We start from the raw sequence: 222,476 nt of genomic DNA on the forward strand, positions 1-222,476 counted from the left end.
GCCAAGAAAGAGTCTCAATTCTGTTGCCTCCTCTTACAGCTGCTGGTTTTTCCTCCTTGCTCAGCAAAATTTCGGGGTGATTTCCAGGTTTTCTCCTGCTTTTCTCAGTAGAAACGCTCCGATCTAGATTTAATTCGCCGGTCCCATCCTGCTGACAACAACTAGGCTTGGCTTAGGAGCGTTAAAACCGGCGCTCTGCTTGCGCGTTGCTGCGTTTGAGGGTCGGTGGTTTCATCGGGGTGGATTTTCGGGAAGCGCTGTAGGAAATACCTTTGAGTTAAGGTTTATTTAAGAAAAATTGCGATTCTTTAATAGGGGCGGGCTGCCTGTAACCTTAAATATTGGGTCCTGAAAGCGGTGGGATCTCCGTGAGCCAGCCGTTCTTCTGAAAACCAGACAAACCCCGCTTTTATTCGTAATATAGTGAGTTTTACACCTTCCTTACGCCTTCCCCTTTCTGCTTTATCTCCTCTCGCTCGCTCCAGAAGCGTTGGCGTCGCCGCAGGTATCTGCGGGCCTTCCAGCAGGGAAGAGCGAGTGGAGTAGGGGCGGTGTGCTGCGCTGCTTCGCTCCTACCTGTGGGGTTGTTTTCCACCCTGATTATTAAGAGGGGGAAGGGAGAAAATCAGTTGTCAGCGTAAAAGACCAATTTGTAATTAATTAATTCCCTTCTTGCGTCGTTGGGGCGTGGCCGGAGCGAGGTTTCTTTGCTGCTCCTGAAGTTTGGGTGGGAAGGAACGGCTCGGCTCCTCTGGGAACCCAGCTTCGCCTTGCAGAGCTGAATTTCAGCCCTCGACAACCGCTTTTCGGGTTGAATTTTATCCTCAACTACTGCTTCTTGGGTTGAATTTTAGCCTCTTAACCGCTTTTCGGGTTGAATTTTAGCCCCTCAACTGCTTTTCAGGTTGAATTTCACCACTCGACAACCGCTTTTTGGGCTGGATTTTAGCCTTTCGACAACCGCTTTTCATGTTGAATTTTAGCCTTTCGACAACTGCTTTTCGGGTTGAATTTTAGCTCTTTAGCAACCTCTTTTCGGGTTGAATTTTATCCATTTGACAACCGCTTTTCGGGTTGAATTTTAGTCCCTCGACAACCGCTTTTCGGGTTGAATTTCAGCCCTCGACAACCACTTTTGGGGCTGAATTTTAGCCCTTTGACAACTGCTTTTCACATTGAATTTTAGCCCTCGACAACTGCTTTTCCGGTAGAATTTTATCCTCAACAACTGCTTTTTGGGTTGAATTTTAGCTTTTCGACAACCGCTTTTCGGGTTGAATTTCAGCCCTCGACAACCGCTTTTTGGGCTGAATTTTAGCCCTTTGACAACTGCTTTTCACATTGAATTTCAGCCCTCGACAACTGCTTTTCACATTGAATTTCAGCCCTCGACAACTGCTTTTCGGGTTGAATTTTAGCCCTCGACAACTGCTTTTCGGGTTGAATTTTATCCATTTGACAACCGCTTTTCGGGTTGAATTTTAGTCTCTCAACAACCGCATTTTGGGTTGAATTTCAGCCCTCGACAACCACTTTTGGGGCTGAATTTTAGCCCTTTGACAACTGCTTTTCACATTAAATTTTAGCCTTTTGGCAACCGCTTTTCAGGCTGAATTTTAGCCCTTTGACAACCCCTTTTCAGGTTGAATTTCAGCCCTCGACAACTGCTTTTCGGGCTGAATTTTTAGCTCTTCAGCAACCTCTTTTCGGGTTGAATTTTTATCCATTTGACAACCGCTTTTCAGGTTGAATTTTAGTCCTCAACAACCGCTTTTCAGGTTGAATTTTAGCTCTTCAGCAACTGCTTTTCGGATTGAATTTTAGTCCCTCAACAACCGCATTTTGGGTTGAATTTCAGCCCTCGACAAACACTTTTCGGGTTGAATTTTAGCTCTTCAGCAACCTCTTTTCGGGTTGAATTTTAGCTCTTCAGCAACCTCTTTTCGGGTTGAATTTTAGCTCTTCAGCAACCTCTTTTCGGGTTGAATTTTAGCTCTTCAGCAACCTCTTTTCGGGTTGAATTTTATCCATTTGACAACCACTTTTCGGATTGAATTTTAGTCCCTCAACAACCGCATTTTGGGTTGAATTTCAGCCCTCGACAACCACTTTTGGGGCTGAATTTTAGCCCTTTGACAACCGCTTTTCGGGTTGAATTTTAGCCTTTTGACAACCGCTTTTCGGGTTGAATTTTATCCTCGACAACCGCTTTTCGGGTTGAATTTTAGCCCCTCGACAACCGCTTTTCGGGTCGATTAACGAGCACATTGTGCCTTTCGGATGCTCTGCCCGGCTTCCTAGCCCCTGCTGATGGATTCGTCGTACAACCGCCCTTCCCGTGGACTCTGAGCTTTGCGTTCCCTTCCCAGCAAAGGGCTGGCCGAGGGGCGAGTCCTCGAGCGGCCGCTGGTGCGCGCGAGGCGGTGCCGAGCCCCGATCGCCATCCGTGCCGCCGTATCGATGAGGTCGGGGCTCCTCCAGCTTCTCGGGAGCGTTTGGGGCTTGATGGCGGCAACATAACTGGGTCCTTATAGACTAAATATTGCCGCGGGTTTGTGTTCGGAGGCAAAAGCCTTGAATTAAGTGCCGATACAGCTACGCCGCATAGGAAACGCTTAGGGCTCGTATAGGTAGCGTTAAGGTTGTGCTCCTCTAGGATGGCAGGCAGGAAACTCCGATCTGAAAATAATGAATGAGTCGCGGTAACTAAAAGCCCCTCGGAGTGCTCGAAGCCGAGCAGGATGGACCTCGGTCTGCCCGCAATCCGCAGGAACATCCAAGCGCCCCCGTCCCCGCACTCGGAGCACGTCAGCGGGGAAGAGGAGAGGCGAGGAAATGGGCCGGGAAGAGCTCGGAGAAGTCAGCGGGGGCTAAAATCCTTTTGTAAATGCTTTCCCCGAATGAATGATTTCTTCAGAAAATTGCTGACGAGTAAGCGATGGCGTAGAGTTCACCGCAGCTGCCACGAGGGACAGGCTTTAGGATATAGGCGCTATACATCTGGCCGTTGCTTGATTTTTACGCCCGTCACGATGTTTTTCGGATGCTGCCGCTTTTCCCCAAGGAAAGGTGAGCCGAATTATTGCTTCGGCGCGCTTCCCTCCACGCTCCAGCCATCTTCGAGCCGTATCCTGCGTTGATTTGTTGGAGAATTCAAATTCATGCGGCTCAGCGTAAATAAGGGGAAAACAAAACATCCTTATGTCCGCTACTGCGATACCCGCGGCAGTGGCCCCGGCTCAGGGGCGGTAGCAGATTTAACTTGTATTTTCTGATTGTTCAGCCCAAATCTCAGTTTCTGCTAATGCTCTTGGGTATTTCATCATGTTAGTTAATAATTATAATTAACGGTAGTTAATAATTATAATGATAACCCCCCGCACCGCTCCCTAAATCCTGCCCCGTGCCCAGCAGCCTGCTTTCTTCCCCCCGTAAAGGATTATTTTTGTAGCGCCTAAACAAGAAGGATCCAGGGAAAAGATCGCGGGAAAGACCTGGGAAGGAAATTGCGGGAAAGACCTCGGAAGGAAATCACAGGAGGTTTTGAGGTGAATCTTGGGGTGTTTCGGAGCAGACAGCCCCATCTCCTGGCAGGATTTCTTGTGGGGAAAAAAGGGGAGCATCTCGCGGCGGGGAGTTTTGAGGCGCTGGAGGTTGCTGGGGCATCTCTCAGTCATCAGCGAGTAAGGGCGGCTGGTAAAACTTGTTTCTGTGGCTTTACGAAGAGAAACGTGCCGATAACGCGGCACGGCGGCACCGATTTAACTCCTTACTCTGCTTGCGAAGCTGCCGACAGCTTCATCTTCGTTTATTTTAATTTGTTTCAGGTGAGAAACACGTGAACAAGACTTTAAACGCCATGAAATTGAGGATTTCTTTCACGAATGCATCACCCAGAGCATCGTTTCGTAGCCTGAATGTTTCCAGGCTAGAAATCCATACGTAATCCATACGTATTTCCCTAAGGTATGGAAATAACTATAGGATTCTGTGAGTCTCCAATCAAGGTGCTGAAACGGCCGCTCGTTATTAACCCAGGTCTTAAATCCTCCCGCTTTCCCTCTTGAATCAGGAAATCGATTTATTTCAGCTCCGATACCTGGCTGCTGCGATAATTCCCAGATTTAGCAGGTAACGATTTCCACCAATCCGCCTTCCCCATCCGACAGAAGCGGCTCCGGCGTTCGTTCAGCCCTTCTGTCTAAAATCGCTGGAATTCAGGCTCTGTATTCCTCAGGATTTTTCCTAATTCTGGTAAAAATCATTATCAGCCTCTGCCTGTGCCGTTCCGGCATCTGGGAGGGATGGAATAACCCGCTCCGTGCTCTTGGAGCTTTTATTTCCCCCCTCAAACCCTCTCGCAAAGCTTCCACTCCTGCTTCTGTCTCCTCCATCGCGTTTTCTAGGAGTTGCGGCCGCGGAACAGCAAACTCAATCCGCGTTCGTTCCTCGCGCAACTCCAACCTGTGGAATTTCTCGCGTTTAAGGGGATTAAAATTTTTTTAAAAAGCAGGAAAAACAGCCCTCGAGGAGCAACGCTCGCGGCTGAGCCACAAAATGGGGGTGTTTTGGGGGAGCGGTGTTACCCCCGCGCCCTGGTTGTACCCTCCGATGGAGAGACGTTGACCCGATGGTCTTCCTCGACCACCTCTTTTATGACGAGCTGTTGCTGTTCCGGGAGTTTTCCCAGTTCTCCCACTGGAATAGAAGATTTTTTTTCTTGTTCCACAGCTTAAAAGCTCCTAAAAAGCTCTTAAAAACTTAAAGCTTGATCGAACCTTGCTGGGGGTCAAGGATTGCTCCCTTCCTTGCGATAAGTAGGTTCAGTTTACGCCAGGCAGAGCCGAGATGCCACGATCCTTCATCCTTTACGTCACTTACAGCGATTTTTTTTTTTTTTTTTTTTTTTTTTTTAATAATTTGGGATAAAATCCCGTCCTTCAGCCCCTTGGGCTTGGGTTTGGGTCAAAATGGGATGAATTGGGTGTGGAAAAGGCGGCATTTTGTGAAACGCAGGGCTCGAGGACGACCGTGGACGCTTTTGGGGAACAGCCTGCCTCTCCTCCCCCGTTTTCCCGCTGCCGCCGGTTGCTTTTGAGCTGCTTTAACCTGGTTTTGGGCAAAATGTGAGGAAAAAAAAAAAAAAAGCCGCCGTCTCGTTGGGCTGAAGCCTTCGGCGTCGCTCCTCGGGCCGTGGTGCGGCGGCGGCGGGGATCCGGCCGCGGGGCTCCCTCGGCTGCCTGAGGTGAGGGGGTTTGGGGGGTGATGCCCCGGGAGCGCGGCATTGTGGGACGGGGCCGGAGGGCGCCATTGTGCTGTGAGGGGGTGGGGAAGGGCCCGGGGTCACGGCCTCAGGGGATCCGAGGGTCAAAGGTCAGTTTAGGAGCCGAAGGGGCAAAGGTGAGGGGTCAAGGGTCGGGTGCGGGGTCAGGGTGGCCCCCGGCCCGCGGGCTCCATGGCGACCCCCATAATGCACCGTGAGCGGGCGAGCCCCGGCGCCGCCGCCCAATCACGAGAGGGAACGGCTGTGATTGACAGGAGGGAGGCTCACGGAGGAAGCGCCTCCGCCAATAGGCTCGGGGGATGGATGCCGGCAGGGGCGCGCTGGCCAATGGGAGAAGAGAAACGGTCGCGCCTCTACGGGACCTCGGCCAATAGCGGGCGCGGGGGCGGGCTGCCGCAGGGCGGCCAATGGGGAGCTTCGTGGGCGGGCTGGAAGGGCGGCGGGGCCCAATGGGCGGCGGGCGCGGCGCGCCTGCGCGGCGGGCGCTGGGGCGGGCAGTGCGGCGCCGCTGGCCGGAGGCGGAGGGGAGCGATGGAGCAGGGATACGGCGGTAGGTGCGGGGCGGCCCCGGGGCGCACCGGGGACCGGCCCTTCCCTCCCCCGGGGGCGGCGGCTCGGTCCTTCCGCCGCCTCCGCGGCGACTCCCGGTAACGACGGGGGAGAAAAGAGGGGGTCAGCCCCTGAGGGAAGCGTTGTGCCCGCCTCCCGTGAGGGGGCGCCGCCTCTGATTGGCTGAGCGCCGCGTCGCTCGGCGCTAGGGCGCCGCCGATTGGTGGGCGGGTGGTATTTAACGATGGGGGGGGGGGGGGCGTTGGGGCGTTGGGGGGGCCGGAAATGGAGCCGGGCCCATTTCTGAAGACGACACAAAATGGCGGCGGCGCGGCCACGCCCCCCCCCCCCCTCCCGCCGCGTGCGCGCCGGTCCTCCCTCCCCACAGACGGTGGCGGTTCCGCCATCGCCCCGGGGGGCTCCGTCCTCTCCTCGGGGGTCCCCTGAGCCGCCCCCCTTCCCCTCCGGTACCGGCTTCACCCCGAGCGGGACCGAAAATCCCCCCCCCCCCCCCCCTTCCCGGGGAGACGCAGCAGCGGCTCGGTTGGGAGCGGGGGCCTGAGGCGGGCGGCGGTCACAGCTCCGCCATAACGAGCCCAGGCGGCTCTTCCCCCCCCCTCAGGTACCCGCCTCAAGCCCTCCAGGTGTGTCCTTGCCCCCCTGAGGTGTTTCCCTCCTCCCCGGTATAACAACAAAAAGGCATCAAACGAAGCGTAAAGGAGCAGGTGAGAACCCTCCGAAACGCCGGCGAGCAGGGAGACGTCGTCAAGCTTCGTTGGTCAGCGCGGGGAAGCGATTTGTGAGGGGAAAAGGCCGTCCCCCTTCGTCAAAGCGCCGTTGAGTTCGTTAGCGTCGGCGCGCTCTCTTTAACCTCTCTTTAAACTGCGAAACAAGGCTCGCGGAGGTGGAAATGGAAAGGAAGCCACCCAAACTGAAGTTTAACAGGTGAATATCGGTTGTTTAAAGACCCTCGATGAAGTTTATCCGGATGTGAGATGGCGGCACGTGGGTAAACGCTCCCAGATCTGAGCCTGACAGCCCGGATCCTCTCAGCGCCGCGCCGGTTTTGAGCCCTCCGTCCTCATCCCACCATGAATTCACGCCTCGCTTGGCTTCCGTTCACGTCCAGGGACGCGAAGGTCCCGCCAGGGTGATTTTTAACTCGCTGTTGAAAACGCTTCCTTGGGTTTTATAACGTAATTATGACTGCGGCAGGATTTTATAAATAATAGAGCAGCGATGCCGTTTCTCCGTGTGTTTTATCGAGTTCCTAATACCCCGCACGTCGCTTTTTCTGCAGGGATCATTCATAATTCATCCCAACACCGTGTTGACACAGAGCCGTTGACAAGTTGCTCTTTCCAGGTTCCCTCCGTCTCAGTTTTCAGTTTGGTGCAGATCTGATGCCCAGCAGCTCTTTCATCGTGCTTTTAAAGTGTTTTTTCACTTCTTCAGGTGTAAAAATGAGGCGAGAAACCTCAGCAGGATTAAAAACACCCTAAATGTGTGTTAAATCATCTACGAGTGCGGGTTTCTCTCTACCGACAACCGAGCGAGTCTGGATAAACAACTCGGAAGAATTTAGGCAGCTAAAAGTTATTCCTGAGAAAGATTTCGTTGGATTCGTGATGTTAACGAGCTGCCGAAGAGCTGGGATCTTCCCTTCAGCTTGCAGAACTATTAATAAATTCAAACCACCGAGCGTTTTGCAGCTTTAGAGAAGTTTTGTTGTGGATTTTTACCGTTCTAGGGTATGAAAATGAACGAGTTCTTCCATATTTGGGGTTTTATCAATAAACCTCAGGTGTAGCTGGCTCAGCTTAGAACCAGCCCCGTTATTTTTTAATTCCCTGCGTGTTGAGAACCGTACAGTTCCACGCGAGCGGGTTTTTGAGGAGAGCGCCCTTTACAGTCGAGCCTTGCGTAGGAGCCTGTGATATATAGATTTAACTTAAATACCTTGTCATTCCAGCAGCGGATAAACTATTCTCCCCGGATAAAGTCCTTTGTTGAAATCAGCGGGAGAGCTTCGGACCTCTGCTTTCGGGAGGAGTTGCCTCCTGGGCCCCAGCTGTTTTTTCTGCAGGTGTTAAACTTCATTTCTCAGCGCTTCGTGTAGACCGAACAACGTAAATCTCTCGAAGTTGCTCCGTCATCTCCGTATTCGCGCCCTGCTCGTACACGTGTGCGGAGAAAAATGATTCCCAAGCTTTTCCCCCAGCTCGGGGAGCGCTGTCTAGGGAATTAGCTGGGAGCCAGGACACACGACGCACTCAGCTCAGTAAAATTCACTGCTTGGTCCCTTCCAACTTGTGTTTTTTTTCCTGCTCTGTGCTTTATTTCATGTTTATTTTCCCAAGAGAAGGCAATGATGATTTATTCCGCTGATTTTTTTTTTTTTTTTTTTCTTTCCCCTCCTGGGGATATTTACGGACGTGCCATGCCGCTGCAGAACTGACGGATACAACCTCGGCTCGTTGGTGCCAAGTCACGAATACCCGAGTGTCTCATCTAGTGGGGTTTTTTTTACGTAATATTTAGTTTCAAAATTAAACGTTGAACTCTTTAATTACCGCGTTCTTAAGTTGTACCGAAAGCTTGAGGTCTTTGCTTTGAAAGCTTGAGGTCTTCGCTTAACCCAGATTTCTTTTCGTGGTAATCGCTGTGTGAACAGAACGTGCCCTACGTCTCGGCAAGCCAAACGCCAACGTATACGCGCGGAACTGAAAAGCAGAGAGCTTTAACCTATAGAATCTGGAGGTACAAAGCGGTGGGGCTCTCTTGGGCTGAAAACACTGCGTTTTGGGCTGAGCAGCCTCCATTTTCCTCGAGGTTTTGCGCTGGGGCCAGGCTATTTTTGCCTTCTGACTTAACCTACCCGAGGTTTTATCGATAGACGGCTTAAAAATCGAAGGAGAGGAGCTCGCTTTTGATCCGACGTCTGCGCGCGGTCGAAAGCGTGAGGGCCGCTGCTATTTTTGGCGTCGCTGGGTGAGAAACCGAGCGACCTACCCAGAGAAAAGCTTCCCCGCGCTGGCTTTGCTTTCTCTTTCCGCTTTGCTCCGGCTACGAGCTCGCCCGGAGGCAGGCGTCGAGCTGCGACAACCGGGGGTTTGGTGTCGCTTGGCGTCACTCGAAACGATCGCGTGCGCTCAGCGATTTGTTTGCAAGAGCGTTAAAATTAAGCTGTGGATTTAAAGTCAGGCTTTGGGGCGGCTGCAGTCGATCGAGCGGAGGTTTATCCTTAATTTCCGTGCTCTGTCTCGACCCGGTTGTCCCCACGAACCCCACCGGCAGCTGGAAAAACGCATCCCGGCGCCATCCCGCTGGAAAGCGAAGCTGAACCTTGACTCAACCTAAAAACATCAACGGTGAGAGAGGAAATTATTGGGTAATAAGGTTCCGATTTGAAAAGGCGTTTACGTGTTGCAGTTCCTGTTTTGCTGCGGTTTCTCTAGGAGTTCAAAAAATAGGGCGGTAACCCATTTCGCCCGCCGTTTCTGTAGGTTCCGCGTGTTTAAGGCGATTGCCCGCGAAAAAAATAAAGCCGTTGAGAGGGAGAGGTGTCCTCTGCGTCCGTGGTGGGGGTTCGACGGGTTCGCGCAGGGAGCTGGGGGCTGCAAGAGAAAAGTTTTGTAAAATCGGGGGCTGTCTCGAAAAATAAATATTTTGCAGAATTGGGGGTTGTTGCCGAAAACGAAGAGTTTTTGGAAAATTGGGGGCCGTCTCCAAAAAATAAAAGCTTTGCAAAATTGGGGCCCGCCTCGAGAAAAGAGAAAGGTTTGCAAAATCGGGGGCTGTCTCCAAAAATGTCAAAGCTTTGCAAAATCGGGGGCTGTCTCCAAAAGTTAGAAAAGTTTGGCAAAATTGGGGGCTGCCTCCAAAAATAGAAAAGTTTGGCAAAATTGGGGGCTGCCTCCAAAAATAGAAAAGTTTGGCAAAATTGGGGGCTGCCTCCAAAAATAGAAAAGTTTGGCAAAATTGGGGGCTGCCTCCAAAAATAGAAAAGTTTGGCAAAATTGGGGGCTGCCTCCAAAAAATAGAAAAGTTTTGGCAAAATCGGGGGCCGCCTCCAAAAATACATAAAAGCTTTGCAGAATTGGGGGCTGCCTTGAAAAGTAGAAAAATTTTGCAGAATTGGGGGCTGCCTCCGAAAAACAGAAAAGCTTTACAAAATCGGGGGCTGCCGCCAAAAGTCTGTAAAAGCTTTGCAAAATCGGGGGCCGCCTCAAAAAAATGGAAGAGTTTGGCAAAATCGAGGGCCGCCTCAAAAAGAGAAGTTTGGCAAAATTGGAGGCCCCCTGCAAAAATAGAAAAGCTTTGCAAAATTGGGGGCTGCCTCCAAAAAAAGAAAAGTTTTTGGAGAATCGGGGGCCGTCTCTGAAAAATAACGTTTTGGAAAATTGGGAGCCGCTTCCGAAAATAGAAAAGCTTTGCAAAATTGGTGGCCGCCTCCAAAAAATCGAAAAGTTTTGCGAAATTGGTGTCTAAGGTGCAGAAAAGCAACTTTAAAAGAAGGAAGGGAGGAGCGCGTGCGTGTGATTTTGGGCTTGCGCAGGCTCTTCCTCGGCTGGGGAACGTTTGGAGGGGGATGAGGTTGCTGGAGGGAAGGGAAACCGCAGATCTGGGATAATTCGGATCCGTAGGAAGCCGGGCATCAGTAGTTCTGCTTGCGGGCCAACTTATTTTTCTGATCAGAATCATAAATAAAATTAAAAAGAATTATTTTCCCGCAGAGAAGCGGCAGCCAAAACTCTTGGAAATGTTTTCAGCAAAAAACCCAGCGTATGGCGTTTGATTTCAACTAATTTCGACGATCTGAGGGTTTCGGCGCGGAGCTTTTTTTATCTGATGGCCTTCGAGCAGATGAAGGCGTTCGCCGAGCTCTTTCGGGGATCGCTGCGGTGCCGGGGATGCGGATTCCACCCTGGAAACTTTGGAAAAGGTTTAAAATGGAGAGAGGATTTGTTTTGGTGAGAAAAACAGAGCGTGGCAGCTGCTGTGAAATCAAAGAGCCGGCGAAGTCGTGGCGGGAGCTCCTGCGCGTCGCGGCTCTTCGCTGCTTCTTCCACCGTTTTGGACTGAGAGGCCGGACCGAAGCCGCCTCGTTAGCACAAATCTTGCAATTAACGCTGAAATTGGAGGGAGCACGATTTATTTTATCGGCTCGTCTAATAGCGGTACTCGCCTCGGATCCACGGGCAAGGATATCCGATATTCCCTAGGAAAAAGGACGCTTCTCCTGGCGTAACGCAATCGAAACGTCCGTTCTCGATGCCGGTTCAGCTCTTTGGATGATTTATCCTGCAAATTTTCTCCTGTATCAACACAGCTTTGCACCGTTGTTACGTCAAGCGCCCCTTAAAAGTGATTTCTCTTTCAAAACACGGTGGTGTTTTTTAATTCAAACCACCTCGACCTTTAGATTGGCTGAAAGAATCCAAACTAAAGCATCGGGCAAGCTTCAGGCCTGTTTCCCAAACAATAAAACCCACAATGCAGCTGTAATTAAAGACTTTTATTGGGTTTAGGGTCAATTAAGGGAAGAAACCAACCCCGTGATAGCAGCAGAGGCGATCCTTCTAACCGCTCCGCTCTTTTCCTTGCAGGTTATGGCACCTGGAATACTGGGGCCACCAACACTCAAGGTGAGTTTTGGGTATCGAAAAATAGATTTAGGGACTTGCAATTTTAGCCTAGAACTTATTTTTAATTCTTTTTAGCCAGGCTAGCGTAATATAGAAACAGTTTTTGCAGCCTGCCTTCTCCTCTGTCTGTTTTCAGTGACTTTTGGCTTGTTTTTGGGTGAAAGCTTCCTCCCTCGTCTCGTGATCTGCTCCAGTTCCCGCCGTCGTGTACTGGAGGAACTGGTCGCGGTCTTGCCTGTGACGCGTAACGCGCTTCGCTTTCTCTCCTGAGATTTATTAGCGCCGCAAAAGGCAGCGTGCCCTGGGGTGCTGGGGAGTCGGGGCGCTCGCCTTCGCTCTCCCTTCCAGCCTAAACACCACGAGAAGCCGCGAGGTGCTCCCGAAAGTGATAGTTACAACGAACGTATTTGCTTTTGCCGTGCTTTTACTGCTACTTGAGGGGTTTTATGGAATCATGGGAGTTGTTTACAAGTGCAATTATGTGCAAGTTTCAAAAAACGTGTTAAAAAAGTACATATTATCCATTTCATTTTCATAATTAGCTCTTGGAAGTCCCAGCTTCTTTCTTTCCCGTTCTGTGCCAAAGCATCCATCGTTTTTTACCAGCAATTCAACTGAATTATATATATTTAATCTCTGAACTTTAAACTTGGTTGCTTTTTCAGCTGAAACACTCTTTTTCTTTTTGTCCCGTTCAGGTACATACGCAACGAACGCGACGAGTTGGCAAGGTACGTGCTAAAAACCGGGCGTCGGGGTGCCCTGCTCGCTCCCTCGAGCTGGCTGCGGCGAGCGGAGCCGTTCCCCAGCTCCTAAACTGCCTCCGAAGCGCGCCGCGCCGGGCTTTTAAACCGCTCCTCCTCCCAAATCCCTGTATTTATTTTTCCCTCCCTCCGCGATCGTGGCTTTTTCTTCTGCGAAGGGATGACTGGCAGCCGTCTTTTCCTTAAAGCAGGAAAATTAGCGCGCGGATGAGGAAAGTTCATTTATTTTACGTCTCGTGTTTCTCGTTTGATCGGGGACGGCCAGATGTGTGCATTGATAAAACGGTTTTACTGAGATGAGATCGTTTTCCCCTCAAAGGTTTGCCCTTGGACAAATGCCGTTCTCCGTGCTGGCGCTTCCTCGATAAATCATCGTTTGCTTTCACTAATAAACTTCTCCTCTCGGAGCAATTAATTAATTGGCCTTGATTTGGATCTTATGGCTGTTTTAAGCCGGTCTTAACACATTCCCAAGCAAAAAAACCGAGATTCTTTTAGAAAATATTACTTCTTTGCTCCTCGCAAGATAAAATTGAAGGCTGCGCGTTGGGCTGTGGATTCAAACCTCCCAGCTCAAGTCATCGGTGAAAATGAAGGGGTTTTTTTCTTCTATTATTCCTCTTTTTTTGTAAAACCTGGGCGCTCCTGTCAAGGACTCGCGCCCCGTTGTGCCGGGTATTGTGCCGATGCAGCGCAGAAAGGCCGTTCCTGCTACGGAGACCTTTTAATCGAAATAAAAACGCAAGTCGCAGAGAGATGGGGGGAAAACAAAGACGCAACGAGGCGGCGCGGGTCAGCAAAAGCGGCGGTGGCACGCCGGCGGCCGTAATGATGTCAATTTTATCGCAGGCGTCGCCGAAAGGGAGATTTAAGAGGGATTATTACAGCGGTTGCTTTACGAGAGTCCTGTACCGTGGTGTCTTGCCACAAGAATCCAACTCGCTGCTTTGATTTTCTGATTAATTTATTTCATCGCGGTCCTTTTTGGATGGATATGTGGCGATGGCGCCCGGCGGCGCATCCGCTTTGGCTTTTCTTGGGTCGTTTTGTGGGACCGCGCGACGTAAACAGCTCGCGTAGACTGAACTTGTTAAAAAATTGCAAATACACCCCGCAGCGCTCCCGTTTCTGCGGTTCAAATCGCCCAGAGGAGGAAGGGCCTTATGCTTTTGGGGTTGGGCAACGAGAATCTTTGGTATTTCTCACTTTAAGAAACCAAATTTCCTTGAGATGAGGTAAAACCCAGCTGCAGCCTTGCCTGGTAGGGTCCGTTCGCGTCTAAACTCTTTATAATATTATTTTAACGTTAATTTTATTTTCCTTTCCTGCCAGGCTATGAAGGCTACGACTACTACAACACCCAAACCACCGCCGCTAACACGGCGGCCACGTACAACTACGCCGCAGCCGCTGCCACCTCCAGCAGCTGGGAAACCCCCAAAACTTCGGATATGAGCATGAGCGCCGACGTCGGCGCCGCCATGCCCGTCGCCTCCTACGGCGCCGAGGCTTCGACGAACGAGAACTCGGATTCCATCATAGCCAAAATCAACCAGCGGTTGGATATGCTGTCGAAGGAGGGCAGCGGCGGGACAGGGGAGGGGATGGAAGACCAGGAGAGGTGACCGTTCCGCTTCCGATTTATTCTTAACACTAACGAAAAAAATCATGGCTTTTAATGGCTGGAAATTCAGATTAAGCTGTTCTAATTGCATAGGCGCGATCCAGCGTTTGTTCCCTGGAAAACGAGCTTAACTGCTTATTTCTGAGCTTAACTGCTTACTTCTGAGCTTAACTGCTTATTTTTTACCTGTCCTCATGCGTACGTGCGCCCATACGCATACATATTTAATCTCTCTCTCTCTCTCAAACATCTCAAACTTGATGTCCAGGCCATTAAAAGCGACTTCCAGTGTCGATTCAATTCCTACATTTTGCAAAAGGTTTTTTATTTATCATTTTTAGGTTTCTTGAAGTATTTTTTTCCTCTGCGTCCCTTTTTCCTCACGGCTGCCCAGTAATTACCTTTTTTTTTTTTTTCCCTCCCGCTGGGTTAAATTACGCCAGCCTGGAGAGTTGTTTCGTATGGGCGCGTGTTTTGCTGCTGAAATAATAATACAGATCTTGGCAAGAGTTACCGAATAAATGAAATTTTGCCTCTTTTTTTTTGGCCGTTTGATGCTCGCCGCTGCGGTCAGACAAGATGCCGAGGGGTTTATCCGCATTAATTCGCACCCGGAGGCAGAGCTAAGGGACAAGGAGAAGCAGCTTTTCCCTGGGGAAGCTTTTGGGATCTGCTTTTCTGCCGGCAAAACTTCATTCAGAGTGGTTTAGCGCTGTAAAGTTAGGACGTTTCTGAAGGATTTCTGTTCGGATACTCGTGCAGAAAACCGCAGTTCTTTGATATTTATTTATTTTCCCCGAAACAGAGAAAAAGGTGGAGTGGGATACAGAAAGCGATCGGTACGCAGGGTATAAAAACATTTTTATCCCGTTTTTTTCTGGCCAAAACCGTTGGGATTGCGATAAAACCGGCTGCGAACGCCTGTATGACGTGCAGGGATGTTATTCTCGCTGCTGACCGTTGTCTCCTCCTGCGCAGCTCTTTCAGATTCGAATCTTTCGAATCGTACGACTCGAGGTCTTCGATGAACGACCGCGACGTGTACCGATCCGGCTACGATTACGGAGAAGTCGGAAGCGATCGGAATGATTCCTTCGGGAGCCAGTTTGATAACCGCAGGGATCAATCTCGGAACCGAGGAAACAACTACGGCCTCATCCGAGGACGGGGTCAAAACCGCGTTCAAAATCGAGGGCGTCTGAACGCTTTCAACCGCACCGACCACTTCATGCCCTCCTCCAGCTCCGAGCGCCTCTCGGCTCGTTGGAACGAGTTGAACTACATGGGCGGGCGCGGGATGGGGGGTGCCGGATCCAACAGGCTCCCTTCCCTCTTTTCCCAAGCCCTCGTTCCCGATTACGGCGACTACGGCGATTACGGAGATTACGGCGACTACGGCGACTATGGGGATTACGGTGATTATGGCGACTACGGCGATTATGGTGACTACGGAGACTATGACTATGGCATGATGGGGATGTCGGGCATGGGAATGGGACGGTATGGGAATGTGCCGTATGGAATGGGGAGGCAGCGGAACAGAGACAGGATGGGTACGGTGCCCTGGCACATGAACGCGCTCATGGTAAGTCGTCGCCGTCGGGATTTTTGGTTGTTGTTTTCCTTGTCAAGATTGCTTTTTTGGCTTTGCCTCGGCTTCGCCGTTCGGCTGTAGAGCGGAGCACGAGTCTTAATTCGCGTCGCTTCCGCCACGGAATAATTGAAATCTTCCTGGATGGAGCAGAGCGTCCCCAGCTTGCATAGACCCATTTGCACAGGAAATAGAGCCTCCGAGTCCTTACCCCATCCCAAACCCGCTCTCCGGGGCCGCTAACCCACCTATAAAACCCTTTTATACCCCAAAATAAGTCTGCAGGATCACCAGCATTTAAACTTTTTAAAGAACTGTAGCAGATAGGTGGAATATTTTGATTTTTAAGCTTTTTTTTTAGTGCCTCGAGTTGATTGATACAACTGATTTCTTCCCACTTTAGCCCAAGAGAAGAGGGTTCCGAAACCGCTCAGGAGGGCGATCGGACGGCGAGGGAGGAGGACGCAAGCGAAAACAGTCGCAAAGCGGAGATGAGCCGGACAGCAAACAGGCGAAGACCGACAGCGAAGGAGACGACACCGAGAACGGTACGAGCCGTCTTCACCGCTGATATTGGCCGTTTTCCCCCCGTTTTCCAGTGTTTTATCTTCCAGCTGACCGATTTCAAAGCCGTTGTAGTTTTTTTCAGTCGTTATAAATAGTCCTTTGCGAGCTGTGTGTATTTTGTGGCCTGGGACAAATTTTCATGCCCGAGGTGAGCGTTGTGAAAGCAAGGGCAGAGTTTGCAGCGGAGGCTGATGGGCAAAGAGAAATTAGGGAGCCGTTTGCGATCTTCGCTGGGGTTTTGAGCCGGTAGCGCAGTACTTGGTGATTTATTAGATACCGGTGGGGAGAAAAGACCCCCCCCGACACCACCTAAACGATTTTTCTTTTGTGCAGCAGATGAGGGCGAAGGAGAGGAAAAATCCGGCGATGAAGCTGACAAAGGTGTAAGTAACTTTTTTTTTATCGATCGTGGTGGCAAATGTGGGGATATTTAAGCACTCGAGCAATTTCCTCTGGTTTTTGGACCGCGCCGAGGGTCGGAATATTTAAAATCATATTTAAAACGGCGTTTTGAGCCCAAATATTCTGAAGGTAATTTCCCCGTGCCCTTCAGCGGGGATTACTGGCAGATTTCGCTCCACGAAAAGCACGCGTAGCGGCAAGGTTAGGATCCTGCGCCTGTGCTTCTGCTTCCGGCGAGGCTCGTTAGGGCTAAATCCCAATTAGTGCTTGGTTTCTTTCCTCGGCGGTCGGTTTGCCGGGGCGGATGGGGGTCGTTGCCGCTTGGTTTAGTCCTGACTGCGTGTAACCTTCGGCGCGGTGTTCCTCGGAGCGGCGACTCGGCTGCCAGATATTTCAATTTTGATAGCGAGAAGCGATACTTAGCGATGACGTATAACCTGATCTGTGGGAAAACAACGCTTTTGTAACCGTTTCCAAAACTGGGTGTTTAATCCGCTCTGCGGTCGGGCTGGGTGGACTGAGAAACCTCCAAATGGCGATAAATAACACCGGCGGCTTTTTGTGTTTCTCTTTTCCAGGAGGATGGGAATTGGGGCGATTTGGCGGAGGAAGGTAGGGTCTAACCTCACCTCACGTAGTCCTGGACTAAATCCTGCTCCGAATCCATTCGCTTCGCCTCGGGGCGCTACCAAGAGCTTGATTTTTTCGGTGAAAAGCCAACGCAGCTCCTGCTGTGACCCGTTTACCAGGCCAGGGCTCCGGCGCTGCCCGTTGCGGCACAGAAACGCCGCGCTGGTTGGCAGGGGAGTGCGAAAACGGTTTAATTTCTCCTGGGCTTCTCGGCGCGGACGGTTGCCGGCGGTACGGATGGATGTTGGATATTAATTTATCTTCCCGCGCTGTTTGGAGGACGGCGGTGAGGACGCGCGTGTCTCGCAACGGGGCAGAGCAAAAATAGCAGAAAGCGAATCATTTTCAGCGGAGGCTTCAGCCGTGAGCTAAACCTCGGTTTATTTTGATTTTTTTCAAATAGATGGGAATCTATCAAGGTATGTTAGAACGCGAATTAAAAAAATGTATCGTCTAAAGTAGCTGAAAGCACTTCGGCTGGTTTGGGATTGTAATTTTCTTTAATTTCATTTAAAGACACGTCAACCCCAAGCGCGTTGTGCCTTCCGCAGTAGCGCGATTTGGGGAAAACCACGTTGGAGGACTTTTGTATCCTCAGGATTGAGGTGTCGCTGGATGTTAAAATTCTCATTTAAGCCTCCCTCCGATGCCCGGGTCTGGTTTCCAGGCTCCTTTACCTGAAAACTTTGCAGGTAAATTATTCCCCGAGTCCTGCGAGGCTGATAGGCCTCTGCCTCGGAGCTTTCTACCCCAAAAATCCTGCAGAAATCAGGATCTTTAGTTCTTTTTTGCTTTCCCAATTACCGAGGCTGTTGGGAAGGCGACGCGAGGGATGTAGCCAAAACCGTCGCGAGGAAGCAGAACCGCCACTTGAGCACTGCTAGCATCGTTTTTGTTACTTAACTTTCTTGAGGAGCTTTGTCAGCCTCGTGAAAAATAGATGAACTTGGAAAAAATGAGAATACGGGGAGAAGCAGCAGCTCCTCCCGAGGAAGGGAGATGGAGCGGTGTCTTCGCAGCATCGTAAACGTCGGGGCGTTTTCCGCTCCCGCCGTGTCCCGTCGCTGCCTGCGAAGGCTTTGAGCTGCTGGGGGAGGTCGAGGGAGCTGGAGGAGAGGAGGGGTCGGGTTTTACAGCAGCCACCGGAGACCTCGGGAAGAGGCTGCCGCTTCCTCGCTGTCGGAAGCTGATTTGGGAGAGATTCCGGAGACCAAAAGACGTTGGGATTTCCCAAAACGAAGAGATTTGGGTCGCAAAATACCTCAGCCACCAAAGTGGGGGATTGTGACCGCAGTAATTCTGATTTATTCTTTTTTTTATTTCCTGCCCTAGCATCTGGAGATGGCTGTGAAGATGACGACGAGGAGGTGAAAAAGAAAAGGGAGAAGCAGCGGAGAAGAGATAGGATGCGTGATCGTGCTATGGACAGGTAAGGAGAGCGATAAACCGGTCCGGTCCGAGCACTCCCGTGAATAATGCTGCCCCGGGACATTCCTCTGCGCAGACGTGGGATAAATCTGCTGCGGGATCGTGGTTCGGGGCTCCACGTTCTGATTTCAGCAGGGTTTTTTTTCCCTTTTTGTATGTTTTATGACTGTTGCAAGACGAGGAGAACGCTGTGCTGTTCGGTACGTAGATCAGTGTAAAGTTATACATTCAGAAGGGTTTTTTATGCGGCTGTATACGCATCCTTGCTATAAAATAATACAATAAGCGATCTAAAGACTGAGCGGCGAAGGCGGCACCGGCATCTCTGTACCTCGGGGTTCTGTATCTCCGCACCGGAGAGAGGATTTTCATATCGAAGAGCGCCGATTCACCTCCCGCCCTCTGAATTTCCCCGGTCGCTTTTAAACTCCCGCAGGGTTTTAGCATCTGTAGCAAAAAGTTTTACGGAGAAGTAGGTGCCGTTTAATCCGCGCGGGTTCTGCAGCGATGGTAAAGCTCCCAGACAAAGTAAAATTGTGTGGGGTGGCACTTGGGGAAAAATAAGAAGAGGTAGAAAACCACGACGGGGGCGGTAGCGCTCTCGTCTTGATGTTCTCGTTAAGCTGAGCTCGGTTCTCGTTAAGCTGAGCTCGTTCCTCATTTGCGGGTGCTCTCTTTAGAATCCAGTTTGCCTGTTCCGTCTGCAAGTTCCGCAGTTTTGAGGAAGAGGAGATCCAGAAACACCTCCAGAGCAAGTTTCACAAAGAGACTTTGCGCTACATCGGTACCAAGCTCCCGGATAAAACGGTCGAGTTTCTGCAGGTAGGTGGGCTGCCTGGGGTCGCTCTGCCCTTCCCTGCATCTGTGCTGGGATCCCCAGGCCGGATTTGGGAGGTCGAGGCCGGGTCTGGGAGGGCCAGGCTGGATTGGGGAGGTCGAGGCCGGGCCTGGGAGGGCCGGGCCAGATTTGGGAGGTCCGGGAGGTCGAGGCCGGGGGCCTGGGAGGTCGAGGCCGGGGGCCTGGGAGGTCGAGGCCAAGTCCGGGAGGTCTGGGCTGGGTCTGGGAGGTCGAGGCTGGATTTGGGAGGTCGAGGCCGGGCCTGGGAGGTCGAGGCCAGGCCTGGGAGGGCCGGGCCAGATTTGGGAGGTCCGGGAGGTCGAAGCCAAGTCCAGGAGGTCCAGGCCGGGCCCGGGAGGTCGAGGCCGAGTCCAGGAGGTCCGGGCTGGGCCTGGGAGGTTGAGGCCCGGCCTGGGAGGTTGAGGCCGGGCCTGGGAGGGCCGTGCCAGATTTGGGAGGTCCGGGAGGTCGAGGCCGGGCCTGGGAGGTCGAGGCTGGGCCTGGGAGGTCGAGGCCGGGTCCGGGAGGGCCAGGCCAGATTTGGGAACTTCCAGGCTCACACGGGGACCAGAAGGGGTTACAGATTGATCCACATCCAGCCCCCCGCTTGCTGAGCTCGCATCACCACTTGTTAACGCATCCCCCGATGACATTGCTTTGCGCGACGCCGTTTCTCACGGGTTTTCGTGTTGGGAGGGAAAGTGAATTGCGTGAATTTGAACAGAAAGACCAGGAATTCACATTCCAGAGACGGTCTTTGCCGTCTGCGTGCTCAGAGCTGAGGAAGGGGATTTAAGAACGGCGTCATTTTGTTTTCTGGACGACCAGTGTTTGGTTTTGGGGGCATTTTTCAAGGATTTGGGGTCTCCCACGAGGAATCTGATGGTGACATGGGAGCAGGGTTTTGTCTGGCTCCGATTTGGATCTTTCCGCATCTCGTTCCGGTAGAAATGACGGGGGACAGGGAAGGGAAAAGACCTGGCTTGCCGGGTTTTCTCTGGAGAGCTCGTTTCCCTTGTGAGCTGCTCGATCGTCTCGGCGTGTCGTGAGAGGACGGCAAATTTTGTCCTTTTCCCTTCTAGGAATACATCGTCAACAGAAATAAGAAAATCGAGAAGCGGCGCCAGGAGCTGACTGAGAAAGAGGGCACGAAACAGAAGCCGGATCCTTTTAAGGGTAAGCGTCCGTTCTGCGGCCGGAGACGAGCGAGCGGGCAAGGAAACAAATAAATATTGCTCCCAAAGAGATACAGCAACGCCAAGGTGAAGGATTTGGGTAACTCGGCCTCGGGTTTTGGGTGGGTTTTTGTCAATTTTGTGAAATAAATCATCTTGGTGAGGGAGGGGGAAGGCCCATCCTCGCCGCAGTTCCTCAAGCAGCAGATTCGCGAGGCTCGTGCCACGGCAGAGGTGCTAAAATTAAGTGAACGGGGGAAAAAATCCCAGGAATTTTTGATTTTTGTGGCTGTTTGGTTGATGCCGCTGGATCCTGCGTTCGCTTGTAACGTTAAAAGGCAGCGGCGAGGTTGATCTGTTGTGGCAACAAGCGTGACGGGGAGAAATCGGCTTGGCTTCGGCAGCGTGCCTGGCCCTGACAGCCTGCAACGCTCGGCCGCGTCTGTGCTGGGAGCGAGCTTAGTTAGGCCCCACGTCGGCTATAAAATCTCGCAGGCGGAAAAACTGAGCCTAAGTAGAGAAGAGGAAGGAACCCAGAGCTGGGAGAAGCACCGGTTGTCCCTTCTGCTTTTATTTAAATAGATTTTTTGGAGAGGCAGGAGCGAGGAAAAGAGTAAATCCGTTGGTTCGGACCTCGGGCTGTTATCCCCGACTCTCTCCCTCCTACGCTTGGGTCCTGCGGCGACACGATCCGTTTTAGAGCAGAATAACTCTCCTCCCCGTCTTACAGCAACGCGTGTGATTATTTTTGTCTCCGAAAGCGGAAATTGGCAGGAATACGAGCGCCGAATGCGCGCGTTGGTCGCGACGTGGGGTCGTTAGAGGGGGCGGCAAGGTGCCGGCGTCGTTAAACCGGCCGAACGTTTCGTTCGTTTGGGATTTTGGCTGACGTCTCCTCCTCGCTGCAGGTATCGGCCAGGAACACTTTTTCAAGAAGATCGAAGCGGCTCACTGCATGGCGTGCGACATGTTAATCCCTGCCCAGAACCACCTTCTCCAGCGGCACCTGCGATCCGCCGATCACAACAGGAACCGCAGGGTAAGCGATCCCGCTCCCTTCCCGACTGGAAGCGTTTTTATCGACGTCGGAGCGAGGGAACGTGGCCGGGGAGCTCAAGGTTTATTTGTGGCTTCTAAAAAAAAAAAATAAAAAAATCTTCCTGGGAAGGTTTTGGATCGCAGCAGGAGATGGAGCCGCTGGCTGAGGGAACTGTAAGGGGTTGCGGGATGGTTGCGGACGGGCCGCGCAGGGTTTGTTCTTCCGTAGGGAAACCCGAGCGGAGGAAAAGTGAGGAAACGAAGGGAAAAAGTTGATATTACAGTGACGAGTGGTGTCCCTCGGGGGTCCGTACTGGGACCAGTGCTGTTCAGTAGCTTCATCAGTGACACAGCCAGCGGGATCGAGTGCGCCCGCAGCAGGTCTGCAGGTGACGCCGAGCTGAGGGGTGCGGGTGACACGCCCGAGGGACGGGATGGCATCCTGGGACCTGGGCAGGCTGGAGAGGTGGGCCTGTGACCCTCGTGGGGTTCAACAAGGCCAAGGGGAAGGTCCTGCCCCTGGGTTGGGGCAACCCCCGGTGTCGGCACAGGCTGGGGGGTGATGGGATGGAGAGCAGCCCTGAGGAGAAGGACTTGGGGGTGCTGGGGGGTGAAAAGCTGGCCGTGAGGCGGCAACGTGCTCTCGCAGCCCGGAAAGCCAAGCGTCTCCGGGGCTGCATCCCCCGCAGCGTGGGCAGCGGGGCGAGGGAGGGGATTCTGCCCCTCTGCTCCGCTCTGGGGAGACCCCCCTGGAGCCCTGCTCGGGGGTCCTCAGCACGGGAAGGACATGGAGCTGTTGGAGCGGGGCCAGGGGAGGCCACCGAAATGCTCCGAGGGTGGCACAGCTCTGCTGGGAGGACAGGCTGAGAGCTGGGGGGGTTCAGCCTGGAGAGGAGGAGGCTGCGGGGAGACCTCACTGCGGCCTTGCCGTGCTTAAATAAAAAAATAAGAAAGGCGGGGACAGGCTTTTTAGCAGGGCCTGCAGCGACAGGACAAGGGGGGATGGTTTTAAACTAAAAGAGGGGAGATTCAGACTGGAGAGAAGGAAGAAATTTTGTACGCCGAGGGTGGTGAGACACTGGCAGGGGTTGCGCCAGAGCGGTGGGGGATGCCCCATCCCTGGAAACTTCCCAGGCCAGGCTGGAGGGGGCTGTGAGCACCCTGATCTGGTTGGAGATGTCCCTGCTCGTGGCAGGGGGGTGGACGGGATGGCCTGGAAAGGGCCCTTCCATCCCAAAGCCTCCTGTGAGTCCGTATTAGATATTCCGTATTAGATATTCCGTATTAGATATTCCGTATTAGATATTCCGTATTAGATATTCCGTATTAGATATTCCGTATTAGATATTCCGTATTAGATATTCCGTATTAGATATTCCGTATTAGATATTCCGTATTAGATATTCCGTATTAGATATTCCGTATTAGATATTCCGTATTAGATATTCCGTATTAGATATTCCGTATTAGATATTCCGTATTATATTATCCAGGCTTTTCCTTTGCGCTGGGGGTTTGGCAGGGTACGTTGTCCAGGCGTACTGCGTTAACGCGCAAGCTCAACGCTTCCTCTTTCTGCGTTTGCAGTGCTCGCTAGAAATTAAAATGAAAAATGGTCTTTTGAGGGCGCTTGGGGAATTAATAAACGAGCGGAATCGATGTTTGAATCGGCCCGGGCCGGAGAGGGGCTTGGGATGTTGGAGGTGGAGACGGGGTGAGCTGCGGCCAGCGCCGCGCGTCCCGGCCTTCGTCCCCTCTGTCTTCGAGCGGCTGACGCGAACGGCGCTGTCCCGGATTCCATCTTGGGATAGCGGGGGGACGTTCCAGCTGCCAGTGCTGAAGCGCCTTTTTCTCCAGGGCTCGTGTTAGCGAAAGAAATACGGATCGCAGCCGCTTTTTGTGATGTTTTCTGGGATCCGAGATGGGGATTCCCAAACCCTGCCGAGGAGGAGGGAATACAAACTCCGGAGCCGTGCTCCTCGTTCGAACGCTTCCCGTTTTGAACTGACCCCGATGTTCGGTTCCCTTTCAGATGGCTGCGGAACAATTCAAGAAAACCAGCTTACACGTCGCCAAGAGCGTCCTGAATAACAAACACATCGTAAAGATGCTGGAAAAATACCTCAAGGTGAGTGACCGAGAGAGTCGGCAACTCCTGCCGAGTTGCCGGAGCAGCGGGATCAGGCTCCGCGGTGGTCCCGGAGCAGCACGGAGCCGCCTCTCGCCGTGTGCCGCGTATCGGTGACGGGACGCCTCGCTGCGTACGATGAGGAGAAGCGTAGGTTCCGCTCCGTTGCCTTTTTATCTCTCAAATCTTGGGTCTGGTTTCTTTTCTCCGTAGGCGGTTTACCACTTCTCGTGGTTTTTTGTTATTTCTTTCACTCGCAGAGCGTACCTACCGTCGTTCCCAGGCGCGCGTAGAGCAATTCCGAAACCGTCCAAAACGGAAACGTTTAATTAAAGAAATCAAAATAGCGAAAGGAACTCCGCTTCCCCAAAGCCACCCCTCGAGCCGTGGCCTTTGCGGGGGACGCCAGGTTCCCCCCCCCCCCTCCCGGTGCAGGGAAGCGAGCGCGTGGGTCGGGAAGCCACCGCTTGAATCCCGCCGGGATTGAATCCGACGTGGCCGGCTCCTGGCTCACCCCCTAATCCCGCTGGGAATTTTTACCCTGTCTAAAGAGCCGGGTTCTGCGGCGCTCCCGGCAGCTCGACAGAGCACCCCGAGGTGGGGTGCACCCAATTCCCGGGAGGCGAAACACCCTCGTTAGCACCCCCTTCCCTTTTTTTCCCCCTCCTCTTCCCTTGGGAAGTGGCAGAGAACGCCCCAACCGATCTTCAGAGCCGAGACGGAGCACGAGGCGAGGGCAGGGTAGGGTTCGCTTAAGCCCAAGCCAGCGTTCGGAATTCCAGAAAGAAGCCCGGAAGGCAAGCGCAGTCTTCAGAGCATGGGGGGTTAACGCCGCTCCATGCGGGAACGCCGCCGCCGAGCGAGCCCCGGGGCGGTTAGGCCCGGCCTAAAGCGCCTCGCGGTAACCGCGGCTCCGGAGGCGGCGTGGGTTTACCGGGCGAGGTCCCGCATCCGAGAGAGAGGAAAGGTCGCAACCTCCTCCGCCAGGCGAAGATGAAAAAGAAGCGCTTTTGGCTACTTGTTCCCCGGGAATCCGGGAACAGCCCAGGATCCGGCAGGAGCGAAGCCCTTGTTTGCGAACCTGGCAGACGAGGGCAGGCAGATGCCCACCCACAACCCCCCCGCCACGGGGGAGCGGATGTTTCCCCTCTCCCACCGGCGTCATGGTTTTATTTTCGGTCTAAACCCGGACTGAGCTGGCTCTCATCATGCCCAGTCTTTGCTAAACTCTAGCAAAAAAAAAAAACCAAAAAACCAAAAATAAACTAAAAACTGCGACTCCGCCCTCTGGGTCCAGTGAAAAAGAGACTTTGAGCTGAGTCGGTCGGCGTAGGATGGCCGGCTTGCCCCTTAAACCGGCCTCTCATACACGTTGAACAGGAGGGGGAGATTAAAAACCCTGCGGTACCCCACAGGAGAAAGAGAGGTGCAAACCTCCGGGATTTCTCAGAGAAATTAAAAAAAAAAAAAAAAAAAAAAAAAAATAAACCCCCCCAAAAGACCGGAACCACTTAAGCGCAACTCCGTCTACCCCTGCCAGGGTCCGCAGGCACGTCCACATCTCCTCATGATCAACGGTATCAAAGGCTGCCGGCAGATCTAAATGAATCGGCACGGGCGCCTGACCTTTGGCCATCGGCAGGAGGAGATCTCCGGATCCATCCCAGCACGGGCTCCGTATCATTCCCAGGTGCAAAACCAGACTGAAAAGGGGTGGAGGAAAATCTGAGGATTCCAGGTAATGCCAAGAGCCGCCTCGCCATAAACGTTCTCGGCAAACCTTCCCTCAGAAAGGAAGGCCGGAGACGCAGGGCGATTAATTAAGCAAGACTTGGCCGCATCAAGAGATGAGTTCTTGACCATCGGCCTAACGATTCCTCCTCGGAGGGATGGCGGGACACCTCGCCCTTCCCAAGGGAAGCCGTGACAGTCTCCACCACGAGTGGACTTCACCTCCCCCGGTAGATTTTACCGGCGATAACGGACGTTGGGGTCCAAATCGCGAGGTAGAACCGGCGGGTTTTATATTCCCGCCCCGTTCCGTGACCTCCGTAGGTTGGGATCCTCAGCCAGAGAAGATGAACGTTGAGGTTTCTCCTCCACCTGCATGGATCTTCTCGCGTGGAGGCAGCCAACCTGGTCTGAATCTCTGATCGAGGCAGATAGAATCTATATAATCTATATATTTCCCCCCCTGCCAGGGTGGAAAAATGGAGGAAGGATCCGGAGAGCTGCTTTTTACCCCCCCCCCCCCCCCCTCCCGCTTTCCGAAATAATAAAACCTCTCGCCGCCGCGGTCGATCAGATTTCAGGCGAGGTTTCTGCCGGCGTCGGCATGCCGCCCGCCCTCCTTCCCTTCCCCCTTCTCGCCACGATAGCGGAGGAAAAAATACAAAAAAAGAGGGAATTTGGAAAAGCCGGGCTTGGCCTCGGATTGCGAGACGGGGGCGTGTGGGGCATCTCCTCTCTGGCAAGGTCAAGGTCAAGGTCACGGGGCAGCACCGTCCCGGCTTTGACCCTACAAGGGCTCAGCCCGCGCCTCCGAACTTGAAACGCAAGCAGAGCCCCCTCCGGAAGCGAGGGGGAGCGGGGCCAGGAGCCGCCGTCGGCAAAAAGGTAACGAGGGCAAAAATGAAACCTAAAAACCATGTAAAACGTCAGAAAAATCCCCCCAAAACCCCCAAATCCGGAGGGTTTTGGTGTCCCCAAGAGACCCCTCCCGCCAGGCCGTAGCGAGGGCTGCGAGGTTACGACCGCGTCTGGATTCCTCCATCTCCCGAAATAAAAATCAAATAAACCGAAATAAAATAAACCGAAATAAAAAGTAAAATAAACCAAAATCAACTAATAAAGGCGAGATGAAAACCTGGAAGCGTCGCCGCTCTTCCCAGCGAGGGAAGGGGAATCCGGCCGCTGGCGGACGGAGGGTTGAGGAATTCCTTGATTGGATTTTAATCGTCTTCGGTTAAACCCAAATTCCTCCTGGAATTTGCCGAGAAATCCCGGCGCGCTTTCGCGGCAACGCCGGCGCGGTTCTTCCTTAGCGGAGGCTCCCCGGCGCCGCCGCCGCCGCGCGGGAGCTTTTTTTTTATTTCCGGATTCTTTCCGCTCCTTCCCGGTGTGGGATCGTTTTTTTTCCCGGGATTCTTGTCTCGCTGCAAATCCTTTGGGATTTTCCACGATGGATTTTCTTGTCATTTTTTTTTCCCCCCCCCCACCATTTTAAGACTCGTCCGTCGCCAGTTTTTTCCGCTTGCCAAAAAAATCCTCTCCCGCGTTTTGGCGGCGGAGATTCCCTTTGCCTCGCCGCAGCTCGATGACTCTTCCTCTCTCTCCCGTTTTGTTTTTTTTTTCCGCAGGGAGAAGATCCCTTTACGGATGAAATCGCGGATCAGGACGTGGATGAAGCTTTGGAAGGCGGAGACGGCGCCGGGGAAGGAACGACCGAAACGGCCGCCGCCGCCGAGGTTACCCAGGAAGGAGAAGGCGGAATCGGAGAAGCTACGGAAACGGCGGAAGCTTCCGAAGAATTTTCCAAACCTGAGGAATTCCTTAAAAATTTGGGGGAGCAAGATCAGCCCCCCAAACCGCTGTTGATGCCCCCCTTCCTGCAAGACGACGAGCTGGAAGCGGAGGAGGTGACATCGGAGGTGACGGCGGAGGTGACGGCGGAAGCGGAGGCCGCGGCGCCTTCGGAAGCTACGGAAGAGCCCCCTGCGGTTCCCGAAAATCCTCAAGAATCGGCGCTTTCCCCCCAAAATGAACCTGAGGGTTGGGAAGGCAAAGAGGAGGAGGAGGAGGAGGAAAACGAGAGCGAGGCGGCGGCTCCGGAAGAAGAAGAGGAGGAGGAGGAGGAGGAAGAGGCTCCGGCTGCGGCTCCGCAGCCGGAATAACTGTGAATATTTGCGTGAAGGTGATGGTATAACCTGTGATTTCTTTTTTTTTTTTTTTTTTTTTTTTGGAATTCTTCTTGGTTTTGGTATCGTTTTTCGAGCGCAGCGGCCGCTTTTGGTTTTAATTAAGGGGAAGAACCCGGTTGCTTCGTTAGGGAGCAACCCCCAGCGCTTCATTCATCTCGTTACCGATTAATTACGCTTCGTTTTTGCAAATTCTTTTGTGTTTTTAGGACGAAGAGCGCAGGAAGCCGGACCTTCCCCGAGGAAAAGCCTCCGGCTGCGGCTCCGCCTCGTTGTATTTTTTTTTGGGGGGGGGGGGAGGGAGGGAATTTTAGAAAGAAAAAGGAAAACGAACCAAAAAAAAAAAAAAAAAGCTGAAGTTTGGAAAAATAATAAAAGCATCGCTTCCATCCCGGCGGCTTTTTGGGTTTCGAGCGCCGGCGGGCCCGAGCCCTCGTCCTTCCCTCCGCCCCCGGCCTTCCCTCGCACCTAAAAATCCCCCCCCCAAATTGAGGATTTTTAGGGAGTTAGTTCCCCAAAAAACGGCATTTTTCTTGTCGGGAAGCGCGTTCGTTTTCATCTAGCGCCGTTAACGACGTCAGAATCGGGGGCGGTGATTCATTCCGTTTCAAAGTCGCTTACCTTTAGAAACGGGGCGGGTTTTTTTCTCCGGGCAAAGAAAATAGTGACTTTTCCCACCCCCCACCCCCCAAAAAAAAACCCTTTTCTGGCAAAATTTGCGGGTTGTGGTGGCCTCCTCTGTCTCCAAGCCCCTTTTTCCTCAAGGATTTGATCAAAAGTAAAGCAGTGATGACGCGGGGGCGCTGCCGGTGAGGCCGCGTGTGACCAAACCCTCTGTTCTGAGGGGGTTTTTTACCAAAACCCGCCGTTTTCCCCCCAAAATTCGGGTTGTTTTTTTTTTTTGCCCATTCCTGCGCTGAGCTCAGCTCCGGTCTCGGCCTCGGCGCGGGGACGACGTCGGTGCTGACGCCGTGGGGGCGGGGCGACGCGCAGGCCCCCTCCCCCTTACGTCACGCGCAGGCCCCCTCCCCCTTACGTCACGCGCGCTGCCCCGCCCCCCCGCCGGTGTGATGTCACGCTCCGCGCGCTCGGGCTCCCCCCGCCCCAGCGACGTCACTGCGCGAGGGCGGGTGCGCGGCGGGTGGGCGGCGCCGGGTGCGCCGTGACGTGAGGCGCAGCGCGGTGAGGTCAGTGCGGCGCCGCTGCCGGACCCCGCTGCCCCTCGGTGCCCGTTTCCCCCCCTCCCCCTCCCGCCGCCGCCTTCCCCCCCTCCCCCTTCCCTCCTCCTCCTCCTCCTCCTCCTCCTCCTCCTCCTCACCCCCGGCCGCTCCGCGACGCCTCCCCGCTTCCCTCCGGGCCCCCGCGGGACCCGGCCCCGGCGGGAGGGCGGCTCGCCCGGCCCGGCCCGGCCCGGCCCCCTCCCGCTGCCGCCGCCTGAGGTAAGCGCCGAGGCCGCGGCCGGGGTGGGCGTTGCCGGGAAGGGGGTGGGTGGGTGGGGTGGTGGGGGGCCGGGATTCACCAACGCCCCGTACGTCGCCCCGCCGGCGTAACCCGCATTGCGTAATGCGGCCGCTGCGTCAGGGAGGCCTACGTAAACTGCGGAGCGGTGCCCGCCCGGAGGGTTCGGGGCCTGCTGCTGCGCAAACAGCGTAAGGGGAGGCGGCGGGGGGGACGGGACGCCGTTGGCGTAGCGGCGGTCACGCGCCGGCTGCGTAGGCCCCTGCGCAAGGGGGGGCGGGGGGGGCGGTGTTCTCCGCGCCGTACGCACTTTGCGTAATCGCCGGCCCGGTTGTTTGGCGGGGGAAGCGCGGCCCCGCCGCCGGTACGGAGCGGCGGGGGGGGGGGGGGAATAGCGGCGGGGGGGCCGCTCGGTGCCGGTGTGCGGGGGGGGGGGGGGAGCGGGGACCCCCTCCCGCTTGCGCTCTCTGGGTTACGCCGTTTGCGTAAAGCCGGCGGCGGGGGGAAGCTGCGGAGTTTGCGTTGGGCGGGAACGGCGTAACCCGCGCAGCGCTGCGCTGTTTGCGTAGGCCCGGTTACGGGGCGGGTTACGGCGTTAGCGGGCCGGTACGCAGAGTGCGTGCGGTGGGGCGGGGCGGCGCGGGGGCACTTCCTGCCGCCGCCATTTTGTCGGCGGACGGGAGGAGGAAGCGGCGGCTCCTGCGCTGAGGCAGCGGCCGGGCCCCGCTGGTTCGCGGTGAGTTTAACGCCGCCTCCGCCTTCTCCCCGCCTCACCCCTCGCCCGGGGGAACCCCACCGGCTCGGGTAGGACCGCACCGGGCCCGGCGAAGGGGGCTCCCGCCGCGCCGTTAGGCCTAGGCCGCCCGCCCCCGCCCTGGGCCCTGCAGTCAGGCCCGAGCTGAGGAGAGAAGGCGGGGGGGGGGGGCGGGAACGGACAGCGAGGGGCGATCGGGACCGGGGAGCTGGGGCAGGCCCGGCCGGGAGCGGGGGGGGCGTGTGGCCGCCGGCCCGGTGCCCTTGGCGGGGGCGGCCCTGAGGTACCGAGCCGCTCCCCCGCCATAACACCCGCTCCGCGGCCGCTCCGCTCCTCCTCGGGCCCATTTTCACCTTCCAGCCGGGCGATATCCCTCGCTCCGTCCTCCCCTCGCGCAGCCGCTCGGTTTCTTTACCTTTTCAAGCTGAATTTTCCCTTTTCTTCCAGTTTTTCTCCTGTTCTAGGAGTTGTTTGGGAATGATAAACCCGGAAGGCTCAGCTCTGGGAAAAGGCGGGGAGGGGAGCTCTCTTTTTTTTTTTTTTTTTTTTTGTTTTTGTTTTGTTCCCCTGCGTTTTTTGGCTCCGCGTTGGGTGGGAAGGGGGAAACCCGGGGGCTGTCAGAAGCCGGAGCCGGCCGGGGAGCGACTGCTCCTTCCCCGGGGGTTTCATGGGCGAAACGAGGTCCCTTCCCACCGGCGCTCGTTTGCTGCGGTAATTAGCCGCCGGCGTGAAAGTGAAGACTCTTCCCGCTCGCTTCGAACGCCCGTTGGCCGTAAGACACGACTTTACGCCGCTAATTAACAGCAGGGAGTAAAAATCTCTGCGTTATAAACTCAGGCTGCTCTTATCTTTATTAACGAGCGCATCCTTCTGCTCGGTGCTTCCGTGGTGTTTTCCTCGGCTGGTTTTTATTTCCACCGATGCCTTTTAAACTTCAAACTATTGATTGGTAGGTTTTGTTTTTTTTTTTACTCCAAACAACGCTTTTTTAACTCCGAATAAAGTTTCCCCGCTCTCTCCGGCAGAAGTTTTCCCAAGAAAACTCTTCGAAGCCCCGTTATTCCTTGGGTACGTACCGCCTGCTCCCACCGAACGGCTCACAGCGCCGTTTTAGGAATCAATACAGGCAGCGCCGTCGCTCGTAGGGATGTATGTTATACCATAAAGAATTAAGCCGGTAACGAAAAGGGTCGCCCGTGGTTGTGCGAGGTGCCCCGGGGCCGCCGCTTGACCGAGCTCGGATTATTTCTTGGCTTCTGGTTTTCGTATCCGCGTCGTCCGTCAAAGTTTTGGGGTCGTTTGAGCGACTTTAAATGCTCGGTGTAGTTGTACTGGAGGTTTGGTTTTGCCCAGTTGCGCTGCGGTCACTTCAGGTTAAGCTTAAGCTCTGTTTAAGCTTGTCGTGGCAATGTTTAGCCAAGAAAACGAACCAAACTGCTTTGGGCAACCAAAATATTGATGATTTCAACCTTGCAAACGCTGCTGTAACTCCGCTGCAGACGTAATTCATCTTCGGTGGGATTACTGCTAGTGTAAGTGTTTGCGGAGATGAGCGTAAAGCGAATTTATGTCGCTACGAGGTTCTGGCGTTCAATTTAAAGCCGCGTGAGTTAAAGGTCGCCCTCGGCTGTTTTCTGGTGCGAGGCGAGTGCCTCCTGTTTTAAAACACGAAGGGGCCAAAGAGAAATATTTGAATTCCCCACACCTGAACTCGAGGAACCGCGATAGCGACCGTAAATAAATGTACAGGGGGAAACCGCCCGCGCGAGGCCGCTTGTTCCCACACGGCTTCTAATCTTTGCACCTTGGCAGAGGACGCGATTACTCATTTAAAAGTAGTAAAACACGATTTTCCTGATCATTTTATCCCCCCCCCCCACGTTAATTACTTGAAGCTGAATAACTGTTGCTGCGGCGTTATCTGATGATACCGAGCGTGACTTCGGTGGAGGTGACCAGCGAAATCGCCTCTGGCAGCGAAGCCGTTGCCGGTGTAAATCCCGTTTCCGTTTTAAGAGGAAACGGGAATTGTGCTTCGGTCGGAGACCGGCGCAGGTAGGAATCGATCTCGCCCCGGCCAACGACCTGCTGGTCGCTCCCGTGCTTTTAATTACTTATTATTAAGTTATTTTCTGTCTTCCACACTTGGGTCGAGGGGAGCTGTAATCGAGCGTAGGTAATCAAACGCCCCTCGTTACCATTTCTTGATATTTCGGAACGATTTCTTCAAAGTAAAATTTATAGCCTGGTAATTATCTGCTGGCAAAAAGCGCTTGGACCGAGTTCAGGAATGTAAACCATTTATTTGCAGGAAGATATTCTACCTTAACCCTCCGCGAAATTGCGAGTGCTCCGCCGAGAAGGAACCCAGGTACAGCTCCGCCGGCCGAAACGGGGTGATAATCCGTGGGATTTGAGGTGGCGTTAACAAATAACGTCGGCGTTCCCTGGATCTGGGGGTGAACGGGGAGGATAAAGGCGCACGCTTTGCCGTTTGTCGCGATGGGTGGTGTTGCGGGAAATAATTATTTCCTCCTCGTTAAGGCAGCGGGCTCGTGGCGAGCGTTGCCTTCCTAAATATAGAAGGGGCACAAGAATAGGCCGGCATCTCGTTTTGGGAGATAGCGGCGGGGGGATGGCCGTAACCCAACCACGTCTGCTCGGGGTGGGTTTACGAAGCCTAAATCCCCCCGGAAAGCGGCGGACGAGGGATGTTAACGTGCGCAAGGAGGGAAAAACAACCCGAAGAGGGGTTTTGTGTCGCCTCCGGGCTCCTCGCGCGCCGTCCGCGTTGAATTCTAGGGTGAATCGCGTCTCGGCTTCGGCCGAAGCGGCCAGCGGGGAGGAAACCCGTCCCCAGCACCGCGGGAGGAAGGGTTTGAGTCCAGGTTTTAATCTGGTTTTGGGGTTTTCTTGCTGCGAAAAGGAGGAAAACGAAGTCTCCGTAAGCTTGCGAGGGAATTGGTAGAGGGTTTTTGGGGTGTAATTGAATATTAGGTATTTTAAAGCTCTCTAACGTCTAAATCCGAAAGCTTTTTGGGGAAATATTGGCAGTGTTACTGGGTGGGTTGTGGTTTTGTTTTTTTTTTTTTGGGGTGAGGATTAGTGTGATTCAAAGAGCGGATGTGAAAGGGGAAGCTGCCCGGCGGAGCCAGGGAATCCCAACGCAGGGAGCTCGCGTGTCGCGGCCGGATCCGCCTTCCTCTCCGGGATAAATTCCCCTGGCTGCCTCGAGCCAATTCCTTTTGGTTATTTCAAAGCAGAATAGCGAAATAACTTTCCTTAGCCAGGATTAAGAAGACCCGGTTGTATACAAGCCGCGAAGGAGTCACCATCTTCCTCTAAAACTTCCAGAACGGAGCTACGGATAATTCACAGTGATGGGAAAAGGACTGGGATTCTCCTGTACCGACACACAAATTGATTGACGCCGTATCGGATCATCGGATCAGCGATGCGGAAGGGTGAAGGGTTTATCGCCGTCGCTCGTGCTGCCGAAGCTCCCGTCGAGCGAGCTGGGACGTTTTGGGGTTGGTTGGCGATAAAAACCCCGGGGTTTAGTTGCGAGTGAGCTCTCTGCAACCTCTTCTGAGTTATTTAATAAAAAGAGCGGTTTGATATTCATTAAATATCAGTTCGGAGAAAATACCCAAAGGTCGTTTTGGGTCGAGAGCGCAAGTTAAATTCCAGTGCGGGCGTTTTCCGCTCCGATTTCTCCGAGTGGCAACACCGTTGGGAACTTGGGTGGCGTTCGGGGAAGGTGTCAAAAAACCAGCGTCGTGTTTCTCTCCGCTTCGACGACCGAAAGGATTAAGAGCGTTTTCGGTGTGTTACAAACTTGCGGTGGCTTAATTCACGTCTCCTGCTTTACGGTGGACTCCTCCACGTGGGAAAAGCTCCGTCGGGACGCGGTGTTTTCCATACGGATCTGGATATCGCTTGGAGCGTGAAGGGAAAGGTGTCAGGATGGGGGAAGGATGCGGAATACCTCAAAGTGAGACTGAAATTCCCAGCTGGGAACTGGGAAGGACGACCCAAACCGCAGAGCCCCAAAACTCTTCCTTTTAGGCGCGTTTTGTCCCTTTTTCCTGCTATTTTTGAGCTTCTCCTGCAGGAACTTCATGCTGTGCCTTGCCTTCATCTGAAACCGGAGGAAAATCGTGAGGTTTTATCCAAAATTATTGAGATCAAAGTGTTTGGGAAGCGGTGGCCTGCGTTTGAGGAGCAAAACTTGCCTCCCGGGGCTTTCTGATCCCTGTTTTAATGGGAGGAAGCCGCTTTTTTACCATTCCTAGTATTTTTGTGGGGGGAATTTTGTGCCTTCGCGGCTGCGTCGCCGCTCGTTAACTGCGAGCGGGAGGAAAGTTCCTAATTATAACTTTTCCAAAAGGCTCGGGACCATCCTGCCCTGAGTCTCGCTCCGAGGCGACGGCGAAGCCCGAAGGAGGAGGGAGATGGCACGGATCCAGAGAAACACAAAACAACCTTAAAAAAAAAAAATAAAAAAATAAAACCCAACCAAAAACAGGAACTGTTTGGTAGCGACGAGGACTTGGGCAAACATCCTGAAACCAGAAACGCCGTAAGCGATGGCCCAGAAATGGGAAATCGCGGATCGGTCTGAAATTTGAGGGATTTAACGTTGGTTTCTTGCCTTCTGAAGAAATATTCCCGATTTAGGAAAGGGAGGGAGCCGAGGGCGTGTGGGTTTTGTGGCCTTTGTTAGTCAGGGCTTAGCCCAAATGCTGATTTTCCTCCAATTAAGTTGTTGTTATAACATATTTCAAGCCTAATTCGGCTTTGCAGGCTTCTAACACAGCTCAGGAGCGTTCCTGTAATGACAATATCAAACCCGCAAGGTCAAAAAATTCACGTTTTTAGGACAAAATACCCCAAAACCCGGTGTCCCGTGGAAAGCAAAGGGGTCTCGGAGCCTGCAAAGCAAACGTGGTCCGCGCCGGGCAGTCGAGCGAAATAAGAATTTCCTGGGACAGGTCTGTGTTCCCCGATTGCAAATGATTTCGCTTTTTTCCGTAATATTTTAACTGTGTATGGTGCGAGGTCCTTGCGGGTTTCCCCGTGGTAAATCAGCTAAAACCGGAGATTTCGGCAAATTGCTGAAAACTGGAGTTTGGGGTGGTTTTTCCTCCCGGATCTAGAGGTGGCTGGCACGTAGCGCCTCTCGGGGGTTATAAAAATATCTATAAATCAGGCAGAATTAACGATTAACAAAAGGGTAATTGAAAAATGTTGGGTTTTAGCCCGAGCGGACTGATGGGAACTCGCCGTGCGACTTCTGGGGGAGTTGTCGGAGCAAAACCGCGTCCACCCAACTTAAAACGGGGTTTATTTGAGTTGTAAAGCCTAAAGTTGGGCTTTAGTGGGGTGGGCGCTCGTTAGCGCTGAGGCTTAGCGAGCTGCGAGGGGGTCAGACGGGCCCGGAGCGGCGCTAACGAAGCGGTTTGCGTTTTTATTTGAATGGGCGCTGAGTTAAATTAAAACTTGAGATTTCTAGGTCAGGTTTTTGCCTTACTTACAGGACGAGCGGCGCGCTTAAAAAATCTGAATAATGTTAAATGAATACACGCGTAATTAAGCAATTATATGTTTAAACAAACCTGGGCACTTCAGCAATTAAATAGTCTTTTACAGTATCGTGTCAGCTTAATTTAATTATTGTCTGCCAGCAAGTTGGCTTTAATAACTCAGATACGAAAGAAAAACAAGCTTGGAAACGTAAATTATGTCATACCTGCTAATTAAAATAACGTTTCAAACTTATTTGAGCTTTTCTGAGTTGATTTATCCCGGAGCTTCACGGCGCGCTTGGAGCGATCAGCCAGCAGGGTTAGAGATTATTTAAAGAATAATGCTTGAATTTATAATAAATGAATTATAGGAAACGAAGGGCAATAAATGAACTATTTAACGAGCCGTAATCTCACAGACCGTCGAAAGATTTGCGATTCTGCTGTTGGTTTTTCCCCCATCAGCAGCAGCCGCTTCTCCAGAGGCGAATCCTTGCGGTAAAAATTAACGGTAACGAGAGCAGAGAATTAGGAAGGCAGGATGCTAGGGGGAAAAAAATGGAATATTTGAGGTGCTTTTGCAGCTTCTTTTCTACGCCGTGAGCGAAAGGATCCGATGTTTGGCTCAGGAATGTGCAGTTTGATTTATTTTTTAATAAAACCTGTGTTTCTAGAGCCGCTCAGCCCGCAGATGTTGGCGCTGGGGTATATTCCCACCCCAAGACTCGACGGAGCTCCGTAGGGAAGGAATTTGCAGGTAACCAGAGCCCCGCGCCGCTGCCGCCGCTGAGCTGCAGTCTCCCGGGGAAGTTTTGGGTTGAAAAGAAGCGGAAACGGTGCGGAGCAAGCATCGCTTTTTATCCTTTTGCTGGAGTGGCGAGCGCAGCTCGGTTCATCTTCAGAGAGATCCCAACTTTAGGTAAGATCAGTTGAACCCTGACGATATTTAATTTTAGTGAAATACAGGCGCTCTCACCCCAGGGTGGGTTTCTCCCTGCTGCGCAGCAAATCCCCGCCTCGCGATAACGAACGTTATCGTCCGAGTTATGGGATCGTTCCTCCCCTGGACCGAGCTGGGCTGCGGGAACTCGGATACCCACGGGCGTTTCCTGGGCCGAAGCATCTCCTCTATGCTCTGGGCTTTCCCGGCGGCGACGTCCTGTTCTCCCTCCTGCCCAAACCCACTTGCGCAGCCACGCGGGGAAACGTATTTTTATTTTTTACCCCGCGCTGAGGGGTGGTTTTGGGCTGGGAGAGGAGCGGGGCAGCCGGGCGGCACCGCAGCCGGATGAATAACCCCGTCTTTTTTTTTCCAACAAGCAAGAAAAAGGTTGTTTTCACCTCATTTTGGGTTTATGCAATTCGCCTCTGTAAAAAAAGTTGATGCTCGGGACGCGTCGGCTGCGTAGAAGCGCGGGGAATCCGTCTGCGTGCGGTAGGAGTCGCGGTTTACGGTGCGGATCCTCGGTTGATGGTTACAGGTCAACTTTTGAACCCTTCTCCTTCCTTCTCCTCAGCTACACCCCAAAACCCTTTTGCCGTCTGGTTGCGTTGCTGGTCGCGGGCTCCGTCACGCCAGAAAAAGCAGCTTTAGTGGCCCCAAAACTTCTCAAAATAAGCGCGTGTTTGGGTTTTTTTATTCCTTTCTCCGTAAGTTCCGTTGCTGGAAGGTCTTCCTGGCCGCTGCGGATCCAGCAGGGAGGCGATCCGACGGGCACGGCTCCTCTCCCGCGCTCTGGTCTCACCTCCTTTGGGCTTGGCTCAAGTGGAGGTTTTGGGAGCCAGCCTTGGCTTAACCCTGCGGCCGCTCGTCCTGCGGGAAGGACTCGGCACGGAGACCTCTTCCCCAGGACTATCCTCAAGGCAAAATTCCTTTTTTGCCCGGAATGTTTCTGTTGCGCCCATCGTCTCTTGAGTTGTACTTTCAATTTGCAAAACCCGAGGGAAGAATTCAGCATTTACATCGTTTAAATTCAACGCAGGGACAAAAACTCAGCCAGGCCGGGTTGGCGCGCTCAGATTTTTATTTTTCATCGCGTTTTGGGTTGCGTAGCTCCTTTTTTTTTTTTTCTTCTGCATTTTTACAGCGAACGCGCGGCGCGGCAAGTTAAAACGTTGAGCAGGATGAAGAAAGCCACGTTCCTGAAGCACTTGAGACAGTTCTTAATCACCCGGTCGGCCTTTTTATGCTAATTTGACGCGCCAAAGAGGTATTAGAGGGAGAGGAATAACCCTTAAAAAAATAATATCCTTGGGGCAGGAAGTTTTTTCTCGGCTGAGTGGCAGTGACCGAAACCCTGGGAATCGAGAGCGGCGCCGGGCCGGCTCTACTCAACTGATTTGCTCCTGAAACTTTAAGCCCAGCTTAAAGCTCCACGGTGCAAAGTCCCGTTTACTCCGCGCCTACGCCCCTTACTTGCCTAAGACCGGCGCGATGGGCAATCAGACCCATGGCGTTGTCTTTTAATTAATACGCGAGTGGCGATGGATCAAATTGACGATAGTCAACAATGAAAATTGTGTTGGGCTGCAGGCTTTCTAAAAACCGGTACTAAATAGCTGTTACGAGACTGTCCTCGTAGGCCTGAGCTCAGTGCGCCTCTTTTTTATTTTCCTAAACTACCTGAAAACGGTCATTCTTCATCTTTTACCTGTGAACTCTTTGTTTTGGAAGCCGGTAATTTGAAAGGAGCGTAATTTATAGGAGCTTTGGGATTTTTGGCTGGCGGGTCTCGACTGTCATTACAAAAACCATACAAAACTTCAAATTACTTTGTAAAAAACTTTACTGGTTCCTTTTTTTTAACGAGCTCGGCGCCGAGTAGCTTGCGGATGGGTCAGGAAATCTCTTCCAAAGCAGGGATGCTGTTAGGGAAATCCTTTGCCGGGCTGGTTTATCCGGTTATCCGACGGCTCCGGGGAAAGGCAGCTGCGGAGGCAGGGTGAGCTCGGGTCCCGCGGAGCCGAACCTTGGAGGGTTATGATGAAACACGCAGCAATTCCGCTCCGAAAACATCCCAGCGGAGACGTCAGCCTTGTAGCAAGGCTACAAATTAAATTAGTCTCCTTATAAAAGCTCTTTTCCCTCCTCTTCCTCCTGACAAAAAGCCTTAAAAGCATCGTATTTTGTACGTAAAACCTTGATTTCTGGAAGAATCGACATTTTAGGTTTAATTTTAAAGTTCCTTTTGCGGAGTTGCTGATTCGGGTTGAAAAGGGTCGCGTTTAAAATCAAACGGTGAGCTCGCGTCTCGCTGCTTCTCACGGGAAATCAGCACCCGAGAGGTGGAACGAGCAATTCCTCGAGATGTGGAGACGGTGCCGTAACGGGGAGGAGGCTCCCGAACCCCAACGTGCCGCTCGTGTTCAATTTAAAACCAGTTTCTGCCTCAAAAGCAGGAATTGGCGCTGCTCCTGGTATCTCCTTAGGGAATTACGTGCGTGTACAGGGGCTGCGGCGGAGCAGGGATCGAGGTTTGTGCTCAGATTCGCTCGAAGTAGCTTTTTTTTGGGAGGTGAAACCGTAATCAATCCGATGAAGAGAGCCCCGCCGCGGTTTTGGGGGGCGCCGGCTGTCTCAAGCGAGGTTTTCCCCGACTCCTCTGGGCTTGATGGGCCTGAATGACTCAGGTGCTAATTTTCCACTTACAGAAAATGGGAAGAAATCGATTTAAATCCCTTTACCTTTAAAACCCCTGACCTAATTAATCCTTTGGGTCCCGATGCTCACAGATCTCCCCTAAATCTCATCCCCTCCTAAGGGAGAGGGGGGAAAAAATAAGTGCAGAGCGAGCTGGTGGTGATTTTCTTCAATTTAGCACAAGGAATATTCACCGATGCCGTGGTTAAAGGTTTCGGCGCCAGAGGCGGGTTCTTTGCCAGCACAAAAATCCCCCTCAGTGTAAAATTATCATCTCGGGTTGTATTAGATTTGCTTTTATAAAGTGTTTTTAATCCCTGCCTGGTAGATATTTCCCCGTTTGCAAGATTTGGGTGATAAAACACTCGTATTTGTCTACTGGAATAACGGCGGCAGGAACATCCCGGTAGCAAGACCTCGGTGCTAAATAGATTTTTATTTTTACGGTCCAGGCAGCAAAGCTGCGTCTTTCTTAGGTTGCCGAGCGTAGGCAAAGTCGATTCTCGGAGTCCAGAGTTTAATTCCGACGGGGGGGAGGACGGGATTAGAGTGCAAATCGCTGGTCCAAAGGTTATTCGAGATGTTTGTGGGTGGTTTTTTTTTTTTTTTTTTCGAATTTATAGGTAGGTTTCCAGCCCGCCGGCGCGTGCGCCGACCTCGGCTGTAAAACCCAAGCATCGGGAGCCGGGGCGTGCTCGATTCTCGGCCTCTTGCTCTGGTTTAGGGAGCTCAGGAAGAATTCGGGGATGGGTAAAAGCGGGATGAACGCTAAAAATAAGGTTTGAGCTTCGCTGCTGGCTCCAGACTAAACATCACCGTTATTTTTGATGTATTTAAAGAGACGATTCCCAACTTGATGCCGCTCCTAAGCCCCCGGCGTGATCCTTTCCTACCGAATCGGGGTGTAATTCGTTAATTTGGGCACGATCCGGTTCCCTCCGGGGGGAAGAGCAAAGGGGAACGGTACGGTGCCACTCTGCGGGACAGAGTTTGATCTCTTTGCTTTTTATTTTCTGCTTTTGAACGCCGCCTCTCCCCGCGGAGTCACTGGATAAAGAGCGAAAAGGGGAAAAAATAAGATTTATTATCCTATTGCTAGCGAAACGGAACATCTGAACTGGGGAATGAGGCATCTCTGAGCAGAAAGACGAGGGAGCAGGGTCCGATTGTAGAATAAAGGTAGGGAAAAGCCTTTTACTGCTTCTCCTTGCCTGCGTTTAGGGCTGGACGCTGTCCTGGATAGAAGAATTCCCCGTAAAAACCAGGTCAGGTTGCAAGAAAAACAAGATTGCGGCTCGTTCCTGCCGTTGAGTCGGAGACGACGTATTTACAGATGAGCCTGACCTTGCGCCTGTTGACGGATGTTTGTTTGCAGAGCTGCCGATCCGCTCTTCTAGGCCGAGGGGAAAATTCCAACTCTTTGCGGAGCCCGAGGAGTAAAAAGGGGAATTTTTGGAGCGCTTGGGTGTCCTCTGACCCCCCCTTTTAAGGTGCGGGCGGCTGAGAGGGAGGTAGCGCTACCAGGCAGGGTGTCTGGAGCAGCTTTTGGGGGATATCTTCTTTTTTTTTAGCGCCGTGCAGCTCCGTAAGGGTTAGTAAAACTGGTCTTTGCTTAACAGATACTACTCTTAACAGGACCCAGAATGACTTGTAGGTCTTAGGTGTGATCTAAAGTCCTCTTCTGAGCCTAGCAGCTTTGCTTTTAACTGGTTTCACTACCCTACTGGTTTTAATACATTTTTTTCCTATGTCTCAGGACAGATTTAACTCCTTAAGGGCACTGCAGTTTTCACATTTGAAAAACGCTTTTGTTTTGCCTCCTCTTTTTTTTTTTTTTTTTTAGTGGCTATTTTTGGTCTGACCTTGGCTTCTCCTTTCTTACCTCAGCTTCCAGTTAGGTTTCTCCGGGAAAGGCGGCTATTCGGGAGCCCCGTGTTCTCGCGGACTATTGATAGCACCTGAAAAACGCGATGCCGAGCCGTTGCGGGCTCTCGGTATCTACAGCCGCGGGCTGAAGAGGAATGTGCGCGCAGCTAGAGCTTACGGGGCAAAGCAAGGCTGAGTTTTGAAAGGTTTGGAGCCCAAAATGTCCTTCTAAAAAAGCCTGGCCTAAAGGTGCGATTATTTTAGACTCGGCATTTCAACGTAGGATTGTAATCCTTATGGTCAGCCTGGCTTTTTTGGAAGGAAATTGTCCTTTAGGTGTTCATTTTGAGCCTGGTTATTGATAAAATACGCGGAGGCATCCTTCAAGAGCTTAGGTTTAACTCTTTTTCTCTTAAAACTAAGCTTAAGGAGGTTGATAAGCCCTCCGTGGCTTAACAATTTATCAAGAGACTTAAGGTAGGAAGGCAGACGGCGTTCCCGAGCGTGTTTTGGAAGCGTGGAGGATGGATTTGCGAAGGGTCGCTCTTTCTTTTTCACCGGCGATGGGATGGTAGATGTTTGATGCGCTCCCGCCTGGCCGCTCCACGTTAAGAAATCGCTTTACGACCCCCAAAACTACCTCGATATTCCATCCCGGAGTATTCCCGGTGTTCGTTCGGGCGGTCAGAAGATCAGGCTGCTCCGCGGACGGGGTGACCGCGGTCGAACCCAGACCTGCAGGAGCTGAGCTTGAGATCTCGGGGAGGTTTCTGATGTTCTTCCGCGCAGTTAACGGGAGCTCGGGGCTTATGCGAGTTGCCTGACCTCACCTACGAGCTAATTTAGGCTGAAATGAGTAATTTACGCCCTGGTAAGGATTAGCAGGAACATCCTGATGCCGAGTAATCTCCCCGCAAATCGGAGCGTACCCAGGAGAACGCGTCCTTCCCCGCCTCGCCGGGGAAAGCTTATTTTATTGTCGGCGACGGAGTGATTTACTGAGTGGCTCGTTAGCCTGACGACTTTCTAAAAATCCCTATTTAATTAGCCAGGAGCTCGGAGCTCTCTTGCAGCCCCAGCTCTCCTCAAACAGCACCCTCGTGCTCGGGGCACGCTGACCCCGAAGCCGATCACCGGGTTTTCTTCGCCGCCGAGTCGTTCCTTCCCGTTTTAATTGAAGTGGGAGTAGAAACGCACTCTCCATGTTGCGTCGCCCGACTTGTCCGAGCCTTAGTCACGCTACCGGCACCGTGGCCTCTTGTCTTCCCGCCTGGATAAACGTTGAGGTTGGTTTCGATTGGTCTGGCTATAACCTCTTGAATTCGTTTTTACGTGGTTTATAAAACGTGGTGGCTTCATACGCTCAGCTCTGCGAATCGTCGGTGCCGAATTCTCGATTAACGGAGTTAAAATTGGCTTTTCTGGCTGCAGCCGCGCGCTAAAGATAACTTCTGGTGGTGGCTGAGCGCGCCGAGGGTGGGGAGGGAGAGAAAGTCCCGCTCCGCTAACGGCTCCGTATCAGGCTTGTTCTAATAACAAAACCAGCAGCTGCTAATACTTTGTAAACTTGTGATTTTTCAGGTCTTTCAAGGCTGTCTCTGCAATTCAGAGAACGGAAAGGGCTAATTTCTGGCGTCGGTTAGCCTGTGAGTCTCTTGACCAGACAGAAATTTGACTACAAAACCACCTCTCTGCTTTTTTGACACGCTACTTTTGAGTATTTGCATCTGGTTTTCCTTTCGCACCTTGGTTTTAGCTTCTTAATCCTTGAAAGAAAAGAGTTGACACGGCAGTGGGATCGTTTCCGACTCCGAGCCCTGGGTCCAGAACACGTTTCCGAGGCGCGGCGTGACTGTACGCCGGATAAAATACTCGTTTGGGGAAAGCGTGAAGTGGCCGAGTTGCTTTCGAATTGCTTTGTCTGCTCGTTCGTCGGAAATGTCCTGAGCTGTATTTGTGATTTCCACTCCGTGGTCGAGCTTTGAAGCTCCGACTCCGATTGCTTGAGGCCCTGGATTGATCTTAGATAAACTTTGCTGGTTTTTGAGCTCTTCGGTAGCCGCGATATTAAAACAAATTCGAGGCTAAGGGTGATTGGAGGGAGCTGGGCTCTGATTTGGGTTGGGAGAGGCCAATTTTGGGGGCACAAACCCTTTTCAGATACAAACTGCTTAATTCTCAAGGCAAAAACCTCGTCGACCTGCAGCTCGTGGCCAGGAAACGCCCCGCAACGTTCTCCCATCCCCGCGGCTTTAATCCCGCTTTGAACCTGCGGATCTCCGTAGCTGGATACTCCGCTTCTCCGACCGCTAATTAAAGGATTTGAGGCTAAATTGGTCTTGTTGGAAAACTCTTTCCAGGCTACGGAGCGCTAATACGCGCTTGCAGCGCGTAAGCTGGTCGATGACCTGGATTTAATCGCGTACCTGGCACGTTGAAACAGTTTACTCGCTGTTAAATCTACGTTATGAATTTTAAATTCTGCTTCTGCCGGATGGGATGGGGTGAAGTTTGTTCCGTTCGTCTCAAGAATGAGAAATTTCATCTTTTCTGCAAAAATTTCAAGTATCTGTACGTAACTCGCTGGAAAAGTGGGGAAAATGTGATATTAGGGCTAGGTAATGTGCTGATTCAAATGGGAATTTACCTGTAGGGTATAGAGGAAATCACAGAGTACTAAAAGCAGGAGAAATTTAAGCAAAATACTTTCTGAAAAATGTATTTTATGTTATGTTTCCCACTTATTTTAAACCAAATTCTTGGCTGCATGTGTTGGATTTGCCTTGTGTGGCGTATCAGATATCTATATTTGCCCAACGTGGACTAAAGTACTTATTATTTCACCTATAACGAGCTACGACGTTGCCTATATGACCAAAAATGTTGATTTTTTTGGGGGGGTAGGTTCTGCCAGGTTTCACAACGGTTTTAACTTCACCCCTGACTCCGGTTGTGGGATAGCGCTCATCCGTGTCCTCCCCTCCCTTAAACATCAGAAATCCTCCGCTCGGAGAAGCAAACCAGTTTGACGAGCGACCAACCTGCTCCCGTTTCTCCTCCTTTCCTGTTGGTTTTGTTAAAAAGAGCTGATTTTTCTGTAGATTTTCTTGCTTTAAAATCAGAGCAACTCTTGCAGGGGTATTAAGGTTCTCCTGCCGTAGAAAATGGCGGATTTTACCCCAAAATAAAAAGGCTGCGTGGTATTTGGGGCTGCCACTGGAGCATTACGTTGAATGCAACTGTGGTTTTGGCAGCTGTTTGTTGTTACGCAGGTCTGAGTATCCTAGAACAGGGATTATAGGCCCGATTTGGTGCACGTTCGCTCCTGTTTAGGCTCCATCCAGGCACGGATTTATTTAAAGGCTTAAAAATTGTTTAGTGCTGGCGTCTGACGAAGGTCTGGGAACGCAGGAGGAGTCTGAGATGAGGGTAAAGAGGAGGAAGACCTTGCCCGGTATCCAAAACACCGGTAACTCCCGATTTTATTTTATTATCCTCTGTTTTACTAGCTTTTCCTAGGAAAAGCCTTATCCTTGGCTTCAGCCCAGGCTGCCGTTGGCAAGCAATATCCAACGTACAGACTCGGACTTTGGATCATCAAAAGAACGTCCCTGGGGTCGCGTCTGGGTCTGCGGCCGCCCTTGGCTTTGGATGCTGATGTGGAAATTCAGAAATCCGGGAGAATCAGGTACCGAAAGCGCTTGGTTTTTTATTTCTCTGACCGCAAAACAGCGTGAGAGCGAGCGGCCTGGACTGCGACAGCGATGTTTTGAGTTAAATCCTCGCCGTTTCCTTCTACATCGCTTCTCGTTCGGTGTTTACGGGTTTGTGAACGCAAACGGAGAGATAAGGCCGCTTTCGGGTTGCGCAATCGGATGGCGCCCGCGTACGCTTGTATCTTTATCGGCGCGGTGGCTGTTTACGGTACAGAACAGCGTGGTTGTGGAGTTAAAAAAAGGAGCAAAGAGAGGTATATTGAGCAAAATTGGGTTTTATTTTCCCTGAAAGCAACTCTTCTCGTTCAATCAGCGTCCGGGAGCGATTCAGCAGCAACTCTGTGAACAAACCGTCTCGTACCGAAGCTTTCGGATTCAATTCCTGGATCAAATTCAATATTTTCCTTTCCTTTGTTTGCGGTGTTGGGAAGGGCTCTTGGACCAAAGGTCGCTCGGGCGCCGCTTCTCAGTCGAGCGTCGAACTCGGGGCATTGTTAGAGGAGCGCTAAAGTCGAAAGAAATTGTGCTTGGAATAGAAACCACGAGTATTAAGGGGGGGGAAAAGTCTCCGTGCGAGAAGTTGGGAAGCATTAATTAATAGAAAAATCTGGTTTGGAAGTGTCTGAGCCTACGGGGCGAGGCTCGTTAGGTGGATGAGTTAATTCGGATCCGGAGGGCTGAGATATCCCAACGCCGAGTCGCGGGAGATAAAACGTCTGGCTGCAAGCTGAGAAAACCTATAGAAGAGGTACGTACGTACGTATGGAACTGAAATTCAGCTTCCCGCTGCGTTACGGCAGAGCTGCGCGGGCTGTCGTGGCTCTTAAAAAATCAGACGGCACTTGCCGGAAGAAATCGGTGGCCACCGGACTCCGTGGCGCTTCCTGGCGCCGTTTTCGGTACCCGCACAAATCTTTGGACCCAAGACGACCTCGGAATTTGTTTTGTGGTGATGACCACGAATGGAGATGCGCGTTTTCTTGGACGCGTGTGCTGACTGTTCTCCCTTTCGGGCTTGTTTTGGGTGGGTTTTCCCCACCCGATTTGCTGGGAAATTGAGGTTTTAATGCTGATTTATACAAGCTTTGAAATGCTAGCAGGGGATCTTGGTGGTAGAGCATCGCTTCTGTGTTAGAGGTGACTCAAGGTGAGGAAAATCCAACCGCCACACGTGGAAAATATCGAGTCTTGTGACCGTTTTCAACTAAATTGTCTTTTTGTCCCGGAGCTAGATGAATCCCACAGAGCGCAGCCTTCATTTGCTTCAACAGCCTTCGTGGAGATAAGATTCCCCAGACAAAAATAAGTGGGTTTTGGCAAGATAACCGCTCTCGGCGTCGATGATTTTTTTTTTTTTTTGGCGAGCGTGGAGTCTGGTGGCCTTGTGCATCGAGCCGGAGCTGATCTGTCCCGCGGAGGGGAGACGTTGAAGCCTGGGCTGTCTCTTGGTGGTGACCTCCTCTCAGCTGATGATCGCTCGGCCTCTTAAATGGAGAAGAGACTCAAAGTGGAGAGGTAAAGAACGGTCTCCAGGCTGGACGCAGTGCGCTAGCTGGAAGACGACATCTTTTTGAGGGTCTCCTGCTTTTCTTCAAGCCTTTTTGGTGACACGATGAGAAGTTCAGGACACTCCAGAAGTGAAGACAGAGCGTAGAAACCTCGACGTGAGGATTCTTCTGAGGTTAACCCAAACCTGAGAGGTTTGGGGGGCCGTGGAGCTTGGAGAGCTGTCCCAGAATGGACGTCGGAGGTGGAGACATCGGTGGGAGAGACCCAAGACCTTGCCTGCTCTGCAGATCCAAGGCGAGCCTTGGCGAGACCTCAGTCTGCCTTTTTGCCACCGTATTTATCACCTTGGAGTAGCTGCAAAGGTTTTTTGCTTTCCTACGAGAGTTTGAAGCTCCTCTCTGGGCCGGGTGAGCGCTGTCTCGCCTTCTCCCAGGCGTTTTTCCTCATTAAGAGAACATAAATGGGATCTCGATGGATTTCTAGGAGCGAAATCATCTTGAAATGGGAGCTTCCAGGTGAGGAGAAGCACTTAAATGATTTCTAGGGCCAATATTAGCAGGTTCCTCGTTAGCAAGCGTGCGGCTGGAAAATTTGGGGGAATATTAAGGGTGAATTTCAGTGGAAAATGCAAGAACGCTTCAGTAAAATGATTTTGTTGAGTAAAGCTGGGCCACTGGGAAGATTAAGGTTAATCAGGTTATGCTTATGTACTTGCTTTGAGTATAAAATCTCGTGTATGTTGGTCGATTGTGGAGGTGACTAAATACGATGGGATTTTTCTGGTGTCGAAGAGCACCGGGAATGGCCGTAACTCGTTTGCCACGCGTCGTTAGTCTTCGCTCTCGCGGAAAGTAGAGGTCCGCAGCGTGCGGTTGGTTTTGTTGGGCGAGAAAAACGGCACTTGAAACCCCGGGATGCTGCAGAATGGGTGTTCTTCTCCTTAAAAATGCCAAGTTTTGTGATTTTTAATACCCAAATGCCTCTTTCTGAAGAGCAGGCGACCAGGGTGTTTGTACGATACCTTGGCTTTCGCTAATTCGGTATGAAAAAGTCAGGATCTGATGGGAAAAGTGAATTTGTAGGAAAACTCTGGAATTTAACAACACTGCGATTACAAATGCCAGCCTTTTTGAGTTAAAACCCGCTTTTTTCAAGCAAAGTACCTGCTAAATCCTAATTTTGCCTCTGACTTTCCAGGTAAATCGGAGTAAATATATTCCAGCTGTTCTCCCAAGCTTTGCAATTAAGGGATAATTCGTTATAAGGTGATTATTCCAGCTTTAAGACAAACATTTTCACAACGTAACCCTATTTCCAGATACTACGTGAATTGTTTGCTGGTATTGCAGTGTTTGTTTCCCTTTCTTTAGGGAAAAAATCCTTCTTTTCCCTCTTTCTGGGTTTTTTATGACATCCCTTACGCCCCGTACTCGTCAAGTCTTGACTTAAATTCACGCGTTAATCAGGGTTGAAACGTTTCCCCCCCCGAGTTAGCGCGATTGCCAGCCTCTAACTGATCCCTGCTCCTTCAGATTTATCCTGATGGGGGGGGGGGAAGCAAAAATGGCTGACATAAACTTTGTAAATCACTGATTTTTACTTTGGTTTTGTAGTTGCAAACCTTACTAGGAGAGGAACAAGCCTGAAAACTTCAGTTACTGGTGCCGCAGCGGTCAAATCGCGTTGATTTTTTGAAGAAGACTGAAAGTATTGATTTATTTAGTTCAATATTTATTTATTTCAATACTATGGGAGTGGTTTTGTAGGAAACTGGTGAATTCTGCTGCTGAAGGAAGAGTCGCTCTTCGGAGTTATTCCTTCCCCCCCCCCCCCCCCCCCCCAAGGAAATTTAAAAGCCCCTGAACACGCAGAAGGTAAATTATATTCTTTAAAAATATATATTTTAAGCAAATGGCCTCTTCCTCCAAGCTTCTGAGGTTGATCTTCGGGAACCAGAGATGAAAACAAGTCCTTTCTTCATCTGTTTGAGGCTGTGGCTTTCACTAGGTGGAAAAAAAAATAGTATTTGCGAGAGGAAAAAAAAACCACCCGTATTTGAGATTTCATCTGGTTTGTGTTATCAGATAAGTGTGGTTAGTGATATAATTGTAATTTGTGGTATTCGTGGAGCAGGTCTGTTAATGGAGATACTTGTGAAACAGCAATGCGAACGGAATTAGGGATTTTATTTTTTTTTTTAAAGGTTTATAATCACTAAAAAGAACCAGAAGTGGCCGGAAGGGACCACGAGTTGTGTCAGCAGACGTAGGTAGGCAGAAACACGCGCCGCCGCTGGGCGTTTCACGCTTTGGGTGGATTTACCTCCTGCGGGGAGCTGCTGGGTCGTCTCCGAGCGAGCAGAAATGGCGGTGCGAGTATTTAACGAGCTCGTTTAGCCTGGGCGCAGCGTTTGGTTCGTCTTTTCTCCTTCGAGCTGCCTCGCTGTCCGCCTTCCCCCGGGGTGGACTTTGTTAGGAAGCCGAACCGGTAGCAAACTGTGAGTAAAGAGTGAGTCTGGCACTCGTGTGATCAGCTGAACCTCTGAAAAACCAGCGCTAAAACGTCAATTAAAACCTGGCGGTAATTGCGGTGTGGCGAAGCCTTGAGCGACCTGGCTGAGCTTCGGAAGTCAGTCCTGCTGCGAGCAGGAGACCTCCAGACATCAGTTTCAACCTTCGGCGTTTCTCGCCCACGGGCGGGTGAGTCTTGCTTTCCTTTAGCTAAATTTTCCACGCCCGCTTGCTAGGGCTAAGCCTAAAGTTAGTCGGAGCTGTTAAGCCGGTCCTTCTTTGGCCTCTTGGCTTTTGTATGCGTTACTATGTGCTGAATTCCTTTTCCGGGGGGGAAGAAGCGTTGCGTCTCCCGTATCCTTTATGGTCTGTCCTACCCCTCAAAATGAAATTAAAGACTTTCTTGAAATCGTTTCGTTTATTTATTGGCTCTAATATACGGCGAGCTGGCTCCGGAGGCGTGGTGGGTACTTCACGAGCGCAAGCGATGGTGAAGAGGCGTTGGTTGTGGTTACGGTCGTCTTCCTAGAGATCGCCTTCGCAGCAGGAGCTTAAATCTCGCGTTTGAAGCTTTTTTTTAGGTAATTTCTGTGAAAAGACAAGAGCGTGAGCTGGTGCTGGTCTTGCGTTGGGGCTGCCGACGGGTTCAAAACCTCTCGTAAGCTGCTAAGCCAGGCTTTGAGATGCCTAAAGCTGGGCAGCGGTCCCAGGCGTTGGGTTAAACCCAGGTATTGGAACCGGCTCAAAGGACTTTCTGGGCTGGAAAGACCTTTTTGAGTAATCTGCAGGTTGTTTTTTCTTGTTTGGGGAAAGCTTAACACAAGGGAACGGAGTTGTGCTTATTGGAGCTCTCAAAAAGAGATTTATTGGGTTGGCTAGCTCAAATTAAATCATTTTTCTCAGTATATTTAAATTCCAAAGCGCGCAGGCTTTGGATGATGGTCTGGACCGTTGGCTTGGATCCCTTCACCCAGCCGCATCTGCGTGGCGATGCTTTCCATCATCAAGGGTTCCTGGTTTTCCGCCTCATGCGTATCGTTACCGACAAATAAAACCAGGAATCTGGAGAGGAAAAAGGCAGAGGATAAAAGCTAGCGATGTTTTTTTTGCCTGTAATTCTGAATTAACCCGCTTTTCTTTTCCTTACAGATCTTTCTTTCAATAGTAGCTTCAAAAATGAAGGTCAGAGGATTCAGCTGGTGAAGAACCACCAAACACCTCGAAGGGTCAACTCCGATTTCAGGTAATTATCCGGAATTTTACTCCTGTGCCGATAAGCGCGTGATTTACGGGGTGCAGCTTATTTTGGGGGAGCGATGTCTCTTTTGGGGGTGTCACCGGAGGGAAGGTGACGTAAAGCAGGACTGCAGGATTTAATTACAGCCGGGGATGAGCCGCGCTCGTTGCCTTCTCGCGTCCTTTGGATTGAGTAAACCTCGTACGAGCCGCAGCGAATGCGTCCCTGGATTTGCCGGATTTATCGATAGGCGTTTGCCGGCGCGAGTGAGTAGAGACGGGGTTACGTGAACCTTCAGCTTCGTTAAGGCTGGATCAAACTTGATTGTCCTGATACTATGTTAGATGCCGAATTTAAATCCGCTTTACCCAGGGAGCTGATTCCAGCAGGGAAAATAAGAGGCAGGAACAGCGGAGAGCTGAGGTGAGAGCGCGAGGTCAGGGAGAAGCTTCACACACGTGAAATAATTCAGTTTTCTGTATTTCTCTGGTATTTAAGGGTATCAGACCCAAGGTTTTTTTGCTCCCCTTGACGTACGTGTGTAGCTATATCTCCCGTACCCCTTGGCCAACGCTTTGAGCGAGTCCCGGTGGTCTCCCACGGCTGCCACCGAGTCCGAATTTGGCCACTTTCTGCTCGGTTGGGTGTTTTTGGGAGCCTGCTTCCAGCTCAGGAAAATAGGACGCAAATGTGATGGGTTTTGGTGCCTTTACCCAGCATTTGCTCTTTTAAACGTGTTTTGTTTCTGGTAGTTTGCCCTAAAAGGCTTGGTAATAAATGGGGAAAATCACCGCAAATACACAACTACTGGTTTTTCATGGTTTCGGCTTTAAAAGTGTTCGGTTGGCTTTGTGACATCTGAATATTTTGGCAAGATTGGAGATTTATTATCTCCAATAATAATAATAATTTCCAAGGTGTGTATGGCTACAGACTTAGCCCAGACACGATGAGCCATCAGCTTTCTGCAGTCTCGGGTGGGATTTTAAATACCCGGCTGCTCTAGGAATGCCTTGACCTTGGAGGGTTTTCTGTTAGTGGACAGCAAGAAGCAAAATTGGAGGGGGAAAAAAACCCTTCATCTTTCCAGGAACAGAGCAGCTCTCACAAGTATTAGGCTGGAGTAGAGAGCGGGCATCGAATCTTTTTTGTTCTCAAACTGCAAGGGTGGAAATAGCCTCACGCTGGGGTCGTGCCTATAGGATGCTTCAGTCTGGCACGATAGTTGAAAACCGATAGTAGAACGGGTTAAAAAACCATCATTTTTCTGACTTGGAACAGATAAACTTCTCTGCCACAACTTTTCCGAGTTGTGTAGTCGCCTACACCCAGGTTCTGCCGTCTTCTCTGTCCAGCGGGTGCTCTGGGGATTGGTGGAATTGAGTTTGGGATAACGATGGTGGGTGCCGCTGTCTTGAAATAGATGTTTGGAGGAAGGCTCAGACTTGTCTTAACTACGAAGATAACTGGCAGCCAACTAGTTTGGACTTCACTCACGCAGCGGCTACGGTGAGATGCGCCGATGTGCAAATCCGTAGCCTTTGGCACCGTCCGTCTGCCGTAACGGGAGCCGGTGGCAGTTTGGGATGCGCCGGAAGGTGAGGATGTGGTGCCAAGCTTGGACGGCGTCGTAGAGCGGTGGTGGGACCTTAAGTCCGCGCCTCTAGATCTTGGGCTGGGGGAGAGAGGACCCGTCGCTTGGTGGTGCCGGGGCCGTCACCGTTGATCCCAGTGGATAGGGTTGTGGTGGGTTGGCCTTGGCTGGATGCCGGGTGCCCACCCAGCCGCTCCATCGCTCCCCTCCTCAACCGGGCGGGGTGGGAGAAGAAATACGAGGAAGGGCTCGTGGGTCGAGCTGAGGACAGGGAGATCACTCGGCAATCGCCGTCACGGGCAAAACAGACTTGACTTGGGGAAATTAATTTGATTTATTGCCAATCGAAGGTCAGAGAAGGATAATGAGGAATAAAACCAAGTTTGAAAACCCCTTCCCCCCACCCCTCCCTTCTTCCCGGGCTCAGCTTCACTCCCGATTTCCCCACCTCCTCCCCGCCAGCGGCACAGGGGGACGGGGCACGGGGGTTGCGGTCAGTTCATCGCACGCTGTCTCTGCTGCTCCTTCCTCCTCAGAGGGAGGACTCCTCACGCTCCTCCAGCATGGGTCTCCCACGGGGTCACGAGTCCTGCCAGCAAACCTGCTCCAGCGCGGGCTTTTCTCCATGAGGTCACGGCTTCCTTCAGGCACGTCCACGTGCTCTCATGGGGTCCTCCACGAGCTTGCAGGGTGGACATCCTCTCCACCACGGACCTCCATGGGCTTGCAGGGTGGACATCTGCTCCACCATGAACATCCATGGGCTTGCAGGGTGGACATCTGCTGCACTGTGGTCTTCATCGCAGGCTGTGGGGTGGACAACCTGCTCTGCTGTCTTCACCATGGGCTGCGGGGTGGGCGTATTGCTCCACTGTGGACCTCCACAGGCTGCAGGGGGACAACCAGCTCCACCGTGGTCCTCACCACGGGCTGCATGGACGTCCGCTCCACTGTGGACCTCCACAGGCTGTGGGGTGGGCATCTGCTCCACCATGGACATCCATGGGCTGCAGGGGGACAACCTGCTCCACCGTGGTCTTCACCACAGGCTGCAGGGGGACAACCTGCTCCACCGTGGTCTTCACCACAGGCTGCAGGGTGGACACCCACTCCACCGTGGACCTCCACAGGCTGCAGGGTGGACATCTGCACCGTGGTCTTCACCACAGGCTGCAGGGTGGATGTCTGCTCCGCCGTGGACCTCGCAGGTGAGGACACGGTGTCGAGCTTACAGGAGGTTGGGCAGGCAACAGCCTTGGACGGCGTCGTAGAGCGGTGGTGGGACCTAAATTCACCTCCAGATCTCGGACAGGGGACCTGTCCCTCAGTGGTGCCGGGGACATCTCCATTGATCCCGCTGGATGGGGACAGTTCAGGGTTAAGGCAGCGGCTCTTCATCCCTTAAGTCTAGCTTAACATTTGGTAGACATCACCCTTCACAGATGTTTTTTTGGGTGCTGGGATCATTTATTTTTTCAGCAGAAATGGATCTCGCCCAGAGTTATCTTGGAAACTGCCCGTGGGTGCCAAGAGGATCTGTCGGAGTCGTAAACTCAAATATATAACTGCTGAGGCGGGGGAGAAAGCCGAGAAAATATTCACCGAGACTTAAAAACTGCCTTAAAACCGGGAGGCTGAACCAAACGCCAGCTACTTTTAAGTTTCAAATTTATGTACCGGCTTACGCACCCGTCGTCCTCGAACATCTGCGGTAAAATGATGCGTAAAACCCTGACGCTGCGTAAAACCGAATGTCTCCTGCTGCTTAATAAGTCCAGCCTAACTTTGCGCTCAGTAGTTTTGTAATAATATCGTAAGGGAGTCGTCAGTAAGAGTTGATTACTCTGCGCTCTTCGAAATGCGGCGAAATCTTTACGGCGTAGATGGGTTTTGTTCGCTGTTAAGCAGGTGGGGGATGCACAAAACCGCGCGGGTCTGCGGCTGTTTAAGGTATAAAACTGCTCAGATTCCACTTCGACGCTGTCTTTTTGCCTTTGAGGCGTGGAAAAATGAGCCTAGAAATAGCTGCTCCCCCCAAAAAACAGCGGGGACAATGAAATAACCTTAAATAAAGATGGTTTTTCTTGCGTAGACATCCTAAAAAGCAGAGGGAAACCCCATGGTTTCGGGCACGGGAATAAATAAAACTCTCCTGGCGTGCGAAACCCGCTGGATTTAGGGCGCAGAGCGGACCCAAGTGATCGCAGAATTCAACATCTGTCCCCGAACGCATCCCGCGGGACGCAATAAGGAGCCGGGAAGCGCCGGGATAACGCCCGCACAGCTGGAGGCGCGGGTGGCTGCGGAGGTCGGCGTCCCCCTCGGCACGGGAGCGAGGATTTCGGGATGCCGCCAGCGGCGCGAGGCTTGGACGGGATCCAGGCGACGCCGTCTGGCCGGTGCCACGGACGCCCGCGCTCCCCGGCTGCCGGAATCGGTCAGATGGAAGAGTAAATCCCCTTTGCGCTTCCCCAGGCACGGATTGCGTCGTTAAAACGGAGTGGTGAACACGAATTAACGGCGAGCGGGTTTTTTTTGAGAGCCGAGGCGCCATCGAAGCACGAAGGGTTACGACAGCTACCAAAAAATCCCCCGTGAGCCGCCGAGGGAGGATTTCACCGTCCCCTTTCTGCAGGGAAGGGTTAAAAACTAAAGTGGAAATCAAAATGCCGAGAGCGCAGAGGTGGGGAGCGACACCGTGGGCGTAAGGGTTGCAAATTCTCTTCCTTTGGATGTCAAGAAATTCATTTACGGCAGCGGCGAAGTAATTTCTGCGTTGGTCAGGTAGGAATAAAGAACGAAAATAAAGTCCGAAGCTGAGGGTCGCTCGACCGGACCGAGGGAGTTTCTGTAGGAGCCTGGTCGAGCTCGAGCCTTCGACCTTGGATTTGACGGGGCGAAACGTCCCGTTTCTCGCAGAAATCGCCGCCGAAGGGCGACGGCGTCGAGGGCTGCAGGGACGCTGCCTCCCCTGCGCCTCGGGGAAGGGCTCGCGGGAGGCTCAACCTTCCAATCGCCGGTGAGATTTCGGGATATTTTAGTTTTTAAATGGTCTGCATCCCGTCTTGGGATTTTTGTCCCGTTTCCTTAAGGAGTTTCAAGAAGAAAGGGCGAGGGGAAGGAGAGCTGGAGCGGTTTGGCCAGGAGAGCAAAGTGGGAGGAGGGGGGGGAAAAAAAAAAAGGTAGAGTTTAAGGCAAGAGTAAAGTTTCCGTATTTATTAACGGATATTTAAATAACAGCACCGATTTCTACACCTTAATACGCAAAGGGAGATACTGAGGTGGGATTTCCCCTCTCTCCTTTTATACGCCGACGTTTGCGCCACTTGGGGCGTCTCTTTTTCAGATGATTTCGCCCCAAAAAACCCCAACCCCGCTAAATGTGGGTGTCTGATTTAGGGTGAGTGCTTCCCCTCGTCCTGGCTCGGGTCTGCGACGGGGTTTGGATGGGAGACGCTATCCCGCGGATTCCACGAATCCGTTGCAACATCCAGCACCTTTTAACGGCACCGGGAACATTTCCGAAGCGCTTGGTCTTGTGTTGCAGGTACCCTGGAAGAAAAAAAATTATATATTGCTGTATAAGCCCGGTAGCCAAAGCCTGAAATATTCAATGAATACAGCATCAATCTGCTCCGACAGCTTCGATACTCAGAAAAATTCACATTTTGTATCCCGCTGCACGCTGTCCCGCGGAGTCTTGCCGAAGTGCCGAGCGCGAGCCGGCATCTCGCAAAAAAAAAAAAAAAAAAAGGATCCTCTCCAACACCCCCGCGGCTTTATTTCCCCCCCAAAATAACGGCAGCGACGAGGGAGAGGGAGCAAACGGCGGGTAAGGCGTTATCCTCGCTCTCCATCGCCGTCTCCGCCTGAGCGCCGTGGAATAAAGTCAAACTCTGCACCCTCCTCCTTTGGATTTTTTCCGATCCGTTCCTAAATTATGTTAATAATGATGGATGGGAACGAGTTTCCCGTTGAGTCGCTAATTAATCAGAGGTATTTTGGAGGGTGCGTTCTCGCACGCGGCAGCGTGTCGGTGGTTTCTGCTGACTTGGGGTGCCAGCAAAACTGAGCCTGGAGAGAAAACGGTTGGAAACCCGGATTATGGGAACAGCCGCCACCTCGTCGTCCCCATTTCACGCTTAAAATGATGCTCCCGGCCGTTAGCGGAGTCGAGAGGATCTCAACGATCTCTTTTTATCTTCTCTTTTAATAAAAATGTAACCACCTTTTCCAAAAATAATGATAAACCCAGCTTGCACGTTCTTTCCCCTGCAGGCAGCGTGGGATTTTTTTATTTTTTAATAGATCAGTGGCTTGGGAAAAACGCTCGTTTTGTATTTTCCTCCTTGGAAAATCTCTTGGATCTTGTCTTATTCCTCTTCTTACCTCAGTTTCCCTCCTCCGTCTGCAGGGCTTTTACTTTGCAGCCATCCGAGGGCTCTATTTTTCCTTTATCCGATTAAAAACCGAGTGTTTTTCAGTGCAGACACACCGCCGCCGCCTTAATTTCCGACTAATTAATCCCCGCTGCTTGTGCGTAGATACATCGATAGCGAAAATCCTTTCCCGCTTTGGGTCTTTCCAACTTCACCTTCGTTAAACCGTCACCATCGCCCGCGGGGAAGCTCGGGGACGCGGCGCGTTCTCCTCGCGCCGCCGGTGAGTTTCGGGGACGGGGGGATATTTGTTTTATCCACCCTGCCTGAATTTGGGGTGGGAATTTTCCTCTCGCGTGGGTTTTCCGGCTCCGGTTGCGACTTTTGAGCTGCGTCTCCTGAAATCGAGGATGATGGAGAGGGGAAACTCCTTGAGCTGGGATTTAAACATCGTTTTAAATCGATACCAACCAGGTCTTGAGGAGCAAATACTGCTCTTCGGTCCGCCCCCGTATTCATCGCGCTCTGTGTGTGCAAACAAAAATCACGCTTAATAACACGGGAGCTGGAAGCAAACGCCGCCTTGGGCGTTTTCAGATGAAACTTGAAGTGGCGAGGTCGTTTTGTTGGGAAATTATTCCCGTAGGGAGCAGCACGTGCTGGGCTGGAGGCCGGGAACGCTCCCCGTGTAATTTTAACAACAGCAGCTGAACGTCCCCATCTCGCGTCAGGAGGTTTCCGAACTTGCATTTTCCCAGCAGCGTTCACCGGAGACATCAACTAAAACAGGCTAAACCCTCGTTAATTAAGTCTTAAACTAAGAATTTGGAGGTTGGGAAGCGTTCGATGCGCCGTTAGCTGTTAACGTCGCCTCTCGTCCGTCGAAGAGACGGGACGGCCGCCGCACGCGTTGATCCCCGTCTCGGCAGGCTCAGAATCAAAGCCGGTGCTGGCCACCGCAAATCGGCCGGTTACTCTTCCCAGCTGCTGCCTTTTCCAGCCCGGCCGCCTTTTCCAGGCTATTTCTAGGTAATAAATCCTGGGGTGGGATCCGGAAGGATGCAGCGTAACCATGAATTTCAGTTTTATGTTTTATTGCTCTGCGCTTTTCATAGAATCGTTTCGGTTGGAAAAGAGCTTTCAGAGCATCGAGTCCAACGTTAACTCAGCGCTGCCGAGGCCGCCCCAAACCAGGTCCCCGAGCGCCGCGTCTGCGGGGCTTTGCGATCCCCCCCGGGGCGGGGACTCGGCCCCTGCCCTGGGCAGCCTGGGCCAGCGCTCGACAGCCCTTTGGGCGCAGGAATCCTTCCCGAGATCCCACCTCAGCCCAGGTCCCATCCAGGACCTATTCCTTCTCCTGTCGCTTCTTCGTTGGCAAAGAGCCCGACCCCCCCGGCCTCAGCCTCCCTTCAGGCAGCCGTGGAGAGCGCCCAGGGCTGCCCTCAGCCTCCCCCTCTCCAGGCGGAGCCCCCCCAGCTCCCCCGGCCGCTCCTCCCGAGCCCCTCAGCCCCTTCCCCTCCCGCTCCAGCCCCTTCCCCAGCCTCGCTGCCCTTCTCCGGCCGCGCTCCAGCCCCTCCGCCTCCTTCTTGGAGCCGGGGGCCCAAGGCTGAACACAGCGTCCCAGCTGCGGCCTCCCCAGGGGGACGGTCCCTTCCCCGGCCCGCTGGCCACGCCGCTCCCGACACAAGCCAGGACGCTGGTGGCCCCTTTGGCCACCTGGGCACGCTGCCGGCTCCCATCCAGCCGCCTGCCGACCACCACCCCCAGGTCCTCTTCCACCAGGAGCTCTCCAGTCACTGCATCCCCCCCGGCGTCACCGGGGGTCCCCGACACCAGCGGGTGGCCGAGGACGTTGTGCGGGGGCAGGCTGGCCCCGTGGGCTGCCCGTGCTTGGGGACACCCAGCTGGGGACATGGGGGTGGCACTGGGGTTCCCTGTCCCCAGGGGAAGCTCAGCTGGGGACATGGGGGTGGCACTGAGGGTCCCTGTCCCCATCTGGTACCCAAGGATGCTGTGTGGGGACATGGGATGGCATTGAGGGTCCCTGTCCCCAGGGGATGCCCAGTTGGGGACACCATGGTGGCACCAAGGGTCCCTGTCCCCAGGGGATGCTCATGCTTGGGGACACCCAGTTGGGGCCACCAGGGAGCCACCCAGGGTCCCCGTCCCCACGCCTCTGCCTCCTCCCCGCGCCCGCAGTGTGGCCGGGGGTCAGTGGCAGCCACGCGCAGGACCCGGCGCTGAGCCCTGCTGGCCCCGGGCCCACGGCTGCGGCCTGGCCAGGCCCCAGGGCAGAGCCTCCCTGCCCTCGCAGCCCAACGCTCCCGCAAACCTCGGGGGCGCGAATCCCCTCGCCGTGGCCTCCATCATCGATAACGGCGTTAAACAGAGCTGGCCCCAGTACGGAGCCCTGGGGATGCCACTGGTGATCGGCTCCCAGCTGGGTTTGACTCCATTCACCGCAGCTCCTTGGGCCCAGCCGGTTTTTTACGCAGTGAAGCGTTCGCCCGTCCGCGCCCTGAGCAGCCGGTTTCTCCAGGAAAACGCTGTGGGAAACAATGTCAAAGGCTTTACTGAAGTCCAACATCCACGGCCTTTCCCTCGCCGACCAAGCGGGTCATCGAAGCAGACCATGGCGGTCAAGCGATACCTGCCGTACCACCCCCGGCTTGGATTTCGGGGCTCGGATTTACCTTTCCAAACCAAATTCCAGTCCTTCTCTCCTCCTGCGCTCCCGCCGAAGAAACCCGTCCCTTTATTTTCCCTTTCAAACGCAGCTTTCGCCTGCTGCGAAGGGTTGCAGAGCTGACTTCGGGCTGCGCCGCTGCGGGCAGGGTGAATCGGGGCGAGTACCTCGGGAGGTTCACAGGAGGGAGACGTTCAGCCCGAAACCGGAGCACGGCGTAAATCCCGTTCGCTTCGTACTCACCGATCGCTTCCCGATAACCCGCGGGGAGCGGATCATCTCCCTCCAGAGCACAAAAACACTTCATTTTTAGTATTTTTTCAGGCGTGATGCTTTTTCTGCTACGTTTTTATATGCTAATTTTGCTTTTTACCCGCCAAATCACGCCGATTTTGGAGCACGCTTCCGCGCCTGGTTAGCGCGGAGAGCGGAGCAGCGGCAATAAGCTCCGGTTATCAGAGCAAAAACCAGGTTTAAGATTAAATTCAGTCGATAATCCCCGCTCACGCCTGTCCCAGCTTCTCCTTGCACGTGCTGCGGTCCGGCGAGACCGGCTTCGTTTTGCTGCTTGGGTATCCTAAACCTCGTGCGTTTTCTAAAAGCGGGATTTAAGTGTTTCTGTTTTCTTGGAATTAAAGTTGCTGCGGGTGGATCCAGCGCCGCGAACGTCGCTGTAACTTGCGGCCGGCTGCCTGCGCGATAGAAATAATTGGGTTTAATATCTTTAGTTAAACGTCACCAACTCAAAATAGATTAAAATCCGTTTTTATTTCAGCAGTTCACCGTCCAGGGCGGGTAGATAACCTCAAAGTAACTATTTAAAAAAAAAAAAAAAACCTATAAAATCACTTTATAGCTTGATAATGCTCATTTCTCAGGGTTTTTTTTAAAGATTTATATTTTATTGTTTTTATTTAAGCTGAGGCAAGAGAGGAGGAGCATCGAGGGTGGCTTCTTGCGAACGCAGCCGCTCTCATCTTCTGATCTCGGAGCGCCTCCGTCGGTCGCTCCGCTGAGGCGGGCGGCAGAGTCGCCTTCAGCCGGATACGTCCCCGATCAAGCGAATCCTCGGCGCGGTTTCTTTTCCGGCGGCTCTGCTCCTGCGCATCCGCCTCTTATTCCGATCTCAAACATCTGCCTTTTTCAGCCAGCCTGAAATAATCCCTCTTCCTGCATCAAAACCAGCATTTTGTGATGGTTTCCTTGCTCGTGCCGCCCTCTTCGAGTCGTTAGGAGATATTTTTTCCCCCCTTAGGATATTTTTCCGGAGGCTGGTGCTGCGACAGCCCAACGTGTGTCCCCGGTTATTCATTTCTCCTCCTTTTCACCTGGAAAATATTCCCAAACGGAACGCGCCCACCATCCCTCCTTCTTCGCTGTCCTCCGTCGCTCTCGGACCCGTTGCCTTCCTCCATCCTCGGCACCCCCCTCTTGGGCTTTGCCCCCGTCGCCGCTCGGGCGGGCTGGATTTTCGGCGACGCTTCGTTTTTGCCCTCCACGGAGCCAGGCCTTTCTCTTCCTTCTGCGTCCCGACCGCCGCTTCGCGCCCCGCAACGCCCTCAAACTCATTCCCTTGTGATTCCTCTGCCGTGGCCGGTCCCCGTCTCTGCTGACCTCCTCCTCCAGGCCCGTGGCCGCCTTCCCTTTTATCCCATCAACCCGGTGAATTTTCCAGACCCGTTTCTCCATTTTTTCCCCCCGATATCCTCTCTGCTCACCCCCATCTCCCCCAGCTCAGCGTTGGGGTGGAAGAAGGAGCGGTTCTTGGCCTCCTCCTGGCCTGGCAGTTCCCTCTGCCGGCTCCCGCTCCGCATTACAGCCCTTTCCCTTCCCGCCTCTTCCTCGGGGAAAAAAAAAAAAACGGGATTTTTGTTGGCAGGCGGCCTTAAAATCACGTGGATCCAGGGAGCGCGGTGCCGGTGAACTCGAGCCTCTCCACGCCAGATACCGTCCCGGCGAGCTCCGTCCTCCCGCGTCTCGTTTCTACCTTTACCTAACGAAGCGCGTAAGCGTTAATGGCAGTAATCAAGTAAGCGTTTCTCCCGATTTTTCCCCACCTTGCCGTGAATAACGGCGTCGGCTTCGGCCGAACGGGAAGGTCCGGCGCGGGGCGCGTCGGTCTGGCTCTTACCGGCGAGGTTAACGAAGGCTTGCGGTCACCGCGTCACGAGATGGTGCTAGCCGCGGGTATCGTTGATCTACAGATTAATTATTTTCTTCTCATTAATTGCTTTCCGAAGCTTTAAGAGGTGAGATTAAAGCGCTGCTACGTTAGGGTAAGAAAACCCGAGCGTAGCGCTACCTATAGCACAATCTCTAATGCAGATTAGATTTCTGATCTAATAGATTAGATTTCTAATCTATAATCTAGATTTGATTAAGAAAACCCGAATTTAACACCATCTTAATCTATAGATTAAGAAAACCTGAACACAGCACCGTCTTTAGCACAATCTGGAATAAAAATTAGATTTCTAATCTAATCTAATCTAATCGAAATCAGATTAGATTTCTAATTTATAATATAGATTTCGAATCTATAATCTAGATTAGGTTAAGCAAACCCAAATTTAACACCATCTTAATCTGTAGATTAGGAAAACCTGAACACAGCACCATCTATAGCACAATCTAGAATACAGATTAGATTTCTAATCTAATCTAATCTAAACCAGATTAGATTTCTAATTTATAATATAGATTTCGAATCTGTAATCTAGATTAGATTAAGAAAACCCGAACACAGCACCATCTATAGCACAACCTATAATACGAGTTAGATTTCTAATCTAATAGAGATTAGATTTCGAATCTATAATCTAGATTCGATTAAGAAAACCCAAATTTAACACCATCTTAATCTATAGATTAATCTTAATCTATAGATTAAGAAAACCCAAACGTAGCACCGTTTATAGCACAATCTAGAATACGGCTTAGATTTCTAATCTAATCGAGATTAGATTTCTAATCTAGAATACAGATTTCTAATCTATAATACAGATTTCTGTCTAATCTAGAATATAGATTTCTATTTAATCTATAATATAGCTATATAATCTTAATCTAATCTATAATATAGATTAGTCTAATCTATATCTAATCTAAATATATATATTTTTATATATAGTATATAATAAGATATCTAATCTAAATCTATATAATATAGATTAGATTAAAAGCCCCGAATTTAACACCATCTTAATCTTTAACACGAATTAAACACCATCTTAATCTATAGATTAAGAAAACCCCAACGCAGCACCATCCATAGCACAATCTGGAATACAGATCAGACATCTAATCCAATCTAATCCCGACCACGTTTCTAATCTAGACCGCAGATTAGCTTAAGAAATCCCACCCGTAGCACGTTACAGCTTAAGAAAGGCCTAACCTAGCGTCCGTGCTCCAGGTTAGCTTTACAGGTGTGCGGTAAAGCCTGGCTTGACGTCCTCCACCCTGCAGCTCTTCCCGTCTCGCTGCCGATTTTTACCGGCAGAGGCGGCACAGCTCCATCAACCCCCGTTTCTCTGAACTCCCCGACGTTTCTCTTCCCTCTCCCAGATCCTCCGTACCAATAATTGTAGGTTTTTTTCCGCGATATCCGTATTTCTGGCGAGAGGCCGGGGCTGAATTGGGGCGAGAGCGCGCTCGCCTTTAGGTCGAGTCGGGCTGCGAGCCCTCGGCCCCTCGGGACGCGCCGAGCAACGGTTCAAAATTGCCGTTTTCTGATTTTGGGGTGATATTTTGACACGCGGGTGGGTCGATAACGTAAGAGAGGAGCCGTAACGTAACCGCAGGGCGGGGGAGAGAGCCAAAGCATCCTCGTCTTGGGGAAGAAAAGAGAAAAATGGTGCGAATCGGAGTATTTCCAGCTAATCCGTTAAAAAAAAAAAGCCGTTAGGGTTTGAGGAGACGGGTAGGATCCCTCCAAAGGAGCGAGAAGAGAGTGAAAAAGATACGGGATAAATGAAATAAGTGAAAATAAAAGGGTAAATCTGATATAATATTTAACCGCCGGGACGGGCGGTTAGAGCCTTGGCTCTTAAGTGGAAGGGGAAGAAATTAAACCGATGATGAAATCTTTTCCCTTCTTTTAAAAAAAAAAAAAAAATCCCGGCTCCTTGGCTTCCTTTTACGCTCGGGGAGAGCTGTTGTGCGGGGAGGGAGCAGGAAGAAATCAGGTGGGCGCAGCCCTTGCCGTGAGGAATTTCAGGAAGGAGCTTACCCTAAAGGTGGAAAAATACCTGGGAAAAACTGAAAATACCGGTGCCGCTTCCTCGGTTTTTCCGTAGGTGTCTCGCGTTCGCAGGTGTCCGTAGACTCTTTGCTTCGCTGGGCTACGGATGGACGTTAAAAAACGAGGTAGCCTTCGTTTCTGATGCCTTGGGTTGATGCCTCAGATTAATTGCTTTGTTTGTTTCATCAGATACAGTATCTAAAGGCATTTGTGCCTGAAGCCACGGAAGATAGATGGACAAGCCAAGCAACTTCTGACTCTGCATCATTTTCTGGGGCAAAATTATATGGCAATGTATCCTACAAGGTAACGTAGCCCCTTGCAGTGAGTAAAGAGGATTCCTTTTGCTTGGCCACCACTCCGTAAGAGCAGTTTCTCACTCGAGAGCTTCCCTTTTCACTCCTAGAGGAATCAGCACCACCCCGAAGCAAAATTCGAGGAATTTTGCAAGCGAGGGAAATCCCAAATTGCCTCCAAATCGTGTCGTGGTCGAGTTAAATCTCCCTTGCGGAGAGCGGGCAGGCCACCCTGCTAACGGGGAAGAAAATCAGGAGCAAAATGAAAGCTGGGAGGAGAGAGGTTTCGCCGGGCAGCTGAGCTAACAGCTCTCCGGACGCGATACTCCCGTATCCACAGCTATAAAATCTCCCGTAAAATATCCCGGGCGAAGGAAGGGAGTCTGCCGCAGCAATCTTGCCGCTTGAGCGACGCTTCAACTCGCTGAAAAGTTAAAACCCATCATCTAAAGACCAAAATCTAACGTTGCCCTGGCGCGTTAGTGGGTCGGTGTTGGGTTTAGGCCAGTAGAAAGCAAGGGACCGCAGACTTTAAGCAGAGGTTTAAGACCGGCTGAGGTTTTACGGGGACTCGGAAGCAGTTGAGGGACGCGGCAGGTAAAACGGCACGGACGCTTCATCTCTCCGGCTCTTCGTCCCTTGCTGCGGTCCGTGCCGAGACCGCGTCTGCGCGTCCAGACCACGACCGGAGACACGGGGCTGCTCTACGGCAGCAGAATAAAAACCCAAACCCGTGTATACGGCTCGTCGTGCGCATATACGCGCCTATAGATACTTATATACTGACTCAAGGCCAACCATACGTGCTGAAATTTGCTCCGCCGAGGTTAATGCCTCGGTGCCGAGTGGGATTTTTCCAGATCCCGCAGGGCTGGCAGTCCTAAACCAAATCAGTTCTGCCCCAGCTGAGAGAGCACTCGATAACCCCACGAGTGGAGAGATGGGAAACGTTTTCTTCCTCACTTTTCCCCCGGGTATCACTCGAAACCGGTGAATAACGAGGCTCTTAATTCATCTCGCACCATATAGCGTGGTCTTCTCTAATTAACAGCTGCAGGTCTTAAGCTTAACGTGCGCTACGTGTGCTCAGCGTTAAATCAGACGAAGGCCGCACGTCACGGAGGGTGTCTTTACACGAGGAAGGTCCCGCCCGCCCAGCGAGGGTGGGGATTCACCACGTGGCGGTGGGGAAGCCGCCGGTTGGCGGTGGGGAAGCCGCCGGTTGACGGCGGCTGGTCCTGGCTCGGCGGTGACCCCTTCACGCAGCTGTAGCTTAAGAGGACGGACGGGCTGCGTGGGGTCTTTGGAGGGCTCTGCAACAGGCCCTGGGAGAAGCCCAGAAATGCGTTTTTGCCCAAGTTTCTGGTCTTCAGAATGATATTTAAATTATCTCCCTAAAGATTATCTCTCTAAACTATCTACCAAAGTTATCTACTTTAAGATTATCTACCTAGATTATCTACTTTAAGATGATCTACTTTAAGATGATCTACCTAAAGATCACCTACCTAAAGATCACCTACCTAAAGATCATCTACCTAAAGATCGTCTGCCTAGATTATCTACCTAAAGATCGTCTACCTAGGTTCTCTACCTAAAGATTATCTACCTAAAGATTGTCTACCTAGATTATCTACCTAAAGATTATCTACCTAGGTTCTCTACCTAAAGATTATCTACCTAAAGATTGTCTACCTAGATTATCTACCTAAAGATTGTCTACCTAGATTATCTACCTAGATTATCTACTTAAAGATTGTCTACCTAGGTTCTCTACCTAAAGATTGCCTACCTAAAGATTATCTACCTAAAGATTACCGATCTAGATGATCTACCTAGATGATCTACCTAAAGATGATCTACCTCGATGATCTACCTAAAGATGATCTACCTAAATTATCTACTTAAATTAACTACCTAAAGTTATTGTCTACCTAGATTATTAACTACCTAAAGTTATTATCTACCTAAATTAACTACCTAAAGATTATCTGCTTAAATTAACCACCTGAAGTTATTATCTACCTAAATTATCTACCGACAGCAGATAGTGTGAATTAAACGTGGGTCTGTCCACTGCATGGTTCAGTTGAAGCATCCCGCGGAAGCTCAATGGTCACCTAAAAGGCCGACTTTGGCGTGAAATTGGGGTGAGCTGACCCGGGCGGGGGGTGGGGGTGGGGGGGGAGGGGGCTCCCGAGAAGCTGAAAGGAGATGAAGGCGTCACCCTGCGCTCCTTTAGCTGGAGCTAAAAGTTGGCCAACGCCAACTTAATGTCTCTTCCCGGTGGTGGCGAACCCAACCCTGGAGCTGAAGCGTTTTGCTCGTTAAGAGCCTCGTTTGCGAGGCAACGGAGACTCTTTATGGAGACCGTCGGAGTCCTCGTTGCCCAGATTAGGCAAGAACGGGGGTAAAACTCACGCTCGCTAAGGAGCAAGGTGAGAAGAGGCAGCAAATTCCCTCAGAATACTCTTTCTTACCCCGGGATGCGGAACGCTGACATCATTTGTTGGGACGACACAACGCTGTCACTAAGCAAGCGGGGCGGCGCAAGGTCTAGTTGCCTGAGCTAGTCCGCCGGTTTATTTTTAAGCAACGCCTTGTACCAAAAGCCTAGGATTGAAGTGACCTCGTCTCCCTTCGTGTTTTGCAGGGTGTCCGGTGAGGAATGCAATGGGATCAATAGCATGTCGGCGGAGAGCGGCCCTGGAACGAGACTGAGAAATTTGCCGGTAATGGGGGATGGACTAGAAACCACCCAAATGTCTACGACGCAGTCCCAGGCTCAACCCCAACAAGGCAGTGCTGTAGGCGTTAATCCCCCTCCGCCGGAGACCTCCAACCCCAACAAACCCAAGCGACAGACCAACCAGCTGCAGTATCTGCTCAAGGTGGTGCTGAAGACGCTATGGAAGCACCAGTTTGCGTGGCCTTTCCAGCAGCCCGTGGATGCCGTCAAGCTGAACCTCCCTGTAAGTAGAGGTCGAGAGACCAGGCGATGGTTCTTGGTGGAAGGAGTGAGACCGTTGGGGTCTGGTGCCTGCTGCCACCCTTCTGAAATCACAGAATCCATCTTTAACGGTTGGCCTCGATGATCGAGCGGTTGGCCTCAGTGATCTAGCAGTTGGACCTGATGATCTAATGGTTGGTCTTGATGATCTAACAGTTTGATTCGATCTAAGGGTTGGCCTTGATGACCTAACGGTTGGCCTCGATGACCTAACGGTTAGCTTCGATGACCTAACGGTTGGTCTCAATGATTTAATGGTTGGCCTCGATGACCTAACGGTTGGCCTCGATGACCTAACGGTTGGCCTCGATGACCTAACGGTTGGCCTCAATGACCTAATGGTTGGCCTCGATGACCTAATGGTTGGCCTCGATGACCTAACGGTTGGTCTCGATGACCTAACGGTTGGCCTTGATGACCTAACGGTTGGCCTCGGTGATCTAATGGTTGGCCTCGGTGATCTAACAGTTGGCCTTGATGATCTAACAGTTGGACTCGATGATCTAACGGTTGGCTTTGATGATCCAACGGTTGGCCTAGATCTAACAGTTGGCCTCAATGATCTTAAGGATCTTTTCCAACCTAAATGATTGCATGATTCTATAATCTTTTAGACAATACACGCATGAGGAGGAATCCCCACTGGCTCAGCTACTGCTTTGCCCTTTACCACCCTCCTCTTTCCGCTGGGACGTGGAAAAGAAAGTAGGAATAATACTTCAGGAGGCAGGGAGGGTGAGTCTGCAGTCCTCCGTCCCCCAGCCAAGCACCAAAAATGATTAAGCACCAAAAATGATTAAGCACTAACAATGATTAAGCACTAAAAATTATTAAACACCAAAAATTAAGCACCAAAAATGATTAAGCACCAGAAATTATTAAGCGTCAAAGATTATTAAGCACTAAAACTTATTAAGCGCCAAAAATTATTAAGCATCAAAGATCATTAAGCAAATCGTCTGTCAGCTCAGGCTCTGCCTTATTGCTCGCCAAAGCCCAGCACATTTTTCTGTGCCTCGCTTAAACCCTGACTTGATCTCCGCTGCTTTATCAGAGTCTTTTTTTTGAGATTAAAACACTTGGAGCTTCTCACAAAGCATCCAAGTACTCAAACGACTGCTGCGCTTCTCGTGCCTTGTGGCGCTGTCGGTAACACGCGCCTCGTTTTGTAAGGGATGCCAATTTTAAGTTAATTTGCAGTAAATCGAGGGGATCGAGTGCCCCCTCGGTCGGTTTGCCACCGCCCGCGAGCGGGGTGGGAGCGTTGGGCTGCGAGGGCAGGGAGGCTCTGCCCTGGGGCCTGGCCAGGCTGCAGCCGTGGGTCCGGGGCCAGCAGGGCTCAGCGCCGGGTCCTGCGCGTGGGTGCCACCGACCCCCGGCCACGCTGCGGGCGCGGGGAGGAGGCAGAGGCGTGGGGACGGGGACCCTGGGTGGCTCCCTGGTGGCCCCAACTGGGTGTCCCCAAGCATGGGCATCCCCTGGGGACAGGGACCCTTGGTGCCACCCCCATGTCCCTGCACAGCGTCCTTGGGTACCAGATGGGGACAGGGACCCTCGATGCCACCATGGTGTCCCCAACTGGGCATCCCCTGGGGACAGGGACCCTCGGTGCCATCCCATGTCCCCACACAGCATCCTTGGGTACCAGATGGGGACAGGGACCCTCAGTGCCACCCCAATGTCCCCAGCTGAGCATCCCCTGGGGACAGGGACCCTCGGTGCCACCCCCATGTCCCCAGCTGAGCTTCCCCTGGGGACAGGGACCCCCAGTGCCACCCCCATGTCCCCAGCTGGGTGTCCCCAAGCATGGGCAGCCCACGGGGCCAGCCTGCTCCCGCACAACGTCCTCGGCCACCCGCTGGTGTCGGGGACCCCCGGTGACGCCGGGGGGGGATGCAGTGACTGGAGAGCTCCTGGTGGAAGAGGACCTGGGGGTGGTGGTCGGCAGGCGGCTGGATGGGAGCCGGCAGCGTGCCCAGGTGGCCAAAGGGGCCACCAGCGTCCTGGCTTGTGTCGGGAGCGGCGTGGCCAGCGGGCCGGGGAAGGGACCGTCCCCCTGGGGAGGCCGCAGCTGGGACGCTGTGTTCAGCCTTGGGCCCCCGGCTCCAAGAAGGAGGCGGAGGGGCTGGAGCGCGGCCGGAGAAGGGCAGCGAGGCTGGGGAAGGGGCTGGAGCGGGAGGGGAAGGGGCTGGGGGGCTCGGGAGGAGCGGCCGGGGGAGCTGGGGGGGCTCCGCCTGGAGAGGGGGAGGCTGAGGGCAGCCCTGGGCGCTCTCCACGGCTGCCTGAAGGGAGGCTGAGGCCGGGGGGGTCGGGCTCTTTGCCAACGAAGAAGCGACAGGAGAAGGAATAGGTCCTGGATGGGACCTGGGCTGAGGTGGGATCTCGGGAAGGATTCCTGCGCCCAAAGGGCTGTCGAGCGCTGGCCCAGGCTGCCCAGGGCAGGGGCCGAGTCCCCGCCCCGGGGGGGATCGCAAAGCCCCGCAGACGCGGCGCTCGGGGCCCTGGTTTGGGGCGGAGGTGGTGGCTTTAGCTTAGCGACGGGACTCGGGGATCCGAAAGGCCTTTTCCAACCCAAACGGTTCCACGATTCGGAATCGGCACGGAAGCCTTCCCCTGCCGCGCAAGGGCTGCGTCGCTGCCCGCCCCGTCACGGACGGGAAAGGGAACGGTGCAGCCCTTCCCACCGCCCGCTCCCCCCCTCAACCCAGGCACCCTCAGCAGGAGGAGTTAGAATAAAACCCAAGCAGCTAAGCCCAAACCGAAGCCTCATTTAGGGATCATTTCTTAGTAAATCACAGCAGCGTCGGGTTTGGACCCTTCCAGCTCCCTCCAGATGAGGCTTCTCCCTCCCTCCCTTGAGATGCTCTCCCTTGAGGGAGTCGTTTCTGCGTAACGCCCGCTTCCCTCCTCTGTTTCACCCTTTAAGATCTAATAACTCTAAATATATCATCTGTTACCCGGGCGTTCGGCGATTTAATTTCTTCGTGGTAAGAACGAGCTCCCTGTTGCCCGTGGAGAGCATCGGTTCTATCGCGACGGCGTTCCCAGGCCTTTTTTTTTTATTTTTTTTTTTTTCCTAAAGAGCCTGCCTAAAAATAGCAACACCTTCTTTTGTATTAATCCGGCTGCGTTTAAGGAGCTGTAGTAAATCTGATTTCCCCGCTCCTCCTGTCGCTGCGTGCGACGTGTGACCTCCTGCGAAGGGGCATTCGTTTCCCCTAAGATTTTTAGGGATTACTCAGCGTTTTACCAACCCCAAATCAGGAAATTTTGGTGCCTCTGAGAGTAAATCGCTCCTCTACCAAAGCTTTGTCCTTCTGTTTAATTAAAAATCCCGGCTGATGGGGACTAAAGTCTGGCAGCTAAGGATCTGCGGGGCTCGCAGGATCGCGCCCAGGCGGGGCTGGGGGAGATGGAGGAATCCCGGTCCGTAAACTCCGTGCAAACACGTGCTTGGCTGACGTTTTACGTCTCACCCTGACGTCTCCCTCTTTGCCCTTTGCAGGATTATTATAAGATAATTAAAACTCCGATGGATATGGGAACAATAAAGAAGCGCTTGGAGAATAACTACTACTGGAATGCTCAAGAATGTATCCAGGATTTTAACACGATGTTTACAAACTGCTACATCTACAATAAGGTACGAAAAGTTCCCGAATCTGCATTTTTTTCCAAGGGAAATCTTCCACGTCCTCGTTAGTCCCGGCGCGGAAATGCAGGCGTCGCTTGGTCGAACGGTCCTTAAAAGGAGCCGCCGCCGAGATCGGCTTCTTTAGGAAAAGAAGCGGGATTAAAGGGATGGGAGCGCAGACAGGGCTGGCTTAGCAGCCTTCCCTCCCGGAAGAATTATTAGCAGATCTCTTCAGTCTAGACATTGTTTCCCTTCTTTTTTTTTTATCTTAAAAGGAAATTTTGAAGGTTTTCTTCGGCTCTGACTTGAGCAGAGCCACGAACGTTCTCAAATGCTTGAGCAGTAGGTCTGCGCTTCGTGTTTTCTCGAGCTTTCTTAAGAAGCCGACGTCAGGCCGGTTGTAAAAAACATCCCAAAAACCAGTTGTGCAACCGCCTGGGGTGCCGGAAGGAATATCCGGAGGGATGAGGAGCATCCCAGGGCATTTCCACAACCGGTGGTGGTGGGACAGTGGCCTGTGTCGGCCAAAACCTGGGGTGGGTGGTGGTGGAGCTCGGGGAGTTGGAGAACGCTGGCCCCGAGTGTTTCGGTTCCCGTTGGGTTTCTGCTCTTCGTTTCTCCCCGGTCTTTTCTCTCCATCCCCGTTGCTTTGCCCTCCTGCGCTTTGACCTTTATTTTTCCTCCTCCTCTCAGAAATATTGCACAAGACCTTTCTAATTTGTTCCAAATAAGTAGTCGTTAAGCGGTTTTGGTCCTTCAAAACCATCTCCTTGGCCGTTGACCTTTCTGGTTTGAACCAGCGTGGTGCAGCTGGACCGAGGGTAGGTTCTTAAAGGCTTCACATTATTCATAGACGCTTTAAAGTGCCACGTTCTGCCGCCACGGTGTCTTCCCCCGCCAGCTTTCTCCCTGATCTCCCTTCCCCTCCCTGATCTTCACCGATCCCCTCCGGGCTGGAAGGCAGAAAATCATCTCAGCTCAAGAAACATCTCCGTGGACCGCACGGAGCCCGCAAAGCGTCAGCCGGGTTTGTGCGCGCCGTCCGACGGGCGAGCGTGGTTTTAACCGTCCTCGCGGCGACGGCAGAGCTGGAGCTGCCTTCTCGTGGCGTCACCGTGTCGTGACAGCGACGGCCGTTGGTTTACGGTCTTGACGTCAATCCAGCCGTCGATCCCGACTCTTGTTCAGTTGCTGCCTGCCCTTCCCTCTCCGCCAAATTTTACTACTGTCCGCAAAACAACTTCCAGCCTTCATCTCTCTCGTCTCTTCTCCCCTGCGGTGCTGCAGGGTGCCCCTGGACGAAGATCTCATCCTCTCGGGGCGTCCTCCTTCCCGCTTTCCTTGACCCTTGCAAATACAGGCTTCTCCTCCGGATCTGGAAGGACCGCTGAGCGCCATCCTCTCCTCCCCCGCCGATTCAGCAGCAAAGAAAGGCACAGAACGGTCAGCTTCCTCCTGAAAAACCTTTTTCGGGAGGGAAATTTCCTCGCAGGCCCGTGCCGAGCTCTTTTTATCCCCTACCCTGATGCTCTGCGGCTCTTCCATGAGACCCACCGCGTCAGGGCCATCTCGCGCGGTGGAAACGACCGGCTGGCATCAATCCAACTCCTTCTTTTTCCACTTTTTCCCCTCCTTTTTTTTTGTTTTCCCCCTCCTCCCTTCCTTCGGAAAACAGCCTTTGCCGCACGCAGGTAACGCCTTGCGTCGGTTGATTCTCCGATGCGTCTGCTCGGCGACGTCCCTGCCCCTCGTCTGCTTTTATCTATAAAATACACGGGCTTTAGGGTGAGGATTTTTGTCCGTGCGTTCGGCGCTTGGGATGGCGTCCCGTACGCCTTTCCGCCGCCCCGCGATGGAAATAGCGGCCCTGAGGAGGGTGAAAACCCTAAGTCCTCTCTGTGGAGATATTTCCAGAGAGAAATTTCATATATTTGTTCATATAAAGACATCGATTTCCATATATGCTTTGCCTAATTTATCGTTATCTTTTTTTCCTCCAGCCAGGGGATGACATAGTCTTAATGGCGGAAGCTCTAGAAAAGCTTTTCCTGCAGAAAATCTCCGAAATGACCCAGGAGGAAACGGAAATCGTTATAGCCCAGACGAAAGGAAGAGGCCGCGCGAGGAAGGAAGCAGGTATGGTGCTTACTCGTACTAACGTCGGCCGTTAAACCCCGCTCAACTTCGCGCGGCGTCTGGACCGCAAGCCCTGGACCTGGTTTCGTCCTACGTAAATTGGGGGGGGGGGGGGGGGGTTTAATCGAGGTGTTAATTAAACCCAGCCGTCCTTCCACGGGATTGCTGTGGTCGTCGGCGTCCTCGGCGCTTCGATTTATTCCGTTAGGGCGTCTAAAATCGAGTGGGAAGGAGGGCGGCTGCCTCGTGCTCTTGCCCGCCTGCGTGAGGCTCTCGCCGGTGAAAGGCAGGGCTGGGTGAGGGCTTCAAGCCCCTCGTCCGTGGCTTCTGGGCATCGTTTTGGGGGGGGAGGAGGAGCGTTGAGGACAGACTTCGCAATCAATACAGCGCTGCTGAGGCGCGTGCGTTTATCGTGCCGGTGAAACGTCGTCGTTCCCAGCTTTTCCACAAAGGTACAAAGCCGAGAGCGATGGTAAGCGGGTTTAATTTGCGCTGTCGGGGAGCCGAGATGATGAAATATCCCTCGCGATACGTCAAGGATGAAGCACGGCTGTTAAAAAGCAGCACAAACTCTGTCGGATCAAACCTCGTGGAGTTTCACAGCCGCTTTTCACGTCCTCCCGGACAGACTCGCTGCCGTAAAAAACCACGTTGGGTTAGAAGAGCGTCGGTGACGCCAGAGGAACCGATGGCAACGTGACGGCTGCAGGCCGGCGGGGGGAATCCTGGCGCGGGGAGCGTCTGGAAGCGGTTCCGAGCATCGCAACCCACCGCCATCCTCCGTCGAACTTCCTCGAGTGATAATTTCTACACCTCGTCTATTAATTTCGCAATGATCAGGGATAGACGATGATGCTTGACGAGCTTCTCGTCCGTCGCGAGGACGCGTTGCCCCAAGTGAGGGGAACGCCGCTCCCCGAAGATGAATTCACTTTGCGCTCAGCCAGAATCCCAGAAATCCCTTTTTTTTTGCGGCCAGACTGATGGATTTACCTTCTCTTGCTCTTTTTCAGGGCTGAAATATTAACCGGCACGCTTCAGGCTCTGCGTAAAGTTGAACCGCAGCATTTCGAACCCTATTTAAGGTTATAAATCGGTAAAACGATGTTCTGTCTTTGCGTCCGTTGATCCCTTAAGGCTTCGCGGTAACGACGGAGGCTTTTGTGTTGCAGCTTTGCCCCCGGATCAGTCGTTTACAGGATCAAAAAGTACCATTTTGCTCGCTTCATCCAGTTCTCTCTCTGCTACATGGTATAAAAGCGCAGTTCAACCGCCGCTTCATTTATTTAGGGTCTGTCTCGTAGAAGAATATCTAAAACAGACTAAAAACCGGATTTCTGCCTGCACGTTAGAGGAGGAGCGCGCTTAACCAGCTGCCAGGTCTGGGATTTTCCTGATAACGTTTCCGAACTCTGCAGCACCGTCTCCTCTTTAAATAACTTTGTTATATTGAAGCCTCCCCTGGTTTCGAATCCGTTTTCTCCGTAAGAATCAAATTCTTTCACTCTAAGGAATTTTTTCCAATCTCTTAGTCCTCCTTTACAGCTCTTCTATGAACCCACTCCAATTTTTCACGTCAAGAACCGTGCACACCCCAACCAGACATAGATGTGACTGCCGCTAGAGGTAAAACAGCCTCCTGATTCCCTTATTTATCCCTCAAGGATTTCATTCGCTCATTTTGGGGGAATATCAACCGTTCCCCAGGCTCGACATCGGCTACCGACGCTGTCGGATCGTTCCTCAAAGGGCTGAGAACATCCCGGCCTTGACTTGATCTCAACGGCACCTCATCCGCTTTCGAGATCCCTCTCTGAATTTCAAACCATCTCCCATCCCCATCTCGCAGCGTTCTCGTTCTTTTAACCCGAACGCCGTGCCATAACCCAGGAAAACGTCGCGTGCGGGAGCATCGCCGAGCTTGCGTCGCCAAAAAAAAAGCAGCTTTGACGGTATTTACTGCCCGCGAGCTGGCGCGAGCATCCCGCGACCCTTCTGGGACGCTGCGGATCCTCGCGCCTCTTCTTGCCTCGGTCTTGGACTGGTCCTGCTGGCATCCCAACAGGTTCTTTTCCGAGGTTTACTGGCAAATCGGCAGGAGATGGCCAGGGATTTCGACGGTCGACCCTCGAAGGGTTTAGGAACCAGTTGTCCGGGTCATAAAAAAGAAATTGGACTTTGGGAGTTGCTGTTGAACGTTCTCAGGAGCTGTTGGAAGAGAAAACCTTTCTGCGCTGCCATCGCCCGGACGGCGAGGGCAAATTCAACCCAGCAATATTTACCAAATCCCCTGAGTCTTCCCCGATTTATTACTGATGCTCGTCATCTTCCTGCGGCGAGGGGCTTGCTGCCGTTTCCCGAACACCTTGTCTCCTAAACCACCGAGGAACAAAAACAGGGTCGTAAAGCCGAACACCTCAAACTGATTTAATTATTTCAGCTTTCTTTTTCTTTTCCCCTCCCTCGGCTGTTGTCGCTGCCCGCGTCTCTCCGTTACAGGGCTGAGCCTGCGTCCACGCGGATTTTTCTTGCGCGCCTCTGATTCTCCTCCTCCCCGTGTTACCGAGTCCTTTCAGCTTCGTGAAATCCGATTTGCGGCACCAACAAACCCAATTTACCTTTTTTTCTGCCCGTGACCAAGTTGCGATTACTTGTAGCTGAGAGGGTTTTTTTTTTAATTGTTATTTTTTTTTAGGCACTATCCCTGATATCCCAGTACCGTGCGCGGGGAGAAGCCCTCCTTGGTTAGAAAACGATTGCCCATCCTCTTTCTCAGCCTCTCTTTGCAGGAGAAGCGATGAAATCACCCGTAGAGAAGCTGTAGTTACCTACACGGCGTAGAGAGGCGCTTACAGACCCGGGACTCCTTTGCTCTGCCGTGACCCTATAGCGTATACGACACGTAGGTCCCGAGCTCAGCACCCTCCAGCTTTGCCTATAGCGTTGCCCAGCTCTCCGAAAGAAGCCGTAGGTGCATCCAGGGACCCTGTACGGCCCGTATATATGCCGCGTATATGGTGCTTTGGCATCGTGATTTGCTGTATAGAATAATCATAGAATCATAGAATCGTTAAGGTTGGAAAAGACCCTTAAGATCATCGAGTCCAACCGTTAACCCAGCACTGCCAAGGCCACCACTAAACCATGTCCTCGAGCACCGCGTCTACCCGTCTTTTAAATCCCTCCAAGGATGGAGGCTCAGCCCCTGCCCCGGGCAGCCTGGGCCAGGGCCTGACAGCCCTTCAGGGGAAGAAGTTTTTCCCAATATCCAACCCAAACCTGCCCTGGCGCAGCTTGAGGCCGTTCCCTCTCGTCCCATCGCTTGTTCCTGGGGAGAAGAGACCGACCCCCCCGGCTCCAGCCTCCTTTCAGGCCGTTGCAGAGAGCGATGAGGGCTCCCCTCAGCCTCCTCTTCTCCAGGCTGAGCCCCCCCAGCTCCCCCAGCCGCTCCTCCCCAGCCTTGGGCTCCAGCCCCTGCCCCAGCCTCGCTGCCCTGCTCTGGCCACGCTCCAGCCCCTCCATGGCCGCCTTGGGGTGAGGGGCCCAGCGCTGAGCACAGCGTTCGAGGGGCGGCCTCACCAGTGCCCAGCACAGGGGCACCATCACCTCCCTGCTCCTGCTGGCCACACCATTCCTGATACAGGCCAGGATGCCACTGGCCCTCTTGGCCACCTGGGCACACTGCTGGCTCATGTTCAGCGGCTGTCGACCAGCACCCCCAGGCCCTTTCCCGCCGGGCAGCTCCCAGCCGCTCCTGCCCACGCCTGCAGCGGTGCCTGGGGTTGCTGTGCCCCAAGTGCAGGACCCGGCCCTGAGCCTTGCTGACCCTCGCCCAGTTGGCCCCAGCCCAACGCCCCAGCCTGGCCAGGGCCCTCTGCAGGGCCTCCCTGCCCCCCAGCAGACCGACGCTCCCACCCAACGTGGTGTCACCTGCAAACTGACTGAGGGCGCCCTCCATCCCCTCATCCCGATCAGCAATGGAGATGTTGAACAGGACCGGCCCCAACACCGAGCCCTGGGGAACACCACTGGGGACCGGCCACCGACTGGATTTGACTCCATTCACCACCACTCTGGGCTCGGCCATCCAGCCAGTTTATCATGATATAGTAGAACATATAATAGAACCATACAATAGCATAGTAGAACAATAGAATAATAGAGTAGAATAATAGAATAATAAACTAGAATAATAGACTAGAATAACAGAATAACTATATATTTACTCTATAGAATATCTCTCCGGGGACCTGCAAGATCATTTTCCTCTAGTCGGCTACCCCTCCTGTTAAATCGTATTGTGCGCCAAATTCAGCGTATAATAACCGATTTGGGGTTAAATTATTAAAACCCAGGTGGGAGGATGGCTGGAAGGGCTTCGCTGCAAACCCCCCTGCGGGTTTCTCATCGAAATCTCGAGCTCCCGGCTAAGGTAGGAGGTGAAGCGCGTCGGCTTTGCCGAAGCGATGCAGAGCTTCTCCGCGACGAAAACTCCCGATTTTATTCTCTTAATGGGCGGCTGGTTTGGTTTTAGCGGAAATAAGCTCGCTAGCGGTTGTAGTTGAGCATCTCTCTTAATACGCGACATTTTTCAAGTGGGATTGCAATAATTGCAGCTCCTGGGGACTGACCGGGAGCAAATCCGGCTGCGTTTCTTTTCTAATTAATTATTTTTTGGGAGAATCATGGAAGAGGTGTTGGATAGCCGGCGGGGGAGGACACGCGGCTAACGTGTCGCGCTCGGGGGAGTCTCCTCGTTGAGCCAGCGGTGAAATAGCAGCCAAAATCCAGTCTCTGCAGCCTGGGAGGTGGGCGCGGGTACGGCTCGAGCGGCAGGATTTCCAGGGGGTGCGTAAAGGATGGTCCCCGTGTTTTAAAAAATACCGAGCTCGCTTCTTGCTGAAGATTTAAATCCAGTTGTTGGTAACGAGGTACGTTGGATAGCTGACGATCTTGAAGGTCTGCCGGTGGCGTGTCCCAGCATCATTCAAGCGTTGCAGCATTCCTCTTTTCCGTGCCGGAAAGTTTGGAAGCTTGGTCAGAGCTTTGTCCTGCGAAGCGACAGCAGCTCCAGCAAGGAGGTGACTTCCCCAGGGCCACTGGAAGGGCCAAGGACAACGCTGACGTTTCCAACCTCGCGTCCCAACCTCTACGGTTGAAATCGCCTCACGAAGACCTCGCTCTCCAGCCGTCAGGAGAGATTTTCCCTGGACAATAGCAGCTGCGATGCCTTAAATCACCAAGAATTGAGAAAGTTTTCTTGATAACGGAGCACAAAATTGCTCCTGAAGGAAGAGCTGCCCAGTTTGGGCTCCAAAATGATGATAGTCAAGAAGTGTTGCTGAGGAAAAAAGGGTAGGCGGGAAAAGAGGTGCTCATCGCCTTGCCCTGCCTGCAAGAAATCTGGTGTGAAGGGAAGGGGGAGAGGGGAGGACGCGTTTGGCCTGATCTTGGTCTTTTTCGGGAGGGGTTTTGGCACCATTAGGTCCTGAGCTGCTTCACCATTTCGCCTAGCGAGCCATAAAAATAATCCTCGTGAAGGAAAACGTGGCGAGCGTTTGTCCCTGACTGGTTGCTCGAGAACGGGACCCGCAAGAAATGAATGATCTAGTGAGCAATGTTCTTTAAATGGTGTTATTACGAAATATTGGTTTTCCCATTAAAACAATTACGTTTGAAGAGAGAAGCAACCTTTTCTTTCTTTTCTCTTGGCAGTGACATCCAAACCAGGATCATCCACGGTACCGAACGCAACCCAAGCATCGTCCCCGGCGCAGACGCAGGCGCCGCAGCAAAACCTCCAGTCCGTGCAGACGACTCATTCCTTTCCTTCCGTCACCCCCGACCTCATCGTCCAGACCCCGGTAATGACGATGGTGCCTCCTCAACCTCCCGTGCCGCCTCCGCCTGCTCCCCAGGCCCCCGCGCCGCCGGCCCCGGCTCCCCAGCCCATCCAGCCTCACCCTCCTGTTATCCCAACACCCGCCCAGCCCGTGAAGGTGAGTGATTTCCTTAATTATCTTAACGTGTGAGAGCTTAAATTATCTTCGTGGCGTAGCAACATTGCGGGTGGTCAAGTGGTCGCCCTTTGCTTTGCTGCCGGAGTCTCGTTTTAAGGGGAACGGCCGCAGTTTGGTCAAAAAATTCATGTTTTGAGAAACGTGAGGAGCCTACGGTGACCCCCTCTGACACCGGTTTAAGTCGGACGTGATGAATTCCACCCAGGTTTGCGTGGAAACCACGTTCGTCCTCCTTAAAACCTTCCTGACTTGAGCTTTGTATGACTCGGGAAGAAAATCTTGGCTTGCTGAAGTGACTCAGGCCCTTGACCTTTGCTGGTACGACAGAAATGATCCCTCTGGTTTTCCGTAGAGCTCGGTACAGGTCGACAATACCTGAATATCTTTGGAAAGGCTTCCAGCATCCTTCTCGTAGCGTTGCCGTGAGGCTTGAGTCACTAGCGATGGCCAATCCGAGTCAACGCTACAAGAAACGCAACTCGGTTGAAGCCAAAAGTATGATGCCAAAAGTAATATTGCTTTATTTGCTCGGTTATAGACAAAAAAAGGGGTGAAGAGGAAAGCAGACACCACGACACCAACGACCATCGACCCAATTCATGAATCGTCATCGCTGCCCACCGAACCCAAGTCCACCAAGTTGGGACCGCGTCGGGAAAGCAGCCGCCCGGTGAAGCCTCCAAAGAAGGACGTCCCAGACTCTCAACAACACGTGGTAGAAAAGAGTAGCAAAATATCCGAGCAGTTAAAATACTGCAGCGGCATCATCAAAGAGATGTTCGCCAAGAAACACGCTGCCTACGCCTGGCCCTTCTACAAGCCTGTGGACGTGGAAGCACTGGGACTGCACGATTATTGCGATATCATTAAACATCCCATGGATCTGAGCACAATCAAAGTAAGCTCAGGTTTATAGGAAGGGGGAGGTCGGGGTCTGAGCAGGAAAAACTTCATTTTCTCCCCGCGCGTGCGCACCAGGCGCCTTCACGGGTCTGCCGGATTTATTTTGGCCGTGGGCTTCTGGTACATTCGGTCTCTCTTCTTCGCCTCTTACTGTTATCCTGACATTTGGGAAAAACAAACAAGCCGGCATCCTTCCAGAAGGGCTCTTAGGAAACGCTCGCAGGGGTTTTTTTATAGAAAATTTCCATTACTGTATAAATCTACCCTTTTTTTTTTAGCCCAGGAGATGGCCTCAGTGAGCAGAAATCACAGCAATAAGAGGATTTGATTTAAAGCAACCCCATTTTCAATTCTTTTTAAAATAAAGGCCCGTCTTCCTGAAGTTGTCTGTCTAAATCAGTCTTCTGTTCAGCACAGGTAGTTCCCTCCCCTTGAAATTTGCTTCGTTTTAAAGAGCGACTGCAAATTCATCCCCGTTTCCCCTTGAAACGTTAAATTCATGATTGGAGTCGCTTCATTTTAAAGAGCGACTGCAAAGTCATCCACATTTCCCCTGGAAATGTTCATTCACGATTTAGAAATCTAGCTTTTTAGCTAGGAAACCGTAATTCCTTATTTAAAAGTCTTTAACTTTTTAGTTACCAAACCTTAATTCGTTATTTAGAAGTCTTAACTGTGTAGCTACGGGATGAACTCGCGTGCAAGGAGTTTGAGCTTAGCTCTAACTCCTGCTTCCCCCAGTTTGGGCCTGCGTTTTAAAACCAGAGGACTGAATTTTCCCTTCCCGCAGCCCGCCCCTCGCCGAGGTTGCACCGGGGCCGAAGCCAACGAGGATCGCGGCTCTTCCTTCGTCACGGCGTTTCGGACCTGTAGGGTCTCGGTGGGCCAAACCTTGGCAACGCCGACTTCAATTCTTGGCTTTGGCTTTCTCCTCCAGCCTGGCTGGTGATGAGCGTTAGGTCTTGCACGTCCGTAGCTGCCCGTACATCTCGCTGCCCAACTGTCTGGCAGCGCCGTCTGTCTGAGGTCACCCTTGGCAGATGTTGCCGGGACAGCTGTTGAAGGTTCTTCGTCTTTCAGTTGTCCAACTCAACCCCGCTTTCCCAGGGAGGGAGAAAGAGGCGTGAAGCTTCTCTTGGCTCAGCTGGCGTTGCCACAGCTGGACGTGGCGTTCGGGGGGGATGAGGAGGTCATCTCGAGGCTGTCTCCACCCGGATCGGTCCTCCCAGCTCCACGGAGGCTTGGGAGAGGAGCAGGTAGCCGTAGGACAGGTCTGTGCCCTCCCAGGGTGGAGGGCCGAGCTCTAGAGACACCAGCTTGGTTCCTGGAGGAAGGGTTGGTGGTTGAAAGCAGGTGAAATGGTTGAATCCTGTCCCCTACGTCAACAAAATCATCTTCCGTCGTTGGGTGGAGGACCATCCTGGTGTCCCCTGTCCCTCCAACCAGGCTGCGCCGTTAAAACAACTCTTGAGCTCTTCCTTCTAGGGGAACGATCTGGGCGAAGCCCACCGTGTTCTTCTGCTAACGCATGATCTTGGGCGCACGCGGAGGTGCAGCCCTTCTTGGTTGAGGTCAGGTAGAGCCAGGGTTCGTCCTCCCGGCCTTCACCACCGCTCTTCTCCCCGGTCGGTTCTTCATCCAAACCGCCTGGCTGCTGTCAGCCGCAGAGACGGCGAGAAGGTGGCTTGGAGAGCACGTAGTCCTCTTCTGAACGTCACTGAAGACGCCCGTAGTCGGCTCCAATTTTTTATAAACCAACCGCAATCCTTCATTTGACCAAAATTAGGCGTTCCGGCGTAGGGAGAAAACGGGTGCGTGAAATCCGCGGGCGCCACGGGGCCGTATTTATTCACTCGATCCGGTTTTTTTTTTTTGGATTTGCGCTGTTAATAGCGGAGAGTTTTTTGTTTGTTTTTTATTCTCTCCTCCTTTCTAGTCTAAACTGGAGAACCGGGAATACCGAGATGCTCAGGAATTCGCGGCGGACGTACGATTGATGTTCTCCAATTGCTATAAGTACAACCCCGCTGATCACGAGGTGGTGGCCATGGCACGGAAACTGCAGGTAAGGACGCGCGGTGTTGCCACCCGCTTCGGTTTTCGATGAGCGCCGACTCTCTTGACTTCTTTTTCCAGCGTAAGGCCCACGTAGTCTTGAAATAACGTAAAGAAACGCCGGCGTGGTAGGCAACGGTAAAAAAATGATACTTTTTGCTGTGGCGGTGACACAAGGATTGAGCTGACTCAGCCCAATTTGCTTCTTGAAACTTATTTTGTTTAATAGCGTCTTTTTCGTGTCCTCGTACCTTTTTGATAAAGTGCAGCTCTGAAATGTCAGCTTTTCTCCCCAAAACACCTAGAAAGAAAAGAAGTGACGATACCTGCTCGGTCGTGCTTTTTTAATTACCTCTTCCGTCGTTCTTACGGGGAAGTTTTCTGCTCTCCGCTCGTTCCTGAAGGGTTTGGAATGAGTAAGTTCATTAATTAGCCGATGAAGAAGCCACATGTCTCGAGTGAAGCGCTCGGCTTAATGCGCACACTCCGCCGCTCCAAAAAATCACCTCCATTCCCTCGTTTCTGAGTAATTCGGAGCCGCTACGCGGGGTCGCCCAGCCGAAGCGGGGAAAACCCCTTGGTTCCGAGCGGATCTGGGAGAGACCAAGCCCGTGCCGCTGCTAAAGGAGCTCACAGCAGCCGCGGAGAAGCACTGCAAGGGGACAAAAAGCTCCTACATTTGGTTTTTTGACCCAAATACTTCAACATCTATCCCTAAAAACACTCAGGCGTTCCCCGTATCCGTGATTTCAGGCCGTTCGTTCGCTTAAATGCTAATTTTTCCCTTTTTTTTTGCCCTGGGAGGATTGTGGGCGCAGTTGGCGTTTTCTAAAGCAATAAGCTTTCCTGGCCTACGTCGCTCAGTCGCTCCTTGATGACTTCACCGCGTCGCATTTGATAGCAACCAAGCGGCTGGGAGCCGCCGCGGAGTCCCCAGAATCCACGCGGAGCTGCGCGTCGGATGCCGGAAAGACGCCTCGACCGCGGCGAGGAGGGGACGCAGGCCGGGATGTGAGACGTCCGTGAGTCCACGGGAACCAAATCCGTAAGGGAAGAGGTTTTATTAGCCTAGAAAAGTGCGATTCCAGCGACAAGGACGAAGCAACGGAGCTCTCGCTACGTGAAAGGAGAAGAAAATCGGCGTGGTTTGCTTTCACCTTCAGAAAATGGGTTGAGGAGGGATCTGAGTTACGCCAGAAAGCACCGGAGAGCTGGGAAAAATCATTAGGTTGGGGGAAAAGCTGTTAAATCGGGAGGAAAGCTGTGGAATTGGGGAGAAAGCTCTTAAATTGGGGGAAAAACTACTAGGTTGCAGGATGTTTGACTCGAGAAACGACCAAAAAAAAAAAAGGAGAAATTGGATATTAATAGCTCGGCTGGCTTTTGCGAACTGGAAACCTCGGGTAAAAACCTCCGCGCGACGCGGCTTCCCCCTCCGCTGAAGTCGAAGGAGCGTCGAGGAAAAGAGCGGCTCGTGACATTCCTGCCAGCTGTTTTGCTTCGAGCCAGATGTGAAGCTGCCACCGGGCTTCAAGGAGCCGAAGCGGCGGCAAAGCCGGCCCGCGCGGCCTCCGAGATGCGGCCTCGGTTTTTAGGCGCTCGTATTTTTTCCTGGTGCTTTTATAAAATCGCAGCTCCGGTTTGGGCTGGTTTAATTTGAGACGACTGCTGAGTAAATGTGTGTTTCGGCTTGATTTTAGCATGAATTTGGTAGAATTCAGCATCTTATGCCTATTTTGGGGGGATTTTATGGTCAGCAAATGCCTGGAAAACGCACTGCTCGCCCTCTGGCTGCTCTTCTCTTCTTATTTTGGTCTAACGAAGAACTTTGCGGCCTCTTTAAGCGACGGCTTGGAGCGTTTTCCAACCAGCAGCAGAATGAATCTGATCTGAAATTCCGATCGTTCTCATCGCAGGCTGAAAAGTTTCGCGGAAACTCGTGACTTTTCTTTTTTTCACCCCATTTTATGGGGGAAAATCCTCAGCGACCGGGTGACGCCGTTTGGACCGAGGGCGGTACGAGATCGGGGTTTCACCCGCATCGATCCCGTGGACGGGCTCGGGATCCACTCGGGAAACTTTATTTCTGACCTAAAGATGAAAAAAGTGGGGTTTTGAATGTAATAATCCCCCGAAAACGGGCGTTAAATTTCAGAGCAGCCCCGTAGCGGCGATGGCGACGCATCCACACCAACTGGATCCCGCTCCCCACCTGCTTGAGCCGGAGGTGGCACCTCTCCGTTTGCTTTTCCCGCCCGCAGAAAACTGATTTCAGAAAGAAAACGGCAAAAAAGGGAGGTTTCTGGCGCGCTGCTGAGGTTTGGAAACAAGGCCGAGGATTCAAGTTTGGACTTGAGTTCCCCGTAAACGAGCGACGCGGCCCCGCTCGCGGCCTGCTGCGTTATCCCTCCGCCCCGGAAACATCGACCTCTGCGATAACTCGTTTTTTCTGCTTTTTGTTACTGCTTCGTCGTCGCAAAATGATTTCTGGGATTTTCAAGGTGAACGCCGGCTCGTGAAAGAAGTTTATGGTTGATATTTGTCCGAGCGAGGACGGGTCAGCGGGACCGGCGACGTACCAAAGAGCAGCAGTACGAATCCTCGATGAAAAAGGCATTAATTAGCGCGTTATCTGCTCACAGGGGTTTTTCTTTTCCGTCCTTTCCCGAGTGGATTCCTAGGGATCCGTCGGACACCGCGGGCTTCGCGTAACCCAGGTGCTTCTCATAACCCAGCAATTCATCGGAATTGATAAATGGCTTTTTAACTTTGCCCAAAGGAACTTTAAATTAGCCTTGCTGTTCGTTAAAACACTAGATAGAGATAAAAAAAAAGGAAGAGGGTTTTATTTCTCACCCTAGAGAATTTAAAAATGGAGTTCATAGGGTGGTGTGGCGTTGCCTGCCGGTGGTAACGAAGCACCGGACTTTCTGGTTTGTGGAAAACAATAATTAGGGTGTAAACAGCCATTAAGTGGGGTGAATCAGTGAGAAATGGCTGCGGCTGCCTCCGTCATCCCGTAAACGATGCCGTCGCTGGAGGAGCTGGGAAATCTCTCCCTTTCCTCCAACATTTTCTGCTCCTTCCCCTGAAATTTGAGCCTGGGCGCGTAAATGAAGGCGACGGCATTTCTGCCAGCAGATGGAAGCAGCAAAACAACATCCACAGCGCCCGGAAAAAACATCGCTGCTGGGAAAAAAAGAAACCCTGAATAAAGGCACGAGGAGGCTGAGGATGGAGAAACGCGGCCCAGCAGCGCTCCGCCTGCTCGCGTTTAAGGAGGGTGGAAAAATAACGTACGTCGAGGCGGGGGAGAGCCCAACGGGCCCTTAAAATCGCAAGGATGAGCCTGAACGAGAGGAGCTGGAAGCCTTCGGGAGGGAGAAGCGTCGCTCGAGCGCCGAGTTAAAGCAGCGCGATTCGGTATCGCGGGGCGTTTGGCTTGCTGAAGGATTTTGGAGGAGTCGTGTAAATCTACATGAACGCACACCCGCTTCGTATTTACAGTCCGTTGGGTTTTAGAAATAAACCACGGGTCTTGTCTGGTGGGTTGTGATCACGGCCACGCACCCAGGACTTGGAAAATAGGAAAAATAAAAGAGTCACTGGAGAGGGAAAGTCAAACCTTTGGGTGGGAGGAGAAATAATCTTTTCATTTTTTATGACTCGATATTAAAGAGGTGGACACCGACGCTTGGGCCGCCTTCGGGTTGTTCTTCCCGCCATCGCCCGAGTCATCTTCTGGGAGTTGCCGGGCTCCGTACGGGCTCCGAAAGGAGCCTGGGGCGAGTTGCTAAGCTCAGAAATAAATACCTGACTTCCAAACACCTAAAAGCAGGTGAACCGAGCCCGTTTTCAGGTCTCGCCTTGTAGGAGATGCAAAAAAACGGCATTTTTTTGTCTGCAAGTGCTTCGCCCTTCACAAGGTGGCACCTTAGGGGAAAAAAAAATCTCTTTTTGGGTGCAAGTTCCTCTTCTGGGAAACTAAAAAACCACGTTCAAAACCCGTCCTTCACGTGAAGTCAACAGGCACCGAGAAATATAACCAGGCGCTAAATTTAAGCAGGCTTTCCCGCCTTATCTGCCTTGTCTTGGGTTTAAATGGAAATGGATTTTCAGATCAGGCTTTAGGAGAAAATCGCTGGGATAAACTGGGATGAAACCGGTTTCGCATCCCTCGCTCTTGAGGATAGCGGAAGAAGACGTAGGCGATCTCAAGAACGTGGCCGATGCAGCTTTTAAATGAATCTTGTCCTTCTTGCTGGTAATTTTTTCCCCCCAAAACCGTCTTGGAGACGGTCAAAATTCCAAGTGGATTTGGAGCATTCCAGAAATTATCTTGTCTGTGACACGCGGCATCGTGGTGTTGGTTGGGGAGAGACCACAGATGCGTAGGGAACACCCGGGGGATCGCAGCCACGCTTGTGGTACCCTACTCTGCCAAACCTCGCGTTATTTCCCCCCTGTATTTTATTTTTCCCCTGTATTTTATTTTTCCCCTCTATTTTCAGGACGTGTTCGAGATGCGCTTTGCCAAGATGCCGGATGAACCCGAAGAACCTGTGATTCCAGCTTCTTCTCCGGTGGTGGTGCCGCCTCCCACCAAGGTGGCTCCCCCTTCGTCCAGCGACAGCAGCAGCGACAGCTCCTCCGACAGCGACAGCTCGTCGGATGACTCCGAGGAAGAGCGAGCTCAGCGGTTAGCGGAGCTCCAGGAACAGGTACCGCCTCCCTCCTGATGGATCGGGGGTGGCCGGCGTGTCCTTCTCCTTGAACTTGGTGGCCTCGGGGACTTTGCCCGAGCCGTAGCCTTTCTGGTTGTGTGATGGTGACCCTCAGCTGCTCCAAAATTGGTCGTTTTAAAGCGATGCACGAAGGAATCGGTGCTTTTCAGGGCGGTCCTTGCTGTTCGGACACGCGAGATGGTCCCCGACGGCAGGAATTTGCTGTCTGCACTTGGGTGATGTCTTCTGAGCAGGCAGGGACACCCCTGAGCAGGCAGGGATTCTCCTGAGCAGGCAGGGACGCCCTGGAGCAGGCAGGGACACTCCAGAGCAGGCAGGGACACCCTGGAGCAGGCAGGGATTCTCCTGAGCAGGCAGGGACACCCTGGAGCAGGCAGGGACACCCCAGAACAGGCAGGGACACCCCGGAGCAGGCAGGGACACCCTGGAGCAGGCAGGGACACCCCAGAGCAGGCAGGGACACCCTGGAGCAGGCAGGGACACCCCAGAACAGGCAGGGACACCCTGGAGCAGGCAGGGATGCTCTGGAGCAGGCAGGGACACCCCTGAGCAGGCAGGGACACCCTGGAGCAGGCAGGGACACTCCAGAGCAGGCAGGGTCACCCCAGCGCAGGCAGGGACACTCCAGGGCTGCCTGAACTCCAGAGCCATCACCGTTTCTCCCCGTCCTCCCCGTTCCCGGCATCGTCAGCGCTGGGAATTAAAGCATCGCTAGCGCTGACGCCGTGAGCCGCCCGCTGCTGCCCGAGCGGGGAGAAATCCCCCGCAAGAGGTTGGCGCCTGCTTGCAGCGGTCGATAATTTAATATAGAATAACGGCGGTGCGATGAAAAGCGGGAAGAAGCGACTTAATTAAGATAAGAAAGCGCTAGAGTGGAGAGAAAAAAATGAATTAATATGGAAGAGGAGGAGGTGCCGGGTAAAAATATCTTGATTTTGTTTGTCTGCCTCTCAGCTGAAAGCAGTGCACGAACAGCTCGCGGCCCTGTCCCAGCCGCAGCAGAACAAACCAAAGAAAAAAGAGAAAGACAAGAAGGAGAAGAAGAAGGAGAAGCACAAAAAGAAGGAGGAGCTGGAAGACGCCAAGAAAAGCAAAGCCAAGGAGCCGCCGCCCAAGAAGGCCAAGAAAAGCAACAGCAACAGCAGTACCTCCAGGTCAGCCCCCCTCACGTAATCCCCTTGACCTCCCGGCGCGTATAGTTTTGCTAACGAACTTAATTACGCGCAGGATTCTTGACGAGGAACGCCGTGGCTAGGGCCGACGCGGGCCTTGCTCGGGGTCGAGTCCCAACCTTGAGTTCACACTTCGTTTTTCGGGGCTGCTGGGAACGCGCTCAGTACAGGAGAGAGGGGGGAAAAAAAAACTATCCCGTGGAGTCGCTCTGGTGGATCCCAAACCCTCGAATCCTCTAAATTTTTCCTCCTTCTCCCTTTTTTTGGAAGGTTTTAAATTGAGAGGTAAGATGGCGAGAGCCGAGTCTTTACCGCTCGTCAGCTGCCGGCTCGGAGGGGAGGCAGGATCTTGGTATTTAACCCGAGGCGAAAAGGAGTTGTTTTGGCTTATTTAGCCGTAATCAGATGAAATTAAGAAAGGAGGAAATAACGAGCGAGACCTTGGAGCTTGCGTTCAGTGGGTCCAGACTTTGACCAAACCCCAGCGGGCACGGCAGCGGGTTATTTTAGGGCAACGGACCGTCTCTGACACCATTAACCTCATCCTTTCTCATTCTGAGGGGATTTTCTACCCCAACTTCCATTTATTTTACTGCGTTAGCGCTGACTCTGCTGCACATGGTGGGATAAACCTCTACAAATCTCCCTCCGTCGGTTTTATCGGTGTAGAGAACCCCGACGGTGACGTCGAGGAGTCCCCGGAGCCGAGTTTTTTTCCCTCCTGAACCTATTTTTTGACGGATGCTGGGTTTTACTTCTCCGCACGTGGCATCAGGCTCGAAAGAGCCCAAGTTCTTGCCTTTCCTGGCGAGAAACGGGCAGCATGGGTTGAGCTTTGGTCCGTGTAAGTGCAGATGGAAGGAATTCCGCTCCGGAGCGGCTCCTGCTTTTCTGAATTGCCTCCTGGAGCCGCTCATCTCTGGGGGAGCGAGCGCTGGGACGGGTGGCTCAGCCTTGGGTGTCTGACGGCAGGTTGAGCTCAGCCTTGGGCGTCTGACGGCAGGTTGAGCTCAGCTTTGGGCGTCTGACGGCAGGTTGAGCTCAGCTTTGGGTGTCTGAGGGCAGGTTGAGCTCAGCTTTGGGTGTCTGACGGCAGGTTGAGCTCAGCCTTGGGTGTCTGACGGCAGGTTGAGCTCAGCTTTGGGCGTCTGAGGGCAGGTTGAGCTCAGCCTTGGGTGTCTAACAGCAGATTGAGCTGAGCCTTCAGTGTCTTACGGCAGGTTGAGCTCCACTTTGGGTGTCTAACAGTAGGTTGAGCTCAGCTTTCATGTCTAACAGCAGATTGAGTTGAGCCTTGTCTAACAGCAGGTTGAGCTCAGCTCTCTTGTCTAACAGTGCGTTGAGCTCAGCTTTCATGTCTAACAGCAGCTTGAGCTCAGCCTTCTTGTCTAACAGCGGGTTGAGCTCAGCTCTTGTCTAACAGTAGATTGAGCTCGGCCTTCTTGTCTTAACAGCAGGTTGAGCCCAGCCTTGTCTAACAGTGGATTTTGTCTAACAGCGGGTTGAGCTCAGCCTTCTTGTCTAAGAACAGGTTGAGCCCAGCTTTCATGGCTAACAGCAGCTTGAGCTCAGCCTTCTTCTCTAACAGTAGGTTAAGCCCAGCCTTCTTGTCTAAGGCCACGTTGAGCCCAGCTCTCACATCTAACAGCAGCTCGAGCCCAGCCTTCTAGTCCCACAGTGGATTTTGTCTAACAGCGGGTTGAGCTCAGCTTTCCGTGCCCCAGCCTCGTGGTTGAGCTCCAAGCTCGAGCTAAAAAAGACGCTCGTTTCCAGGCTGGCAAGGAAAACCAGGGCGATTTAGCGGTTGCGCTTAAGAGCTTAGACCCAAGCGGCTGCTTTTCGGCGTGTTCCTTAATAACGGTTTATGCTTGTTCTTAAGTAGTAAGAAGGAGCCTGTGCCGGTGAAGAACAGCAAGCCCCCTCCAGCCTACGAGTCGGAGGAGGAGGAGAAGTGCAAGCCCATGTCCTACGAGGAGAAGAGGCAGCTGAGCTTGGACATTAATAAACTCCCCGGTGAGAAACTGGGCCGCGTCGTCCATATCATCCAGTCGAGAGAACCCTCCCTCAAAAACTCCAATCCCGACGAGATCGAGATCGACTTTGAGACGTTAAAACCATCCACCTTGCGGGAGCTGGAGAGATACGTCACGTCGTGTTTACGGAAGAAGAGGAAACCTCAAGGTAGCTTTTAACCTCAAATCCGGTTTTTTCTCCTTAATCCAGCGATGGTTTCCCAGGCTCGAGGCAGAGCCGGGTGGAAAAAAAGCCGGGTGCGGGTGTTTGTCCAGTGAAAAAGAGGATTTTCTTGAAGAGCCGCTGTTTCCCTCACGAACTCGGCAAGACGCGCGTTAAATCCTGCCGCCGGGCCGGAATTTGGTGGGGCCGGAATTTGGGCGGGGCCGATACGAAGCCGCTAATTCCCAAATTCCCTCTAAATATCCTTATTTTCATTCCGATCAATACCTCGCCGGAGAGCTGCGAGGCGTGCGTTTCGATCCGGCTTTATGGAACCCGGTGCCGAGCGGCGGAGCTCTGGGTTCCGCCCCCTCGGCGTGGCGGGACGCCGGCGTTCCCGACGGATGTCGGATGCGGAGCGGGGGGCCGAGGAGCTCCCGCGCCTCCGCTTCTGGAGGCCGAAGCGGGGGGGGTTTCCCCCTTTTTTAATACACCCAGGGTTAATTTTTAATGGCTATTTTGATATATTTTGATATATTTTGATATACTTGAATCCATTTCAATCGATTTCAATCTTTTAAGCTATTTTAATGGCCTTTAAATAAGTTTTAAATACAGTTTAAATATAGTTTAAGTATCTTTTAAATACGTTTTAACTATATTTTAAATATAGTTTAAATCTGTTTTAAATGTTTTAAATATACTTTAAATATATTTAAATGTTTTAAATATAGTTTGAATATACTTTAAATATATAAGTATAGTTTAAATCTAGTTTAAATATATTTTAAAGATAGTTTAAATATAGTTTAGATATATTTAAAGCATAGTTTAAATCTAGTTTAAATCTATTTAAAATCTAGTTTAAATCTAGTTTAAATCTAGTTTAAATCTAGTTAAATCTATTTAAAATCTAGTTTAAATCTAGTTTAAATCTAGTTAAATCTATTTAAAATCTAGTTTAAATCTAGTTTAAATCTAGTTAAATCTATTTAAAATCTAGTTTAAATCTAGTTTAAATCTAGTTAAATCTATTTAAAATCTAGTTTAAATCTAAATCTAGTTTATTTAAAATCTAGTTTAAATCTAGTTTTAAGTCTAGTCTAAATATAGTTAAATATAGTTTAAATCTGGTTTAAATCTAGTTTAAATCTAGTTAAATCTATTTAAAATCTAGTTTAAATCTAAATCTAGTTTAAATCTATTTAAAATCTAGTTTAAATCTAAATCTAGTTTAAATCTATTTAAAATCTAGTTTAAATCTAGTTTAAGTCTAGTCTAAATATAGTTAAATATAGTTTAAATCTGGTTTAAATCTAGTTTAAATCTAGTTAAATCTATTTAAAATCTAGTTTAAATCTATTTAAAATCTAGTTTAAATCTAATCTACGCCCCTTTTTATTGATAATATATTTTAAAACACATCTTTCTCCGATAAATCCGCGTATTTATTCGTGACCCAAGAGCAGATAACCATTTTTTTACGTAAATCACCCCCAGCAAAAGGGGAGGTGGCAGCGACCAGGGGCGAAATAAGGGAATTTGAAGGGAATCTCTGGGTTTCCCGTGGCCGAAGGGGCAGCGGTTCCTTCCCGGGATAAATCCGAGCGGAAAACAAACCCGGCCGAATCCTGGAAGGTTTCTTCATCCTTCCGTACCCGAGCAAAACATCGATATTTTATATTTTTCTGTAGCTGAGGGGTTTAGCGAAGGGGTCCAGCAGCGGCTTGAGCAGCTCCTAGGCTGTAGCTGCCTGGTTTTATTTTGGTTTAAGCTATTAAAAAAAGGGATTTTATCCTTTTCCACGGCCTCGGCCTCCTGCCGCCTCCTCAGACCAGCAAATTGAGGCAGCTGAAATAAAAATGAGGGAGTTTTCAGCCCCGTATCCCGCAGCCACGCGGGGTTAAGCACCGGCTCCCGGCTGGCTGCAGGCCAAGACCCCTCTGGGCTTAGGCCAGCCTAAAGCGGCTGGGTAAAGCCAGGCCTATCTACCCCGGAGGGGTTTAGGACAAAGAACGACCTCGCTCAAGCAAGCGGGCGCGTGCCGTGCAGCTAGGCCGGGCTTAAATCCCGGCTGGCGCCCATCGGCGCGTCCCCGTCCCGCTTCGGATGGCGACGCAATGCGACGCCCCGTCAAAAATCGTCACCCCAAAGATCTCCGAGACCCCCGCTAGTTCGAACCGGCGAGGGAAATAAGCCGAGACGCAGGATTAAAGCTCGGCTCAGCCCGTCGGCGGGAATATCCGGACGCCGCCGGTCTTGCGCAGCCTCCGGGGCGGCTGCTGGTGTCGGTAGGGGAGGAGCAGGCAGCACCGGGCAGGAATGAATTATTAATGATTATTTATTATAGTTATTAATTATCTTTTAACGATGTCGTACTGTTGTCTTCTTGCAGCGGAGAAAGTGGATGTAATTGCTGGTTCCTCTAAAATGAAGGGGTTCTCCTCCTCAGAGTCCGAGAGCACCAGCGAGTCCAGCTCCTCCGACAGCGAAGATTCAGAAACAGGTTAGACGCAGCTTATTTAACGACTCAGTCCTAGACCTGGTTTTCTGTATAAATAAATATGTTTTCATTCCTGGCTTGGTCTTTTAATTTTTTTTTTTTTTATTTTTTTTCTTCTTTTTCTTTTTTTTTTTTTTTGGGGGTGGGGGGGGGCCTTTATCATGACAAAAAACCGCTCTACGCAGCCGCACGGTGCTCGGCTTTGGACTCGGCACGGACAACTCGGCGGTAGCGATGTTGTCTCTGGCGGTTCTTAAGCCCGACGCCGATGATTTTTTCATAAGCTTTTCCTTGCTGAACTTGGACGCGAGCGCGGGAGCCAAAAACCCAGCGTGCGCCGAGGTAGCTCCTTGTCTGCTGAATGCCCTAGATCGGTATTTTTAGAAAAACGCTGTATTTTTCACTCAAAAAAGAGGTATAAACCGTTCTCACCGGCACTTCTCGCGCCGCAGAGGGCGGAGAAAGACGGAGGAAAGGGGGGTTTGACGTGTAAAAGCCTTATTTTTACGGGCAGGTCTCGCTTAAAAACGATTTAAAATTCAATTTTACAATTTTAAATCACCGGAGCGGCGGCTGCGTGACTCTTCTCCCTCGTGCCGCCATCGTTCGGGCTTAAGTTAGGCTGTTCTCACGTTCGTCTTAAGGATTAGGCTTTCCTTGCTCGCGTTCCCTCCTTGGTTTTAGGGAAGCAAAGCTTGCGCCGTCGCTTAAAGCTGGTTTTTCCTCCTCTCAGCTTGGACTCTGCAAGTTAAGCTGGGCTTATCCCAGCACTTAAGTCAACGGTAAGACTTAAGGGGTTGGGAAATGAGGAGATGCACGGAAAAGAATCCGGATTTCTTTTCCTAGCTGGGTTGGGCGCGTAGGGCAAACAGCACTGCAAAAAAGAGCGCAAGTCCCCTCCAAAATGAAAATAAACCTCCAAAAATAAAGCAGGATTGATCGGACTCGCCTTGGAGCCGGCGCTGGCAACGCTTCCCAGCGATCCTCCGCTTTTTAGGGATGCGTTTGTCTGGGATAAGTCCGGAATCCGATAGCTTTGAACATATTTACCTACTTGAACGTGGTTTTAATAGAATCGGGCTTTTGTTTTCTTCCAGGAGGTTGAAAGGTTTCGCTGCAGCGTTTCGGGGCGACTCTCGGCCATCGGAAAATTAAATTATTCGGTGCTGAACTCTCCCCTTGCTTGGTGGGGGCGGGCAAAACCTGCCCTATTTATGCTCTTAAACCAGTTTTTACCCAATTTATCTTTATTTCTGCCAAGCTCACGAGCGCATCAACCAGAATAAACCGGAGCAACTGGGTTTATCCACCCCACCTTCTCGTGTAGCGTTAACCTGGGCCGACACCAGAGCCTTGAGCCCGGCGGCCCGTTTCCAAACGGAACCCATCCGATAAAATTTCCCCGCTAAACCCATCCGCTGCAAATCCCCAAATGGCCTTTTATTTAAAATTCTCTGGTTTTCCCCGCCCAAAGCCGAGGATGGATCCGCAACCGGATAGCGGTTGTATTTCGGGTGATGATTTATAGGGATGATCTCAGGGATTCCCTCCGGAGCGCGGCGGCGGGGACGTGAGGCGTAAGGTGGGAATTTTCAGGATGCGCCGATGCCAAACCCTTCTCGTTTCAACTAGCAGCGCTAATTAAAACCTAGAAAGGCCCCAAAATCTCCTCCGTGCCGCTCGCTCCGGCAAAACCAGCCTCCCGTGGAGCGGAAAACGCTCGGTTTTGGGTGTTTCTCCCCAAACGGTGGATGCGGAGGCGCGCGGGTTGCTCTTGCGTTGGCGTTTCTAAATGCTTTTGTCCTCTTTTTGGCTGCTTTTCCCCAAATCCGACGTCTTGCCGGTGTTTGCCGTCCCGGCTGTGAGTATTTAGGATTCGTTTGGCCGACGTAGACCGACGTTATCCTTGTTGGGCTCCCGCTCCGGTGCTTGGAAAAGGCTTAACCAGCGCGGCTCCGGCACGGATACCCTCGGTCTACGCCGGAGATCTCGCCGTCGGGGGATGAAGCTGACCCAGATCGCTTTGGGTAGGAGGTGAATTAAGAGAATTCATCTATTTTATTCAATTAATTTCCAATGACGATGGGTTTTCGCTGTCCTAAACCATTTCTTTCTCCCTTTCTGATGAAATACACGGAGAAAACCCTCGACCGCGGGGATTTGCCCAATATCCTGCAGATCTTCTCCATCTCCATTGGCAACGTTGCCGTTGAATCACTTTTTAAGTTGTGTTTTAAGACCTTTTAAGACCTTTTCAAAGACCTTTTAGGATGCTTGGAGACGTTTTAAGATGCTTTGAGACGTTTTAAGACCTTTTAAAAGACGTTTTAAGATGCTTTAAGACCTTTTAAGACACTTTGAGACATCTTAAGCCCTTTTGTAAGACATTTTAAGATGCTTTAAGACATTTTAAGACCTTTTAAAAGAAGTTTTAAGCTGCTTTAAGGCCTTTTAAGATGTTTTAAGACACTTTTGAGGTGTTTTAAGCCCTTTTGAAAGACATTTTAAGATGCTTTAAGATATTTTAAGACGCTTTAAGACATTTTAAGATGTTTTAAAAGATGTTTTAAGCTGCTTTAAGGCCTTTTAAGACATTTTAAGACACTCTGAGATGTTTTAAGCCCTTTTGAAAGACATTTTAAGATGCTTTAAGATATTTTAAGACGCTTTAAGACATTTTAAGATGTTTTAAAAGATGTTTTAAGCTGCTTTAAGGCCTTTTAAGACATTTTAAGACACTTTGAGATGTTTTAAGCCCTTTTGAAAGACGTTTTAAGATGCTTTAAGACATTTTAAGACGTTTTAAAAGATGTTTTAAGCTGCTTTAAGGCCTTTTAAGGCATTTTAAGACACTTTGAGATGTTTTAAGACGTATTTTTGACACGGCGCGTTGACGATGACGTTAATTTAACGACCCTGAGCGGGACGGGGCGGTTAGTTTTGCTGTGGTAAAATATTCATATCTTTATTTTTTTTCTGGGAGGATAATCGTCGCGATGCCTGCGCTGGCTTCAGCGGAGAATTCGATGTCAAATTTGCTGGCAAGCTTCAGAATTTGCCCTGCCATTTTGAATAAAATCTGGCATCTTGAGGATCTTATTTTCTATTAGCGAGGCTTTTATTTGCCCCCTGAGCCGCCGTACAGTGGAATTCCTTTGTGGGATGGATATTTGTGATTTTAAAATGAGTGGCGAACGTCGATAACGTGAATTTTTTTTTTTACCTTGAGTTTTGCGTTTGCTTGGGTTTATTGTAAAAAAAACGAGGCGGTTAATGCTAACGCGTATAAGCAAACGCGGGCGTGATGAAATTATAAGCTGGAATTAATTGCAATTAATTCCAACTCTGTTTTATTCTCTTTAAAGCGGGATTTTGCTGCTCAGCAGGGGCTCCCGTGAGCTGCTTCTTGCCTTTTTGCAACCCAGAGCTTTTAAAACGGGAATTATTTTTATTTCGCCCGCTCGAACCCATGCGACGTCTCCATCCCTCCGTGTAGCTGGCAATTAAACCTGTTCTTTTATTAAATCAGGAGCGTTTTGCCGAAAATCTGCTGAAACTCTGAAAATAGGAGGCTTCAAAGGGAGAAAAAAATACCGTAATACCGGTTTTGTGGCGTAGGAGATGGGACTGAGCCTTTGCCTTGAGCTCTGAGAAACCGGAGCCGCCGATCGAGAGGGTTATTCCGGTTTAACTTGTTGTAATTAGCAATTAATGGATGCAAATGACTCCGAACTCCGTCCTGGAAGCATCTAGGTAGGAGTATTTTGCTGGCAAACAGCCGGGAACAAGCTCTCCGAGCAGCTCGGATGCTTCTCCCGGCTTCAAGCGTCGGCGCTTGGGCTGGACCGCGGTTTAGCCGGGTTGTTGCCCTACTGGGCAACTTAAAACCTGGCTTATTTTTGGTAGGCACCGAATTTGGGGTTATTTAACGGCAAACCCAGAGCTCTGCATGTTCATCCTCGCCGTTCGGCTGAGCGGAGTTGTTTTATCCCCCAGATATTTTGGGAGATGCTTCCCAGGACCCCCGAAAGACCGGTCGGGGGGGAGAAATCCCGCAGGTGCAGTAATTAATAGTAGCGATTAAAACGTCAGCAATTACATCTGAGCCTCAGTTAGTTCGCCGTCGCTAATTTTGCTTTTCTTCTCAAATTTCCCGAAGGAAAACTGCATTTACCTGCACCTTTTATGCAGTTGCGTAAATGCAAAAGCTTTGCAGCTTGCTCAAGGCTTCGGCGGCGCGGTTATGTTGCATTAAGGATTAAAAATCGGGATTAGAGCTGGCTCAGCAATGCTGGAAAACCTGTTCCAGGGGTTGCGGAGCTGCTTTCGGCAAATCTTTTAAGTGCTTTGGCAAACGAGTTACCGGTTCTGTCTTTAGGAGGAGCGGCGTTAACATAAGCCTGGGTTAATAATGGGCTAGGACTCGGTGGCGTCTCAGGGTTGAAGATCCCTCGGGTTTAATTCCTGGGTACCCGGGTTTAATTCGGAAATACCTGAGTTTAAATCACAGGTACTTGGTTTGAGTGTAAAAGGACCCGGGTTTAATTCGGAGGTACCCGGGCTTAATTCAAAGGTACCCGGGTTTAATTCAAAGGTACCCGGGCTTAATTCAGAGGTACCCGGGCTTAATTCAGAGGTACCCCGGGCTTAATTCAGAGGTACCCCGGGTTTAATTCAAAGGTACCCAGGTTTAATTCAAAGGTACCCGGGCTTAATTCAGAGGTCCCCGGCCTTAATTCAGAGGTACCCGGGCTTAATTCAGAGGTACCCGGGTTTAATTCAAAGGTACCCGGGCTTAATTCAGAGGTACCCGGGCTTAATTCAGAGGTACCCGGGTTTAATTCAAAGGTACCCAGGTTTAATTCAAAGGTACCCGGGCTTAATTCAGAGGTCCCCGGCCTTAATTCAGAGGTACCCGGGCTTAATTCAGAGGTACCCGGGTTTAATTCAAAGGTACCCGGGCTTAATTCAGAGGTACCCGGGCTTAATTCAGAGGTACCCGGGCTTAATTCAGAGGTACCCAGGTTTAATTCAAAGGTACCCGGGCTTAATTCAAAGGTACCCGGGCTTAATTCAGAGGTCCCCGGCCTTAATTCAGAGGTACCCGGGCTTAATTCAGAGGTACCCGGGTTTAATTCAAAGGTACCCGGCCTTAATTCAGAGGTACCCGGGCTTAATTCAGAGGTACCCCGGGTTTATTCACAGGCACCTGGGTTTAATTCACAGATACCCAGGTTTAGTTCGAAGGTACCCCAGTTTAATTCAGAGTTACCCAGGCTTAATCTCTGGGTACCCGGGTTTAATCCGCAGGTACCTGGGTTTAATTCAAATTTACATGGGATTAATTCGCAGGTACCCGGGTTTAAATTGCAGGTACTGGGGTTTAATTCGAAGATATCCGTGTTTAATTCGCAGATACCCGGGTTTAGTTCGAAGGTACCCCAGTTTAATTCAGAGTTACCCAGGCTTAATCCGTGGATACCCGAGTTTAATCCGCACGTACTTGGATTTAATTCAAAGTTACATGGGATTAATTTGCGGGTTTAAATCGCAGGTACCTGGGTTTAATTCAGAGGCACACGGGTTTAATAAGAATTTGCTCCTTTTTGCCCCGTTCCCAGGCTGGGTTTCTCTGCCGCGGTGTACGACAGGAGGGACTTAAGAGTCCCTCGTTGACCTACCGCGAGTCTTCCCCCAGCTCATGGCCAACCTTTTTCACTTGGCAGGAGAGGAGAGAGGTCTCTTAGGCTCGGCTTAGCCGCGTATGCCCACGGCAAGGTGCCACGGCACAAGTCTGGCAGGTACAGGCAGGAACCGTGGCCGTGCCGGTTAATCTTGACTTAGAAGAACCTCAGATCGTCGTCGGCTGATAGTCAGCGTGCAGGCAGGGAGTCGGGCAACAGGCAGCGAGGCATCACGTGGCTTTACACCGCCGCAGGCAGCCCTGCCTGCAGGCAGCACCTTTGTGCCGATAGCGGTGCCGAGAAAAACCCAAATCCCTTCAGTTTTACCCTAGAAATGCTTCCCGATGCCTTTGCTCAAGGATGGGCCTCACCAAAAGGGCTCCCAAGTGCCGTACGGCATCTCGCGGTTACGCCGCGGGGTCCCAGCTTGTCGGCGGCGACGCGTCTTTGCCGCGGTGGAGCGGCCGTGCCGGCTCCAGGTTGAGCGTCCCCTCCTTGGGTGCGGTGTCCAGCGCCCCGTCAAGCGCCTTTCGGGTCAAATTAGACAAATTTTGGTGTATTTAATGGGATTTGGAGGATTAACGGCCAACCCGGTCGTTGCTCCGGTAGCGCCGCAGTCACCGGCGTGCCCGATTTTGGGGGGATTCGCGGGGTCTGTAAGGTGGAGGAAGCCACCGCTCTGATCTCCAAGAGCAGAATTAGGTAAAATGAATATTTTCCACTAAAAAACCCATCCACCCCCAAATCCAGGAGGCCGCGTCGCGGCTCTGCTGCCCTAAAACCTAACAGAGATCCCCTTTTCTATCAAAAAAATTCTATTTATAACCCATATTATATCGAAAAGTTGCTTTTTGGGTGGGTTTTTTTTAAACTCAAGTCACTTCTAGCATTTCTCATAATATTTTCCCCAAATAAGTTTGTTATTTTCCCGGGAGACGCAGGGGGAATTAACGTGGGATCGTGATTTTATTGGAATGTGTAACTGCATGTTTTTAGCAAACTTGTAATTTTAGATCTATTTTTTTCCTGAACGCACCAGCCTGTTGGAAAATCGGGATGAATTTAACTACAAACAAACTGTTTCCATAACCGCTTTTATTTAGATTGATTCCCCCCCCCCACTTAACCTTGATCTGCTACAAAGACTTTATATAAATCTGTTTATTTTTATATTCTCTCCCTATGCTTCGAGATTTCGCAGCCATGTAACCACCAGCTTCTCCCTCCCCCCCAAAAAAAAACCAGATAAAAATTGTATAGCGTTGATATTTTTCTTTTTAAATAATAAAATCAATAAAGTGGCTTGCTATGAAAATGCACTTTTTTGTATAATCATGGAATTTTAACCAATAACGTGGAAATTATGATGATAGCGAACCGTATGTCGGCGTTTTGCTGTTCCGGGTAAATTTGGGTGGGAGCGAGAGATGAGGATTTAGGGAAAAAGAAAATATATACACGTGGCTGCCGACACGCCGGCAGGAGCGGAGCCTTGTGCACCGATTGAACCGTTCTGCTCCGAAAACATCTTGAAATGAAATGAAATTACTTTTCTTTTTAAATCCCGGTGATTTTTAGCCCCGCAGATGAGATTTAATCGGCCAGCGTGAAACGGCATCGGGGTCGGAGATGGGACGGGGCTTCTTCTCGGTGCTCTTGCTCCACGGGGAGATGCCAAACCGCACGATACCGACTGTAACCCAACAACCGTCCTCAACGGTGAAGAAGCTTCATCCTTCGGTGGGGTTGGCATCTCCGAAGTCACCGGTGCCACCGGGTGATCCCCCTGGGACCGTCGTGGCTTTGCCGCTCACGGTCTCCGTTGGCTTCATCTTCTTGCCGAAGGGTCTCCCAAAGCATCCTTTCACCGGCGGATGCTTTCGGCCCCATTTGCGGTCGATCGGGTGATTCAAGCGGCAGGATTGACCCATCCTGCTCCGAGGTCTTGCCACGGTTCGTTGTGGCGATATTCAGCTTGTACCAAGAGCGATGGCAAAGCCTGCGCCGGAAAAAAACGCCCCGGGAGAACTGCTGGGTTGTGGCACGCCAGAGGATGGATGGAGAAGGGTGCAACCATCTTCCCCGAAGGAGCAGCGCTGGAGAAGTGGGTTTCGGAGCAGCCGATGCTCACGGTTGAGCCGTAGCAGCTCCTCTTTCCGCCCAAAATCGGAGCAGGGGCATGCTCGGCCAAGACGCCGTCATATCACGCGGCTTTTTTCGGGAACCGATGCTTAATCCCTCCTGATCCGGGCTTAGTCCGCAGCTTTTCTCCTCTCTTCCCACCCGACACCCGCACTCTGCGGCTTTCTCCCGATTTTGGGGTTTCTTTCTGTGAGCGCTTTTATCCCGATCAGATAGGATGAGACAGAAATTGGGGGGCTCCATGCAGCCCCCTCCGCTCCCCAGTAGCTGCGCCCGGCTGTGTCTTATCCGTAAGGAGCGTTTGCCGGAGAAACTTGTCTCCACTTCTTGTCCCTACTTCTCCGGCATCAGTGGGACGAGCGGGGAAGCCCTGAAAAGCCCGCTTGATGGGTGAAGGCGTCAAGTCTTGGTCTTTCTGGAAGGTGGGTTCACGCCCGGCATCCGTTCGGATCCGTGGATGCCCATTCGGATCCGTGGACACCCATCTGGATCCATGGACACCCATCCAGATCTCTGGACACCCATCCGGATCTGTGGACACCCATCCGGATCCATGGGCACCCATCCAGATCCGTGGACACCCATCCAGATCCGTGGACACCCATCCAGATCTGTGGACACCCATCCGGATCCGTGGACACCCATCCGGATCCGTGGACACCCATCTGGATCCATGGACACTTATCCGGATCTGTGGACACCCATCCAGATCCGTGGACACCCATCCGGATCCGTGGACACCCATCCAGATCTGTGGACACCCATCCGGATCCGTGGACACCCATCCGGATCCATGGACACCCATCTGGATCCATGAACACCCATCCAGATCTGTGGACACCCATCCGGATCCGTGGACACCCATCCGGATCCGTGGACACCCATCCAGAGCTGTAATGCCCATTTGGAGCCATGGCTGTCCATCCACATCCGTGGCCACCCAAGCCCGGCCTCGCGATGCTCCGAGGAATCCCACCTCTCCTCTCCCGACACCCCAGCTCCCCCGACGCCGGCATCCCCTGCGACCTTCCTCTTCCCTCTCCCGCTCCTCCGTTATCCGCGGATCTGCCGGATCCGGGCTGTAACATCGGGAATCATCAACCACGGGCTCAAAAAGCCTTTTCCACCTCGAAACCAAATACTTTGGATATTTAAAACCGAACGTTTGCAGGCAGATTAAAAGGAGCGGAGTGCCCAGCACGGAGATTTTCCCTTCTCCCCTTCCCAACCATTTTATGGTTGGGGGTTTTTTTCCCAAAAACCTTACTTTTTTATCTACTTCAGCCTTAAAATCTGCAAAACGGTGCCGCCGGCCCGGCAGAGCCCACCACCAGGCGTCTGGGCACACTCTGGTGCCGATACCGGTCACCGGTGCTGCCTTATAATTAAAAAAAACAGAGATGAAGGAGTAAACTTAAGGAATCAGTTTAATTTCTGAAGGGATTTAATGGAAAATCCCATTTGGGAGACGCTTCCCATGCACCGGGAGCTTCCCCTTCCCCCCCCCCAAATCATCGCCGCGAGGGTTTTATCCGTCGCGTTTTGCCCGGCGCATCCAAACACCGCACCAAATAAAGGCAAAAATCCCACCGCCGTGGGATTTTTGGGGCTGGATAAGCCATCTCGGACGATGTATTTTTGTGAATTCGCTGTTTCTTGGCATGGTTTGCGGAGGAAATCCTGGGAAATCGTCGCCCTGGACCTAAACTCAAGCCAGTTGTTTTCGATGACGATGCTTTAAAAATATCTCCGGAGGGGAGGAGGCGTGAGAGATGATCCCGCGGGAAGCTGGCAAACCCTAACCCTCCACGGATTGAGGAGGAAAGGGGGGATGGAAAATTGCTGTTTGCGTAGCCGGGATATTTGATATCTTATTTTTTTTTTATTCCTCCTGCCAAGTCTCTCGCTCCTTATCTCCCCCTCCGGAGCAAGGCGGCATTCCTGGAATAGCTGAGTCTGGTTGAGCAATGGTTTTTCTTGGCCGTTGGGTCCTTGTCCACCGCGAAGACGCTGGTGGCGGGAGACCGGGGCTCTTCGCCTTCGTTTTCTTCTCCTTTTCGCTACGATTTTCTCCTCCTTTTTACGACGGCATGGTGGTGAAAACCCCGAGCCTCCGGGCAAGAGGTCCCCGGGGAAATCCGACTCGATTGGATAAAACCTTCTCCTTTGCCGTCGTTGGTACCGAATCACTGCCGTTGAGTTTTTACGGGGGCGCTGGGGTAGAGCGGCACCGCTGGGGTACTAACGTTTGCTCTGTTCCCCCTTTTTTTTTTTGGCAGAAATGGCACCGAAATTGAAGAAAAAAGGGCATTCGGGGCGAGAGCAAAAAAAGGTAGGAGACGGAGCGTCCTTCTCATCTCGCTTGAGTTGATTGAATCCCCAGGGAGGTTTGGGAGCGCCGGGAACGCCGGCAGGACTGTTGCCGGCACGCTCGGCTGGGTCAAGCTTGGCCTAAAAGGCTTTTGGTTGCTTGGAAGCTCTCCCGAGCCAGTCCCGATTTGGGGGGCTATGGTTTAAGAGACACCGGGCAGGCGTTCCGGTGACTGGGAAGGTGTTCTTGTGACCGGGAGGGCGTTTCGGTGACTGGGAAGGCGTTTCGGCGACCGAAAAGGTGTTTTGGTAACTCACCAGTGTCTTGTCTTTCCCCTTTTAGCATCACCATCACCACCATCAACCGGTGCAGCAGCAACCGCCGCCGCCGCAGCCTCCTCCACCGCCGCAACCGCAGCAGCCCCCTCCGCCCCCTCCGCTGCCGCAGCCCTTACCGCCGCAGCCGTTACCGCCCCAGCAGCCCCCGCCGCCGCCCCCGCCGCCGCCCGTCCCTCAACAAGCTCCTCCGCCGATGAAGTCTTCTCCTCCGCCTTTCGTCCCCGCGCAAGTCCCCGTCCTGGAGCACCCGCTGCCGGGGAATATGTTCGACACCATGACGCATTTCACCCAACCCATCATGCATCTTCCTCAACCGGAGATGCCGCCCCATCTTCCCCAGCCGCCCGAGCACAGCACTCCTCCCCACCTCAACCAGCATGCCGTGGTGTCTCCTCCAGGTGAGCGCGGCTTCTTGGGACAAGCCCAACGCCCGGGCCTTCCTCACGTTGGGAGGAAGAGGATGGCGGTTCGGGGGGTTTTTATCCTGGAGGATGACGGGGATGGAGGAGCGGTGGGTGGGCAAAGGGAGGTTCTCCGCTCCCGATGTCCACGGTGCCACCGTGTCCTTCCCTTTCTCCCTAGCTTTGCACAACGCTCTGCCTCAGCAGCCCTCGAGACCCAGTAACCGAGCCGCGGCGCTACCCCCGAAGCCTTCGCGTCCACCGGCCGTCTCGCCCGCCATCAGCCAGCAACCCATGCTTCCTCAACCGCCTCTGCCCCAGCCTCCCCAGGTCCTGCTGGAGGACGAAGAACCTCCGCCGCCGCACCACAACCTGCCTCTGAGCACCAGCCAGATGCAGCTCTACCTTCAGCAGCTGCAAAAAGTGCAGCCGCAGACTCCTCTTCTCCCTTCAGTGAAGGTCCAGTCGCAACCGCAGCCGCCCCTGCAGCCGCCGGCTCACCCCGCGGTGCAGCAGCTGCAGCACCAGCCGCCGCCCCGGCCCATGCACATGCAACCCATGCCCTTCCCATCCCACATCCCCCAACCCCAACCGCCGCCGCAGCAACATCCGCCCCCGCAACCGCCCCCGCCGCCCCCGCCGCCGCAGCCGGCCAAACCGCAGCAGGTCATCCAGCATCACCCGTCGCCGCGGCACCATAAGCCTGATCCCTACTCGACCGGTGAGCGGGAGTCGGGGACGGCGGTCGAGTCTACGGCTTGAGCCGAGTTGCGTTGTGTGATGAGGAGGGGCGGGGGGGGGTGGTTTCCACGCGTCCTTCGAGGTCCGCCAGCACCCGTTGGTAGACGGCGGTGGGCGCGGAGGAAGCCCCGGTTGGCCGGAGCCTGACGTAACGGCCCGGCGAGGCCTCTTTCCATCCCGGATCTTGAGGAGCTCAAATTTTTGAGGAGCTCAAGTGTTCAAGGATCTTGAGGAGCTCATTTTTGAGGATCTCGAGGTTCTCGGATCTTTGAGGAACTCAATGATCTCAATTTTTTGAGGATCCCAAATTTTTGAGGATCTCAAATTTTTGAAGACCAAGGAGCTCAAATTTTTGAGGATCTCAAGGATCTCATTTTTGAGGATCTCGAGGATCTCAAGTATTTGTGGATCTCAAGGTTCTCAAATCTTTGAGGAACTCGATCTCAAATGTTTGAGGAACTCAAGGACCTCATTTTTGAGGAACAAGGATCTCTGTTTTCTGAGGAACTCGGAAAATCTCAAGTCTTTGAGAAATTCAAGGATCTCAAGTTTTTGAGGATCTTGAGGGTCACAGGTTTTTGAGGAACTCAAGTTTTTGAGGGATTCGATCTCATTTTTGAGGATTTCAAGGCTCTCAAAGCTTTGAGGATCTCGAGGATCTCAGGTTTTTGAGAATCTCAAGGTTCTCAAATCTTTGAAGACCTCAAGGTTCTCAGGTTTTTGAGGCTTGGCACAGCTCTGATCTCAGAGAGCGCTGGCCTTGCGTTCATCGCCGTCCCGGCCGGGTGCCAGCATCGAGTGGTCTCTCTCTCGGAGGCAGGGGGTCCACGGATCCCCCACGGGGGTTTCCCAGCAGTTTTCGGAGCACAGCCTCCGATAACGCCGCTGCTTGGCTGCCAGGCGGAGGAGAAGGGATGATCTGGGGGAAAAACCGGTGCGACGACCTCCAGCCATCCCAGAAATCGGAGGAAGCAGCTGGGGTAACGTGGCCACGGGGCTCAACCTTCAAGGTGGGCTTGGGAGATCCCAGATCTCCACGATGGCCACGGGCTCAGTGGTGCCACCACCGATGTTCCCAATGGAGAACGTCTCCAGCTGGGATAACTCCGGCAGCGTCGTGCTTTTGAGACCGGGCACCCATAAAACCTCTGCGGTTTGGGGAGGTCTCGCTCCTTTTGCTTGGCCGCGTGATTCCTCGGGTCGCAGCCCCTTGGGTCTTCGCTCCCAAAGTCATCCCCGCGGGCGTAGGTAGGACAAAATCCACGGATTTGAAGGGATGGAGCCAGGTGAGGGCAGGCAGCGCTTGGAGCCGCTTCTCCTGCCTGCAGAGCTGCCGCAGGCAGCTTGGACGTGGTGCCCGAGACGGCAAGGTTGGACGTGGTGGCTGAGATGGAGCCCGCCGGCTCCCGAAAAGCTCCCGTTGCTCCTGGAGCCAACGCGTCCTGCCTCCGTGGCTCTGGGCAGGGAGAGGTGCAGGCAGGGAGAAGTGCAGGCAGGGAGAAGTGCAGGCAGGGCAGTGTCGGTGCTCGGATGTCCTGGGGAAGCGGTTTTACAGCCGGGAATGTTGATGGACCACCAGGAGAACAAGAAGAAGGGATCGAATTATGGGGGGACACCACCAATGGGCATCCCCGAGGCAGGACGAGCCACCGCGCAGCCTTGGAGCATCTTCTGCTCCCCGGCATTCGCTCACGGCAGCGCCGAATTTTGGAAGAGGTGGCTGGGGTCCGTTGGGGACATCCCAGGGCCACCAGACTTCAGCCGGGAAGAGGGATTGGCCCATGGGGCGATGGCGTGCGCCGACCGGCTTTTTCGGGTGATGTTTGGTGTGCCGGTGGTGACGACGGTTAACTGATTGATGCCAAACTGTTCCCAGGTCACTTGAGGGAAGCCCCTTCCCCTCTCATGATGCATTCCCCACAGATGCCGCAGTTCCAGGGTTTGGTCCACCAGTCGCCACCTCAACAAACTATCCAGCCAAAAAAACAGGTAAAAAGGAAAGCAGAGCACCCAACCGCGGGGGTCCCGACCAACGGGGACCATCATCTTCCCACCACCGCCTTGGGAGCAAGCGCCGAAAGCCCAGGGGCCGTTGGCCAGCGGTTTGCCTCGGGAATTTGGGGATGTGGGGATGAGGGAAGGGCATCACCGGACGTTTCTTGATCCTTTCTTTCCCGTGGCAGGAGATGAGAGCCGCCTCCGTCGTCCAATCTCAACCCATGGTGGGGAAGGAGGAGAAGATGCATTCGCCCGTCATCCGTAACGAGACCTTCAGTCCCCCGTTGCGGCAAGATCCGCCGAAACACCCAGAGAGCATCAAACCGCCCGCGCACATCCCGCAACGTGAGTCCGGGGACGCGCCGGTTCCTCTGTCCCTCAGTTTTGGTGGCCGAGACCCCGTCACCCCCCATTTTGATGGTGGAGATCCCCATCACCCCCTATTTTGGTAGCTGAGACTCCATTGAGACCCCATCATCCCCCCAGTTTCAATGGTGGAGACCTCATCACCCCCCATTTTGGTGGTGGAGATCCCACTAACCCCATTTCGGTAGCTGAGACCCCATTGAAACCCCATCAACCCCCCAATTTCAGTGGTGGAGACCCCATCACCCCCCAGTTTTTAGTGGTGGAGACCCCCATCACCCCCCATTTTGGTGGTGGAGACCCCCATCACTCCTGGGTGGTTCCCCCTCACCGTGGGGCTCCTGGGGAACCCCCACAACCTCTGACGGGAGCCGTTGGTTTTTAGGGACGGAGATGAAACCCATGGAGGGGGGACGACCCGTCATCAGACCCCCGGAGCAAAACCCCCCGCCGCCGGGAGTGCAGGAGAAAGATCGGCAGAAACAGGAGCCGAAAACACCCGTCGCCCCCAAAAAGGTAACGTACCCTGGCAAAAATTGGGGGAAAACCTCCCCAAATTCAGAATTAAACCTCCCCAAATTAAGCAGGACCCTGTTGGTCGCCTGAACCTTGGTGTACGGCCAAGATTTGGTGTTTTCCACCTCCAACTTTCCCATTTGGAGGTGGAAAGCGTGTGGTGGAGGTTGGGAGAGGTGGAGATGGGACCCCCACCAAGCTGAGGGATGAGATGCCATCCAGAGGGACCTGGAGAAGCTCCAGAAGTGAGCCCGTGAGAACCTCCTGAGGTTCCTCAAGGCCGAGTGCGAGGTCCTGCACCTGAGGTGGTATCAACACCGGTTGGGGGGTGAAGGGGTGAAGAAGCGACCCCATGGAGAAGGACTCGAGGGTGTTGGGGGATGGAAAGCTGGACGTGAGCTCGGCGATGCTCCCCCTCTGCTCTCCTGAGACCCATCCTGGAGCCCTGCGTCCAGCTCTGGGGTCCTCAGGACAAGGACATGGACCTGTCGGAGCAGGTCCAGAGGAGGCCGTGAAGATGATCCAAGAGGTGGAGCATCTCTCCGTGAGGACAGGCTGAGAGCGTTGGGGTTGTCCAGCCTGGAGAAGGCTCCAGGGAGACCTTCTTGGGTCTTCTTCTAGAAGAGGCTTATAGGATGGAGAGAGACTTTTGACCAAGACCTGTAGGACAAGGGGCAATGGTTTTAAACTGGGAGAGAGTTGGTTTAGACTGGACCTAGGGAAGAAATATTTTACGTTGAGGGCGGTGAGACGCTGGCCCAGGTTGCCCAGAGAGGTGGGAGATGCCCCATTGCTGGAGATGTTCAAGGCCAGGTTGGACGGGGCTCTGAGCGACCTGATCTGGGTGAAGATGTCCCTGCTCATGGTAGCAGGGTTGGACTGGGTGACCTTGAAAGGTCCCTTCCGACCCAAACCATCCTGTGATCCGATGATTCCAAGTGTGTGTGGAAAATGGGAGGTGCCGGAGGAGCCGGTCCCGCTCCCGGCGTTCCCGGGAAGGCGTCAGAGCCGCCCGCTTGGTTCCGGGGGAGGAGATGGTGCCTGGTGTGGGTCCACCACCTCCTTCGGCCTCCTCCAGCCCCGGGGAAGCAAAAGGCGTTTCCACGGATGACGCGGTGGTGGGGAACGGCTTTTCGGTCGCGGCGGGATGGGCGTTCGCCGGATCGGCTCTCCCTAACCCACCCACCCACCCCTCTCTCTGTAGGACCTGAAAATCAAGAACATGGGTTCCTGGGCGAGTTTGGTCCAGAAACATCCCACCACTCCCTCCTCCACGGCGAAGTCCTCCAGCGACAGCTTCGAGCAGTTCAAGAGGGCGGCGCGGGAGAAGGAGGAGCGGGAGAAGGCGCTGAAGGCTCAGGCGGAGCAGGTGGAAAGGGAGAAGGAGCGGCTGAGGCGGGAGCAGGAGAGGATGAGGTGAGACCACCATCACCTCCGCCATCATCACCACCGTCGCCCCCACCACCATCACCACCACCACCATTACCAGCCCCACCACCATCACCCTCACCACCGCCAGCACCACCATTACCAGCACCACCACCACCAGCACCCCCACCATCACCACCACCACCATTACTATCACCACCACCACCATCACCAACACCATTACCATCACCATCACCTCCACCACAATCACCACCATCACCACCACCATCACCACCAACACCCTTACCATCACCATCACCTCCACCACAATCACCACCACCAACATCACCACCAACACCATTACCTTCACCACCATCACCACCAACACCATTACCACCATTACTATCACCACCATCATCACCACCACCATTACCATCACCACCACCACCATCACCACCATCACCACCACCACCATCACCACCATCACCACCACCACCATCACCACCATCATCACCATCACCACCACCATCACCACCACCATTACCATCACCATCACCTCCACCACAATCGCCACCAACACCATCAGCACCATTACCACCATCACCACCACCACAATCACCACCATCACCAACACCATCACCAACACCATTACCTTCACCACCATCACCACCAACACCATTACCACCACCATCACCACCACCATTACTATCACCACCATCACCACCACCACCATTACCATCACCACCACCACAATCGCCACCATCACCACCAACACCATTACCTTCACCACCATCACCACCATCACCACCACCACAATCACCACCATCACCAACACCATCACCACCAACACCATCACCACCACTATCACCACCATTACCATCACCACCATCATGGTGAAGGCGTCTTGGGGCACCCTCACCTTGGCCAAGGGCACGGGAGATGTACAGTCTCGTGGCACAATCCACACCAGCCCATGGCGTGATCCGATCTCGTGGCACGAATCCGATCTCGTGGCATGAATCTGATCTCATGGCATAAAACCGATCCGATCTCGTGGCACGATCTGCGCTGATCTGATCCGTGGCACAGTCCAATCTCGTGGCACGAATCCGATCCGGTCCGTGGCATGATCCAGTCTCCTGGCGCAAATCCAGTCTCGTGGCATAAAACTTGATCTGATCCGTGGCACGATCTGATCTCGTGGCATGAATCCGATCCGATCTCCTGGCACAAATCGGAGTGGATCTGTGGCACGAATCTGATCCCATCTTGTGGCACGATCTGCGCCAGGCTGATCCGTGGCACGATGCAATCTCGTGGCACATACCTGATCCCATCTTGTGGCACAAATCCCGTCTCGTGGCATGAATCCGATCCGATCTTGGGGCATGATCTGCACTGATCTGATCCATGACGCGATCCAATCCCCCCGGCACAAATCCCATCCGGCCTTGTGGCACAGATCGGATCTGATCTGTGGCACGATCCCATCTCTCGGCACAAATCCGATCCGATCTCCTGGCACAATCTCATCTCTCGGCACAAATCCACACTGGCAGCTCTGATCCCTCGCCACGCCGTGCCGCGGCGCACCAAAACCAGGTGCTCGGGGCCAGAGATGCCCATCCCCCGGCCGTTACAGCATTTACCCCGCGGCGGTGCCACCGCGGCGGGGAGCAAACGGGGCCCGGACCTTGCCGTGGCAGCGAGGGGTTACGCGAGGGTGCCCGGCACCTGACGGCATCTCCCGGCGTTTTTTGGCAGGAGCCGGGAGGACGAGGACGCCATGGAGCAGGCGCGCCGGGTGCACGAGGAGGTGCGGCGGCGCCAGGAGCAGCAGCAGCAGCAGCAGCAGCAGCAACAGCAGCAGCAGCAGCAGCAGCAGCAGCAGCAAGCGGCGGCAGCGGCGGCGGCGCCCCAAGCCCAGAGCTCGCAGCCCCAGTCCTCCCAATCCATGTTGGATCAGCAGCGGGAGATGGCCAGGAAGCGGGAGCAGGAACGGAGGCGCCGGGAAGCGGTGAGTGGGAAACCGGGGCGGCTCCTGCCCTGAAATCACGCGGGGATGCGGAAAAATCCCTGGGGATGTGGAAAAAAAATATCCTTGGGGATGCCCAAAAATCTCCTAGCCAAAAAAATCCCTGGAATGCCGGAAAAAAAAGCCTTGGGGATGCCCAAAAATCCCTGGGGATGCAGCAAAATCCTTGGGGATGCCCAAAAATCTACTTCTAGCCAAAAAAATCCCTGGAATGCCGAGAAAAAAATCCTTAGGGATGCCCAAAAATCCCTGGGGATGTTGAAAAATCCCTGGAGATGCTGAAAAATGCTTGGGAATACTGAAAAATGCTTGGGAATGCTGAAAAACCTCCAGGGATGCACTGAAAAATCCCTGGGGATGCCAGAAAAATCTGCAGGGACACTGAAAAATCCCTAGGGATGCTGTAAAATCCTCTGGGATACTGAAAAATTCCTGGGGATGCCAAAATAAATTCCTAGGGATCCTGAAAAATCCCCAGAGGTTGCAAAAAATCCTTGGGGCAGCTGAAAAATCCGTGGAGAAGCGCAAAAATCCCTGGAAACACCAAAAAAAAAAATGCTGGGGATGCCAAAAAATATCCCGGGAATGCCGGAAAAAGTCCCCAGAAACGGCAAAAAATCCTCAGGGATCCCCAAAAATTCCTGGGGACGCCAAAAAATCCCTGGAGATGCCAAAAAAATTCCCTGGGAATGCGGAAAAATTGGTGGGGAAGCCGAAAAAAAATCGGGAATGCCAAAAAATCCCTGAGGATGCCGAAAAATCCCGGAGGATGCCAAAAAAAAACATTTTCAGGAATGCTGCAAAATCTCCTGGGAATGCCAAAAAAAAAAATCCCAGGAATGTCAAAAAATCCTCCGGGATTCCAAAATCTCACTGGGATGCCGAAAAATCCTTGGGGATGAAAAAAAAATATCCCTGGGAACGCCAAAAAATCCCTGGGGATGCCAAAATATCCCTTGGGGATGCCAATAAATATCCCGGGAATGCTGAAAAATCCCCGGGGATGACAAAAAATATCCCGGGAATGGTGAAAAATCTGCTGGGATGCTAAAAAATATCCCAGGAATGGCAAAAAATCCATTAGGATGCTAAAAAATATGTCGGGAGTAGCAGAAAATGCACTGGGATGCTAAAAAATATCCTGGGAATGGCGAAAAATCTGCTGGGATGCTAAAAAATGTCCTGGGAACAGCAAAAAATCCATTAGGATGCTAAAAAATATCCCGGGAACAGCGAAAAATCTGCTGGGATTCTAAAAAATATCCCAGGAATGGCAGAAAATCCGCTGGGATGCTAAAAAATATCCCGGGAATGGCGAAAAATCCATTAGGATGCTAAAAAATATCCTGGGAACAGCGAAAAATCTGCTGGGATGCTAAAAAATGTGCCGGGAATGGCGAAAAATCCATTAGGATGCTAAAAAATATCCTGGGAATGGCGAAAAATCTGCTGGGATGCTAAAAAATATCCTGGGAATGGCGAAAAATCCATTAGGATGCTAAAAAATATCCCGGGAATGGCAGAAAATCTGCTGGGATGCTAAAAAATATCCTGGGAATGGCGAAAAATCCATTAGGATGCTAAAAAATATCCCGGGAATGGCAGAAAATCTGCTGGGATGCTAAAAAATATCCTGGGAATGGGGAAAAATCCATTAGGATGCTAAAAAATATCTCGGGAATGGCAGAAAATCCATTAGGATGCTAAAAAATATCCCGGGAATGCTGAAAAATCATTAGGATGCTAAAAAATATCCCGGGAATGGCAGAAAATCTGCTGGGATGCTAAAAAATACCCCGGGAATGCCGAAAAATCCCTAAAAACTAAATCCTTGAGGGCGGAAAACCTTCAGGGGCCGCCGAAAAAAAAAAAAAGAAATCGGCGCCGACGCCACAAGAATTCCCCGAGGCCGCTACGAAACCGGTAGAAATTCCGCCAAAAAGCGGCAGAAACGCCCCCAAAACGTTACCGGGAATGCCGGAAAATTCCCGGCGAGCCGCTTAACCGCCTTCTCCCGTTCTCTTGCAGATGGCGGCGACGATCGACATGAATTTCCAGAGCGATTTACTGGCAATATTCGAAGAAAACCTTTTCTAACGGCGCCTGGATATTTTGGGTTCTTTTCCTCCCGATTTGACTCTTTAAAGAAAAAAAAAAAAAAAAAAAAAACCCAACAAACGGAAAAAAAAAACCACAAAAAACAACAAAAAAAAATTCTCCTTTTTCCCCCTCCCCCGGCCAAAAAAAAAAAAAAAAAAAAAAAGCTTCGGACTCTCCGTTAAGTGTTAAAATTTAAAAATCCGGGATGGGGATCGTCCCGCATGCAGCGAGCGGCGCAGGGATCGGCGGGGGCTGCCTCCCCCCGGGACTTTTGGGGGGAGGGGGGGTTTCCTTCTTTTCCGCCTTTTTTTCCCCCCCCCCCCCCCCCACCGAAAAACCAGGAACCAGAATTCACGATTCCAATCGGAGCGAAACCCACGTGAATCCGGATGCGAAACCGCCGGGAAACGGTGCCCCTCCCCCCCCCTCCCCCTCCCCCCGCGTTATTCACTGTATATTCGGGATAATTTGGGGGGGTTTTGTCTTATTTTTCACATTTTGAGGGTTTTTCGTGAGGAAAAGGGGCGGCGGCGAGGCGGGCGCTTCGAAATAAATCCGATTTTTGGATGGGTTTTTTTTTTTTTTTTTGGGGGGGGGGGGGAGAAAAGGGGGGGAGGGGCGGCGGGGGGGAGGGGCGCGGGGGGAGGGGCGCGGAGCCCTGCCCCGCTCAGAGATTTCGGGGTGATTCGCCTCCCTTTTCTAAAATTTTCTCCTTTTTCCCCTTATTTTTATATCCAAATTCTTATTTTCTCCTTTGGTTTTTCCCGCCTTTTTTCTTTCTCCTCTTTCTTCTGATTTTTTTTTCCTGATTTTTTCTGATTTTTTCTTTTTTCTGATTTTTTTCTGATTTTTTCTTATTTCTGTTTTTTTTCCTGATTTTTTTCTGATTTTTTTGATTTCTTTCTGATTTTTTTCTGATTTTTTCCTGATTTTTTCTGATTTTTTCTTTTTTCTGATTTTTTTTCCTGATTTTTTCTGATTTTTTTCTTTTTTCTGATTTTTTCCTGATTTTTTCTGATTTTTGCTGATTTTTTGGCTGATTTTTTCTGATTTTTTCCTTTTTTCTCCTTTTTTCTCCTTTTTTCCTTTTTTTCTCCTTTTTTCCTTTTTCTCCCTTCCCCCCTTTTTTCTGTTTTTCTTAATTTTCTCCCTTTTTTATTTCCCAATTTTTTCCTCCTTTTTTCCTCCTTTTTTTCTCCATTTATTTTTCTTTTTTCTCCCTTTTCCCCCTTTATTTCTTTATTTTTCTCTTTTCTCTCTTCCCCCCTTTTTCTTTTTCCTCCTTTTTCCCTCCTTTTTTTTCTCCTTTTCCCCCTTTTCCCCTTTTTCCCATTTTCTTTCCTCTTTTTTCCTTCCCCCCCCCTTTTTTTATTTTTCCCTTTTTTCCCTCTTTTTCCTTGTCTCCTTTCTCCCCTCCCCCCCACCTTCTCCATCCCAGCTCGGGGCCAACCCCCCCGCGCCCCTCCCCCACCCCCCGCCTTTTTTGCCTTCCCTTCCCCCCACCCCACCCCCCTTCTCCCTTTTCACCCCCAAAGCCGCCCCTTTCTTATTTTTATTAATCCCCCCCCCCCCCCCCCTTTCTTCGGGTCGATTTAATTTTGTGTTGTTTTTTTTTTATAAATTTTTAAAATCTCAAAAATCTCCAGGTTTTTTCGAGCGGGGGCGGGGGCGGACGCCCCTCCCCCCCCCCCTCCCCGCCATTAATTTTATTATTATTAATATTATTCTTTTTTCGGTTTCGTTCCCACTCGGTGCCATAGCCCCTCCCCCCGCCCCTCCCCCCCCCCCCAGCGGGCGCTGCTCCGGAGCCGTCGGTTGGTTTTTTTTTTTTTTTTGCCCCCCCCCCCCCCCCCCTTTTCCCATGAAAACGCCGTCGGGTCTGTGCCGATCATGGAATAAACGCAGCTCTTTTCGTTTTTTAAAAAAAATCGCCGCTTTTCGCCCCGTTTCTTTGCCGCCCTCCCCCTCCCCGGCTGGGGCCGCCCAGCCCCCACCCCGTCTGGGTCCCCTCCCCCACCCCAGGGGGAACCCCCCCCCCCCGCGCTCCCCTCCCCCCCGCCGGGGGCAGCCCCAAGGTTGATTTTTTTTTTTTTTTGACTTCCAACTTTTAAAACTGAAAAATTTGAGGTGAAATTGAAAAATTGCGGGTTGAAAGCGACGGTTGAAATTGGGAAATTTCAATACGGAAACGCAAATTCAGCGCCGACGGCTCAACCTTTCATTTCAGCTTCACAAGGGAGAGACACGTTTGAAAACTTGAAATTTAACATTTAAAAATGAAGGTTTGGTACATTTAAAATTTAAATTTGAAATTGAGCATGGCATTTTCAACTTTTTAAAAAAACCGCTAAAAGTTAAATTTTACATTTAGCCACCTTTTCAAATTTTCATTTTAGCCTTGCATCTGAAACGTCTATGTTTCAAAAGCTTCACTGACCGTTCGAAACGGCCGAGTAAGCGTTTACTTCCCGAAATCGCGGTTTAAAATTGAAATTTGAAATTTTACAATTGAAATTTGAAATTTTACAATTGAAATTTGAAATTTGTGGATGTCGTTCGCAGTTCCCGGAGCTGCAAAAGAAATTCCGCCGGATCCTAAAGAATTCATCGGTGGAACGGGATCCGGTTATGGAAATTATAGAATTGGAAATTATTAGGAATTAATTATTAGAAAATATTAGAAATTAATTACTAGGAATTATTAGAAATTATTAGAAATTGCTAGAAATTATTAGAAATTATTAGAAATTATGATGTGGGTTCTATGAATTGTTCATGAGGTCATAATTCTAAATTTGGGGGGGGAGGGGCCCCGGTGCCATCAGCGATGGGGGAGGGGCGGCGGGGGCGCGAAAAAGGGGAAAAAAGGGACAAAAAGGGGCGGGGGGGGGTACGAAATCGGCAAAAAAAAAAAGTAAAAAAGGTTTAAAAAAAAGGGAAAAGGCCAAAAAAAAAAAAGGGGGGGGGGGGAGAAAGTCACCAAAAAAGGCAGAAAGAGGCAAAAGGCAAAGTTTAAAAGGCAAAAAAAAAAAAAAAAAGGGGGGGGGGGGAAGGAAAAACGGGCAAAAAAGGCCCCAAAAAGGGGAAAAAGGCCGAAAAGGGCCGAAGCGGCCCCCAGGCTGCCCCTCCCCCGCTGCGGCCGCGCCCGCGGGGTGGGGGGAGGGGCCGGTTCCCCCCGCGCCGCCCCTCCCCCTCCCCACGTGGCCTCCCTTACCCCTCCCTCCCTCCCCCGCCGCGCTCCCAGTGGCTGCCGCCCGCGCGGCCCCGCCCTCGGCCCCGCCCCCCGCGCCCGGCGCCGACCAATGGGCGGGAGGGGGCGGGGCTGGGGGTGGCCGGGGTCGTGCGGGCGGAGGAAGCGGCGCGAGAAGGTCGGGCGGGGGGGGGGGAGGGGGCGGTGACAGGGACCCCCGTGTCGCGACAGCCCCGTGACAGGGACCCCCGTGACAGGGACCCCCCCCGGTGACAGGGCACCCCCCGTGTCGCGACAGGCCGGCGACCGGGACGCCCCCCTCCCCGGTGTCGCCACGCCCCAGTGACGGGGACGCCCCGGTGATGGGAGACACCCCCCCCCATGTCGCGACAGCCCGGTGACAGGGAGCCCTGGTGACAGGGACACCCCCATGATGGGACCCCTCGGTGACAGGGACCCCGCTGGTGACAAGGCCCCCCCGTGTCGTGACAGCCTGGTGGCGGGGACACTCGGTGACAGGGACCCCCCTTGGTGGCAGGGACACCCCGGTGACGGGTGACAGGGACACCCGCCTGTCATGACAGAGGGTGACAGGGACACTGAGGTGACAGGAGGGGCACCGCGGTGACAGGACACCCCCATGTCACGACAGCCCGGTGACTGGTGACAGGGACGCCCCGGTGACAGGGACCCCCCCCCATGATGGGACCCCCCCCGGTGTCAGGACACCCCTGGTGACAGGACCCCCGGTGACAAGGACACCCCAATGTCGCGACACCCTGGTGACCGGTGACAGGGACACCCCGGTGTCAGGACACCCCAGGGACAGGGACCCCAAGGTGACAAGGACACCCCATGTTGGGACACCCCGGCGACAGGGACCCCCCGTGACGGGGACACCCTGGTGACGGTGACACCCCGGTGACGGTGACACCCCCATGATGGGACCCCCCCAGTGACAAGGACACCCCAATGTCAGGACACCCTGGTGACGGGTGACAGGGACACCCTATGTCGGGACACCCCGGTGATGGGGACGCTGCGGTTGTGGGTCCCGCCGGTGACAGGGACCCCCGGTGACAAGGACCCCCGGTGACAGGACACCCCGGTGACGGGGACACCAAGGTGACAGGGCCCCCCCGTGTCGGGACACCCCGGTGACGGTGACACCCCCACAATGGGACCCCTCGGGTCAGGACACCCCGGTGACGGGGACGCGCTGGTGACAGGGCCACGCCGGTGACGTGGCACCCCAGGAATGGGACGCGGTGGCGGCAGGGCCACCCTGGTGACGGTGACGCCCTGACGGTGACGCCCTGACGATGGGGCAGCCTGGTGACACGGCACCCGGGAACGGGCCACCGTGGGGACGATGGGGGCCACCGCGGGGGTGGGACACCGCGGTGACATGGCCACCTTGGGGATGGGGCCACCTGGTGACATCACAGCTTGGTGACATGGCCACCACGGGGATGGGGCCACCATGGGGGTGGGACACCGTGGTGATGGGACACCCTGGGGACATGGCCACCACGGGGATGGGACACTGCGGTGGTGGGGCCACCATGGCGATGGGACACCCTGGGGACATGGCCACCATGGTGACATGGCCACCAAGCGGATGGGACACCCTGGTGGTGGGGCCACTTGGTGACATCGCATCGTGACAGGGCCACCCTGGTGACAGGGCCACCGTGGGGATACGGCACCCTGGTGACATCGCACCCTGGGGGCGGGGCCACCATGGGGGTGGGCCACCATGGGGACATGGCCACCTTGGCGACGGGGCCACCATGGGGATGGGACACCATGGGGACATGGCCACCTTGGTGACAACGGCCACCCTGGTGATGGGGCCACCAAGGGGATGGGCCACCCTGATGCCGTGGCCACCATGGGGATGGGCCACCATGGGGACATGGCCACCTTGAGGACATGGCCACCGAAGGGATGGGGCCACCACGGGGATGGGACACAGTGGTGGTGGGGCCACCTGGTGCCATCGCAACCTGGTGCCATGGCCACCATGGAGATTGGACACCCTGGTGACATGGCCACCTCGGTGACATGGCCACCCTGGGGATGGGGCCACCATGGGGATGGGCCACCATGGGGACATCGCAACCCGATGACGTGGTCACCAAGGGGCTGGGCCACCCTGGTGCCAGGGCCACCATGGGGATGGGCCCACCCTGGTGGTGGGGCCACCAGGTGTCATCATAACCCGGTGACGTGGCCACCAAGGGGTTGGGCCACCCTGGTGGTGGGGCCACCAGGTGTCATCATAAACCGGTGACGTGGCCACCAAGGGGTTGGGCCACCCTGGTGGTGGGGCCACCAGGTGTCATCATAACCCGGTGATGTGGCCACCAAGGGGTTGGGCCACCCTGGTGCCAGGGCCACCATGGGGATGGGCCACCATGGGGACATCACAACCCGGTGACGTGGCCACCATGGGGCTGGGCCACCCTGGTGCCAGGGCCACCATGGGGATGGGCCACCATGGGGACATCACAACCCGGTGACGTGGCCACCATGGGGCTGGGCCACCCTGGTGATGGGGCCACCATGGGGACATGGCCACCCTGGTGGTGGGGCCACCAGGTGTCATCGCAACCCGGTGACGGGGCCACCAAGGGGTTGGGCCACCCTGGTGGTGGGCCACCATGGGGACACGGCCGCCTCGGTGACACAGTGCCCCCCCCCCCCCAGGTGACACCCGCGGCCCCCCGCCATGCTCCTGTCCCTCTGCTCGCTGCTGCTGGCCCCCACCCGCCTGCTGCTGGCCCTCCGGCGCCTGCTGGCCCGCCTGGGGGTGGCGGTGGCCGCGCTGGCCGCGGGGGTGGCCTACGGGCTGTGGGGGCTGGGGGTGCTGCTGCGCCGGGGTCCCCGCGGGACCCTCGGGTGGCGGGGGAGGGACCGGCCCCCCCCCGGCCTGGCCGATGGCACCTTTGGGGAGCACCGGTACCTGCGCCTCAAGGTGGGGGGGCGGGGGGGTGGGGGTCCTGGGGGGTTTTGGGGGGCTTGGGGGGGGGGGTGAGGGAGCTTTGGGGGGTCCTGGGGGGTTTTGGGGGGGCTTGGGGGGGTGGGGGAGCTTTGGGGGGTCCTGGGGGGCTTTGGGAGGGCTTGGGGGGTGGGGGAGCTTTGGGGGGTCCTGGGGGGTTTTGGGGGGCTTGGGGGGTGGGGGAGCTTTGGGGGGTCCTGGGGGGTTTTGGGGGGCTTGGGGGGTGGGGGGACTTTGGGGGGTCCTTGGGGGGTTTTGGGAGGGCTTGGGGGGTGGGGGAGCTTTGGGGGGTCCTGGGGGGCTTTTGGGGGGGGCTTGGGGGGGTGGGGGAGCTTTGGGGGGTCCTGGGGGCTTTTGGGGGGGCTTGGGGGGGGTGGGGGAGCTTTGGGGGGTCCTGGGGGGCTTTTGGGAGGGCTTGGGGGGGGTGGGGGAGCTTTGGGGGGTCCTGGGGGCTATTGGGGGGCTTGGGGGGGTGGGGGAGCTTTGGGGGGTCCTTGGGGGGCTTTTGGGGGGCTTGGGGGGTGGGGGAGCTTTGGGGGGTCCTGGGGGGCTTTTGGGGGGACTTGGGGTGGGGGTGAGGGAGCTTTGGGGGGTTCTGGGGGGCTTTTGGGGGGGGCTTGGGGGGGTCCTGGGGGTTTTGGGGGGTTTGGGGGGGGGGCTTGGGGGGGTTGGGGGAGCTTTGGGGGGTCCTGGGGGGTTTGGGGGGGGGCTTGGGGGGTGGGGGAGCTTTGGGGGGTCCTGGGGGGCTTTTGGGGGGGGCTTGAGGGGGGACTTGGGGGGGTTGGGGGGCTTTGGGGGGTCCTGGGGGCTTTTGGGGGTCCTGGGGGTGTCTTGGGGGGCTTTTGGGGGGGGGCTTGGGGAGGGACTTGGGGTGGGGGTGGGGGGCTTTGGGGGTCCTGGGGGGGCCCGGGGGGCTTTGGGGGGCTTAGGCGGTGGGGGTGAGGTTTGGGGGGCCCTGGAGGGGCTTTTGGGGAGTCCGGGGGGGGGGTTGGGGGTCCCGGGGGGGTTATGGGTGGGGGAGGGGTCAGTTTTGGGGTGGGGGCACCCCACTGCCCCCCCCCCCCCCCCTCCCCCCCAGGACTCGGGGCTGCGGCTGCACTACGTCACCCGGGGGCCCCCCGGCGCCCGGCTCCTGCTGCTCCTCCACGGCTTCCCCCAAAACTGGTGGGTGCCACCAAGGCGGGCGGAGCCCTGGGGGGGGGAGGGGTGTGTGTGTGTGTGTGTGTGTCCCAAGTGCCACCACCACCACCACCACCCCCCACCCCCCCGGCGTCACCGTCACCGGCGTCTTCCTCCCGGCCAGGTTCTGCTGGAGGCATCTGCTGCTGGAATTCGGCACCCGGTACCGGGTGGTGGCCTTGGATCTCCGGGGTTACGGAGCTTCGGAGAAGCCAGCGGGCAAGGCCAGCTACCGGCTGGAGGTCCTCCTGGAGGACATCCGCCAGGTCATCGAGAGCCTGGGGACAAGCGAGGGGCAGGGGGAGGTGACGACGGCCACCGATGCCAGCGAGGCCTCCCCCAAGTGCATCTTGGTGGGCCATGATTGGGGCGGGCTTCTGGCCTGGGAGTTGGCCACCAATCACCCGCACCTGGTGGAGAAGTTGGTCATCATGGCTGCGCCCCACCGGGCCGTCATGGCAGGTAACGGGTGGCTTCTCGGGGACACCCGCGGCCGGGCGGGGGCGTGGGGTGGGAGCTCGCGCGGTTGTGCCGCGGACGGGTGCTGGTTCCCGTGGAGGTGCCGCGGGGTTCCACCACCGGAGGTGGCGCGGCGCGGCTCTCAGGGCTGTGACGTGCCACCGCAGTGCCGTCGGGTGCCATCTCATGGCCATGCCATCGGGTGCCCTCTCTCATGGCCACACCATCGGGTGCCATCTCATGGCCGTGCCGTTGGGTGCCATCTCTTATGGTCACACTGTTGGGTGCCATCTCATGACCGTGCCATTGGGTGCCATCTCATGGCCCATGCCATTGGGTGCCATCTCTCATGGCCACGCCATTGGGTGCCATCTCATGGCCATGCCATCGGGTGCCATCTCACGGCCGTGCCGTTGGGTGCCATCTCATGGCCACACCATTGGGTGCCATCTCATGGCCCATGCCATTGGGTGCCATCTCATGGCCACACCATCGGGTGCCATCTCACGGCCGTGCCGTTGGGTGCCATCTCTTATGGTCATGCCGTTGGGTGCCATCTCACGGCCGTGCCGTTGGGTGCCATCTCTCATGGCCACGCCATTGGGTGCCATCTCATGGCCCATGCCATCGGGTGCCATCTCATGGCCACGCCATTGGGTGCCATCTCATGGCCCATGCCATCGGGTGCCATCTCATGGCCACACCATTGGGTGCCATCTCTTATGGTCATGCCGTTGGGTGCCATCTCATGACCGTGCCATCGGGTGCCATCTCATGGCCGTGCCGTTGGGTGCCATCTCTTATGGTCACACTGTTGGGTGCCATCTCATGGCCGTGCCATTGGGTGCCATCTCCAATGGCCACACTGTTGGGTGCCATCTCACGGCCGTGCCGTTGGGTGCCATCTCTTATGGTCATGCCGTTGGGTGCCATCTCATGACCGTGCCATCGGGTGCCATCTCATGGCCAACACCATTGGATGCCACCTCCCATGGCCACACCATCAGGTGCCGCCTCTTCTGCTGGCACCACCGGCTACCGGCCCCACCCCGCGCCCGGCCTCGGGCCCCGGCGGTGGCCGCTGACCCCGCTGCCCCTCTCCCGGCGCAGGTTTCACCGCCTGCCACCCCACCCAGCTCCTCCGCTCCAGCTACGTCTTCCTCTTCCAGCTGCCCTGGCTGCCCGAGCTCCTCCTCTCCTTGGCGGACTTTGAGGTGAGCCCCCATCCCCACGTCTCCTTCTCCCCACGGGGTCCCCACGGGGTCCCCTCGCCTGCTCCGCGGCACCGCCTGCACCTCCCCAACCCAAGAAGCTCCTCAAGAACTTTGAGGAGGCCCAACCACCCCCCGAGGTGTAGAGCGAGGGCCCTTTGTCACCCGCTTTTGGGGTGGTGGCAGCACCCAGACCTCTTGTCACCCTTGGTGGCCTCGTAGCTGGTGAAGACCGTCCTGACGGGACCTTGGATGGGGATCCGGAACCCGGCGCAGCGGTTGACGGAGGAGGAGGTGGACGCCTACCTCTACGGCCTCTCCCAACCGGGGGGGCTGACACCCCCCATCCACTACTACCGAAACCTCTTCCGGTAGGTGGGGGGGACACAGATTTTTGGGGTGCCAAGGTTGGGTGCTCTTGAGTTGGGTGCTCTTGAGCTGGGTGCTCTTGAGTTTCTTGAGTTGGGTGCTCTTGAGGTGGGCTCTCTTGAGCTGGGTGTTCTTGAGTTGGGTGTTCTTGAGTTGGGTGCTCTTGAGGTGGGCTCTCTTGAGCTGGGTGTTCTTGAGTTGGGTGTTCTTGAGTTGGGTGGTCTCGAGTTGGGTGCTCTCGAGTTGGGTGTTCTTGAGTTGGGTGCTCTTGAGCTGGGTGCTCTCGAGTTGGGTGCTCTCGAGTTGGGTGCTCTTGAGCAGGGTGCTCTTGAGCTGGGTGCTCTTGAGCTGGGTGCTCTCGAGTTGGCTGCTCTTGAGCTGGGTGTTCTTGAGTTGGGTGTTCTTGAGTTGGGTGCTCTCGAGTTGGGTGCTCTCGAGTTGGGTGCTCTTGAGTTGGGTGCTCTTGAGCTGGGTGTTCTTGAGCTGGGCTCTCTTGAGCTGGGTGTTCTTGAGTTGGGTGGTCTCGAGTTGGGTGCTCTTGAGCTGGGTGCTCTCGAGTTGGGTGCTCTTGAGCTGGGTGCTCTTGAGCTGGGTGCTCTCGAGTTGGGTGCTCTCGACTTGGGTGCTCTCGAGTTGGGTGTTCGTGAGCTGGGTGCTCTTGAGCTGGGTGCTCTCGAGTTGGGTGCTCTTGAGCTGGGTGCTCTTGAGCTGGGTGTTCTTGAGCTGGGTGCTCTCGAGTTGGGTGTTCTTGAGTTGGGTGCTCTTGAGCTGGGTGCTCTCGAGTTGGGTGCTCTTGAGCGGGGTGTTCTTGAGCTGGGTGCTCTTGAGCTGGGTGCTCTCGAGTTGGGTGCTCTCGAGCTGGGTGCTCTTGAGCTGGGTGCTCTTGAGCTGGGTGTTCTTGAGTTGGGTGCTCTCGAGTTGGGTGCTCTCGAGTTGGGTGTTCTTGAGTTGGGTGCTCTTGAGCTGGGTGCTCTCGAGTTGGGTGCTCTTGAGTTGGGTGCTCTTGAGCTGGGTGCTCTTGAGCTGGGTGCTCTCGAGTTGGGTGCTCTTGAGTTGGGTGCTCTTGAGCTGGGTGTTCTTGAGTTGGGTGCTCTCGAGTTGGGTGCTCTTGAGCTGGGTGCTCTTGAGCTGGGTGCTCTCGAGTTGGCTGCTCTTGAGCTGCGTGTTCTTGAGTTGGGTGCTCTTGAGTTGGGTGTTCTTGAGTTGGGTGCTCTCGAGTTGGGTGCTCTCGAGTTGGGTGCTCTTGAGCTGGGTGTTCTTGAGTTGGGCTCTCTTGAGCTGGGTGTTCTTGAGTTGGGTGCTCTCGAGTTGGGTGCTCTTGAGTTGGGTGTTCTCGAGTTGGGTGCTCTTGAGCTGGGTGCTCTCGAGTTGGGTGCTCTCGAGTTGGGTGCTCTTGAGTTGGGTGTTCTTGAGCTGGGTGCTCTTGAGCTGGGTGCTCTTGAGCTGGGTGTTCTTGAGTTGGGTGCTCTCGAGTTGGGTGCTCTTGAGTTGGGTGCTCTTGAGCTGGGTGTTCTTGAGCTGGGTGCTCTTGAGCTGGGTGTTCTTGAGTTGGGTGCTCTCGAGTTGGGTGCTCTTGAGCTGGGTGCTCTCGAGTTGGGTGCTCTTGAGCGGGGTGTTCTTGAGCTGGGTGTTCTTGAGCTGGGTGCTCTCGAGTTGGGTGCTCTCGAGTTGGGTGTTCTTGAGTTGGGTGCTCTTGAGCTGGGTGCTCTCGAGTTGGGTGCTCTTGAGTGGGGTGTTGTGGGTTGGGTGGTGCTGGGTTGGGTGGTGCCACATTGGGGCGTGGGTGGTGGTGGGATCCCTTTGGGGTGCTCCCATTTGGGTGCCCCCGTTTTGGGTGCTCCATTTTGGGGTGCTCCCATTGGGGTGCCCCCATTTTGGGGTGCTCCAGCTTTGGGTGCCCCCATTGGGCTGCTCCATTTTGGGGTGCTCCCATTGACCTTCTCCAATTTTGGGTGCTCCCGTTGGGCCCCCCCACCCCCCCCCATTTTGGGGTCCCCCCATTGGGGTGCCCCCCCTTCACCCCCTCCCCTCCCCCCCAGGGACACGCCCATCCCCCGCGAGCCCCCCCCGCCCCCCACCCTCCTGCTGTGGGGCACCCACGACGCCTTCCTGGACGCCCGCCTGGCGCCCTGCCTGCACCGCTGCCTGCGCCCCGAGGCCCGCCTCTGCCTGCTGCCCGGCGCCAGCCATTGGCTGCCCGAGGACCAGCCCCGCCCCCTCGCCCAGCTGATGAACGACTTCCTGGGTGGGGGCGGCCAGCGCCCATAGCGGCACCCATGGGTGCTCCCTGCGGGGCGGGGGTGGGGAGGGGAGGTGGATGGGGGGTGGGGGGGGACCCCAAGGTCTGGGTGGGGTGGGGGCCACGGTGGTGGGGTGGGGGCGCCAAGATCTGGGCGGGGACCCCAACATCTGGGTGAGGAACCCAACATCTGGGTGGGGTGGGGGCCATGGTGGTTGGGTGGAGGCCCCAACATCTGGGTGAGGACCCCAACATCTGGGTGGGGTGGGGGCCCCAACATCTGGGTGGGGACGCCAACATCTGGGTGAGGACCCCAACATCTGGGGGGGACCCAACATCTGGGGGGGAACCCAACATCTGGGTGGGGACCCCAACATCTGGGTGGGGTGGGGGCCCCAACATCCCAACATCTGGGGGGGAACCCAACATCTGGGTGGGGTGGGGGCCACGGTGGTTGGGTGGGGGCCCCAACATCTGGGTGAGGACCGCAACATCTGGGGGGGACCCAACATCTGGACGGGGACCCCAACATCTGGGGGGGGGCCTGCGGTGGTCGGGTGGGGACCCCAACATCTGGGCGAGGAGCCAACATCTGGGTGGGGGCCGTGGGGGCTGGGTGAGGACCCCATGGGGGAGGGGTGGGGGGCGCCCAACATCTGGATGGGGACCCCAACATCTGGATGGGGACCTCGACATCAAGGTGGGGACCCCAACATCTGGAGGGGGGCGGGCGGCGCCCTCCGTTCCCCCATGGCCTGAATAAAGTCGGGTGTCGGCAGCGGGTTGGGTGCTGTTGGGGGAGGGGACCCGGGGGGAGGGGGGGGGGGCAGCACCCATGGGTGCCAATGCCAGCCCCAGGGTGACACTGCCAGCACCCATGGGTGACAGGATGGGTCCCGGGTGCCGATGGCAGCACCCATAGGTGCCAGTGCCGGTCCATAGGTGCCGATGGCAGCACCCATGGGTGCCAGTGCCGGCCCATAGGTGCCGATGGCAGCCCCCAGGTGCCGATGGCAGCACCCATGGGTGTCAGTGCCGGTCCATGGGTGCCGATGGCAGCACCCATGGGTGCCAGTGCCGGTCCATAGGTGCCGATGGCAGCCCCCAGGTGCCGATGGCAGCACCCATGGGTGTCAGTGCCGGCCCATAGGTGCCGATGGCAGCCCCGGGTGCCGATGGCAGCACCCATGGGTGCCAGTGCCGGCCCATAGGTGCCGATGGCAGCCCCCGGGTGCCGATGGCAGCACCCATGGGTGCCAGTGCCGGTCCATGGGTGCCGATGGCAGCCCCCAGGTGCCGATGGCAGCACCCATGGGTGCCAGTGCCGGTCCATGGGTGCCGATGGCAGCACCGGGTGCCGATGGCAGCACCCATGGGTGCCAGTGCCGGCCCATAGGTGCCGATGGCAGCCCCCGGGTGCCGATGGCAGCACCCATGGGTGCCAGTGCCGGTCCATGGGTGCCGATGGCAGCACCCATGGGTGCCAGTGCCGGTCCATAGGTGCCGATGGCAGCCCCCAGGTGCCGATGGCAGCACCCATGGGTGCCAGTGCCGGCCCATAGGTGCCGATGGCAGCCCCGGGTGCCGATGGCAGCACCCATGGGTGCCAGTGCCGGTCCATGGGTGCCGATGGCAGCACCCATGGGTGCCGGCGCCGCGCCCGTTCCTCAGCCACTTTTTTCTTTTGTTTTTTCTTATTTTTCCCCTTTTTTCCGGGGCCCGAACGCGCCCGGGGGGGGGGGGGGGGGGGCGGGGCCGGGCCCGGCCGCCCGGGTCCCTCCTGGGGGGGGAGGGGCGGGGGGGGGGTGGGGGTCCGGGGGTCCCCCCCCCCACCCGGGGCCCCCGCGCTGGCGCGGGGCCCGGCAGCTGCGGGGGGGGGAGGGGCGGGGGGGCAACAGCTGCAGCCCCTCCCCCACCCGGGGGGACCCGGCAGCGGGCGGGGGGGGGGGGAGGGGGCCGGGCGGGGGGCTGCGGACCCACAGACGGGGCGCCGTGGGGCTGGGCACCCACATGCGGGTCTCTATGGGGCTGAGCACCCGTATATAGGGCGCCATGGGGCTGAGCACCCATGTATAGGGCGCTATGGGGCTGAGCACCCGTATATAAGGCGCCATGGGGCTGAGCACCCACACTGGGCGCTATGGGGCTGAGCACCCGTATATAAGGCGCCATGGGGCTGAGCACCCATGTATAGGGTGCTATGGGGCTGAGCACCCATGTATAGGGCGCCATGGGGCTGAGCACCCGTATATAAGGCGCTATGGGGCTGAGCACCCATGTATAGGGCGCTATGGGGCTGAGCACCCGTATATAAGGCGCCATGGGGCTGAGCACCCACACTGGGCGCTATGGGGCTGAGCACCCGTATATAGGGCGCCATGGGGCTGAGCACCCATGTATAGGGCGCCATGGGGCTGAGCACCCGTATATAAGGCGCCATGGGGCTGAGCACCCCACATCGGGCGCCATGGGGCTGAGCACCCGTATATAAGGCGCCATGGGGCTGAGCACCCACACTGGGCGCTATGGGGCTGAGCACCCATGTATAGGGCGCCATGGGGCTGAGCCCCCCACACGTGGGGCGTGCCCGAGTGGGCGTGTCCCTCGCCTCGCCCCCGCCCCCCGGGCGTGTCCGGGAAGGGGGGGGGCGGGGCTTCGGCCCGCGTGGGGGAGGGGCGGCTGCCCGCTCCCGGCGGGGTCGGCGGCTCCGTCTGGCGGGGCCGGAGCGGGGCTGAGCCGGGCCGGGTTAGGCCGGGCCTGGCTGAGCCGGGCCCCGCTGCCGCCATGGGGCGGGGGGGGGTCCCGGGGGGGGCCCCGGCGCTGCTGCTGCTGCTGCGACTCGGGGCGACGGCAGGTGAGGGGGGGAGGGGGCGACTAAAGCGGGTCGGGACTAAGTCGGGACTAAGTCGGGGCTAAGTCGGGGCTGAGCGGGTCGGGAGGAACGGGGCGGGGGCTGAGTTGAGCGGAGTTCAGGCGAAGCGGGCTAAGCTGGGTCGAGCTGAGCCCAACCGAGCCGAGTTAAGCCGAGCTGAGCCGGGTTTGAGCCGAGCCGAGCCGAGTTAAGCCGGGCTTGGGCCGAACCGAGCCGAGCTGAGCCGAGCTGGAGCCGAACCGGGGCGAGTTGGGCCGAGCCGGGTCGAGTTAAGCCGGGCTGAGCCCCACGGGGACGAGCTGAGCCGGATCGAGCCCAGCCGAGCTTAACCGAGCCGAGCCGAGCTTAACCGAACCGAGCCGAGCCGAGCCGAGCTTAACCGAGCCGAGCTTAACCGAGCCGAGCCGAGCTTAACCGAGCCGGGCTTGGGGGGGGGAGCGGCTTTTGCTCCGCCGGGACCGACCCGAACCCAGTTTGGTCCCGGTTTGGTCCCAGTTTGGTCCCGGTTTGGTCCCGGGTGGGTCCCGGGTGGGGGAGGGGCGGCGCGGCCGCACTTTGGCGGCGCGGAAAAAAGTTTGGGGAAAAAGAAAAAAGAAAAAAAGAAAAAAAAAAGAAAAAAAAAAAAAAAAAAAGAGGGGGGCGGGGGGGAGGGGCGGAACCGGGGCTAAAACCGGGCCCAAGTGGGCTTAAGCCGGGCTCAGCCGGGCTCAACCGGGTCCCCGATGGGGGCGGGGGGGTGGGGGTGGGGCGGCGGAGCGGGACCGTGGGAAGGTGGGGGAGGGGTGGGGGGGACGGGGACCGGACCCGGTTGGGGGGGGGAGGGGGGAGACGCCGGTGGCGGCGGGGGGGGGGAGGGGGGTTGGCGGGACCGTGGGAACGCGGGGCCGGGCCGAGGGGGGAGGGGCCTGGGGGGGGGAGGGGCCGGGCCGTGGGAACGGGGCTGGGGGGGGGGAGGGGAAGGGGCAGCGGTTTGGGGGTGCGGGGATTGGGGGGGGGGGGGGAGGGGAGGGCTGTGCCCCCCCCCGCGGTGCACGATGGGATTGGGGGGGGGGGCAGGGCACGGGCGCGGGGTGCAACGGGCGTGCAACGGGCGTGCAACACAACTGGGGTGCGGCGAGCGTGCGGCGAGCGTGCAAGGCGCGAGATGGGGGTGCGATGAGGGTGCAGCGAGCGTGCAAGCGTGCAAGGCACAGCCATGGCGTGCAGCGAGCGTGCAAGGCACGCGCGCGGGGTGCCGCGAGCGTGGGGTGAGCGTGCAAGGCACAAGCACGGGGTGCAGCGAGCGTGGGGCGAGCGTGCAAGGCACGCACGCGGGGTGCAGCGAGCGTGCAAGGCACAAGCATAGGATGCAGTGAGCGTGCAGCGAGCGTGCAAGGCACAAGCACGGGGTGCAGCGAGCGTGCAGCGAGCGTGCAAGGCACGAGATGGGGGTGCGATGAGGGTGCAGCGAGCGTGCAAGGCACGCACACGGGGTGCAGCGAGTGTGGGGTGAGCGTGCAAGGCACGCACACGGGTGCAGTGAGCGTGCAAGGCACAAGCACGGGGTGCTGCAAGAGTGCAAGGCACAAGCACGGGGTGCAGCGAGCGTGCGGCGAGCGTGCAAGGCTCAGGTGGGGTGCAGCGAGCGTGCGGTGAGTGCAATGCACAAGCAGGGTGCAGCGAGCGTGCAGCAAGCGTGCAAGGCACAAGCACGGGGTGCTGCAAGCGTGCAAGGCAGAGGCACGGCGTGCAGCGAGCGTGCAAGGCGCGAGATGGGGTGCAGCGAGTGTGGGGTGAGCGTGCAAGGCTCAGCCGTGGCGTGCAGCGAGCGTGCAAGGCATGAGCATAGGATGCAGCGAGCGTGCAGCGAGCGTGCAAGGCACGCACACGGGGTGCAGCGAGCGTGCAAGGCGCGAGCACGGGGGTGCAGCGAGCCTGCAGCGAGCGTGCAAGGCGCAAGCGGGGTGCAGCGGGCGTGCAAGGCACGTGCACGGGGTGCAGCGGGCGTGCGGTGAGCGTGCAAGGCGGCTCGTGCCAGGCCCGGGTGCGGGGGCTGCTGCAGGCGGCAGCGGGGGTGCAGTGCACGTGTGCGTGCAAGGGGGGGGGGGGGTGCGAGGCACCGGGCTGCTGCAGGCGTGCAGGGGGCGCGTGCAACGCGCGCGCAGTGCGCGTGCAAGGCCACGCATCTGCAGTGCGTGTGCACGTTCAGGGCGGGTGCGGGGTGCGTGTGCAAGGCCACGTGCATGCAGGACACGCGTGCGTGTGCCGTGCGTGTGCGGAGTGTGTGTGCAGGGCCTGTGCAAGGCCGTGCGTGTGCAATGCTTGCACAGAGCACGGGTGCATGTGCAATGTACGTGAAGGACGCATGTGCAGTGCGTGTGCAGGGCCACGCGTGCGCGGGACGCGTGTGGGTGTGCAGGATACGCGTGCGGTGCGTGTGCAAGGCCGTGCCTGTGCAGGATGCGTGTGCCACGCGTGCACAGAGCACGTGCGCGTGTGCCGGGTGCGCCTGCAGTGCGTGTGCAGGGCCGTGTGTGTGCAATGCGTGTGCGGTGCGTGTGCAAGGCCGCAGGTGTGCGGGATGCGGGTGCAGGATGCGGGTGCAGGATGCGTGTGCAAGGCCGTGCGTGTGCAATGCTCGTGCAGGATGCGTCTGCAGGGTGCGTGTGCAAGGCCACGCGTGTGCACGGTGCACGTGCAATTTGTGTGCAGGGTGCACGTGCGGTGCGTGTGCAAGGCCATGCCAGTGCAACACGTGCAGGATGCGTGTGAACTGCATGCACAGAGCATGTGCACGTGTGCAGGGTGCACACGCAATGCGTGTGCGTGTGCAGGATGCGTGTGCAGTGCATGTGCAAGGCCACGTATGTGCAGGATGCGTGTGCAATGCGTGTGCGTGTGCGGGATGCGTGTGCATTGCGTGTGCGTGGGCAGGATGCGCGTGCGGTGCGTGTGCAAGGCCGCGCGTGTGCGGCATGCGTGTGCAATGCGTGCACAGAACACGGGTGCGTGTGCAGGGTGCGTGTGCAATGCGTGTGCGGGATACATGTGCAGTGCGTGTGCAAGGCCGCGCGTGTGCAATGCGTGGGCAGCGCGTGGGCAACGCACGTGCAGGGTGCGCGTGCGGTGCGTGTGCAAGGCCGCGCGTGTGCTATGCGTGTGCTATGCGTGTGCAGTGCGTGTGCAGTGCGTGTGCAAGGCCGCGCGTGTGCCGGACGCGTGTGCAGCGCGTGTGCGGGATGCGTGTGCGGTGCATGTGCAGGGTGCGTGTGCAAGGCCACCCGTGTGCAGGATGCGTTTGCGGGATGCGTGTGCAATGCGTGTGCACGTGCGGGATGCGTGTGCGTGTGCCGTGTGTGTGCGGGATGCGTGTGCGGGATGCGTGTGCGGGATACGTGTGCCATGCGTGTGCGGGATGCGTGTGCCGTGCGTGTGCCGTGCGTGTGCGGGATGCGTGTGCGGGATGCGTGTGCCATGCGTGTGCCGTGCGCGTGCGGGATGCGTGTGCGGGATGCGTGTGCCGTGCGTGTGCGTGTGCGGGATGCGTGTGCGGGATGCGTGTGCGGGATGCGTGTGCCATGCGTGTGCGGGATGCGTGTGCCGTGCGTGTGCCGTGCGTGTGCGGGATGCGTGTGCGGGATGCGTGTGCCGTGCGTGTGCCGTGCGTGTGCGGGATGCGTGTGCCAGGCCGCGCGTGTGCAACGCCCTCACGCTCCCCCCTCCCCCCCCCCGGGGGCCCCAGGCCTCCCCGTGCTCCCCTCCCCCCTCCCAAACCGGGGTGGGGGTGGGGGTGACGCGGGTGACCCCGGGTGACCCCAGCTGCCCCTCCCCCTCTCTTCCCACGGCCTTGGGACCCTTGGGTCCCTCCGGGGGGGGGAGGGGCGGGGGGGGCCCGGCCCCACGGCAGGGGCAGCGTGTGGGGCAGGGGGGATCTATGGGGCGGGGGGGGATCTATAGGGCAGGGGGGATCTATGGGGCAGCGTGTGGGGCAGGGGGGATCTATGGGGCGGGGGGGATCTATAGAGCAGGGGGGATCTATGGGGCGGGGGGATCTATAGGGCAGGGGGGATCTATGGGGCAGCGTGTGGGGCAGGGGGGATCTATGGGGCGGGGGGAACTATGCAACAGTCTATGGGGCAGGAGGGTCTACGGGGCAGGGGGGGAAGCTATGGGGCAGGGGGATCTATGGGGCAGCATGTGGGGCGGGGGGGGGTCCATGGGACAGGGGGGTCTATGGGGTGGGGAGGGTCTATGGGGCAGGGGGGGTCCATGGGGTGGGGGTGGGGTTCTATAGGGCAGCATGTGGGGCAGGGGGTTGTCTATGGGGCAGGGGGGTGTCTATGGGGCAGGGGGTGTCTATGGGGCAGGGGGCCCATGGGGCCGGGGGGCCATGGGGCAAGGGGGTGTCTATGGGGCGGGGTGTCTATGGGGCAGGGGGGCCATGGGGCAGGGGGTCCATGGGGCCGGGGGGCTATGGGGCAGGGGGTGTCTATGGGGCAGGGGGTCCATGGGGCCGGGGGGCTATGGGGCAGGGGGCCCATGGGGCTGGGGGGCTATGGGGCAGGGGGTCCATGGGGCCGGGGGCTATGGGGCAGGGGGGCTATGGGGCGGGGTGCCTATGGGGCCGGGGGGCTATGGGGCAGGGGGGCTATGGGGCAGGGGGTGTCTATGGGGCAGGGGGTGTCTGTGGGGCAGGGGGTGTCTATGGGGCAGGGGGCCCCTGGGGCCGGGGGGCTATGGGGCAGCGCGTGGGGTGGGGGTGCCGTGGGGCTGACCCCGCCCCCCCCGCCCCCCCAGTGCTGCCGTGCCCCGAGGGGGCCCCGCCCTGCGAGAACGGGGGCCTCTGCGTGCTGGACCCCCAGGGCCGGACCGCCTGCCTGTGAGTGACCCCCCGCGGGTGCCCCGCCCCCCCCCCCCAGCACCCATACCCCCCGTGGCTGCCACGCCCCCCCGGCACCCCTAGAGCTCCCCTATGGCACCCCTATAGCCCCCCCCGGCACCCCTATAGCTCCCCTATGGCACCCCTATAGCTCCCCCATGGCACCCCGATAGCTCCCCTATAGCTCCCCTATAGCACCCCTATAGCTCCCCCCCGGCACCCCTATAGCTCCCCTATAGCTCCCCTATGGCACCCCTATAGCTCCCCTATAGCACCCCTATAGCTCCCCCATGGCACCCCTAGAGCTCCCCCATGGCACCCCTATAGCCCCCCCCGGCACCCCTATAGCTCCCTTATGGCACCCCTAGAGCTCCCCTATAGCACCCCTATAGCTCCCCCATGGCACCCCTAGAGCTCCCCTATGGCACCCCTATAGCCCCCCCGGCACCCCTATAGCTCCCCCATGGCACCCCTATAGCTCCCCCATAGCACCCCCATAGCTCCCCCATGGCACCCCTAGAGCTCCCCTATGGCACCCCTATAGCCCCCCCGGCACCCCTATAGCTCCCCCATGGCACCCCTATAGCTCCCCTATAGCACCCCTATAGCTCCCCCATGGCACCCCTATAGCTCCCCTATAGCACCCCTATAGCTCCCCCATGGCACCCCGATAGCTCCCCTATGGCACCCCTAGAGCTCCCCTCTACCTCCCCTATAGCTCCCCTATGGCACCCCTATAGCTCCCCCCAGCACCCCTATAGCTCCCCCATGGCACCCCGATAGCTCCCCTATAGCACCCCTATAGCTCCCCCCGGCACCCCTATAGCACCCCTATAGCACCCCTATAGCTCCCCTATGGCACCCATACCCCCCATGGCACCCAACCCCCCCAGGGCCCCCATAACCTCCCCAGCACCCCATAGCACCCACACCCCCCTATAGCACCCCCATACCCCCTATCGCACCCCATAGCACCCCCATAGCACCCACACCCCCCATACCCCTCCTATAGCACCCCCATACCGCCCTATAGCTCCCCATGGCACCCATACCCCCCCATAGCACCCATAACCCCCCCAGCACCCCCATACCCCCCAATACCCCCCTATAGCACCCCATGGCACCCATACCCCCCCCCCCCATACACCGCTATAGCACCCTATAGCGCCCCATGGCACCCATACCCCCCTATAGCACCCCCATAGCACCCATCCCCCCCAGCACCCCGTACCCCCCCATACCCCCCTATAGCACCCCTATACCCCACCACAGCACCCATGGCACCCATACCCCTCCCTATAGCACCCCCATAGCACCCCATGGCACCCATACCCCCCTATAGCACCCTATAGCACCCCATGGCACCCACACCCCCTATAGCACCCCCATAGCACCCCATGGCACCCACACCCCCCTATAGCACCCCATAGCACCCCATGGCACCCACACCCCCTATAGCACCCCCATAGCACCCCATGGCACCCACACCCCCCTATAGCACCCTATAGCACCCCATGGCACCCATACCCCCCTATAGCACCCCCATAGCACCCATCCCCCCCAGCACCCCGTACCCCCATACCCCCCTATAGCACCCCTATACCCCACCACAGCACCCATGGCACCCATACCCCTCCCTATAGCACCCCCATAGCACCCCATGGCACCCACACCCCCCTATAGCACCCTATAGCACCCCATGGCACCCACACCCCCTATAGCACCCCCATAGCACCCCATGGCACCCATACCCCCCTATAGCACCCTGTAGCACCCCATGGCACCCATACCCCCCTATAGCACCCTATAGCACCCCATGGCACCCACACCCCCTATAGCACCCCCATAGCACCCCATGGCACCCACACCCCCCTATAGCACCCTATAGCACCCCATGGCACCCACACCCCCCTATAGCACCCTATAGCACCCCGTGGCACCCACACCCCCCTATAGCACCCCGTACCCCCCTATAGCCCCCACCCCCCCCGGCCCCCCCCCGGGGGGGGGAGGGGCGCTGCCTGCCCGGGCAGGACGGGGCGGGGGGGGGGAGGGGCCGTGGGAGCCCGCCCGGGGCCACGTTCCCAGGGTGCCCCCCCGCCCCTCCCCCCCGCCCCGCCCCTCCCCCCCGCCCGGACGCCTGGGTTCCCCCGGGGGGGAGGGGCGCAGCCCTGGCACCCTGCCCCTCCCCCCCCCCCCCAGCCCCTGCCCCTCGGGGGGGGGGGGGGGGGGCACCCATGGGACCCCCCCACGCTTGGGGGGCGGTGGGGTGGGGGGCCCATGGGGACACGGGGGTCCCACGGGTGTCGGGGGGTCCTGGGGGAGCATGGGGGTGCCGTGGGTCCCCGATGGGTGCTGGGGGGTCCCACAGGTGCTGGGGGTCCCCCGTGGGTGCCAGGGGTCTCCCATGGGTGCTGGGGTCTCCCGTGGGTGCCAGGGGTCCCGTGGGTGCCATGGGTCTCCCGTGGGTGCTGGGGTCTCCCATGGGTGCCATGGGTCCCCCGTGGGTGCCGGGGGTCTCCCATGGGTGCCATGGGTCTCCCGTGGGTGCTGGGGTCTCCCATGGGTGCCGGGGGTCTCCCATGGGTGCCGGGGGTCCCGTGGGTGCTGGGGTCTCCCATGGGTGCCATGGGTCTTCCCGTGGGTGCCAGGGGTCCCGTGGGTGCTGGGGTCCCCCGTGGGTGCCATGGGTCCCCCGTGGGTGCTGGGATCTCCCATGGGTGCTGGGGTCCCCCGTGGGTGCCAGGGGTCTCATGGGTGCTGGGGTCTCCCATGGGTGCCGTGGGTCCCCCGTGGGTGCCAGGGGTCCCGTGGGTGCCAGGGGTCTCCCGTGGGTGCTGGGGTCTCCCGTGGGTGCCGTGGGTCCCCCTTGGGTGCCGGGGGTCCCGTGGGTGCTGGGGGTCCCGTGGGTGCTGGGGTCTCCCATGGGTGCCATGGGTCCCCTGTGGGTGCCATGGGTTCTCCGTGGGTGCTGGGGGTCCCGTGGGTGCTGGGGTCTCCCATGGGTGCCGTGGGTCCCCCGTGGGTGCCGGGGGTCCCGTGGGTGCTGGGGTCTCCCGTGGGTGCTGGGGTCCCCCGTGGGTGCCGTGGGTCCCCCGTGGGTGCCGGGGGTCCCATGGGTGCCGGGGGTCTCCCATGGGTGCTGGGGTCTCCCATGGGTGCCATGGGTCCCCTGTGGGTGCCATGGATTCTCCGTGGGTGCTGGGGGTCCCGTGGGTGCTGGGGTCTCCCATGGGTGCTGGGGTCTCCCGTGGGTGCTGGGGTCTCCCGTGGGTGCCATGGGTCTCCCGTGGGTGCTGGGGTCTCCCGTGGGTGCCGGGGGTCCCGTGGGTGCTGGGGTCTCCCGTGGGTGCTGGGGTCTCCCATGGGTGCCATGGGTCCCCCGTGGGTGCCGGGGGTCTCCCATGGGTGCCATGGGTCTCCCGTGGGTGCTGGGGTCTCCCATGGGTGCCGTGGGTCTCCCATGGGTGCCGGGGGTCCCGTGGGTGCTGGGGTCTCCCATGGGTGCCATGGGTCCCCTGTGGGTGCCGTGGGTCCCCCGTGGGTGCCGGGGGTCCCGTGGGTGCCGGGGGTCTCCCATGGGTGCTGGGGTCTCCCATGGGTGCCATGGGTCCCCTGTGGGTGCCATGGATTCTCCGTGGGTGCTGGGGGTCCCGTGGGTGCTGGGGTCTCCCGTGGGTGCCGGGGGTCCCGTGGGTGCTGGGGTCTCCCGTGGGTGCCATGGATTCTCCGTGGGTGCTGGGATCTCCCATGGGTGCCGGGGGTCTCCCATGGGTGCCGGGGGTCCCGTGGGTGCTGGGGTCTCCCATGGGTGCCATGGGTCTCCCATGGGTGCCAGGGGTCCCGTGGGTGCTGGGGTCCCCCGTGGGTGCCATGGGTCCCCCGTGGGTGCTGGGGTCTCCCATGGGTGCTGGGGTCTCCCATGGGTGCCGTGGGTCCCCCGTGGGTGCTGGGGTCCCCTGTGGGTGCCGGGGGTCTCCCGTGGGTGCTGGGGTCTCCCATGGGTGCCATGGGTCCCCTGTGGGTGCCATGGGTTCTCCGTGGGTGCTGGGGGTCCCGTGGGTGCTGGGGTCTCCCATGGGTGCCGTGGGTCCCCCGTGGGTGCCGGGGGTCCCGTGGGTGCCAGGGGTCTCCCATGGGTGCTGGGGTCTCCCGTGGGTGCCGGGGGTCCCGTGGGTGCTGGGGTCTCCCATGGGTGCTGGGGTCTCCCATGGGTGCCGTGGGTCTCCCGTGGGTGCTGGGGTCTCCCGTGGGTGCCATGGGTCTCCCGTGGGTGCTGGGGGTCCCGTGGGTGCCAGGGGTCTCCCATGGGTGCTGGGGGTCCCGTGGGTGCTGGGGTCTCCCATGGGTGCTGGGGGTCCCGTGGGTGCTGGGGTCTCCCATGGGTGCCGTGGGTCCCCCGTGGGTGCCGGGGGTCCCCGACGGGTGCCGTCCCGCAGGTGCCAGCCGGGGGTGCTGGGGGAGCGGTGCCAGCTGCGGGACCCCTGCGCCCCCTCGCCCTGCCCCCCCGGGGGGCTCTGCCAGAGCACCCTGCGCCAGGGCACCCTGCGCCCCCGCTGCCTCTGCCCCCCCGGCACCCGCCGTGAGTGGGGGGGCGGGGCGGCCATGGGTGGGGGGCGGGGGGGAGAGGGACCGGGGGAGGGGTCCCAGGAGGGGGGAGAGGGATCGGGGGGGGGTCCCAGGGGTGGGGGGTCCATGGGTGGGGGGTCCATGGGTGGGGGGCGAGGGGGGAGAGGGACCGGGGGGTCCCAGGGGTGGGGGGCAATGGGGGGAGAGGGACCATGGGTGGGGGTCCCGTGGGTGGGGGGCCCATGGGTGGGGGGCAATGGGGGGAGAGGGACCAGGGGTGGGGATCCCGTGGGTGGGGGGGCCCATGGGTGGGGGGCAATGGGGGGAGAGGGACCATGGGTGGGGGTCCCGTGGGTGGGGGGTCCCAGGGGTGGGGGGCAATGGGGGGGAGAGGGACCATGGGTGGGGATCCCGTGGGTGGGGGGGCCCATGGGTGGGGGGCAATGGGGGGGAGAGGGACCAGGGGTGGGGGTCCCGTGGGTGGGGGGTCCCAGGGGTGGGGGGCAATGGGGGGGAGAGGGACCATGGGTGGGGGTCCCAGGGGTGGGGGGTCCATGGGTGGGGGGCAATGGGGGGAGAGGGACCATGGGTGGGGGTCCCAGGGGTGGGGGGGCCATGGGTGGGGGGCGAGGGGGGAGAGGGACCATGGGTGGGGGTCCCGTGGGTGGTGGGGCCCATGGGTGGGGGGCAATGGGGGGAGAGGGACCATGGGTGGGGGTCCCAGGGGTGAGGGGTCCCACGGGTGGGGGGTCCTGGGGGGCAATGGGGGGGACATGGACCATGGGGGGGGGGTCCCATGGGTGGGGGGGACAATGAGGGGAGGCAGACTATGGGTGGGGGGTCCCAGGGGTGGGGGTCCCATGGGTGGGGAGTTCTGGGGGCAATGGGGGGATGGACCATGGGTGGGGGTCCCAGGGGTGGGGGGGACCCCAAGGGTGAAGGGGGGCCATGGCGGGGGGATGCAGGGGGTTCCTATGGGGGGGGGGCTCCATGGGGAGGGTGCTGGTGGGCACCCATGGGTGCCCAGCCCCCACCCAACAGCACCCACCCCACCCCCAGGTCCCGACTGCACCCCCCTGGAGACCCCCCCCTCCCCCCCCTGCGCCCCCTCCCCCTGCCTGAACGGGGGCACCTGCCGCCAGCTGGGGGAGGGGTCCTTCGACTGCGCCTGCCTGCCCGGTGGGTGCCGGCACCCATGGGTGCTGCCGGGGGCGGGGGGGCCGGTGCCGGGGCTCGCTTGGGGTGGGAGGGGGGCAATGGGGGGCGGGGGGGCCCTGGGGAGCCATGAAAACTGGAGGGGGGTCCCTGGAAGTGGGTGGGGGGTCCCTGGCACTGGGTGGGGGTCCCTGGCACCTACTGGGGGCTTATGGGTGGTCGCTGGGACTGGGTGGGGGGTCCCTGGAAGTGGGGGGGGTCCCTGGGGAGCCCTAAAAACTGGGGGGGTGGTGGGGGGTGTCCCTGGGGGTCCCTGGCACCTATTGGGGGTTATGGGTGGTCTCTGAGAGTGGGTGGGGGTCCCTGGAAGTGGGTGCGGGTCCCTGGGGGTCCCTAAAAATTGGGTGGGGGGGGGTCCCTGGGGTTCCCTGGAAGTGGGTGGGGGTCCCTGGGGGGCCCTAAAAACTGGGTGGGGGTTATGGGTGGTCTCTGAGAGTGGGTGGGGGTCCCTGGAAGTGGGTGGGGGTCCCTGGGGATCCCTAAAAACTGGGTGGGGGTCCCTGGGGGTCCCTGGCACTGGGTGGGGGTCCCTGGGGGTCCCTAAAAACTGGGGGGGGGGGGTGTCCCTGGAAGCGGGTGGGGGTCTCCAAGGGTCCCTGCCATGGGTGGGGGTCCTTGGCACCCACCACCCTCGGCATCTGCGGGGCTCCCCGGTGATGGGTTCGGGGGGCTCCAGGGTGCCCGTGGAGTGTGGGGGGGGTCCCTGTCATGGGGGGAGGGGGTCCCGGGCCCCACCCTGACCCTCGGGGTGCCCAAGGTTTCGAGGGTCCCACCTGCGAGACCAACGTGGACGATTGCCCCGGGCACAAGTGTCTCCACGGGGGCACCTGCGTGGACGGGGTCAACACCTACAACTGCCAGTGCCCACCCGAGTGGACGGGTAGGGGGCACCCAGGGGGGCACCCGGGGCGGGCGTGGGGCGGGGCGCCGGGGTGGGCACCCCGGGGTGGGCGCCGGGGTGGGCAACGAGATAGGGAGTGAGGTGGTCACCAGGTTGGGCAACGAGATAGGGAGTGAGGTGGGCACCAGGGTGGGCATGGAGGTGGGGACCGAGGTGGGCACCAGGGTGGGCAACGAGATAGGGAGTGAGGTGGTCACCAGGGTGGGCATGGAGGTGGGGAGTGAGGTGGGCACCAGGGTGGGCAACGAGATAGGGAGTGAGGTGGTCACCAGGGTGGGCATGGAGGTGGGGAGTGAGGTGGGCACCAGGGTGGGCAACGAGATAGGGAGTGAGGTGGTCACCAGGGTGGGTGTCAAGGTGGGGACTGAGGTGGGCACCAGGGTGGGCAACGAGATAGGGAGTGAGGTGGTCACCAGGGTGGGCAACAAGATAGGGAGTGAGGTGGTCACCAGGGTGGGCGTCAAAGTGGGGACTGAGGTGGTCACCAGGGTGGGCATGGAGGTGGGGACTGAGGTGGTCACCAGGGTGGGCAACAAGATAGGGAGTGAGGTGGTCACCAGGGTGGGCGTCAAGGTGGGGACCAAGGTGGTCACCAGGGTGGGCAACGAGATAGGGAGTGAGGTGGTCACCAGGGTGGGCATGGAGTTGGGGATTGAGGTGGTCACCAGGGTGGGCAACGAGATAGGGAGTGAGGTGGTCACCAGTGTGGGCATGGAGGTGGGGACCAAGGTGGTCACTGAGGTGGGCACCAGGGTGGGCACCCCAGGGTGGCCATCGGAGACCAGGGTGGGCAACAAGATAGGGAGTGAGGTGGTCACCAGGGTGGGCAGCAAGGTGGGCACTTGGGCATGGACCAAGACGGGTCACTGAGGTGGGCACCAGGGTGGTCATCGAGGTGGGCACCGAGGTGACCACCAAGGCCGTCTCTGAGGTTGCCTCCAAGGTGGTCCCCAAGGTTGTCACCAAGATGGGGACCAGGATAGTCCCTGAGATGATCCCAGAAGTGGACACCAAGGAGGTCCCCAAGGTGGTCCATAGGGTGGGGACCAAGGTGGTCCCTGAGATGGTCCTGGAGCTGGTCACCATGGAGGTCCCCAAGGTGGTGCCTGAGATGGGGACCATGGTGGTCCCAGAGGTAGTCCCCAAGGTGGTCAGTGAGGTGCAGATCAGGGTGGTCCCTGAGATGGTCCCTGAGGTGGTCCCCAGGCAGCCCCAAAGGTGGTCCTCAAGGTGGTCAGCAGGGTGGGGACCCATGCTGGTCCCCAAGGTGGTCCCCAAGGAGGTCCCCATGGTGGTCTCCAAGATGGTCAGTGAGGTGCAGACCAGCATGGTCCCTGAGGTGGCTCTAGAGGTGGTCACCAAGGAGGTCCCTGAGGTGGTCGGTGGGGTGGTGACCGAGGTGGTCACCAAGGAGGTCCCTGAGGTGGTCGGTGGGGTGGTGACCGAGGTGGTCACCAAGGAGGTCCCTGAGGTGGTCGGTGGGGTGGTCCCTGAGGTGGTCACCAAGGAGGTCCCTGAGGTGGTCGGTGGGGTGGTCCCTGAGGTGGTCACCAAGGCGGACCCTGAGGTGGTCAGCAGAAGGCAGCCCAAGGGGGTCCCTGAGATCTTCTCAGGTGATCTCCAAGAAGGTTCCTCAGGTTGCTCACCAAGACCTGCTTGACCCCCACCCCCTCCATGTCCCATCCCCCCCCCCCCCCCAGGCCAGTTCTGCACCGAGGACGTGGATGAGTGCCAACTCCAACCCAACGCTTGCCACAACGGGGGCACCTGCTTCAACACCCAAGGTGGCCACACCTGCGTCTGCGTCAACGGTTGGACGGGCGAGAGCTGCAGCGAGAACATCGACGACTGCGCCACCACCGTCTGCTTCAACGGGGCCACCTGCCACGACCGCGTCGCCTCCTTCTACTGCGCCTGTCCCATGGGCAAGACGGGTGAGGGGAGAGGGAGGGTGCTGGGGGGGCACCCATGAGGGTGGGGACCTCGTAGGGCAACCTGGTGTGGGGTAGGAGCCCCCCCGCCATGTGCACCCTGGGGTGGGGACATCCAAGGGCACCTTGGCATGAGGTGGACATCTCCCAGGGGACCAAGGCATGGGGTTGGGACCTCTAAGAGCATCTTGACATGGGGTGGGCACCCATAGGTGCACCCTGGCATGGGGTTGGGGACCTCTAAGAGCATCTTGACATGGGGTGAGCACCCATAGGTGCACCCTGGCGTGGGGTGGACATCCCCAAGGGCACCATGGCATGAGGCGGACATCCCCAAGGGGACCAAGGCATGGGGTGGGGACTTCCAAGAGCACCCTAGCATGGGGTAGGCACCCATAGGTGCACCCTGCCAACGGGTTGGAGACCTCTAAGAGTGCCTTGACATGGGGTGAGCACCCATAGGTGCACCCTGGCATGGGGTGGACATCCCCAAGGGGACCAAGGCATGGGGTGGGGACCTCCAAGAGCACCCTGGTGTGGAGTGGCACCCTGGGGTGGCCTCGGCATGGGTTGGGTAGCACCAGCATGGGGTGGGCACCACCCTTGGGCACCCTGGTCTTGGGTGGGAACCCCTGGCATGGGTCAAGCACCCATGGGCACTCCTGGCATGGGGTGGACACCCTGGGGTGGCCTTGGCATAGGTTGGGTGGCACTGGCATGAGGTGGACACCTCCGGTGTGGGTTAAGCACCCATGGTCACCCTCTTTGGCATGGGGTGGGCACCCTGGGGTGGCTTTGGCAGAGGTTGGGTGGCCCCAGCATGGGGTGGGCACCCTGACATGGGGTGGGCACCCACTGGGGTGGCCGTGGCATGGGTTGGGTGGCACTGGCATGGGGTGGCCATCACCCCTTGTGCACCCTGGCATGGGGTGGGCACCCTGGGGTGGCTTTGGCATGGTTTGGGTGGCACTGGCATGGGGTGAGCACCCATTGGGGTGGCCTTGGCATGGGTTGGGTGGCACCATCATGGCATGGTCATCACCCTTTGGGCACCCTGGCATGGGGTGGGCACCCTGGGGTGGCTTTGGTAGAGGTTGGGTGACACCAGCATGGGGTGGGCACCTGCTGGGAGGGGGGTCCTACACCCATGGGTGCCCTGACGCCCCGGTGGGTGCCAGGCCTGCTGTGCCACCTGGACGACGCCTGCGTCAGCAACCCGTGCCACAAGGACGCCATCTGCGACACCAACCCCGTCAACGGCCGCGCCATCTGCACCTGCCCCCCCGGCTTCACCGGCGGCGCCTGCGACCAGGACGTCGATGAGTGCTCCATCGGTGGGTGTGGGGGGGGAGGCACCCATGGGTGGGGGGCACCCATGGGTGGTGGTAGGGCGTCCATTCATGGTGATACCACCATGGTGATACCACCATGAATGGTGGGCACGCATGGGCAGAGGGCACAGTGGACCTCCACGAGTGATCACCGTGGCACGTGAGCCAAGAAGGGGAGCACCCGTGGGTGTTGGGGGCACCCATGGGTGGGGGGCACCCATGGGTGGTGGTAGGACGTCCATGCATGGTGATATCACCATGGGCACGCATGGCCAGAGAGCACAGTGGACCTCCATGAGTGATCACCATGGCAATGGACCCAGGAAGGGGAGCACCCATGGGTGGGGGGAACCTAGGGGTGGTGGGCACCCATGGGTGGTGGTGGGACATCCATTCATGGTGGTGGTGGTGGGGTCATCCATGGGCAGAAGGCACAGGCAGGACTGCACCTTCATTGAGCAATAGCCATGGCAGGGGAGCCAAGAAGGGGAGCACCCATGGGTGCTGGGGGCACCCATTGGTGGTGGGCACCCATGGGTGATGGTAGGGCGTCCATTCATGGTGGTATCACCATGGTGGGCACGCATGGGCAGAGAGCACAGTGGACCTCCATGAGTGATCACCATGGCAATGGACCCAAGAAAGGGAGCACCCATGGGGGGGGGGGGGGCACCCATGGGTGGTGGTAGGGCCTCCAGTCATGGTGATGTCACCATGAATGGTGGGCACGCATGGGCAGAGAGCAGAGGCAAGGGTGCACCTCCATGAGTGACAACCATGGCAATGGACCCAAGAAGGGGAGCACCCGTGGGTGGGTGCCACCCATGGGTGCTGACCCCTCCCTTCCCCCCAGGCGCCAACCCCTGCGAGCACTTTGGGCGCTGCGTCAACACCCAAGGGTCCTTCGAGTGCCGCTGCGGGCGGGGCTACGCGGGGCCGCGCTGCGAGAGCGACGTCAACGAGTGCCTGTCGGGGCCCTGCCGCAACCAGGCCACCTGCCTGGACCGCATCGGGCGCTTCACCTGCATCTGCATGGCCGGTGGGGGCCCCCCCCCCATGGGTGGGGCTGGGGGCGGGGCCTGGGGTGGGGGTGGGACCTGGGGTGGTCCTGGGATGGGTGCTGGTGGGGATGTGGGACCTGGGGTGGGACCTGGTGAGGGTGCTGGTGGGGATGTGGGACCTGGGGTGGTCCTGGGATGGGTGCTGGTGGGGATGTGGGACCTGGGGTGGTCCTGGGATGGGTGCTGGTGGGGATGTGGGACCTGGGGTGGTCCTGGAATGGGTGCTGGTGGGGATGTGGGACCTGGGGTGGTCCTGGGATGGGTGCTGGTGGGGATGTGGGACCTGGGGTGGGACCTGGTGAGGGTGCTGGTGGGGATGTGGGACCTGGGGTGGTCCTGGGATGGGCGTAGGACCTGAGATGGGTGCTGGTGTGGTTATGGGACGTGGTGTGGGACTGGGGGTGGTGCTGGGGTGGGTGTGGGTCTTGGTATGGGTGCTAGGGCGGCCATGGGACCTGGTGAGGGTCCTGGTGGGGATATGGGACCTGGTGAAGGTCCTGGGGTGGGTGTGGGTCTTGGTGTGGGTCTTGGTATGGGTGCTGGTGAGAACCTGGGACCTGGGGTGGGACCTGGGGTGGGTCGTGGTGGGGTTATGGGACCTGGGGTGGGACCTGGGATGGGTGCTGGTGTGGTTATGGGACCTGGCGAGGGTCCTGGTGGGGATGTGGGACCTGGGGTGGTCCTGGGGTGGGTGTGGGACCTGGGATGGGTGCTGGGGTGGCTATGGGACCTGGTATGGGGCCTGCTGCGGGTCGTGGTGGGGTTATGGGATGTGGTGAGGGACCTGGGATGGGTGCTGGCGTGGGTCATGGTGGGGTTTGGGGTGGGACCCGGGACGGGTGCCTGAATGGGTGTGGAACATGGGGTGGGACCTAGTGAGGGTGCTGCTACGGGACGTGGTACGGGGATGGGTCCTGCCATGGGTCCTGGTGGGGGCTGCGCAGACTTCACCTCCGCTTGCGCAGGCAGTGGGTGCCCCGTGCGGGCAAGGGGGTGCCAGGGTGGGGGCGAGGGTGTCCGTGGGTGCCAGGGTGGGGGTGACGGTGCCGGTGGGCGCAGGGTTCAGCGGGCCCCTCTGCGAGCTGGAGGTGGACGAGTGCCAGAGCAGCCCCTGCGCCAACGGCGGCCGCTGCCACGACCTGGTCAACGGCTTCTCCTGCTCCTGCCCCCCCGGTGAGCACCCACCCGTGGGCACCCACCCGTGGGCACCCACCCGTGGGCACCACCTCTGGGCTCCTGGGCTCGGGGGTGCAGGAGCTCTGGGGGTGCCTGGGGTCCCCTGAGGGGAGTTGGGGGGGTCCATGGGGGGGGGACTCACCCCCTCTGGCCCCACCACCACCACCCATGGGTGCTCCCCACCCAGGTTTCTCGGGCCCCACCTGCCAGACGGACATGGACGAGTGCGCCAGCACCCCCTGCCGCAACGGCGCCAAGTGCCTCGACCGCCCCAACGGCTACGAGTGCCGCTGCGCCGAGGGTGAGCCCCCCCCCACCCCACCCTGGGACCCTCAGCACCCATGGGTGGGCGTGGAACCCGGCATTGACCACCCGGCACCCATGGGTGGACATGGAAGCCAGCACTGACAACGCAACAGCCATGGGTGGGCAAGGAACACAGCATTGACCATCCTGCACCCATGGGTGGCCATGGAACCCCATCATTGCCCATCTTGCACCCATGGGTGTCCCCACCTCATGGTGTTGTCCATCCTGCACCCATGGATGGCCATGGAACCCCGACATTGTCCATCTTGCACCCAGGGGTGTACCTGACCTCCTGGTGTTGGCCACCTTGCGCCCATGGGTGTCCTTGACCTCCTGGCATTGCCCATGTTGCACCCATGGGTGTCCCCAGCTCCAGGCATTGCCCACCCTGCACCCATGCATGTCCCCAAACCCCCAATACTGCCCACTGTGCACCCATGGGTGCCCCCAGCCCCCCGGCATTGCCCACCTGGCACCCATGGGTGTCCTCAACCTCCTGGCATTGGCCACTGTGGGTGTCCTCAACCTCCTGGTGTTGCCCACCCTGCACCCATGGTGTCCTTGACCTCCTGGCATTGCCCACCCTGCACCCATGGGTGTCCCCAAACCCTGGGCATTGCCCACTGTACACCCATGGGTGTCCCCAGCCCCAAGCATTGCCCACCCTGCACCCATGGGTGTCCTCAACCTCCTGGCATTGCCCGCCCTGCACCCATGGATGTCTCCAGCCCCCCGACCTTGCCCACCCTGCACCCATGGGTGCCCCCAGCACCCCCTTCCCCCCCTTCCCCCCCCAGGTTTCGAGGGTCCTCTCTGCGAACGCAACGTGGACGACTGCTCGCCGGACCCCTGCCACCACGGCACCTGCCTGGACGGCATCGCCAGCTTCTCCTGCGCCTGCGCCCCCGGCTTCACCGGCCACCGCTGCCAGCTCCAGCTGGACGAGTGCCACAGCAGCCCCTGCCGCAACGGCGGCAAGTGCATCGACCGCATCGACGCCTACCAGTGCAACTGCCCGCCCGGCACCGCCGGTAGGGTGCTGGGAGGGGTGGGGGGGTCTTCTCTGGGTGGGGGTGGGTGCTGGGTGTGGCGTTGGGGCTCATCTGGGCATGGGGTGGGTGCTGGGTGTGGCGTTGGGTCTTCTCTGGGCGTGGGGTGGGTGCTGGATGTGGTGTTGGGTCCCATTTGGTCATGAGATGGGTGCTAGAGATAGCATTGGGTCTTCTCTGGGCGTGGGGTGGGTGCTGGATGTGGTGTTGGGTCCCATCTGGTCGAGATGGGTGCTAGAGATAGCATTGGGTCTTCTCTGGGCGTGGGGTGGGTGCTGAGCATGGCGCTGGGTCTTCTCTGTGCGTGGGGTGGGTGCTGGATGTGGTGTTGGGTCCCATCTGGTCATGAGATGGGTGCTGGAAATGGTGTTGGGTCTTCTCTGGGCATGGGGTGGGTGCTGGGTGTGGCGTTGGGGCTCATCTGGTCATGGGGTGGGTGCTGGGTGTAGCATTGGGTCCTCTCTGTGCGTGGGGTGGGTGCTGAAGATGGCGTTGGGTCTTCTCTGGGCGTGGGGTGGGTGCTGGATGTGGTGTTGGGTCTCAGCTGTCCATGGGGGGGCTGATGGAGATGGTGTTGGGTCCCATCAAGGCACTGGGTGGGTGCTGGGTGTGGTGTTGGGTCTTCTCTGGGCATGGGGTGGGTGCTGGGTGGGGTTGTTGGGTCCCAACTGGTCTTGGGATGGTCAATGGAGATGGCGTTGGGTCCCATCAGGGCATGGGGTGGGTGCTGGGTGGGGTTGTTGGGTCCCAACTGGTCTTGGGATGGTCAATGGAGATGGTGTTGGGTCCCATTAGGGCATCACGTGGGTGCTGGGCATGGAATTGGGTCCCACCTGGTCATGAAGTGGGTGCTAGCGATGGCGTTGGTTCTTCTCTGGGCATGGGGTGGGTGCCGGTGAGGGTGTTGGGTCCCATCTGGTCACGAGGTGGTTGATGGACAAGGTGTTGAGTCCCATTGAGCACTGGGTGGGTGCTGGAGATGGTGTTGAGTCCCAACTGGTCAGGGGATGGGTGCTGGTCATGGGGTTGGGTCTTACCTGGTCATAAGGTGGGTGCTGGACATGGCATTGGGTCCCACCTCAACATTGGGTGGCAGCTGGACGTGGCATTGGGTCCCATCTGACCATGAAGTGGGTGCTGGGCGTGGCGCTGGGTCCCATCAGGGCATTGGGTGGGTGCTGGACATAGGGTGGGTGCTGGTCATGGCGCTGGGTCCCACCGGGGCACGGAGCGGGTGACACCATGGGGTGGTCACTGGGTGCCATCACCTCCCACCTGAGCATGGGCCAGGAATGGGTGTCCCTGGGGTGCCCCACCTGGGCACCCACCTGATGTGGCTCAGCCCTGCACCCCTGGGTGCCCCACCCCGGTCATGGGGTGGGTGCTGAGGCCTGGCCACCCTTGGGTGCCAGGTGTCAACTGCGAGGTGAACCCCGACGACTGCGCCAGCGACCCCTGCGTCCACGGCGTGTGCCAGGACGGCATCGCCCGCTACGACTGCGTCTGCCAGCCCGGCTTCACAGGTGGGTGCCCCTGGGTGCTCCCATGGGTGCTGGGGGTCCGTGGTGCCTCCTGGGTGCTCCCATGGGTGCTGGGGGGCCTTGGTGTTGACTGGGTGCTCCCATAGGTGCTGGGGGGGCAGGGAGTCCACTGGGTGCCCCCATGGGTGCTGGGGGTCCGTGGTGCCTCCTGGGTGCTCCCATGGGTGCTGGGGGGGCCTTGGTGTTGACTGGGTGCTCCCATGGGTGCTGGGTGGGCCACAGTGCCCGGTGGGTGCTCCCTTGGGTGCTGGGGTCCTTGGTGCCCATTGGGTGCTCCCTTGGGTGCTGGGGGGGCACGGTGCTCACTGGGTGCTCCCATGGGTGCTGGGGTGGCTCAGCACCCACTGGGTGCCCATGTTGGGTGCCCCTGTTGGGTGCCCCATTGATTACCTGTGTTGGGTGCCCGTGTTGGGTGTCCATGTTGGGTGTTCCCTTGATTATCCATGTTGGGTGCCTCTGTTGATCGCCCTTGTTGGGTGCCCCTGTTGGGTGCCCATCCCGTGTTGGGTGCCCCTGTTGGGTGCCCATCCCATGTTGATTGCTCATGTTGGGTGCCCATGTTGGGTGCCCATGTTGGGTGCCCATGTTGATTGCTCATGTTGGGTGCTCTTGTTGGGTGCCTCACTGATTCCCCAACGCTGGGTGCCCACATTGGGTCCCCTTATTGGGTGCCCCTGTTGGGCGCCCGTGTTGACTACCTACGCCGGGATCCCCCAGTTGGGTGCCCACCAGGGCGCCCCCACCCCTCACCCGCGTGTTGTCATCGTGTGTGTCCCCCCCCCCCCCCCGCCCCCAGGTCCCCGCTGCGACGTGGAGATCAACGAGTGCGCGTCCAACCCCTGCCACGAGGGTGGCACCTGCGTGGACGGCGCCAACGGCTTCACCTGCCTCTGCCCGCCCGGCACCCGCGACGCCCAGTGCCGCCCCGGCACCCTGCCCTGCCGCAGCAGCCCCTGCGCCCACGGCACCTGCCGCGACCACGGGGATGGGTGAGCGCCCACCGGGTGCTGGGGGGGAGGCTGGGAAGGGGCCGGGGGTGGCTGGGGAGAGCCCCAGGGTGCCCGTGGGTGCCCATGAGGGGTTTAGGGGTGACTGGGAGGGGTCTGGGTGCTGGTGGGTGCCTGGAGGGGGGCCCAAGAGTGTCCAAGTTGGGGTTCTGGGGTGACTGGGAGGGGGTCTGGGTGCTGGTGGGTGACTGGGGGAGGTCCCAAGGGCACCCATGGGGGGTTCAGGGGTGACTGGGAGGGGTCCGGGTGCCTGGAGGGGGGCCCAAGGGTGCCCATGAGGGGTTTAGGGGTGACTGGGGGGGGGTCTGGGTGCCAATGGGTGCCTGGAGGGGGGCCCAAGGGTGTCCGTGGGTGCCCATGGGGGTGCCCGAGGGTGTCAATGGGCACCCAAGTTGGGGTTCAGGGTGACTGGGAGGGGGTCTGGGTGCTGATGGGTGCCTGGGGGGGCTCCCAAGGGCACCCATGGGTGCTCGGGGGGTGCGCAGGGGGTGCCCATGGGGGTGGCAGGGGATGCGTGTGGGTGCCCATGAATATTTGGGGGTACCAAGGGAGACGCCCATGGGTGCTCATGCCCGTGGGTGCCGGGGGGGGGGGGGGGGGGCTGCCTGGGGGCACCCTTGGGGGCCCAGCACCCATGCGTGCCCCCCGCCCCCCCAGGTTCACCTGCGAGTGCCAGGCGGGCTGGGGGGGCCCCACGTGCGCCCGCAGGGAGGACCCCTGTGCCCCCCGGCCCTGCCACCACGGGGGCACCTGCACCCCCTTGGGTGGGGGGTACCGCTGCGCCTGCCACCCCGGATACCAGGGTACGGCCCCCTGGGGACCCCCCACCCCCCCTGGGGACCCTCTGCCCACCCTGGGGACCCCCCACCCCCCTGGGGACCCTCTGCCCACCCTGGTGTCACCCTGGGGACCCCCTGCCCACCCTGGGGACCCAGCCAGGCCCTCCATTGTCCCCATGTCCCCTTCTGTCCCCATGTCCCCACCACCCCCATGTCCCCACCATGCCCATGCCAATGTCCCCACGTTCCCACCATCCCCACGTCCCCACCACCCCGTGTCCCCCACTGTCCCCATGTCCCCCATCATCCCCACGTCCCCGCCATCCCCACGTGCCCACCATGCCCATGTCCCCTTCTGTCCCCATGTCCCCTGCCATCCCCATGTCCCCACCGTCCCCATGTCCCTGCTGTCCCCACCATGCCCACACCGCTGTCCCCATGTCCTTGCTGTCCCCATGTCCCCTTCTGTCCCCATGTCTCCTGCCATCCCCATGTCCCCACCGTCCCCATGTCCCTGCTGTCCCCATGTCCCCACCGTGCCCACACCACTGTCCCCATGTCCCTGCTGTCCCCATGTCCCCTTCTGTCCCCATGTCTCTTGCCATCCCCATGTCCCCACCGTCCCCATGTCCGCACCGTCCCCATGTCCCTGCTGTCCCCATGTCCCCACCATGCCCACGTCCCCACCATGCCCCCGCCACCATCCCCAAGTCCCTGCTGTCCCCACCATGCCCACACCACTGTCCCCATGTCCCTGCTGTCCCCATGTCCCCTTCTGTCCCCATGTCTCCTGCCATCCCCATGTCCCCACCGTCCCCATGTCCCTGCTGTCCCCATGTCCCCACCATGCCCACACCACTGTCTCCATGTCCCTGCTGTCCCCATGTCCCCACCATGTCCATGTCCCCTGCTGTCCCCACGTCCCCATCATGCCCACACCACCATCCCCATGTCCCCACTGTCCCCATGTCCCCACTGTCCCCATGTCCCCACCATCCCCACGTCCCCACCGTCCCCATGTCCCCTGCCATCCCTGTGTCCCCACCATCCCCACGTCCCCACCATCCCCATGTCCTCACCGTCCCCACGTCCCCGCCGTCCCCGCCGTCCCCGTGCCCCGGGGTGACGCGTTCCCCCCCCCCTCCCCCCCCCCGCAGGCGCCCAGTGCCAGGTGGAGGTGGACGCGTGCGCCTCGGGGCCGTGCCACCATGGGGGCACCTGCCTGGACAGCGCCGGCACCTACCGCTGCCTCTGCGCCCCGCCCTTCACAGGTGGGCACCCATGGGTGCGGGGGGGGGGGGGTCTGCGTCCTGCCCTTCACGGGTGGGCACCCATGGGTGCTGAGTGGCACCATGGGTGGGGGGGCTGCATACCTGGTGGCTTTGTCCCGTGCCCTGAGGGGTGCCACCATGCCAGACGCCCAGTGGTGGCCATGCCCTGATGGGTGCCACCATGCTGGGTGCCCCAATGGGTGCCACCATGCCAGGTTCCCCAATGGGTGCCACCACGCTGGGTGTCCCCATGGTGGCCACGTCCTCATGGGTGCCACCACATTGGGTCCCTGGCGGTGGTCATGCCCTGCTGGGTGCCACCATGCTGGGTGCCCTGGTGGGTGCCACCACACTGGGTGTCCCTGTGGTGGCCACGTCCTCATGGGTGCCACCATGCTGGGTGCCTGGTGGTGGCCACAGACTCCTGGGTGCCACCCTGCCCGGCACCCCGTGGTGGCCATGCGCTGCTGGGTGCCACCATGTTGGGTCCCTGGTGGTGGCCGTGTCCTCATGGGTGCCACCATGCCACGTGCCCAGATGGGTGCCACCACACTGGGTGTCCCCATGGTGGCCATGCCCCGATGGGTGCCACCAAGCCATGTTCTTTTAATAGTGCCACCATGTTGGGTGTCCCTGTGGTGGCCACGTCCTCATGGGTGCCCACCACGCTGGGTGCCCCAATGGGTGCCACCACACTGGGTGTCCCCATGGTGGCCACGTCCTCATGGGTGCCACCACACTGGGTTCCCGGTGGTGGCCGTAGCCTCCTGGGTGCTACCCTGCCCGGCACCCAGCGGTGGCCATGCCCGGCCGGGTGTCACCCTGCGGGCGGCGGTGCCTGACGGTGTCCCCGGGGCGTAGGGCGGGCGTGCGAGGTGACGCTGGCTCCCTGCACCCCCAACCCCTGTGACAACGGTGGCGTCTGCGTCCCCACCCCCGACTACGGGGGCTTCACCTGCCGCTGCCCCCCCGGCTGGCAAGGTACCCGCACCCCGGGGTGGCCCTGGCACCCATGGGTCCCTCTGACACCCCTGGGACCCCCAGCACCCTTGGGTCACCCCCTGACACCCCTGGGTCCCCCAACACCCCTAGGGTCCCTCTGACACCCATGGGTCCCCTTGGGCACCCTGACCCCCCGGGCACCCTGATCCCCCCCCCCCGGGCACCCCTGGGTCCCTCCCCAATCCCCCCCCCCGTTGTCCCCCCAAACCGTCTGGGCACCCTGACCCCCCCCCCAAGCACCCTGACCCCCCCATCACCCTGAACCCCCATCACCCTGACCCCCCCATCACCCTGACCCCCACCCCGGGCACCCTGACCCCCCTCCCAAGGACCCTGACCCCCCCATCACCCTGACACCGCCCCCCGGGCACCCTGACCCCCCATCACCCTGAACCCCACCCCGGGCACCCTGACCCCCCTCCCTTGGTACCCTGACCCCCCTCCCTTGGCACCCTGACCCCCCATCACCCTGACCCCCCCATCCCAGGCACCCTGACCCCCCCGGGCACCCTGACCCCCCATCACCCTGACCCCCCTCCCTTGGCACCCTGCCCCCCATCACCTTGACCCCACCCTGGGAACCCTGACACCCCCCCCGGGCACCCTGCGCCCCCCCCATCACCCTGACCCCCCTCCCTTGGCACCCTGCCCCCCCATCACCCTGACCCCCCCTCCCCGGGCACCCTGCCCCCCCCCCCCCGGGCACCCTGCCCCCCCAGGCGAGCGCTGCCAGGAGGACGTGGACGAGTGCGGGCAGAGCCCCTGCCTGCACGGGGGGGTCTGCGCCAACGGCCCCGGCACCTTTGGGTGCCTCTGCCCCCGCGGCTACGGGGGGGGCACCTGCCAGCACGACCTCGACGACTGCCACCCCGGTGAGGGGACACGGGGACACGGGGGGGGACAGGGGTGCTGGGGGGACTGGGGACACTGCGGGGGCTGGGGACACTGGGGGGACACCAGGGGACTGGGGGGACTGGGGACACTGGGGGGGTTGGGGACACTGGGGGGACCTGGGACACTGGGAGGACTGGGGACACTGGGGAACTTGGGGACACCAGGGGGGACTGGGGGCACTGGGGGGACTGGGGACACTGGGGAGCTTGGGGACACCAGGGGGGACTGGGGGCACTGGGGGGACTGGGGACACTGGGGGGCTTGGGGACACTAAGGGGGTCAGAGGGACTGGGGGGCTTTGGGAACCTGGGGGGACACCAGGACACTGGGGACACTGGGGGGCTTGGGGACACTAAGGGGGACTGGGGACACCGGGGGGCTTGGGGACACTGGGGGGCCAGGGACACTGGGGGGCTTGGGGACACCAGGGGGGACTGGCGACACCGGGGGGCTTGGGGACACTGGGGAGGACAAGGACACCGGGGGGACTGGGGACACTGGGGACACTGGGGACACCGCGGGGTTTGGGGACACTGGGGAGGACAGGGACACCGGGGGGACTGGGGACACTGGGGACACCTCAGGGTTTGGGGACACTGGGGAGGACAAGGACACCGGGGGGACTGGGGACACTGGGGACACCGCGGGGTTTGGGGACACTGGGGAGGACAGGGACACCGGGGCCTTTGGGGACATGGGGACACACCAGGACACTGGGGAGCTTGGGGACGCCGGGGGGACCTGGGCCCACGGGGGAGGTGGCAATTCGAAGTGCCACCCGCTGTGTCCCCATGTCCCCCAGAGCCCTGCCTGAACGGTGGCACCTGCCGGGACGGGGTGGGGACCTTCTCCTGCTCCTGTCCCCCCGGCTTCGGGGGTCCCCGCTGTGACGCCGAGGAGGACGAGTGCAGGAGCCGGCCCTGCCGCAACGGTGGCACCTGCACCGACTACGTCAACAGCTTCACCTGCACCTGCGCCCCCGGCTGGACCGGCCACCGCTGCCAGCACAACGTCCCCGACTGCACCGACAGGTACCCATGGGTGGCCCTGGGTGGCCCCGGGTCACCCCCTGCCCGCGCGATGTCCCCGTCTGCACCTGGAGGTACCAGCACCCTTGGGTGGCCCCGGGTGGCCCCAAAACTCCTCATGCCCAGTTGATGTCCCCATCTGCACCTGGAGGTACCAGCACCCTTGGGTGGCCCCAGGTGGCCCCAGGTGGCCTTGGGTGGCCCCAGGTCTCCCCGTGCCCATGCGATGTCCCCATCTGCACCTGGAGGTACCAGCACCCTTGGGTGGCCCCAGGTGGCCCCAGGTGGCCTTGGGTGGCCCCAGGTCTCCCCGTGCCCATGCGATGTCCCCATCTGCACCTGGAGGTACCAGCACCCTTGGGTGGCCCCAGGTGGCCTTGGGTGGCCCCAGGTCTCCCCGTGCCCATGCGATGTCCCCATCTGCACCTGGAGGTACCAGCACCCTTGGGTGGCCCCAGGTGGCCTTGGGTGGCCCCGGGTCACCCCGTGCCCATGCGATGTCCCCATCTGCACCTGGAGGTATCAGCACCCTTGGGTGGCCCAAGGTGGCCTTGGGTGGCCCCAGGTCACCCCGTGCCCATGCGATGTCCCCATCTGCACCTGGAGGTACCAGCACCCTTGGGTGGCCCCAAGACTCCCCCTGCCCCTGCAGTGCCCCCATCTGCACCCACAGGTTCCAGCACCCATGGGTGGCCCCAGGTGGCCCCAAGCCTCCCCTGTCCCTACAACGTCCCCACATGTACCAGCACCCATGGGTGCCCCCAGACACCCCATAACTCCTCTCTCCAACCCACCAGCACCCATGGGTGCCCCCAGACACCCCATAACTCCTCTCTCCAACCCACCAGCACCCATGGGTGCCCCCAGACACCCCATAACTCCTCTCTCCAACCCACCAGCACCCATGGGTGCCCCCAGCCACCCCACAGCTCCCCTCTCCAGCCCAACCCACCAGCACCCATGGGTGCCCCCAGTTGTCCCCAAGCTTCCCCCTGTCCCTACAATGTCCCCACAGATTCCAGCACGATGGGTGCCCCCAGCCACCCCACAGCTCCCCTCTCCAGCCCAACCCACCAGCACCCATGGGTGCCCCCAGATGTCCCCAATCCTCTCCATGCCCCTACAACATCCCCACGGGCACCCACATGTACCAGCACCCATGGGTGCCCCCAGCCACCCCATAACTCCCCTCTCCAGCCCAACCCACCACCACCCAAGGGCGCTGGGGGAGCACCCATGGGTGCTGAGCCGTGCGTGCCCTCCCCCCCCAGCTCCTGCTTCAACGGGGGGACCTGCGTGGACGGCGTCGCCTCCTTCACCTGCCGCTGCCGCCCCGGCTTCACCGGCGCCCACTGCCAGCACCCGGCGGACGGGTGCCGGGGGCGGCCCTGCCTGCAGGGCGGCACCTGCCTCAGCGCCGGCGACGCCTACCGCTGCCTCTGCCCGCCGGCCTACACCGGCGCCCAGTGCCAGGTCAGCGGGGGCACCCATGGGTGCGGCGGGCGGGCGGGGACCGACCCCACGCGGTTCGGCCAAAGGGGCGCCCTTGGGTGCCCCCCACCCCCTGTCCCCCTCTCCAGTCCCCCGCCAACTGGGTGCCCCGGCGCCCACCGACCCGGGCAACCCCAAACTCTGTGTCGGAGCCCCCCAACCCGATGGCACCCTTGGGTGCCCTTTGGGTGCCCCCCACCATGACCCCCCCTTACCCCTCCCCATGCCCACCCAGTCCCCCTCCAACTGGGTGCCCCGGCGCCCACCGTCCCAGGCACCCCCAAACTCTGTGTCGGAGCCCCCCACCCAATCCCACCCTTGGGAGCACCCTTGGGTGCCCCCCACCCTGCCCCCCCCTCCCCCCCTCCCCGTCCCCCCCCAGCCCCCCTCCAACTGGGTGCCCCGGCGCCCCCCGACCCGGGCACCCCCAAACTCTGTGTCGGAGCCCCCCGCCCACCCCAATCCCACCCTTGGGTGCCCTTTGGGGAATGGGGTGCTCGGGTCGGTGGGCGCCGGGGCACCCAGTTGGTGAGGGACTGGGTGGGAACGGGGAGCGGGGAAGGGGGGTCAGGGTGGGGGGCACCCAAGGGTGGGATTGGGGTGGGGAGGGGGCTCAGGAACAGAGTTTGGGGGTGGCCATGTCGATGGGTGCTGGGGGAACCAGTTGGAGGGGGACTGGGTGGGAATGGGGAGGAGTTGGGGGGGGGTCAGGGTGGGGGCACCCAAGGGTGCACCTTTGGGGGGTGCTGGGGTGGGTGGGGGGCTCAGACACAGAGTTTGGGGGTGGCCAAGGTGGTGGGCGCCGGGGCACCCAGTTGGAGGGGGACTGGGGAGGGTGGGAACGGGGAGTGGGGGAAGGGGGGGGGGTCAGGGTCAGGGTGGGGGGCACCCAAAGGTGCGCCCTTGGGTGCCCCCCACCCTGACCCCCACCCTCGCGCAGACGCTGCTGGACCTGTGCCGGGGGGCTCCCTGCCGCCACGGCGGGCAGTGCCGGCAGGAGGGTGCCACCGTCTCCTGCCGCTGTCCCCCCGCCTGGACGGGCAGCGCCTGCGACGTCCCCAACGTCACCTGCGCCGCCGCCGCCGCCCGCAGAGGTCAGCGGCCGCCCAGTTCGGGCACTGGGAGGACTGGGAGGGGGCTGGGGAGCCCAGAGACCAGGGTTCCATCCCAGTTTGGGGCACTGGGAGGACTGGGAGGGGGCTGGGGAGCCCAGAGACCTGGTTCCATCCCAGTTCAGGCACTGGGAGGACTGGGAGGGGGCTGGGGAGCCCAGAGGCCGGGGTTCCGTCCCAGTTTGGGGCACTGGGAGGGGTCTAAGGAGCCTGGATGCCTGGGTTCCCTCCCAGTTTGGGGAACTGGGGACCCTGGATGCCCGAGTTCCCTCCCAGTTTGGGAGACTGGGAGGGGGTAACAAGCCCAGAGGCCGGGGTTCCATCCCAGTCTGGGGCCCTGGGAGGAGGCCGAGAAGCCCAGAAGCTTGGGTTCCCTCCCAGTTTAGGGGCACTGGGAGGACTGGGAGGGTTAGAAGGAGCCTGGGTGCCTGGGTCCCCTCCCAGTTTGGGAGACTGGGAGGACTGGGAGGGTTAGAAGGAGCCTGGGTACCTGGGTCCCCTCCCAGTTTGGGGTACTGGGAGGACTGGGGAGCCTGGGTACCTGGGTCCCCTCCCAGTTTGGGGTACTGGGAAGACTGGGGAGCCTGGGTGCCTGGGTGCCCTCCCAGTTTGGGGTACTGGGAGGACTGGGGAGCTTGGATGCCTGGGTCCCCTCCCAGTTTGGGGTACTGGGAGGACTGGGGAGCCTGGGTCCCCTCCCAGTTTGGGGTACTGGGAAGACTGGGGAGCCTGGGTGCCTGGGTCCCCTCCCAGTTTGGGGTACTGGGAAGACTGGGGAGCCTGGGTGCCTGGGTCCCCTCCCAGTTTGGGGTACTGGGAAGACTGGGGAGCCTGGGTGCCTGGGTGCCCTCCCAATTTGGGGTACTGGGAGGACTGGGAGGCGTCGATAACCCCAGCCCCCCGCCTCCCCTCCCCATGGCACCTGGGCTGGGTCCCCCCCCACCCCCACCCCCCGGCCCCTGCCTCAGTTTCCCCCCCCCCCCCCCACCTCCGCCCTCTCCCCCCACCCAGGGGTGCCCCTGGCCCAGCTGTGCCACGGGCGCGGCCGCTGCGTGGGTGCGGGCAGCGGCGGCCACCGCTGCCTGTGCCAGGAGGGCTACGTGGGCAGCTACTGCCAGACCCCCCGCGACCGCTGCCTGCCCAACCCCTGCCTGCACGGCGCTGCCTGCAGCAGCTACGGGGGGGGCTACGAGTGCGAGGTGAGTGCCGCCCCCCACCCATGGGTGCTGCTTGGGGCGGGGGGGGTGCTGGGGGCGGGGGGGGGAGGAGCAGGGGTTGGGGGTGTCCATGGGGTTGGGCACCCCGCGCCCGCCCGTCCCGGTTTCCCCGTGAATTGGGTGCTGGGGGGGTAGCAGCACCCATGGGTGCAAGCAGCCCGCACCCGTCCTCCTCCAGGCTGGGGACACCCCGGGGTGCCCATGTCCCTCCTGCCATCGAGGGTGGCATCACCCGGGCATGGTGACCCTTGGGTGACGGGCGCCTCCACCCTGGAGCACCCATGGGTGCTCTCCTGACCCAGCCGCAGCATTTGGGGCTCAGCTGAGCTTTTTGGGGTGCCAGGGCACCTCCCCACATTGGGGACGCCCCGGGGTGCCCATGTCCCTCCTGCCATCGAGGGTGGCATCACCCGGGCATGGTGACCCTTGGGTGACGGGCGTCTCCACCCTGGAGCACCCGTGGGTGCTCTCCCTCCCCAGCCGCAGCATTTGGGGCTCAGCTGGCCCTTTTGGGGTGCCCTTGGGCGCCCGGCACCCCCCGTACCGTGGCCCTGAGGCGGGGCGGGTGGCCCGGGGGTGACGGGGCGCCCATGGGTGCTGTCCCCGCAGTGCCCGCCGGGCTACGCGGGCCGCGAGTGCCAGCTGGAGGTGGACGAGTGCCAGTCACAGCCCTGCCAGAACGGGGGCACCTGCATCGACCTCGTGGGGCGCTACCTCTGCTCCTGCCCCCCCGGCACCCGGGGTGGGTGCGCGGGGGCCGGCCCCGTGGCCGCCTGTCTGGGTGCTGGTGGGAGGGGGTCCCCTGTCCCCAAGTCCTTGGGTGCTGGTGGGAAGGGTCCCCGTGTCCTTGGGTGGGCGGTGGGAGAGGGTCCCGTGTCCCCAAGTCCTTGGGTGCTGGTGGGAAGGGTCCCCTTGTCCCCGTGTCCCCATGTCCTTGGGTGGTGGTGGGAGGGGGTCCTGTGTCCCCAAGTCCTTGGGTGCTGGTGGGAAGGGTCCCCTTGTCCCCGTGTCCCCGTGTCCTTGGGTGGGCGGTGCGAGGGGGTCCCCGTGTCCCCATGTCCTTGGGTGCTGGTGGGAAGGGTCCCCGTGTCCTCATGTCCTTGGGTGGGCAGTGGGAGGGGGTCCTGTGTCCCCAAGTCCTTGGGTGCTGGTGGGAAGGGTCCCTGTGTCCCCAAGTCCTTGGGTGGGCGGTGGGAGGGGGTCCCGTGTCCCCATGTCCTTGGGTGCTGGTGGGAAGGGTCCCCTTGTCCCCAAGTCCTTGGGTGGGCGGTGGGAGGGGGTCCTGTGTCCCCAAGTCCTTGGGTGCTGGTGGGAAGGGTCCCCTTGTCCCCGTGTCCCCGTGTCCTTGGGTGGGCGGTGGGAGGGGGTCCCGTGTCCCCAAGTCCTTGGGTGCTGGTGGGAAGGGTCCCCGTGTCCTCATGTCCTTGGGTGGGCAGTGGGAGGGGGTCCCGTGTCCCCATGTCCTTGGGTGCTGGTGGGAAGGGTCCCCTTGTCCCCGTGTCCCCGTGTCCTTGGGTGGGCGGTGGGAGGGGGTCCCATGTCCCCATGTCCTTGGGTGGTGGTGGGAAGGGTCCCCTTGTCCCCGTGTCCCCATGTCCTTGGGTGGGCGGTGGGAGGGGGTCCCGTGTCCCCAAGTCCTTGGGTGGTGGTGGGAAGGGTCCCCTTGTCCCTGTGTCCCCATGTCCTTGGGTGCTGGTGGGAAGGGTCCCCATGTCCCCAAGTCCTTGGGTGCTGGTGGGAAGGGTCCCTGTGTCCCCGTGTCCCCATGTCCTTGGGTGGGCGGTGGGAGGGGGTCCCATGTCCCCATGTCCTTGGGTGCTGGTGGGAAGGGACCCCTTGTCCCCATGTCCCCATGTCCTTGGGTGCTGGTGGGAAGGGTCCCTGTGTCCCCGTGTCCCCATGTCCTTGGGTGGGCAGAGGGATTGGTCCCCATGTTCCCATGCCCAGGGTGACAGTGACCAGGGTCCCCACGTCCCCACCACAGGGTGGCACCCATCAGGGTCCCCACACCCCACCCCACAGTGTCACCCCTCAGGGTCCCCTCCCCATGGTGGCACCCCTCAGGGTCCCCACCCCATGGTGGCACCCATCAAGGTGCCCATGTCCCATCCCATGGTGACAACGACCAGGGTCCCCACCCTATGGTGGCACCCATCAATGTCCCCACATCCCACCCCACGGTGGCACCCCTCAGGGTCCCCACCCCATGGTGGCACCCATCAATGTCCCCACCCCAGGGTGTCACCCCTCAGGGCCCCCACGTCCCCACGCCACGCTGTCACCCCTCAGGGCCCCCGCCCCAGGGTGGCACCGGCCCAGCTGCGTCCCCGCTGTCACCTCCCCGTCCCCGCAGGCGTCCTCTGCGAGATCGACGAGGACGACTGCGCCCCCGCGCCCGGCGCCCTGGCACCCAAGTGCCTCCACAACGGGACCTGCCTGGACGGGGTGGGGGGCTACGCCTGCGCCTGCCCCCCCGGCTACACGGGCGCCCGCTGCGAGGGGGACGTCAACGAGTGCCGCAGCCGGCCCTGCCACCCCCCCGGCACCCTGGCGTGCGTGCAGGGTGCCAACGCCTACCGCTGCCTCTGCCGGCCCGGCTTCACCGGTGGGTGCTGCGCGGGGCGCCGGGGGGTAAGGGGGGTGCCAGGGTGGGTGCCAAGGTGGGTACGGGGACGTGGGGGGTGTCATGGGGGTACGAGCGTGGGTGCCAGGGTGGGTAAGGGGACGTGGGGGGTGCCAGGGTGGGTGCCAGGGTGGGTTAGGGAACATGAGGGGTGTCATGGTGGGTGCCAGGGTGGGTAAGGGGACACGGGGGGTGCCAGGGTGGGTGCCAGGGTGGGTAAGGGGACACGGGGGGTGCCAGGGTGGGTGCCAGGGTGGGTAAGGGGACATGGGGGGTGCCAGGGTGGGTGCCAGGGTGGGTAAGGGGACACGGGGGGTGCCAGGGTGGGTGCCAGGGTGGGTAAGGGGACATGAGGGGTGCCAGGGTGGGTGCCAGGGTGGGTTAGGGGACGTGGGGGGTGCCAGGGTGGGGGCCAGGGGGGGTTAGGGAACATGAGGGGTGTCATGGGGGGTGCCGGGGTGGGTAAGGGGACACGGGGGGTGCCAGGGTGGGTGCCAGGGTGGGTAAGGGGACGTGGGGGGTGCTATGGGGGGTGCCAGGGTGGGTAAGGGGGGTGCCAGGGTGGGTGCCAGGGTGGGTAAGGGGACGTGGGGGGTGCCAGGGTGGGTGCCAGGGTGGGTAAGGGGACATGAGGGGTGCCAGGGTGGGTGCCAGGGTGGGTTAGGGGACACGGGGGGTGCCAGGGTGGGTGCCAGGGTGGGTGCCAGGGTGGGTAAGGGGACATGAGGGGTGCCAGGGTGGGTGCCAGGGTGGGTTAGGGGACACGGGGGGTGTCATGGTGGGTGCCAGGGTGGGTTAGGGAACATGAGGGGTGTCATGGTGGGTGCCAGGGTGGGTAAGGGGACACGGGGGGTGCCAGGGTGGGTGCCAGGGTGGGTGCCAGGGTGGGTAAGGGGACACGGGGGGTGCCAGGGTGGGTGCCAGGGTGGGTAAGGGGACATGAGGGGTGCCAGGGTGGGTGCCAGGGTGGGTTAGGGGACGTGGGGGGTGCCAGGGTGGGTGCCAGGGTGGGTTAGGGAACATGAGGGGTGTCATGGTGGGTGCCAGGGTGGGTAAGGGGACACGGGGGGTGCCATAGGGCGTGCCAGGGTGGGTAAGGGGACATGAGGGGTGCCAGGGTGGGTGCTAGGATGGGTAAGGGGACGTGGGCGTGCCGTGGGGGGTGCCAGGGTGGGTAAGGGCAGTGCCATGGTGGGTGCTAGGGTGGGTAAGGGGACATGCGAGGTGTCAGGGGGGGTGCCAGGGAGGGTAGGGGGACATGGGGGGGAGCCAGGGGGGTGCCAGGGTGGGCAGGGGGCACGGAGGGGGTGCCAGGGTGGGTGCCAGGGAGGGTGAGGGGGTGCCAGGGCGGGCAGGGCCCCTCCGCGCCGTGCCGGGGCAGGGTGCCGTGCGGGTGCCGTGCCACCGGTGCCGGGCAGGGTGCCACCCCGCGTGCCCACCCTCGGTGGGGGGGGAGGGGGGTCTCTGCGCCCCCTGACCCCCCCCCACCCCGCAGGCCCCCGCTGCCAGAGCCCGGCGAACCCCTGCCAGGCCCTGCCCTGCCGCCACGGCGGGCGCTGCCAGCCCGACCCCGCGGCCGCCCGCGGCTACGCCTGCCGCTGCCCGCCCGTGAGTGGGGGGCACCCACCCGCACCCACCTGCCCGCCCGCGGGGCCGGGGGCCGGGGTGGCAGGGGGTGGGCGGGGGGCTGGGTGCACCCAGAGCCATGGGGGTGGGTGCTGGGGGGTGCTGGGGGGTGGCACGGGGTGGGCATGGGTCTGGGTGCTGGGGTGGCAGGGGGTGGGCGGGGGTCTGGGTGCACCCAGAGCCATGGGGGTGGGGGCTGGGGGGGGCTGGGGTGGCACAGGGTGGGCAGGGGGCTGGGTGCTGGGTGCTGGGGGGTGGCAGGGGGTGGGCGGGGGCTGGGTGCACCCAGAGCCATGGGGCTGAGTGCTGGGGGGTGCTGGGGTGGCACAGGGTGGGCAGGGGGCTGGGTGCTGGGTGCTGGGGGGTGGCACAGGGTGGGTGGGGGTCTGGGTGCACCCAGAGCCATGGGGGTGGGTGCTGGGGGGTGCTGGGGTGGCACAGGGTGGGCAGGGGGCTGAGTGCTGGGTGCTGGGGGGTGGCAGGGGGTGGGCGGGGGTCTGGGTGCACCCAGAGCCATGGGTCTGGGTGCTGGGGGGTGCTGGGGTGGCACAGGGTGGGCAGGGGGCTGGGTGCCCGCCCCCCCCCACCCCGGGTGCCCCCCACCCTGACACCCCCCCCCCCCCCCCCATTCCCCCCCCCAGGGCTTCAGCGGCGCCCACTGCGAGAGCCGCCCCCCCCTGCCTGGACCCTGCCTGCGCCAACGGCGGCAGCTGCCCGCGCCCCCCCGGCGCCGGGGGTCCCCCCTGCCGCCCCCCCAACGCCACCTGCGCCCCCGACGCCTGCCTCCACGGGGGCACCTGCGTCCCCTCGCCCCGGCCCCCCTTCGCCCGCTGCCTCTGCCCGCCGGGTTTCGGGGGGCCCCGCTGCCAGGAGGGGCCCCCCCCGCCCCCCGCCGCCGAGTGCCAGGGGGGGTGCGGGGGGAAGGCGGGGGACGGGGTTTGTCACCGGGAGTGCAACACCCCCGGCTGTCAGTGGGACGGGGGCGACTGTTCCCTCTTGGTGGGGGACCCCTGGGGACACTGCGGGGTCCCCGAGTGTCCCCCCCTTTTCAACAACAGCCGCTGCGACCGGGGGTGCGACACCCCCCACTGCCTCTACGACAACTTCGACTGCCGGCCCCCCCACAGGGCCTGCCAGTGAGTGTCCCCAGGGCCACCCCCGGTCCCCATGGGCCACCCCCGGTCCCCGTGGGCCACCTCCTGTCCCCAGGGCCACCCCTGGTCCCCAGGGCCGCCTCCTGTCCCCAGGGCCACGTCCTGTCCCTATGGGCAACCCCCGGTCCCCATGGGCCACCCCCTGTCCCCAGGGCCACCCCCGGTCCCCATGGGCCACCCCCGGTCCCCGTGGGCCACCTCCTGTCCCCAGGGCCACCCCTGGTCCCCATGGGCCACCCCCGGTCCCCGTGGGCCACCTCCTGTCCCCAGGGCCACCCCCGGTCCCCAGGGCCACCCCCGGTCCCCATGGGCCACCCCCTGTCCCCAGGGCCACCTCCTGTCCCTGTGGGCAACCCCCGGTCCCCATGGGCCACCTCCTGTCCCCAGGGCCACCCCCGGTCCCCATGGGCCACCCCCGGTCCCCGTGGGCCACCTCCTGTCCCCAGGGCCACCCCTGGTCCCCATGGGCCACCCCCGGTCCCCGTGGGCCACCTCCTGTCCCCAGGGCCACCCCCAGTCCCCAGGGCCACCTCCTGTCCCCAGGGCCACCCCCGGTCCCCATGGGCCACCCCCTGTCCCCAGGGCCACCTCCTGTCCCTATGGGCAACCCTCGGTTCCCATGGGCCACCTCCTGTCCCCAGGGCCACCCCCGGTCCCCATGGGCCACCTCCTGTCCCCAGGGCCACCCCCAGTCCCCAGGGCCACCTCCTGTCCCTATGGGCAACCCCCAGTCCCCATGGGCCACCCCCGGTCCCCGTGGGCCACCTCCTGTCCCCAGGGCCACCCCCAGTCCCCATGGGCCACCCCCGGTCCCCAGGGCCACCTCCTGTCACCCCCCGTGGCACTACATGCTGCCATGTGGCACTGTGTGCCCCCCATGTGCCCCCCTGTGTGTCTCCGTCTGTGCCCCCATGTCCCCCCATGTCCCCCCAACCCCCCGTCCCCCCATGTCCCCCATGTCCCCCATGTCCCCCATGTCCCCCCAACCCCCCCGTCCACCCATGTCCCCCCATGTCCCCCCATGTCCCCCCAACCCCCCCCGTCCCCCCATGTGTCCCTGCATCCCCCCTGTCCTCCGTGGCCCCCCATGGCCCCCACATCTCCCTCCCATGTCCTCATGTCCCCCCGTGTCCCCATGTCCCCCCCATGTCCTCATATCCCTCCCATGCCCCCCATGTCCCCATGTCCGCCATGTCCCCATGTCCCCAATGCCCCCCATGTCCCCCCACCCCTCCCATGTCCCCATGTCCGCCATGTCCCCATGTCCCCCCACGCCCCTCATGTCCCCAGGTCCCCACACCCCGCCATGTCCCCAATGCCCCCCATGTCCCCCTACCCCTCCCATGCCCCCCATGTCCCCATGCCCCCATATCCCCCCATGCCCCCCATGTCCCCAATGCCCCCCATGTCCCCCCACCCCTCCCATGCCCCCCATGTCCCCATGTCCGCCATGTCCCCATGTCCCCCCACGCCCCTCATGTCCCCAGGTCCCCATGTCCGCCATGTCCCCAATGCCCCCCATGTCCCCCTACCCCTCCCATGCCCACCATGTCCCCATGTCCCCCCATGCCCCCCATGTCCCCAATGCCCCCCATGTCCCCCCACCCCCCTCATGTCCCCAGGTCCCCACACCCCGCCATGTCCCCAATGCCCCCCATGTCCCCCTACCCCTCCCATGCCCCCCATGTCCCCATGCCCCCATATCCCCCCATGCCCCCCATGTCCCCAATGCCCCCCATGTCCCCCCACCCCCCTCATGTCCCCAGGTCCCCACACCCCGCCATGTCCCCAATGCCCCCCATGTCCCCCTACCCCTCCCATGCCCCCCATGTCCCCATGCCCCCATATCCCCCCATGCCCCCCATGTCCCCAATGCCCCCCATGTCCCCCTACCCCTCCCATGCCCCCCATGTCCCCATGCCCCCATATCCCCCCCCACCCCCCACCCACCGCTGCCCCCCCCCAGCCCCGTCTACGAGAAGTACTGCTCCGACCACTTCGCCGACGGGCGCTGCGACCAAGGGTGCAACAGCGAAGAGTGCGGCTGGGACGGGTTGGATTGCGCCCAGGAGGTCCCCGAGGCGCTGGCCCGGGGGGTGCTGGTCGTCACCGTCCTGCTGCCCCCCGAGGAGCTGCGCCGGACCAGCGCCGCCTTCCTTCAGCGGCTCAGCGCCATCCTGCGCACCTCCCTGCGCTTCCGCCTGGATCCCGACGGGAACTACATGATCCAACCCTACTATCGGCCCCAGCGGCTGCGGAGGAGGGAGGTGGCCCCCGAGGTCATCGGGTGAGCGGGGGTGGGGGGAGGGGGGGGGGGGGGGGATGGGGTGGGAGACTTGGAGGACACGGGATGGGGATGGTGGTGCTGGGTGGCGTGGGGTGGGGGACATGGGGTGGGGATGGTGGGGATGGGGGACATGGGGGGGGGTGGGGGACACGGGGTGGGGATGGTGGGGATGGGGGACATGGGATGTGAATGGCGGTGCTGGTGGACATGGGATGGCGGTGCTGGGTGGCATGGGATGGGGGACACGGGATGCGGGGGGATGGGGGACATGGGGTGGGGGGGGGGACATAGGGGGGTGGTGGTGGGTGGGATGGGGTGGGGGACATGAGGTGGGAATGGCGATGGTGGGGGACATGGGATGGGGATGGTGGTGGTGGGGGACATGGGGACATGGGATGGGGATGGTGGTGCTGGGGGACATGGGATGGTGCTGGGTGGGATGGGGTGGGGGACATGGGGTGGGGATGGTGGGGATGGGGACACGGGATGGGGATGGTGGGGATGGTGGGGATGGGGGACATGGGATGGTGCTGGGTGGGATGGGGTGGGGGACATGGGGTGGGGATGGCGGTGGTGGGGCACATGTGGTGGGAGATATGGGGGGGATGGGCTGGGGGACACGGGAGGGGGTGGTGCTGGGGATGGCGGTGCTGCGTCCCATGGGACATGAGGCCAGAGGGCCAGGGGTGCTGGGTGTCTTGGGCCATGGGTGCCATGGGCCATGGGTGCTGGGTGCCTTGAGCCATGGGGACACGGGTGCCATGGGTGCTGGGTGTCTTGGGCCATGGGTGCCATGGGTCATGGGACCATGGGTGCTGGGTGCCGTGAGCCATGGGGACACGGGTGCCATGGGTGCTGGGTGTCTTGGGCCATGGGTGCCATGGGTCATGGGACCATGGGTGCTGGGTGCCGTGAGCCATGGGGACACGGGTGCCATGGGTGCTGGGTGTCTTGGGTCATGGGGCCATGGGTGCCATGGGTCATGGGACCATGGGTGCTGGTGTCTTGGGTCATGGGTGTCATGGGTCATGGGACCATGGGTGCTGGGTGTCTTGGGTCATGGGGCCATGGGTGCCATGGGTCATGGGACCATGGGTGCCGGGTGCCGTGAGCCATGGGGACATGGGTGCCATGGGTGCTGGGTGTCTTGGGTCACGGGACCATGGGTGCTGGGTGTCTTGGGTCACGGGACCATGGGTGCTGGGTGTCTTGGGTCATGGGGCCGTGGGTGCCATGGGTCAGGGGACCACGGTTGCTGGATGCCATGGGTCATGGGACCATGGGTGCTGGGTGCCGTGAGCCATGGGGACATGGGTGCCATGGGTGCTGGTGTCTTGGGTCATGGGTGCCATGGGTCACAGGACCATGGGTGCTGGGTGTCTCGGGTCATGGGGCCGTGGGTGCCATGGGTCAGGGGACCACGGTTGCTGGATGCCATGGGTCATGGGACCATGGGTGCTGGGTGCCGTGAGCCATGGGGACATGGGTGCCATGGGTGCAGGGTGTCTTGGGTCATGGGTGCCATGGGTCAAGGGGCCATGGGTGCCACAGGGCCATGGGTGCTGGATGCCACGAGGCCACGGGTGCTGGGTATCTTGAGCCACGGGACCCCGAGCGCCGCCGTTCCTGGGGGTCCCCCGTGTCCCTCTGTGACCCCCCCCTCCCGGTGACCCCCGGCAGCTCGGTGGTGACGCTGGAGATCGACAACCGCCTGTGCGCCCAGGCGTCCGACAAGTGCTTCCCCGACACCCGCAGCGCCGCCGACTACCTGGCCGCCCTCTCCGCCCTGGAGCGTCTCCAGTTCCCCTACCCCATCAAGGCCGTGCGGGGTGAGGGACCTCCCGGTGGCCCCTGGGGACGAGGGACATCCCGGTGGCCCTTGGGGACGAGGTCCCCGCGGTGGGGAGGGTGGCCCCAATGATGCCATGGGGGTTTGCAAGGGGTGGGGTGTCCTGGTGTGGGGCTGGGGTGACGAACGGGGCGTCCTGGTGGTGATGGTGGCCCTCCATACGTGGCATGTCCCCAGCTTATGGAGGGGGTGACCTTGACCCTGACGTGTAACGTGTCCCCTGTGGGGTGTCCTGGTGGCGATGGGTGCCCCCAGGGTGGTAGCACCCTGATGGTGTCCCCAGCTTGTGGTGGGTGCCCGATGGTGGCATCACCCTGATGGTGTCCTCAACATGCTGGATGCCTCTGTGGTGCCATCACCGTGATGGTGTCCCCAACACGTGATTGCCCCATGGTGGCATCACCCTGGTGGTGTCCCCAACATGCTTAGTGTCCCCATGGTGGCATCACTCTGATGGTGTCCCCGACGTTCTGGGTGCCCCATGGTGGCATCACCCTGATGACGTCCCCAACATGCCCAGTGCCCCATGGTGGCATCACCCTGATGGTGTCCCTGACGTTCTGGGTGCCCCATGGTGGCATCACCCTGATGACGTCCCCAACACGCCCAGTGCCCCATGGTGGCATCACCCTGATGGTGTCCCCGACGTTCTGGGTGCCCCATGGTGGCATCACCCTGGTGACGTCCCCAACAGGCCCAGTGCCCCATGGCGGCATCACCCTGATGGTGTCCCCGACGTTCTGGGTGCCCCATGGTGGCATCACCCTGGTGACGTCCCCAACACGCCCAGTGCCACCATGCTGCCAGCTCCGCCGTGGCATCTCCAACCCGTTGACGCCCCAGGGTGGCATCCCCCTGACGTTGTCCCCCCCGCCCATGCAGGTGACAAGCTGCCCGAGGCGCCGGACCCGGTTCGGTTGTTGCCGCTGGTGGTGGTGGGGGGCGTCATCCTGCTGGCCATCGCGGTGCTGGGGGTGCTGGTGGCCCGGCGCAGGCGGGAGCAGAGCACCCTCTGGTTCCCCGAGGGCTTCAGCCTGGCCAAGGACAGCAAGCGGGACCGGCGGGAGCCCGTGGGGCAGGACGCCCTGGGCATGAAGTGAGGGGCTGGGGGGGCACTGGTGGAACTGGGAGGGTACTGGGGCTCGGGGGGGTCCCAGTGCAAGTTGGGGGGCACTGGGTGGGGGGGACTGGTGGCACTGGGGGGATACTGGGGCTCTGGGGTGTCCCAGTGCAAGTTGGGGGGCACTGGGTGGGGGGACTGGTGGAACTGGGAGGGTACTGGGGCTCTAGGGGGGTCCCAGTGCAAGTGGGGGGCACTGGGTGGGGGGACTGGTGGAACTGGGAGGGTACTGGGGCTCTAGGGGGGGTCCCAGTGCAAGTGGGGGGCGCTGGGGGGGGCACTGGGTGGGGGGACTGGTGGAACTGGGAGGGTACTGGGGCTCTAGGGGGGTCCCAGTGCAAGTGGGGGGCACTGGGTGGGGGGACTGGTGGAACTGGGAGGGTACTGGGGCTCTAGGGGGGTCCCAGTGCAAGTGGGGGGGGGCGCTGGGGGGGGGCACTGGGTGGGGGGACTGGTGGCACTGGGAGGGTACTGGGGCTCTAGGGAGGTCCCAGTGCAAGTGGGGGGGGGCACTGGGTGGGGGGACTGGTGGAACTGGGAGGGTACTGGGGCTCTAGGGAGGTCCCAGTGCAAGTGGGGGGGGCACTGGGTGGGGGGACTGGTGGAACTGGGAGGGTACTGGGGCTCTAGGGGGGGTCCCAGTGCAAGTGGGGGGGGCGCTGGGGGGGGACTGGTGGAACTGGGAGGGTACTGGGGCTCTAGGGGGGGTCCCAGTGCAAGTGGGGGGGCGCTGGGGGGGACTGGTGGAACTGGGAGGGTACTGGGGCTCTAGGGGGGTCCCAGTGCAAGTGGGGGGCATTGGGTGGGGGGACTGGTGGAACTGGGAGGGTACTGGGGCTCTAGGGGGGGGTCCCAGTGCAAGTGGGGGGCACTGGGTGGGGGGACTGGTGGAACTGGGTGGATACTGGGGCTCCGAGGGGGTCCCAGTTCAACTGGGGAGGGCTCACTGGGTTCCAGCTCCCCCCCCCCCCCCCGGGCCGGTCCCGGCTGGGGGCTCCCCGCGCTCCCTGGGCTTTGGGGGTGCCCTGGCCCCGCCCCTGCCCCCCCATAGGTGGGGGGGGGGGGGGCACCCACCTCACGCCCGCGCCCCCCAGGGCCGTGGGGAAGGGGGAGACGCTGATGGGGGAACCCTCGGAGGAGTGGGCGGCCGGCGACTGCCCCGAGGCCAAGAGGCTCAAGGTACCCCCGCGGCACCCTGGGGACCCCGGGGGGGCACCCGGGGGGGGCTGTGACCCCACCCCGGGCACCCTCGGGGGTGGGGGGGGTGGGGGGGTGCCGGTACCCCCATAGCCAGGCACCGGGGGTGGGGGGGATGGGGGTGCTGGCACCGCGGTGGGTGGGGGGGCCGGCCCCCCCCGGGGGGTGCCGCCCTGGTGGGGGGGGGGGCCCAGCACCCCCGTGCTCTGGGACCCTAGAGGGTGGGGGGGGTCCCAGCACCCCCATGCCCCAGCACCCTGGTGGGGGGGGGTCCCAGCACCCCCATGGTTTGGGACCCTGGTGGGTGGGGGGGCCCGGCCCCCACCGTGTGCTGCCGCCCTGGTGGGTGGGGGTCTCCAGGACCCTCATGGGTGGGGGTCCCAGCACCCCCATGCCCCAGCACCCTGGTGGGGGGGGGGTCCCGGCACCCCCGTGCTCTGGGACCCTAGAGGGTGGGGGGGGTCCCAGCACCCCCATGCCCCAGCACCCTGGTGGGGGGGGGGTCCCAGCACCCCCATGGTTTGGGACCCTGGTGGGTGGGGGGGCCCGGCCCCCGCCGTGTGCTGCCACCCTGGTGGGTGGGGGTCTCCAGGACCCTCATGGGTGGGGGTCCCAGCACCCCCATGCCCCAGCACCCTGGTGGGTGGGGGGCCCGGCACCATCGTGGGTGGAGGTCGAGCCCCACCATGGGCAGGGGCTCCTCAGCACCCTCATGGGTGGGGGTCCCAGCACCCCCAGACCCAGGCACCCTCATGGGTGGGGGGTCTCCAGCACCACCATCGGTGGGGGTCCCAGCACCCTCATCGGTGGAGGTCCAGCACCACCATGGGTGGGGGTCCAGCCCCGTCTTGGGCAGGGGCTCCCCAGCAGTGCCGTGGGTGGGGGTCCCGGTGCCCTGGTGGGTGGGGGTCCCGGCACCCCCGTGACCGGGTGCCCGGGCAGGTGGAGGAGGCGGAGCCCCAGGACCCCGTCGACTGCCGGCAGTGGACCCAGCACCACCTGGTCGCCGCCGACATCCGCATGCCGCCCGCCATGGCCCTGACCCCGCCCCAGGGCGAGTTCGACTCCGACTGCGTGGACGTCAACGTCCGCGGGCCAGGTGGGGTGGGGGGCACCCAGGGACCCCACGGGGGCGATGGTGGGCACGGCAGGGATCGTGGGTGTGGGCCACCATGGGGCCGGGTGGGGTGGATGTGCCATGGGGGGGCCACCATGGGGCATGGGGGAGGCCATCATGGGCATGGGGGCCACCATGGGGCCAGGTAGGATGGACGTGGGGCATGGGGGACCACCATGAGGCATGGGGGCCACCATGGGGCCAGGTAGGATGGACATGGGGCATGGGGGGGCCACCATGGGCATGGGAGGCCACCATGGGGCCAGGTAGGATGGACGTGGGGCATGGGGGGGCCACCATGAGGCATGGGGGCCATCATGGGGCCAGGTAGGACGGACATGGGGCATGGGGGGGCCACCATGGGCCAGGTAGGATGGATGTTGCTCATGGGGGGCCACCATGGGCATGGGGGGCCACCATGGGGCAGGTAGGATGGACATGGGGCATGGGGGGCCACCATGAGCATGGGGGGGTCACCATGGGGCCAGGTAGGACGGACATGGGGCATGGGGGGGCCACCATGAGCATGGGGGGGCCACCATGGGCCAGGTAGGGTGGATGTTGCTCATGGGGGGCCACCATGAGGCATGGGGGCCACCATGGGGCCAGGTAGGTTGGACATGGGGCATGGGGGGCCACCACGGACCTTGTAGGGCTGGTGTGGGTCCACTGTGGGGGTGGGGGGCCACCGTGGGCATGGGGGGCCACCGTGGGCCAGGTGGGACAAATACGGAGGCCACTGGGGACGTGGAGGGCACCATGGACCTGGTGGAGCTGAGGTAGGGTCCAGAGGCCACCGTGGTCGTGGCGAAGGTCCTCGAGGGTGGGTGACACGGGCCGGGAGACCCCCGGGCACCCGCTCACCCCACCCGCGCCCGCAGATGGCTTCACGCCGCTGATGCTGGCCTCCTTCTGCGGCGGCGGCCTGGAAGCCGAGGTGACCGAGGACGAGGAGGGTGACGACGCCTCGGCCGGCATCATCGGTGACCTCATCTGCCAGGGCGCCAGCCTGGGCGCCCAAACGGATCGCACGGGCGAGACCGCCCTGCACCTCGCCGCCCGCTACGCCCGCGCCGACGCCGCCAAGCGCCTGCTGGACGCCGGCGCCGACACCAACGCCCAGGACAACACGGGGCGCACGCCGCTGCACGCCGCTGTCACCGCCGACGCCCAGGGCGTCTTCCAGGTGAGGGCACCGGGCGTGGCCATGGGGTGGCCGCCATGGGGCACCCGGCGTGGCCACGGGGCACCCAGCATGGTCATGGGCCACCCAGTGTGGCCATGGGACACCCAACGTGGCCATGGGGCACAAGGTGATGTCATGGGGCACAAGGTGATGTCATGGGCCACCCAACACGGCCATGGGGCACAAAGTGATGTCATGGGGCACAAGGTGATGTCATGGGGCACCCAACAAGGCCATGGGGCACCCAGCATGGCTATGGGGCACAAGGTGATGTCATGGGGCGCCCACCGTGGCCATGGGGCACAAAGTGATGTCATGGAGCACCCTCCATGGCCATGGGGCACCCAACATGGCCATGGGGCACAAGGTGATGTCATGGGGCGCCCACCGTGGCCATGGGGCACAGGGTGATGTCATGGAGCACCCTTCATGGCCATGGGGCACCCAACACGGCCATGGGGCACAAGGTGATGTCATGGAGCACCCTTCATGGCCATGGGGCACCCAGCACGGCCATGGGGCACAAGGTGATGTCATGGGGCGCCCAACATGGCCATGGGGCACCCAGCATGGCCATGGGGCACAAGGTGATGTCATGGGGTGCCCACCGTGGCCATGGGGCACAAAGTGATGTCATGGAGCACCCTCCATGGCCATGGGGCACCCAGCATGGCCATGGGGCACAAGGTGATGTCATGGGGTGCCCACCGTGGCCATGGGGCACAAAGTGATGTCATGGAGCACCCTTCATGGCCATGGGGCACCCAACATGGCCATGGGGCACAAAGTGATGTCATAGAGCACCCTTCATGGCCACGGGGCACAAGGTGATGTCATGGGGCGCCCACCGTGGCCATGGGGCACCGAGTGATGTCCCACAACACCAGCAACGGCCGTGGGGCGTGAGGTGCTGCCATGGGGCACCCAGCACGGCCGTGGGGTGGGGACCCCATGGGCCCCCCCCCTCCCCCACCCACTTGCCCCCCCCCTCCCCCCCGCAGATCCTGATCCGGAACCGCTCCACGGACCTGGACGCCCGCATGGGTGACGGCTCCACCGCCCTCATCCTGGCGGCCCGGCTGGCGGTGGAGGGGATGGTGGAGGAGCTGATCGCCTGCCACGCCGACGTCAACGCCGTCGATGAGACCGGTGGGTGCCGGGGGGCACCCCCAAGGGGAGGGGGAGGGGTGGGGGGAGGGGAGCCCTTGGAGGTGGTTGGGGGGGGACCTGAGGTCCTGGGGAGGGTCCTTGGGTGGGGGGGGTTGAGGTTGAGGGACCCCCCCCAAGATGGTGGGTGCTGGGGTGGGGCTTGGGGGTAGGAAAGGGAGACACCCCCCCCCCCCCCCAGGTTAGTGGGGGCTGGGGGGGGGGGGCCCCTTCTGGGTGGGTGGGGTCTGGGGGGGGTGGGCAGGGTCTCACGCCGTGCCCCGCCCCCAGGGAAGTCCGCCCTGCACTGGGCCGCCGCCGTCAACAACATGGAGGCGACGCTGGCGCTGCTGAAGAACGGGGCCAACAAGGACATGCAGGACAGCAAGGTGGGCCGGGACCCCCCAACACCCTGACCCCCCCCGACAGGGACCCCCCGACACCCTGACCCCCCTGACTGGGGCCCCCCGACACCCTGAGTGAGGAACCCCTGCACCCAGGCGGGCCCCCCCCCCCCCATGACACCCCCAAAGGGGACCCCCGTGGGACCCCCCCTACCCCTGTGCCCCCCAATGGGATCCCCTGCACCCCGAGGGGACCCCCCAGGGGACGCCCCATGGACCCCATTCACCCCAGGAGCTGCCCCATTGCCCCAAGATGGCACCCATGGACCCCAGGAGACCTCCGTTGACCCCAGGAGCTGCCCCATTGCCCCCAGGAGACCCCCATTGACCCCAGATGTCCCATTGACCCCAGACGCTGACCCATTGACCCACTGACCCAAGCTGACGTCCCATTGACCCCAGAAGACCCCCAGTGACCCCAGGAGCTGCCCCATTGCCCTACGATGACACCCCATTGCCCCAAGATGACACCCCGTTGACCCCAGGAGACCCCCCATTGACCCAAGATGACACCCCATTGCCCCAAGATGACACCCTGTTGACCCCAGGAGACCCCCCATTGACCCCAGAAGACACCCCATTGACTCCATTGACCCCAGATGACCCCCATTGCCCCAACATGACACCCCATTGCCCCAAGCTGACGTCCCATTGACCCAGGAGACACCCCATTGCCCCAAGATGACACCCCGTTGACCCCAGGAGACCCCCCCATTGACCCCAGGAGACACCCCATTGACCCAAGATGACACCCCATTGACTCCAGATGTCCCATTGACCCCAGGAGCTGCCCCATTGCCCCATTGCCCTAAGATGACACCCCATTGACCCAGGAGACACCCCATTGCCCCAAGAGGACACCCTGTTGACCCCAGGAGACCCCCCATTGACCCAGGAGACACCCCATTGACTCCATTGACCCAAGCTGACGTCCCATTGACCCCAGAACACCCCCATTGACCCATTGACCCAAGATGACGTCCCACTGACCCCAGGAGACCCCCACTGACCCCAGGACACCCCCCATTGACCCCAGAAGACACCCCATTGACTCCATTGACCCAAGATGACGTCCCATTGACCCTAGAAGATCCCCATTGACCCCAGACGACCCCCCAATGACCCCAGAAGACCCCCATTGACCCAAGATGACACCCCATTGACCCCAGAAGACCCCCGTTGACTCCATTGACCCAAGCTGACATCCCATTGACCCTAGAAGACCCCCATTGACCCTAGACGACCCCCCACTGACCCCAGAAGACCTCCCCATTGGCTCCATTGACCCAAGATGATGTCCCACTGACCCCAGGAGACCCCCATTGACCCCAGGAGACCCCCATTGACCCAAGACGACCCCCCACTGACCCCAGAAGACCCCCATTGACTCCATTGACCCAAGCTGACGTCCCATTGACCCCAGACGACCCCCCATTGACCCCAGAAGACCCCCATTGATCCCAGAAGACCCCCACTGACCCCAGAAGACCCCCATTGACTCCACTGACCCAAGCTGACGTCCCATTGACCCCAGAAGACCCCCACTGACCCCAGAAGACCCCCATTGACTCCATTGACCCAAGCTGACGTCCCATTGACCCCAGAAGACCCCCATTGACCCCAGAAGACCCCCATTGACTCCATTGACCCAAGCTGACGTCCCATTGACCCCAGAAGACCCCCATTGATCCCAGAAGACCCCCACTGACCCCAGAAGACCCCCATTGACTCCATTGACCCAAGCTGACGTCCCATTGACCCAGGAGACCCCCCATTGACCCCAGGAGACCCCCATTGACCCCAGACGACCCCCCACTGACCCCAGGAGACCCCCGTACCCCCGCCAGACGCCCCATTACCCCCAAACCTTCTCCCCCCCCCCCCCCCCCAGGAGGAGACCCCCCTCTTCCTCGCCGCCCGCGAAGGCAGCTACGAAGCCGCCAAGATCCTCCTGGATCATTTCGCCAACCGCGAGATCACGGATCACCTGGACCGCCTCCCGCGGGACATCGGCCACGAGCGGATGCACCACGACATCGTCCGCCTGTTGGACGAGTACAACACGGGGCGCAGCCCCCCGGGGGCGCTGCCCCCCAATTCCGCTTTACCCCCCCTCCTTGGCCCCCCAACTTCCTTCCTACCCGGTCTTAAACCCCCCACCGGCGGCAAGAAGACCCGACGGGTGGGGGGCAAAAGCGGGGGGCCCAAAGGGCGGGGGAAGAAATTGGGGGGCGAGTGTCCGCCGGGGTTGGAGAGCTCGGTGACGTTGTCACCCGTCGACTCCTTGGACTCCCCGTATGTCCCCAACCCCGCGTCCCCCGGGCTCTTCCCCCCGCCGGGGTTGGACCCCCCCTTTACCGTCACCTTAGGGCCACCCTTGGGCGTCGGGCGATTATCGGGGGGCCCCCCCCCCCGCTTAGGGTTGAGTTTGGGGACGGTGACCGTCCCCTTCGAGTGGCGGAGCCGGGTCCCCCCGGGAACCCCTTGCAACCCGCCTCTGGGGGGGGTGCACCCCGGTTTACACCCCTCCTCCGCTCAAGCTTTCGCCCCCGCCCTGCTGCTGCCCCACGGCGCCGTGGGGTGCCCCCCCCCCGCCGCCGAAGCCCTTCCCCGGGCTCCCCAACCTGAAGACGGGGGGGCCCCCCGTTCCGCCGCCCCCCATTTTTTCAAGGCCGGGGAGGAGTACCCCCCGGCGGCGGGGGGGAGGTTTTTGGGGGTCCCCAGCGAGCACCCCTATTTGACGCCCTCCCCCGAGTCCCCCGAGCAGTGGGCGAGCCCCTCCCCCCGCTCCCTCTCTGATTGGTCCGAGGCCACCCCCAGTCCGGCCGTGCTGGGGCCCCCCCAAACTCAGCTGCCCCCCCGCCACCCGAGCAGCCCCCCAAAATGCAGGTCTTTGCCTGAGAGGGGGCGTCCGCCCCGTCCCCCAGGGGCACCCCCAAACTGGGGACACCCCCAAACTGGGGACACCCCAGGGACACCCCCAAACTGGGGACACCCCCAGGATGGGGACACCCCCGGGAGACCCCCAAATTAGGGACACCCCCGGGACACCCCCAGTGTGGGGACACCCCGGGGACACCCCCAAAATGGGGACACCCCCAAAATGGGGACACCCCCGGGACACCCCCAGTGTGGGGACACCCCGGGGACACCCCCAAAATGGGGACACCCCAGGGACACCCCCAAACTGGGGACACCCCCAGGATGGGGACACCCCCGGGAGACCCCCAAATTAGGGACACCCCCGGGACACCCCCAGTGTGGGGACACCCCGGGGACACCCCCAAACTGGGGACACCCCCAAAATGGGGACACCCAAGGGACACCCCCAAATTGGGGACAACCCAGGGACCCCCCCAAACTGGGGACACCCCCAAAATAGGGACACCCCCAAACTGGGGACACCCCCAAATTTGACTCCAGTATGGGGACACCCCCAAATTGGGGACACCCCAGGGACAGCACCCACATGGGGACACCCCCAAACTGGGCAGCCAAAGGACACCCCCAGTATGGGGACACCCCCAAACTGGGCCCCCCCAGGACACCCCCAGTATGGGGACACCCCCAGTATGGGGACACCCCCAAACTGGGCCCCCCAGGACACCCCCAGTATGGGGACACCCCAGTGCCCCCCCCCCCCAGCCCTGGCACCCCAGGGACCCCCCACTTTGGGGACACCCCCAGTCTGAGCACTCCACTGCCACCCCCCCACCCTGGGGACACCCCAAGGGACCCCCAGTGTCACCCCCCGGGGACCCCCCAGTGCCCCCCAGTTTAGGGGGGCTGGGCCCCCCATTTGTGCACTGGGTACGGGGAGTGCGCAGCCCCCCCCTTGGGGACCCCCAGCGCCCCCCTTTGCCCTGGGACCCCCCCAAACTGGGACCCCGCCCCCCCCCCAGTCCTGGCACCCCCATTTTGGGGACCCCCCATTATGGGACCCCCCCCCAGTCTGGGGACCCCCCCCCAGGGCCCTCCCAATCCTGGGACCCCCATTTTGGGGACCCCCCACCCTGAGCCCCCTCCCCCAAATCCTGGGGACCCCCACCCATGACCCCCGCACTCCGGGTCCCCTCCCCCCCCCCCGGGGCCCCTCCCCCACTCTGGACACCCCCCCCCCCCCCCCAATTTTTGGCACTTCATCACATTCCAGCCCCTCCCCCCGCCCCCAGCACCCCCGCCCCCCCTTGCACCCCCCCCCCCGGGGCCACCCAGGTACGACGTCACCCGGTGTCCCCGATGTCACCCCCCCCCCCCCCCCGGCGCTTTGGACCCCCCCCGGCCACCAGCACCCATGGGTGCCCCCCACCCACGGGGGGGCCAGGCCCTGTACAGCCCCTCCCCCAATAAAGGATAGTTACCCCTCCCCCGCCTCTGCTCGCTGCACCCATGGCGGGGGGGGCACCCGGGGGGGAGGGGCACCCGGGGGGGGCACCCATGGGTGCTGGGGGGGGGGCTGGGTGCTCCGGGGGGGAGGGGCACCCGGGGGGGAGGGGCACCCATGGGTGCTGGGGGGGGGCTGGGTGCTCCCGGGGGGGAGGGGCACCCGGGGGGAGGGGCACCCGGGGGGGGCACCCATGGGTGCTGGGGGGGGCTGGGTGCTCCGGGGGGAGGGGCACCCGGGGGGGGACCCATGGGTGCTGGGGGGGGGGCTGGGTGCTCCGGGGAGGGGCACCCGGGGGGGAGGGGCACCCATGGGTGCTGGGGGGGGGGCTGGGTGCTCCCGGGGGGGAGGGGCACCCGGGGGGAGGGGCACCCGGGGGGGCACCCATGGGTGCTAGGGGGGGCTGGGTGCTCCGGGGGGGAGGGGCACCCGGGGGGGGCACCCATGGGTGCTGGGGGGGGCTGGGTGCTCCGGGGGAGGGGCACCCGGGGGGGGAGGGGCACCCATGGGTGCTGGGGGGGCTGGGTGCTCCCGGGGGGAGGGGCACCCGGGGGGAGGGGCACCCGGGGGGGCACCCATGGGTGCTGGGGGGGGGGCTGGGTGCTCCGGGGGGAGGGGCACCCGGGGGGGGAGGGGCACCCATGGGTGCTGGGGGGGCTGGGTGCTCCCGGGGGGGAGGGGCACCCGGGGGGAGGGGCACCCGGGGGGGGCACCCATGGGTGCTGGGGGGGGCTGGGTGCTCCGGGGGGAGGGGCACCCGGGGGGGGGACCCATGGGTGCTGGGGGGGGGCTGGGTGCTCCGGGGGGAGGGGCACCCGGGGGGGGCACCCATGGGTGCTGGGGGGGGCCTGGTTTGGGGGGGGGGGGGCACCCACGGGTGCTGGCCAGGCACACGCGTGTGCAGACGCGTGCACGCGCGTTGCGGACACGTGCACGCGTTGCGCAGGCGTTGCACACGTGCACCTGTTGCGCGCGCCTGCCCACGCGCGCGCTGCACGCGCGCCCATTGCACACGCGTTGCACGCCCGTTGCGCACGCGCGCGATGCACACACGTTGCACGCACATTGCACACGCGTTGCACACGCGCAGGATGCAGACGCGTTGCACACGCACTCGGGAGCTTGCACACGTGCGCACGGCAGATAGCCAGGCGCGTGCGCGCGTGCGCACACACGTGCACGCACTGGAGCACCTTGCACGCACGTGCACACCCCTTGCACACGCACACGCCCCCCCTTGCCCACGCAGGTGCACCCCTTGCACACGTGCACGCACCCCTGGCACAGGCATGCACGCCTTGCACACGCACCCCCTTGCACACGCATGCAGCTTGCACACGCCCCCGTTGCACGCGCAGCCCTTGCACACGCCCCCCCCTTGCACATGCAACGCCCTTCCACGCGCCCCCTTGCACACGCGCTCTTGCACACGCCCCGTTTGCACACTCACTCTTGCACACGCCCCCTTGCACACGCCCCCTTGCACGCGCCTGAGGGCGGGGAGAGGACGGGGGGGGCGGGGGGTGCTGGGGGGGGGATGGGGGCGGGGGGCGGGGTGCCGGGGGGGGGGGGATGGGGGCGGGGGGTGCAGTTGGGGGGGGCGGGGGGTCCCGGGGGGGGGATGGGGGCGGGGGGTGCAGTTGGGGGGGGCGGGGGGTCCCGGGGGGGGGATGGGGGCGGGGGGTGCAGTTGGGGGGGCGGGGGGTCCCGGGCGGGGGGGATGGGGGCGGGGGGGTGCAGTTGGGGGGGCGGGGAGTCCCGGGCGGGGGGAGGGATGGGGGCGGGGGGTGCAGTTGGGGGGGGCGGGGGGTCCCGGGGGGGGGGGGGATGGGGGCGGGGGGTGATTTGGGTGCCCCCTCCCCCCCCTAAGCCTCTTACGGGGCCCCGGCGGCTCCAGCCGGTGCCGGGGATTAACGGGGGGGGGGGGGGGGAGGAGGGGGGAGGGGGGGGGGGAGGGGGCCCCGGGCCGCCGGGGCTGCCCCTCCCCCCCCCGCCCGTGGGACCCAGGCGGCCGGGAGGAGGCCCCTCCCCCCCTTCCCAGTGCAGCCGGTTCAACTGGTTGAACTGGGAGAAAGGGGGGGGGGAGGGGCAGGGCGGGTCCCCGGGGGCACACCCTCGGCCCCTCCCCCCCCCACGGGCGCCCCCTCCCCCCACCCAGGCGCCTGGGTCCCGGGGAGGGGGGGGAGGGGGTTGGGTGCCCGGCAGGGTCCCAGGGTGCCACCCCGGGGGGACGGGGACACCGAGGGTGTCCCCCCGTGTCCATCCCCCCGTGTCCCCATCCCCCCGTGACCCCTCCGTGTCCCCATCCCTGTCCCTCCCGTGTCCCCTCCACGTCCCCCTGTGTCCCCATGTCCCCATCCCTCCGTGTCCCCATCCCCATCCTTCCCGTGTCCCCACGTCCCCTCCATGTCCATGTCCCCCCCGTGTCCCCATCCCCATCCCTCCCACGTCCCTGTGTCCCCCCCGTGTCCCCCCGTGTCCCCCCCTGTCCCCATCCCCATCCCTCCCACGTCCCCGTGACCCCCCCGTGTCCCTGCCGTGTCCCCCCCGTGTCCCCCCGTGTCCCCCCCGTGTCCCGTGTCGGTCCCCGCGTTGCCATGGCCGCTGTGGAAAATAGGACACGGGGAGGGGCCCGAGGGGGCTGAGCGGGGACACGGGGACGTGGGGACACGGGGGACATGGGGACACAGGGACATGGGGGACACGGGGACACGGGGACATGGGGACACGGGGGACATGGGGACACGGGGACATGGGGACACGGGGACATGGGGACACGGGGGACACGGGGACAGGGGACATGGGGACACGGGGGACACGGGGGACACGGGGACAGGGGACATGGGGACATAGGGACATGGAGGACACACGGGGACACACATGGGACATGGGGACAGGGGGGACAGGGACACAGGGGACACGGGGGGACTGAGCCGGGAAATGGGGAGACTTGGGGACACGGGGGGGGAGGGACATGGGGACACGGGGGGACAGGGACACGGGGGACATGGGGACACAGGGGGACAGGGACATGGGGACACGGGGGACGGGGACACGGGGGACATGGGGACACAGGGGGACAGGGACATGGGGACACGGGGGACGGGGGCATGGGGACATGGCTACATGGGGACACGGGGGGACTGAGCCGGGAAATGGGAGGGAGGGGGACTGGGGGACACGGGGGGGGGACGGGGGGGAGACGGGGGACATGGGGACATGGGGGGACTGAGCCGGGAAATGGGAGGGAGGGGGACATGGGGACACGGGGGGGACACGGGGGACATGGGGACACGGGGAGACACGGGGGGACACGGGGGACATGGGGACATGGGGGACATTGGGACACGGGGGACACGGGGACATGGGGGGACACGGGGGGGACACGGGGGACATGGGGACATGGGGGACATTGGGACACGGGGACACAGGGACATGGGGACACGGGGGGACACGGGGGGGACACGGGGGACATGGGGACATGGGGGACATTGGGACACGGGGACACAGGGACATGGGGACACGGGGGGGACACGGGGGGGACACGGGGACACTGAGCCGGGAAATGGGGGGACGTGGGGACATGGGGGGACCCCGGGAGATGCCCCCAGTATCCCCCGTGCCCCCACAGGTCTCCCCCCAGTCCATCCAGTGTCCCCAGTATCCCCAGTTCCCCTTAGAGCCCCCAGTCCCTCCCCAGTCCTCCCAGTATCCCCAGTTCCCCTTAGAGCCCCCAGTCCCTCCCCAGTGTCCCCAGTATCCCCAGTTCCCCTTAGAGCCCCCAGTCCCTCCCCAGTCCTCCCAGTATCCCCAGTTCCCCCATAGAGGCTACACCCCCCCAGTATCCCCAGTCCACCCAGTGTGCCCCCAGTGCCTCCACAGGGGCTCTGCTCTCCCAGTGCCTCCAGTCCCCCCAGTCCATCCAGTATCCCCAGTGCCCCTACAGCCCCGAGTCCCCCCCCAGTCTCTCCCAGTATCCCCAGTGCCCCACTGCCCCTAGAGCCTACAGTCCCTCCCAGTCTCTCCCAGTATCCCCAGTGCCCCTACTGCCCCTAGAGCCCCCAGTCCCTCCCAGTCCATCCAGTATCCCAGTGCCCCACTGCCCCTAGAGCCCCCAGTGCCTCCCAGTCTCTCCCAGTATCCCCAGTCCTTCCAGTGGCTCCACAGGGGCCCTGCTCCCCCAGTATCTCCAGTCCCCCCCAGTATCCCCAGTGTCCCCCCAGTCCCCCAGTCCCTCCCAGTATCCCCAGTGCCCCTACTGCCCCTAGAGCCCCCAGTGCCTCCCAGTCCCTCCCAGTCTCCCCAGTCCTTCCAGTGCCTCCACAGGGACTCTGCTCTCCCAGTACCCCCAGTCCTCCCAGTGCCCCCAGTGTCCCCCCAGTCCCTCCCAGTATCCCCAGTGCCCCTACTGCCCCTGGAGCCCCCAGTGCCTCCCAGTCTCCCCAGTCCTTCCAGTGCCTCCACAAGGGCTCTGCTCCCCCAGTATCCCCAGTGCCCCCAATATCCCCTAGTCGTCCCCCCCCAGTATCCCCAGTGTCCCTCCAGTCCTCCCAGTATCCCCAGTCCCCCCCAGTATCCCCAGTGCCCCCAATATCCCCTAGTCGTCCCCCCCCAGTATCCCCAGTGTCCCTCCAGTCCTCCCAGTATCCCCAGTCCCCCCAGTATCCCCCAGTGCCCCCAGTCCCCCTCCCAGTCCACCCAGTATCCCCAGTCCACCCCGGTATCCCCGGTGCCCCCCGTATCCCCCCTGTCCCCCCAGTCCTCCCAGTCTCCCCACTCCCCCCAGTATCCCCCAGTGCCCCCAGTCCCCCTCCCAGTCCACCCAGTATCCCCAGTCCACCCCGGTATCCCCGGTGCCCCCAGTATCCCCCGTGTCCCTCCAGTCCTCCCAGTATCCCCAGTCCCCCCCAGTCCCCCCCAGTGCCCCCAGTTCCCCCCGTGCCCCAGCCCCGCCCCTTCCCCCGCGGGGGTGGGGGGGGTGCGCGCGCGGCGAGCAGGAGGGGGCGGGACGCACCTGCCGTCACGTGCCCCGGCCCCGCCCCCCCTCCCCTCCCCGCACCTGGCGCTCGCGCCACGCTCCCGCCCGCGGCCGCGCCCGCCGCCGAACCCGCCCGAACCCGTTCCGAACCCGCGCGAACCCCCCCGAAGCCCCCCGAGCCCGCCCGAAGCCGAGCCGAGCCCGCCCGAAGCCGAGCCGAACCCCCCCGAAGCCGAGCCGAGTCCCCCCGAAGCCCCCCGAGCCCGCCCGAAGCCGAGCCGAACGCCTCCGAACCCGCCCCGATCGCAGCCGAACCGGGCCGGGCCGGGCCCCGCCACCGGCCGCCGCTGCCCCGGGGATGGTGGCGGCTCCTCCCGCCGCGGCCGCGGCCATGCGCCGGGGTTTCCTGGTGCCCGAGATCCGCCCGCTCGACCAGTACGACGGGGCGAGGGCTCGGAGCGCCGCCAGCCTCGCCTGGGCCATCGCCACCGGCTACGGAGGCGCGGGTAGGCCCCGGTACCGGGGGGGGGCCCGGCACTGAAGGGGGGGTACCGGTATGGGAGGGGGTACCGGTACTGGGGGGAGGCCGGTACTGAGGGGGGGTACCGGTATTGGGGGGGTACCGGTACTGAGGGGGTACCGATATTGAGGGGGTGGGTACCGGTATTGAGGGGGGGGAGGCCGGTATTGGGGGGGTACCGGTATTGGGGTGGGTACCGGTACTGAGGGGGAGTACCGGTAATGGGGGTGTGTGTGTGTGTGTGTACCGGTACTGAGGGGGGGTACCGGGGGGGGATGCTCGGTACCGGGGAGGGGGTGGGGGTGAAGACCCCCCCCCCCCCCGCCGGTGCTTTTGTTGCAGTCTGGGGGGGGGGGGACGTGGGGGGAGGGATGGCGCGGCGGGACGTCACAGGGCGGGACCCCCTGCGGCGCCGCCTCTTGCGGTGTTGGGGGGGGGGAGGGAGGGTCGTGTGTCCCCCCTCCCCCCCCCCAGGGTGCTGGGGGATCCCCAATCCCCCTCCCCCCCGGAGAGGGGGACCCCCCTGTGCCCCCCGAATATTGGGGGGGGTCCCCCTGTGCCCCCCGGGTGTTTTGAGGACCCCCTGTGCCCCCCCGGGAAGGGGACCCCCTATGCCCCCCCCGGGGAGGATCCCCCATTTTCCTCCGCCCCCCCCCCGAGGGGACCCCCCCGTGCCCCCCCCCCCCCCAGGGTGCTGGGGTGACCCCCGGGGCTCAGGGGACCCCATTCACCCCCCCATGGGGGGATCCCCCATTCCCCGCCCCCCCCCCGGTCAAAGTCCCCCCCTCCCCCCCCGCCCAGCACCCTTTGGACCGGGGGAGGGGCTGGATCCCGGGGGGGGGAGGGGAAGGGACCCAGGCGGGGGGGGGGCACCTGGGTGCTGTTTGGGGGGGGGCACCCATGCTGGGGGCCCGGGCGTCTGGGGTGGTGCTGGGGGGGGATTTGCACCCACAGGGTGCAGGATGGGTGCTGGGAGCTGACACCCCCCCCCCCCCCCCCCGTGGGTGCAGGATGGGTGCCGTGGGTCGGGCAGCGGTGCTGGGGGGGCAGGCAGTGGTGCTGGGGGTGCAGGATGGGTGCTGGGGTTGAGTCCCCCCCCAGGTGGGGTGCTGGATGGGTGCTGGGGGCTGACACCCCCCCGTTGGTGCAGGATGGGTGCTGGGGGTGCTGGGGTTGAGCCCCCCCCCCCACGTGGGGTGCAGGATGGGTGCCGTGGGTCGGGCAGTGGTGCTGGGGGGGCAGGATGGGTGCTGGGGGTGCCATAGGTGCTGTGGGTTGGGTGTGGGTGCAGGATGGGTGCTATGGGTTGGGTGCAGGTGCGGGATGGGTGCTGTGGGTGCCATGGGTTGGGTGCAGGATGGGTGCCATGGGTGCTGTGGGTTGGGTGTGGATGCTGTGAGTGCAGGATGGGTGCCATGGGTTGGGTGTGGGTGCGGGATGGGTGCTGTGGGTACCATGGGTTGGGTGCAGGATGGGTGCCGTGGGTTGGGTGCGGGTGCAGGATGGGTGCCATGGGTTGGGTGCGGGTGCAGAATGGGTGCCATGGGTTGGGTGCAGGTGCAGGATGGGTGCTGTGGGTGCCATGGGTTGGGTGCAGGATGGGTACCATGGGTGCCGTGGGTTAGGCGCAGGATGGGTGCCGTGGGTGCCGTGGGTTGGGCGCAGGATGGGTGCCGTGGGTGCCGTGGGTTAGGCGCAGGATGGGTGCCATGGGTGCCGTGGGTTGGGCGCAGGATGGGTGCCGTGGGTTGGGTGCGGGTGCCGTGGGTGCTGGGTGGCAGTAGCGGGCTGGGACCCGTTGGGTGCCCGGGGCGGGGGCGTGTTCCCACGCCGGGTGGGGCGGGCGTGGGCACCCACCGGGGGCCCCAGGGTTGGGTGCCAGGGCTCCGCCCGCACCCATGGCCCCGCCCCTCCAGGAGTGCGCCCCCCACCCCGCCGGGGAGGGACCCAGGTGTCCGGGTTCCCCTCCCCCCGTCTCTGGGGGTCTGTGGCCGTGGTGGGACTCGCGGTGGAGCAGGTGGGGGTCCCGTGGCCACTGTGGGGCTGCGGCCGTGGCCCCGTGGGGGGGCCGTGGCCATGGGCGTGGGTCCGTGGTTGGATCCGTGGTCATCAGCTCATGGTGGGCTTTGGCTGTGGGTCTGTGGTGGGTCCGTGGCCGTTTGGGGTCTCTGTGGCCACTGGGGGCCTTTGGCCATGGGTCCATGGTTGGGTCCGTGGTCATCAGCTCATGGTGGGCTTTGGGGGTCCATGGTGGATCCGTGGCCATTGGGGGTCTTTGGCCATGGGTCCATGGTTGGGTCCGTGGTCATCAGCTCATGGTGGGCTTTGGGGGTCCATGGTGGATCCGTGGCCATTGGGGGTCTTTGGCCATGGGTCCATGGTTGGGTCCGTGGTCATCAGCTCATGGTGGGCTTTGAGGGTCCATGGTGGATCCGTGGCCATTTTGGGTCTTTGGGCATGGGCCCATGGTTGGATCCGTGGTCATCAGCTCATGGTGGGCTTTCACTGTGGGTCCGTGACCACTGGGGGCCTCCGTGGCCATGGGTCCATGGTTGGGTCCGTGGTCATCAGTTCAGGGTGGGCTTTGGCTGTGGGTCCGTGGCCATTGGGGGTCTCTGTGGGCGTGGGCCCGTGGTTGGATCCATGGTCGTCAGCTCATGGTGGGCTTTGGCTGTGGGTCCATGGCCATTGGGGATCTCCATGGCCATGGGTCCATGGTTGGATCCGTGGTCATCAGCTCATGGTGAGCTTTCACTGTGCGTCCGTGGTGGGTCCGTGACCACTGGGGGTCTCCGTGGCCACTGGGGGTCTCCGTGGCCATGGGTCCATGGTTGGATCCGTGGTCATCAGCTCATGGTGGGTTTTGGCTGTGGGTCCATGGCCATTGGGGGTCTTTGGGCATGGGCCCATGGTTGGATCCGTGGTCATCAGCTCATGGTGGGCTTTCACTGTGGGTCCGTGGTGGGTCTGTGACCACTGGGGGCCTCCGTGGCCATGGGTCCATGGTTGGGTCCGTGGTCATCAGCTCATGGTGGGCTTTGGCTGTGGGTCCATGGCCATTGGGGATCTCCATGGCCATGGGTCCATGGTTGGGTTCGTGGTCATCAGCTCATGGTGGGCTTTGGGGGTCCATGGTGGATCCGTGGCCATTGGGGGTCTTTGGCCATGGGCCCATGGTTGGATCTGTGGTCATCAGCTCATGGTGGGCTTTCGCTGTGGGTCCGTGGTGGTTCATTGGCTGTTGGGGGTCTCCGTGGTCACTGGGGATCTCCATGGCTGTTGGGGGTCTCCATGTCCAAGAGTCCATGGTCATTGGTTCCTGGTGGGGCCTTGGCTGTCGGTCCGTGGCTCTGGTTGGTTGGGACCACCGCAGGTGGTTCTCCCCATAGCTGTGGTGGGATCTGTGGGGCTTCCACAGTTGCTGTGGGGCTGCAGCTGTGGGTCCGTGGTGGCTCCGTGATCGTTGGGGGTCGTGGCCGTGGGTCTGTGGATAGACCTGTGGCTGTTGGTGCACGGCGGGTCTGTGGTCACCGGGGTCTCCATTCGTGGTCGTGGTCATGGATCTGTGGCTGGATCCGTGGTCGTGGGACCATGACTGTGGTGGGGTCTGGGGGGGGTCCATGGTACGGTGGACCCGTGGGTGGCTCCAAGGCTTTGGGTCCATGGTTCTCGTCGTGGACGTGATGGATCTGTTGCCGTGGCACGGTTCTGTGGTGGGTTCATGGTTATGGGTCCATGGATGGGTTCAAGGTAACCATGGGCCTGTGGCCGTGGGTCCGTGGTAGCGGCCATGGGTCTGTGATGGACCCAGAGCTGGATTCAAGACAGTGAGGGGTCTGTGGTCATGGACATGGGTCTATGGTGGTTCCATGACTGGGTTCAAGGCGGCTGTGGGTCTGTGGTGGTGGCCACGGGCCTGCAGTGGGACCGTGGATGGGTCCAAGGCAAGGCAAGGTCTGTAGCCATGGCCATGCGTCTGTGGTGGGTACGTAGCCATGGGGCCGTGGGTGATTTCAAGGCCACAATTGGCCTGTGGCCCCATGGTTGCCCTGTGGTAGGTCCATGAATGGGTCCAAGGCAAGAAGGGGTCTGTAGCCACAACCGTGGGTCTGTGGTGGGTACGTAGCCATGGGTCCATGGCTGATTTCAAGATCACGATATGTCTCTGGCCACGTGGTGGGTCTGTGGTGGTGGCCACAGGTCTGTGGTGGGCCCATAGATGGGTCCAAGGCAAGGAAGGGTCTGTAGCCATGACCGTGGGTCTGTGGTGGGTCCGTAGCCGTGGGTCCATGGCTGGTTTCAAGACCACGATACGTCTGTGGCTCTGGTGGGTCCATGGATGGGTCCATGGATGGTTCCAGGGCAAGGAGGGGCCTGTGGTGGGTACGTAGCCATGGGTCCATGGCTGGTTTCAAGGCAATGACGGGTCCCCGGTGGCTCGGTGGCAGCTCAGGGTGCCACCACCCCTCACCCATGTCCCCTCTTCTCCCTGTCCCCCCTCAGGCAACGTCCCCGAGGAGCTCCGCGACCCCTTCTACACCGACCAGTACGAGCAGGAGCACATCAAGCCCCCCGTCACCCGGCTCCTGGTGGCCTCCGACATCTACTGCCGGGCCTGGTGTCACGCGCTGGGGCCCCCCGAGCCCCCCGCCGTCCCCCCGGCCGATAACGGGGCGCTGCTGGCCCTGCTGGCCCGCCGGGGGCTGCCCCCCACCTTCCAGGACGCCCCCGTCCGCGAGGCCGACCTCCAGCACAAGCCCATCAAGATGGTGGGGGCAACTGGGAGATACTGGGAAGGGAGGGGAGGGGAGTGGGGAGGGTGTAGGAGGCAGTGGGAGCACTGGGCAGGCAGTGGGGGGGCGCTGGGGGGAGCTGGAGAGGGAGGGGGGACCTGGGAAGGGAGTAGAGGGTACTGGGGGCAACTGGGAGATACTGGGAAGGGACGGGAGGGGAGGGGAGTGGAGAGGGTGTAGGAGGCAGTGGGAGCACTGGGCAGGCAGTGGGGGGAGCTGGGGAGGAACTGGGGAGGGAGTGGGAGGTACTGGGGGGAACTGGGAGATACTGGGAAGGGAGGGGAGGGGAGTGGGGAGGGTGTAGGAGGCAGTGGGAGCACTGGGCAGGCAGTGGGGGGGGTGCTGGGGGGAGCTGGGGAGGAACTGGGGAGGGAGTGGGAGGTACTGGGGGGAACTGGGAGATACTGGGAAGGGAGGGGAGGGGAGTGGGGAGGGTGTAGGAGGCAGTGGGAGCACTGGGCAGGCAGTGGGGGGGTGATGGGGGGAGCTGGGGAGGGAGGGGGGAACTGGGGAGGGAGTGGGAGGTACTGGGCGGAACTGGGGGGAGAGAGAGGGGCGCTGGGGGGAACTGGGAAGGGAGTGGGAGGCACTGGGAGCACTGGGCAAGGCATGTGAAGGCACTGGGTGGAACTGGGGAGAGAGTGGGGAAACCTGGGGGGAACTGGGAAGGGAGTGGGAGGCACTGGGAGCACTGGGCAAGGCATGTGAAGGCACTGGGTGGAACTGGGGAGAGTGGGGAAACCTGGGGAAGGGAGTGGGAGGCACTGGGAGCACTGGGCAAGGCATGTGAAGGCACTGGGTGGAACTGGGGAGAGAGTGGGGAAACCTGGGGGGAACTGGGAAGGGAGTGGGAGGCACTGGGAGCACTGGGCAAGGCATGTGAAGGCACTGGGAGAACTGAGCAGGCAGCAGGGGTTACTGGGCAAGGTGTGTAAGAGCACTGGGAGCACTGGGCAGGCAGTGGGGGGGTGCTGGGGAGGGAGTGGGAGGTACTGGGGGAAACTGGGGAGGGAGAGAGGGGCAGTGGGGGGAACTGGGAAGCACTGGGAGCACTGGGCAGGCACTGGGAGGGCTCCCCCCCCCCCCTTAAGCCTCCTAATGAGGCTGAGGCCTCGTTAATTGGCTGGGGCCGATCCCATTAACCCTGTCCCCTTGGCACTGGGAGGCACTGGGGGGCACTGGGGGGGGGGGTGGGACCCCCTTTGGGGGTGCCCCTGGCTGTGCCTGGGTTTTGGGGTCCCCCAGCTGCCCAGTTTGGGGGTGCCCCCATTTCTGCCCAGTTTTGGGGTCCCCCAGCTGCCCAGTTTGGGGGTGCCCCCATTTCTGCCCAGTTTTGGGGTCCCCCAGCTGCCCAGTTTGGCCCCCCCATTTCTGCCTGGTTTTGGGGTCCCCATCTCTGCAGATTTGGGGTCCCCCCCAGCTTTGCCTGGCTTTTGGGGTCCCCCCAGTTCTGCCTGGTTTTGGGGTCCCCCTGTTTCCGCCCGCTTTAGGGGGGCCCCCGTCTCTGCCCGGTTTTGGGGGGGCCCCCATCTCTGCCCATTTTGGGGGGGCCCCCATCTCTGCCTGGTTTTGGGGTCCCCCAACACCGCCCACTTTAAGGCCCCCCCCAACTTTGCCTGGCTTTTGGGGGGGCCCCTATCTCTTCCTATTTTTTTGGGGGGGCCCCCAATCTCCACCCTATTTTGGGGTCCCCCCCTTCCTATTTTTGGGGGGTACCCCCATCCCTCCCCGCTTTGGGGGTCCCCCATCCCTGCCCATTTTTGGGGGGTCCCCCATCTCTGCCCATTTTTGGGGGGGCCCCCAATCTCCCCACTTTGGGGGTCCCCCATCTCTGCCCATTTTTGGGGGGTCCCCCATCCCTCCCTGCTTTGGGGGTCCCCCATCTCTTCCCATTTTTGGGGGGGCCCCCAATCTCTGCCCATTTTTGGGGTCCCCCATCCCTCCCCACTTTAGGGGTCCCCCATCTCTTCCCATTTTTGGGGGGGCCCCCAATCTCTGCCCATTTTTGGGGGGTCCCCCATCCCTCCCCGCTTTGGGGGTCCCCCATCTCTTCCCATTTTTGGGGGGGCCCCCAATCTCTGCCCATTTTTGGGGTCCCCCATCCCTCCCCACTTTCGGGGTGCCCCATCTCTGCCCATTTTTGGGGGGGCCCCCAATCTCTGCCCATTTTTGGGGTCCCCCATCCCTCCCCACTTTGGGGGTCCCCCATCTCTGCCCATTTTTGGGGGGGCCCCCAATCTCTGCCCATTTTGGGGGTCCCCCATCCCTCCCCACTTTAGGGGTGCCCCTATCCCTCCCCACTTTAAGCCCCCCCAACTCCCCAGGGCCCCCCCCACCCCCCCCCCGCACCCCAAAACCCCCCGTGCCCCCCCCATCTGACGCCCCCCCCCCCCAGGGCGCCCACCTGGCCCTCATCGACTCCCTGATGGTGGCTTTTGTCACCGAAGCCACCCGGGGGCTGGGCCCCCCCCCGGGCGCCCCCCCGGGCCCCAGTTCCTGGGAGCAGAAGATCCTTGGCTGGCTGGACACGGTAAGCACCCAAATTGGGGGGGGGGGGGGTGTTTTGGGGGGGGGGGGGCACCCCCAAATTTACTGACACCCCCCCCCCCCATTTCGCTCTAGGTGAACCGCAAGCTGCAGGAGAGCACGGAGGGGCCCCCCGCCCCGCGGCCCCCCGACGGCCCCGCGGCCCCCCCAGCCTGCGGGCACAAGGTTGGCCTTTATTAATTGGGGGGGCTCATTAATTGGGGGGATTAATTAATTGGGGGGGGGGGCGTTCATTAATTAGGGGGCATCAAAGTGGGGGCACCCCAAGGCTCGCCGCTGCTGCACCCATTAAGTAGCTTCGCGCCCCCTCCTCTTTCTGCTTCACCCCCCCGCTCGGTTTTGGGGGACACCCCCCCCCCCGCTCGGTTTTGGGGGACCCCCCCTCGGTTTTGGGGACCCCCCCTCGGTTTTGGGGACCCCCCTCGCCTCTGATGCGCCTCTTTGTCTCCTCGGCTTCAGTGTCCCACCCGGTGGTACTGGAAGTTGGTTCCTGTAAGTGGGTGCTTTTCTTTACCCCCCCCCCAATTCCTGACCCCCCCCGCACCCCAAAAATCCCCCCCAGCACCCCAAAACTCTCCCCTCCCTGCTTGACCCCCCCAAATTTGTGGGGTGCTGCTGGCCCCCCCAGCTCGCTCACATCCCCCCCCCCCTTTGCTGCTTGCTGGAGGAAGGATGCTGGGGGGTGCCCCCCCCCCCCAAAAAGGGGGAGGCTGAAGTGGGGGGGACCCCCCAAAAAAATTGGGGGGGGGGGGGTTGCCTGTGGGCCCCCCCAAATTTTGGGGAGGTGCTGCCGGCGGGGCCCCCCCAGATGTGGATATGGGGGTACTGATTGTAGAGCCCCCCCCCCCCCCCAAATTTTGGGGGCCCCCCCCAATTTGAAGGGGGGGGGCATTGCTGTGGCCCCCCCCGAAATTGAGGGGGGGCTCAAACCCCCCCCCCCAAAACTGGGGGCCAAGGGGGGGGGACCCCAGCATCCTCCGCTCCCCCTCCCCCCTTTTCTTGCGTCGGCTTTGGGGGGGGGGCACGAAATTGCATGGGGGGGGGGGCACGAAATGGGGGGGCCCGGAATGGGGGGGTGGGGGCATGAAATGGGGGGGCCGCACGGAATTTGGGGGGGGGGCACGTGTGCGTTGTGCCTGCAGGGACCCCCCCACCCCCACCCCAACCCCCCACCCCAGGGTGGGGGGGGGCAGCGAGCAAACCCCGGAGCAGGGTGCCCCCCCCCCCCAAAGGGGGGGCACCACATGGGCCCCCCCAAATAAAGGGGGGGGGGCACAAAATGAAGCCCCTGAAAAATAAAGGGGGGGGGGCAGCAATAGGACCCCCCAAAAAATGGGGGGGGCACCCAATGGGCCCCCAAAAAATTAAGGGGGGGCACCCAATGGACCCCCCCCCAAAATAAAAGGGGGGGCACCCAATGGACCCCCCCAAATTTCAGGGCACCCAATGACCCCCCCAAAGCACCCAATGCCACCCCCCCTAAATTTTGGGGCACCCAATGCCCCCCCCCCAAATGTCAAGGCACCCAATGCCCCCCCCCTAAATTTTGGGGCACCCAATGCCCCCCCCAATGTCGAGGCACCCAATGCCCCCCCTAAATTTTGGGGCACCCAATGCCCCCCCCAATGTCGAGGCACCCAATGCCCCCCCTAAATTTTGGGGCACCCAATGCCCCCCCCAATGTCGAGGCACCCAATCCCCCCCCCTAAATTTTGGGGCACCCAATGCCCCCTCCCCCAAATGTTGAGGCACCCAATGCCCCCCCTAAATTTTGGGGCACCCAATGCCCCCCCCCAAATGTTGAGGCACCCAATGCCCCCCCAAATTTCAGGGCACCCAATGACCCCCCCAAAGCACCCAATGCCCCCCCCTAAATTTTGGCGCACCCAATGCCCCCCCCCAAATGTTGAGGCACCCAATGCCCCCCTAAATTTTGGGGCACCCAATGCCCCCCCCCAAATGTCGAGGCACCCAATCCCCCCTAAATTTTGGGGCACCCAATGCCCCCTCCCCCCAAATGTTGAGGCACCCAATGCCCCCCCTAAATTTTGGGGCACCCAATGCCCCCCCCAAATGTCGAGGCACCCAATGCCCCCCCCTAAATTTTGGAGCACCCAATGCCCCCCCCAAATGTTGAGGCACCCAATGCCCCCCCAAATTTCAGGGCACCCAATGACCCCCCAAAGCACCCAATGCCCCCCCTAAATTTTGGTGCACCCAATGCCCCCCCAAATGTCGAGGCACCCAATGCCCCCCCTAAATTTTGGGGCACCCAATGCCCCCCCAAATGTCGAGGCACCCAATGCCCCCCTAAATTTTGGGGCACCCAATGCCCCCCCCCCAAATGTCGAGGCACCCAATCCCCCCCTAAATTTTGGGGCACCCAATGCCCCCCCCCAAATGTCGAGGCACCCAATGCCCCCCCTAAATTTTGGGGCACCCAATGCCCCCCCCCAAATGTTGAGGCACCCAATCCCCCCCCCCTAAATTTTGGGGCACCCAATGCCCCCCCCCCCCGCCTAAATTTCAGGCCACCCAATGCCCCCCAAATTTCAGGGCACTAAATGACTCCCCTAAATTTTGGGGCACCCAATGCCCCGCCCTCCCCCCCCCCCCCCAATTCGAGGGTGCCCAATGCCCCCCCCGCGCCCCCCGCGCCCCCCGCGGCGCTGGGGGCCCCCTGACGCTTCTCTCCCCCGCGGGGCCGCAGCACGCCATCGCCTTTTGTTTGAAGGAATCGGGGAGTAAACCTCCGGGGGTAACGTATCACCCCCACCCATGGGCGGGGGGCACCCGTGGGTGCTCCCCCCCCACCTCCCCACCACCCCCCCGCTGCTGCTGCCTGCAACGCTGCCCGCATGGTGCCCCACCCCCACCCCCAGCACCCTGCTCCGGGTTTAGGGGGGCACCCCTGCCCCCACACACGCCGAGGGGGGGGTTACAGGGGGGGGGGGCACCCATCTGCCCACCCCCCAGGTTGATTTGGGTGGGGGCACCCATCTGCCCCCCCCCCCAGTTGATTTTGGGGGGTGGGCACCCCTGTGCCCCCCCCCGATTGCGTTGGGGTGCACGGGCACCCATGGGCACTGGTGAATTTGGGGAGGGGGCACCCATGTGCCCCCCCCGGGGCTGATTTGGGGTGGGGGGGCACCCATGGGTGCCCTGTGCCCCCCCCAGTCTGATTTTAGGGGGGGTGGGCACCCATCTGCCACCCCCCCCAGTTGATTTTGGGGGGTGGGCACCCCTGTGCCCCCCCCGATTGCGTTGGGGTGCACGGGCACCCATGGGCACTGGTGAATTTGGGGAGGGGGCACCCATGTGCCCCCCCCGGGGCTGATTTGGGGTGGGGGGGCACCCATGGGTGCCCTGTGCCCCCCCAGTCTGATTATAGGGGGGGTGGGCAGCCATCTGCCCCCCCCCGGTTGATTTTGGGGCGTGGGCACCCCTGTGCCCCCCCCGATTGCGTTGGGGTGCACGGGCACCCATGGGCACTGGTGAATTTGGGGAGGGGGCACCCCTGTGCCCCCCCAGTTTGATTTTAGGGGTGGGGGGCACCCATGGGCACCCCATGCCCCCCCAGGATGATTTTGGGGGGTGGGCACCCCTGTGCCCCCCCATTTTGTACTGGGGTGCACAAGCACCCATGTATTTGGGGAGGGGGCACCCCTGTGCCCCCCCAGTCTGATGGGAGGGCACCCATGGGCACCCTGTGCCCCCCCCCGCAGTCTGATTTTGGGTGGGGGGCACCCATCTGCCCCCCCGTTTTATTTTGGGGGGGGTGGGCACCCTTGTGCCCCCCCCGATTGTGTTGGGGTGCACAGGCACCCGTGGGCACTGGTGAATTTGGGGAGGGGGCACCTCTGTGCCCCCCCCCCCGGGTGGTTTGGGGTGGGGGGCACCCATGGGTGCCCTGTGCCCCCCCCCAGTGTGATTTGGGGGGGGGTGGGCACCCATCTGCCCCCCCTTGATTGCATTAGGGTGCATGAGCACCCATGGGCACCGGTGAATTTGAGGAGGGGGCACCCATGTAGCCCCCTCCCAGTTTGATTCGGGGTGGGGGGCACCCATGGGTGCCCTGTGCCCCCCCGGGTTGACTTTGGGGGGGTGGGCACCCCTGTGCCCCCCCCCCCCAATTGTATAGGGGTGCACAGGCACCCATGGGCACCAAGGTGTTTGGGGAGGGGCCACCCCGTGCCCCCCCGCAGTCTGATTTTGGGTGGGGGGCACCCATCTGCCCCCCTGTTTTATTTGGGGGGGTGGGCACCCATCTGCCCCCCCCAGGTTGATTTTGGGGGGTGGGCACCCCTGTGCCCCCCCCCAGATGGCGTTGCGGTGCACGAGCACCCATGGGCACTGGTGAATTTGGGGGGGGGCACCCCTGTGCCCCCCCAGTTTGATTTTAGGGGTGGGGGGCACCCATGGGTGCCCTGTGCCCCCCCCAGTTTGATTTGGGGGGGGGTGGGCACCCCTGTGCCCCTCCTAATTGTACTGGGGTGCACGGGCACCCATATATCTGGGGGGGCACCCATATATTGGGGGGGCACCCATATATTGGGGGGGCACCCCCGGGCCCCATTTTTGAGGGGGGGGGGCATTTCCACTGCCCCCCCCCCCCCCCATTTCCCTATACTGGCCTATACTGGGGGGGGGGGGGCGTTGCAGGAGCGTCCGTCTGTCCGTCCGTGCCCCCCATCTGCATGCCCCCCCCCCCCCCCCCCAAATCCCCACTGTGCTTTTGGGGGGCCCCGGGGGGTCCGGCTGCACCCCTCCCCCCGCATGCTGCCCCTTGGGGGGGGGTGGGGGTCGGTGCGGGGGTTTTGGGGGGCCGCTGCTGACCCCTCCCCCCCTCCCCCCATGGCCCCCCCAGGTCCGGTACCGCAAGGACAAGGTGCCCCCCCGGCAGAGCCCCTGCTCCCCCCCGCTGCTGGGGCTGAAGGACCTGGCCAGCGGCGGGGCCATCGCCGCCGCCATCCACTACTACTGCCCGCAGGCCCTGCGCCTGGAGGGTGGGCCCGGGGGGGCTCTGGGGGGCTGTGGGGGGCTAGGGGGGTCTATGGGGGGCTATGGGGTTGTGGGGGGCTGTGGAGGGGCTGTGGGGGGGCTATGGGGGAGCTGTGGGGCCTGGCCAGCGGCGGGGCCATCGCTGCCGCCATCCACTACTACTGCCCGCAGGCCCTGCGCCTGGAGGGTGGGCCCGGGGGGCTCTGGGGGGGCTGTGGGGGGCTGTGGGGGGGCTGTGGGGGGCTAGGGGGGGGCTATGGGGGGCTATGGGGTTGTGGGGGGCTGTGGAGGGGCTGTGGGGGGGCTATGGGGGAGCTGTGGGGCCTGGCCGGCGGCGGGGCCACCCCCCCCCCCATCCACTACTACTGCCCGCAGGCCCTGCGCCGGGAGGGGGGGCCGGGGGGGGCTCTGGGGGGCTGGGGGGGCTGTGGGGGGCTAGGGGGGTCTATGGGGGTCTATGGGGGGCTCTGGGGCTGGGGGAGCTATGGGGGAGCTGTTGGGGGAGCTGTGGGGCCTGGCCAGCGGCGGGGCCATCGCTGCCGCCATCCACTACTACTGCCCGCGGGCCCTGCGCCTGGAGGGTGGGCCCGGGGGGCTCTGGGGGGCTGTGGGGGGCTAGGGGGGTCTATGGGGGGCTATGGGGTTGTGGGGGGCTGTGGAGGGGCTGTGGGGGGGCTATGGGGGGGCTGTGGGGCCTGGCCAGCGGCGGGGCCATCGCCGCCGCCATCCACTACCACTGCCCCCGGGCCCTGCGCCTGGGGGGTGGGCCCGGGGGGGCTCTGGGGGGCTGGGGGGGGGCTGTGGGGGGCTGTGGGGGGCTAGGGGGGTCTATGGGGGGCTATGGGGTTGTGGGGGGCTGTGGAGGGGCTGTGGGGGGGCTATGGGGGAGCTGTGGGGCCTGGCCAGCGGCGGGGCCATCGCTGCCGCCATCCACTACTACTGCCCGCGGGCCCTGCGCCTGGAGGGTGGGCCCGGGGGGGCTCTGGGGGGCTCTGGGGGGGCTGTGGGGGGCTCTGGGGGGCTAGGGGGGGTCTATGGGGGTCTATGGGGGGCTCTGGGGCTGGGGGAGCTATGGGGGAGCTGTGGGGGAGCTGTGGGGCCTGGCCAGCGGCGGGGCCATCGCCGCCGCCATCCACTACTACTGCCCGCAGGCCCTGCGCCTGGAGGGTGGGCCCGGGGGGCCTGTGGGGGGCTATGGGGCGGGGGGGGGCTGTGTGGGGGCTAGGGGGGCTGTGGGGCGGGGGGGATATGGGGGCACAGGGAGGTATGGGGCTGGGGGCCGTGGGGGGCTATGGGCTATGGGGGGGCATGGGGAGTACAGGGGGCTGGGGGGGCTATGGGGGGGGCTTTGGGGGCATAGGGGGGATGTGGGGCTGGGGGGGCTATGGGGTGGGGGGCCATGGGGGGGCTGTGGGGCTCGGGGTGGGGGGGATGTGGGGTGGGGGGCATGGAAGGGGGCCATAGGGGGCACCGGGGGTATGGTTGGGGGTCCAGGGAGGGAATGGGGGGGCAGGGGGGGCACGGCAGGGGTGTCCCTGTCCCCAGGGCAGAGGTGACCCTGTCCCCCCTGACCCCATCCCCTGTGTCCCCCCCCGTCCCTTGTCCCCCTGTCCCCTCTTGCCCCCTGTGGCCCCCCATGCCCCCCATCCCCCCCTGTGTCCCCCCCATGTCCCCCTGTCCCCCATACCCCCATGTCCCCTGCCCCCCCCGTGCCCCTGGCCCCCCCATGGCCCCTGGCCCCCATGTCTCCCCATGTCCCCTTGTCCCCCCTGCCCCCCATGTCCCCCTGTCCCCCGTCTCCTGTGTCCCCCCTGTCCCCTGTTCCCCTGTCCCCCCATCCTCTGTCCCCCCGTGTGACTCCTCGTCCCCTGTGACTCCCTGTCCCCTGTGTCCCCCTGTCCCCCTGTCCCGTGTCCCCCTGTCCCCCGTGTCCCCCTGTCCCCTGTGTCCCCCCCATCCTCTGTCCCCCCGTGTGATTCCCCGTCCCCTGTGTCCCCCTGTCCCCCCGTCCCCTGTGTCCCCCTGTCCCCCTGTCCCGTGTCCCCCTGTCCCCCCGTGTCCCCCCCGTCCCCTGTGTCCCCCCGTCCCCTGTGTCCCCCTGTCCCCCGTCCCGTGTCCCCCCGTCCCCTGTCCCCCCTGTGTCCCCCCATCCCCTGTTCCCCCCTGTGTCCCCCCGTCCCCTGTTCCCCTGTCCCCCCGTCCCGTGTCCCCCCGTCCCGTGTCCCCCCGTCCCCTGTCCCCCCTGTGTCCCCCCTGTCCCCCCTGTCCCTTGTGTCCCCCTGTCCCCTGTGTCCCCCTGTGTCCCCCTGTCCCCTGTGTCCCCCTGTCCCCCCTGTCCCCTGTGTCCCCCTGTGTCCCCCTGTCCCCTGTGTCCCCCCGTCCCCTGTGTCCCCCTGTCCCCCGTCCCGTGTCCCCCCCGTCCCCTGTCCCCCCTGTGTCCCCCCATCCCCTGTTCCCCCCTGTGTCCCCCCGTCCCCTGTTCCCCTGTCCCCCCGTCCCGTGTCCCCCCGTCCCGTGTCCCCCCGTCCCCTGTCCCCCCTGTGTCCCCCCTGTCCCCCCTGTCCCTTGTGTCCCCCTGTCCCCTGTGTCCCCCCTGTCCCCCCTGTCCCCTGTGTCCCCCTGTGTCCCCCTGTCCCCTGTGTCCCCCCGTCCCCTGTGTCTCCCCTTGTCCCCCGTGTCCCCCCGTCCCCCGCAGAGGTGTGCCTGAAGGAGCCGATGTCGGTGGCCGAGAGCCTGCACAACCTGGGGCTGGTGCGGGACTTCAGCGCCCGCCACCTGGGCACCCGCTGCCCCCTCGCCCTGGAGGACCTGCTCTACATGCCCCCCGCCCTGCGGGTGCGCCGGGGACGGGGGGGACTGGGGGGGGATTGGGGGGACACGGGGGCATGGGGGGACACGGGGGCATGGGGGGATTGGGGGGATTGGGGACATGGGGGGGCGTGGGGGTTTGGGGACATGGAGGGACATGGGGGCATGGGGGGGATTGGGGGGACACAGGGGCATGGGGGGGCATGGGGGGACACAGGGGCATGGGGGGGCATGGGGGGCATTGGGGGGATTGGGGACATGGGGGGCGTGGGGGGTTTGGGGACATGGGGACATGGAGGGACATGGGGACATGGGGGGACACGGGGGCATGGGGGGATTGGGGGGACACGGGGGCATGGGGGGACACGGGGGGACACGGGGGCATGGGGGGCATTGGGGGGATTGGGGACATGGGGGGGCGTGGGGGGGTTTGGGGACATGGGGACATGGGGGGACATGGGGACATGGAGGGACATGGGGGGACACGGGGGCATGGGGGGGATTGGGGGGACACAGGGGCATGGGGGGGCATGGGGGGCATTGGGGGGATTGGGGACATGGGGGGGCGTGGGGGGGTTTGGGGACATGGGGACATGGAGGGACATGGGGACATGGGGGGACATGGGGACATGGAGGGACATGGGGGGACACGGGGGCATGGGGGGGATTGGGGGGACACGGGGGCATGGGGGGGCATGGGGGGCATTGGGGGGATTGGGGACATGGGGGGCGTGGGGGGGTTTGGGGACATGGGGACATGGAGGGACATGGGGACATGGGGGGACACGGGGGCATGGGGGGGATTGGGGGGACACAGGGGCATGGGGGGGCATGGGGGGCATTGGGGGGATTGGGGACATGGGGGGGCGTGGGGGGGTTTGGGGACATGGGGACATGGAGGGACATGGGGACATGGGGGGACATGGGGACATGGAGGGACATGGGGGGACACGGGGGCATGGGGGGGATTGGGGGGACACGGGGGCATGGGGGGCATGGGGGGCATTGGGGGGATTGGGGACATGGGGGGGCGTGGGGGGTTTGGGGACATGGGGACATGGAGGGACATGGGGACATGGGGGGACACGGGGGCATGGGGGGGATTGGGGGGACACAGGGGCATGGGGGGGCATGGGGGGCATTGGGGGGATTGGGGACATGGGGGCGTGGGGGGATTGGGGGGACACGGGGGCATGGGGGGGAATGGGGGACTGGGGACATGGGGGGAATGGGGACATGGGGGGAATGGGGGGACATGGGGCCATGGAGGGACGTGGGGGGACACGGGGGCATGGGGGGGATTGGGGACATGGGGGGGACACAGGGGGACGAGACACGGGGAGGAATGGGGACATGGGAATGGGGACATGGGGGGATTGGGGGGCTGGGGGACACGGGGGGGATTGGGGACATGGGGGGACATGGGGACATGGGAGGAATGGGGGGATTGGGGGCGGGGGGACACGGGGGGACTGGGGACACCGAGGGATCGGGGCTTGGGGGGACGGGGGGATGAGGGGATTGGGGACATGGAGGGGACATGGGCGCATGGGGGACATGGGGGAGACACAGGGGGACTGGGGACATGGGGGGATTGGGGACAAGACTCATGGGGGGACACGGGGGGACTGGGGACACGGGGGGGCACAGGGGGCATTGGGAGGATTGGGGACACGGGGGGACTTGGAGGGACACGGGACAGGGCTTGGGGACACTGGGGATTGGGGTGGGGACAGGGATGTGGGGGACAGAGGGATGTGGGGATGGGACGTGGGGACATTGGGGGACATGGGGACATTTGGGACAGTGGGGACAGGGGACGTGGGGACACTGGGGACATTGGGAACATGGGGACATTTGGGACAGTGGGGACAGGGGATGTGGGGACACTGGGGACATTGGGAACATGGGGACATTTGGGACAGTGGGGACAGGGGATGTGGGGACACTGGGGGACACTGGGGACATTGGGAACATGGGGACATTTGGGACAGTGGGGACAGGGGATGTGGGGACACTGGGGGGACACTGGGGACACTGGGGGGACACTGGGGACGTGGGGCCGGGGCAGCCAGCGCGGTGCCGGGGGTGCAGGATGGGGGGTGCCCGGGGGGAGGTGACACACAGGGACACGGGGGAGGGGGGTGACACACGGGGACACCCCCGCCCTGACACCCCCCCCCCCCCCCAGCTGAACGTGGGGGCCTTCCTCGCCGAGCTCTTCCTCTGCTTCGAGGTGCTGCGGCCCCCCTTCGTGCGCCCCCGCCGCCTGGGGGGGCCCCCAGGTACGGGGGGGGGGGGGGGTCGGGGGGGGGGGGGGCCCCCAGGTACCGGGGGGCCTGGGTTGGGGACCCCGGGGAGGGGGTCAGGGTGCAGGGGTCGGGGCCAGGTTTGGGGGTATCTGGGGGGCACGGGAGGGGTGTGGGGGGCCCAGGTTTGGGGGCCCCCAGGTATGGGGGGGGCACGGGGAGGGTTTGGGGCCCCCAGGTATGGGGGGGGGGGCACGGGGGGGTTTGGGGGGCCCCCAGGTATGGGGGGGGGGGGCACGGGGGGGTCTGGGGGGCCCAGGTTTGGGGGGGCCCAGGGGGGTCGGGGGCATGGGGGGCCTGGGGGAGGGCTCAGGTTTGGGGGGCTCTGGGGGGGCCTGCAGATCTGGGGGGGAGGGGGCACAGGTTGGAGGGGTCTTGGGGGACCCCCGGGTTTGGGGGGCAGGTTTGGGGGTCTTGGGGGGACCCCCGGGGGGGGGGGCATAGGGGAGGCTGGGGGGTCCCCGGCTTTGGGGGGGCCCTGGGGGGGGCCCGGCTTTGGGGGGCACAGGGGGGTCTGGGGGGGGGGCCTGGTGTGGGGGGTGCCTGGGGGCCTGGGGGTTGTCACTGGGGGGGGACGGGGACTGGGAGCACTGGGATGGGGATGGGGTGGCACTGGGACCCCAGTATGGGGTGGGAGGGGCACTGGGACCCCAGTATTGGGGGCGGGGGGCACTGGGGAGGCTCTGGCTTACTGGGAGCCCCAGTATGGGGCTGGGGGGCACTGGGAGGCCAATCTGGGGGGGGGCACCCTCCAACGCTCCCCCCTCCCCCGCAGAGGCTCCGGCCGCGGGCGGGGCCCCGCCCCCCAAGAGCAGGGGGGGGGCGGGGGGGGCCGGGGGGTTGGGGGGTGCAGGGGCCCCCCCGCGGGGTTTGGGGGTGCAGGGCCCCCCCGCCCCCCCTCACCCCCCATCCCCCCCCAGCTCCCCCGGCTTCGCCTTCCGGCACCCGCTGCTTTCCGGGGGGCAGCCCCCCCCCACTGCGGGGGACCCCAGGTGAGACCCCCCCCCAGGGGGGACCCCGAAACTTTGGGGGTGCTTTCGTAGGGGGGAATTGGGGGGGGGGGCGGCTCGGGGGGGGCATTGGGCTTTGGGGGGGCACTGGGGGGTCTTTGGGAGGGGTCAGTGGGGTTTGGGGGGGTCCCTGGGGTCTTTGGGGGGCACTGGGGGGGTCTTTGGGCTTTGGGGGGGGTCAGTGGGGTTTGGGGGGCCCTGGGGGGTCTTTGAGGAGGCATTGGGATTTGGGGGGCTCGGGGGGGTCTTTGAGGGGTCACTGGGACTTGGGGGGCTCTGGGGGGCATTGGGGGGGGTCAGTGGGGTTTGGGGGGTCCCTGGGGTCTTTGGGGGGGCACCGGGGGGTCAGTGGGGTTTGGGGGGGCCCTGGGGGGTCTTTGAGGGGGCATTGGGATTTGGGGGGGCTCTGGGGTTTGGGGGGACCCTGGGGTCTTTGGGGGGCACTGGGGGGGTCTTTGAGGGGTCACTGGGACTTGGGGGGCTCGGGGGGCATTGGGGGGTCAGTGGGGTTTGGGGGGCTCGGGGGGGTCTTTGGGGGGCGTTGGGCTTTGGGGGGGCTCTGGGGGTTCACTGGGGTTTTGGGGGGCCCTGGGGTGGGCTTTGGGGGGGTTCTGGGGGGCATGGGGGGGTTATGGCGCTGTGGGGAGTTGGGGGGGGGTGCCTTGGGGGGGCTGGGGGGTATGGGGGGGCTCTGGGGTTTTGGGGGTGCACTCGGGGGGCTCTGGGGGTGACCCTGTGCCCCCCCCCAGGCTCCCTGCACCACTCCCCCTCCCTGCCCCACGGCGAGGGGGCCTTCGGCAAGGCCTGGAGCAAGAAGCCGTTGAGGTGAGGGGGGCACCCGTGGGTGCTGGGGGGGCACCCATGGGTGCTGGGGGGCAGATATGGGGGTCCCGGGGGCAGGGTGGGGAGGGGGTGGATTGGGTGCCGTGGGGTGCCCGGGTTCCGTGGGGCAGATGTGGGTGAGTGGGTGCCGTGGGGCAGAAGTGGGGTGCTTGGGTGGCAGGGGGCAGATGCGGGGTGCTGTGGGGCAGATGCGGGGCGCCATGGGGCAGATGCGGGGTACTGGGGTGCCGTGGGGCAGATGCAGGGCGCCATGGGGCAGATGCGGGGTACTGGGGTGCCGTGGGGCAGATGCAGGGCGCCATGGGGCAGATGCGGGGTACTGGGGTGCCGTGGGGCAGATGCGGGGCGCCGTGGGGCAGATGCGGGGTACTGGGGTGCCGTGGGGCAGATGTGGGGCGCCGTGGGGCAGATGCAGGGTACTGGGGTGCCGTGGGGCAGATGCGGGGCGCCATGGGGCAGATGCGGGGTACTGGGGTGCTGTGGGGCAGATGCGAGGCGCCATGGGGCAGATGCGGGGTACTGGGGTGCCGTGGGGCAGATGTGGGGCGCCGTGGGGCAGATGTGGGGTGCCATGGGGCAGATGCGAGGTGCCATGGGGCAGATGCGGGGTACTGGGGTGCCGTGGGGCAGAAGTGGGGCGCTGTGGGGCAGATGCGGGGCGCCATGGGGCAGATGCGGGGTACTGGGGTGCCGTGGGGCAGATGTGGGGCAGATGTGGGGCGCCATGGGGCAGATGCGAGGCGCCATGGGGCAGATGCGGGGTACTGGGGTGCCGTGGGGCAGATGTGGGGCGCCGTGGGGCAGAGCCGCCGGTGCAGATACAGAAGACGGGGTGCTGGGGGCGAGGGGGGGGGGGAGCAGTGGGGCAGGGGCTGGTGGTGATGGGGGGCTGCCCCCCACCTCCCCCCCCCCCCCCATAACCCCCCGCCCCCTGCCCCACAGCCACCCCCTCTCCCAAGCCGTCTCCTTCAGCATCCCCTTCGGCCTCGACAGCGACGTCGACATCGTGATGGGCAACCCGGGGGGGGCCGCCCTGGCCCGCTCCGCCAGCACCGACAGCCTGCCCCTCCCCCGCCGCCCCCCGCCCCCCCGCCTGCCCCCCAACTCCTCCCCGCCGCCGCCCCCCGCCTCGCTACCCAACGGCCTCCCCGAGACCCCCGGCCCGGAGCTGCCCACCATCGAGGAAGCTCTTCAGATCATCCACAGTTCCGAACGGCTTCTTCCCGAAGGAGCCCCCGACACCTTTTACCTCCATTCCCCGGATCCCCCCGTGGATATCGGGGACCCCCCGGCGCCCCCCAACCTCCGCCAGCCCCCCGTTTCCACCCCCGAGCCCCCGGCCCCCTCCGGCCGGACCATGACCAGCTTCGCCGAACGCAAGAAGAAACTGGAAGAAGCCGCCGGGGTTGGGGGCGGCGCCGCCGCCGCTGGGTCCCCCCGGATTTTAGGGGCTCACCCCGAAGCCGGCGAAGGCCTGAGCGCCGAAATGAGTCAGCTGAGCGCCCGGTTGGAGGAGAAACGCCGCGCCATCGAGGCGCAGAAGAAGAGGATCGAAGCCATCTTCGCCAAGCACCGCCAACGCTTGGGCAAGAGCGCCTTCCTCCAGCTCAAGCGAGGGGGCGAGGAAGAGGAGGAGGAGGAGGAGGGGGAGGAAGGTTCCGGCGGGAAGAAACAAGTCACCTTCGCCCCGCCGGACCCCTCCGGCCATTACGAGGCGGCGGTGGCCAAGCTGAGCACGGCGCTCAGCACCCTCCAGTTGGACATGCAACGCTTGAGTCAACAGCAGCAACGGCTCCTGCAGGACCAACGTCCTCCCGCCGGCCAAGCTTGGGTCATCCCCGTCCCCAAGGGGGGACGAGGGGCCGCCGCCGCCGCCCCGCCGCCCAAAGCACCCGCCTCCCCTTCGCCGTCGCGGAAAGCGGGGGTCCCGCCGGCCCGCAAGCCCCCCCGGAGCCCGCGGCGGCCACGGCCGGCCGAGCTGAAGTTGCCCACCTTGACGCGGGTCTTGACGCCCCCCAACGACGTCGACACCTTGCCCCATCTCCGGAAGTTCTCCCCCAGCCAAGTGCCCGTCCAAACCCGCTCCTCCATCCACTTCTCCGAGGAGGAAGAGGAGGATGAAGAAGGTCCTTTGCCCGGGCCGCCCCCGCCCCCCGATTCGCCCGATCCCCCCGAGATGGAGGCGAGGGGCAACCTGCGCCCGGCGGGGACCACCCGGGTGTCGGGCGACGGCACCAGCGACGTCTCCTCGCCGGGCGAGCGCCGGGCCAGCCTGATCGAGGTGCCGCTGGGCAGCCTGCGGGCCGAGGAGGAGGAGGAGGAGGAGGAGGAGGAGGAGGAGGAGGAAGGCGAGGGGGACTCCTTGGAGGGGTCGCCCACCGAGGCGGGGGCCGGCGCCGAGAGCAGAGCCAGCCTCGGCTTCTTCTTCAAGGTACGGCGGGGGCGTGGCGACCATGGCGGCGGTGGGGCGGGGATGGGTGGCCATGGTGGCCCGGGGATGGTGGCCATGGTGGCCCGGGGATGACGGCCAAGGTGGAGCAGGGATGGGTGTCACGGTGGCACGGGGATGATGGAGGTGGGGGAAGAGGGACGATGGCCCTGGTGGCACGGGGATGATGGACGTGGTGGCACGGGGATGGGTGTCATGGTGGCATGGTGATGATGGAGGTGGTGGCCCGGGGATGGTGGCCTTGGTGGCCCGGGGATGACGGCCAAGGTGGAGCAGGGATGGGTGTCACGGTGGCACGGGGATGATGGAGGTGGGGGAAGAGGGACGATGGAGGTGGTGGCACAGGGACGATGGCCCTGGTGGCACGGGGATGATGGACGTGGTGGCCCGGGGATGGTGGCCATGGTGGCCCGGGGATGGTGGCCAAGGTGGAGCAGGGATGGGTGTCATGGTGGCACGGGGATGGGTGACAGGGGGATGATGGCCATGGTGACGTGGGGATGGGTGGCACGGTGACGTGGGGATGGGTGACAGGGGGATGACGGCCATGGTGACATGGGGATGGGTGGCACGGTGACGTGGGGATGGGTGACAGGGGGATGAGGGCCATGGTGACGTGGGGATGGGTGGCACGGTGACGTGGGGATGGGTGACAGGGGGATGAGGGACGTGGTGGCAGGGGGATGAGGGCCACGGTGGGGCGTGGCGCTGGGGGCGATGGCCGCGGTGGCACGGTGACACAGGGATGCTGGAGGTGGTGGCACCCGTGAGCGGGTGGGGGTCCCTGTTAGCGGGTGGGGGTCCCCATGAGTGGGTGCGGGGGTCCCCACGGGTGTGGGGTGCCACGATGGGGTGTGGTGGGGGTCCCATGGCGGGGTCCCACACCGGGGGTCCCACGCGGGGTGGGGCGGGGGTCCCACGCTGGGGTGTGATGGGGGTCCCACGCGGGGTGGGGCAGGGGTCCCACACCAGGGGTCCCACGCTGGGGGTCCCACGCTGGGGTGTGATGGGGGTCCCACAGGGGTCCCACGCGGGGTGGGGTGGGGGTCCCACGCCAGGGGTCCCACGGGGGTCCCACGCCGGGGGTCCCACGCTGGGGTGTGATGGGGGTCCCACGCGGGGTGGGGCGGGGGTCCCACGCCGGGGGTCCCACGGCGGGGGTCCCACGCGGGGTGCGGCGGCAGGCGGAGGGCCCGGCGGAGGCGGCGATGGCGCAGCGGCGTGCCAGCCTGCTGGAGCGGCAGCAGCGGCGCAGCGAGGAGGCCCGGCAGCGGCGGCTCTGGCTGGAGGCCGAGCGCCAGCGGCGCCAGAGGGAGGAGGCCGAGGCCAGGTGGGGGGGGCACCGGGGGGAGGGGGGGGGGCACCCACCCGCATGGGGCGGGGGGGGGGTCTCCCCCCTGACCCCCCCACCCCAGGGTGCGGGGGTCTCGCCCACTGTCGTCCCCCATTTTGGGTTTGGGGGGTCTCACCCATTGCCCCCCCCCCCCATTTTGGGTGCGGGGGTCTCACCCACATCCCCCCCCCCCATTTTGGTTCAGGGGGGTCTCACCCATGGCCCCCCCACCTCCCCCGTTTTGGGTGCAGGGGGGGTCTCACCCATGGCCCCCCCACCCCAGGGCGGGTGTGTGGGGGGCTCACCCAATGCCCCTCCATTTTGGGTGCAGGGGGGGGGGCCCCCCCCCCTCCCTCCCCCCCCCCCCCCCCGTTTTGGGGGGGGGGGGGGTCTCACCCCCGTCCCCCCCCAAGTGGGTGCAGGGGGGGTCTCACCCATTGCCCCCCCCCCCCATTTTGGGTGCAGGGGGTCTCACCCACATCCGTCCCCCCCCATTTTGGGGTTGGGGGGGGGGTGTCCTCACCCACTGTCCCCCCCATTTTGGGTGCAGGGGGGTCTCACCCATCGCCCCTCCCCCCCCCCAGGGTGCAGGGTGGGTGCGGGGGGGTCTCACCCCTCTCCCCCCTAGGGTGGGTTCAGGGGGGGGGGGAGGGGTCTCAGCCCTGTCCCCCCGGTGCAGGGTGGGTGCGGGGGGGTCTCACCCACCCCCCCCTCCAGGGTGCAGGGGGGTCTCACCCATCGCCCTCCCCCCCCCCCCCCCGGGCGCGGGGGGGGGGGGGGGGGGGCTCACCCCTCTCCCCCCTAGGGTGGGTTGGGGGGGGGGGGGAGGGGTCTCAGCCCTGTCCCCCCGGTGCAGGGTGGGTGCGGGGGGGTCTCACCCCTCTCCCCCCTAGGGTGGGTGCGGGGGGGGGGTCTCACCCCTCTCCCCCTAGGGTGGGTTCGGGGGGGGGAGGGGGGTCTCAGCCCTGTCCCCCCGGTGCAGGGTGGGTGCGGGGGTCTCACCCCTCTCCCCCTAGGGTGGGTTCGGGGGGGGGGGGGGGCCTCACCCCCCCCCCCCCTAGGGTGGGTTCCGGGGGGGGGAGGGGTCTCAGCCCTGTCCCCCCGGTGCAGGGTGCCGCCGGAGCCCCCCCGCGCCCCTGAGGAGGAGGGGGGCCGCCGCGGGGACTTCACGCGCCAGGAGTCCGAGCGGGGGCAGCAGCTGAAGCTGATGGAGGAGCTGGAGAAGGTGCTGCGCCCCCCCCGCCCCCCCCGCGCCCCCCGCGCCCCCCGCGGCCCCCGGCCCCGCTGCTGCGACGACTCCGCCCTGGCCCGCAGCCCCCCCAAGGGGCTCCTCGGTACGGGGGGGCTTGGGGACAGGGGGACATGGGGGGGACATGGGGGTACAGCCCCCCCAAGGGGCTCCTCGGGACGGGGGGGCTTGGGGACAGGGGGACATGGGGGGGACATGGGGGGGGACATGGGGGCACAGCCCCCCCAAGGGGCTCCTCAGTACGGGGGGGCTTGGGGACAGGGGGACATGGGGGGGACAGGGGGACATGGGGGGGACATGGGGGGGACATGGGGGTACAGCCCCCCCAAGGGGCTCCTCGGTACGGGGGGCGTGGGGACAGGGGGACATGGGGGGGACATGGGGACATGGGGGCACAGCCCCCCCAAGGGGCTCCTCAGTACGGGGGGCGTGGGGACAGGGGGACATGGGGGGGACATGGGGGCACAGCCCCCCCAAGGGGCTCCTCGGTACGGGGGGGCTTGGGGACAGGGGGACATGGGGGGGACATGGGGACATGGGGGCACAGCCCCCCCAAGGGGCTCCTGGTACGGGGGGGCGTGGGGGGGACACTGGGGACATGGGGACAGGGGGACAGGGGGACAGGGGGACATGGGGGGGGAGGAGAGGCCCCGCCAAGGGGCTCCTGGCAGTGGGGACGGGGAGGACACGGGGACAGAGGGACACACGGACACAAGGACATGGGGACACAGGGACAGAGAGGCATGGGGACACGGGAACAGAGGGAGACGGGGAGAGAGGGACACGAGGACACGAGGACAGGGGGACACGGGGACAGAGGGACACGGGGACACGAGGACAGGGGGACACGAAGACAGAGGGACACGGGGACAGGGGGACACGAGGACAGGGGGACACGGGGACAGAGGGACACGGGGACACGAGGACAGGGGGACATGAGGACACGAGGACAGGGGGACACGGGGACAGGGGGACACGGGGACAGAGGGACACGGCTCCGCGTCCCCGCAGGCGCCCGCCTCTCCAAGGTTTACTCCCAGAGCACCCTCTCCCTCTCCACCGTGGCCGCCGACCCCGGGGGCACCCACCCCGCCGGGCGGGCACCCAGGTGGGGCTGGGGGGAGGGGGGGAGGGGGGTCAGGGTGGGGGGCTGGGGTCTGGGGGGGGGGTCAGGGTGGCGGGGTTCTGGGTGGGGGTCTGGGGCCTGGGGGGGGCAGGGTGGGGGTGAGGGGGGCTGGGTGGGGGGCTGGGGCCTGGGGGGGGTCAGGGGGTGGGGGTGAGGGGGGGCTGGGGTCCGAGGGGGGTGCGGGGGGGGCTGGGGGTCGGGGGGGGTGAGGGGGTTCTGGGTGGGGGTCTGGGGTCTGGGGGGGTCAGGGTGTGGGTGAGGGGGTCTGGGTGGGGGTCTGGGGCCTGGGGGGGTCAGGGTGGGGGTGGGGGGGTTCTGGGTGGGGGGCTGGGGCCTGGGGGGGTCAGGGGGTGGGGGTGAGGGGGGGCTGGGGTCCGAGGGGGGTGGTGGGGGGGGCTGGGGGTCGGGGGGGTGAGGGGGGTCTGGGTGGGGGTGAGGGGGGCTGGGGGGTCAGGGTGGGGGGCTGGGGTCTGAAGGGGGGTTGGGGGGGTCAAGGTGGGGGTCCGGGATCCGAGGAGGGGTCAGGGTGGGGGTGAGGGGGGTCCGGGTGTCGGAGCGGGGCGCCGGGGGTCAAGGTCAGGGTGGGGGTGGGGCGGGGCGGGCGCGTGACCCCGTGACCCCGTCCCCAGCCGGGCCGCGTCCCCCTCGGGGCCGATGTCCCCCGGGCGCCTCCCCCCCGGGCGCGAGCGCGAGTGGGAGAACGAGTCCAGCGCCTCCTCCCCCGCCTCCGTCCCCGAGTACACGGGTGAGTGTCCCCGCGTCACCTTGTGTCACCCCCTGTCCCCTGTGTCACCCCTCTGTGTCACCCCGTGTCCCCCCCCCCGTCCCCGAGTACACAGGTGAGTGTCCCCGCGTCACCTTGTGTCACCCCCTGTCCCCTGTGTCACCCCTCTGTGTCACCCCTCTGTGTCACCCTGTGTCCCCCCCCCGTCCCCGAGTACACAGGTGAGTGTCCCCGCGTCACCTTGTGTCACCCCCTGTCCCCTGTGTCACCCCTCTGTGTCACCCCTCTGTGTCACCCCTCTGTGTCACCCCGTGTCCCCCCCATCCCCGAGTACACGGGTGAGCGTCCCCGCGTCACCTTGTGTCACCCCCTGTCCCCTGTGTCACCCCTCTGTGTCACCCCGTGTCCCCCCCGTCCCCGAGTACACAGGTGAGTGTCCCCGCGTCACCTTGTGTCACCCCCTGTCCCCTGTGTCACCCCTCTGTGTCACCCCTCTGTGTCACCCCTCTGTGTCACCCTGTGTCCCCCCCGTCCCCGAGTACACGGGTGAGTGTCCCCGCGTCACCTTGTGTCACCCCCTGTCCCCTGTGTCACCCCTCTGTGTCACCCCTCTGTGTCACCCCTCTGTGTCACCCCGTGTCCCCCCCATCCCCGAGTACACGGGTGAGCGTCCCCGCGTCACCTTGTGTCACCCCCTGTCCCCTGTGTCACCCCTCTGTGTCACCCCGTGTCCCCCCCGTCCCCGAGTACACGGGTGAGTGTCCCCGCATCACCTTGTGTCACCCCCTGTCCCCTGTGTCACCCCTCTGTGTCACCCCGTGTCCCCCCCCGTCCCCGAGTACACGGGTGAGTGTCCCCGCGTCACCTTGTGTCACCCCCTGTCCCCTGTGTCACCCCTCTGTGTCACCCCGTGTCCCCCCCGTCCCCGAGTACACGGGTGAGTGTCCCCGCATCACCTTGTGTCACCCCCTGTCCCCTGTGTCACCCCTCTGTGTCACCCCTCTGTGTCACCCCTGTGTCACCCTGTGTCCCCCCCTCCGTCCCTGAGTACACGGGTGAGTGTCCCCGCGTCACCTTGTGTCACCCCCTGTCCCCTGTGTCACCCCTCTGTGTCCCCCCCGTGTCCCCCCCCCCGTCCCCGAGTACACGGGTGAGTGTCCCCGCGTCACCTTGTGTCACCCCCTGTCCCCTGTGTCACCCCTCTGTGTCACCCCGTGTCCCCCCCCCGTCCCCGAGTACACGGGTGAGCGTCCCCGTGTCACCTTGTGTCACCCCCTGTCCCCTGTGTCACCCCTCTGTGTCACCCCGTGTCCCCCCCCCGTCCCCGAGTACACGGGTGAGTGTCCCCGCATCACCTTGTGTCACCCCCTGTCCCCTGTGTCACCCCTCTGTGTCACCCCTCTGTGTCACCCCTGTGTCACCCTGTGTCCCCCCCTCCGTCCCTGAGTACACGGGTGAGTGTCCCCGCGTCACCTTGTGTCACCCCCTGTCCCCTGTGTCACCCCTCTGTGTCACCCCCGTGTCCCCTCCTCCGTCCCCGAGAACATGGGTGAGTGTCACCCTCTGTCACCCTGTGTCACCCCCGTGTCCCCTCCTCCGTCCCCGAGAACATGGGTGTCACCCGTGTCACCCCCCCGTGTCCCCCCTCCGTCCCCAAGTACACGGGTGAGTGTCCCCGTGTCCCCCCCGTGTCCCCTCGGGCTGCCCGTCCCCCGCAGCCCTGTCCCCTGCCGTCCCTGCCACCGCGTCCCCCCGCGGTGTCCCCGTTGTCACCGCCGCCCCCCAGGTCCCCGCCTGTACAAGGAGCCGAGCGCCAAGTCCAACAAGCACATCATCCACAACGCGCTGGCGCACTGCTGCCTGGCCGGCCGCGTCAACGAGCCCCAGAAGAACCGCGTCCTCGAGGTGAGCTGACGCGGGGACACCTTGGGGACACCTTGGGGACACGGCCCTGGGGGGGACACGTGGCCCTGGGGGGGGACATGGGGACACTGGGGCCCCCGTGGGCAGCGGGGGCCGCGTCAACGAGCCCCAGAAGAACCGCGTCCTCGAGGTGAGCTGACGCGGGGACACCTTGGGGACACCTTGGGGACACCTTGGGGACACGGCCCTGGGTGGGACACGTGGCCCTGGGGGGGGACATGGGGACACTGGGGCCCCCGTGGGCAGCGGGGGCCGCGTCAACGAGCCCCAGAAGAACCGCGTCCTCGAGGTGAGCTGACGCGGGGACACCGCGGGGACACCATGGGGACACCTTGGGGACACGGGGACACCTTGGGGACACGGCCCTGGGGGGGGGGACATGGGGACACTGGGGCCCCCGTGGGCAGCGGGGGCCGCGTCAACGAGCCCCAGAAGAACCGCGTCCTCGAGGTGAGCTGACGCGGGGACACCGCGGGGACACCTTGGGGACACCTTGGGGACACGGCCCTGGGTGGGACACGTGGCCCTGGGGGGGGACATGGGGACACTGGGGCCCCCGTGGGCAGCGGGGGGGGGGCCGCGTCAACGAGCCCCAGAAGAACCGCGTCCTCGAGGTGAGCCCCCCTGGGGACACGGGGACCCCCTGGGGGGGACATGGGGACACTGGGGACACCCCCGGGCCGGGGAGGGGGGGGTCACGTCAGCGAGCAGGGCCCATGGACACCCCCCCCCCCCATTTAACCCCTTCCTCCCCGGTGTGGGAGCAGGGCCCTGGGGTCCCCACGGGTGCCCCCCACCCACGGGTGCCCCCCACCCACGGGTGCCCCCCCGTCCCCGTCCCCCCCAGGAGGTGGAGAAGAGCAGGGCCCATGGACCCCCCCCCCATTTAACCCCTTCCTCCCCGGTGTGGGAGCAGGGCCCTGGGGTCCCCACGGGTGCCCCCACCCACGGGTGCCCCCCACCCACGGGTGCCCCCCCATCCCCCCCCCCCCCCCCCCAGGAGGTGGAGAAGAGCAAGGCCAACCACTTCCTCATCCTCTTCCGCGAGGGCGGCTGCCAGTTCCGCGCCCTCTACACGCTGGGGGGGGACCCCCCGGAGCTGCGGCGCCTGGCGGGGGCGGGGCCCCGCGCCGTCCCCCTCCCCATGGTCAAGGGCATCTACAAGTACCACTCGGACCGCAAGCGCTTCAGCCAGATCCCCGCCAGGACCATGTCCATCGGCGTCGACGCCTTCACCATCCAGGGCCCCCTCGGGCAGCCCCGCAAGCCCGGCACCCCCAAAAAGCCCGGCACCCCCAAATGGGGGGGGGGGGGGGGAGGGGCACCCCTGGGGGGGTTGGTGGCACCCTTGGGGGGGCACGGCAGCACCCTAGGCGGTTGGCGGCACCTTTGGGTGGGGTGGTGGCACCCCGGGGGGGGCATGTGGCACCCCTTGGGGGGTTGACGGCACCTTTGGGTGGGGTGGTGGCACCCCGGGGGGGGTTGGTGGCACCCTTGGGTGGGGGTGATGGCACCCTGGGGGGTTGGTGGCACCCTTGGGTGGGGGTGATGGCACCTTTGGGGCGCACGGCGGCACCCTGGGGGGTTGGTGGCACCTTTGGGTGGGGGTGATGGCACCCGGGGGGGTTGGTGGCACCCTTGGGTGGGGTGGTGGCACCCCGGGGGGGTTGGTGGCACCCTTGGGGGGCACGGCGGCACCCTGGGGGGTTGGTGGCACCCTTGGGGGGGCACGGCAGCACCCTAGGCGGTTGGTGGCACCCTTGGGGGGCACGGCGGCACCCTGGGGGGTTGGTGGCACCCTTGGGGGGGCACGGCAGCACCCTAGGCGGTTGGTGGCACCCTTGGGTGGGGGTGATGGCACCCTGGGGGGGCACAGCAGCACCCTAGGCGGTTGGTGGCACCCTTGGGTGGGGTGATGGCACCCTGGGGAGTTGGTGGCACCCTTGGGGGGGCACGGCAGCACCCTAGGCGGTTGGTGGCACCCTTGGGTGGGGTGATGGCACCCTGGGGGGGCACGGCAGCACCCTAGGCGGTTGGTGGCACCTTTGGGTGGGGTGGTGGCACCCCTGGGGGGGGCATGTGGCACCCCTGGGGGGTTGATGGCACCCTTGGGGGGCACGCTGGCACCCTGGGGGGTTGGTGGCACCTTTGGGTGGGGTGGTGGCACCCTGGGGGGGACATGGCACCCCTAGGAGGTTGGTGGCACCCTTGGGTGGGGGTAAGGGGGGGGGGGGTGCCCTCCCCCACCCCCGAAACGGGGCTGGGGCACAGGAGCGCCCCGGGGGACACAGCGGGGGGGATGGGTTGTCCCCAAGCTCGGTGTCGTGTGCCCCCCCCCCAGGTTTGGGGACACGGGGACCCCAGGGAGGTGCTGCTGCGGCCTGGTGCCACCGCTGCCCCCCCCGCCCCCCCCCCCCGTGAGGCGGGGGACAGGGTGACACAGCTGGGGGGGACAGGGACCATGGGGACACCCCCAGTTTTGGTGCCACACGGGGTCGGGGACGCGGTGACGCCGTGGGAGGTGACACTGGGGACACGGGACAGAGCCACCAGCGCCCATCCCCCCCCCCCCCGGGGTCCCCCGTGCCCCTCCCCCCCGGGAGGGCTGTTTGGGGGGGGGGGGGGGAGACCCTGTGCCCCCCCCACCGTGTCCCCAATGTCCCCAGGGTGCCACTGGCGCTGCCCCCTGCCAACGTCCCCACTGGGGACACGGGGGGGGTGGGGGGTGTTTGGGGGGGGGTCGTGTGTCCCCCCCGTGTCATTGTCACTTAATAAAGTAACTTAAAGGGCCCGGGCGCCTCCTTTCTTTGGGGGGGGGGGGCACCCATGGGGGGGGGCACCCACGATGCCGCGATGGGGGTGCTGCCCCGTCCCCCCCCCGAGGGGCTGGGGGCACCCAAAGGGGGGGGGTGTCCCCTCTGTCCCCCCCCACCCAAGGGGGCACCCACGCGCACGGTAAAAAGGGGGTTTATTGGGGGGGGGGGCGGGGGGGGCAGGGGGGTCCCGCGCCCTCAGTCGTCCTTGAGGCCCCCGAAGAGGGAGGGGGGCACCCGCTTCTGCTCCAGCGGCACCTCTGGGGGGGGAGGGGGGTCAGGGCCACCCGCGTCCCCTCCCCCCGTCACCCCGGGTCCCCCCCCGTCCCCATGCCCTGCCCCACGCTGTGCCCCCATCCCCCCCCCCGGTCTCCCCCCGTGTCCCCCCAATGTCCCCGTGTCCCCCCATCCCTCCGTGTGCCCCCGTCCCCCCAATGTCCCTGTGTCCCCCCATCCCTCCGTGTCCCCCCGTCCGCCGATGTCCCCGATGTCCCCATGTCCCCCCGATGTCCCCGTGTCCCCCCACCCCTCCGTGTCCCCCCATCCCTCCGTGTCCCCCGTGTCCCCCCGTGTCCCCCCGATGTCCCCGTGTCCCCCGCTGTCCCCATGTCCCCCCATCCCTCCGTGTCCCCCCGTCCCCCCCGTGTCCCCGTGTCCCCCCGATGTCCCCGTGTCCCCCCACCCCTCCGTGTCCCCCCATCCCTCCGTGTCCCCCGTGTCCCCCCGTCCCCTGATGTCCCCATGTCCCCCCGTCCCCCCGTGTCCCCCCGATGTCCCCGTGTCCCCCTGTCCCCCGCTGTCCCCATGTCCCCCCATCCCCCCGTGTCCCCCCGATGTCCCCGTGTCCCCCTGTCCCCCGTTGTCCCCATGTCCCCCCATCCCTCCGTGTCCCCCCGATGTCCCCGTGTCCCCCCGTACCGTCGGGCTCGGGCTCGTCCTCGTCCCCCAGGTCGATCTCGTCGGGGTTCCCCTGCTGGGAGAGGGCGGCCAGAGCCTCCCGCGGGCCCTCGGCCCTGCGCCCCGTCAGCACCCGCAGGGGGCACCCACGGGGGGGGGGGGGGCACCCACGGGTGGCGGGGGGGGGGGGGGGCATAGGGCCGGTGCGGGGGCCAGGAAGGCGAGAGGTGACGTGGGGACAGCAGCCAAGGGGGGACACAAAGGTGACGCCCGGGGGGGGGGGGGCACCCATGGGTGGGGGGGTCAGGGTGACAGCCAAGGGGATGGGGGTGGGGAGGTGACAGCGTCCGTGTGTCGTCGTCCCCCCCCCCCCGAGCTTGTCCTCGGCATGAGGGACGCGGGGGTGGCCCCACGGAGGTGACAGGGTGACAGCACCCACCTGGCCAAGGGGACACTGTCCTCACTGGGGGGGGGGGGACGGACACACGACACACACAAAGGTGACCCCCCCCCCCCCACGGGGGGGTGACAGTCCCCACGTGGCCACGAGGACCTTGTCCTGGGCGCGGGGGGGCACAGGGAGGTGACCCCATGGAGGTGACACCACCCACCTGAACGCCAGGACGTTGGCACGGGGCTGGGGGGGGGGAACACGGACGGACAGACGGACACAGGGGAGGTGACAGTCCCCGTCCCCCCCCCCTTGTCCCCATCGCGGGAGGGGACGGGGAGGGGGTCGGGGTGGCAGCACCCACCTGACGAAGAGGACCTTGTCCTTGGGGCGGGGGGCGTCGCGCTGGGCCTCGGCCGCCAGCTGCTCCGCCCGCTGCTCCAGCAGCTTCATGTCGTCCAGCCCGCTCTGCCCCGGCGCCAGGTCCGACACTGGGGACGGCGGGGACCTCACCGCGGGTCCCCACGGCCCCCGCCCCCCCGCCGGGGGCCCACGGAGGGGTCCCGCGCCCACGCTGGGGGCCTGTGGGTGCTCCCCGCGTCCCCCTGCCCACGCTGGGGGCCCACGGAGGGGTCCCGCGCCCACGCTGGGGGTCTGTGGGTGCTCCCCGCGTCCCCCTGCCCACGCTGGGGGCCCACGGAGGGGTCCCGCGCCCCCCTGCCCACGCTGGGTGTCTGTGGGTGCTCCCCGCGTCCCCCTGCCCACGCTGGGGGCCCACGGGGGGGTCCCGCGTCCCCCTGCCCACGCCAGGGACCCCTAGAAGCTCCCACGTCCCCCTGCCCACGCTGGGTGCCCACAGGGGGGTCCCACGTCCCCCTGCCCACACTGGGGGCCCACGGAGGGGTCCCGCGCCCCCCTGCCCACGCTGGGTGTCTGTGGGTGCTCCCCGCGCCCCCCTGCCCACGCTGGGGGCCCACGGGGGGGTCCCGCGCCCCCCTGCCCACGCTGGGTGTCTGTGGGTGCTCCCCGCGTCCCCCTGCCCACGCTGGGGGCCCACGGGGGGGTCCCGCGCCCCCCTGCCCACGCCAGGGACCCCTAGAAGCTCCCACGTCCCCCTGCCCACGCTGGGGGCCCACGGAGGGGTCCCGCGCCCCCCTGCCCACGCTGGGTGTCTGTGGGTGCTCCCCGCGTCCCCCTGCCCACGCTGGGGGCCCACGGAGGGGTCCCGCGCCCCCCTGCCCACGCTGGGGGTCTGTGGGTGCTCCCCGCGTCCCCCTGCCCACGCTGGGGGCCCACGGGGGGGTCCCGCGTCCCCCTGCCCACGCCAGGGACCCCTAGAAGCTCCCACGTCCCCCTGCCCACGCTGGGTGCCCACGGAGGGGTCCCACGTCCCCCTGCCCACACTGGGTGTCTGTGGGTGCTCCCCGCGCCCCCCTGCCCACGCTGGGGGCCCACGGAGGGGTCCCGCGCCCCCCTGCCCACGCTGGGTGTCTGTGGGTGCTCCCCGCGTCCCCCTGCCCACGCTGGGGGCCCACGGGGGGGTCCCGCGCCCCCCTGCCCACGCTGGGCGTCTGTGGGTGCTCCCCGCATCCCCCTGCCCACGCTGGGGGCCCACGGGGGGGTCCCGCGCCCCCCTGCCCACGCCAGGGACCCCTAGAAGCTCCCACGTCCCCCTGCCCACGCTGGGTGCCCACAGGGGGGTCCCACGTCCCCCTGCCCACGCTGGGTGTCTGTGGGTGCTCCCCACATCCCCCTGCCCACACCAGGGACCCCTAGAAGCTCCCACGTCCCCCTGCCCACGCTGGGTGCCCACGGGGGGGGTCCTACATCCCCCTGCCCGCACTGGGTGCCCACAGAGGGTCTCCGTGTCCCCCTGCCTGCACTGGGTGCCTGTGGGTGCTCCCCGTGTCCCCCTGTCCACGCTGGGTGCTCCCCACACCCATGGGTGCTCCCCATCCCTGTGGGTGCTCCCCACACCGACTGCCCACGGGTGCCCCCCATCCCCGTGGGTGCCCCCCATCCCCGTGGGCGCTCCCCAGCGCCCACAGCAGCCCCACAACTACACCCTGGTGCCCACGGGTGCTCCCCATCCCCACGGGCGCTCCCCACACCCACTGCCCACGGGTGCCCCCCATCCCCGTGGGTGCCCCCCATCCCCGTGGGCGCTCCCCAGCGCCCACAGCAGCCCCACAACTACACCCTGGTGCCCACGGGTGCTCCCCATCCCCACGGGCGCTCCCCACACCCACTGCCCACGGGTGCCCCCCATCCCCGTGGGTGCCCCCCATCCCCGTGGACGCTCCCCAGCGCCCACAGCAGCCCCACAACTACACCCTGGTGCCCACGGGTGCTCCCCATCCCCACGGGCGCTCCCCACACCCACTGCCCACGGGTGCCCCCCATCCCTGTGGGTGCCCCCCATCCCCGTGGGCGCTCCCCAGCGCCCACAGCAGCCCCACAACTACACCCTGGTGCCCACGGGTGCTCCCCATCCCCACGGGCGCTCCCCACACCCCTGGGTGCTCCCCGTGGGTGCTCCCCCCCATCCCTGTGACAGCCCCGTGCCCGCCGCTCTGCTGCCCACGGGTGCTCCCCACGCCCCACTGCCGCTCCCCAGCACCCCTGGGTGCCCCCGCTCACCCGTGCCGGTGGCGTTGCTGTAGACCTTGAGCATCTGGGAGGCCATGAAGTTGACCTGGGTGTTGTAGGTGGCCTGGACGCTGCGCTTGATGCGCAGCATCTCCCGGATCGTGTCCTCGTTGCCGTGGCGGATCTCAAAGTCCTTCCAGGTCTGCCAGAAGGTGGCCGTGATCTGGGGGGACCCGGGGGGGAGGACACGGGACACGGTGAGAGGGGACAGCCCATAGCCCTGGGGACACCCCTGGCAGTTGGTGCACCCCACGGCCCTGGGGACATCCTGGTACGTGGCACCCATGTCGCCCTGGGGACATTCGTGGCATTGGGGACACCTCTGGTACAGGGCACCCGTGTGGCCCTGGGGACATCCCTGGTGCTGGGGACACCCCTGGCACTGGGGACATCCCTGGCCCTGGGGATATCCTGGCATGTGGCACCCACGTGGCCCTGGGGACACCCCTGGCCCTGGGGACATCCTGGCATGTGGCACCCACGTGGCCCTGGGACACCCACCCCTGACACAGGGCACCCATGTGGCCCTGGGGACATCCTGGCATGTGGCACCTGTGTGGCCCTGGGGACATCCCTGGTGCTGGGGACAGCCCTGGCATGTGGCACCTGTGTGGCCCCAGGGATATTTGTGGCCCTGGGGACATCCCTGGCACAGGGCACCTGCGTGGCCTTGGGGACATCCTGTCACTGGGGACATCCCTGGCCCCGGGGACATCCCTGCCATGTGGCACCCGTGTGGCCCTGGGGACATCCCTGGCCCTGGGGACATCCCTGGCACAGGGCACCCGTGTGGCCCTGGGGACAGGCCTGACACCCCTGCCCCGTTGGGTGCCCCCCCTGCCCCGACGGCCGCCCCGTGGGCTACCACCCCGCCCTGATGGGTGCCCCCACCTGTGGGTGCCCCACTGGGTGCCCCCCCCCCCCCACCCGTGGGTGCCCCCCGCCCCACCGGGTGCCCGTGCTCACGCGGGGGTCGCAGATCTGGGAGCAGTAGGTGTAGATGGCGCGGGCCCGATCCACCTCCCCCAGCTTGCACTCCATGTCGGCGAAGCGCAGGCAGAGCTCCCGCGCCGCGTCGTCACCCAGCACCTGCCCGGCACCCACGGGGGGCGTCAGCACCCACGGGGGGCATCGGCACCCACAGGGGCACGTCAGCACCCACGGGGGGCATCGGCACCCACGGGGGGCGTCGGCACCCACGGGGGGCATCGGCACCCACAGGGGCACATCGGCACCCACGGGGGGCGTCGGCACCCACGGGGGGCATCGGCACCCACGGGGGGCATCGGCACCCACAGGGGCACATCGGCACCCACGGGGGGCGTCGGCACCCACGGGGGGCATCGGCACCCACAGGGGCACATCGGCACCCACGGGGGGCGTCGGCACCCACGGGGGGCATCGGCACCCACGGGGGGCACATCGGCACCCACGGGGGGCGTCGGCACCCACGGGGGCACATCGGCACCCCCAGGGGCACATCAGCACCCACGGGGAGCGTCAGCACCCACGGGGAGCGTCGGCACCCACGGGGGGCATCGGCACCCACGGGGGGCATCGGCACCCACAGGGGCACATCAGCACCCACGGGGGGCATCGGCACCCGTGAGGGACATCAACAACCCCAGGGGGACGTCGGCGCCCATGGGGGACGTCAGCACCCACGGGAGACATCAACAACCCCAGGGGGACGTCAGCGCCCACGGGAGATGTCAGCACCCATGGGGGACGTCAACAACCCCAGGGGGACGTCAGCATCCACGGGGGACATCAGCACCCTCGATGCCCCCAGGTCCCCGTCCCCACACCGCATCCCCCACATCCCCATGTCCCCCTCATCCCCCTGCCCCCGGGGCACCCGCACGTCCCCGTGTCCCCCCCTGGGTGCCCGCAGGTCCCCGTAGCCCCCAGGTGCCCCCATGTCCCCGTGTCCCCCCCGGTGCCCGCAGGTCCCCGTAGCCCCCAGGTGCCCCCATGTCCCCGTGCCCCCCTGGGTGCCCGCAGGTCCCTGTAGCCCCCAGGTGCCCCCATGTCCCTGTGTCCCCCCGGTACCCGCAGGTCCCCGTAGCCCCCAGGTGCCCCCGTGTCCCCCTGGGTGCCCGCAGGTCCCCGTAGCCCCCAGGTGCCCATGCCCCCCCTTGCCCCCATGTCCCCGTACCCCCCAGTGCCCACAGGTCCCCGTAGCCCCCAGGTGCCCCCATGTCCCCATGTCCCCCCAGTGCCCGCACACCCCAGATGCCCCCATGTCCCCCTGGGTGCCCGCACACCCCGGGTGCCCACACGTCCCCATGCCCCCTGGGCACCCGCAGGTCCCCGTGCCCCCCAGGTGCCCACACGTCCCCATGCCCCCTGGGCACCCACAGGTCCCCGTGCCCCCCAGGTGCCCCCATGTCCCTGTGCCCCCCGTGCCCCCGCAGGTCCCCGTGCCCCCCGGTGCCCACACGTCCCCATGCCCCCTGGGCACCCGCAGGTCCCCGTGCCCCCCAGGTGCCCACACGTCCCCATGCCCCCCAGGTGCCCCCATGTCCCTGTGCCCCCCAGGTGCCCCCGCAGGTCCCCATGCCCCCCAGGTGCCCCCATGTCCCTGTGCCCCCCAGGTGCCCCCGCAGGTCCCCGTGCCCCCCAGGTGCCCACACGTCCCCATGCCCCCTGGGCACCCGCAGGTCCCCGTGCCCCCCAGGTGCCCACACGTCCCCATGCCCCCCAGGTGCCCCCATGTCCCTGTGCCCCCCAGGTGCCCCCGCAGGTCCCCGTGCCCCCCGGCGCCCGCCCGGTGCCCACCTCGATGGCCTTCTGGTAGATGGGGCGGGTGTGGGTGACGCCGTAGAGCTCGGCCGCCCGCTTGATGTAGATGTTGAACATCTCGTGCTGCTGGGCGGGCAGGACGGCGCGGGTGGCGCGCTCGTACACCCCCATGGCGTGCCGCGCCAGCCCGAACTCCTCCTCCAGCTTGGCGTACAGCAGGTAGATGGCTGCGGGCACCCGGCGGCACCCGTCAGCGCCCGCTCCCACCTCGGGGTGCTGCCGGTGTGCCCCGAGGATTGGGGGAGGGCCCGGTGGGTGCCCAGGGTGGGGAACAAGGGTGCTGGGGGCCCTGACGTGCACCCAGAGGGGTGCCCAGGGGTGCTGGGGGACCCAATGTGTGCCCAGGGTGGGGAACAAGGGTGCTGGGGGCCCTGACGTGCACCTAGGGGGGTGCCCAGGGGTGCTGGGGGACCCAATGTGTGCCCAGGGTGGGGAACAAGGGTGCTGGGGGGGCCCCAAAACACGCCCAGGTGGGCACCCAGGGGTGCTAGGGGACCCAAAACATGCCCAGGCGGGCACCGAGAGGTGCTGGGAGATCCAACATGTGCCCAGGGGGGTGCCCAAGGGTGCTGGGGGTCCCAACACACACTCAGGTGGGCACCCAGGGGTGCTGGGGGGCCCCAAAACACGCCCAGGTGGGCGCCCAGGGGTGCAGGGCGTCCTGAAACACACCCAGGTGGGCACCCTGGGGTGCTGGGGGACCCAACATGTGCCCACGGTGGGGAACAAGGGTGCTGGGTGTCCTGAAACACACCCAGGTGGGTGCCCAGGGGTGCTGGGGGACCCACGTGTGCCCAAGGGGCTGCCCAAGGGTGCGGGGGGCCCCAAAACACGCTCAGGTGGGCACCCAAGGGTGCTGGGGGCCCCAAAACATGCTCAGGCGGGCACCCAGGGGTGCTGGGGGCCCCAAAACACACCCGTGTGGGCACCCAGGGGTGCTGGGGGACCCAATGTGTGCCCAGGAGGGCTGGGTGCCCCAATGCACACCCAGTTGGGTGCCTAGGGATACTGGGTGCCCTGAGGCACACCCAGGGGTGCTGGGGGTCCCAACACGCACCCAGGGGTGCTGGGAACCCCAACACGCACCCAGGGGGGGTACAAGGGGGCGCTGGGACCCCCCAACACGTGCCCGGGGCGGGGGCACCTAGGGCCTGGTGGGCTGTTGGGCACCCATCCTCGCCCCGATGGGCACCCAGCCTGGCACCCACCCCAACCCCACCCCCCCACCCCCCCCGCGCCCCCCGCGCCCCTACTCTTGGCGTATTTGGGGGGGCACCCGTCCAGCGCCTGCTCGAAGAGGTCCCGCGCCCGCTCCAGCTTGCGCCCGCCGTAGCGGGCGACGAACTTGCTGAGGTAGGTGTGCCAGATGTCCGCCACGTTGGGCCAGCGGAAGAGCGCGATGCCCCGCTCGTAGGCCTGCGGGTGACACCGCTGTCACCACCCTGACGCCCCCAGCGCCACCCCCGCCACTGCTGTCACCACCCCTGCCACCCCCGTCACCCCCCCGCTACTGCTGTCACTGCTGCCACCACCCTGACACCCCTGTCACCACCCCTGCCACCATCCTGCTACCCCACCATTGCTGCCACCACCCTGCCACTGCTGTCACCACCCCTGCCACCCCCGTCACCCCCCCGCTACTGCTGTCACTGCTGCCACCATCCTGCTACCCCACCATTGCTGCCACCACCCTGCCACTGCTGCCACCACCCTGCCACCACCCGTGCCAACACTGCCACCACCCTGCCACCCCCGTCACCACCCCTGCCACCGCTGTCACCACCCCGCCACCACTGTCACCACCCCTGCCACTGCTGTCACCACCCTGCCACCACCCCTGCCACTCCTGTCACCCCCCCTGCCACCATCCTTGACACTGCTGTCACCACCCCTGCCACCCCTGTCACTCCCCTGCCATTGCTGTCACTGCTGCCACCACCCTGCCACCATCCTGCCTCCACTGTCACCCAACTGCTGCTAGGTGTCCCCAACACCCTCCTCACGGTGACCCTGGCCCCTCCTTGGCCGCATGGTCCCCAGGGTGTCCCCAACACGCTCCCCAGGATCCCCCCGACACCCTCCCCAGCCACGGGGTGTCCCCGGGGTGTCCCCAGCACCCTCCCCAGCCATGGGTGTCCCTGGGGTGTCCCCAACACCCACCCCCCGGTGACCTTGACCCCCTCCCTGGTCACAGGGTCCCCAGGGTGTCCCCAACACCCTCCCCAGGATCTCCCCGACACCCTCCCCAGCCATGGGTGTCCCCGGGGTGTCCCCAGCACCCACTCCCCGGTGACCTTGAACCCCTCCCTGGTCACAGGGTCCCCAGGGTGTCCCCAACACCCTCCCCAGCCACGGGGTGTCCCCGGGGTGTCCCCAGCACCCTCCCGGGGTGTCGGGGTGCCGCGGGGTGCCCACCTTGAAGCTCTCCTCGAAGTAGCCGTGCTCCTCCAGGAAGAGGCCGTAGTTGATGACGATCTGGGGGGTGGCGATGCGCAGGTCCAGGATGCGGTCGTACACCGCCTTGGTGGACTGGGGGGGGGACGCGGGGGGTCAGCACCCACCACCCGGCACCCCAGGGGACGGCGGGGTGCTGGGGGGGGCAAGGGGATGGGGGCACCCCAGGGGACGGCAGGGTGCTGGGGGGGGTGGGGGGCGGACAGGGATGGGGGCACCCCAGGGGACGGCAGGGTGCTGGGGGGGTGGGGGGCGGACAGGGATGGGGGCACCCCAACGGACAGTGGGGTGCTGAGGTGGGGGGAAGGGGATGGGGGCACCCAGAGGGATTGGGGGGCACCCAGAGGGGACACGGGGGTGCCAAAGGGGACACGGGGGTGCCAGGGGGGCACCCAGAGGGGACACGGGGATGCCAAGGGGGACACAGGGGTGCCAGGGGGGCACCCAGAGGGGACACGGGGGTACCAAGGGACCCCAAAAGGTGCTGAGGGCATGGGGAGGGGCTGGGGGCACCCAGAGGGGACACAGGGGTGCCAAGGGACCCCAAAAGGTGCTATGGGCATGGGGAGGGGCTGGGGGCACCCAGAGGGGACACGGGGGTGCCAAGGGGGACACAGGGGTGCCAGGGGGGCACCCAGAGGGGACACGGGGGTGCCAAAGGGGACACGGGGGTGCCAGGGAGGCACCCAGAGGGGACACGGGGGTACCAAGGGACCCCAAAAGGTGCTGAGGGCATGGGGAGGGGCTGGGGGCACCCAGAGGGGATGGGGGGGCAAGGGGGCACCCCAAGACAATGGGGGCACCCAGAGAGGACATGGGGGGTACCGGGGAGGCATGGGGGTACCCAGAGGGTTTGGGGAGCACCCAGAGACAATGAGGGGTGCTGGGGTGCCGGGGGGCACCCAGAGGGGATGGGGGGCACCCCAAGAAGATACGGGGTGCATGGGGGCACCCAAAGGGACTGGGGGCCACCCAGAGGGGATGGGGGGGCACCCCAAGAGGATACGGGGTGCACGGGGGCACCCAGTGGAGATGGGGGGCACCCGGTGGGGCCAGGGAGTGCCAAGGGATCGACGTGGGTCAGGGGGCACCCAGAGCAGATGGGGGCGGTGGGCAACCAGGCGGGGGCGGGGGGGGGGGGGCC

At 61.0% G+C, this 222,476-nt stretch overlaps 8 protein-coding genes across 27 annotated transcripts; 6 read left to right on the plus strand and 2 right to left on the minus strand.

The window, feature by feature from the left end:
• Positions 1–5,743: 5,743 nt before the first annotated feature.
• On the plus strand, positions 5,744–27,891 carry AKAP8 (A-kinase anchoring protein 8). Of its 8 annotated transcripts, none has more exons than XR_015709115.1 (15): positions 8,286–9,204; positions 10,570–10,778; positions 11,443–11,481; positions 12,180–12,212; positions 13,578–13,866; positions 14,848–15,454; positions 15,864–16,008; positions 16,361–16,408; positions 18,392–18,488; positions 19,168–19,309; positions 20,408–20,501; positions 21,409–21,539; positions 23,571–23,666; positions 25,207–25,404; positions 27,026–27,163. XR_015709115.1 is itself a non-coding variant. In XM_087778139.1 (15 exons), the coding sequence occupies exons 2-14, from the start codon at positions 10,685–10,687 to the stop codon at positions 27,557–27,559; spliced, it is 2,349 nt and encodes a 782-aa protein (XP_087634265.1). In that variant the 5' UTR covers positions 8,286–9,204; positions 10,570–10,684; the 3' UTR covers positions 27,560–27,579; positions 27,793–27,891. The 8 variants fall into 8 exon arrangements, 7 of the variants coding, with proteins under 7 accessions (XP_087634268.1, XP_087634265.1, XP_087634264.1 ...); XM_087778139.1 differs by lacking the exon at positions 25,207–25,404 and adding an exon at positions 27,793–27,891 and having other exon boundaries at positions 27,026–27,579; XM_087778138.1 differs by lacking the exon at positions 25,207–25,404 and having other exon boundaries at positions 27,026–27,884.
• Positions 27,892–28,851: 960 nt separating this feature from the next.
• BRD4 (bromodomain containing 4) lies at positions 28,852–111,353 on the plus strand. Of its 13 annotated transcripts, none has more exons than XM_087778112.1 (23): positions 28,852–29,022; positions 49,714–49,807; positions 60,340–60,489; positions 62,893–63,009; positions 65,653–65,971; positions 69,515–69,652; positions 71,644–71,779; positions 77,495–77,778; positions 78,338–78,697; positions 80,639–80,767; positions 85,269–85,478; positions 86,457–86,656; positions 88,554–88,855; positions 91,245–91,355; positions 101,458–101,510; positions 101,832–102,225; positions 102,410–102,949; positions 104,846–104,958; positions 105,153–105,312; positions 105,719–105,849; positions 107,054–107,265; positions 108,982–109,234; positions 111,281–111,353. In XM_087778112.1, exons 4-23 carry the CDS (start codon positions 62,990–62,992, stop codon positions 111,347–111,349), a joined length of 4,134 nt encoding a protein of 1,377 aa, XP_087634238.1. In that variant the 5' UTR covers positions 28,852–29,022; positions 49,714–49,807; positions 60,340–60,489; positions 62,893–62,989; the 3' UTR covers positions 111,350–111,353. The 13 variants fall into 13 exon arrangements, 12 of the variants coding, with proteins under 12 accessions (XP_087634238.1, XP_087634233.1, XP_087634235.1 ...); XM_087778114.1 differs by lacking the exon at positions 28,852–29,022 and adding an exon at positions 29,651–29,777; XM_087778113.1 differs by lacking the exon at positions 28,852–29,022 and adding an exon at positions 44,382–44,517.
• Positions 65,978–68,650, minus strand: LOC148052926 (uncharacterized; the record flags this gene model as incomplete). The annotated part of the gene is made up of 1 exon (XM_087777903.1): positions 65,978–68,650. A coding segment is annotated over one exon (1,302 nt), but the record flags the coding sequence as incomplete, so codon positions are not given.
• Positions 91,587–101,448, plus strand: LOC148052927 (uncharacterized). The gene is made up of 2 exons (XM_087777905.1): positions 91,587–91,726; positions 95,987–101,448. The coding sequence occupies exons 1-2, from the start codon at positions 91,587–91,589 to the stop codon at positions 96,897–96,899; spliced, it is 1,053 nt and encodes a 350-aa protein (XP_087634031.1). The 3' UTR covers positions 96,900–101,448.
• Positions 111,354–114,663: 3,310 nt separating the features above from the next.
• LOC148052928 (epoxide hydrolase 3-like) lies at positions 114,664–123,082 on the plus strand. Its single transcript, XM_087778195.1, has 7 exons — positions 114,664–114,720; positions 117,255–117,522; positions 118,625–118,710; positions 118,850–119,187; positions 120,295–120,398; positions 120,618–120,766; positions 122,804–123,082. The coding sequence occupies exons 2-7, from the start codon at positions 117,277–117,279 to the stop codon at positions 123,030–123,032; spliced, it is 1,152 nt and encodes a 383-aa protein (XP_087634321.1). The 5' UTR covers positions 114,664–114,720; positions 117,255–117,276; the 3' UTR covers positions 123,033–123,082.
• A 2,608-nt stretch (positions 123,083–125,690) lies between these two features.
• NOTCH3 (notch receptor 3) lies at positions 125,691–174,368 on the plus strand. The gene is given in 36 exon segments (XM_087778219.1): positions 125,691–125,857; positions 130,652–130,733; positions 135,173–135,315; positions 136,362–136,481; positions 137,275–137,397; positions 139,119–139,352; positions 140,528–140,683; positions 141,534–141,719; positions 142,801–142,914; positions 143,105–143,218; positions 144,024–144,257; positions 145,688–145,798; positions 146,613–146,805; positions 147,481–147,626; positions 148,760–148,873; positions 149,735–149,854; positions 150,595–150,747; positions 151,572–151,800; positions 153,069–153,270; positions 154,229–154,382; positions 155,412–155,599; positions 156,227–156,359; positions 157,971–158,222; positions 159,736–159,848; positions 160,508–160,739; positions 160,741–161,002; positions 162,987–163,307; positions 164,988–165,136; positions 166,039–166,252; positions 167,371–167,455; positions 168,416–168,572; positions 169,472–169,776; positions 170,778–170,925; positions 171,214–171,311; positions 173,218–174,201; positions 174,204–174,368. Coding segments are annotated over 36 exon segments (6,663 nt in total). The 5' UTR covers positions 125,691–125,787; the 3' UTR covers positions 174,228–174,368.
• A 6,530-nt stretch (positions 174,369–180,898) lies between these two features.
• Positions 180,899–212,147, plus strand: CAMSAP3 (calmodulin regulated spectrin associated protein family member 3). Its single transcript, XM_087777915.1, is given in 19 exon segments — positions 180,899–181,194; positions 185,712–185,977; positions 188,397–188,531; positions 188,624–188,713; positions 189,008–189,040; positions 193,416–193,554; positions 196,245–196,384; positions 198,549–198,642; positions 198,792–198,807; positions 199,587–199,619; positions 199,621–199,658; positions 200,426–200,501; positions 201,462–202,950; positions 204,153–204,298; positions 205,412–205,635; positions 206,562–206,658; positions 207,306–207,421; positions 209,187–209,305; positions 210,324–212,147. Coding segments are annotated over 19 exon segments (3,843 nt in total). The 5' UTR covers positions 180,899–181,046; the 3' UTR covers positions 210,768–212,147.
• Positions 212,148–212,274: 127 nt separating this feature from the next.
• LOC148052931 (pre-mRNA-splicing factor SYF1-like) lies at positions 212,275–221,407 on the minus strand (the record flags this gene model as incomplete). Its single annotated transcript, XM_087777916.1, has 8 exons — positions 212,275–212,396; positions 213,055–213,149; positions 213,789–213,915; positions 216,065–216,236; positions 217,040–217,162; positions 218,855–219,045; positions 220,132–220,294; positions 221,294–221,407. Coding segments are annotated over 8 exons (1,047 nt in total), but the record flags the coding sequence as incomplete, so codon positions are not given.
• Positions 221,408–222,476: the final 1,069 nt, after the last annotated feature.

The sequence above is a fragment of the Nipponia nippon genome, unplaced genomic scaffold (assembly GCF_047370975.1).
Source record: "Nipponia nippon isolate SJK-2023a ecotype South Korea unplaced genomic scaffold, ASM4737097v1 scaffold_42, whole genome shotgun sequence".
In the NCBI taxonomy this organism is placed as follows: Eukaryota; Metazoa; Chordata; class Aves; order Pelecaniformes; family Threskiornithidae; genus Nipponia; species Nipponia nippon.

What these genes read in the sequence shown, in the direction of transcription:
- AKAP8 (XM_087778139.1), top strand. Translation starts at nt 10,685, where the DNA reads ATGGCCTTCGAGCAGATGAAGGCGTTCGCCGAGCTCTTTCGGGGATCG. An exon ending in GGCACATGAACGCGCTCATG is followed by an intron (nt 15,455 to 15,863) that starts GTAAGTCGTCGC and finishes TTCCCACTTTAG; the next exon opens with CCCAAGAGAAGAGGGTTCCG. An exon ending in TGCTGGAAAAATACCTCAAG is followed by an intron (nt 23,667 to 27,025) that starts GTGAGTGACCGA and finishes TTTTTTCCGCAG; the next exon opens with GGAGAAGATCCCTTTACGGA.
- BRD4 (XM_087778107.1), top strand. Translation starts at nt 44,481, where the DNA reads ATGCTGATGTGGAAATTCAGAAATCCGGGAGAATCAG. An exon ending in TGGATCTGAGCACAATCAAA is followed by an intron (nt 78,698 to 80,638) that starts GTAAGCTCAGGT and finishes CCTCCTTTCTAG; the next exon opens with TCTAAACTGGAGAACCGGGA. An exon ending in CCATGGCACGGAAACTGCAG is followed by an intron (nt 80,768 to 85,268) that starts GTAAGGACGCGC and finishes CTCTATTTTCAG; the next exon opens with GACGTGTTCGAGATGCGCTT.
- LOC148052927 (XM_087777905.1), top strand. Translation starts at nt 91,587, where the DNA reads ATGTTGTCTCTGGCGGTTCTTAAGCCCGACGCCGATGATTTTTTCATA. An exon ending in CTGCTGAATGCCCTAGATCG is followed by an intron (nt 91,727 to 95,986) that starts GTATTTTTAGAA and finishes GGCTTAATTCAG; the next exon opens with AGGTACCCCGGGCTTAATTC.
- LOC148052928 (XM_087778195.1), top strand. Translation starts at nt 117,277, where the DNA reads ATGCTCCTGTCCCTCTGCTCGCTGCTGCTGGCCCCCACCCGCCTGCTG. An exon ending in CCACCGGGCCGTCATGGCAG is followed by an intron (nt 119,188 to 120,294) that starts GTAACGGGTGGC and finishes CTCCCGGCGCAG; the next exon opens with GTTTCACCGCCTGCCACCCC. An exon ending in TCTCCTTGGCGGACTTTGAG is followed by an intron (nt 120,399 to 120,617) that starts GTGAGCCCCCAT and finishes GTGGCCTCGTAG; the next exon opens with CTGGTGAAGACCGTCCTGAC.